Below are 288,358 nucleotides of genomic sequence, written 5' to 3' on the forward strand. Positions count from 1 at the left end.
TCGCAGATATTCATCAATTGATGAACGAGAAATGACAATGTGGTCCATATGCACCACGTGATTTTAGTCATCTGTAAAAAATGATGCTATGATGCTTACTGGGAATTCATAGAACTAGAAAATACTATACTAAGTGAGATAACCCAAGCCCAGAAAGACAAATCCTGGTGTTCCTGCAGGCTCCAGGAAGCTAGAAGGGTCCATTAGAAGAGCGGTGGTGGTGGAAGGGGCCTTGGGGAAGGGAGGACACAGAACACGTGATGTGAAAGCAGAAGGACTATTGGAGTGTGTTGCGGGAGGTCCTCCCACTCCTCCAGCCTATCGCCGCTGAGATACCAGCCCCTTGGGGCGTGGTCTCTCTCCCTTTAAAAAAGCGGCCACTTCCCTCTCCTCTCTCTCTTCACTTCCTGCTCCGCCGGTGACTTGACTTCCTTCCTGGTTACGCAGAGGGCTGACAGTGATCTGTAAGTTTTTTCCCCTTTAAATAAATATCACCCTATTAATCATAATCCCAAGTTGGTGTGGCATTGTTTGTGACTTACGCCTTCATTTGGCGCCCAACGTTTGGTTTTAGAACCTCTCCCGGCTCGCAGCCGCGAGTTCGGCTTGGCGGCCGGAAGTTCGGCTTGGCGGCCGCAAGTTCGGCTTGGCGGGCGCTTGTTCGGCTTGGCGGGAGCCCTTGCTTCCTCAGCTGCTGCCTGTGGATTTAAACTCCACAGGCCCGCGTAGTCTCTGCCCGCGTGATTTGCTCTTTTCTGAGTCGTTTTCAAATCTCCCTTGCAAGCACAGCTCTTAAGTGGCGCGAACCAGAGCACGCGGTTGCTGAAAGCTGCAACCCCTCAGGGTGACTCTGTCACGTGGAGGCATAAGTAGCTTCCAGATTGCTCTTCTCTACCCCTGGATTCTAGGTTTCTGGTTCCATCTCTGGAATTGATTTAATTACATTTACTTTGTTGAGCAACTTACATTTTCCAGTTTTTAACAAATACTAGGCGGACTCTGAAACAGGACCGTGTTTTCGTCGAGACTTGGCAACAGCGCCACCTGCTGGATAATAGGTAATATGGCAGTTCTCGTTTCCAACGCGAATTTTACTGTTCTGGTTACCAATACAATGGGTTATATCATGCAAGGTTTATATGACTATGGGGATAACTTAATTTATTGGTTACTAGGTTTCAGTATTCTTTTGAATATTCTATCATTTAGGAAGATCATGGCACTCCTAAGAACCATACAATCTTTACTAGAAACTCATGCAGGTCAGGAGATTCAGGATTCAAAAGAGACAATAATAAAGACAATAATAAGAAGACTTGAAATGATTGAAGAAATGATTGGAGCTGGTGAACAGAGTAATAAGGCACAAGGACAGGATACAATGCCAACACCAGCTATTAGAACTGGCTTACCAAAGGTTTTAGCAGCATACCCTATACTTAATTCTGACAAAGCGTCAACTTCTAAAGGCTCAAAGGGAGTCAGAGAAGCTAGATGGACGCCAATAGCAATGAATGATCTAAAAGAAATTAAGCAAGCTATTGTTAATTTTGGCTTGCACTCTGCATACGTAAAGGAAATGATAAGGACTTGGGCTTCTAATGCTAGAGCTACCCCCCATGATTTCCATCAGTTAGTGTCTGCAGTTTTAGATAATGGACCTTCCTTGATGTTTGGAATTTATTTCAGAGAAGAATCCAAACATATGGAACAGCAAGGAAGAGCAAAAGGTATTGAGGTTTCCCAAGACCAAATTCTTGGTGCAGGAGAATATGCTGATCCACAGGTCCAAGCTCTTTATGATGATGAAGTACTGTGTCTATGTCACCAAGCAGCTTTAAATGCTTGGAATAGGATACAAGATCCAGCAAAAAGGGTTGAATCATATACCAGAATTAGGCAGGGACAGAGAGAACCCTTTATTGACTTTTTGCAAAGATTAATTAAGGCTCTGGACATAGGGGTAACAGACCCAGAAGCTAGACGAATACTTCTTGAATCTCTAGCTTTTGAGAATGCAAACATAGAATGCAAAAAGATAATTGGGCCTTTAAAGTCTAGATCAGCCCCTATGGATGAATGGATTCAGCATACGATGAATGTTGAGACGTTTAGCTATAACGATGAATCTTGGGTAGGAGAAGCGATTTCCACAGCAATGAGGAGACATCAAACTGCCAGGTGTTTTAATTGTGGTAAATTAGGACATCTGAAAAGGGATTGCAGGCACAGAATTTCTAGGAATATTATCTCCTCTGGGAATGACAAAGATAGGAGACCTAGGCCTTCAGGTATATGTAGGAGATGCGGTAAAGGCCGACATTGGTCCAATGAATGCAGATCAACAACAGACAAACAAGGCAACCCGATACCGTCGGGAAACTCCTTGAGGGGCCTCTCGCAGGCCCCCAAGCCAACAGTGGCCCAGTCATTCCCAGTCACAGTGGAGAACGTGCCTCACCAAGAAAATTAAAAGCTCCAATTTCTGCTGTAAAAAGTAATACTGGTCTAAATGATGAAATCCATGTGGAGGATGAGTCAAAAAACCCAGTTGGACAGAGTAAACGTATATTTTGGCAGACTTCTATTAATGATCAAAGACCAAAGCTAAGAGTCTGTATAAATGGCACTTTTATTGAAGGCTTATTAGACACAGGTGCGGATGTAAGTATCATTACCCCAGAATCTTGGCATCCGAATTGGCCTCTTAAAGAGGTAGATGTTCAATTCCTGGGAATTGGAACCCTATCTCGTGTAAAACAAAGCACAAGATGGGTTGAATGCATAGGGCCCGAAGGGCAAATAGGAAGACTAAGGCCATATATAGCCAATATTGCCATAAATTTATGGGGCCGTGACCTGCTACAGCAATGGAATACCCAGATTAACATTCCTGTAGTTCCAGGAACTCATAATTCTGGGAAGTATATGATGAGGTATTATGGAAAAAGGTCACTAGCCATTCAGGCTGTACAAGAACATACAGCAAATACCAAACCTTTAGAGGTACCAACAGCCCTACCTTTAAAATGGCTAACTGAGAAGCCAATATGGATCAAACAGTGGCCTCTAGCTGAAGATAAACTACAGGCATTGGAACAGCTGGTGCAGGAGCAACTAGATGCTCACCACATTGAAGAATCAACCAGCCCTTGGAATTCTCCTGTGTTTGTTGTAAAAAAGAAATCTGGTAAATGGAGAATGGTGACAGATCTAAGAGCTGTCAACAAAGTAATTCAACCTATGGGCTCACTACAATCTGGAATTCCTTTGCCTTCTCTGTTACCAAAAGGATGGCCTCTTATAGTTATTGATTTGAAAGATTGTTTTTTCACTATACCGTTACAAGAAAAGGATAGAGAAAAATTTGCCTTCACAGTGCCTACTTATAATAATTCTCAGCCCAATAGGAGATATCAATGGACTGTCCTCCCACAGGGTATGCTCAATAGTCCTACACTGTGCCAATATTTTGTAAGTAAGCCATTGGAAATAATTCGTAAACAATTCCCCAAGTCCATTATTTATCATTACATGGATGACATCTTGTTATCTGATCCAAATAAAGATACTTTAGAAAGGATGTTTGAAGAAGTAAAGAAAGTCTTGCCTAGGTGGGGATTACAAATTGCCCCTGAAAAGATTCAAAGAGGAAATTCTATTAATTACCTAGGTTACAGAATAGGGTTAGAGAAAATTAAAACGCAAAAGGCACAAATTAGGAGAGACCGGTTAAAGACTCTTAATGACTTCCAAAGATTGTTAGGAGACATTTCCAGTCTACGACCAGCTGTTGGGATAACACCTGATCTAATAGTTCATTTAAACAAAACCTTAGATGGTGATAAAGATTTGAATAGTCCAAGAGAACTGACAGCTGAAGCAGAAAAGGAACTGACAATGATTGAGGAAAAATTACAGGAGGCACATGTGGATAGGGTGAACCCAAATCTTAGCTGCATCCTAGTCATATTGCCTTCCAGAATTTCTCCTACAGGGATTCTAATGCAGAGGGAAGATATTATTTTAGAGTGGATATTTATACCTAATAAACCAAGTAAAAAATTAAAAACTTATGTGGAAAAAGTCTCTGAATTAATTATAAAAGGTAAGCTGAGACTTCGTCAACTAGCAGGTATAGACCCAGCAGAAATTATAGTGCCTTTTACTACTGAAGAAATAAAAAAGTTATGGGAAGACAATGAACCGTGGCAAAGAGCTTGTGCTAATTTTTTGGGAGAAATTAATAGCAACTATCCCAAAAGTGGTAGACTTAACCTCATAAAAAGAACTTCTTGGATTCTTCCTAGAATTGTACGTGATGCTCCAATAACTGGAGCCCGTACGTTCTATACTGATGCAAATAAATCAGGGAAAGCAGGTTACAAGTCAGATGAATTGAGTAAGGTGGAACAAAGCCCTTATAATTCTGTCCAGAAGGCAGAATTATATGCCATTCTTATGGTGCTAAGGGATTTTAAAGAACCTCTTAATATAGTTACAGATTCACAATATGCAGAAAGAGTTATCTTGCATATTGAAACCGCTGAATTTATACCAGATGACACAGAGTTGACTTCATTGTTTATCCAGGTACAAGACATAATCAGGAACAGGCTTTGTCCGATGTACATAACACACATCCGGTCCCATACAGGTCTGCCTGGTCCTCTAGCCCAAGGCAACGCTGAGATTGATCAATTATTGATTGGAAGTGTGTTGCAGGCCTCAGAATTTCATAAGAAGCATCATGTCAATAGTAAAGGCCTAAAGAAAGAATTTTCCATTACTTGGCAACAAGCTAAGGACATTATAAAGAGATGTCCTACTTGTTCTTTCTATAATCAAACACCGTTGCCTGCAGGGAGTAACCCAAAGGGCACTAAGAGAAATGAAATCTGGCAGATGGATGTGTTCCACTTTATAGAATTTGGTAAATTAAAATATGTACACCACACCATAGACACGTATTCAGGTTTTCAATGGGCTACTGCCCTGAGCTCAGAAAAGGCTGATTCAGTAATCACACATTTATTGGAAGTTATGGCCATCATGGGTATACCTGCGCAAATAAAGACAGATAATGGTCCAGCATATGTATCTAAGAAAATGAAACGCTTTTTTGATTATTATAATATAAAACATATTACAGGTATACCAAATAATCCTACAGGTCAGGCAGTTATAGAAAGATCAAATCGTACTATAAAGGATATGCTGAACAAACAGAAAGGGACCGAAAATACCCCCAGAAATAGATTACATAATGCTTTATTAACCTTGAATTTTCTTAACGCTAATGAGAAAGGAACGACAGCAGCAGAGAGACATTGGATAATGGAAAAGTCTGCTGAACTAAATCAACCGATTTATTTCAAAGATGTGCTGATCTCTCAATGGAAGCCAGGAGATGTGCTACGTTGGGGAAGGGGTTTTGCTCTTGTTTCCACAGGAGAAGAAAAATTGTGGATACCATCAAAATTAATAAAGTTTCGATTTGAAGAGGAAAAACCTCTTGGAAAGGAGAAATGACAACTTATCTACAATGATGATATTCATACAGATGGTAAGAAAAACATATAGAATGGAGGCAGGGTTCTGTTCTTATCTCCACAGGAAAACACTCATCTTTGAAAAATTCAAGGGACCCTGGATGTTTGGATACTGACAGATGGAAAAGTACCTGCCCGATAGGAAATATCAAGAAAACTGAATGGGTTGTGTAAGTAATATTAAACCATATTTCTAAATTTGTAAAGCTGGTTTTGAAGTTGGACTCTGGCTCAGTCCCTCTCCAATTCCAAGCCTGTTAGTAAGAGAAAAACCCAGAGTTTCTGGAGTTTCTGTCTCATGTCAAGAGCCATGATGTGGGACAGAAAGAAATATGAGTTTAGAAAACATCTTTGCTTTTCTTCATATCTATCATACTTTTCATTGAATATATCTATCATGTCTTTCATTGAATATATATATATATATATATATATATATATATATATATATATGTCTATATGATTAATGCTTAAGTTTTTCATAATGAACAATGAGTTTTTCCTGAAGTGACATTTGAAGTTTCCAGGAAGAAGATGGGGCCCCATAACAACAACTCCACCTGGTTGATATGACGTCAGATACTGATAGCGCTACAACAAGACCTGCTTTGGGTACCAGCTGCACAAGACAGTTCCAACTTGGTTAGCTGAAATGGTGCACATCTTGTACAACATTCTGGCCAGACCTCCACAAAATACTCAGAGACTATTTGCAATTTTAAAAGACATTGATCTTGAAATTTAACCATCATTTTACTTTCACAGGATCCCCCAGAAAGAACGTCGCCCCTATGACAGCTGGAAGTAATTTTAGAGGACGACGTCCCCTCTCCCAGTAAAGTTTGCCCTTGGATTTAGGGACATCATTTAGGGGTTGATTATAATTAGTATACGATTGAGGGTTGGGGGAGGAATTTTATAAGCTCAGGGATCATTTTGAAAAAAAAAAAAAGAGGGATGATGGGATAATAGATTTGTAATTGTGAGTTACTGTTGTTAGACAAATATATTGATATAGATTCTTGTATATTGATACAAAGTTAAATTGTATTGACTATTGTATGCATTCATGTTTCTACCTCTGTTTAAAACATTTTTTATGTATTGACATATATATATTGTATATATTTACCATATTGCAGTGTACATTTCTACTTCTGATTAAGATACTTATATAATGTTCGTGTATTGGTATATGTTTACCCACTGCAATGTATATTTGTACATTGTTTATATTTGGAGGTCATTGTCCTCATTTGTTTCACAGTTGTTTATTGTCTTAATCTTTAAGTTAGATAGATATTGAGAATTATATAGACTAATAGTCATCTAAGTTTGTCATTTATAATTAGACTAATCAGGTTCTTTAGATATATAGAGATTATACTCAGTATAGATAGATAGTCTTCAACTTCTTCAAAGAGCTGTAGAAAATGGCCTTTAATCTAACTCAGAGTTTTGTGGTAGTGAGACACAATTGCTCCTGGCAACACCACTCTATTCCCGAGAGAATGTTGAGCACCAAAGACACTCCACCTGGAGCCTTTCCTTTTGGCAGAACTGGCCTTGGGGCAAAGAAATGCCCATACCTCAACCACTGACAAAGATACAGAGCGTGCATCAATGGATAAAACAGGGCTGTCTTATCCTGCCAAGACAGGGTAAGATAGTTTTGAAAAGTTGCTTGCCTTTGAAAATGGTGTGTCAGTTATGTTAGGCCTTAGCCAAAGTTGGTTGCTTCAACGCTGCTAATGTGACTTTGGGTGATTGCCTAGGTAGCTAGTTGTCTCTGTGATTTGTTGCATGTTTTGGAAGTTGTTTTACTGAACTTCCTAATTAACCAGGTAACATTATTTCCCTTCTCAGATCTTCGATGGGGTTGAAGACTATATAGATGTAGTTACTTTTCTCTCATGACTTGGCCAAGTTATTTATTATACAAGACCTAAGCTAGTTAGAATAGCATATTTGTACTTATTGTATATAATTTCATAGTAGGTTTAGAACTCTCTTATTTAAACAGAAGGGGGAGGTGTTGCGGGAGGTCCTCCCACTCCTCCAGCCTATCGCCGCTGAGATACCAGCCCCTTGGGGCGTGGTCTCTCTCCCTTTAAAAAAGCGGCCACTTCCCTCTCCTCTCTCTCTTCACTTCCTGCTCCGCCGGTGACTTGACTTCCTTCCTGGTTACGCAGAGGGCTGACAGTGATCTGTAAGTTTTTTCCCCTTTAAATAAATATCACCCTATTAATCATAATCCCAAGTTGGTGTGGCATTGTTTGTGACTTACGCCTTCAGGAGTGGAAAGGTTTAAGTGTGAATAGGGATAGGGGAGTGAGGAGAGGAAAGGGTAGCGGGAGTGTTACCATAAACTAAAGGCGTATGAGAAAGCCATCTGGAAATTATGGTGGTTAGTTCCTGTCGACTTGACACAATCTTGGCAGAGGAAACCTCAGCTGCATAATTGCCTCCATCAGACTGACATTTGGGCATGTCTGTGAGACATTTTGTTGATTAACTATTGATCAGGGAGAGCCAGCCCACTGCAGGCACTGCACTCCTGAGCAGATGGCCCGAGGTTAAATGAGAAAATAGATTGAGCAGTCCACGGAGAAGTCAATAAGCAGCATTCCTCCGTAGTCTCTGCTTCAGCTCGTGCTTCCAGGTTCCTGTCTGGGGTTCTTGCCTTGATTTCCCTCCGTGATGGACTCCAAGCTGTAAGATAAAATCAACCCTTCCCTCTCCAAGTTGCTTTTTGGTCATGATTTTTAATCACAGAAACAGAAACCAGACTAGAACAGAAACTGTTTTTTGTAAGCCACTTGAAAAATACGACTTGAAGCCTGGCGGTGGTGGTGCATGCCTTTAATCCCAGCACTGGGGAGGAAAAGGCAGGTGGATCTCTGTGAGTTCGAGACCAGCCTGGTCTACAAGAGCTAGTTCCAGGACAGGCTCCAAAGGCACAGAGCAACCTCTAGAAGCCGTAAATCAAACAAACAAAAATCCTAGTGCCAAAATAGGGCACCTCTGATCAAGTGTTGTCCGGTTAGGCCCCAAAACAACCCAGGGCTGGCATTGCTCTTAGTTGTCACCAGAACAAGGTGACAAGACCCTATTGTAGGACATAGAGAAATCAAGCTGGAAATGAGCTGGAAGTTTCTTCACTTCACACCAGCTTTCACGGTGCCAGAAGTTACTAACCCGGCTACTAGAGAAGAAAAGCCATCAGTGGTTTTAGCCAGCTGTGAACCCTGCAAGCTGTAATGCCAACCCACCAAGCAAGATGGGTCTGTTGGTGTAATAGCGGCTTGAATGTTGTGGGGTAGCCAACCATCTTTGGCTTTGATCGAGGCCTACTTCACAGGAGAAAATTCATGCCTAGTACTGGAAACCTAGACAAATGTCTAAGGTTGGGAAGGTCATAGGCCCTTCTGGGAATCCAGTACTGTTGTTTTGCTAAATGGACATGTTCTCAAACTGCCTTCTAATCATTTAATGTTTATACGTATAGATCAGTGCTGGTCTCAGCCTCACTTAGACAAACCTTTGTTTGTAGTAGGTAACAGTTAATGCAGAAACTCATTGAAGGTCAGCGTGCTGTTGAGAGCTCACCTCTAAATGGAGCATCTATGCCACCCTTTCTAAGGCTTGATGAACGTCATGAGAGAGGGGGTAGAAAGAATATATAAAAAGCCAGAGGATGGGGAGGGGTGTTGTGACGCACTGTCTTCTGGACATGGCATGGCTGTGATACCCATGCACTCCAATGGCAGAGGTTCCACGACTGGGCCCTTCAGGATTCCGTCGTGGATGGAGCGGGGGCTGTATTCCATCGTGGATGGAGCGGGGGCTCAGCAGCCCACTCCTCCCAGAAAACTACTATAAGTAGTTACTAGTTGCTAGGGGGTAAGGGGTCAGATTCCTCAGTGTTGTAGCCACTGATAAGTTGCCCTTGCTCAAGCCAATAAGAGGCCATGCATACTCATGAAAGCAACCCCACTTAAATGCAGTGGGCACACACATAAAACTGTTCTGAAGATAGGAGGGAGACTCTCTGGGAAGAGCAGGGTTTGTTGGGAGATGATAATGTGGAGGAGCTGATTAAAGTGTACTATGTACATAAGAAACTGTAAAATAGTACAGGTGTTTTAAAAAAGAGAGTTACATCAGACTTCTTAGGCCATGCAAACAAACAAAGAAGAAAAAGTAGTGTTGGGTTTGGTGGTGCACACCTTTGATCCCAGATTCAAGACAGAGTCAGGTGGATTTCTGTGAATTGGAGAACAGCCTGCTCTACACGATGAGCTCAAAACCAAAGAAGGAAGACAAAAATATTCCACATCCTAGAGTTTTGTACCCAGTGAAATTATTAACCTTTACTGGGAGCGACTCAGTGGTAGAGAACTTCATGCATTGGATCTGATCCCCAAAACAAGAGGAACAAGGAAACAGCAGCCAAACCCCAAACAGTGGGATTCAAAAATGTGTAGAAACTCTACGAAGCTTTCTCCGGAGAAGATACACAAGCAGTCCATAAACATATGAAAACATACTCAACAATGCTTATCGTGAAGGAAATGCAAACTAAAGCCACAAAAATATCCTACCTCACACCCATAAGGAGACACACACACACAAATACACGCACGCGCGCGCACACACACGCTCACAGCAAGTGTTGGGAACAGTGTGAATCAATGAGTCCTTATTCACCGTTGGTGGTGACATTAAATAGTACAGCTACCATGGAAGGCAGTACGGTAGATTAGTTCCTCAAATTTTTAAAATCAGGCGCCTGAGGATGTAGCAGATATGAGGTCCTAAAGCCCAGATTCCGCCTTGGAAATGCTGAAGATAATTAAGCCATGATTGGTACAGATGCGCTACCGGTGCAGACCTTACCTAGCCTGGGGAATGGTACCAAGTCTCTGGTAGATATGCAGCCTCTGATGTTACAGCCTCGGGAGGGGCTTGGCCCAGAGTGCCACAGTGGAGGGTGGTGATTGGCAGGGTGGTCTCCCTATATCCCTGCCTCCTCTCAGTCTGATGAGGTAGAGACAGGAATTGGAGATGCCCTAAGGAAGGACATGGGTGGTTTGCTTTTAAGCATTCTATTAGTGCCAGATATGGCGGCCTATACCTTTAATCCAAGCACTCACAGAGGCAGGGGCCAGCCTGGTGTTATACAGCAGGCCAACCAGGGCTACATGGTGGAACCTTATCTCAAAAAAGCTATTAGTATATATTAATTGAACAAAATAAGAGGTTTCACTGTGAGTATTCATATACTCATGATTTGACTGTGTTTACCTTCCACCTCATTCCCCGAGACACCCTCTCTCTGACCTTAAGGAACTATGTTTTTTGTATTTAAAATTCACTCACAGGTGGGGGAGAAAGCTTGCTTGGGAAAATGCTTTTGATTGTAAGTATGAAGACCTCAGTTCTATCCTCAGAACCCAAGTTAAAGAAAATCTGGGCACAATGGCACCTGATTGTAATTCCAGCCCAGGAGAGGGGGAAGCAGGCGGATCCCTGGGGCTTGCTGGCCAGTCGGCCTGGTTTCATTGGTGAGTTCCAGTTCAGGAAGAGACTTTGTCTCAAGGAAACAAAGCTGGAAAGATCTTGAGGCCAAAGGTTTTTCCCTGGTCCTCCATATGCTCGTATAAATAAATAAAATCCATAATCGAATCCCTTTCTATGAATACACAAACACTGCATCTATGATGGCGGGCCCATAAGACTGCAATGCAGCCGAAAAATTCCCATCACTTAGTGATGTCATAGCCATTGTCATGGTGTTATATTATTCATGTGATGATGTGTGTGTGAAAAACCTCCTGTACCTCCAGATGTATAATGTATCACACGTGAATGTAACAGGATGACAAGCACACATGTTGCTAGTCACGTGTTTACTGCACGGCACTTTTGACCACTAATTTACAGTGTGCGCCTCCTACACATAAAACAAACCCTCTCTTAAATCTCTCCGACGCACAGTCTGCTGTGCCACACCAGAAGCTTGCCTCATCCGCCTTGTGTTTATTGAGTCTCTTGACCGCATCCTTTTCTCTTGTACTTCATCTCGGCTGATGTGGTTTTGTGCCCTGTGGCCTCTAAGCATATTTTACCTCCTATCAGAGTTGGCACAAAGAGACCACGTTGGCTGCAAACAAAATAAAAAGTGTTAAGGACCGTGAAGACAGAGTCGGCCTTGGGTATCGTTTGCCAGGCGAGCGTGGTCCATTCCACCCTGGCTACGACCTTGACTGGGAATGAAATGACAGAACTAGGAAGGTATTGCTTCCGGGTGAATCATGACCACTGTACTCTGATAACACAAAGAATAATCAAAGAAACCGAGGATCTGCTTCACTGAGGCCAATAAGATGAACACAATTCAAGGACCATGTCACGTATGAATGTTCAGTTGTGAGGACTAAAGGCCAGATCCAGACATGCAAGCTTATCAGCACCACGGGGGACACACGCTCATCAACACCATGATGGAGACACGTGCTCATAACCGTGACGGACACACTTCTCAGCACCGTGACGGACACACGTGCTCATAACCGTGACGGACACACCTTTCAGCACCATAATGATTATAAGCTGTGCAACCCCCTGCCCCTCCCCGATTGTGATGTTGAAAGTAAATGCCAGCTCTACTGTTGAATTTCAGGCCAGCTCTGGGTGAGTTGAATGCCTCAAGATTCGTGGCTGGATACACACGTGAGAATAAGTGGCAAGCCTGCTAGAGCTAGCATGCAGACGGCTGAAGGATTTTCACATATTGCGGTCAACTTTTGGAGGACAGTTGCTTTCTAGGGCAAATCTCTAATATGGAAAAATCTGACCCCACAGTGATGAAATAGAGATGTGTTTCCAGAATGACCTACCGTTAAGTGACACAGAACTGTGGTTGATATTGTGACTAAGGACATATTACAACTTGTTGGATCTATAATGTATATAATATATTTTGCCTTTTCTGCATGTGTGCTTACTGATATGTGGATTATATGTGTCTTTGATGACTCTTGCATTATATACTGAGGCAGGGTCTCTGCCTCCTGAGTCATGGTATTACAGGCAGATGCTGGGTGCTGGGGATCCAAACTGAGGTCCTCATGCATGCTCAACAAGTGTTTCACCCCCTTGTCCTTCTCCCCATCTGTACCTAAGTATTTTGCAAACAAATATATTTTTTGGCCAGCTTTATTTGTGTTTGCATGGTGCACTAGCTGGGTGCTTGCGTCTGGATCTGAACATTTAGGAACGTTGTCCTGTCGACTTCCAACTATATCTGGACCTGCTTAACTGCCATCCTCTCTTCTACCTTGTATATCTTAACAAACAGATTTAGGATGTCTTGAAACTATTCTCCTATCACGATTGTTCCTGACTGTCCATCCCTTTGTTACTGAGAGTTGTAGAGATTGCTTTGGATCAGTTCCCTCTTTGTGCCATGATATGCTCTGGTCTTCCACAATTTCTGCCAAAAACTGATCACTCTGAAGGTGTTTCCCAATTAATTAAACAATTAATTTGAGAGATGGAGTCTTGATATGTTGCCCTGTCTGGCTTCAAACTTCCAGGCTCAAGAAATCTTCCTACCTCAGCTACCCAAGTAACTGGGACTTCAGGCTGCCACTCAACTTGGCCAATTGTCATATATTTATCAACTTTTTAAAAATTCTGTTTCCAAGGACTGAGAGGTGGTTAAGAGTGCTTACTGCTCTTTTTTTTTATTTTTATTTTTCGAGACAGGGTTTCTCTGTAGCTTTGGTACCTGTCCTGGAACTAGCTCTTGTAGACCAGGCTGGCCTCGAACTCCCAGAGATCTGCCTGCCTCTGCCTCCCAAGTGCTGGGATTAAAGGCGTGCACCACCACCACCACCGCCCGGCATGCTTACTGCTCTTGAAGAAGAGCTGGGTTTAGTTCCCAGCGCCCAGAGGGCAGCTCACAACCCTTTGACTCCAGCTCTGGGGATTTGATGCCTCTTCTGGCCCCTGTGAGTACTGCCCACACATGTCATACATACATACTATCAGACACACATAGATGCATAAAATAAATAGATATCTTAAAATTCATCTGTTTCCAGGCTTTTTGTTTTGAGCAGCTACACATCCTTAACTGAAAATTAGAAGTATTTGTTACAAAGGTTTTTTTTTTTTTTAAGAGTATGCCAAAGCCAGGCGGTGATGGCGCATGCCTTTAATCCCAGCACTTGGGAGGCAGAGGCAGGCAGATCTTTGTGAGTTCAAGACCAGCCTGGTCTACAAGAGCTAGTTCCAGGACAGGCTCCAAAACCACAGAGAAACCCTGTCTCGAAAAAAAAAAAAGAGTATGCCAGAAGGATACAAAAGGGAATCTTTCTTTATGCTCTGTGTTTTCTTTCTGTTCTCTATTTTGATGACCCACTGGGCTATTTGAGGTAAGGCTGTTCTACTGGACTCAAAGAAATGGTGAAGGACTTGGGGTTTATTTACCTCTGTGCAAAGAGCTGGTCAAGGCTGACCTTGGGAAGGCAGGGCTGCTTTTTGTTAGGATTTGAGCAATGCTGAAAAGATCCTTCCTAACCTAGTGTCTCTCAAAATTCTTGAAGACTCCGAGTTTCTGTTAAAATGCGGATTCTAGGAGGAACATCAGCAGCCACCTAGAATCTCCCAGGGTTTCCTGTGGGCCTACAAAGAGGCTGGAGCAAAGCAACGAGGCTTGTCACTGTTCCACCTGCAGGAAGAGAGGATGGTTCCTCCTGCTGGGGACTGTGACATTATTCAGAGGAGCAGAGATTATTCCCATCCTTTACCTGTGTGGAACCATTTGGCAACAGTTTCCAAGACTTCTTTTCTCTTTCCTGATTGCTTTATTGGTTAAGTCACCCCTGTCCTCCTTACCTGCCCATCACTGCTCTTTATAGGGGCCGCTTCAAGAGAAAAAACTGATTTTCTATCAAAGGCTTGCTAAAGTTCCTTCCTACTGTTATACGGCTGTGTGGACCCTCTTGCTTCTCTCCAACCATCCCTTTCCTCTCTAAGTCCTTTAAAAGATCTTTCCCTGTGGTCTGTATTATATGCAGTGTGTGTATATGCACACCTGTGCACACGTACATGGGTGCATCCAGAGGCTAGGGGAGGACGTTGGGTGTCTTCTGCTACTGTTTCCACAATACTCCCTTTGGTCAGGATCTCTCACTGAGCCTGGAGCTGGCCCCTTCTGCTAGGCTTGTTACTGAGCTCCCAGGATCCTACTGCTCCGATCCTGAATGCTGGGGTTACAGGCATGTGCATTAACACCTGAATTTTTTTTTTATAAAGAGAGTAACTCTTATTTATTCGTTGTTAATTTCATACATGTAAAGAAGTATCTTGATCATACCTGCTCCCACTTTCCCCTCGTCCTCCCCTACTGTCCCCCACATGTGCTCCCCTCACTCCTTTCATGCCCTTGCCTTTCTTCTTCTTTTTATTTTTTTAACCCACTGAGTCCAGCTGGTGCTGCCTGCGGGAATGTTGACCGAGCGTGTCGGTTTTGTGTAGGTGACTCCAGCCGCTGGGAGACGGCAGTGTAACAGCCAAGTCGTGTCCAAGAGTCACTGCTTTTCCCCGTCCTCCAGCTCTGACATTCTTTCCATCCCCTCTTTCCTGATATTTCTTGAGCCTCAGTGGGGACTGATACAGATGTCCCGTTTAGGGCTGGGCACTCCAAGCCACTTACTGTCAGAGCTGTGATCAACTATAAGTCTGTGCTAACTGCTGAAGTCTGCAGAGAGAGCTATCTCTGGCCAAAGCGGAGGCAGCTGAAACCCAGAGATTTAGAAGGTGTGGGGGCCAGCTATGAAAGCTACGTCTGGACAGGTCACCCAAAGGAAGTTCTTTACTTCCAACCATTATCACCTGAAACTCTGGCCATCAGTAAATTTAAATAAGAGGCCTGAGTCTCAGTAGTTTACCCTGAAGCAATGCCTGGTAGCAGGAAAACACCACAAGCTGAGATTACCCGACCCCCACCCAAGAGCAGACCATTCAAAGGAAATGCCCAACATTCCAACCGCTGTAGATAGGATCACAGGCCAGCGCACCTCACCAGGACACTCCAAGACAAATGTCAGCCAACCAGGGGTCCTGAACCTCAGAGACCCCTCACCCCCACCTTTACTACTATAAAAACCCAGTTCTAATTGAGCTCAGGGCTCTTCGGATATTCCAATACGTTGAACATGCAAAGAGACTGAGTTTGCAAGCTTGATTAAAATAAAGGCTCTTTGCTTTTACATATGGGACTCTGTCTCCTTTGCTGACTTTTGTGGGGACCCACGGATCTGGGCATAACAGAAGGCAGTTTGATAACCTACCCGCTTAGTTACAAAACAGCAATACATCCCCAGCCAGGGGCTTTTGATTGTTTACAGTAACTGGCCTGAATTCTCTCCTGTGGAGCAGGCCTCAAATCCAACTCAAAAGTCACCTTGTAACATGTGGTCCACTAATTGCACCAGTTATAACTGGCTTTCTCACGTGAGGGTTGGAAATTTGAACTCAGATCAGAGCTATTTCTCAGCCCCCTTTTTCAGTTCCTGTTCTGCTTCCTTCAAGTGCTCTGAACATGGCGAAGGAGCAGTTCTGCCATTTTGGAAAATGAGTTTTGATTTACCAGCGTGTGAAGAGTGCATATCCCAAACCTAACGATACGTGGAAAAATCTGTCTGTTCATAGCCACAATTCAATACATTGAATTCCTCGGCCTTTTCAGCTTGGCTGACTTCCTGGAATGTGACACCCTTCCAGGAGGTTACCATGTCACCTGGCCCTCTACCAAGATTAGATCATATGTCTCCTTGGTCACCTTTGTGCCTAAGACTGTGCTGAGAGACGAGCCATCTTCCACAGGAAGGCGTTAGCTAGCAGCGCAGGCAAACATCTGCCCCTTGCACTTCCTACGTACCTGGATGTCACATTCTGAGCATTTATAGAAGATGAGTTTTTCTGTTCAAAATTCCTCTTTAGTTTTGGTTGATCATTTTAATTTTAAATGGGCATTTAACGTGGCTTCTCCACAAATCCACAATGCAGCAGTTCCTTTTGAATATCGCATTCCGTTCCAAGCCAGCAGCCCTGGTGGATGCTTTTCAAATGTGTTTCCTCCCCCCCCCCCCCCCCCAGTGGGAACGCAGGGCAACTGCTGGCACACTGCACACCAGAGCTCGGAAAGGACTTCTACTTCCAACTTAAATGGCAGAGCCGAGGCCAGGGCGATGCATTATTAACTTAACTGCCCGATGCTAAGTGAGTCCCACCCCTTCCCTTCCATCCAGTATGGGGGACTGCCTGGCATGCCCTCATCTCTGAACTTGGGTTGGGCTCCTGCCAAGCTACAGGGCTCCCATGCCAGCTGTGTGCAGTCTTCCTACTTCAGGAGTTCAGTGGGTCACTCAGCCACCGCAGAGCAGGAGCCGGGAGCATTTGTGCTAGTCCAGGGCAGGACACAGACCCTCCCGGCAGTGCAGACACAGGGTCCTCAGCAGGTTTCCGTCCTACTACTGTCTGTGAGGAACATGGTGCGTTTGTTTATGGAGGTGCCAATCTGTGCTTTATGAGGAGAATTTTATGATTGTGCAAAATTATGGAGCAGCGTAAGGAATGATTGAAGGCAAATGACCAAACATTCGCAACATGTGTGATGAATAAATTGGTGGAAAAAAATTATTAGTAAGATATCAAGAAAAGGCGGGGTTTTAAGATTTCTTTTTAGTATTTTTAATGTATATGTGTTTGTGTGTCCACATGAGTGTAGGTGCCAATGGATGCCAGAAGTACTGGATCCCCAGAAATATGCGATCCCCAGGGAGCTAGAGCTACAGGTGGTTGTGAGCCAACTGATATGGGTGCTGGGAACTGAACACGGGTCCTCTGTAAGAGCAGTGCGCCCTCCTAACCACTGAACCAGCTCTCCTTCCCCCAAGGCAGTTTTTTAAAGAAATTTAAGAGTATAGAAAAACATGAAACTATTTCAAACATCACTAATAATAACAAAAATTAAAAGCATAGATTCAATCAGGAACAGATCATGAGAAATGGAGAAATCTCACAGTTGCTCACACCAGGAAAGAACTTTTTAGAAAAGTGCCTTCTCATGCATTGTGGGTGGGAACATTCATAGGGGCGGGGCTTCCATAAAGATGTGTGGCAGTACATGGTGACAATCAGTTTGCCTACATTTTCCAATGTGACAGTTCCCGGTTTGCTACCTCATCTGTCACAACATAGCAAAGCCCACAGGACTTTGGTCCAACATTGTCTAATGCAGCTGTATCTATTTTCTTGGACCATCTGAGGACATCTTATTCTGTGCCCATTTCACTTCTCCCTTTCCAATTTGAATCCCCTTGATCTACTTTTGTTGTCTTGTTGCTATTGCTAAAATTTCAGAACTATGTTGAAGAGATATGGAGAGAATGAGAAGCCTTGTCTTGTTCCTGATTTTAGTGGAATCGCTTTGAGTTCCTCTCTATTTAATTTGATGTTGGCTATCAGCTTGCTTTATATTGCTTTTATCATATTTAGATATGTTCCTTGTATCTCTGATCTCTCCAAGACCTCTATCATGAAGGAGTGTTGGATTTTGTCAAATGCTTTTTCAGCATCTAATGAAACTATCTTATGTTTTTTCTTTCAGTTTATTTATATGATGGATTACATTGATAGATTTTCATATGCTGAGCCAGCCCTGCATCTCTGGAATGAAGCCAACTTGATCATGATTGATGATTTTTTTGATGTGTTCTTAGATTCCGTTTACCAGTATTTTTGCATCGATGTTCATGACTGTAATTCTCTTTCTTGGTTGAGTCTTTGTGTGGTTTTGGTATCAAGGTAACTGTAGCCTCATAAAAAGAGTTTGGCAATGTTCCTTCTGTTTCTATTTTGTGGAGCACTTTGAGGAATAAAGGTTTTAACTCTTCTTAAAAGTTCTGGTAGAATTCTGCACTAAAACCATCTGGCCCTGGGCTTTTTTCTGGTTGGGAGGTTTTTGATGACAGCTTCTATTTTCTTGCAGTTTATAAGTCTATTTAAATTGCTCAACTGGTCTTGATTTAATTTTGGTATATGATATCTATCTAAAAAATTGTCCACCTCTTTTACATTTTCCAATTTTGTGGTGTACAGGTTTTTGTAGCATGACCTAAAGATTCTTAGAATTTCCTCAGTGTCTGTTGTTATGTCCCCTTTTTCATTTCTGATTTTGTTAATTTGGATGTTCTCTCTTTGCCTTTTGATTAGTTTGGATAAAGGTTTATCTATCTTGTTGATTGTCTCAAAGAACTATCTCTTTGTTTCATTGATTCTTTGTATTGTTTTCTTTGTTTCTATTTTGTTGATTTCTGCCTTCAGTTTGATTATTTCCAGTCTTCTACTCCTCCTGGGTAAGTCTGCTTCTTTTTGTTCTAGAGCTTTCAGGTGTGCTGTTAAGTCATTAATGTGAGCTTTCTTTATTTTCTTTACGTAGGCACTTGGTTCTATGAACTTTCCTCTTAGCACTGCTTTCATAGCGTCCCATAGGTTTGGATATGTTGTGTCTTCATTTTCATTGAATTCAAGGAAGTCATTCATTTCTTTCTCTATTTCTTCCTCGACCCAGAGGTGTTTCAGTAGTTCACTGTTCAATTTTCGTGATTTTTGTAGGCCTTCAGAGTACTATTGTTGTTAAATTCTAACTTTAATCCATGGTGATCTGATAAGACACAAAAGTTACTCCAATTTTCTCTATCTGTGGAAGTTTGCTTTGTTACCAAATATTTAATCAATTTTAGAGAAGGTTCTTTGAGGTGCTAAGAAGAAGTATATTCTTTTGTGTTTGGGTGGAATGTTCTATAGATATTTGTTCAGTCCATTTGATTCATGACATCTATTAGTTCTCTTATTTCTCTGTTAAGTTTCTGTTTGGTTGACCTGTCCATTGGCGAGAGTAGAGTGTTGGAGTCTCCTACTATTAGTGTGTGGGGTTTGATGTGTGATTTAAGTTTTAGTAATGCTTTTTTTTTTTTACATATGTGGGTGTTCTTGTATTAGGGGCATAGGTGTTCAGGATTGAGACTGCATCTTGATGAATTGTTCCTGATATGAGTTTAAAATGTCCTTCTCCATCTCTTCTGACTGATTTTAGTTTGAAATCAATTTTGTTAGATATTAGGATAGCTACACCTGCTTGTATCTTAGGTCCATTTGACTGGAAAATCTTTTCCCAACCCTTTACTCTGAGGTAGTGTCTGTCTGTCTTTGAGATTGAGAGGTGCTTCTTGTACACAGCAAGAGGCTGGATCCTGTTTTCGTATCCATTCTCTTAGCCTGTGTCTTTTTATAGGTGAATTGAGTTCATTGCTATTAAACGATATTAATGACCAGTCATTATTAATTCCGGTTATTTTTCAGTAGTAGTGTTTTTGTGTTTCCCTTCTTTGGTTATGCTGGTGTGGGGGGGGGATCAGATGTCTGTGTTTTTGTGGGTGTAGTAAGCTTTCTTGGATTGGGGTTTTCCTTTTAGTACTGCTTGTAAGGCTGGGTTTGTGGATGCATATTGTTTAAATCTGTTTTCATCATGGAATATCTTATCTTCTCTATCAATGGTGATTGAAAGCTTTTCTGGGTACAGTAGTCTGGGCTTGCATCTGTGGTCTCTTAGTGTCTGCAGCATAGCTATCCAGGACCTTATGGCTTTCATGGTTTCCATTGAGAAGTCAGGTGTAATTCTGATAGGTTTACCTTTATATGTTACTTGACCGTTTTCCTTTGCAGCTCTTAATATTCTTTCTTTATACTGTATGTTTGTATTTTGATTATTATATGGCAATGGGATTTTTTTTTTATCCAGTCTATTTGGTGTTCTGCAAGCTTCTTGTACCTTCATAAGGATATCCTTCTTTAGGTTGGGAAAGTTTTCTTCTATGATTTTGTTGAATATATGTAAAGGTTTTCCCACTTCCATGGTTAGATTAATTCCAAGCTTTTTGTTTTGTTTTGTTTTCCAAGACAGGGGTTCTCTGTGTAACAGCCCCAGCTATCCTGGAACTTGCTCTGTAGACCTCGAACTCACAGAGATCTGCTTGCCTCTGCTTCCTGACTGCTGGGATTGAAGGTGTGTACCACCACTGCCCAGCTTATAATTTTTAAATCAATTGTGAATGGTATTATTTTCTTGATTTTTTCTCAAGGTACTTGTTAGTAAAGTATAAGGCTACTGAGTTTTGTCAATTTCATATTGCCACTTTGCAAAAAAAAAAAAATTTACCAGTTCTATGAGCTTTCCGATGGAGTCTTTAGATTCTGTAATGTATAGGATCATATCATTTGCAAATACAGATACTTTGACTTCTTCATTTCCTTTTTGTCTCCCTTTATTTCCTTATCTTGTTTTATTGCTGAGGCTAAGACTTCAAGTAGTATATTAAGTGAGGCTGGAGAAAGTAGACACACTTACTTGTCTTGTTCCTGATTTTAGTAAATGCTCTCATGTATTTTCCCATATAGTATGCTGCTGGCCATAGGTTAGTCATATATAACATTTATTATTTTGAGATATATTCCTTCTATTCTTAATTTATTCAGTTCTTTTACAGTGAGGAAATATTGGATTTTGTCAAATTCCTTCTCTGTATCTATTAAGACTGTCACATGATTTCTACCCCAAGTCCATTTATGTGTTGCACGTATTGATTTGTTTACATTGAGCTCTCCCTGGACCTCTGAAATGAAGCCAACTAGATCACAGCAAATGATATCATCAGTGTGTTCTTGAATTCAGTCAGCAAATTTTTTTTATTATTTTATTTATTATTTATTATGTATACAATATTCTGTCTGTGTGTATGCCTGCAGGCCAGAAGAGGGCACCAGACCTCATTACAGATGGTTGTGAGCCACCATGTGGTTGCTGGGAATTGAACTCAGGACCTTTGGAAGAGCAGGCAATGCCCTTAACCTCTGAGCCATCTCTCCAGCCCCTCAGCAAATATTTTGTTGAGAATTTCTGCCCTTATGTTCAGGAAGATCATTTTAAAACTTTATTTTTTGTTGTATCTTTATCTGATTTTGATATGAGGGTAATAATAGCTTCACTGGAGGAGTTTGCAGTATTTCTTTTCTTTTGTGTGTGTGTGTGTTTGAAAAGTACCTTATCCTCCTTTTCACTTCCTGGAAATGAAACAAATTTGCTCTATCATTCATTTCCACGATGATGTCCTGCTTCAACACGAGCTCAGTGTAATATGTCACTCATTGTGGACTAGAAACTCTAAAATTTGTCAGTCAAAATTAACTTCTATCCACAAGTACATTATACCAGGCACGTTTGTTACAGTGACACAAAGCTTACACAAGAGTCTGGAGATTGGATTGAAGTTTAGATGAAAAAAAATGGTAAATAATCGCTAGGTTTTGAAATTGGGTGAGATGCCAATGATATTGTTTTGTTTCTTCATATATGTCTAAATTTTATGTAAAAAAAATATAAAGACAAAATGAATGTATAATATTGGGTCTTGGGATCTTTGGTTTTTATTTTTGTTTTTTAAGGGTCAGTGAAATGACTTAGCAGGTAAAAGTGCTTGCTGCCATAGCCTGGAGACCTGAGTTCAGTCCTTGCAACTCATGGTAGAAGAGGAGAAACAACACCTCAAAGTTGTCCTCTGACCTCTGAACAGACTTTGTGGCACATATGCACCCACACTCGTAGCTACACATCTCTCTCTCTCTCTCTCTCTCTCTCTCTCTCTCTCTCTCTCTCTCTCTCTCTCTCTCTCTCTCACACACACACACACACACACACACACACACCACACACTATATATACATATATATATATATATATATTTATAAAAAATCTTTGCTATCTTTAAGAGAAGGGAGAAAATGGTGCCTAGAGAAGTTGCTTTTCTATTTCTTAGTTCTGTAATTATATGCACTTAATAATAATTCACCAAAATAGGATACTTGTACATGTACTATATGCATCTGTCTTAATTTTCCTGATGCTGTGACTAACTACTGAATGAAAGCAACATCTGGGTGGGTTTATTCTGGTCCACAGTTTGAAGGGCTTCAGTCCACCATGCACAGTGGTAGGAGTCACCCAGCATCCGCAGTCAGGAAGCAGAGAGTGACGTGCACTGATGTTCCACTTCCTTTAACCCTTTTTATTTTCATCCCAGGACCCCAGCTCATGGATGGTGACACCCGCAATCAGTTCTTCTCACCTCAGTTACACCTCTCCAGAAACACCCCCACAGATACATTCACACATGTGTCTCCTAGGTGATCCTAAGAGTTGACACTGAAGATGACCTATCAGAGCATACTATATTCCAATGAAAGGTTTAAATGCTACGTGGGTACTTTCTTTCAAAGTGGCAGATGACTGTTGGTGGTGTCGTGTGACGGTCACAGCACTATCAGTGTCCTGCCCACATAGGCTCTCAAACTCTTGGGCCCAGAAGACAGAAACAAAATCAGCAGCAGCAGAGGACTGTCTCTGCAAAGACAGGAAGTAGACACCGCAGGGAAGCCTGAAAGGCTACAACTTAATAGCAGATGTTTTCTATTCAACTGACAACAAATTTGTAAGTAATTCCCGAAGACAAGTTGGTTTAAAGTGGCGGTCTTCTGTCTTGTGTGTGCACTAAAATCACTGGAGAGCTTTAAAACAGCCTTAGGCCTGAGTCCCACTCCAAGGATCCTGACTTAACTGGTTTTTCCTTCCTTGGACTTTGGCAACTTCCAAGGCTCTTTGTAACGAACAGCCCTCAGAGAGAAACTCGGACTTAGGGTTAAGAATATGTTGGTTGTATGGGTGCTGTGGGGGTTTGCTCCATGGCAGCATCTCAGTTCGGGGGGGTCTTGGGAACCAGTTTTGCCCTGTTAATCCCAAGCCTCAGTCAAGTCTCCCTCAACCACTGGCTAACTGCCGCAGGGGGAGATGTCTTCTCCGCAGTGTGATTTTTGTGACTTGCTTCCAGACTATGAGGTTGTTTCAGGCACCATTTGGTTTAGCTTGTGACAAAAATCATAAATGGCTTACACATACCAGAGAGAGATAAAAAGACTGTGAAAACATGTGGAATGCATTATACGTGTTTGCAGATTTATCCTATGATTAGAAATGAAAGGTATATTGCTTGGTCCTTAATTTCTAAACTTCATCCTCAGCTATTTCCTTAAATTATTCCAAGTCCTTGTGAGCTATTGCGGCATTCTCTTGGCAAGATTATGCCGGTGGTGAGGAGTACATGACTCATGGCTTCTCTTATAGAAGGGGCTCTCTCCAGACCCACAGGGAACCCTGCGTTAGCAGCGTGGTGGAGTGTAGGGCTACATACTTTGAAGCCAGGCACATCTGATAGAACTAAGGCCCAGCCCAGTCATTTCCTAGCTGTGAAGTTTCAGGCTTCATTTGGAATATTATTTAAGCTTCATCCGCCATGGAGGTTTGGTGACATCAAATCCCCAATCAGCATGTCTCCTTCCTCACCTGCTCCTGTGCTATCTGTGAAGTGGTTTTACGGTTGTTCCCATTTCTGGGTAGCATGTGTTTCCCCCACATTGGATCTGAGCTGACCCTCCGCTGGGCAAGAGAATGAAGCAGATATGACTATGAGAAGAGGCCTTGAATGCTCCTTGCTTTTTCTTTCCAGAAATTTTGCCATCTCATCTCCATGGGAAGAAACCCACTGGAGCCTGCTGAAGGGTGAAATACCCTGGGGAGGAGAATCAGGGTTTCCTAGAAGGAGAATTACCTAGACAATCAATAGTTGATCACACAGATACATGCTCACAGACAGACACACACACACACACACACACACACACACACAGAGAGAGAGAGAGAGAGAGAGAGAGAGAGAGAGAGAGAGAGAGAGAGAGAGAATCCCAGTAAAAAGAATGCCCCAGCCAAGCCTCCAGTTAAATGACTCACCAGGCCAACCATGAGCTAAATAAATTTCAGACTAGTTTGTTATACAGCAATAACCAACTAATACATGCAGGATGGGATCCCAGTATTTGATGGCATGTTGATTACAAGTTCCCTGGCAGGCAATGAGTACCCTACAATTATTGACTTCCTTTTCTTTTTTAAAGTCCAGTTTCTTGAATAATAAAGAAACACATGCAGGCATGTGTGTTTGTGACTGGAGTTTCAACTATACAGCACCCTGTGGGAGGAAACAGACAACCTCTCTCTATTCAGCAGGGCTCCAAGGCCAAACTGCAAAGTCAGTTTTTTAATCTGTTCCCATCACGCCAAAATTCCAGTGGTAAAGACTAGATAGAAATAAAGATGGGGTCCCCTCCTTGATAGTGACACTGTTCTTCAGATTCCCGAGGAGAATAGACTAGAGCCAGCAGCAACAGAGAAAGAATGGCCTCCTTTGGAGCCTCCTACTCAGTTCCTCGGGGATGCCGTCTCTTCCCTGTGGGCCCAAGAAAAAATGGGAAGGATGGAGAGATTATCTCCCTGACGTGGGTGCAGGTCAGATCCCCTCAGATCACCTTCTATAACAACCCAGCTAAAAGGGAGATGGAAGAAGAAAGCTTTCATTTTGCCTGCTTGTCCTCACTCCGGTTGGCAAGTTCCCCTATCCTGTTGGGACCACAACTGCGCTGCTTTGCTGATATTAGAATGAGCTTCTTCAGGCCTCCCATGCAGGCTGAGACCAACAAGTCTCCTACAGTACCAGACTGGAATCGCTGAGCTATCCAGCCTCATGCACTGAGAAACTGTGTTACTGGCCTCTCCAGTGTGAGACAGCCATGGTCAGAATACCCAGAGCTCATCATTCAATCGGAATTCTTGTAAATTCTAATGAGCCAAACCAGACAAAACCAAAGGCCAGTCAGTGTGAGTGGATGACTTCAGTAGGTCCCTGAGAACCTGCACGGCCTGTGCCTGGCACCATGATGAAATCAGGACAGAGGGAGCAAACCTCAATGGCTAGAACCACTTTTAAGGATGGAGGACCAAAATGGAAATTATGGTAATTTGTAGAAAATAAAATCATATGTCTTACATTAAAAGATATTGCACAACTAAATCAATAAGTACATATAATATCCTCATGTCCATTATAAATGCCGCCTTATAAACATGTAAGATCCAATGAGAGTCTGGTCCAAAGCAGTTAATTTAGCAAGTGTTTTAAAGCTCGGCTGTGGGTCTCTGTAGTTTTCTTTTCCATAGATTCTCCTCCTTGTGACCAGGAAAAAGGCCAACATTGTGTCCGCAGCACTAAAAACCCACAGGGTTTTTCTTTCTTTGGCATATCAGAATTTTTATTTTCTCACTTCTAAAATACCAATTTCAGAACACAATGGAGAGAAAGAACTTGTTGAGTTGAGGCTGGAGTGAAAGGATATGTTATGCTCACACACACACTCGTAACTAAAAGCAGGCATAATTCCCAAGAATTCAGCAAGGTCCCGGTCCACACTGGGTCTTAGATTATGCCCATGTACCACTGAGGGGATTGTGTGCTGGACTCAGACCAGACCGGCTGAGAGGTAAGAAAGCAAGCAAAACTCTACTGCACGCTGAACGAATCACAGTCTTTCGGGAGAGCAAGAATGATAGCCAAAGTTAGCTTACTCAAGGGAACTTCCTGCTTTGCTTCTCCAATAAAAAAGAAAAAGGAAAACATTTTCAGACAGTGAGTCCCAGTCCAAATATTGGAATGCTTTGATGGCTGCTCCGGATTATGACTGAACTCCAGAGGAATAAAGGACCCAAAGCCCCCAAACAATACACCTGCCGCGAGCATCAGTGTGAGCATCAATATTGGAAAATTAGTTTTTTCATTTTCTATTTGGTTTGTATTGTTAACTTTAAAAAGCCAACATCTCTGATATCGCTTTTAATTTTTTCATTGTAACAAAATGCACATAATACAGAAGTTTACCATCTTAGCCCTTTTAAAGCATAGAATTTAGCAGTTAAGAGATTTCTATAGTTTGAGCTCCCCAAACCTTTTCATGCAGCAAAGCTGAAATTAGCCACTTAGAGGCTGCATTTTTGTAAAGGAAATCTGAATATAAAATGCTTCATTTCTTCAATTATTCACTCTATATAGACTATACTTCCTGGAACTGCGGTGAGATGGAGAAGAAATAACAAAAATTGTTCTCATGAGATGGTAAGCTCTCTGAAACGGGAACAGGGATATTACATCTTGATGCTTTATATAGCGTCTGTCCCGCAGCAAGCTCCTAGGGGAGAGGCTGGTTGGTTAAAACGAAATGAATACTTCTAGTAGACATGAAGGGCAGTGAGATTTACATCCTGGAGCTGAGGGCTTGCAGGCATCTGCAGATACACCTGTCCACTGACTTCCTCCTAAGACATACCCTCTGACTCTTCCCGGCCCCAGCTCCTGTTTCTGTTCTTCCATCCCATCCTCCCCTCAAGCCCGCACCAAGCTATCCTTGCCCCTTTCCAGCTGCCTTCCCCTGCTCAGTCTGCATCAGGAGCTGCCTCCCCTCTATTCCTCCATCTTCTGTAGCTCTTTGGTCATTTTTGTGCCCCTTCCCCAGTAAAATAAGTATGTCCCCACTCCTGCCACACTTAATGTCACTAGAAACCAAAAATCCAACCTACAGCTTAGCATCCCCAGTTTGGGAAGTCACTAAAGTCCCTTCAGGATCTTGGAAGAAAGCTTTGTCTTTCTCACCTCCTTCTATTTTTATTCAAATATTCAGATGAAAATTCACACACACACACATGCACACACACACATTGCGGCAGTCATAACAAGAAGGAAAGTACTGACGCACGCTAATGATAAGCTGATAACCTCAAAGGTTATAATTAATAATTAATATAAGCCTCTGTGGGTTTCTTTGGGACTGAATAACTGTGAGACCGGGAGGGACAGAAACTTCTGTTTAGAATCTTGTCCTCATACTGTCTCCTCAGACTTCACACTCAGACTGCCACTGTCTCCAGCAAACCTCAGACTTCAATGAGCTCCTGTCTCCTCCCACCTTATATTCCTCTCTCTGCCCAGTCATATTACTCCTGTCTCCATCTCCCTAGTGTTGGGATTAAAGGTGTGGGATCTCAAGTGCTGGGATCCCCTTTGTGTGAGCTCTGTTTCTCTTTTAGACAGATTCAATCTTGTGTAGCCCAGGGTGGCCTTGAACTCATAGATGTCCATCTGCCTCTGTCTCCCAAGTCTTGGGATTAAAGGTGTGTGCCACTACTCCTTGGCCTCTAGTGGCTTAGCTCTGCCTCTGATCTGTAGGTAAGCTTTATTTGTTAGCGCACGCCTTTAATCCCAGCACTTGGGAGGCAGAGGCAGGCGGATCTCTGTGAGTTCGAGACCAGCCTGGTCTACAAGAGCTAGTTCCAGGACAGGCTCCAAAACCACAGAGAAACCCTGTCTCGAAAAACCAAAAAAAAAAAAAAAAAAAAAACCATAAACAAAATTTCGCTACAAACCAGCAATGGATAGAAAAAGATACAGAGTCTCACAGCCAAACATTAGGCAAAACTTGGAGAATTTTATAGAAGAGTGAGAGGAAGGGCTGTGAAAACCAGAGGGGTTAAGGACACATACAAAACAAACAAACAAACATCCCGAGAATTAACTAACATGGGCTAATTGGAGCTCACAAAGACTGAACCTACAATCAGGGAGCCTGCATGGGCCTAACCCTAGATCCTCTGTATATATGTTTAAGATTATGTAGCTTGGTCTTCTTCTGGAACTTATAACAGAGGGAGTAGGGACTGTCTCTGACTCTTTTTGCCTGCTTCTGGGACTCTTTTCCTCTTATTGGGTTGTCTTTCCCAGCCTTAATATGAAGGGATGTGCCCAGTCTTATTACAGTCTGACACACCATGTTTGGTTGATATCCCTGGGAGGCCTGCCCATTTCTGAAGAGAAAAGGAGGAATGGATGGGGGTGCTGGGAGGAGAAGAGGAAGGGGTGTGGAATATTCTCATTATACTATGTGAATATATGTTGCAGTGATTGGTTTAATAAAGAAACTGACTGACCAATAGCTGAACAGGATCAAGTTAGGTGGGAGAGCCAACCTGAGATTGATGGGAAAAAGAAGGGAGGAGTCTGGAGTCACCAGCAGATGCAGGGAGAAGCAAGATGGGCATGCCATACTAAGAAAAGGTACCAAGTCACATGGCAAAGTATAGATAAGAAATACAGATTAATTTAAATGTAAGAGTTAGCTAATAACAAGTCTGAGCTACTGGCTGAGCATTTACAATTAATATTAAATTTCTGAGTGGTTATTTGGGAGCAGCTACAGGACAGAAACTTGTGCCTACAGAGGGGAAACTGCAATTGGGATATAATATATGAGAGAAGATAAATTTAAAAATTAATTAAATAAATAAATGGTCTTTGCCAAATCTAGACTTTTACCTCCCCACATAGAAGAACAATTCACTTGAGGCTTTAAAAATTTTTTTTACTCACATAATACTTTTATTAATGAACAAACACTAACTAAAATTGTTAATCATTCATAATATATTGTTTACCATATGTGTTTTTAATATTTTTTCTCTTTTTTCAACTAGTATTTACTGTTTGTGTATGTATGTGCATGGATATGTGCTGTGTGTGTGTGTGTGTGTGTGTGTGTGCTGTGTGTGTGCATGGATATGTGCTGTGTGTGTGTGTGTGTGTGCTGTGTGTGTGCATGGATATGTGCTGTGTGTGTGTGTGTGTGTGTGCTGTGTGTGTGCATGGATATGTGCTGTGTGTGTGTGTGCTGTGTGTGTGCATGGATATGTGCTGTGTGTGTGCATGGATATGTGCTGTGTGTGTGCATGGATATGTGCTGTGTGTGTGCATGGATATGTGCTGTGTGTGTGCATGGATATGTGCTTTGTGTGTGTGTGCATGGATATGTGCTGTGTGTGTGTGTGTGTGTGTGTGCTGTGTGTGTGCATGGATATGTGCTTTGTGTGTGTGTGCATGGATATGTGCTGTGTGTGTGTGTGTGCTGTGTGTGTGCATGGATATGTGCTTTGTGTGTGTGTGTGCATAGATATGTGCTTTGTGTGTGTGTGCATAGATATGTGCTTTGTGTGTGTGCATGGATATGTGCTGTGTGTGTGTGTGCTGTGTGTGTGCATAGATATGTGCTTTGTGTGTGTGTGTGCATAGATATGTGCTTTGTGTGTGTGTGTGCATAGATATGTGCTTTGTGTGTGTGCATGGATATGTGCTGTGTGTGTGTGTGCTGTGTGTGTGCATAGATATGTGCTTTGTGTGTGTGTGTGCATAGATATGTGCTTTGTGTGTGTGTGCATAGATATGTGCTTTGTGTGTGTGCATGGATATGTGCTGTGTGTGTGTGTGCTGTGTGTGTGCATAGATATGTGCTTTGTGTGTGTGTGCATAGATATGTGCTTTGTTTTTTTTATTGTTTATTGGTGTAAAGGTGTCATATCCCCTGCAACTGGATCTTCAGACAGTTGTGAGCTGCCATGTGGGTGCTGGGAATTGAACCCGGGTCCTCTGGAAGAGCAGTCAGTGCTCTTAACCACTGAGCCATCTCTCCAGCCCCTAGATATGTGCTTTGTGTGTGTGCATGGATATGTGCTGTGTGTGTGTGTGTGTGTGTGCTGTGTGTGTGCATGGATATGTGCTGTGTGTGTGTGCTGTGTGTGTGCATGGATATGTGCTGTGTGTGTGTGTGTGTATGCTGTGTGTGTGCATGGATATGTGCTTTGTGTGTGTGTGTGCATGGATATGTACATGCCATGGCATGAATGTGGACATGTGGACATTAGAGGACAACTTTTGGGAGTCAATTTTCTCTTCCCACTGTAGGATCTAGAGATCAAATTCAAGTCGTCAGGTGTGCAGGCAAGCAAGCCATCTTACTGGCCCATGTTCATTTGGGTTATAGCAGAACACTACAGACTGGGGACCTTACAAACAACAGAAATTTATTTCTGATGGTTCTGAAAGCCAAGAAGTGGAAGGTGTTATGTCCAGTGAAGTCTCTTTCTTATCATGGTATATTCTGTGTTCTTGCAGGGTGGAAGGCCACTAATCCCACTTATCACTTCCCAAAGGTCTAATCTCCATACCATCACACAGGGAACATGAAACGCCCAGACCAGTCACAGTAGAGATTGGTTCCCATTGCTGTGGTCAGGCTGGGTCTACTCTGCTGCAGAAGGGCAGTCTGGGTCTCATCCCCAAGGTGGTTTGCAGCAGGACCTGGAGTCTGAAAAGGTGTGCGATGTGGCGTTCATGCTCGGCAGGAGGAAGCCTCTGATTTCACACCGGTGTCTGCAGGAATTACAAATCCCTGCACCGCTGTGTCTACTTGTAGTAAGATGGTGTTAAATGACTCCAGGGCAGTGCTGGCATCTCACTACTATAACCTGGTCACTTTCAGTACTTTTGAGTCAGAGAACCCTTTAAGAAGCACCACACGTCTGTGGAAATATTTGACAGTATGTATATTCAAACATTATGATTTTGTGTTTCTGATTTTAACTTTGCCCCAGGATTAATTTATTTAAAACAATATTTTTAGTACTTTCCGGAAGCTGAGTATCTTTCAATTCTGTTTTGGTTGTTAGCAATTTTATTGCACCATGGCTCGAAATGTGCGAATTGTTTAGTATTCTATATTTACTAGCTATACCCTTTTGTTTCGGGAATATGATCAAAGGTATTTCAATTTCTCTGCAAATCCCTCGACCTGGGTTTACTAGTTTACGGTCACATTCTCTGGGGAATACAAACACAGAACAAGTATACTTTCATGTATTTGTATGCTTTTAAATTTTGGTTTAATTATATATTATTATTATTTATTTGGGGGTGGGGAGATTGAGATAGCATTTTATTCTTTAGCCAAACTGGGCTGGAACTTAGCCAGCCAGGTTGTAACGCAGGTTGGCCCTGCATTCACGGTAATCCCCCTGCCACAGCCTACCAAATGCTGGGATTATAGACATGAGCCACTGCGCCTGATTGTTTTTAATATTTGTTTTCTTAGTTTTAGGACAATAATCTTAAATGTCATTTTAAAAGTTAGCATACAAAGTAATAGGTTTCATCGTGGCATTTTGACAGCATCTGTCGCTGAACTGTTTTTGTTCAATCCCTCCTTGACAGCGCAGCCCCATTTCCCCCTCCCCTTCTAGTCGGTCTCCTCCTAGCCCCCACCCCATGGTCTCCCCCTTCTGCAATCATGTTGCACGTATTCCATTTCCTTTCTTATTCTGCCTTCACCTCAGGATCGGCTCCTTAAGTCTTGTGGTCCTCTTTCTGGTTTCCTGACCTTTATACATTTGAATGCACATATATTCAAATCCAGATACCGTGAATGAGAGAAAACAAAGAATGCTGTTATTTCACTTAAAATAATGATCTCCGGTTCCATCTAGTCTCCTGGAAATGTCATGGCAAAAAAAAAAAAAGAAAGAAAGAAAAGAAAAGAAAGCCTACTGCGTACACAAACCCTTATCTTTCTCTACGCTTTTTTTTTTTTTTGAGCCAGTATTTTGTTTTGTTTTGTCTTTGTTTTGTTTTGTTTTGAGACAGGGTTTCTCTGTAGCTTTGATGCCTGTCCTGGAATTAGCTCACGTAGACCAGGCTGCCTCGAACTCACAGACATCCACCTGCCTCTGCCTCCCTAGTGCTGGGATTAAAGGCGTGCACAGCTGCCACCGCCACCACCACCACCCAGCTCACTCTGCAATCCAGGCAGGCCTGCAGCTGTCTAGCTAAACCAGGAAGGCCTTAAACTCTTAGCAAACCTCCTGCCTCAGCCTCCCAAGTGCCATCAGATCAGCACACTTTCTTTCTGAATTCATATTGACGGGGCGAGCAAGCAGGTTCCAGTATAGTAATGAACATGGGTGTGCAATCATCTCTGTGCCGTACAGAGTTAGAATCTTTCAGCTATGCACATACCTGGGAGTGGAGCTGGTTCACACAATAGCTCTGTTTTAGTTGTTTTGCGGCACTGATTTCCATAGTGGCTGCACTAATTTACATCTCCAAAAGCAGTGCATGAGGGTCCATTTTCCCTGAACCAGAATTGCTGTTTGTTTTCTTGACAACAGTTGTTTTGACAGATATGAGCTGGAATCTCAGTGCCTGGTTTTTTATACTGGGATTTCTTTATCGGTGAAGGTTGGGGAATCCTTTTCCACACATTTACTGGCAAAATGTGTGTTCTCCGTTTGAGAACTGTCTGATTCATTTGCACATTTATACATGGGATTATTTTGATGTTTGGTTTTGGGGGTTCTTTTAGGATCTAGATAGTGATCCCCTGTCTGCTGCAAAGATTTTCTCCCATTCACTGTGCTATGCAGAAGGTTTTACTGTTATGTAGTCTTATTTAGGATCATCCCTTATGCTTTTGGAACCCTTTTCAGCAGTCCTTGCCTCTGTCTATATCTTGAAGTACTCTGCCTGTATTTTTCTGTAGCAGTTTCAGACTCTGCGGTTTTACATTGAGGTCTGTCTTGGTTACTTTTCTGTTGCTGTGATACGTACCTTCCAGCAAGGCTTCTCAAACAGCACCGCCAACTGGGGATCCAGTGCTCAAATACACACCTCTATGGGGGCATTTCTCATTCAAGCCATGCATTCTGCTCCTGGTCCCTGCAGGCTCGTGGCATAAAATGTTCGTGATGTAAAATACATTTAGTCCAACTTCAAAAGTCCTATAGTCTCTAATAGTCTCAACACTGCCTAAAAGTCCAAAGTCTCTCTTGAGACTCAAGGCAATCCCTTAACTGTGACCCCCTGTAAAGCAAAAATGCAAATTACATACTTCCAGCATACAATGGCACAGAATAAATATTCCATTTTCAAAAGGGAGGAATCGAGCATAGTGAGGAAAAATCAAACCAAAGCAGGCTGAAATCCAGCAGGAAAAACACCAAATCCACTGGCCAGTTTCAGGGGATGTTTCAGCGGCCTTAGACAGCTCTGTCCTTCCAGCTTTGTGGCCAGCAACGTTTATGGCTCTGTGTTCCACTCCCTGCACGCAGCTAATGCCTCTAGTTTTGTTGGTTGGTTTTCTGTTGGATTACTGTTGGATCTCTTCTTTCTCGACACAACCGCACAAAGGGATTGTGTGATAGATTCCTCTTGCCTAGGTTGTCTTTACTCACATTTCTCTCACGGTTTATTCTGTCTGCATTCTCACGACGCCGTTAAGCCTCTTCTGTTAAATGCTGGTTTCGTGGAAATAGAAATATTGTAAATGAAGCTGGGCGGTGGTGGCACACGCCTTTAATCCCAACACTCGGGAGGCAGAGGTAGGTGGATCTCTGGGAGTTCGAGCCCAACCTGGTCTACAAGAGTTAGTTCCAGGACAGGCTCCAAAGCTACAGAAACCCTATCTTGGAAAACAAACAAACAAACAAACAAACAAAACAAAAGATAAATCAAACAAAAATCAAAGCAATGGAATCCTAGTGGATATAAAATGCTGAAATACCACATTATCTCCCCACACACACACACACAATTTCCTATACCTTTTGGGAAGGCTCAGTGGGAACCCAGAGGCCTGTAGGTGAGTGTGCATTAGGAACTAGACCATGTCAGGAGTCAGGATCATAGAGTGCGTGCCACAAGGCAGGCGAGTTTCCTTACTGTACTGGACCTTTCCTATGTCTTATCTTCTTCCTATTTATAACGTGACAGAGAGCAGGCCTTCTCTGAGTTACTCCCTGGAGAAATGCTGTGGGATGGAATGAATATGTCAGGACCTCGAGAAGCTTCGGACACATTGGAAACCCTCCTTTCACTCCTATCCAATGCGCCTAGAAATTGACAGCAGAAGGGCAGGAAAGAATTCGGGGCGTGGAGGGGGAGGGACGTGCATCAGAAAGGGACAAATGGTGGAGCGAGGGGCGGTCCGGGAGGCGGGGCGGCCGGGGCGGCGGGGCGGCGGGGCGGCCCGGGAGGCGGGGCGGTCGGAGAGGCGGGGAGCACATCGACTCGTGCTTAACATGGCCACGCTGCGCAGACTGCAAGAGACTCCCCGGCACTTACTGGTCTGTGAGAAATCCAGCTTTGGCCACAACAAGTCTCGCCATAAACATCTCGTGGAGACGCACTATCATAACTACAGGGTGAGTCAGATCCACCCGGCCTCCTTTGGCCGTGGAGGTTTAGGGTAGAGCCTTTCTGGGCTTTCCTCGGCGGGACCTTTTCGTCTTGCGGGGGCGGGCAGAGTCTGTCGCCAAGCATCCTGGGAGCTGTATTCTCTTCAGTTTACCGATCACCTTTCTTTGAGGTGTGTAGGACTACAACTCCCAGCATGCGCCGGACACAGGGCTGTGCTCCGCCCTTCAGGAAGAGTAGAGTTTTGGGGTGTTCGTTTTCTGAGTTTGGTTGTTTAATGCCGGGTTCAAGATTGAGTCTCCAAGGCCCACGGTAGCTAGGTGAAGAGTTAGGTAGGCACGGAAGAGTTAGGAGTGTGACCTGAATAACGTAGCTGCCCTTAGCCCTAAATTTGTTCTGGTCTCGCTGTAGCTCAACGTATTCCTCTTTTCAAAGCACCACCGTGTTTGACAAATAAGGAATTAAAAACAAAACAAAAAGCCTACTTTAATACGATAAGGGCCTAAGCATTTTACACCTTAAATATCTGCTTGGTATGTTTCTCAGAGACATTAACTGATGTCCTTGTCCCTGTGTCTCAGGCACAGGCTGATTGTTGGAGCTTTGCGGAATGGACTTTAGCTGTGGGGATCATTTGAAATCCGCGCGGGTTTTAAGTCTCCGCTTCAGTTGAAATCTCATCCCTCCCTGCGTTCAAGAGTGTATCGCCTATTTTGCCTGGCTTGACCTGTTAACGTTGGTCTAGGAAATGGAAGCACCAGGGGCGCATCTGTTTCTATTACACATCTATTTATAGAATGTTCCTAAACTCCCTATGCTCCCAGGAGCAGTTCCTTTGATTTCAGTGACTTCAGAGTAAACAAATCCAGGCATGTTGAATTATACTCTACTTCCTTGAATATAAAGTTTGTACGACATAGCATGTATTGTTCGTGTGCAAAAAATAAAATTTAAGCAAGACTTCCATTGTATTTCTGCTTGGTCTCTTGCCTCACATGGCAATGCAGAAATGAAAAGCTTAAGTAATCAAATGTTTGCCTGAGATTTGATAGATTAAAAGATTTGTTGCTTGGGCTGGAGGGATGGCTCAGCAGTTGAGAGTATTGACTGCTCTTCCAGAGGGCCTGAGTTCAATTCCCAGCAACCACATGGTGACTCACAACCATCCATAATGAGTTCTGGTGCCCTCTTTTGGTGTGAAGCCATTCATGTAGGCAGAACACTATACATAATAAATAAATCTTTAAAAAAATGTGTTGTCTAGCAGAACAGTGGTAGTACACACCTTTAATCCCAGGCAAAGGTGGCTAGATCTCTGAGTTCAAGGTCCACTTGACAGTTTCTTGTCAAGAAAAAAACCTTGTCTCAGAAAAAAAAAACAACCAAACTTTAAAATGATTTGTTGCCAGTGTTTGTATGTCCCAGTAAAACCTGTGAAGGAATAGCTAGCAATTTTAATATTTCACTTCTGAAGACATGGTGTTGATCTTCATAGAATATAACTTTGTACTTCTACTTTCCAATAGGTTTCATTTCTTATTCCTGAATGTGGGATGCTGTCAAAAGAACTGAAAAGCCTGGTTATGGAAATTGGGCCCTATTACTCTGTGAAGAGCTTACCTCTTCATGAATTAATTACACGTGAATTCATCCAGACCTTTGTAAAGAAAGGTAAGAAAAGGCATCTAGCATCTCATATGAACAAGGCAAAATGAAGAGCTCTAGGAAGACCATAGCAGATACTGGGGTACTTCACTTGTTTTTGGAAGGGCCTGTAGAGGATAGACCATGTGCTTAGCTGCACGCATCACTTCTCTGTCTGTCGGTATTGTTCATTCTCCTCCTTCTTGTGGCCTCTTTAGGTGATGGCTAGATATCCGACCAGATTTAATTAACCCTCGCAGCTACTCGGTGAAGTAGGTCGAATCCCTACTTAGCAGATGAGGAAGATTAAGTAGCTTCCGATTATTAGCTTGGTTAAGTAATTTCTGACTATTAACTTAGAACTTTGTCTCAAAGGTTTGTTCTCTTGCATCTTCTGCTGTGCAGCTTTCTTTCTGCTTGGATCCCCAAGCTTACAGGTTCTTGTCTCAGTCTGTTCTCAGCCTGTTGCTAGTAAACCTGCACAAAAAGACCCTGAATGGGTCCAGAGCAGGAACTTAGCACGTGTATGTTCCAACTTATCCCTGGCGGGCATTGGGCTTATTGAATGGCTTAGAGTAGTGCTAAACACTGACTGTTACCTACCTGGAAGATTTGTTGTCATGTGAAAATAACTCATAAGAAAACATTGTGAAGGGTTAATTCTTTTTCTTGAATTTCTTTTACAGGTTCATTCTCTGCATTAACATACAATGCAAGTATTGATGAAGACAACGCTGTCGCCCTCCTACCAAATGGTGACAACATTCACTTTTTTTTCTGTCTTTTTTCAGTTATAAAAGAAATCTGTATAGTTAAAAGAAAACAAAACAAAAAACTCTAGGGTGTAGAGAGATGGCTTAGCAGTTAAGAGCACTGGCTGGTCTTCCAAAGGACCAGGGTTTGGTTCCCAGCACCCACTTGATAGCTCACAACTCTCTGTCTGTAGCTCCAGTTCCAGGGAATCCAGAGCCCTTGTTTGGCCTCCACAGGCACACATATGATGCACAGATATACGTGTGAGCAAAACACCAGCACACATAGAAATACAAAATAATAATTTTTAAAAGGTCAAATCATACAGCTCGAAACAGAGTGAAATGAAGCTCCTCCTTGAGTTTAGACGTCCTTCTTAGATGGAGCAGTTTGACATTTACCAGAATTTTCTATGAATTTATAAGCATTGAATTTTAACATTGGTTGTATTACATTGTTTCTCAGTAGTTGAGCTGTATGGCATAGACATGTTTGTCAGTGCAAACAGTTGTGAGTTAGAGCTTTTTGTTTTGTTGTGAGATGGGATCTTGCCATTTAGCCCAGGTTGGGCTCGAGTTTTCGTTCCCCCTGCCTTAGCTTCCCAAGCGCTGGGAATATAAATGTGAACCAGCACATCCCTACCTGGCTCTAACATAGTTTTTAAATGTCTTGACGATACTTGAAGTAGGAGCTGGAGAAATGGTTCATCAGCTAAGAGTGCTTACTGCCATTGCAGAGGACCCCGCTTCAGTTCCCAGTATCCACATGGCAGCTCACAGCTCAAGTTCCAGGAGATCTGATCACCTCTTCTGACCTCCACAGGCTCTTTGGTGTATTTGCATACGCCCAGGCACATAAATACACATAAAATTAAATCATATTTAAATTTGGGAAGAAGGTATTTGAAGTGATATACAGACCAGAGTTTGGTGGTTTCTTACTTAGTAGAATTACAGATATCTCGTTTCACTACTATAATATCTACATATGTGTATATGATAGATAATATCACCAAGCATGGTGTCTTACATCTATAATCCCTATATTTGGAAGGCTGAGGCAGGATGATGGCCACCAGTTTGAGGCCAGCCTCAGCAAGTCCCAGGCCAGTAAAGGACATGACTAGATAACATTAATGTGTTTTAAATAAGTTCTTCATATGTACTTACACTGCTGTTTCGCTGCCCAGTTGTCTACCTTCCTTAGAGAATATCAGCCATATTTTAACATCTCTCTTATGGGAACTACTTTTTGATTTATAGGAAAATTAATTTTATCATTGGATAAAGATACTTACGAAGAAACTGGGCTTCAAGGTCATCCATCTCGGTGTTCTGGCAGAAAACCTATGAGGTTTGGTAAGTACTATGTGTGGTCCACTGGAGTCTAGCCAGTCAGCTTTCTTGTAATAAAATGTAAATGTTGGCCACATCTCTGGTCTCTGTTCAGGAAAGATAGGGCTCTTTCTAGCCTCTGAAATCCTGACTCAAGGAGCTGTTGGTTGTGCTTCCCAGGGGCTTAATTGGTGCTATTCGACTGTTTCTGACTGTTTCTCTCCGCTGTACACGGCCTTGAATAAGTTGTAGAACTGGACTAGTCCTTTGTACGCAGTGGAGAGCAGCAACTTTGTGTGCTTGGCACACAATTTTTTTTTCTTTTTTAAGATTTATTTATTAAGCATACAATGTACTGCTGGCAAGGAAGGCACCAGATCTCATTACAGATGGTTGTGAGCCACCACGTGGTTGCTGGGAATTGAACTCGAGACCTCTGGAAGAGCAACCAGTGCTCTTACCCTCTGAGCCATCTCTCCAGCCCCGGCACACAATTTCTTTACTCTCTAGTGAAGAGGTGGTTTTGATGACACTGTGTGGTGTGGACTACAGTAACCAAGGTTGCCACATACACAGGAGATTGGAGTTGGCCTCCTGAAGACCTCTGCCCTTGATCTTTGGCCTCTGAAGATTTAAAGTATTTAAAACAACTGTAGTAGAAATAACCCCCTGAGGGATGTGTTTTTGATAAAGGAAAGGGGGTGAAGAACAAAATAATCTGTGCTGTATGTAAGCTTACTAAAACTTCAGGTGTTTCTCAGGGTTAGCTCTGTGTAATTTAAACGAAACATGGTTATTGCTTTTTCTACTTTTAAGTTATCTCCATTGATTTAATGGATTTATCCCTTAACCTGGATTCTAAGAAGTATGAAAGAATATCTTGGTCCTTCAAAGAAAAGAAGCCTTTGAAGTTTGATTTTCTTTTGGCGTGGCATCCTACAGGTATGGAGTATAAACTTTATAATGATACAGTGGTTTTGAAATCTTGCTGTTGGCGGGGTGTGATGGAGGGTTGTGATGGAGGGTTGAGTTGTATCACTGTGGTCAAGGGATACTGTTTACCTAGGGGTGTGGCAATGTGAAGGGGCTGCTTTGACTTTCCAGATGTCCGCAGCACCTTAGGTCAGAGTAGCCCGGTTCTGAAGCAATCTGCCCCAGTCTTCTTGGGTTTCCTGCAGAAGTAGAGAGCTTCACTGTGGCTTCAGAACGGCAACCTGTATCCACTCCCTTCTCTCTCTCCCATGTACACCAGACAGCCTTGGCTAGAGTACTTTAAAACAGCATCAGTTAGAATTATGTGTGTGTGATCTGTTTATCATTATTGCAGGATAGCACCCCAGATGGACTGTTAAATGTCAGATAGCTTTTGTTGTAACTTTAATTGATTAGAACACTGAATTTAGTACCAGCCTTAATGGTCATCAAGTATATTCATCTGCTTACAACTTCCACATGTATTACTCCCTTTGGAAGTGTTCTTTGCCCTGTTACCAGATTGCAACAAATCAGATTGTTGGGAGTTATGCTGGTGTAGTATCTCCTTTGGAGGACAGGGAGACCTAGTCCATTTTGGAACTCTGTTCATCTGTCTGCTTCTCATGGAAAATTCTTGGATTCTGCCGGCCCCAGATGGCTCCTGTCTGTCCAAATTTTCTAAAGTTTAATGCCTCTCTTCCTTCTGCAAATGGTAAATATACAAGAGGGGGGAGATATTAACTGATGTTTCTGTCAGTTGGCAACTTCTCGGAGGACTGTTCGTGCTATGGATTCTCCAGAGAAACTAAGAACAGCCTGACTTTTACTATCTTCCAGCCAGCAAAGTCAGCCACAAGTGTCCTGGGTCAAAGACAGAGGATTTGGTTGATCACAGTGGGAGCAGTTGACCGGTCTAGAAGCCCTGCTGGCAAACTTAGGTTGAGTCAAGGGCCTGACACCCTGGAGCCTGATACCCAGGAGCAGGAGAAGCTGGGTGTCTCAGCTCCAGGAGATAGAGTGAATTTACCTTGCCTCTGCCCTCGTTCTGTCTGGGCCCTGGCTGTTGGAATAACTCACATGTCTACCACCCTCAGAGTGGGGCTCTCCTAAGCAGTCCGTGAATTCACATGCCACTCTCCTTTTGAAACATCCTCACAGACACACCTAGAAGTGAGCTTTACCACTAATGCAGTTTGACACCTGGAATTAATCAGCACATAAGAGAATCGGCATTTGTAAAGTTCACCAAATTCCACTTGGCTTGGAGTGGCACGGAGTTAGTGTAGTAATGCCAGCATATGCAGTGGGTTACATGACAGAGAAGAAGCATAGAACCCAAGGAACTCAGTCGTTTTAGAGTGTTTTATAGTGGGAGTAAGATTGGGGGTGGGGCCATTATTTTTATCTTACTGGACAGTAAGCCAGCCTGCCCTGTGCTTTGGAGTGAATGTGTCTGTTCTGCTTTCCAAGGCTGTTGGATGCAAAAACTTCTCTGAAAAGATACAGTGGATTTTCTTGGGTCTTCAAAGGGATAGTTAGCAAGAGCTTCTATTATCATTCAGTTCCTCTGCTGTTTCCTATTAGATTGTACAAGCACACTCCTTTCTTTAGAGTTCACTAGCATCCCTATATAGGGAATACTTGGGGTTTATATAGGACGTTGAAATTTTCTTGTTAGAGCAAGCAAAACAAATACGGGCCTGAGCTGACAGCGTCCTGTGTTTTCCAAGGAAAGTGAGGATGGAGGTTGTTCGTGATGCTTTAGCATACACAGCTGAAAGCAACTTTAAGAGGTTGTAATTAGGATGCAGCTTTGCCTGGCTTCCATTTTACCTTATCTTACCTGTTCTGCATAACTCAAAAGGGAATGGGAAACGTCTTGGGCATGGTGGTACTTACCTATAAAGGGAAGGGAGGCTTGCAGGAGGATCATGCATTTGAGGCCAGCGACATACTCTTGAGACCCTGTCTCAGAAACACACAGAAGAAGAAAAGGGATGTTGGAGTTGGGTCAAGACTCATCCAAGTTGTAACAGTGTTGACTCAGCCTTATTTGGTGTGTTCTAAGGTGCAGAAGAATCAACAATGAGGTCATACTTTTCCAAATACCAAATTCAGGAGCATCAGCCAAAAGTGGCCTGGAGCACAGTGAGAGAGCTGCAGTGCCCGGTGCTGCAGAGCAGCTCACTTGCAGGAGAGCCAGAGGAGGCCTGCAGTGCCCTGGAGCTCTTTGACTGGCTCGGCGCTGTCTTCTGCAATGCGGACATGTAGGTATATGAGCTCTTGGTTGCTTGTCTTCAATAAGAGTTCCGTACTTTGCATGTGGTTATGTAGTGGTTGTAAAAAACGTTTTCTTTCCTTTTTATGGCAGGAATAACCAGCCTTATAATTTCATATCAACCTACTGCTGTCCCCAGCCGAATACAGTCGTAGCCCAAGCTTGTCTGTGCACAATCACGGGTTTCATACTACCAGAGAAGATACAGGTCCTTCTGGAACAGCTGCGGTGAGAACCCTTCTTGGCTGTGTCTCTCACTTGTTGGTGCTACAGTGGGGCGTTAAAGACTTTTGTTAGTGTGGTACAAGGCAGGACCTTCCACATGTTACTGGCACCCAAAGTATAGTAACATTTTAAATGTTGTAAGTGTTCATTAACAACAACAACAACAACAAAAACTTTGTCTTTTTAAAGATTTATTTTATTTATATGCACTTGTGTGTGAGTGCCGGTGGGGGCCAGAAGAGGGCTGCAGATTCCCTGGGGCTGGAGTTACAGTTTTGAGTCTACCTATGGGTGCTGGGAAGCAAACTTGAGTCCTCTGGAAGGAAGTGCTTTTAACTGCTGTGCCAGCCCTGGCATCTAATTCTTGCTGACAGAGACAAATGCTATTTGGAAGTACTAATCCTTGTGGAAAGAGAAAGCAGAACCTCGGTAGGCTTCTTGAAACAAGCTGTTCATTTTCCTGGTTATGTTTTGAGCCATTTTGTTTTTAAAATGTTTACTACTACTACTTGAAAACACTTCAGTATTCTGTGAGACAAATTATGACCTATGTTATATGAAAGAATTCTGCAAATCTTTCATTTAGAATTAGGAACTCTGTATGGTGGGGCATGCCTTTAATCCCAGCACTTGGGACCCAGAGGCAGGAGAATCTGAGTCCGAGGCCAGCCTGGTCTACATTGTGAGTTCTAGGACACCTAGGGCTATATAGAGAGACCCTAGATTTTGTTGTTGTTGTTGTTGTTGTTTTTTCCTTCCATGCTGGGAGTCAGACTCAAGGCCTTAAGGATGGAACGCAAGTGTTAAGCACTAAGTCCCCACCCCAGCAAGAATATTTACTGTTCATGGGAGAGAGCCCAGTGAGATAGCTCAGTGGGTAAAGACACATGAGCCAGAACCAACAACCTGAGTTTGAGTCTCAGGATGCACAGAGGACCTCAAAGTTGTCTTCTGACCCCCACACAGGCATACACACATTGAGAAATAAACAAAAACCCACCTTAATAGGAGGGAAGCTATTATGTAATTTGGGTGGGGTGGATGTTATTCTCTTGGTCTTAACTGATTTTTTTCCAGGCTGTAATAGCTGCTGATTTTGTTTCCTGAGTGTTAATGTTAGGTAATCTTTATGGACTTCATAATATAGCACCAAGTATTTAATTCACATAGCCTAGTTTTTATGAATCAAAATCGTCTCAGTTTAATTAGACCGTCAGAAATACCCCTAATCCAGGATAATTTCTCTAATGTGGATGTTCCTGACCTCTTATTTATAAGAATTTTCTTTCTTTTTCAGTCACTACTTTGATGAACCAAAGTTAGCGCCGTGGGTCACCTTGTCAGTTCAAGGCTTTGCAGACAGCCCTGTCTCCTGGAGAGAGAACGAACATGGCTTCCAGAAAGGAGGAGAGCACTTGTACAACTTTGTGGTTTTTAGAAATCAGCACTATTGGCTTCAGATGGCCGTTGGAGCCAATGATGACTGTCCACCATAAGAAAATGCAAAATGTAAAACTGTGTGTGTTTGTCGTCATATTTCCTCATTGTGAAAGGGTTATGTGTCACCCAGCTTTGTCATAAGGATTGACTTCTCAGACCAGCCTCTGCTTGCTGTCTGCTCTGCAGTGGCTCCTGGGCACGGGCTGCTCGTCCACTGAATAGCTCTGAGCTGATTTTTCTGTTGATCACAGGGCATTGCTTACGACAGAGCAGGGTAAGCTGGAAGATGGCGCTTGGTGAGGTTTTTAGGTTAGAAAGGAATCCTTATCCTTATCTTTGAGGCCCAGTCATGGGTGCTATTCACATAGTAACTGTTCTAGTTTGATTTTCTGTTGACCAGAAGCAACTTCTGGAAGGAACGAACAGTTACAGTCCTTCATCAAGGGAAGTTGAGGCAGGAACTTAGAGACAGGAACTGAAGCCCATAGAGGAATGCTTTTTCTGACTTGCTCGCCTAGCTTTCTTATACAGCCCAGGACCACCTGCTTAGGAGTGGCATTCCAGAATAAACACCTGGCTTCTACCTGATGTATATGTATACCTGTGGGGCTGGAGTCACAGAGGGCATGGGCTGCTCTCTGAGGGGAGGACATTTTGGAGAGCAGTTACCCTGCTTCAGTCTCATTAGGTCACACTGATCTGACTGTTACGGCTGAAGGCACAGACGAGTGTAGGGAGGGCTGAAATGTGACTGGACCTTTCCCCTATGGAGAAAGCCACCAGGGAGCTTCTTCAACATAGAACTACTTTATCCACCTCCAGCCCACACCCTGGCCAAAGCTTTTGAGGAGCCGCCTTCCACTACGGGCGAATGGAAAGTGTGTATCAGAACAGTTCGCTGCTTTGTGGATACAGTGTTTTCCTTGATAGGGGTCCTATTTCAGAACTGAGTGTTCTGTGCCCTGTCTTAGTTTAGGGCAGGAGGCTCCAAGATTGAGTCCCCTTGGACTGATTTTCTATATGGTTTGGTAGAGTTTGAAACTCACCCTTTTCCATGTGGATATCCAATTTTTCCCTGAATGGTTTGCTGGGGATCCCGTTCCCTTCCGTGTGTCTCAGCATCACTGTGAAGAGTCAACTGATTAAATTCCATGTCACTGACTGATGCAGGGGTGGGAAGATGGGAGGAGAAAGGAGCTTACAGGAGATCCATACCTGGGTAAAAGCATGCTGAAGGCAAGCTGGGCTGAGACATGCACTTTCTGCAAGGCAGTAGCAGAACCACATGGATGGTGGGCAGAGAGAAGCAAGGGCTTTTCCTGGATGGTACCCTGTTGGAAAAATGTCCCACCAGCTTTGCCAAGGGACATAGGGAGGTGTCAGCTCTGGGGTGTCCTGGAATCCCACAAGAGTAGATTGCTGGATCTCTGCACTTCCTACAAAGGCCAGTCCAAATGTCACCAAATGCTGGCCTTAGCAACCAGCAGCCAGGGGTGTAGGCTCAGCTCTTGGCCAGGGTCCAGGACAGTGTGTGAGAAAAGAGCTTCACGTTTCTGCAGGCTTGCTTTAGAAGTGCAGGGAGGAAGCTGGATGAGATGGTGCACAGACAAGATCTCCATGCTTGGGAGGCAGAAACAGGAGGATCCGGAGTTCAAGGTCATTCTCGGAAATGCAGCAAGTTCCTGGACAATCTAGGTTACGTGAGACCTTGTCTCAAAATAAATGAAATAAAACCAATGAATGGAGGAATAGGAGCCTTGTAAAATATCTATAAATGTCTCAGTTTAATTTATGGAAAAGAAAGGGGGAGAGAGAGAGAGAAAAGCGTTTCACGAAATTCTACTTCTCAAAAGGAAGCAAGATTGCTTGCACCACAATGAATATCTCAGAGAACTTCTTTTTTCCATTTAGCCCAGGAGCTGAAAAGTGAGCGATTTTTACTGTGTCTTCTTACTGAAGGATAGCAGATGCAAGTTGCTGCTTGGTGTGAGCCCCAAACCTAGTGATTAAGTAACAAGACCATGTGCAGCTGACAGACAAAGGAATTGGTTTCCTCACAGCCACACCACAGCCAGAAAGGTGAGCTGGGATGACCTGTTCCCTCTCTAGGACCTGGCAGTAACCTGTGAACTCTCCAGCACAGCCACTTGGTCAACGGTATCATCCCACTTTAAAAGAAGTCCAGCTCTTGTATGAAAATAAAACGGGTGGCTAGGCTGAATGGGGCCCTGCCAGAGAGAGGAAAGTATTCATTTAAATATCTGATTTGTATCCAAATTCATTCCATCAAAGACCTGACTCGAGTTTGCCAACCCGCTGGAGGAACAGCATAGGCATTTCTGGTGTGCCTGTAAAGTGGCCTCAACTTCCCATGCTACCACAGCCAAAAGCCATAATTGGCTCTGAGCGTTGGGTGTCAGGTTACCGGTCCCAGGATAACACGTGGCCCAGTTCTGCTGAAATTGGAGCTGCCCCAAAGCCGCTTTCTGCTGGCTCTCCGCCTGCACTTCCTCAGTCACAGCCAGATGGGGCCAGAGGCTACGAACTGGGCTGGAGCTGGGCACGCTGGGAGAACTGGGATCCAGTCTCCTGGCTCATCCACACTTCCTCCCACCCTGTCATCCTCCCTGTTCCCCTCCTGGCTATCTGCTGCTCTTTTTGTTCCTTCAGTGGCAGATTTGTAGTGTTCCTGCCAAAATCCGAGACAGCCACAGAACAATAAGCGGCTGCGGGTGAATCCATCCCTGCTTGCAACTGTTGTTTTCATTAAGAATTTTCTAGACGCTTAGTTACCTTTCACATCTCCCCAGTCAGTGGTCTTTGCTAGGCTTTCGGACCTCTGAGGCAAGCATGTGGGGATGTCTTTAGGCTTCCCCACATAGACAAGATAGGGGGAACCTGACAGTGGAAGATGGAGTGTTGGTGGCTTCTTCAGGAGATGGGCACACCCAGGATTATAGTGTGTCTGTGGCACAAGACGTCATCTATGAAAAGCTCAAGTAGGAACATATGCAAAAGAGTGGCACAAACAAATCCTACCCGCATGCGTGGCACACTGTGGGTCCCATGTCAGCTGAATAGAATTGCTGGTTGAAATCATCACTCGCTGATGTGCAAACTCCTTCGTTTTGTTCTGCTTTGAAAAGGTTAAGTTCCTTGTACTGCAGAGCTTGCTCTGGGCAGGACTTCCTCTTGATGTCACACACACACACACACACACACGCACGCACGCACACACACACACACACGCACACACACCATACACCATTTTGTTTATCAAGAACATCAGAGGGCTGGAGAGATGGCTCAGTGGTTAAGAGCATTCATTGCCTGCTCTTCCAAAAGGTCCTGAGTTCAATTCCCAGCAACCACATGGTGGCTCACAACCATCTGTAATGGGGTCTGGTGCCCTCTTCTGGCCTGCAGGGATACACCCAGACAGAATATTGTATACATAATAAATAAATAAATAAATATATATAAAAAAAAAGAACATCAGAAGCCGGGCGGTGGTGGCGCACGCCTTTAATCCCAGCACTTGGGAGGCAGAGGCAGGCGGATCTCTGTGAGTTCTAGGCCAGCCTGGTCTACAAGAGCTAGTTCCGGGATCCGGGACAGGCACCAAAGCTACAGAGAAACCCTGTCTCGAAAAACCAAAAAAAAAAAAAAAAAAAGAACATTAGAAACATTTTGCCCTCCAGGATTCAAAAACATCAAGGAAGTAAACAAATTCTGTGGAACCTTTTATTTTTATTATTTATTTATTTATTGAGATACGATCTTTCTATTACATAGCTTTGGTTGTCTTGGAACTCACTGTTTAGATCAGGGTAACCTCAATCTCACAGAGATCCACCCACTTTTGCCTTTGAGTCCTGGGATTAAAGGTACGCAATAATCTTTTAAAAACTATTTGATTATGTTAAATCATGGTAAAACACACAGCATAAAAGTTATAATTTTATCAGCTTTAAGTATGTAGTTCCGCAGGCTTAGATATAGTCACAGGGCTAGAGGTGTAGCTCAGGATGGAGCAATTGCTTGTCATGTGCAGGGCCCTGGGGTCATCCCTAAGACCACAAACCTGCACAGAGAAGTCTGTGAAATACAAAGAAACAAACAAATGTATATATGTATGTATGTGTGTATATATATATGTATGTGCACATTTCCAAGGTTGTACAGACATTGCCACCACCTCTAGAACTTTCCGGTCTTCCCAACCTAACCTCTGTATCTATTAACATTGGCACCAAGTCCCCAACCCCCACCCCAACACCCAAATCCTGGCAATGACCAGCCCGGTCTCTGTAAACGTGACTCTTAAGTGCCTCGCTTAAGTGGAAGGAAAAGTTGCTTTGTTTTGTTTTTCTTTTTTTTTTTTTTTTTTTTGGTTGTGAGCCTAGCCTTTAACGGCTGAGCCATCCCTCCAGGCCTGTTTTTCTTTTTTTTAAGGAAATATTTTATGACTAAAGAGGCAATAATTTTTTTTTTTTTTTGGTTTTTCGAGACAGGGTTTCTCTGTAGCTTTGGAGCCTGTCCTGGAACTCGCTCTGTAGACCAGGCTGGTCTCGAACTCACAGAGATCCGCCTGCCTCTGCCTCCCGAGTGCTGGGATTAAAGGCGTGTGCCACCATCGCCCGGCAAGAGGCAATAATTTTTAACTCACAGAATTGACATTTTGGTTAATGGATTCATAGGCACAAAAGCTCCCACCTCCCTCCCCCATTATCATGATCATCTTACTGTGGGGAGGGTATTCTGAGCTGGTCACCATTCCTGAAGAGCGGTGTGAAGCAAGCATTTGGACGCAGGATAGGTTTTGGTCAACAGTCTCCCCTTTGGCTCTGTTTCTCAAGCTTTGTTTTTCACACCTGTGAGAAACTTTTTGGCTTCTATCAGAGGTAGTTAATCTGGTGAAGAACCATATTTTCTGATTCTTCCCCTTTGCACCAGTTAGCCAATTGCATCAGATTGTGAATCTGAGTTCCCACCAGTGGGATGAGATGTAGTTACCACCTACATCAGGGGTGGAAAAAGAAAGCTGTCTTGGCCAAGTGTGCTTGCTGGCCAGGTTTGGCTTTTGGTACATCCTTATTTATTTTTTAAAAATTTGCCATGCCAAGCTACTTCACTTTGTTCTCCTGTTCTTTTGTGTGAAACCGAGACTTTTCTTTGTTTCTAGCTTTTGACTTGTTCAACTCTCTCTGGTGTCGAGGCGTCTTCTCCACCTAGCTCCTCCCCGTCACCCAGCCTGCCTTCCTCCTCTCTCCCTCCCTTTACCTCTCTGTAATACAATCTACAGGCCAGTTGTTGATTTAAGACCAGCACACTCTTCAATTTAGGATTCATAGAGCTCGTTGAGTTTTTATGGTCATAACACAAGTGCCACTAAGAAGTACACAAGAGTTTATTTATTGCACGGAAGCCTGACTGCTGGGAGCTTTTCATGAAGCAAAAAGGGACACTGAGGATGATAGCAAGGGACACCGAGGACGACAGCAGGGGATTGTTATAAATAAAACACTGGCATTGCTTGAATTAGGCTGGGGTTATAGCCAACTAACCAATGACAAGTTTGAGACACCTTACCTCCCAACGCTCTAGCTTAGCAGCAAACCCTGTGCGTGCTGCTTCCTCGGCTTTCCTAGTCCAAGGGAAAGAACTTATACAAGTAAGGTTTCTGCTGGATGCACATTCCCTTCCCACTGTAGCAAAGTTCAAACCATCACAAATCAGAGCATCAACTGTTTAGCTTCTTCATCAGTAGAAGGATCCAAACTTTCTGGAAAGAAACTGAGGTGATGGGGAGAGACGGTTAGTTAGGAGCACTTAATGCTCTTGCAGCTGACCCTGGTTTGGTTGCCAGCACCTGTGTGCCTCACAACCACCTAGAACTCCAGGAGATTTGACTCCTGTGTGGGCTCCTGCATGCATGTGGTGCATATATACACGAGGGAACACAAGCACATAAAATAAATAAATAAATAAATCCACCTAAAACACTGAAGTAAGCTGGGTCTGGTGGCTCAGGACTTTCATCTCAGCACTTGGAGGCCCTGTGTGAGTTCCAGGACAGCTTGGTTTATATGGCAAGTCCCAGGGCAGTAAGGAATACATAGAGAGACCCCGTCTTGACAACAAAATAATATACATGTCACACAGTGTGCTTGGACGTTTTCTTACCAATGGGCATGCAGAGCTTTTACACAATGCTGCTGCAGGCCTGTGGGGCACAGGAGAGGGAGCTGCCAGTCTCCTTGAAAGTCTCATAGAATATCTCTAGTAATAAAAAGGAAAAAGTTAGTGGTGACTGTCACACGTTGCTGTTAACAAAACTTACAATGAGATATGAGGGCCAGTGGTCTTCTATTTTTTCCTTTCATTAATACCCGAATGATGTCTGGTTAGGGAAGCACTATTCAGGCGGTAGTCTAAGAATGACCAGCCTTGGCAGGGTGTGCCCAGCCTGTCTGGGAGGTAACTGGAGCCTGTTGCACAAGTGACCTCTTTCTAATTCTCTGCTGTATTGTTGGAGTCAGTTGGCTGCTGGGGGTTTTTGGTGCAGGATCAGAGGCCGTAACAGGTCATGCAAGCACCACGCCTCCTTGGCTCAGCACTTCAGCCATTAGAACCACCGGTCTGTCCAGATAAGGAAAGCTCCGCTGAGCTTGAAGCAGAATATTGCCAAGCTTCCTCCTCTTGGAAACCAGGGGCTTCATGGTAAAACCTAAAAAGCTCATGTGGTACATGCTGTGCGGGCACACGCCTATAATTCCAGCACACAGGAGGGGGCAGCAGGAGGTCAGAGAGTTCCAGGGCAGCCTAAAATATTTAGCATGAGCCTGGTGTCCCTTCAATCACAGGCCACCCCAAGAAATGACAACGTGAAGCTGTGAATGTTTCCATGGAATCAGATTGCAGGTGGTGGCATCAGACTCCACTCATTCAAGCTGTTCTTTGAGAATCTGATTTACGCTTCCTGAGGTAAGAAGGGACCAGAGACGCCCTATCAATAGATCCGCCCCATCAATAGATCCATGTGATAACAACTAGCTAATTAATCAGGCTGTGAAGTTTAAACACTACAGCAGCTTATTTGGAGAGTAAAGGATTCTTGTAGTCAATCATACTCACTAGAGATAAGCAGTGAGAATGAAGGCCAGGACTTGGTGTGTATTCGCTGTACATAATGGCCCATCACTACCCAGCCAGCTGTTGGCTTCTGCTTTAGATGCTGGAAGTCAGTTCAGGGGACTCGGGAGAGAGGCATGCACCCCAGGTGACTTCCATTCCTCTGCTCAAGACAGTGAGAGGCAAGAGTTCATGAAAGAAGACAAAAGCAATTTCATTGTACTGGAGCCTGGAACTTGGTTGTAAACATTGGGCTTGTGGACAAGTGAGAGGGCTTAGCAAGGGAGGGAGCTTGCAGCATGAGCCTGGCAACCTAAGTTCAATTCCTGGAACCCACATAAAGGTGGAAGAGATTTGATTCCACAAGATTGTCCTCTGATCGACACACACAAGCACACAAGCCATGGAAAGCATGTTCCCCATCACAATCACACACACACACACACACAAATGGGTTGCCACACTAATAAACAAATAAAGGGGTTGTTTTAAGTTGGGTTAACCATGATACATAGAATAATCTTTATTGAAGATCAGTGAAAACAGAACTGCTCCTGTGTGTGATTTACCTACTTAACAAACCCAAAAATACAAACAAAAATTGATATTGATGCTAAAAAGATGTGTACAAAAAATAAAGGGAACTTTGGACATGTGTCAGTGAGTGACAGATGTTAACCCTCATATTTCTTCCATGCGGATAAGGCCTGTTTGGGGTATAGTTTGTGTCTGAGAGTTCCTGAGTGTGGTGGCCACCTCTGCTCCTGGCCCCAGCAGCCCCACCTCCAAGTCTAGACCTCCCCCCAGGAGCGTCACTCTCCCTTAACCGAGGCTGGAACTGGTGGCTTGTTTCCAAGCTTGAGCTCAACAAAAGCAGTAGGATACCACTTTTGGGTCACAGACCTAGGGGATGCAGCTGCAGTTCTGGGCGGCTCCTAGAGAGGCCCAGGAGCCCGAACGGAGGGTGACCTCCTGCACATAGCCAGTGACCCTCAGTCCAGTGGTCCACAGGAGCCCATTCCTGCCAGAGTTCGCGGAAGGTGAGGCCAGAATTCTTGTCCCAGAGTTGTGAGACAGCTGCAGGCTGCTCCAATCAGGCCAGACTCGGCTACCTTGTCCTCCTGGGAGGAATATGGGCGCCAGTATTTTTGCCACCTACTGACATGTGTCCAGAATTCATGTTTTTGCACATATTCTTTTTAAACAGAACTATAGATTTTGTATATATTTTCAGGTAAAGTACTTAGATCTCGTGCAGGTGAAGACAGTTTCAACGTCCTTCCAAAGAACTCAGGAGGAATTCTTGCATTCTGTTAACAGCCCAAGCACTCTGGGTCTTGTGGGTTAATACTTGCACAAGGTCACCCCTCCACATTCATGCTATTTCTAACTACTCTGTGGCTTCTTTGACAACTGAGTAAGTTAGGGGCGTATTGTTGAATTTGCAGTGTTTTGGTAATTGATCTCCTTTCATCCTATTGTGAAGGACACATGGTCGGGGCACTGCCTTTGGTTGGGGATTGCTCAAATGTGCTAGGTGTGTTTTAGAATGTGGAAGTCTCCGCCCTTGTTATCTCCTGCCCTAACATGTTTAATGTATATATTTTTGCCTAGTTCTAGAATGTAGTATAAACAAAACAGTACAAAAACAGGGATGTTAAAACCTACTAAATCTCTGATTTTATTTCTAGCCCACCCAAAATAACTATGTAGATCTTGCTGGCCTGGACTTGTAGATCAAGAGACCTTGAATCTAGATATGACCATCTTCTGGGAACATACCTCCATCATACCTGGCTTGCTTGAGTTTGTAGAGTGGCTCTTGTAACATTTGGAACTCGTATCTATTCGCTCTGGGCTAAAACTGAAGACAACATAAAGTGCCTAGTAAATGAAGGGTGCAGGGCATGTAAGACTCAGCTGACTGCTGGGGCTTTCTTTGGTGACCTGGGAGTAGCTTCCAAGTGCCCCGGGCAGCCTGGAGGCAGGAACAGGTGTATCTCAGAAACAAGAATCACCACTATTTTTTTTGTTATTTAGGCTTTTCTTCTCTTAGGTTGGAACCCTGAATCACACAGACTGGCCAAGAAGTTTTAAGTCCATATTAAAATCATCCAGCGCTCTGTTCACAAAAGCAGATACACTCTAGATGGATAGCAACAGGCCTCCTGGGGTGGAGTTGGCTAAGTAACTCACTGAGGGTCACTTTTAAATGCATGAATGATCCAGCTCCCAATGATGTTGACAGACCTCCATAATTTTCTTATTCAGCTCAATGCTTTTCCTAGTTTTTAATTTGAATCCAAGTAGGCATCACCCCACTCAACCTGAACCATCTCGTCTACCCAGATTTGTATGCTCAAAGGGTGCCAAGAAGGGTTGTTCTTCCATGTTAAGAGTACAGATAGGTTGACTGTACTGGACCATTCTTCCCACATGTCTAGTTAGCAAGCCTTGTGTGGGTAGGGCATAAAATTTTTTTCTTTTCTATTTTTTTTAAAAATATACTTATTTATTATGTATACAGTGCAGGCCAGAAGAGGGTACCAAGAGTCATTACAGATGGCTGTGTGCCACCATATGGTTGCTGGGAATTGAACTCAGGACCTTTGGAAGAACAGGCAAAGCTCTTAACCACTGAGTCATTTCTCCAGCCCCCCCCCCTTTTTTTTTCTTGAGACAGGGTTTCTCTGTAGTTTTGGAGCCTGTCCTGGAGCTAACTCTTGTAAACCAGACTGGTCTCAAACTCACTGAGAGCCACCTGCCTCTGCCTCCCAAGTGCTGGGATTAAAAGAATGTGCCACCACTGCCAGGCTCCATTTTTGCTTTTTAAAGCCACTCAGACTACTTAAAAATATAATCTGAACAGAAGCCATTTCCATCTTGACAGAAGCTCCTTAGGCAAGAGGAGGTCATCAGGTAGCTGTGAAGTGTACTTTCCCTAGGGTCTGGCCACCAACAGGCTGAGAGATGATGCTGCCCAATGGCCCTGAGTCCCGTGTTCTTACAATGACTTGGATAACAAACCAGTATGTGGCTAATGTCTGCTTTGTTTGTTCTCTCAAGTCCTGGTAGCACTGCCCAGGATGGCAGTGTCCAACTGTCCCAGGCCTCTCCTTCCTCTTCTGTGACAAGTCTCTGCTCAGGCACACTTTCCCACACACTTACACAGGGCACAACCCAGGGCTCTCACAAGCTTCGGGTGATTCACACCTTGGGACAGCAAAGTCACAGGCTAGATCAAGTTGGCTATGAATACAGTAAGAGAAGCCACCAGGAAAGGCAGTGACAGCCACGGGGCTGAGGGACCCTTAAAGTATCACTATTTCATAGGTGCCAATTTGGTGAAACACACCTACCTTCCTTTGGAGTAGTTACCCATCCAACCACGTGAATATGAGAAGGAGCAGTGGACTGCAGTCTCTGAGCCAAACACCAAAGTTTACTCACGTTTGTGAACCTCATGAAAAATCCCAGGGGAAAATGCCCCCATAGGAAACCTGGCAAGGGAAGAATTCATCGAGAAACACTCCCATGTGTTAAGAAATATTAGTTTTATTTAACCAGTTTTCACAGCTGAATATTTATTCTATAAAAACTTTACAGATTGTACAGTTTATATATAGTTCAAACTACGGAACAAAAGAGCAGGTCCCACAGATGCAAAAATACTGTACCAATCCATCCACGGTAAAGGCAGATTTACACACTGCACAGCGCTCCACACGACTGGGGAGGCGTCAGTTCTGAGTATAAACTTCAAAACTGTACAAAAATAAGGTTTTCGATTTTATTTCCATCTTCATACATTCAATATGATTGCAAGCCCAGAAGCCTAAGTCGTAATAGGCGCCTGTAGTCAGGAATCAGTCCCCACTCCATGGGGTACTCGTGAACACGATACTGTGCACAGTATACGGCAGACGTAAATGCAGAGACCGCAAACATTAAATGTCAAATATAAGGTAGTTCTTCTCTGTTTTGAAAGGAGTTTCTGTATTTAATAGTGTGCCGAGAGAATTTTAAATTAAATATAATATAGTCTAAGTGAACCTAAAAATTACACTTTATAAACATAAAAATACTTTTTTTGGTGTAATACATCATTATCTGCAGATAGACAAAACTGCAAAGTAGTATATCTCACCCAGCCACAAGAAGCACTTATGTAGTTATTTTTCAAACGGATCAGAGAAAACTATTTAAACCCACTAACGCTAATTTATAACTTAGCACGCAGCACTCAAGCTAGGGAGTGATTCACTCTGCACCATCACCCGCTTTCCTCCAGACGATGCTTCCTCATGATAGCTGGGTAAGAATGGGGTGCGGTGAGAACGGGAGAACCAGCGGGCATCTCAGCATGAGCCCGTAGTTCAGGAGAGATTTTCCATCCTTGATGCTTTTTTCCCCAAGTTGGTTTTAATTTTGATTAGAATTTTTTTCAGCACTGAGGTACTTGTACCTCCCCCCGGCCCCCTAGATGCGGGAAGATGTTTCAGAGATTTCTGCATCTGTTTAGGTAGAGGGAGGGGGTGAGGCTGGCTAGCACTCTTTAGGGTTTGTGGTCTAGATTTAAAAAAAAAAAACCACCAAAATGAGTAAAATAACATTATTGCAAACTCTTCTGCCACCCTAAATGAAAACATAATTCCTTTAAAAAACACAACTAGCTTACAAGAAAATTAGAGCTTCTAAGAGCAGTCTGGTGCTCAATTACATTTTTATACTGTGTATACTTGAGTATAAAATAAGGACATTTGGACAAAGAAGCTTTGTTGTTATTTTTAAAGTTACAGTACTTAAAAACTCCTCGGTAATAAATAGCTTGGATGTTTCCAGTCCTGCTTCCAAGCGTGAGCTACTGTTGAGGATGACTGGGAGCCACTGATGTCCTGCTCAGTCCGCCAATCAAAACTCATCGATTTTCCTCTGTAAGTACTTCAACATGGAGTCCATGCCCTGGGCGGAGCCCCAGATCTTCTTCAGCACTTCACATTCTCTCTCGTTCGCCTGCTCCAGCTCCATCTTCATGTTACAGCGGACCAGGGCTTTGGACTCTTCCAGGACCTGCGGCAGTGACGAACGAGAAAGGAGGCTGGTTGTTTATAGGTACCAAACCTTTTCTTACACGCATGATAGCAACCAATACATCTTTACATGTTACCAAACTGTGGTGGCGCACGCCTTTAATCCCAGCACCAGGGAGGCAGAGGCAGGCGGATCTCTGCGTTCAAGCTAGTTCCAGGACAGGCTCCAAAGCTACAGAGAAACCCTGCCTTGAAAACCCAAAAATCTTTAGATGTCAATTCACTCGCAACTTAGTACCGGTAGCCCTGCATACTTGTGAATTCCACATCCCTGGGACTCAATCAATCTTGGACTGAAAATATGCAAAAAGATAAAAAAGAAAAGGTTTAATGGAATATGCAGGCTTTCCTACTTCAAAATCCAGCACAGCCCTTCCTCTCAAAGCACTGCACGTCATCTCCAGAGATGACCTGAAGCATACACAGAGGAACACGCTGTGTAAGGGATTTCAACACTTGTGGATTCTGGTACCCATGGTGGAGGGACATATCATGAGAACAGAGGGATGCTGGGATATTTAACAGTGGACACTGAAACTTGACATGGCTCAAGAGAGGTGGGTTTGTTACACGGATCCACACTGACCAAGCGTGGCCACAGCACTATTGCTGTGGGACAATGTGGAGCCCTGAGTGGTTTTCTACTGTATTGAGGTTCAATAAAATTTCCCAGAGAGACTGCGGGTGGAATTTTCTAAACAAAACAGTTTAATTTCATCTATCAGAGTTGCTCGTGTATCTGCATGAGCTTAGACGGGAACTGGATCGATTACTCGGGACATGTCACACACTGCACCGCTAAATCAACGTTGTTAGGAGACCATGACTCAGCACATTTCCTAACCAAAAACCCCAGTAAGAAATGGTTAGCACTGGATGGGGTATGTGAGGACTATGTTTCACACTGGGGTCCATTGCTACATCAAGGCCAGGCACAGATCTGGAACATGGTACAAGTCCAATTTAATCTCTGCGAAGGAAGAGGCTTTCTCCCTCATTTAAAAAAAAAAAATCACAAAAGAAAACAAAAACGGTATATACATATAAAAAACCACTTTGACGTACAACTGGATTACATGAAGCCAGCTCCTTGATGCGAACCATGACTTCCTGGGTGAAGGTCCCTGGCCAAAACACCTGGGAGACCAGGCCCTTGCCGCACGCCTCCTGCGCGGTCAGCTTGCGCCCACTGAGCAGCATTTCGTTGGCCTGAAATGAAAGAGTAGACACGATGTGAAACGTGAGGGGAAGTGGGTGGAGAAGATGTCTTGGAAATTCAAACCACAGAAATCCAAGCTGAGGGTGGACTTTTGAAGACGTTAGAACGTTAGAATCTGCTTTATATCCTCTAGTGGCCACTAAGAACAGACCACAGACAAAGCATGACCAAGTGGGTGGACAGAAACGTAGTAATACCCTGGGCCAGTCAAAAAAAAAAAAAGGAGAAAAAGGTTTGCTTCATGATGTAATTCGGAGTCATATAGACTTGGATGAAATCCAAATTAGAGGCTATTTTGTGGTAAATGAGGTTGCTGGTGGAACTTCCCCTATAATTCGAGTTTCTCCTCTTAACGCTGGCTCTTCCCACACAAGTCAACTCATTAAAAACGCAACGTGGGGACACGAGTGGGTAATTCGTGCTCTAAGGGACTGAACCCAACATAAAACTACATTTTCCCTCTTGACAATGTTCTAATGTCACTGCTGGGGGGGCCATACCTGAGGAGCCACGCTTCTGTCATATGGATACTACCTATCCAGGAGGAACTGAGTGTACCTCAGCAACTGTCGTCCATCTTGAGGTTCTGAGTTACTCTACAAGATGGACTGGAGAAAACTAACGCAACTTTACTTCTGACGAGATTCGAGGCCACTGTTCACATCCTGGCAGAAGGTGTATGGACCTCACATCACTAATGACAGGATCACAGTTGCTGTGACCGGCTAAGGAGGTTTGCCTAGCAGACTGCCCAGCAGCCAATGTGACCATGGCCCACCTGTGGTTTGTCCTGCACAGATAGCCTTGCCGAGACTTCAGAGGTCCCAAAGAGGCCCAGGAAAACACCCTCTAGATGCTCCCTTCTTCAGAGGCAAAAATTACAGAGGTCCTATAGTAACCACATGCAACCCTCGAATCACAGGGAATATTTGAGTCTTGTAATGCAGAGAGCACACGCACCATGGAGGTCAAGTATGCAGCCGATCCACCACACTTCCAACAGGGCAGACAGTGTACACGGCTGTGTGTGCGACGTATGTGCGGCCTCCTCACAAGAGTCTGCAAGGTTTTAAGGGGCATCACCCAAAGTGTGGACAGCCATTTGAGCTCAGTCGTGAACAAGCTCACAAGCCCGGAATGTTCTCTGAATGAACAGACCCTCAATGTAGAGATAATCTATAAATATCTATAAGACCCCGATCTGACCTTATTTCTGTAGTTGATTTCCCTGCAGGAATACTCCTGGGAGGTGAGAAAGGGAGGGGGCCCTGATGTCATCTGCAGTAGCGAGAGCTCTAGAGCACCGGGAATACTCTTTCTTTGGAGATGACACCACCAGTCATGTAAGTACCGTGTGTCCTCAACACAGTGGATACTAACGAACTCGCCAGGCCCAGGAAGCCCGTCTTGAGTATTTCTTCCCATGCTGTCCTTTGGGACCCATCTGTCTAGTTATTTCCTCTTCCCCATCTTTGAGACACAGACCAGACCACCATGAACTCATGGTCTGGTTCCAGCATCCCACTAAACCCTACTTCATTTCATACATGCCATTTGCTGCCTCTGGGAGACAACTCACAGCCCTGGGGGGCGGTGCTCGCTTCCCATGTCCATCTCTGTTAATCACAACTGCCCTTGCTCCGGCCTACACATTGTCTTAGCATCTCACCTCCTTCTCTTGGCTGATCTGGCTCTACATCCATAGGTGACTAGACAATCTTTTATGGTCTGTGGTTTCCCCACCTCACCCCCTATTTCACATGGTTAAGATGTGCAGGACAATGAAAGGAATTTGAAATTTGACCCATGAGGGTAAGACAGGACTGATTCAAAGCTGTGAATGCATTCCATGTAAACAGGTAGTGAGTTTAAAACAGAGGCACGAAGAATCAACAAATCACAATAACCTACAACCCAAATCCAACCATCACCAGCAAACAAAGACCCATGAAGAAAAAACCATTTCCTTGGTCAGACTAAATAGGCTGAGCCCCACCCTGTCACTCAGAGTCAGAGGTGTGGGGAGGGTGCCATTTCTGTTTCAAGATGTAAGAGGATAACCAAGAACGCTCTTGTGTGTGAACTAGGGGTTAGGAAATCAGTCCTTAGATTGGTACATTGACTACACACAAGAGCAAGATTTGGTAGTGAAAGGCTCACAGATGGGGCCTATGCACGAGCCTGGACCATCCTTCCCGTTCTCCTTAGCAAAGACTACCCAAAGTGCTCATACTGTACTTGTCCTGGACGGTTCCTGAGTATACGGGGTGGGGATTCTTAAGATGGGACTGTAAAAGGGGCACGGCGCACAGCAGGCACTCTAGGGGTGTCTTAAGGGTGGTGGTGGCAGAACGCAGAGCAACAGACTCCCAGGCTAAAGCCACACCCACCAGCAGTTGGGCAAGCAAGTGAGCTGAGGAAGGCTCACACAGCTAGTCTCATTGTAGGTCATTTTCTTCTGACAGGGGCATTTCTTCAGTTTAACCTTCCTGTTAACTTATACACACCTGGTAGGGAAAGTTACACTTGTCCCAGGCTCACTTTGGCTTCACCAATGTGTCACAAGAGAGATTATCTTTTTAGAAGTCGTTTTAACAAGAGCTGCCAACAACACAAGTCACCTAAATAGCATTCAGTTACTTGTTGCATAGGTTTTAGTTAAAGACGCCGCTCACAAGGTGGGAATTTAAACTGTGTGGGTCAGGCACTCAGTTGCTCCAGAGTTTCAGCAGGCTCTAAGGGTATTCTGGGCTTGAGGAAGTGGATGGGGTCCTGTTTTGGAGGATGCAGCGTAGTACCACTGACTTCTCATGGCCACTATTGTGGAATCCTGAAATGTCTCTAACCGTGGCTATAAGCTCTGTAATCACAGCGTAGAGCTATACCACCTGATTCTAAGTTGAGACAAAAAACAATTATTGGCCAGGACTCACTCATCTACCAGGGAAACAGCCAGAGAAGGAGGTGTTCATGTGGACTGATTTCAAGCTATTCTCTAAATTATACTTATTTAGTGAGTGTGTTTGTGTGTGCGCGCATGCATATGAGAGAGAGAGAGAGAGAGCGAGCGCACTAGCTGCAATGCACTTGTGGAAAGCAGAAGACAATTTGCAGGAGTTAGCATTCTCTTTCCATCATGTGGATCCCAAGCATGAAATACAGGCACGCCTGCGGAGCCATCTCATTGACCTAAAGCTAGTGAGCTCTTGATATCTTCACACTGACAGCATTTGGTTCATGGGATCCAATTCTAAAAATGTACCTGCTCAGCGGCATACACAGGTTCAAGACTGTTCATCTCCTCCACATGGGCCCTATTTGTGCACTTTACCTACCACACACCTACAAAGGGCCTACAACATAGGAAGAACACACTACCAGATGTTCAAATTTAGCTATAACTATGGTTCTCAACCTCCCTAATACTGTGACCCTTTAATATAGTTCCTCTTGTTGTAATGCCCCCGAAACCATAAAATTATTTTCATTGCTTCTTGATAACTGTAACTGCTGCTGTGATGACCCAGAATATAGGTATTTTGTGTTTTCCTATGGTCATAGGTCTTACCTGTGAAAGAGTCATTTGACCCTCAAGGGGTCAAGCCTCAAAGGCCGAGAACCGCTAGATTAGTAGGTAATGAGGATTCTTTATTGCCAGAATTAAAAATAGCTGTTGTCAAATGATCTACTTTAGCAATAGCTCACAATGAACCTAAAGCTGATTTTACTGGTAGTGAATGAGCTATGATTATTAATCTTGGTTGTCAACTTGATGGGATTTAGAATCACCATGGAAACAAATGTCTATGACCCACCTTAAATGTGGGTAATACTACACCCTGGGGTGGGGTCGTGTGGTGAACCGAGGTGAGGAGCTGAATAGCAGCACTCCCTGACTGCAGACTCAGAGTGACTGGAACCGCAAGGTCCCTGCCACGCTGGACTGTACTCCATTTGTCCCCTGAAACAACCGTTCAAGTTGTTCTCTCAAATTATTTTGTTCCAGTGATACAGAAAATTAACCCTTGGGATCAGGAGTGGTTAACAAAACTAGAATGGTTTGTTACTGAGATAACCCTGATCATGTGGTTGGACTCTGGGGATAGAAAATTCCTAGAATGCTGTAAAAAGGACTTGATTAGTCATTCTGGTAGACCGTGGAGGGAACACAGGGATAGGGAGCCCTGGCTCTTAATGCTCCCTTGAGCAACAAGAACTCTATAGGGAACTGGGTCAAAGGCCATTTATGTAATATTCCTGCCAAAAATCTGGACGCACTCCACTCATGGCTAATGAGTGAGGCTGAATACAGAATGCATTCAGCTGTCTGGTGGAGGAAAAAAAACCAGGACAGGCTAGCACTCTGTTGGGTGGTAATCATCACACTGCTTACTGTTCTCATCCAAATCCACAGTGAGACAGTAGCAAGTGGAGCAGGAACTTCATGAAAAAATACGTAGTTTAACGCGGGAAAGGACACAAATGAGTTTAAAGTTAACAGACAAGGCAAATGTAATTGTTATGAAAACTTGGCACTCTGCCCTGAGGGAAAGACTCCACTTGGAAGGCGCTAACTTCTAAGAAGGCAGAGTCATTTAACAGGAGAAACTTCAGGGAGAATGCTGAAGAATGAATGGCTTCCCTGCTCAAGAACAAGTGCCGTGGAAAGTACTTTTGTGTACACCATACAGCCAAGGTACAGATGTCTCTAGAGCAGTGGTTCTCAAATGGTGGCTCATGGCCCCTTTGGCAAACCTGTGTCCCCCCAAAATATTTACGTTATATTCCTACCATTAGTGAATTGGGATCCAATTCTAAAAATGTACCTGCTCAGAGGTACACACAGGTTCAAGACTGTTCATCCCCTCCACATGGGCCCATTGTGTGCACTTTACCCACCACACACTATTTCAGAGTTATGAAATAGTGACAAACATAATTTTATGGCTGGCAGTCACCACAATATGAGGAACTGGATTAAAGGGTTGCAACATTAGTGCTGTGGGACAATGGTCTTGTATCCTGTCACTTATATTATCTTTTAATCAAATGGTGATTGGCCAGTAGCCAGGCAGGAAGTAGAGGCGGGGTGACAAGAACAGGCGAATTCTGGGAAGAGGAAAGAGTCAGTCTGCAGTTATCACCCAGACATAGAGGACACAGATGAGCACGCCTTGCTGATGAAAGATACCAAGCCACGTGGCTAACACAGACAAGAATTATGGGTTAAGATGTAAGAATTAAATAATAATAAGAACCAGTTTATGATTGATGTAGACCTCTGTGTATTTTTGGGGGGACTGAATGACTGTGGGACATGCTGGGACAGAAACTTCAGTCAACACATCAGGAAGGTTGGGAACCACTGGTACTTAGATGTAAAGATGTAAGATGCAGACGTAAAGATGCAAGATTGACAGGGTCACGGAACCTCTTCCCGGGTTTCAGAGACAATGTCGGCAAGACTCAAGTCCCTGAAAGGTTACTACATTAATGTTGGAGATGGAAGGATCTTGGGACTCTGTGTAATGCAGGTAGCAGAGTTTGGGGTTCAGGAAATCCCCCAGTCCTTTTGGAGTCCAGACAATTCTATAACCAGTCCCAGATGACAGATAAGTAATAGATATAGGATTTGGTGCTTGGTCTACTAAATTTGGTTCAATCATATGCCTCTTTCATTCTCTCTGAATGTGAATATTTATTACATACTACTGTGTATTGCAGTATGTGTTTTTGATACAGTAGTATAAGATTAATTTGAATTTCACATTAGACTTGGACTTTTAAAGTACTGGGACTATTAAAAAGCTACAAAGACCTATATTATGCATTATGAGATGGCCATAAGCCATGGAGCAGAAGGTTATAAGGTTAAAAGGGAAGTTTGCTTGTCAAGTTGGTAAAAAGCGGGCTTATGATGGCTAATGCTGATTGTCAATGGGGCTTAGAATCACCACGAAAAAACTCCTGGTTAAGTCTGTGAGGGATATTCTAGATTAGGTCAATCAAGGCCAAATACCAGCTTAAATGTGGGCTGCAACATCCCATTCCCTAAGGTGGAGGTGTGTGTGCGTGTGTGTGTATGGGGGGGGGGTCTAGAGAAGCAGCGACTGGCAGGCTCAAAACCCTGGTCCCATCACCATCCAACTGTGAGTCAAATAATTCCTTCTGTAACTGGCTTTCGTCAGTTATTTTGCCCCAGCAATCCATAAAGTAACTAGGAGTGTAGAGGCTGCAGGGAGACTTGGGGGGTCACTGATTTAGGGGCTCTCTTAGGACACAAATCTAATCCCTAGCAAGTTCCCCAGGGAAGTTTTCCCTTGCTCTTTTGCTATCTCTAAGGAGAGGAAAGTGGGCCCCAGCTGAATAAAGGTGGCAGACCAAGACTGCTATTGGTGACCATGGAAGAAGGGACAAGATGCCATGTAGGCTTACAGTGAAAGCCAGAAAGGTTATACTTTAGCCCTGGTGTTCTGGACAAGAATGGGCCATTCTTAGCAGCAAAGGGTGCATCTAGAGTCAAATGATTACACTGGAAATGTCCCTGCAGCCCACATATGAAATGCCCACAAAGTGAGGTATGTCTAGTCATGTAAGTGGCATAGGAAAAACAAGTCTAGCTTAGGTCAACGCAGACCTGTGGCAGATATGTGGCCTTGATGAATGGCCAGGAGCCTGGAGATCGGGGACAAGGGCTTGTAGGGGAGAGGTGTGTAAAGGAAAGGAGGGGAGGGATGCATAAGAAAGAATGCCACCTGCCATATCGTGTCCATATTCAACAGGAAACCCAACCTTGGAGAGGACACTGAATTGGGTGCAACTCCTAACACTGGCCAGTCTTGGATACTTGACCAGGGCAGACCTGGCACTATAGTCACACAATCTGAGGGGTGGAGCATCTCACCAGTGACTCCAAAATACCATGTGACTTTGCTATTTTTGCTTGACTGTCCTACCAACAGAAGACATCAAGCTGAGATACTTATGTGGAATCATTCCCAAGGACACCTGTCTGTTAGTTCCTGGTGGTGGCCTGACTGTTCCAGTAAGAACAGATGCTCTCAGCCTGTCCCAGCCCACAGGTACTGTGGTTTTATCGGGTTGGGAGTCTGGAGTACCAGGGTAGGATACTGGTCAGGAGACCCTTCACAGCAGAGGATACACAGAGGTGATAAGACCATGGGGCATCTGTTGGGTGTAGAATGTGTGTCTGTGACCCAGTGAGTGGGTGTTGTTCACTGGTAGCACACACAGTACCCCTAAGACCTTTCAGCTGCATCTTATCTTCAACAGGGACTTGAGAGAAGCAGGAGGTTTTGGTTTTCTCCTCTTTGATGACAGCCATTATGTTCTAAGTAGGGTAGTGATGGGGGCTGAAGCCCTTGGGTACAAGTATCCCAACAGACTGAACATTAAGGCTAGCAGAAGGGGAACTGGGGGAGGGCATGTGTGGCCCTGGAGCCAGCCTGGCTGTGGAGACTGGTTTGTTCTACTAGCTTTCGTTTTCACATTTAGTACTTGAAATGATTTTAGACTTACAGAAAAGTATTGAAAGTTTAGATAAGAGTTCCCAATCCTCTATATCTTCCTAGGTTGCATTCTTGACAGGCTGCATCTTAAAATGATAAACCCCACCAAATTACCACTGATTTCCCATTATTACTAGACTATAAACGTTACTGATCTTGCCAGCTTCCTCACTGATTTCTTTTCTATGACTCAGGAGCCCACTCGGGGCCCTGTCACATCCTTCACCATCTACCACATCCGGCTGCTTCTGAGGAACATTATTCAACAAGTACAGTTTGGTTTTCTTGTTGACTAGACTGAGCAGTGTTCCTTGGCAGAGGTCCTCAGTGTGAAGGCTGCGGTGTCTCTGCATCTTCTGGAGGTGTTCTGAGGTCCATTTACAGGTTGACTGCAATAAGGGAGTATCCTTCACGCTTTCCACCACAACCAACAAGAGGAGGCAAATATCCTTCGCCTTCTTTGTAATTCTTGGGTGATTTTGATAGAAACTTACTGCTGAATGTCCCTCTCTTCCAAGTTTCTCCCAGGAAGAGGCCCTTTGGGATTAGAAGATATGTCCCTCCTTCAAATGTGCAAAAGGTGCGTCTTCGTGGTACGGGAATGGACTACGGTGGGCAGAGATAAGTGGTTCCTTCCAAGAGAAGTCTGTTACCCCATGTGGGAGCTGCGCTGTTGGCAGATGGCTGTCAGCTCCACAGGGAAGGTATAGTTCCATCGCCGTGTTAATGGGCAACATTCTTCTTGTGAGGTCCACACACGGTGATGATGCAAATGAAGCAGCCATGCAAATTCATGGGAGAGATGCTTCAGAGCCGTGCGTGTGTGTGCGCGCGCGCGATATCACAGCCCAATGGCCCTCTGTCTCACCAGCTCTTCAACAGGTGCTCAGTGACTGGGACTCTTCCTGCCGAAGTCTCTTGAGTTCTGCCTCTGGAGAACCCCATGTCATGACTTTTTGTCTCAGTTCAAGGACTAAGGAACAAGGTGTCTATAGCTGCTTGTCAAAACGTAAGCTACAATATAAGCACGAACTATTACAGATGGATTTTTAAAAAAACATTAAAAAAAAAAACAAGAGCACAGAAGTGGGGAGACCCTTTCTTTCCCTATGCACACTGCCCCTTTTCAGTAAAGGATTTTCAAGTGCCAATATGGATAGTGGATATCAGTGTTAACTATGCAAAGCTGTAAGTTCACAACAGTACACAGTTCATAGTATTCCATGAACAAAAACCAACCTGTCTGTATAGCTGGGATGGGAAGTCCCCACAGAATGGCACACTATATACATGGAGTATAACAATAACAAGCCAGATCTCCTCAGGATGTCTTCTAGAATGAGTTTGTTTTAAATGGTACTCACAGACGCTCCTCCCATAATCTTGGGAAACATAACGGTAGAGCAGCCATCTGGACTCTGTCCGAAGGTGGTATAGGGTGTTTGAAACCAAGCCTTTTCGTTAGCCCAAACCACATCACAAAGAGGCAATATGGATGCTCCTAGTCCAATGGCTGGGCCATTAACTGCTACAATAATAGGCTTCTTAAACTGAATGAAAGTATTCACGAAGTTTCTAAAATGAAAAATAAATGGGGAATTACTGAAAACATTGCATATTTGAGCAGATGAAAAAAAATCTATCATGGAATTCAATTTACCAAGATGTAAACGCTATGGAAATTATTAAGAGATGAGATTTGCTTAAGGTGTTGTCTCTGAAGCTGTGGACCATGGGTTTATTTGCTGTATGTAGTGTGTAAGGCTTAAAGACAGCCTGGCCATGACATGGCCAGTATATCTTAGCCCTTAGCCCCTGACAACCCAGGAGCCCACTCACATTATAGGACTCACGACCAACCAAGGAGTGGTCCTGATGAAGTTTGGTCTGGGACAAACCAAGAGTGTTCGAAGGGGAGTGAACAACAGCAGATAAGGTGTCAGAAAGCACAGCTCTAACTCTGCATGTGACTTCTGACGGCTGTCATCTGGAGATAGCCTGAAATTATACTCAACTAGATGGAATGACTTCCAAGAGATAAAGATGGCAAACAAGGCCAGTAAGCACTCCAAGACCCCACTGCACAGGAGCTCAAAGGACATTAAGGCAAGGAGTGGGGCGGCCATCACAGGGATGTGCATTCTTAGCAAACCCAGACAATACTATCTGGTAGCTGGCTCGGGTCAGACTGAAAAAGGTCACTTTTGGGGATGGGGAAGGTTCCCACATACGGAAGGCAGCTATTTATTCAAAGATAGCTCCGTGTTATGAATTTTAACAGGGTGGAACAAAGAGAAAGAACCAAAACGTACAGCCCAGAGTCCCTCACAGGCAGAATGAGCCACAGGTCAGAATGGGGAGCAACTAGAGCTTTTTATGACTGACTCCTAAATCTGGGCCTACTCTCAGCACTGTAAAGAGCTAACAAATTGTTTTCCATAACTCACCAATTTAAAATGCTGCAGTGATAAGCTTGCACCTCTGAAAACCTTAACACAGCAGTTTAGGTTGTGGGCCAGACAACCTTTGGAACAGACTTTGGAGGCAAGCAGTCTTACTGCCTTCTGAGAACTAAGGATCAATAACCTGGGATGGACTACATATCCTATGCTGTTCCTGACACCTTCGGAAAGATGACTGCTAAACTGGTGGTCTCCATGCCAGAGCAGATATTCCCAAAATATGCGCTCTAGGTACCCAGAGTGGCTGCCACAGTGCTAAGATCAAGAAACCACAATGGGATGGTAAATTAACACGACAAGAGTGATCATAATGCTAAAATAATTGTCCAGAGAAATAACAAACGGATTTACCATTTGTGTAACACACTATACCAATTTACATGCTTGCAAAAACCAAAAATTTGTTTCTAAAGTCTTAGGGGAAAATCAAAACCTGGACTTTATTGTTGCTTGTAGTGACTTTAGCTGGCTCTTGGTAAAAGGGTCAGAAATCCAGTCTGGAAGAAGGAGCTCCCCTTTTATGCAGGAACTGATCACTCTGATGTGTGAACCCAGACAACTGATAAAGAGCCACACAGGAAATCCCTAAACCCTCACAGCATCCTGCCCAGTAGGAACACCCCAGGGCCATGAAGGCTTAGTCTTGGGAGCATCCAGCCCAGACACAAGGCGCCCTGCTGTGGAGCTAGTGACTGTCCCTGGCCTTGGGTTGGAGCCCCGACTAGCCAGTCAGCATCAGGGGAGGGAGCTGCCTATTACTTTTGTTGGGAAAGGCTTTGTATTAAGCAAAATTTGTTCTGGAAGAACATTTACTAGCTTAGATATCAAAATGCTAGGGATTGTTGGGGAAAATGAAGCAATGAGGATCCAGAGCTGTTAGCAGCCAGCTGACTGCTCTTTCTCAGCCGAGCTAAACAGGACGGAGTGGAAGAGGAGGTCAGGCTTCAGGGGAAGCTGGAAAGAGCAGCACCTCCCACACAGTCTAGGCAGCTGCCTAGTCCTGGTCCACAGACTCCAGAAGCCAAATGAGTAGATCGCTGGTCCTTCTGTCTTTACCAATGTCCTGGATATTTTATAATGATGAATCTTCAAAGTGGCTATCCCCAGTGTGTCTGACAATGGAACAGCCTAGTGTTTAACTCAATCTTCCTTTCTGACTTTCAGAAACTCAAGACAATGAGTTTGACTCATTGTTTTAAGGGATTTGAGATGAGGGACACCACAGAAACAAACACAAATGAGCAAGAGGAAGGCTAAGTGAGTCTGATGTGACCTACTATTTAAATGACCTGCTAAAGCGTACCAAGAAAAATTCCTACCAATGGGAATGCATTTGCTTACAGACACAGGTAGGTTTCAGTGAGGCGGGGTTTGTTGTTTGCTAGAATACTAAGCCAGCTTTATGATACATGTGGGGAGGTTGGGAAAAGAAATGAAGAAAATATACATTTAAAATTACAAAGTTCAACAAATGAGACTATTTCAGTCTGTCTTGATTTATTTTGGGGGGGGGTGTCTTTTCTGGTTTCCTAATCCCAACACCACCAGTCTCTGCTGCTGTCAGAGTAACTCAGCACTGGAGGGAAGGGGTGAGTCTCAGGAAGATTCAAATGGAGCTCAAGGAAAGCAGACTTGGAAAAAGAAGCCAAACTCTGAGACATTGGCTGGTGAGCCCTATTTTTAAATTCAGTTTTATCTATCTATCTATCTATCTATCTATCTATCTATCTATCTATCTATCTATCTATCTATCATCTCTAGGCCAGGGCTGTCATAACACACACTTTTCTGTGTGGATCCAGTGAACCCATGGAAAAAAATTTAAAGGTGCCACAAGGCTTGTCTGCAGAGTTTGTGACCACCTCAGACCGCGCTTATAGCTCTTGTGCCATACAGAAATACGGGCCTACACAGGATGACTGGGATACAAATAAATCTCAAGTTTCCACCCACTGATCCTGAATGCGGGCAGAGTATGAGGAACGTCTAAGGTTGTCTTGGATTGGAGCCCCAGCGGCACCACTGGTTAACTGTGCAATACGACTCTAAAGTTAAAGTTGTTTCATGGGTACTGACAGTCTGCCAGGGACTTAGGCACATTTAATTTTTCAACTGAGAAAGATTGTGCCATCTACTATTTAGTAAGATTATACAACTTCAAAATTCTGGGGGAAAAAAGATCAAGTTATGATCACACTCAGAAACACACCCATGAGGGCACAGTTCATCTTTTGAACATGATAGTGTCATGTACAAGTTTCATGCCCCAGAACTATGCAAACAAGTTATATAAAAGAATCAAACGATTAAGTTTTAAGTGAAACAATTGTTTAAAAAAATTAAATTTTATGATTTTGTATTGGGTTGCATTTATAGCTAGCTATCTTTGGTTGTGTGTGGCCCATGGTTGGACACTCCTGGAACAGATGGTGGATAACCTCCTAAGTCCAAGTGTCTATTAATTTTGAAAATGATGAAATATGTTGTGTAAAACCAAGGCAATGCCTCACCACTCCAAAGTGTGGAGTTCCATGGCCCCTTGGGGGATCTATCAGAGTCAGGATATGCCATACCTCAGACCCACCAACACAGAAAAACAACATAAACCCATTCGTAACCTGCTGTGTGTCTCCAGGAGGTTTATAGGGGGCCAGGAAGCCCAATGCCCAGTGACAATACTTAGTCCTGGCAACTTGGAGCCCACTAACTCTCAGAGTCTCAATGCTAGCTCTACAGGGACCTGGCAGTTTGGGAAAAGATCTAAACTACTTTATTCATTTGCAAGCCTACAAGTCTTTGAGTTTCTAATCAGCTATAAATTAGAAAGAAAAACACAAAAGGGTCCAAAGGGGTCACTTGAGGATAATGTACTTCTAGAGAGGTGGGCAGGGAAACACAGACCTTCCTGGTAGGTGAGGGGCTTTATTCACTTTAACTAAAAGTAACTTCTGAAAAATTAAGACACTTTATATTTTACCAGTAGGGATTAGCACAGTAAAGGAGATGTGCTTACAGTGGGACCTGGAGGTTCTAACCATTAGGACAAACCAATGGAAAAAACCAACCAGAGGGGAAATGGATGAGTCTCCAGGTTGGTCATGTTACACAGAGATGGCAAGCTGCCAAGTAATAGTATAATTTATGTGCTTAACAGAACCAAAACTACATTTTTATTATATACATACATATATTAAAATGCTTATATTGGGAAGGACATGTTGAGTATAACTAAAAACATACTGTAGACTTGAAACCTGTTAAGAAAGTAGATTTCAAGCTGGGCATGATAGTGGCCTGGATTTCCCAGGACTTGGAAAGCCGACGGAGAAGTCGTCTAAGGTCAGATTGCCTATATAGCAAGACCCTATCTCCAAAAAGAAAAAATATGTTTTCAATATTCTCACCACAGAAGTGTGAGGGCCAACTTAAGTGATTTAGTCGCTTTACAATGTACATGTCTCAAAACATAGCTTTAATCATTTCAAAAATTTAAGAATATATCCAGGAAAGACTGAAAAGACATACAAATAGGTAGTATATTTTTTGGGGTGTATAAGAAAAATGAACTTTTAACAGCATTATTTAATTCTCTGGGTAGTTAGAATGAAGTTGGGGCAAACAAACAAGAATATGCACTTACATTAAAAAAAAAAACCCAACAAACCAAGAACCACACCCATTATGTGACCTTACGGAACTGTTGCAAAGCCTGGACAACTCAGAGGGAAGAGAATACATGGTAGACTACTGCACCACAATGCTCCCAGAATGCCCTGCGCTTAAACCAACCCTGAAATCAGTGATCTGCCCAAGGCAAGTAGTAATTTATGCTGGGGCCATAGAGAAGGCAGAGGATTTAATTAATCTTGTTACCAGTGCCTTTCAGAGGAAGATGTACATGTTATTCCTAAGGCTCATACAGGTTTATTCTCTGAAAGACGGGTACCATGCAAAAGCCCAGAGGTGCGGTTGAAAACCCCCTTTGGTACTTACCTGATAGCATCTGCCATCTTAGTGCTTTCTCTCTTTCTGTCGTCCGTGAGACGCCGTATAAAATAAATAAAGTCCAGACCACAACAGAAGACACTGCCCACCGCGCTGAGCAGCACCAGCTTGCTGTCGTCGGCCGCAGCTGTGCTCAGGGCACTCTGAACTTCTTTCATCACCTGGAAGTCACCATGAGTTCAAGTGGTCAAGAGCACTTTGGATATAGAATCTCCAGTCTATGCGGCTCACTCCACCCACCATTACTATAAATATTTTCTACAGCCAGAGATCAGAGCGCTAGGGCTGGAACAGGAATACAACTGCAAGGGGAGTTAAACACACCGGTGGAAAGGCACACAGATCTGCATGACCTGGCTCTTGTACAGTCTCCGTGGCTCTCAGCAGACCAGGCAAGCCACACAAGAAATCTACGGGAAATTCTAGTTTGGACAGCAGGTGGCACATTCAGCCAGTTTCAAGAATGAGTTAAGTTTCTAGGGTTTTTGGCTAGAGCAACCTAACACAATAGGGAAAGATGTCTAAATCATCTGCTGTCTGAGTGCACTGAGTAGGGATACAGTGTGGGAGAGCACACAACTCTTGGAATGAGCTCCGTGAAGCATATGAAAGCAACTAAGGCACCCTGCAATCTAAAGGTGGACCAAAAACCTGCCCTATTTTGTGACTCTGGCCAGATACCCACTTGCCCAAGATGTGTGCAATGACAGATAAGCAACCACTAGAACTCAAAACTCTGATGAGGCACAAGTTCAAACACACTGGATTCTAGAGCTGTCCTGGAATTGGTCCCCTAACTTTGTACACACATTACCCCGGATCACTGAAAGGTCTCTTCTACTAGGTACTACTGACAAGGACACGTGTCTGCTACAATGCTAATGGCATCTGTACAGCAGGATGACAGATTCTTTGAAGGGACTAAGACCCATCAAGATTCTGATGAATGCTGAAGCAAAGCTAGTATATACATATTTACACGTGATTATAGGAAGGTCACAGGGGTCACTGAGCCCTATGATCTACAGATGACTTAGGGGTAGGGAGAGATGAAGAGGGAAGGATGCAGCTACCATCCCCACTTCAAAGCCACAGTCCCCACAACAGAGAATGGAGCGGCTGCTTAGCGCCCTCCTCCTGTGAAGTGTCACTGTGGCCACAAGTGTGACGAGAAGTTAAGCTCCCCAGAAGTTTAGAAAGATCACCAAGAGTGCCACCCAGCAAAGCAGGCCAGGACACCAAGGGCACGGAGAAGCACGAAGCCATAGCCTGGGGTGTGTCTCTCACCTCTGGGTTTAGTGAGTTATTCTCTGAAGATTTTGTGGATAACAAGATGTGGGTGAAGCCATCCTGCTTCCTGACGACAATGTCTCTGTATCTGTAGGCACTCTCTGTCTGCCTTACACTGAAACGCAACCGCTTGTCAAAAGGCTGGTCTCTTCTGTCGTCAATAAATTTCCTTTTCCCAGCTGTCACTCCTGTAACAGACGTCTGGATGGTAGCTGTTCCGTTGGCTGTTAGCGCATCCATGAACGGAGATGTACCTGCCAAGAGTTTGAAACCACAGTGGTCTGTGATATCCTACCAATCCGTTCCCAGTGTGGCGCCTCTGAATTAGACAAAGATGCCCATCGCAAACCCAGGACTTGGCTATTAAAGGACATCACAAATTAGAAGCTTGCCCAAGTTTCTTTTTACTTTTAAAGAAACCAGCTTCTTGCCTAACTAGTGTCCAAAGAGAAAAATGCTGGCCATGCACCCACTGGAAGAAGTGAAAAGTCTGAGCCTTGTAAAGAATGGGACTGGTTCTCAAGGAGAATGCATTCAAAGTCTGAGGATTTAAAAAGGGAAAAGAGGCTGACTGATGGAGATCTGAAGAGCTATTTCCACCTAAGTTCAAGAGGGACCAAGAGAGACACAGAGTTGAAGCCATGCACGTGTCTTGGCAGGCCTAGGCGAAGCAGCCACTGTTCCCTGTGGATATCACAGACAGCAAGGAGTTCTTCTTCATGTTGTCCCAGAAGATGCCTATGAGGTCTGTCTACTGGACCCACAATTTTACCAGTTCTTTTTTGTTTGTTTGTGAGACAAGATCTCACTAAGTAGCCCTGACTGTCTTGGAACTCACTATGTAGACCAGGCTGGCCTTGAACTCACAGAGATACCCCTGCCTCTGGCTCCCAAGTACTGGAATTAATGGCGTGTGCCATTTTGGTCAGTTTCCATGACATTCTTTAAATTAGCATGGGTTTTGAGCACAGCCTGGGGAGGATCTGTTGAAGACAGCTCTCCTTTTCCCCAGCAGTATCCTATCATGCATCACTGCTCTTCAGAATCAAACTGGATACTGATTTTCAACCAGTCTTGGTACACGATTCCTCAACTTTTCTTACTCAGTGTGAGAGATCAGCCTCATTATGCATGCTGGGTACATGCTCTGCCATTAAGCTACTGTCTGACCTAAAATATTTTTTATTATAATAAAGTGGACAGTCAAGTACCCTGGCAGTCACAACAGGAGGAAACAACACCGTCTGTTTTAATCTTTGCAATAAAAACCCTTCAAATTTAATCTTTTGATGGATCTAAGCAGGATATAAATGCACACGCTTTAAGACTCTAAAAATAGAGGCTGAGGAGATGGCTTAGTGGTTAAGAGCACGTGTTGCTTTCCCAGAGAGCCTGAGCTCAGTTCCTAGTACCCACACAGCAGCTAACAACCATTTGGGACTCCACTTCCAGGTGACCCTATTCTAGACTCTTCAGGAACTGTGTATACACGGTACACAGACATACATGCATAAAACCGCCCATACACATGAAGAATTTTTTAAATCTAAAGATAAGCCCATGTAGTGTTACCACAGATCTGAGGTCAGTCTAGGTTATGGGATGAGAGCCTGTGTCAATTACGTCTCCCCTAAACTAACGGCATAGCATATGTGCTAAAAAGCCTTCCACTACATTACCGAACTTCAGGTCAGGCTTTCTAAGGTGTCCTTCCTGATGTTTTATAGGGAAAGAAGTATGAGCATTTTTCCATTCCCCCTGTTAAAGAACAGGTGCTGGATGACTCCATACGCAGGGTCTTACACACACTGTTACCTTTGCTTTTACTTGTGTAAAATGGTACCCTGGCATTCACTCTCTATCAGGACATTATTGTTCACAGGAGTCACCATGAGCCACATTAGAATTTATTTTCCCAATTCATACTGGAGTAACCACTAATGTTCATGGGTTAATTCTATTAACAGCGGTCTATATCACTCCTCTGCAGGCAAATCCAGACTGCATGATTCTAAAGAATTTGTGACCTCAAGTTTTCCTTCTTGACTAGAACCCAATGGCACCTGTCAGGCAGAATGTTGTTGAATCGCTCTGAAAACTTTTAAGCTTCACTTTCTTTTCTGCCAGATCCTCCCCAACTGGTGCTCAAAATCTGTACTTCTGCCCAAAGCGCTCTCCGCTGTTCTTTTCAGCACCACTTCTTCCTTGCTGCTCCATTCCCTGACTCACTTCAACTCAGAGTCAACACTGCCAGGTAATAATTCATTTAGTACAGAGAAACGAACCATGTATGATTTTGAAGTACTGAACTCAAGTGAGCAAGATAGGGGCATGCACACAGGGAACTGAGAGTTAGAGACACTGGCTTTACCCAGGGCAAGCATAGTCATGGGGATAGGGTGCATAGCTCAGAAGCGTAAAGGTGTAACAGCACTCTACCCAAGGGTAGAGGAAAACACTGGTGTGCAGGACTTGTTCGGGATTCCAATACCAGTCTGGATATATACAGGGAAAGATTGTATTAAGTCTGGTAGAGACCGACTTTTGAGGATAGATCAGCTCCTAGAGACCTAAACTGAGTAATCTTCAGAGTTTACACAGGGCTGGGTGGGAGTCCTCAGAAGCCCTGGTGAGAGGTGTTACATGCAGAGCAAGGCACAGGCACACATGGACAGTAAACCTATTCTGGTCTAAGATGAAAGATGTATGGAATTACACCAAACTTACAGTGAGACAGAACAAGCTAACACTTCTGCCTGGAACTCCAGTTCTAGGTGACCTGATGTCTCTGGCCTCCACGGCTCCTGCATTCCCATGCACATACTCACAGAAATACACATAATTTAAAAACAAACACAGATTTTAAAGTATATAATAAAAACCTAACACCTTAAATTGTAAAAAAAAAAAAAAAATCGATATCCAGCAAGCAACCCGAGGCTGACAGGAGAAAACCAGGACTGAAGTCCAAGATTAAATCACTGAATAGGAAGAGATCCCCAAACTGATGAGATTAACAGAAAAAGACATTTCAAAACTAATTATCATCCATACGTAAAGACCAAGAGTGGAACAATGACCTATGAGGGGAAAATTCAGACATGCCAGGTTGATAGCCCACGGGGTGCTAGTCAGTCCCTAAGCAGCCAAGGCAGATAATACTAATAGACTACAAGGTAATTACCCCCAGAGGGGAAAGACGCAGCAACCTCTTGCTCAGCGCACTACTCCAGGGCTGTGCAACAATGGTCCACATAGAAACAAGTTAAAATGTTTTTGTTTTAAAATCCGAGACGTGTCACAGTTAGCTTCAGCTATCAATTTGATACACCTGGCAAGAGGGAACCTCACTCAAGGCATTGCCTACAGTGGTCGAGCCTGTTAATATATCAGGGGGTGGGGTGGGGAGGTGGATTTTCTTTATTATTGGTTTTTGTACGAGGGCTCAGACTGTATAAGAAAGATAGTTAAGCAAACTAGGAGAAGGAGGAAAAAGAGAGGAGGAGGAGGAGGAGGTCAGCAAGCTGCATTTCTCTGTGGCCTCTGCGTCAGCTCCTGCCTCTGGAGTCTTGCCTGGCATTGGTTTCCCTGATGATAAGGGCTGTAAACCAAATACACCCTTTCTTCTCCAAGTTGCTTTTGGTTATGGTGCTCATCACAATGACAGAAACCAAACTAGAATAATGAAGTTGTCGAAAATGTTTCTTATTATGCCTATTTCTTACAGAGGTATAGATCTAAAAGAAAACGGAAGTTTATTTTCCAAAGAATGAGTTTTAAGACTAGAAAATTTGTTCAAAAAAAAAAAAATCACATGCCTGAGGCTCAGGACAGAGAGGTAAGTTTAAGATACTTTAGAAAGAACAGCTCATGGTTTCCGTATTTCAAGAAAGCCAGGAAGAAGCCTATGGAGCCAGGTCCTTTAACAAAGATTAGCCAGGATGCATGTGCATCCCTCGTGCATTCAGACACAAGCAAATCATAAATCTGAGGGTGGGGAGACACCGCAGACAGAACACTGTACTTGTCTTTAGAAGCCTAGGAGTGAGACAACGGAATGGTGCCTTTAACTGAAGCAGAAAATAGTAACCACCTGGCTCATCCCCAGGGGAAAAAAAGTCTACCTTTCCCCTACTTTTCTATCAACAGCAAAAATGGGTAAAATTGTTTAGAATATAGTGGAAACAGTATCTGAGTGTTTGGAACAGTATGTAGTGTTTGGAACAATACTACTTCTCAAGACGGATTTTATTTGAACACATTAGTAAGTGAAGGCAGCCCTGGAGCAGTAGCATCTATTTTATACAATACAAAGCGTATAAAAGGCCCCTCGCTCCAACTACAGGGATCCGAGTTTCCCAGTGACAGGTGCTCCGCAGTCCTCTGCAAGGCACTTGGTACAACTGTGTGGAGAGCGCTCATGAATGAACAGCGCCCTGCTGAACTTAGCTCCTTGGGAATCCAAAGCTCAGATTTGCTGATCATTACTAAAGAAACCTTATTAGTAAGAGGCAGCGTGTCCAAATTCGGCTGAATAAACTCACTCCCTGTCACTGTCTAATCCAGAGCTGGACTGTAGGTCTAGGCGACGCCCTCTACCCCAGCCAAACATTCTAGTGGCTCGGGGTTCTAGATACAGGCCAACAACACAGGGGCAGCCCAGAGAACAGGAGGACCAGACTGACTGTGGTGAGCTACTATCACCACACAGCTGCCGGGTCAGATACTCCAGACTGGAATACCCTTCCTGTTCCAGCTGGTACAGTTGCAAGTTTTCATCCTGGGATAAGGCTAGGAGTTCTTTTAGCCATCACTGCAGGGTGGTTAAAATCTGACCTTGGCCTTGGAGCTCTTGGGCAACAGGTGAGAGATACTGTATTCTCTACTGGGAGGCCACCCTCTGTCCCACACAACTGTACTTCAAAGCTCCGGGATACAAAGGCAGTTTCATGGTTACCAGTTAGTATTTGTTTCAGACAGGACTCTTAGAAACGAGTGATCACAGTGTATCCATATAGTGCCCAGTCCTTCAAGGTGGGTCAGGCTGGGGAGGTCTGAGCATGCAACTTCCATACCAGCATCTCCATGCTAAGTTTACCTCATGAGAGGCTCTAGCTGTGTCCCTAGACAGCACCACCCAAATTACCTGGGCCCTGAGGGAAGTGCTTCTACCTCAAGGGCTCTCAACCTATAGGCTGCTACCCTTTCAGGTGCCGCATATCAGGTTATTTACATTGGCAATTCATAACAGAAGGAAAATCACAGGTATGGCCGGGGTCACCAAAACATGAGGGATTGTATTACAGGGTGACAGTGTTAGGAAGGCTGAAAACCACTTCTCTGATCCGCGTGACAAATCCACAGACCTGGATTTAAAGCTTACCAATCCAACCTCTGTGCCTGGTTCCTGAATGGTGGTGGTTTGAATGAGGATGGCGTCCAGAGGCTCATATATGTGAATGTTTAGTCCTTAGCTGGTGAACTGTTTGAGAAGGGTTAGAAGGATTAAGGGGTGTGGTCTTGCTGGAGTAGGTGTGAATTTGTTGGAGGAAGCGTGTCACTATGGGCTTGAATGTGCTTTTGCCTGCTACCTGTGGATCTGGATGTCGTTCTCAGCTCCTTATTAGCACCACACCTCCCTACTGCCATGCGCACCCCATCACGATGACAAGGGACTGACCCTCTGAAAGCCCCCAATTAAACGCTATGCATGTTTCCTAACAGCTGCCTTGGTCATGATGTGTTTCCGCAGCAACAGAACAGTGACTAAGACAGCCTCCCCGGCCCTCTCCCCACTGGCACATTGCCAGCCTGAAAGACAGGTGGCTGGCTGGGCAGAATGCCAGGTCTCTGTCCTGACTCTACACTAACCACAGGGGAGAGGTCACAGGCCTTTGGATGTGGGGAGGGATGGGCACAGCACCAGCCTGGTCTGCCCCGCTCTTCACACATGTAACCCCGGTCCCCTCCTTTGCCTGCCCTCACAGTTCTGATCGGCTTGATTTTCAAGCCTTTCACTCTTTGAACCACTTTTATCCGACTGCACAATGACACGCCTCCCTTGGCCACTGAAACTTTTCTCAAATTCTTCTTTCTTAAAATATTATTATTGCTTATTTATGTGCTAGTGTGTGTGTATGCATTTACTTCTGTCTGAAAAATTCAGAAGGGTGTAGATTCCCTGGAGCTGGAGTTACAGGCAGTTGTGAGCTGTCTAAGTGGGTTTCTCGGGGTCAAATTTGGGTCCTCTGCAAGAACAATATGCACTCTTAACTACTGGGCCATTTGTCTAGCCACCTCCTTAAACTTTTCATTCAACAATTTTCTATACAAATTAAGAAGCAATATGTCAACATTAAGCGTAAACTTAGTTGAAGTGTACAGGATTCCCGTATCATGGGTCAGAGGTTTCAGACCTGAGGCTCTTGTGTTAATGACTCAGTTTCCAGCCTTGAGCACACACGTGTATCCAGCTCTCCAAGGAGAACTGGGGTTGTCCAAAGGTCAGGGAGGGGGCATGACATCCTGTACCACACAATTATGGTACAGCGTTAGCAGTTACTGTAAGACCGCACTAGACTCCTTCTTTACAGAACAAAGGGAACCTACAAGTGGCAAAGATATAAGCTCCACCTTGGTCCACAAAGCACATGAATACTTCATTAATACTGCAAAATAACTCAGGAGTATCAGAAACAGACAAAAAGTAGATGAATGGAAAACTGGAGGAAAACATTAAAAACTCAAGAGCACATAGCCTAGGAAGCAAAGCTGTGGGTTCTTCAATTAAAGTGACTTGCTGTAACAGCTAACTTTCCAGAGAGCTAATCTAAAAATATTAAGTGTGCAAAGCAGTAAGGAGAGCTAAGTTGAAAAACACTATGTTTAGACGAAAAAGAACTACCAATTATTGAGAGAGACTATGTAACTTTAAATCAATTCTAAATAGTTAATTATACCTTCCTGAACCTAAATAAGACCAGTCTAATTCAATCAAGGGAGATACAATAATGATGTATTTGACTTGCCGAGTGTGGTGTGCTACCAGCAGCAGGGCTTCTCACCCTGAGTCACCAGATTCCCAGAGAACTCCTGAGAGTGCCTTTGGTCCACACTGCCAGTCACTTGATGCGATCAGCACAACTCAAAAGCTGATGCATTTGATACCTACCAGCGATGGACCATACTCAAGGTCTGAAATAGCCCCAAATGTAAAACAGACGGGGCAGAAGAAATGTTACAGGAGCCATGACATTTCCTTCACACCAAAGAATCCTAAACACCCAACAATTAAACTAAGTAACGGAGGAAACAGGAAGACAGCTGGCCAGGATCTTAGAATCCAGCAGCGATCTGTGCAGTATTGGTCAACACCAGGAGACGAATGACTGGTTCTGTGATGGCTCCCAAGGCAGAAATAGTGGATTGGTTGTGGCAGAGCTTCATGGTCAGGCAAATGAAATGTCCATATTTTGATTAACCATGTTCCCTCATAATAGACTAGTCATTCAGTCATAACTATAACTCTTTCCAACTTATCTGACACCAAATCCAAGGGAAAGTGTGGTTTCTTGGAGTAATGAAGACAGGTGGCTGGTCAGGGCAAAGGCTGGCTCCTAACACTGATTGATGGCCTTGCCAATGCTCACTACGGGGTACCAGGACCTCACTAAATCTCTTTACAAAAGGAAACCCAAGGTCTACTGTCGCCTGAGCTCACCAGTAGGCGTTAAGATCCCATTACACCCAGCAGCCCCACAGCGGCAAACACACAGGCACAAGAAAAGCAAACCAGCAAAAGGTACATGATGGGAAAAGATGTATTCTTAATGGATGGGAAATCTTCAAAGTTAGGAATATCTCCAAAGACTTCTGGGTTGAGACTTGATGGGATTGAGATTTCGGCGGCTCCCAAGTGCTTTGCATACGGTGGGTTCTCAAAGGGTATCTGCTGAATGCAACTGTTAACAGACTCTGGCACGTTAGGATACTATGCCAATTAGCAAAGAAATGGAATGTCCGGATATGCCAGATTCAGGATGGGAAGAACAGACTGGAACCAGCCTTCTGAGGGTTAAACAGCACATTAAATAATTATAGGAATAACAGTGGAGGCAGTGGAGGGATTAAATGATCAACAACTCACCCACCTGCCAGCAACAACTGACAACCGAGTCCAGGGAGAGAGGAATGCTTGAGCTCATCCGGGGAACGGGAAATACATTCTAGCCAGTTAGAAAAACCCCCGAGGGCTGATGTAACTCCCAACACATGTCTCATAGCTTATTAAAATTTAAGGGCTTCATACCAGGGTTGTTTTTATTACCTCTGGCATTGACCTGAGTGAAGAGCCAAAGGGGCTGCTTTTTACAAATGGGGGGAAAACCACTGTTGGGCTGGGGAAAAAAATGGCTGTTTCTTAGGCAGGCTCCAATTTCCCTTCCGTGGATGACAATTAGAGAGGAAACACACTAAGGCCACATGGCAGCATCATCCTCTCCTTGGGCTTAAAACACGCACCTCCCAGTCTCACTTGTTCTAAATAAACGACAATTATTCATCAGCAGGGCTTGCACACAACACCCAGGACCACTGCTATTCAGGCAACAGTTCATGCTAGGAGATTATTAAAAAATATAAACACACACACAGAATTCTAATAGGAGTTAGGGAAATGGCTCAGTGTAGGTAAAGTGATGGCCAGGCAAGCATGAGAACCTCTGTTTGAATCCCTGGTACCCACTTTAATGCCAGACAGCAATGGTGGCCTAACTGTAATCACAGCACTTCAAAGGGAGAGACAGGATCCCCAGGAAAGCAGGCTAGTTGAACTAGCTAGCTGGTAAGCTCAATTAATACCCCGATAATACCGCAAATGTAGGTGACCAAGGAAGACACCTGAGATCAACCTCTGGCCTTCACACCTGCACGAACACCTGCACAAGTGTGTGCCTATACAAGCGCAAACACGCACACACTTAAAAGCCTCATTCACAAGATTAAAATGCTGTTCTGATGGCTCTGATGGCTTCCTCTCAGTTTCTACCTCCGTCCCTCACACTCATTGCACGAGCTTCTCCTATGCTGTGAAAAGCTTCCCTGCAGTGTACACCAGTGTTTGCGGGGACACCTGGATCAAGCAGCGACACTCCTGCTCAAGACTCTATAGACTCTATTCTTGGTGTAATGACAGCCAGACATCTCTCAAGGGCCCCCAACAAAGATTAGCAAACAAATGGGTTATACTGCAGCGTTACAGTTTGTTGGGTGTTTCTAAGTGTACAGTAATTCAGTGCCATCGAGCACATTTTACAGAGGCATGTGACATCCCCAATAAACACTAACTTCTTTGTTCCAGCTCCTTCGTGTTCAAGGATTTGGCTACTTTGGGGACTCCTCCTGTAAGGAGAACCACATGTCTGCCCTGTGTGACTGGCCTGCTTACTCAGAACAATGTCCTTAAGGCACAGTCCTGATGTAGCGCAGAAAGGACTTGTGTTTTTTAAGGCCTGATGATCCTGCTGTCTGGCCAGATCACAGCGCGTATCTGTCCACCAGCCAACAGACCGCTGGCGGTTTTCACCTTTTGGCTTTCATTGGCACTCTCTCTTTTCTCTCTTCCAGACTGCTTTTCATCCTCTGAACCCACTCCTAAAAATGGAATTACTGCATCTCACAGTAATTCTATGTTAAAATTTTTAAAGTTACACTTAATATTTATTTTCTTATATTATCCCACAATGTATTTAATGAGCAGCTATATCAAGTTCTTGGGAAATAGCTAAACTATGGACTGTGTCACTTCCATTTCCTTGCTAAATATCTTCAAGTTGGTATCCTTGGGATAAGCAAGCAGGGGAGACACGTCAAGGAAATGAGGGGTTACTGTAACTAAAATATACAAGAAGCCATGCAATTCGGAGGCTGTCCTGTCCAGAGACAAGGAAGGTCTTTGTTTATCCGCTTATGTCCAGGTGCTGCCATCTTCTGAGCCATCCTGGACTGCTAACACCCACAGGCAGCATCCACACCTCAGCATTCTGCCTCTGGTTCTGAGCCAGTTTCAAGGTTTGCTGAATGGCCTTTAACCATATGATTTCACCATGCAAAGTTCTTAGCACAAGGGCACAGCCAAGAGTCCTCGCCTGTGCTCAGGTTTTGTGGCACATAGGTCAGTGCTGTCTGGATTACCCTGTGCTAAGAACCCTCTGCCAGCTCCCGTCCTCACTGGGAGTTTGCTGAGCTCCTCAGAGAGCACTAATCCCTAAGAGGATTTAGATCCCTGAATCTAGAAAGGGAGCCTTTAGTAGCACAAAGGAGTCTGAAATCACACATTTACTGAGTCCTTCACAACAGACACCCCATGAAGCAAGTACAAAGCTGTGGGCTATAATCAACACTTTAGAGCCAAAGTGTAGAACATTAAGGAAACTAGGACCCTTAAATGTGAATCCTATTTCAAAGTCAAAGGAAACTATTCAAGTCAGAATAGTCTTTAATGACAAATGCAAATCCCACAGAGGAAGTTCAGTTTTGCTCTCAGAAAATGGAAACAAGAAGATGGACAATTATTAGTAACACAGATCTCCCAGTGGCTAGGCTGATTTCTAAGTAAATCCAGTAGGATAGGTGCAACTGCAAGTGTATTTTATTTCACTGACAGTTAAAAAAAAAAACAGTTCCATATTGGAAGTGTGGAAGGTCATCTTAGAGTACTGTAAAATGAGCAGAATATTGGAAGACCCACCATTCCCTTTAGTGTGGAGAACAGAGAGAAATGAAGGAAAATATAGGAATGGGGGCTGAGAGGGAGAGGTGTAACGCAGCGATGTGGTGGCTTGAATAGGAATGGCCCCCACAGGCTCACGCACTTGAATGCTTGGTCATTAGCAAGTGGTGCTACTTGACAGGAATTAGGAGGCGGTTCCTGTTGTAAGAAGTATGTTACTGGGGGGTTGGGTTTACAAATGCTCAATCTAGGCGGGTGTGTCTTTCACCTGTTGCCTGCCAATCCAGACAGAACTCTCAGCTACCTCTCCAGCTCCAAGTCTGCCCCTGCCCACGCTTCCTACCGTGCTACCTGCCAGGCTGATAACAGACTAAACTTCTGAACTTGTAAGCCAGCCCCAGTTAAATGCCTTCCTTTATAAGAGCTGCTATGGTCATGGTGTCTCTTCACAGAAACAGAACACTAAGACGTGTGTCCGGTGCTTGGGTGGTGGGTGCCAACAGGAATGGTACGGTAGTTACGCAGCGGTGGGGTCTTTTGGAGCATATCCTGTACTTGCCCATCAGATCCACTGACACTTTACGCTCATTTTGACTTTTAGAATTAACCAGCTTTTGCAACTACAATTTTAGTAAGATAACCAACGAACAGCAATCCAGTTTCCCTAGTTCATTCATTTCAAACCCTGCCCTATTACAGGAAGGCACCATCTCAGTTACACCCAAGCGTCTTCAAAGACAGTTCATTTTCAATATACATTTACTGCATTCGGTATATTCTAGGCTAACATGGTCAGAACTCTTTATTCAGCCTCACAGAGCGAAAGCTTCTTTGGAAAGCATGTGATTATCCAGTCGCGCTGGCCATGCTGTTTGCTGACATTCACACTGAAGCTTCAGCCTCCCCCTACAATGGCAACGGTAGCTGGCTGACTGAAATCTGTCATCTTTTCTGAGTGAGGCTATTTTGGCAACTTCTTTGGTAGTCCAACAGAGCACACCACAGGACACCATTAACCTTTCCCTCCGACTCATCGCCTCTCTAAATCAGAAATATTTAAACTGGAATGGTGTCTGCATTAATCTCAAATGCTGTCCTTCTTGGCTCTGCAGTACCATGTTGTAGATTCTGAAGGGCGAAAGACGCCATTAAAGTCGCAGAGGTATGTACAACAACTCCATTAAAAAAAAAAAAGATAAAAAGAAACTGATGTCTTAAGATAAACAGGTACTTCTAAAATCCATGAGAAGCTTCTCCCCGAGGTCTCTGAAAGACAAAGCCAACATACTTGGCCATTCACTCAAGTCCAAAGGGAAAAGAAGCATAAACAGGTCTCCATCTTACATGATGGGTCCAACTCAAGACGCTTCCATAGCATTTCCCAAACCCACAGGGATGGTTCGCCCCTAAACACACAGTGCTCTGCGGACAGTTCCCTTCTAGTTCCAGGGCTGGCCTGCTAGAAAGCAATACTAAGCTGTGATAGTGGCTGAGCCAGTCTTGTCTGCTCGGAAAATGGAGAAATGAAACAGGCTATGAAGGCAGGAGAGCGTCCTCATTAGACCCAGTCAATCACCAGAGTCACAGAAGGGGTCAGGAGGCCTGGAGGACAGAAATGCCAGCTCCGTCAGGTCACCTTCAAGATAGCCTATGGCCTTTTTTGGCAGCTTCTGGACCACAGGCCCAGGCCATCCGCTCCACAGGGAACTTTTAAAAGAATTGTTTCACTGTATTTGTGGCATTCAGTACATCTTTAATTTTAGTGTTCCTAGTCAGTATTTCTCCACCTCATGACTATTTAAAAGGAAATTGAAACACAGATTTTATACAAAGAATATGCTCAAATAAAAAAAAAACTGGGTATGAAAACTGGGAACGGTAACAAAGACCTATGAGCTAGCTTCCTGGGAAACAGGCAGGAGACTCGCAAGTCTGAAGCCTGCCTTAGCACTTAGATCCTACCTCACAACAAAACTTAAAAGGCCTGGAGATGTAGCTCAGTGGTAGAGCACTTGCCTAGCCCTGGGCTTGATTCCCAGAAATGGGGGAAAACATTGGTATGAAGTATTATCCCCCCAGAAGAGTAGAGTGTAGACAGTCTGTATCCAAAAAAGATGGTCACTAGAGACATATCTGCAGTTGTATTTGCTTATTAAGATTTATGGTTCATTTCTGCCCACTGAAAATGCAAAGCAAATAAACTAATCACTGCAATATTCAAAGGGACACACAAGTTTAGTAAGCCTTTGATACATTAGGCCAAGCTAACACCAGAACTTTTAAAAGTGTGCACACCCAAAAGCAGAGAGGCCAAATGCTTTGGAGGGTGGCTGGAGACCCTGCGTCAGATATTCAACACCACAAACCTCCTCATCTCAGATTTATCCTGCAGACGTCCACGAAGACATAACAGAAGGATGTGCCCTGCAGGGTCTGAGCAGAGGAGCATCTGCTGTAATTAAAGACTACACGCTTGTGCCTAAGGAAACAGAGCCAGCCGCTTGTGCTGAGGAGCCACAAGTGTGTGATGAGCTTCTTCCTACAGCTGGTGGTCATGTTCTCGCACTCATTCTCACCTGCAGGTCCATTCCTGACCTCACAGTGGTGGGGTCTACCTCCTGCCATGTCTGTCTGTCTATCATCCATTTATCATCCATCTCTGTGTCTGCACATGCATGTAGACTATGGTATATGTGTGGAGCTCAGAGCACAACTGTATGGGACTGGTTCTCTCTACCTTCATATGCACCCTGGAGATCAAGCTCAGGTCATCAGATTTGCCGTGGTTTCTTGCATGCTGTGGTAACTTAGGGTATCTGCCAGGCTTTTTCCTGCAGTACCGAATGAAACCCATGCCATTGGACAGAAGTGTATTACGCAAAGGAGTCTGAAGGACACTGGATGAGGTGGTACCAACCCACCTGGATCCAGAGCCGGCATCAAGTTGATGCCATTCAGGACTCTGCTAAGAGAAACCCCAGGTCCAGACCTGATCTATAGATGCCGTACTTACTGCAAAGGGGGGCCAGCAAGGAAAGAGAGGGACAGCTCAGAACGAGCAGCAGACCCGCCACGACACAAGCACTGGATAAACTACAAAACACAACAGGATTAGGATACTTGCACGAGCGGATGGAGAATCCCAGCAACAATAAATGTGAGGCCAAATACTAAGGGCAGAAATAAAACCATCCAGGGCTAGGCACTTGGGAGGCAAAGGCAGGTGGATCTCTGTGAGATCAAGGCCAGCCTGGTCTACAAAGCTAGTTCTAGAATAGCCAGGGCTGTTACACAGAGAAACCCTTTCTCGGGGTTGAGTGAGACAACAACAGCAACCATATGGGGAGCAAATACATCAGTGGTCTTATTCAGCTGAGAATACTACAAACTGCGTAACCCACCATTGTGTCCATTGGTGTGACAGTGGCATAACTATTATGGGACAACCAGGAGCTCCTGGGTTGGTTCTGAGGTTTATTCTACTAGAAAAGAGTCCACACCTCATACTGCCAATCTGGGTAAAAGCCCATGGCTGAGAACAGGAGTCTGACGCTAGCAGACTTCATTAATGTTGTTTAGCTAATCTGACAGTGCAGCAACTGCTTCTAAAAACTTGTGTTTGTGTTCACAAACGCTGCTCAGTCTCACCCAGAGAAACCTTGCAGTAAATGCAGGGATTCATGGCCGCTCAAAATACTGAGCATTAGTGATGGTTGACCACTCAGTTCTCAATAGGACATTCATGCCCCTTCCCAGCCAAAGTTCAGAGAACAGGGAGGAAGGGTGGAGAGAATGCAGGAGTTGGAAGGCACAAGAGCTGCAAAATGCTGTCTTGTGGGTATCACATCACCAATGCAATCAACTGGACACCCAGTCAAACTGGTTAAACTCAGTAGGTCAGAAAACCAAATAACATGGATGTGGAAAGGGACCTGGGTATGTGCATGTGAGTAGGTTAACAGAGCCAGGAGAGGGGTAAGGGAGGGGAAGGGTGCCACTATCAGAAGGCATTGTGTATGCGCACTGAAACAACAACAGCAACAAATCCTGGTGTCCAGGAAAAGAAGGCTTCCACAGGCTCATCAATAAACAATTCCACAAGCTGAGTAAAAACTAAAGCTTCCCTGCTCTCAAAACCTGTAAAAAAAACCAAAACCAAACACAAAAAAACCAGAATAGAGGATATAAAGAACTTGGGGAACTCTAAGAATTTAAAAAAAAGACAATCCATTTCAAATTTATAAAAATTCAGGCTAGACTAAAACAGAAGACATACTTTACACAAAGGCTGCATACCAATTTTCTTCTCAGAAGATGGAGAGGCATCTTAAAATAATGAGAACTGTCATTTGAATAATCTGCAGCTAGCAAATATGGCTTTCAAACACGAAGACACAACTAAGACTCTTCAGAGGGGAAGGGCTGCAAGAATTCACTCATCTTAACTGAATATAGAAAGAATAGTCCTAACAAATCTGCTAAATGTTCAGAGATGCAATATACCTATGGAAAAATTATAATCGAAACCAAAGCACAGAGTAATAATACAAGTGCAGATAAAAACATGGAGGACGCAACAAAGCCTTGCTGCAGGGGAATTCCACAGCATTAAATGCTTACTTTAACAGGGCTATCACATGGAGCCGCAGAACTCGGGAGATGGATGCAGTGATTTAAGGCCAGCCTGGACTAGATGACATCCTACCTCAAAACAAAAACTAAAAACTGCTAAAACTCAGAAATATAAACAGTCATCATAAGTTAGTACGGTGGTTTGAATAAGAGCAGGACCTCACTTCTATATCTGAAAGCTTAGTCACCAAGGAGTGGGCACTATCTGGGAAGGGTTTGGAGGTGTGGCTTTGCTGGAATAGGTGTGGCCCTGCTGGAGAAGTGTGTCTTTGGAAATGGGTTTTGAGGTTTCAAAACTCTCTTCTGAGGCCGTGGGTCGGGATGCAGCCTCAGCTACCGCTCCACGGCCACGTGTGCAGTCATGCTCCCTGCCATGAAGATAAATGTCTAAACCCTGAAATTGCAGGCAAGTCCCCAATTAAACGTTTTCCTTTGTAGGAGTTGCCGTGGTTGTGGTATCTCTTTACAGCCACAGAACACTAAGACAATCAGAGACAGAGTTAAGACTAAATCATATATAGAAAAAGCATGTAGGTAACAATGGTACTAAGGAACCTGTAAAATCCATTACAGACAGTTATCTTAGAAAATCTGACAAGAAGAAGGTAACTCTCTGAAAAAGACAGATAAAGAGGGGAATGTGAAAAACAGAGCGGGCAAAGGCCAACAAATCAGAAATGGAAAACAGTCCCTAGGAACCCCACCACCACTGGCGCGAACAGGTGATATCACTGAAAGCAGCAACGACCTTTGAAAATCCTTTCACGTAGTCGACGAGAACACTACTAAAACCAAAAGGGAATGAAGAAACATGATGAGATCCAGAAAGGGCTGGAAAAAAACCACCAAACTCACCAATACATGCATCACGGAAACCCCAGAATAGGGAGAAAGACAGAAGTAACATCTAGAGAGAAAATGGCCCCAAATTCTAAAATCAGATGGGAAAATATTAATCTATGTATCTAAGAAACATAAAACTCCCAGCAAAATACACCCAAGGGGAGTCTCTGGAGACACGTCGATTTGTTAAAAGCCCAAGACAGAACCTTCAAAGCAGCGAGAAAGAGGTAACAGTGACTCCTGGGTTCGAGGCTCCTCCACAGATTAGCAGCTCACTTCCCAACAGAAACCAGGACAGACTGTATGATGGGTGTCCCACAGGGAAATCAAAGCCAAAGGGCAAGATGGGTGAAGTGCCGGAGGAGGACGGTGACCAAAAATCTCAACAACATAGGGGAAGATACAAACCAGATAATTCACCATGAACTAAAATGCTCTGCAACTGAAAAGCAAAGAGACAGTTTGGGGGTTGAAATGAGGACAGTAGATAGCACCTCAAGTCTGCACAAAGAAATGAGGAACACTGATAAAGCAGACCCACTCAGGAAACTGTAAAATACAGGAAAAATGTATTCTGGCTTGTAATTCTTTTCAGATCTGATTTAGAAGACATCTCATACAAAGCAATAATTATAGATCTGGACCAGGCATATAATTTGTATGGCAGCAGCTGTAAAAGGAGGGAGGACAGAATAGAGTTATATAGGAACAAGGCTATTTTTAAAAGTATTATTGAACGTAAATTGGTATTAATTCAAACTATATTTTCATCAATTAGCATTTAACTAAAACCTCCAGGGAAATTAATGAAAACTGGGGAAACTATACAGTACATGAAGTACATAAAAAAAAAATGAAGAGAATAAAAGTGGCAATACCTGAACATATTTAACACAAAAGAAAGGGAAGAATCGGGGGAGGGGCACTAAAATAAAGAATCAGCTTTCCATAAATGCAGGTAATCTATATTCAGGCCACAAGTCTCAACAGTGTGTTACTGTGAGTACAAGTGCTTCGGAATGCATCTTTGGGCTTGGAGTATGGCTCAGTAACTGAACTCTTGACTGGCACATGTGAAGCTCTGGGTTGCTCCTTAACATTACAAATAAACATGCCCCAAACCACAAAACCACTGAAAAGGCACATAGACACACACAAAAATAGTATTAAAAATTAAACGAGTCTACTTCTTTAGGTCATTTAAACAGGAATGGAGCTGGCAAGACGAGAAGTTGGTCCAGGTGAGTTGGTGAGTGACACCAAGGCGTGAATAGCCAAGTCCTTGCACTCGCAGACTTTACATACCGGATAAAATATTTTTTAATCTACAAGTATCTTTAGCTTATTATCAACATCTCTTAAATAAAAACTATTTTTAATAACCCTGTCTAGTTTGCCAACTAGTTAACTGTCAACTTGAGTCTCAATTAAGGGATGGCCTAGGGGTATCTGCTGGGGGGGATTATCTCAATTGTTAACTGATATGTGGGAGACCAGTCCACTGTGGGCAGCACCATTCCCCATGCAAGGAGTTCTGGGCTGGAGAAGAAAGCTAAGTGTGCATGGGTCTGCAACTAAGTAGTGGTCCAGGCTGTACTTTTTGGCTGTGGAGATAGAAATGTTGTGCAGAACAGCAAGCGGGCCTGCTTGAGTTCCTGGCCTGACTTCCTTCAGTGATGGACTGTAACTTGTTGGTCATGGTGTTTCTTACAGCAACAAAATGAAACTTATAAAAGACCTCCATCTTAAAATGTAAATTGATAATAAGCAATGGGAATTCTTTTGTCTATTATAATTGATGTGGGTTCATCAGTGACTGAACACTCATGTGTCAATGCATAATGAACCTACATTTAGTGCAATGCAATAGTAGACACTCTATTTAAATGTCAAGAAACGGATAAGAGAAATTTGCTGTGGGACAATGGTCTGTACCCTATTACTTGTATTTTAAATAAACGCTGATTGGCCAGTAGCCAGGCAGGAAGTGTAAGGCGGGGCAACGAGAATTCTGGGAAGAGGGAAGTTTCAGTCTGCAGTCTTCACCCAGAGAGGAAGCCAGACACAAAGCAAGCAAGATGTGACTGAGGCGTCGAAAAAGGTACCAAGCCATGTGGCTAACACAGACAAGAATTATGGGCTAATATAAGTTATAAGGGTTAATAAGAAGTCTGAGATACTGGGCCAATCAGCTTATAATTAATGTGGACCTCTGTGTAATTTCTTTGAGACTTAACGACTGTGGGAACAGAGCAGGACAAAAACCTCGGACAACAGGCATTGAAAGGCATGATACCAGTATAAGCTGTAAACAGAACAATGAAAAAAGACCAGGTAATAACCAGACTGGAGTTGGAGTTTCTAAACCAGTGTCAGACAGAATAAAACAAAAGGCTGGGAAGGAGGCTCAACAGGGAAAATGCTTGCTGTACCAGGACACAGTAGTGCAGATCTCTGTATCCCCTTAAAACCCAGGAGTGTATGGCAGTCTGCTTGTAATTCCAAGGCACGGATGGTATCTTGGGAGAAAGCTGGCTAGCAGACAGCTGAAACAGTAAGCCCCATGTTCAGAGACTCTGTCTCAATATATAAGGCAAAGGGTGACCGAGATCGACATGACATCAATCTCATGGGTCCGTATACCCTGTGTTCGTGAAAATAGAAGTGAAAGAAAAATTGTTACTAGAGGGAGAAAAGAGGTACACAGGGTATAGCTCAGTTAGAATACTTGCCTAGTAACTGACATGCATGCTTCGGGTTTAATTCCCAGAACTTAAAAATAAATATAGGTGGGAAGGGGAGGAGAGGAGGACAGTTTGTAACCAAAGGTTAATATACAATGAAACAGCAACAAAAAAAATCACATGCTTAAACTATAGAGTCCTAAAATGGAGCCTAGGCAAAGGAAAGGAGGAAACAGATCACCCAATTCTAGTAACAAAGTAACATCATATGGAAAGAACAAGGTCAGAAGATAAGTCTAACGAGCAAACGTTGCAGAGCACAGAACGTACAGAACAATCGAGGCCAAATAACAAGACACTCCCATCTCAGGACATGAGAAAGACTGCGGGGCAGAGAACGGATAAGGTCATAAAGTTTGACAAAACTTCAAAAGGACTGAAAACACACAAAGCTGAATTCTCAACAGTGAATGAAATCAGAAATCAGGTTAACAAATGGAAATCTGGAAGCCATTTTTTCAAAAATTGTTTTTTGGAGACAGGGTCTTGCTGTGCAGCCCTGGCTGGCCTGGAACTTACCTGCCTCCTCAGTGCTGGGATCATGTGTGTCACCACACCAGTCCAACTGAAAAGTTTTTTATGACTATCAGCCTAAGCATCCAAGAAGTAAGACTAAGTCACACAAAGTTGGTTCTTTAGAAAGCTCAACAGTGTTGACAAACTCTTTTCTGGGCTTGGCCAAGAGAAGAAGAAAATTCCTAAGTATTCCAGTTGGGAGGAAGGGAGGGAGGAATGCCATTAGCCACCTCACAGAAATAAAAGAACCACTCTGAGAATACTGTTCTGAGTGCAGCAACCTGACACAAAGAGAGACTCCTAGGAAGAGACAAACCACCAACACTGAGTATAGAACAAACAAATGTGAACAACCCATGACAAAATATTATATTAGTAATAAAAAGAGTTCCCACCAAGAAGAGCCAGGATTACATGAATTCCCAAACATTAAACACAACACTAGCACTTAAACACTCTTAGGAGAAACAGAAAAGGAAGCACTTCTACATTCATCTCATAGGGCCAATATTGATTTGATACCAAAATCTGAGATGTTTCATAAACCACAGTCCATTACAAACATCACTCATTATGAACACAGACCCAAAATCCTCCACAAACCATAAGCAAATTGAATGCAGCAGCAAGTAAAAATAATTATATGCCTTCAACAACTTAATCTGTCTTAGGAATGCAAGACTGGTTTAACATACACTAATAAATGCAGCCATGTTTGTGACCAGCAATTAAAACTATACAATTACACTAATATTAATTAGTATAAAAGTAATTGTGGTTTTCACATGGCTGAAATTTGCCGTTTGTGATTGGATTACATTGCTAATACATATGCGTATGTTATACTTCATTTGACGCGCACTTGCTGCTTTCTGTTTTCTGCTAATGACTTATTACTTCTTTAGTTTACACAATGGAGATGTTAGACAAAAGCAAATTAGAGAAATTTTCTTATCTGAGTTCAAAATGGGTCCTAAAGCAACAGAGATGCCGTGCGACATGAACAATGGATTTGGCCCAGGGACTGCTGATGAGCCAGTGAAAGGTTATATTAAGGGGAGAGTCTTCAAGATGAGGAGCAATCATCAGGGCCAATCCTCTGACGACTACACTGGAAGCTGCCAAAGAACTCAGCGTGGAGGACAACAGTCACTCTGCACTTGTGAGCAAATTAAAAAGTGAGAAACTTGATAACTGAGTGTCTCATAAGAGGACTGAAGAAAAATCAAGAAAATAATTCTGAATTGTCTTCATTGGATGAGAAACAATGAACCATTTCTTGGTCAGACTGTGACAATGTGACAAAAGGATTGTATCTGACAGCAAGTAATGGCCTACTTAGTAGATGGATTGAGGAGTGCCAAAGCATTTCCCAAAGACAAACTTGTATAAGAAAACAAACCAAAAACAACAAAAAGAGTTCTAGCACCAGTCTCGTTTACTTTATTTTCTGAATCCTGGAACAACCAGTAACACCTGAGAAATATGCTCAACAAAGTGATAGAATGTACCAAAGCCTGCACTACCTCAGCAGACACTGGTCAGGAGGGAGCAAGGGATGCCCTCCACCTGGAGTTATGGATAGAGGCGAGCCACCACATGGATGCTGGGAAACAAATCTGAGTCGGTGCAAGAGCAACAAATGCTTTCACTTCGAAGTCATCTATCCCACTCTGGAGGATGTGTAAGACCAAAACCATACCACGGGCTCTAAAGACGGGGTCTTGGTACGTAGTTCACTTTTCCTTCCACAGCTTCCCAAGTGTGGAGACTCCAGGTACGCACCACTGTGCAACGCTTAACACATTCTTAATAGTTTTTGTAGTGTTATGTAGGCCATAATATCATCCTCCTCGCTTTTACTGAATCTCCTGATGCCATCAAGAGGAACTTAGATGAATATAGAACTTACAGCATCAAAGTTCATGAGAACAAACCCTGGAGTGTTCACATAATAGTAAGTTACCAATGTATTTCTCAGGACATACCTGTTAGTGATGCTTGACTCCATTACTATTGTTCAGGGATGAACCACCTCCAGTTCAGCAGGTAAACTCACTCACACATAAGCTGACACGATACTGTTATGTGTACTTTGTACACATCTCTGTGGCTGGGTATAGAGTCCTTGCTACAAACATTCTTCAGTATCTTTAGGTTTTCAATCAACAGTGGAAACCTTTTTGAACTGTTCCATTTTTCATCACTATACACAACCACCACCACCTGGGCCCAGGCTCCCTGCTGCTATACACTCGAATGCATCTGATACTTTAAAATGAGTATGATTGAAAACAAGGGAAAACAATGGTAATTTTAGGTTGAAAAAAATGCATTGTGAAAACTATGTAATTTAGACTCTGATTTCATTAACATGAATGTTGAATATGGTTGTTTACTACAAACTTAAAACAACAACAATGATTCACGGGGGGGGGGGGCGCCTGCATGGGCAATTTTCCTAGCTGAATGTATTCTTCTGTGGCTTCCCACCCGCCCCGCTGTCTGCTGGGAACTGAACATTACTGTACTTGAGAACAAGGAAGACGAAACCTCCACTCCCCAGCGTGTCCATAAAACTGTCCTTTTCCCACAATGCATCTATCCTCAGAGTTCCCGCTCCAGATAGGTGCCCCATCCAACAATCTTCTCATGTACAGTACTGCTTCAAGTACTTTTTGTGCACACAGAGACGTAAGACAAACCAAACCAGCCCTTGCCATCTCTCCGCAGTAACAGGACCCTCACTGTTGAAACTGTAGATCCAGCGCCCAAGAAAACCCCACATGTTCGGTGGCCAGGGATCTAATGGAGGCATGTCAACAAAGACACGTCAAAATAACTCAGATTAAGTTTTTTGTTTTTCAATCAACAATTCTGAGGAGTTTCTATCTTGACTGTGAGATATAAAAAGCCAGCATAAGATATAACTTTTCATAGAAGGTATTTTCACTGAAAGCACTCAATCTGAACATTTGAGAACTCTGGTCAACTTAACATTCAAGTTACTTTAAGCCTATAAAAGCAGATCTAGCAACCAGCAAACATATATTTTTGTTCCAACAGCTCACTCAGTGTCTCCTCCCAAAGGATAATCCCTCATTTATGTTACACTACACCTCTAGAGAGAGTTGTTTACTTCTATAATGTAGTTCTCCTAAAACTAATGTGGGGCACAGGACTTAAATAGAATCATGAAACTAACTTTGCACTTGTAAAACAAGTTTTAGACACGCACGTGCATGCGCGCGCGCGCACACACACACGTACACACTAGAATGCATGGGCACACACACACCAGAACAGTCTGAAAATGAGGAAATAAAGATCAGGCTTGGCTGTGCCCACCCTACTTCCTATTCATACAGGATTGCAGCCCGGCTGTAAGGAAACATGTAATTTCAGACCTTTGCTGGGGCATCTACTTAGTTGTAAGTATGATGTGGTTCTTTTCCTTGGGTCCCCGCCTGCACAGAGGCTTCCACACTTCAAGGACTACTCCAGCAGCGTGACCTTGGAAAGCCCGAGGCTCTCCACCTCCCTATCTTACTTGTCCCGTGATAACCTGGATGGTGTCAGCTGCGCCAGTTCCGCCCTTTCCCCAAGGTCGTTCCTCCCACTTGTCTGCCTTTCTCCCTCTTTACCTGGAAGCAGGCAGACACACGGCTACCACCCCATGTATCTAGGGGGTGTAGGAGTTACAGGCAGTGTCCTGCTCCAGGGAGTAGCTGCCAATAATAGCCTTATAATCAGAAGAGCTCCATGTAGGCCCTTCCCACTCCCTACAAACACAATGAAATGGCTTTGGAAATGTTCTCTAAACACTACCCAACGACCTAATCAAATTACCATTCCATAAAGGCCCCAATGCACTGCCTAAGTCTAAAGTGCTCACTGCACACAGCCCGTCCATCCATCCTTCACTCTCTTATTCATTACCTTCTGGCCAGGAACACAGAAATAAAACCATGACGTCTGCTCAGAGAATGTAAGTGGTAGAAAAAAAATTAGCATTATAGCTTATTGTTCCTATGCAGACAATCACGGCTGTCACTGTCCAAATGCTGACCCTACTCAGGGCTGAATTTTTAACATAAGATTTCTGGTATCCTGTAACTTAGACGAATAAACAGAGATGCTGTCCCGCTGCACAGTTAAGACGGCAGAAGACAAGAGGCTGGTGGAGACCAGAGGAGGTTTCCAGACGTGACAGACAGGCTGAGACCAGGATCATATGGAGTTCACTAGATTAGAAAGGTAGGAAGAAAAAAAGGGAACACAAATTTAGTAAGAGAGAAGCCAGCCAATTTCAACTGGAGGAAGTATGTCATTGAAGCAAGACTGGCCAGCCCAGGGTTCCGCAGACCACATCGCAGATCTCCAGTGCTTCACAAAGTCGGGAGCCTAAAGCAAGACAGTGACTCGTGGTTCACATCGACAGCAGCGCCTCCCAGTGGCCAGATGAAACACCATTTGAAAAGGCAATACCAAAGATGCCAAAAACTTGGCCTAGGTGGTGATAATGCTGAGAGGGAGGCCATGTCTGCACAGGTCAGGAGATAGACTGAATACTAGGAATGTGGGGAGAAGGGAAGGATGGCTCTCGGCCTGAGCTAAACAGATGGAAGTAGCACTCACTGAAACAGAAAGGCTGGATATACCTTCTACCTAACAGAACGGGTCAGTAATTAGCTTTTTCAATTATTTTGTTTACAATGCCAATGGTGAAATATATTAATTAGATGTTAGTACACTTTTTTCCCAATTTACTCACTTCCCCAGCCCTACCACTGTCACTGAATAGTCACACATGTATTGAAGAGGACATGTCTTAAGAGCATGACCACCTGCTTGTGCAGACTTTATCTAACTCTGTGTGAAGGTGCATGGATTCTCAAGCCCTGTCTACGTATACACATACAAAAATCTGGGAAAAACCACAAGCAGGCTACAAGTTGGTCCAATGAAAATGTGCTATTAACACTGACTACAAGAGAAACCTTTGCAGTTATACAATGGCTTCCAGAAAAGGACAAGTGCCGAGAGCCGCCAGACAGGGGTCCTCACGATGCTACCCTCACCAAGAGCCTGCTTGCTCTGCAAAGCGAGAGCCTAAAACAAAATACTTATTGTGCACATTTTAAAATCACACACTTAGCTTAGTCTATTTGATGTTTCTCATTTAGGGTCCCTAATCATGCCAGGAGTCCAAAAGTTACACTGTTTACTGTACCGTGGTCAGCACTGCAAGGCCGCCCAGCTTCTGGCTGCTGAGGCTCTTTTCTCAGCATCAAACAGAGAGCTGCCAAGAACCTGCAGCTGTGACCCTTCTCCCGCGCCACTGGCAACTGCTGAGGGGGGGATCAACAGAGCGCCTCATAACGGAGGACAAAAGAAACTCAGAAACCAAGACGGAAAACAGACTCCCGCATCAGACACGGAACATAAAAGCTGAAAGCCGCGTTCGCCAGATCCCACACCCACGGGACAACTTAGAAATCCAGTTTTGAGATTAATTTTAAGCACTTAAAAACTGTGCCAGCGCCAAGTGCCGACAGTCAGCTTGCCTTTCGTCTTTCTGACAGTTCCTTCATTTATGTTAAAATGCCAGCCCTTGCTCGTCTTGGTTTCCTTTTCAGTCACATCACAAGATGTCCACAGCAAAGCCAGAGAGAGGAGAAAAGTTTATCTGGCTCACAATTCCAGATAACAGTCTATCACAACAGAGAAGGCGATGCACCCGTACCACCCTGAATGCTAAGCTGCAGCAGCATGGCCGTCTGCTCGCCCGTCTCCCTGGCTCTTTGCAGAAGACACCATGGTGACATGGGTGTCACTGGGTGCCTGCACTAACCCAGCCCTCCAGCTCTCCCAATGCACTCACCTGGCTTCAAAGAGTAGTTCTAACATGGTTGTTTCGGACAGTGACGCCGAAGCTCTCAAGACTGTGGAAAAGGGTCACCCCAGGCTGTCACGGCAGCCCAGAGACTACATAAGCAGGAAAACCCAAAGTGGAACTGCTCATGAAGTGCATCCGAGAACCCCTTTGTGAGAAGGTGGGAATGCAAGAACTAGGTCACATGCCATGCACGGTCCTCCCAAATGGCCAGAACTGCCTTCTGAAAAACTATATTATGAAATTCGTTTAGACCACCTGGCGGAAGCATTACCAAAATTTGGCATGGAAAATCCCTTCCCCTAGATAAAACCAAAATGGAACTCAAAGACTATTTTAAATTCCTCCTCTTCGCTTGTTAAAGGGCTGAGGCAATGTAAGCAACTCTGAGAATAGCTTCCTCTAACTATAAAGCCTTTGTTCCAATTAAACTTTAAAAAGTCAACTTTAAGACAGGGAAAAGGAAAATAACTGTTTTCTACTTCACCTTTAGGTGGACAAGACACAGGCGCACACCCTGAAACTATAGCCAGACACCCAGTGCTGCGCTCTGTGGCAGGAACGACTGTATTGTTGTCAACACCGCATCGCCACAAGACAAACACAAAGAGGCAGCCTGTGGGGGCACAGGTGCCTAGCAGCAGCTTGATCTTCATTATCAAGAGGAGAATGTTCACATTATATTTTTATAGCATTGCTACAAAACCAAAATGGCATTTAACGTCTAGAGGTGATACCACGTACGGAAGAATCTACCACACTTTGCTCAAGTACCATCCAAAGACGCAAACACTCCGGTTACAGTGCTACCGAGGGATACATCATTCAAGCTCCAGCAAGACACAAAAATAATCTCTATCTAGTTCATTATGAGTTTCAGGCAATAAGGTGCGTTACATCCAATAAAAGTCACAGCACCCATCCTTGGGATAGGCACGTCCTTACCAGACAAAACACACTCCTCCCATTACTAATACAACACTTAATCAAAACCGTAGGAACCTGCCTCATAAACCACACCGCCTTACTATATAATTCTAAGACTTTACTAGGACTAAGTCATTTTCTTTCAAGGCTCCAATTGCTATAGCAACCCAGGAGTTTCCACTGGACTGGAGCTAACAATGGAATTGGACTATAAAAATGGACTCGAGGGGCTGCAGAGATGGCTCAGTGGTGAGGAGCATTACTGCCCTTCTAGAGATGTGAGACTGGTCCCCTGCACCCGCATTAGGGGACTTAAAACCACCAGCTTCCAGGGAATCCAACCCCTTCTTTTGGCTTCCTCAGGCAACCTCACACAAACACATGAATTTACACACACACACACACACGACTCTACCAGCCCAATTTCTGTTACTATAACAAATGCTTGAGGGCAGAGAACTTTGTGATGAGAGTCACTTAGTTGGAAGTTCTGCAGGCTCAAGTGTCTGACGACCTGGTAAGACCCCATGGCAGGAGCATGAAGGAGAGTGGGATACATGTATTCCCTCTCTCCATGGTCTTTATTTTTTTTTAAAGATTAATTTATTTGTTTTCTGCCAGAATATATGCCTGCAGACCAGAAGCAGGCACCAGATCTCATTACAGATGTCTGTGAGCCACCATGTGGTTGCTGGGAATTGAACTCAGCACCTCTGGAAGAAGAGCCAGTGCTCTTAACCTCTGAGACATCCCTCTAGCCCTCCCGCCATGGCCTTGCCACAAATAGTATGCTCATCTTTCGGGGTGGCCCCTATATCTAATCACCTTCCACTCCATCACTCTGAAAGCTAAGTTTCTAACAGACCAAGCCTCTAGGGCACAGACATGTTGTACCTAAACCACAACACAAAGACATAAGAAGGTATCTGATGCACAGGCAGCAGTTCTGGGGAGTGTCTAGGGGATCCTGATTCTAACTCAGATGGAAGAGACCAACTACCCAGTGCAGAGCTCAGCTGACACAGAACAGACGTTCTGCCTGGTGTAGATTCTAACTCACACCGAATAGGCTGCTTGGCTGGTAGAATACTCAAAAGCAAACTTTACAGAGGGGTCCCCCTTTATTATTAAAAAGTAACAGTTTCTCCTCACAGATTTCTTCTAAACATGCCAGTCAAGGCTCTAAAGATTAACCATAACCACTTCAGAAAAAGTGTGGCCTCTCTGGTGACAGAATGTTTCCTAAAACTGGAAGGAGTCTGCACTACAGTGCAGGTGTGTCTCAGAGGCCAGCTCCGTAAGAATGGCATCTATCTGAAAGTTCAAGCTTGTTCACGCCTGACCTGACAGGTGGGCTGCGTTGTCCCTCTAGTTCAGCATGGTCTGCTTGGGGGGGGGGGTGTCTAATATTCTTATTAGTTTGGGGGTAGTTAAGAGCTTCTTATTTGGCAGCAGTCTGTCATTTGCCAGGTTCAGTGAGTCCACAATATATAATCATTTCAATCCCATGCCATTGGGCCTCCTACCTACTCTATCAGTCAGGATCTTTTAGTTCAGAACATACTGGTTAAGGGGGAACAACCAGGCTGGCCTTTTTATAGTGGCCATAGGAGGGGCTCAAACCACCTTATATCCACCTCCAGGGGATCTAATAACTCCTTCTGGTCACACAAATACATGGAGTGCATGTTCTTGTGCACATATGCATCCACCTTTTAAAAATTACATATAATAACTTAGATAACACAGTGGAGGATGGATCAGATAATAAATAAACCTGACTATACAGCATTGCCTTCCCAGAGGGAGCAGAGGCGGAGACATGATGAATGAAGATGGGAAGTAATCCCATGTGTAAGCTCGGTAAACAACAAAAAACTAAAAGGTAACAAATACTTTGGAGGTTTCTTACCATTTCTATTCTGAATGCAACATGGTGCCTTATAGTGGTATATTATTTGTATTTTAATAAATAAATCTTGCCTGAAGACCTGAGGCAAAGAAAACTAAAGCTACTAGAGGTCAGGTAATGGTGTCACACACCTTTTTAATTCCAGGATTTGGGCAACAGACTCAGATGGGTCTCTGTGAGTTCAAGGACACCCTGGACTACACAAGATCAATGCAGAAACAAATCCAGGTGGCTGTGGCCTACACTTTAATCCCAGTGCTAGGGAGTCATGCCCTTAATCCCAGCACTAGAAGGAATATAAAATGAGAGCAGAGAAAGGCTGTCAGTTTAGTTTATGGTTGCCCAGCCTTGGTGGAGGTGGCTTCTCTAGTGGCTTGGCTGTTTTGCTTTTCTAGTTTTGGGGCTGAACCCTAATTTCTGTCTCTGGGTTTTTATGACTTGTGCTACAGAACCTACTTATGGCCTGAAAAGGGGGAAGTCAGATCTGTGTCACTGGGGAGGATGGGCACTTACTTAGAGTTGTTATTTTATACAGCTAGTTTATCTCTATTATGTCACCACGTGCGAATCTGTGTAGGGTTCATTTATGACATCACCTTAACAGTGGTCCAACATGCTGCTCTGCCTTAAGGAATGCTGCCCACAACTGCAGAATTTTCCTTTCAGTACTGTTGACAGAGTGGCTTCTGGTCACATGATAAGCACAGTGTGGATGTGTCAACTATACAGCCACTGAATGGGGACCTGTGCTCAAAAGATACTGCCTGTGTGCTGAACACCAGGAACTCCTGGAAGCAGGGGCACGGCTTCTGAGCTATGAATTCAGCAGACCACAGAGTGGGCACATGGTGGCTGGTGTGTGCACTGGAGGGACTCGGGGCTTCTGGAAACTCTTCTGTCAGTGTCTGACGCACAACACGACTAATTTGAAATTTAAAAGCCACAAAAGATGGCTAACAGGAGCCTAAAGGTGAGTTAAACCCATGTCAACGAATACAGGCCAAGCACAAGGCCATGAACAGAAGCAAGAAGAAAGTGTGTGTTCTGCTAGGACCACAGCCTCCTGGGGAGCAAACAGAAGACTCTCCTCAAGGGCATCACTGCAGGAGATGGGCAGGATGCAAAGGCTCATGGTCAGATGGGTGGCTCTAGAAATTTCATTTGTTTAAATTCAACGAATCTTTTGCCTAGATTTTGCCCATGTAAAACAATACGGTATCCATGTTCAAAACAGGGCAAATAAAAACACACTGAAGGTGAGTCATAAAAGACACTCCATCACGTTCATATAGGTGAGAACACTCCTCTCACCTTCATACACGGGAGGCTCCTGCTATGTGCAGGGAGTGGAACAAGCAAGCCTGGTTTCTCCTGTTAGGAAGTCCCTGGCACACTGGGGCCGGCTGGACAAGGAGTATATTAACTTCATTTAAAAGACATATGCACATGTGGAAGGGAGCCTCGGCTGCAATCCCAGCACATTGCGGCAAAGGCAGAAGGGCAACGAGTTCAATCAAGGAAAGACAGACAGCTATTTAGTAGTAACTCTGTGCTTTCCCTATCCCAATGATAAGATACTCCCCAAAATTTAAGGCAAGTTGTGGGTGACCTGTGGCAAACAGAACCCCCACATGAATGGCCTGGCCCCCAAGGTTATCTATGGATAGCGACATCTTAGGGTTGAGGGCTTGGATGAGAGCGGGTTTCCAAGAGGAGTCTGGAAAAAATAAAATCGATGGGAAACGATCTTGAAAAGTCTGTTGTCATAGAACTGGCTACTGCAGCAAAAGGCATATGAATCCCAAGAAGAAGACCAGTAGATCAAGGTCAAGCCAAGGGCTGAGGTGTAAGAACTCCCGGTATGTAGCAGTGGTATCAAGAACAGAGGGTTCCTGCAAACTGAGTCAGAGGAGGGGGCTTTTATGCTGGTCAGGACAAAAGTGGTTTTACTCATGCCAGTGTGAGCCTGGTTTATATCGATACCAAAGACATCAAGCACCTTCCGCATGTGCTTGGCACCAAAGTCCTTACACATAAGACATTACACACCACTCTTGAGGGTTTGCTTCTGCTGTGCAAAGTTAGTTAACTCTGGTTGGTTACTGTCAGGATAAGCTGTATTGCTACAGAAAAGACCTAGAAGATGCATAAATCCATCAACACTTAAGGCTATGGGAATGGGAAAACAACACAGTAAACAGTTAACAGTTTGAGATTCTCCTACATTGGTTAGTCCAGTTGTTTACACATAATAATGGTGCCCAGCAGATATTTCTGTGTGCCTGAATAAGCTGTTGGAGGAATTTCATCACTACTGCTTCTGTCGTTACTGCTGGTCTCCTGAGAAGGTGGGTGGGAAATGATTTATCAGGTGGCTGGAGAAATCACAAGGTAGTGAGAGGCAGGGTGAGGTTCGTGCTCCGAGGCACCTGCCCGTCAGTGCCAGTGAGTCACATTGCCTTCTGCAGCACACCTAGGTGGCAGCTTGGCTTGCTGGGTCATATGCAGACCCCACTAGAGTTGTTCACCAGCAGAACTTCGCTTCCACAATGAGTTTCAGCCCTTGGGCTCTTGCTGTTAGGAAAGGCTGTAATCCGTGGGTGCACTCTGGCTTTTCCTTCTCGGTATCCCTCGATGCTTTCTTTCACTTTTCTCTTGTGCTGGCTTCTGTCCTTTTCTCATCTTCTTCCCAACTGAAGACACACCTGTTGTGACGTGTGAACTTGCATCTAGTGTCCTAATGCTAATCCTCATGAACATTCTCTCACACTTTGCTGTCCGCCCCCAAATTTCCTAATCTCCTACCTGCTCCTCTCCTGGCCCTCTGGGGGCAGCGTACACCTCCCACAGTGCTCCAAGGGTGCCACTTCCTGACCAAAGCGTGAGTTGTGGTTCCTGTGCCCTCCTCGTGACTGTTGGCTTGAGCCAGTTTTGGTCTTCTATTTCAACATTGCTCAGAGTTTCAGGTTCTCATGTCACGGTCTTCTGCCTGTCACCTACGACGTGGCCTTTCTCCCACTGGTACCTCTGTGCATGGCGCACTCGCAGCATGCTAGACTCCTGACAACAAGACCTGTCATCACTGCACCATTGGTGTTTGCCTGCCCTCTCACTGAGGAGAAGCCCCAGGTTGTAAGACACCAATGCTACAGCTGGAAGTCACACTGTTTGTGTCTGAATTCCCTTCCAAGGCTCTGACATCCACCCTAAAGGTGACACTGTCTGTTTGTTTGTTTTAAGAAATAAAACCCAGGTTTTAAGATGGATGTCCTTTAACTATTCCCTGCTCCTGTCCCCATTAACAAGCTTTTTGTTTGCTCAGCCTCCTTGCTTCAAGTGTCAACCTGGAACTCTTCTCTGCATCCCTGGAAATACACCCACCATTGCTGGGTCTTCTGTGTCATTCTTCCGTCTGGGTGTTGCCTTGGCTGCTCTGCAGAGGGTCAGCAGCAAGATGCCGACTCTTCAGCATAAGTCCCATCATTGCCTGCATCCCCAGCTACAGCTGACATGCTTTACCACACTGTTGTTATGCTGTGCAGTTTTCAGCTGCATTACCAAACACAGCGTTAGCTCTGTGTTACACGTTACCAAAGGCACAGTCCAGTAGTGTTATATGAAGTCACATGGTTCTACATAGTGCCTTGGACTCTTCCTGTCACAAAAGAGAAGCTCTGTCCCCAGTGCATAGTAAGGTCCTGTTTGTCCCACACCCACACAGCCTTGGAGGCCCCCTTTGACTCTCTGCGCCTGAGTTTACCCTTCAATTTCTCTAGGAAACACCCTTTAGAAACTGGCTTATTTCACTCAGCATAGTGTCCTCAAGGCTCATACACATCACAGCGTGTATCCATTTCCTTTCTTGTAAAGCCGAGTGCCTCACTGTTAAGAGCCCTGCCTTGCTTCTCCTTCGATCTTCCATAGTTCCTTGAGTTGTTTCTGCCTTTCAGCTGTTGCAAATGTCACTGCTGAATACAGGTTTCTAGAAATCTTTCTGTAAGTACATGCCTTTGCTTCTTTTGGATAAATAACTCTCTGCTAGTTTCCTTATCAGCCATACCATCCTCGGGGCTCCCAATTCTCTACATCCTTACCAACTCTTTATCTTTTACCTCTCTAGCTGTTTCTCCTGCCCTGGCTTGTGAGCTGTCCCGCCACCCATTGGTAAAGCCCTTAAGACAGCGCATGTTCTGGCATCCATACGCAGAAAGTGAATGTTGAGTGCCCTGGACCTTTGCTGCAGTAGCCAGTTCTATTACAACAGACTTTCCAAGATCGTTTCCCATCGATTTTATTTTTTCCAGACTCCTCTTGGAAACCCGCTCTCATCCAAGCCCTCAACCCTAAGATGTCGCTATCCATAGATAACCTTGGGGGTTTACTTCCTAACCTCTGCCCTCCAGGGAACCCTGGCACATATTTAAATGCCCTTTATGATTAAGACCAGCATACACAAGGTCATATATGGAAGGAAGCAAAGGCAGAGTATATCCTCCACAGATGGGACAAGAACGGCCAATATGGACTCAAATATAGTGAATGAATGGACAGAGCCTGGTCTACCAGAAACAGGCTCCAGAGCACAGCTATACTGGGAAGACCGAGCTGCGTGAGTCAGCTGGCTAAACACCAAAATATGACATAACTTGAAAGTATGTCAAATGATTAATTTTTAACCTCATGATGATCTCACCCCTTGAAAATACCATATTTAAATGTACTTGTTGACTGTAACTATGTCAAGACTTCACTGCTAAAGTTCAGGTCTGTCCTGCTTCTAGCTCCAGACTCCCTTGGAAATCGCCCTAGTCCCCTGCTAGGTCAGACAATTTAGGTGAAGTTAGTTGTCCCCTTGGAGCTCTGGAAGAAGAAAAGCTTTTCTTGGCTTGTCTACTGTGAGGTCAGGGCACCAACCACTGTGGCTCCTTCCTCTTGAGAGGGCAGGGCTTGTCTGAATGAAGCAAACAGAGACCAGAGGCCAGCAGAGGCCTAGTAGCTCCTCTGACCTGTGTCCAGCTGTGGCAATCTGATTACATGGCTAACACATGCCAACTTTATTGGCTTGTTTTGAGAAGTTTCACTTATTTGAGACAGGCAAGGGGGGGGGGGTGGAGACCAAAGTCTTGACTAATATAATATCTACTTGTAGCATAAATTAGGCTTATTAGAATCTTGCCTGTCACTCTCTTGACAGAACAGAGAGTGGAAGCCAGAGTAGGGTCTACGTTAGACCCTACTTTCTTACCAACTCTGGGGAGTCTCTTAATCAGGTCACCTTCTTGTTCACACCCAGTCTCGCCTATAACAGGAAGATAATCTGAGCTAGGAAGCACAGTGCTGGGGGCCGTAAGCAGAGTGATAGCAACATAACAGCATGTTGGACAGCTGGGGGTACAGGCACCCCAAACCTGAGACAGGATGCCATCGGAGGACTGCTGCGACAAGACTCAAGCCTCAGAAGGCAGGCAAAAACGAGAAGACACAAGGTTCAAATGGGATCGAGGACAGGTGTTGAGTTCTCATGTTCCAGGAGCAAACAATAAAACATCAAGAAAGTACCACAGACAGGAGTTAACTTGAAAACACACCCTGTCCTCTTTCCCGTGCCATCCAAAATTCAAAAGGGAAAGTATATAGTTACGTTTTTATATCCGATTCAAAGAAATCCAAACTTCCTTTAAATTACATTTTGTGAACCTTTAAACTAAGGCCCTTTGGTATATTCAAAACTGGGAAGGAACTATCTCATTGGTGCAAATGAATCTGAGGGTTTTCTGCCCTGTAGGGAAGGGGCCATATCCTGCCATGGAAGGGCCCGTCCACAAGAGGGTAGCAAGAACCATGAACAAGCATGATCTCTGCACAGCAGGACAGCTCAGGTGCACAGAAGAGACAGTGTGGCTCCTGAGGAAGGGCAGATGCCCGTGCCCGAAGCCACCAACTTCCTGTTTTCTAACAGTGATGGATATAAGGCGAAGAACAAATAAAAACACCCAGATAGTCAGTTCTCCCATTTTAAACTTCAAACCGCTAGATGCTGTTTTCTGCCTCCCCTGGCAAACACTGTGAAGTGGCTTAAAGTATTCCTTAAGAACAGGTAAACGACCCGGGCCTGTAGGGCATGCCAAACCCACATGTCTGGCCAGAGAGTGGGGGCGCACGCCTTTAATTCCAGCACTCGGGAGGCAGAGGCAGGTGGATCTCTGTGAGCTCGAGGTCAGCCTGATCTACAAAGGCTCCACAGCTACAGTGAAACTGTCTCGAAAAACAAACAAAAAAATCAAAACAAACAAACAACCCAGGTAAACAAGTAGTCACAACCTTGACAGCTTTTTCACGGCATTTTTGCAGCATCAAATTCCTCAATCAATTACGGCCCCAAGTTTATAAGAGCAAGTCGCCAAGCCACAGACAGCTGAAGAAATGTGCCCGCACACACGTGGACATAACTGGCAGGAGAACAAGACAAGGCAAGAGGTGAACTGGGCAACCTGGGTAAACAGCGTGTGTGCAGGCATTTCCTAGACTGGTCTAGCACCTTCCACCACCACGACCTCCAATCTATATAAAGTTGAACACTTCGGAAGGGACACTTGGAGTAGTAACACAGGCAGTTGTTTGAGACACACTAATAATGCTTACGGTGAACAGTTCCGTGACTCAGCAGTGAAGAGCACTGAGAGAACCCAGGTTTGACTCACAGTACCCACGTGGTAGCTCGCAACTCTGTAAATTTCCAGTTTCAGGGGAAAAAAAAGTTCCTCCTTTGGCCTTGGAGGGCACCAGGCACAGACGTGGTACACAGACATCAGTGCAGGCAAATACCCATACACACAACTATAATAAACTAAAAATGGAAAAAGTTCACATCTGGTCAGTTTCTAGACTGGCAAGAGGAGTTGTGTCACTGGGAAAGCACGCCCCATCTAAGTACCCCTGAAGATACCAGAAGACACTCAAGATCCAGGAGGGAGGAACACTTGCACAGAGCCTGCTTCCCGAGCAGGAGGAAGTGGTGGGCAGCCAGGCCTTGCATGCCACCTGGGCTGGGCAGGATCTTTCCCAAGTGCCTGAAAGGCATTAGAATAAGGCCATGCGTCTGTGAATCCGTGCACGGTATTCCTACCATGCTCTGCGCACAAACCAGCCTAACCACAGCAGCGTCACTCTGCACACACATCTATCTCCTCACACCTTCGCCACCACCCCTAGAAGCTCATCTTTCCTGTGTCACCTTTTCTACAATTTACTGTCCTTCGTTAAAACAGCATATATCTTACCTAATTCTTTCTCGGGCTTCTTCCTTGTTTCTGTGGTATGTGCATAAGATTGGTTAAATGGTCTATATGCCTTTCCTTCAGTTCTCTTGTCTCAGGCTCAACTAAAGAGTCTAAGAGCATAGGGAAACATAACTACTTCAGGGAAAAAGAATGCGATTTCAAAGGGAGCTTAAATACTCCAATAAAACTATACAACATGTTTTGGGAAGACCTGGCTAAATAAACCTGTCCAAATAAATATGAAGAAATGAGAACACACACACACATATACATACACACGTATGCATGCATGCATACATACATACATACACAATGCCTAGGAATGTTAGCGTGTGTTCTTGGCTTACTGTAAAGAAATCCAAACTAGATGAAATAGTGATACAATATATGCTTTTCACAAAACAGCCCTCCATTCATGTTCAAGGGTTTTCCCTCCTCCAAGTAGGAAATGAAATTACCCTCTCTGTCTGTATATGTACACCTGCATGGCAAGGACCAAGCCCAGTCAGTGGCTTGCTCAAGTAAGGCAAATGCTCTGCCTGTGAGATATATCCAAGCACCCTCTTTCTAAAGAGTCTTAGCTACACATAACTGATTGGCAAATACCTGCATGTTTATAAGTTTTAAAGCAAAGTGATTGTATTTGTATACTTTGAAGACTTCTCAGACATAACTAACTTTTTATCTAGAATTGGTTTTAGAATTTGAAAGCACACTAAACTCCTCACAAGGAACAAAGGACCCCATCTGCTACTGAGCATCACATGTCCTGCTGAAGGGAGTCAGTTATGAGGTTTGGAAGCTCATACTGGGAGGTTTAAGTACTTGCTGCAAATGTTTGCTCACTGGGTTCTAAGTTCTGCAACCTGTCTCCGTGTTAAGTAGCTGTTTTTGTGAGGAGGAAGTGAGAGGAAGCATCAGGACATACACGGTACACAGAAGGCTCTAACAGATGCCGACTTGGTGTACACACGCACTCACACGCACGTGCTTGTGTGATGTGTGTTGGGGGACACATGGCCATGTGTGTGGAGGTCAGAGGACAATCTTGTATGTTGGTCCTGGCCTTCCATGTTGTCTGAGACAGGGTCTCTTGTTGTCTGCTTGCTGCCCACTGCCCATGTAGGGTTGGCTGGCCCACAGACACTGTAGGTCCTTGGGCATCATGCACTTACACTATAGTGCCTGGCTTTTATGTGGGTTCTGGAGATTCAAAAGCAGGTTCTCACACTTGTGTGACAGGCATTTTAACCTACAAAACTCTTTTTAACCAATAAACTACCTCCCCAGTTCTCAACCTCATTTTACGAGGAAGGCTTTCACTGATTCTTGTTTTTCCCTCCCCAGCATTGAGATTTAAGGCAGGTGGGTGCTGGAATATAGTATCAGGTCTTCACGCATGTCAGTAAGCAGATACTGAGTCATTGGGAAATCCATCTTTCTGTTCAAAACATTAACCATGTGTTCAAGGGATGTATTTACCACTGAAAACAGCGTACAGTATAGGAATCAGAAGGGAGGCTTTGGGCCATTTTAATACACAAATACTTGTATAGATAACCATATGCACATTTGGTTTTTAACTATTTTAAATAGAAAACAAGGACTTAGAAGGTAGATTTATGGCTTCTCATTAATGTAGGTAAGGTGTTTACCTACTCCTCCACTAAGAGGTCAGAGATCATTCCTTGCTCTAATTACCTAGTGAATTAATTTTATGAAAGAAATAATTGCTTTTAAAAACTGTTGTAACTTTTTCTCTGCTCATAAATTCAAATGTGTGATTGTTCCATCATTCCACAAGTAGGAAATATGAGACAATTTGTCAGGAGACTAATCCCTCCCCCTCAACCAAAAAAAAAAAACCAAACCAGAAATAGACCCTATCATTGTTAGCATATGGAGCTGGCTATTATTCAAGAAGGCCTTCGCTTGCCTGCATTCATCTCCCCGAGGGTATGGATTTGTGGCATGGTTAGCTTTCCTCTTACTTTTAGGCAAGTGTTATGTTTCCATATTAACAGCTCCTCTTTAGTCCCTTACGGCTAAAGACACAGGGGTGATGCAGTCAGAATACCAGCACCCAGCAGTAATGCTTGGGACCACAAGGAAACGTGTACCTGAAAAGAGGGGGCATTGAGCAGGGTATAGTGGAACACGTCCATAATCCTGAGAGGCTGAGGCAGGAGGATTGCTGTGAACTTGAGGCTAGCCTAGGCTACATAATAAGTTCAGGGGCATGGAGTGCTACAGAGTAAAACCAGAAAGACTAAAATGAAAGGAGGTGCCCAAGTGAAAGTGTGTGTAAACAGTTGATTGACTGGAGAGCTGGAGGGTGACTCCGTGGGTAAAAGCACTTGCTGTTCTTCTAGAGGACATGCGATTCCCAGCACCCACTTTGGGTGGCTTACAACTGTGTGATTATAGATCCATGGGTTCAGACACCCTTTCTAGCCTGTGTGGGCCCCTGTATGCATGATAGCCATATAGACAAGCAGACAAACACATATAAAATAGCAATAAATTGGATTTTTAAGAAAAAAATTTTTGTAGGGACCAGCAAACGTTACGGCACATGGCCCTATGGGGAATCAGCTCTGTTCCTATAGCAGACACAACCATGGATAGTCCATACATAGATGAACACAACTGTGTTCCGGACAGACTTTACGTACAGACATACATCACTCTTACATTTTCACGTGTTTTGGTTTCTATGTCATAGGAAAAGTGAAGCCCACTCTTAGCTTGCATGCCATATAAAACCACGAGGTGAGTGGGGTCGGCCTCAAAGGCTGTCACTTTGCCAGCCATTGTCCTAGTCCTTGTCCAGAACGGAGCACAGTGCCTGGCCTGAAGTCATCAGTACACAACAGAGGCCCCCTGACTAGTAGAGACACTCTGGGGATAACACAGGAGATGACCTGAGACATTTGTTTTGATTACTTCTGTGTCTACGGCTCTTTCTATGAACCTTCACTTTCTCTGGATCTGAATTCCCTACTTGGGAAACAGAGCTCAGAAGCAGGTAATCAATAATCTCCTCCACCACTAAATGTCTATGATTTTCCTGGCTACGGAACGTCATCATAATCATAAATGAGCACTCATCCCATGTGAGTTTGATTTGCAGCCAGGAGAGCAGGACCTTGGGTCTAATATGTATCTGGAAAATGTTGGCAAGACAACAAATTTTAGTTAATAGCCTGCTGAGGTACCATACAAGGGCTAAAACCAAGAGGAAAACTTGCTGCATATACCATGACAGGATTGACAGCAATGCTCATGAGATTCTTACCTGAGGAGCTAAGCAGCTCCTCCCCGCCCCGCCCCCAGCAATCCCACACCAGTGTGGTATATTAGTCTACGAGACTGAGTTGGGTGCACACACAGCGACCACTGTAAGAAGGCTAAAAGGGGCCCAGGAGTACAGCCTGCAATTCAAGTGGAGTTCAGGAGGCAGATGAATAAGACAGGCCAGGGTATGCCGTCATGGTGCCTGCACAGGTGGAACAGTGGTCCAGGGGCATTCAGAAGTGTTCTTGCTACTCGGTGAGAAGACTCACTAGCTTGGTCTGAGGGTACCACTCTATCCAGTTATGTGAGATGGATAGGTGTCAAGAGGCAAGAGGCAGGAGAGCTATGAACAGCTTCAGCAGAGTGTGACTGGGACTCGATACTTCAGCGCCTGCAAGGCACGCCTGAGGCTCTAGACTTCATTAGCAGTCCCTCATACACGATCGACTCTGAGAAAGTTGGGGCAAGAAGACAGGATTAAGACTTTAAAGACCAGAATGGCCAGTGGGGTCAAAAACAGGCAGCCATTAAGGTGTGGATTAGTGAGGGGCAGGAGCCCCTGGAAGGCTGACTTAGGAAATGGGAAGGTCATGGCTGCGTGGAAGCAAGGAGATAGAGGCTAACAGACTGGTACTGTGCAGAGAGAGCTCCTCTTCCAAACAAAATGTGATAGGATCTGACCAGATGAACATCAAGAAACAGGCCAAACTCCTGAAGACACCCTCACTGGAAGCATTTCTGGTGATTCACGTGGGCAAACAGAGAGCATGCTGGTCCCATGAGAGACCACAGGCAGATCCTTAACAGAGCTGTGTGTAAGAGATGTAGGAAGGCGGGTGGCTTCATAAAGTTTGCTACAAAAGCAAAAGAAAACAAAAAAGCAAAACCAAGCATAGGCAGTTTAGGGGGAGACCCTGCACACATCTGTGGTGACAAAGGGAGAGCTAGTGCTGATTTGAGATGAAGGCCAAAGGCTTTGAGGAAAGAAAGAAGTCATCATGATCTCCTAAAGGCCTGGGAAACAGCTGTGTGAATGTGCCTCCCCTCCCCAGAGAATGAGAGATGAACTCTTCTAGAGAAGGACACATGCTCTCTAGGTCACTGCCCAGCATGTGAGCACAGCCTATCACAGCCCACCTAGACACTCACCTTTTCCATTAACAGCTAAGCCCGTGGCCATGGCAGCAGTCACGGGGCCAGAAACCTGAGGCACTAGTGGATGTATTCGGGGTCGGCTCCCCATCCTGGCTCGTTCTGCACCAGGACCCAGCAAAGCTCCAATGGGCTTCTCTGCAGTCACCTCTGGTGCTATGGTGTCCTCGGGACCCTGCTCCACAGGGTCCAGCTTCTCAGGGCTCTCCCCCTGAAAGCCGTCCACCGAGGTCCTGCCCTTCACAGGGCTCTTAGGCACGAGAATCTTGATCCCTGACTTGGCAAGGTCCATGTTCTTGCGATTTGCAAGAGATGGGGCTGTGTTTTTCCTGAACTTCTGGCTGGTAGCCAACAGCTGGCTGTTTTTGGACTCATGATCTTTGCCTACCACAAGTGCTTTGGGGGTGGTCTTGGAGAGGTTGCTGTGGGTGGACCTGGAGATCTGTTTCCGGGCGTTGCTGGGGGAGGCTCTGTTGGCACGGGCCAAGCTCCCCTCCTTCTGTCTCTCGCTGTGGCGCCGGTTGAAGTCAAGGATGTATTCCTCACAGTTCACCAGGTGCTGCTCCGGCTCCCACGTGTCGTCCTCACTGTCGTAGCCTTTCCAACGCACCAGATACTCTGTCTTTCCTTTCTTGTTTTTCCTTTTGTCAACAATCCTTTCCACCTATACATGAGAGAAAGGTTAAAAGACAATCCTCATTACTCGAGAAAGCTACAAGTTTAACAAGACAATATTCACCATCACCACCACGAGCATGAGCACTGCAAACACCACTATCACAGGCCATAACGTCCTCCCTTTCCTGCCCCAGTCAGTACAAAACACAAAGGCAACAACAGAATGTCAATGTCCCTGCCACGAGCTCAAACTACACTCACATTTTATACTCAAAATGTAGGAATACTATACACAAATCGTTATGTGGCACCCCATTAACACGTGAATTTTCTATGTTAATACCAGTTAAATAAACCACACATACAACACTAAAACAGAACTGATATAGCTTTCCAAAATTCGGGGCTAAGGCAGGATTGTTGTTGGCATTTCAAAGCCAGTCAGGGCTACACAGAAGAACCCTGTCTTAAAACACCAGTTATGTTTTAACCACAAGAACTACTGGTAATTTCAGAAATGTATCTTTATTTTAAGTATAAACTGGAAATAAACTAGTAACTATAAAACCAAAAATATATCCGCAGATGTGCACGAGGTAGCTAGTTTCTTTATGAGTCAAAGAGGCCTTTGCGCTGGATCTAACGGGGGCCGCAGGAGCCACCTGCAGTCACTGCTGGCCACCCTTAGGTGGGCAGCAGCAAGCAATGAGCTATGAACAGCAAGGGCTTTCTGTGGCATGCAGCTGACTCAACCAAAGGAACAGGACTCTGGGACATGCGACTTTATGGTGCTCAACGACAACCAACAAGGCCCTTTCTCTCAATGAAATGCTCTAGAATAGTAAGGCGATTTTCTCTCAATCTTGGTTTTAATTTTTATGCAAGCATCTTTAAAAGAAGGTGATGTTGATCATTTAGTGATGACTGATCCGTTGTGCACCAAATTTACATACAGCCCTTGTTTTGTATGCATCTAGTATTGTAATGTACTCTGTGACCGTAACATTCTGAGTGTAAAAGGCAGACTCACAATTCAGATGAAGGAAAATATTTAATATTAATGCCCACATGTTATTGCAGAAATACCCATAATCTGTTGTGACATCCATACATAATGTAAAAGCCACTAGACTGCTCCAAGGTGGTCAGGTGTTATTTCATGCCATGCCTGGCAGGCAAAAGCTCTTATCAGCTAACAGTTCTTTAATTAAGGCCACAAAGGTCTAAGCTCATCAAGTCTCCAAACATGAGTGTGTTTCTTTCAAAGTTACAGGTTAGAAGAGCCAGTGTACACCAAGTTCTCTAACACTCCAAATTAGACCGCAACCAAGTGTAAATAGCCCTAAAAGATATTCATTTTAAAAAAGATACGTCCTCCAACGTATCAATAAGACAGAGAATTAAAGCCCCTTAGCTGTAGAAAAGCCACAATTTAAACATTCACTATTGCTTCTATGTGAGGAGGATTAAGAACAGAAAGAGCTGTCCGCATGGGAGGAAGATTTCACACCAACAGATCTCGTGAGTAAAGAATTGCTGTCAGGAAGGCATGAGCTGGTCCACATAGACAGTAACACAGAAAGGAGAGCTCACATATGCAAGCCTTGCAGTGGAAGTAAAAGGTACATTTCTGGAAAATGCCAAAAAATCAATTTCATGGCAGCTGTGGTTTAAAAGTTTTAAAGGTGCATGGGAAAGAGATTGTGCCTTAAAGGGAAACTATGTTTTATGTTGTTTTGTCCCCCTAAATTCATTTCCGCCTCAGAAGTATGCACTCAACCAGAACACCCGCTTTTTCTCACTTCCATGTCCTTAAAGCTGAGGTGAGGACATGGGGCCACAGAATGCTGGCTTCTCTCCTCTGGGCCTGAGGACCTTGCCCCCCCCCCTTTTTGCCAAAGGAGAGGCAGTATGGGAACCAGTCTCAGCAGTTACCTGGATACATAGGTGGGCTTCTCAAATACTCAGGACCGAATTGTTCAGAGATGCCAAAAGAAGGTAATACTAAGCTAGTGGGCACTTTATGGGCACTGCTAAAGAACAGAAGTTTTAAGTTTCAGGGTTATATGCTCTCCCAACCACTCAACTCTTCTCAGGGGCAAGGAAGCAGAATCAAAATCAGTGATGTCTAAAAGAGCTAAAAACAGAGAGCCTTGTCATTTCCTGTGCTGTAATTCTTTAGTTTATTAGGTTATTTAAAATATAAAACCCATTGTTTGAGCCCACCATAATCTGTAGTTGCTAGCCCCTCAGACTGTGGGGGAGCAATTCCACACTCAGGCCACGTGCAACTAAATCTTGTGGTGGACTCAGCATGCAAACTGATACAACATAGTGACGAGGAGACAACCTGGGGTTGGAGAGGTGGAGTTACAAGGACACTTTATAGACTGCGCACAAATACAAACTTCACACAATTGGAGACCTGAGTGTGTTCCTGCACCCACTAGGGGACACTGTCTCCTTTGACAGAGGAAACTGTTAGGCCTTGACTCTGTATCTATGCAGCTGACACGAAATATCTGCAAAGAGCATCACTTGCATCAACAACGTGTTGAACAGTAAACCTACAACTATTTCATGAGTCCTTTCACAGTGGCGAGGGAGAAAACGCACAGATGAGCACAGACCCTTCTTTCTTCTACATCCTAGGTAACTCTTAGGATGTGCCCTCCTTGTGGTATGGATAAAGGACGGCCCTAGTGACATGAGGTCAATGCCAAGAATTTCATACAAGGTATTCTCTGTGGAAGGCGCTGACGTGCAGGTACACCCACAGAAAAGCTTTAAGATGATGAAAGCCACGACTCAGGGAAGGAAAAAGGCAGGAAAATCCCACCCAAATCACTTTCCTTAATAATGTCACCCAGAGTCACACATGAAATTCAAACCCTATGCTCTTATTTGTCTGTACAGTAAATCAACTCAAGTTCTTTGAGCTATGATTTTCTTCTAAAAGTAAAAAGCCAAAATGTGAGACAAGTAAAATCCAACCTTGTGGAATATCCCAGCCCCCTGCTGATGACTTGTAAAGTAGTGGAATTAATTGCCAAGCCACCTCTTTTGGACCACAATCTGGAGTGCCCAAGTCCAGCAATGTAAACTGAGGTTCTCAGGGCCGCAGAAGACAGAATGGAACACTTAGCAGAAAGGCTCAGCAGGGATGCGAGCAAAGAAGCCAACTCCATTCCTGCTGCAGTTTAACAAAAAAACAGCCTAAGGCATGCAAAATGCCACTGCCAGTTGCAAAGTCAAGCCAGCAGAAATCTGACACATCAGATCACTGTCCACACCATCCCCAGAGCAGCACGTTTACCAGGAATATGAGAGGTCCCTTGGACCAGTATGAAGCCACAAACAGTGCCAAGTGGAGAGAATAGCATACTAAAACCCTGCTTATAGAAAAAGAACTTTGGTAACCTAAAAGATGCAAAGGACTTAGACGACATAGCAGCCAATGAAAAAAGCTACCATGACTGTGAAGAAAAGATGCCTCACGTTTTTAGGATAGTTTCTGTGTAACGGTCTGACACTTTCCAGCTTCATCCCGGCATGAAAGCAACATAGATCCCATAGAAACTGTACTTCAAACTTGGAATCCTGACTTTGTAGGCTAGTGGGAACACAGTGGACCCTGCTGTGGTACACAGCTGCAGCGTCTGTCACCAAGGGAAACAGCTGGCTCTCTAAGGGGTGAGGAGCTGCTGAGTGCTTCTAGGGTTCTATGTGAAACACATTTTTTGGTAATTCCAACAGGTTTACTGAGAGATAATCCCATCAGAAGCGGAGCATCTACATTACAAAAACAGAGCGTTCCACAACTGAAACGAGGAAGAATTTAAGCACAACTATCTGAAGAGACTACAAAGAAACCCCCAAAGAAAGCAGGGGTCAGAGTCTTGGAACAGAGAAGCACGCCACATCATGCTGTAGCTGACAGGACTTGGACAAATCTGGGTCGAAAGGAAAGCAAAAATCTAGGTAGGTGGCAGACAGGACCCATCACAGAAGGAGGAAGACCAACCAACTTATTAACCCCTTCAAACCCGAGGCACATTTTTGAGTATTACTGTGTCCCAGGGCCCCTAAAACCAGCCAGCAACTCACCGACAGCCCTGGCTCATTACAGAGGAAGAAACTGTGACGATAATCCAAACAAAGATACATGGGTGCCGTGTGTATGGTGCTGGGCAGGCCTAAGTTTGAAAAATGCCCTCCCTGTGGAGCCACACAGGACATACGCTTGCATAACCCTGAAGCAAGGAGCCGCCATCTCAGGACCTGGACCTGTTGTACAGCTTATGTTTAGGATAAATGATTCAGTTCAAATTAGGGAAGCTTGTCCCTTTTTTTTGAAGGGCCTGTCTGGAAGCAGTCCACTTTTCCGGCTGTCCACCTGACTAGCCAGGTAGTCCTCTGGGGTGACTAAATGCTATCTGCAAATTTCCAGGTCTCCAAGGTCAGTTCTGTGTAGTGGGGCAGAAGCGAAGCCACTTGGCTGTTCTGCCAGTCTCTTCAACACTGAGGCCCAGAGCACCTTGGTCCTGACCTGGGCATTCATGAGTGGCCCGACAATTCTACAAGCTGAAAGAAGGGTGGCTTTCATTTGCCACCTGTGGTTTTCTAAGCAGCAGAACTGTAGAGGCCAAATGCAAATGCAATGTGTTCCCAGAAGAGAACTGTGAGCATTCTCGCCTTTTGCCCAAGAGCAGAACAGCCATGTTCCATTTGTACTCAATGGATGGGGTGGCTATTCCTTCTTGTCAACTTGACAGTATCTGGAATGAACTACAATCCAGAAATAGAGGCCACACCTTTGATCCAAATCTCGACGCAAGAGGACACACCTTTAATCTGGGCTATACCTTTTGCTGGAAGACTATACAAGAACATGGAAGGAAAGTTTTACTCTGCCTGCTTGCCAGAAAATCCATTCCTTCACTGGCACTGGACTCCAGTATATACAGAAGAGTGGATGAGATATCCAGCCTCATAGGACTGAGCAACTATTAGATTCTTGGACTATCCATTCACAGCTACTGCTAGCCATTGTTGGATTAGTTGGACTGCAGTCTTTAAGTCATTCCAACAAATTCACATGCTTGTGGTTTCAGGGTGTTCAAAGTCGCCCCTATACTCAAAAGTCACACTTGGTTTAACAACTGTGCCCCTTAACATGTTTGCAGGCTTGGTCTCCTGCTAGAGGGAGGTGGCAGCAACTGTACAAGGTGAACACTAGCTGGTAGGATTAAATCACTGAGAGTGTGTCCTTGAAGGGGACATTGGGAACCCCAGCCTGCTCTTATCTCTGCTTCCAGGATGCCTTGAGGTAAGCAGCTCCCTCCATGACCTGCTGCCTACCATGATATGCTTGCCTGCCTTACTGTAGGCGTGTGTTAGAGCAAAAAACTACTACTAATTTGTGTGGCAAACATGAAACTGAGACTTGTACGTTCAGCAGTGAAATGTTACATGACAGGATTGGGATGAACAAAGAATATGGACAAAGCTTGTGTGTGGCAGAGGCAATAAAAGGGGCACGAGTGAATTTTATGGGTGAAAACAGTCTCTGTGCCTAGCATATGGTAGCTATACAAGTGCCTACATCTATTACACTCTATTCATCTAAGATCTACGCATTTTCAGCTGTATCTGACATAATTTCTACACAACAGAAGAACACCACATGCTCCTTGGTATGAGAAGAGTTTCTGGCCAACACATTTAAAATGGCTGTTGGGTGCACAACAGCCCATAGCTATGCAACAGGGCTTCCCACGAGGAAGCCAACACAATAGCTGTGAAGGCCCATGTGGTGGAGATGGAGACTCTGCTGATCCCAAAGCCAGAAGTGAACATGTGGAGATGCCGAGCACAAGGTAATTCATACTGCATGATTGTACGTTCCAAATCAGTAAGGCCAATGCTACAAACTGCGTGTGGGACAAATTCTAGGCAATTTATAAAAGAAAGCAAACCACCAGTGAGCACGAACAACACCACTTGATCTCACCCAGCGTAAGGCTCACCAGGGTGTGTGGGAACATCTCTGTGAAGGCTGCCTGAGCTGCATGTTTCATAGAGCGCTGCAATCTTACAGTGAGCATGGGAGGCAGTAAGGCAGCCTTCTTGGTGTGTGTGTGTGTAATTGTGTGCATGCGAGAGTGCGCACGGGTCGGGGGGAACTCAGCTAAGGAAGTAACCGGAGGGGTGCACACAGACTCAGACAGGTGGGGGAACAGTAGAGTGAGTGAGCAGGTGAGAGGACGAATTGGCGGTGCTACTGCATCCCGTGTCTGCACTCGGACTGGCTCTTACAAGCACAGCATGACGCCCCGCATCTGTTACTTCCTTTGATAACAAATTCTGTACTATCATACACGCTCAGTTTATTCTTAAAGCGAGTCAGCAGGATTAAAACAGGAGTTTAATAGCCATATTTCCAATGGGTTAAATATTAAGTTAGCTTTCAAAACATAGAAAAAAGGGAGAAAAATGAGCATATTTCCATCCACCCGAAAACTACACACACATCACAGTGCTGTAGTAATCACACTTCTCCCCCTGCCATGCAGACGCTCGATGCACAGCAGTAAAAAGACACTCGGAACATAGATAAGAGGGGATGAGCACACGCTTCAATAAGATCAGGAATTCTCTATGAATAAAAAGATGAAATGGATCTTTCTTGCTAAAGTTCTCACAGTTGCTAGATTACATTTTAAAAAACAAACTCAAACTTGGGGCGCAAGAGTTGGCAGCAAGAGCAGCTCAGCCTTTTCTGGTTCATCCTTCCTGGTCTTCCTGCAGGGGCTATACTGCCTGATACCTCCTCTCTCTTCCTATCCCACCCAGCTTGCATCCAGAACCCTCCCCCTTTTCTGCCTCCCTCCCCTCTTTGGCCACATAACATCTCCCAGCTCAGCCTGTTCTGGGACCAAATCCGAATCAGGAGGGCAACCGGGAGGGCGGTACTTCCTTTGTCTCAATAGTGTGGTATTGGCATAATAACAGAGAAATCGACCAATGGAATCGTATAGAAGACCCGAATTTTAACCCACAAACCTATGAACACCTCATTTTCGATAAAGGAGCTAAAAGTATACAATGGAAGAAAGAAAGCATCTTCAACAAATGGTGCTGGAACAACTGGATGTCAACCTGTAGAAGAATGAAAATAGACCCATATCTTTCACCAAGCACAAAACTCAAGTCCAAATGGATCAAAGACCTCAATATCAGTCTGAACACACTTAACCTAATAGAAGAGAAAGTAGGAAGTACCCTACAACATATGGGCACAAGAGATCGCTTCCTATGTATAACCCCAGCAGCACAGACAGTAAGGGCAACATTGAATAAATGGGACCTACTAAAACTGAGAAGCTTCTGTAAAGCAAAGGACACTGTCACTAAGACAAAAAGGCAACCCACTGACTGGGAGAAGATCTTCACCAATCCCGCAAAAGACAAAGGTCTGATCTCCAAAATATATAAAGAACTCAAGAAACTAGACTTTAAAATGCTAATTAACCCAATTAAAAAATGGGGCACTGAACTGAACAGAGAATTCTCAACAGAAGAACTTCAAATGGCCAAAAGACACTTAAGGTCATGCTCAATTTCCTTAGCGATCAGGGAAATGCAAATCAAGACAACTTTAAGATACCATCTTATACCTGTCAGAATGGCTAAAGTCAAAAACACCAATAATAGCCTTTGCTGGAGAGGTTGTGGAGTTAGGGGCACACTCATCCATTGCTGGTGGGAATGCAAACTTGTCCACTATGGATATCAGTGTGGCGGTTTCTCAGGAAATTCGGGATCAACCTGCCCCAGGACCCAGCAATACCACTCTTGGGAATATACCCAAGAGATGCCCTATCATATGACAAAAACATTTGTTCAACTATGTTCATAGCAGCATTATTTGTAATAGCCAGATCCTGGAAACAACCTAGATGTCCTTCAATGGAAGAATGGTTGAAGAAAGTGTGGAATATATACACATTAGAGTACTACTCAGCGGTAAAAAACAATGACTTCTCGAATTTTGCATGCAAATGGATGGAAATAGAAAACACTATCCTGAGTGAGGTGTCCCAGACCCAAAAAGATGAACATGGGATGTACTCACTCATAATTGGTTTCTAGCCATAAATAAATGACATTGAGTCTATAATTTGTGATCCTAAAGAAACTAAATAAGAAGAAAAACATAGAGTTATCCTCCTGGATATGGGAAGTAGACAAGATTGCTGAGCAAAAATTGGGATCTTGGGGGTGGGGTGGATGGGGTAAGGGGAGATGGGGAGAGATACGTGAGAAGGGGAGGATGGGGGGAACTTGGGGAATTGGGATGGTTGGGATAAAGGAAGGATGGATATGGGAGCGGGGAAGCATATATCTTAATTAAGGGATCCAGCTTAGGGTGGGCAAGAGACCTGAACCTAGAGGGGCTCCCAGGTGCCCAGGGGGATGTCCCCAGTTAGTGAAATGGCCCTATCCTATAACCACACTGATGAATATCTTGCATATCACCATAGAACCTTCATCGGGCGATGGATGGAGATAGAGACAGAGACCCATATTGGAGCACCGGAATAAGCTCTCAAGGTCCCAATGAGGAGCAGACGGAGGAAGAACATGAGCAAGGAAGTCAGGACCACAAGGGGTGCACCCACCCACTGAGACAGAGGGACTGATCTATTGGGAGCTCACCAAGGCCAGCTGGACTGGAACTGAAAAAGCATGGGATAAAACCGGACTCTCTGAACAATGAGGACTGATGAGAAGCCAAAGACAATGGCACTGGGGTTTGATCCTACTTCATGTTCTGGCTTTGTGGGAGCCTAGCAAGTTTGGATGCTCACCTTCCTAGACCTAGATGGAGGGGGGAGGACCTTGGACTTTCCACCTGACTGCTCTTTGGTATGGAGAGGGAGGGGGGAGTGGAGTGGGAGGAAGGGGAGGGAAATGGGAGGAGGCGGAAATTTTTTTTCCAAGAAAAAATAAATTAAAAAAAAAAGTTGGCAGCAAGAGAGTTTACCCACTAAGCTATCTTGCCACCCCCATTCATTTTTTTTCTTAAGAGATCTACCTAAATTAAAATGAATTTTAAAAACAATTAATGGCAATGCTGCTGAAAAGAAGTTGCCAATAAGCTACTTTTCCATGGGGTTTCTGTTCTGGATACATGTAGAATGGTGCAAATACACGTACTTGCTGCTGTATGCTTGACAGAATACAACTAAATCAAATCTGTGTGTGTGCACTGTACACACAGGGTGACAGAGAACTTCTCCACATGGTGTCATGACTGTGCGACAACGATGCAAACTCATTTCACAACTGTATTCCTCTGTATTCCTCGTCAGATACCTCCGAGCAGAATAAAGCATTTGCTATTTCTCACGGGCCACACAGACCCAACACGCTAAATGGGGAGCTTGGAGAAGTCATATAAAGAAATTCCTGTTGTGAAACCGAATGGCTGGTACTATGCTGTACAGCCTGGCTTTATCAATGCCGGAGACAAAGATGGAACTGTGGCGGCTAAAAATAGACAAGCAGGAATTCTGAGGCTGGGAATTTTCTGTTTAGTTCTATTTTCATAAGACCACAGAAAAGCTAGGAACTACAGTTTATCTGAATTTTCTTAAATTTGTTAAACTCTTACCAAAATATTCACCTTTAAACCTCACGTTTTACAAGAGAAACATCCATCCCCATAATGACTTGGACATCTGGGCAGAGACTCAGGTGTCTGAACCAACTGCTAGCTGAGTCAGCTTTGATGCTGATACCTGGGCCCCCACTTCCTGAACTGCAGAGTGTAAGCAGGCTCCCTGGGCCACAATAGGCTCCCAACTCCACCTCCTTGCCACGACTGACTGTGTTCTATTAAACTGTGAGCCCAATAAATCTCTAAATTGCTTCAGCCATGTATTTTACAGCAATTAAAAAAACAAAACAACAAATAAACAAAAACCAGTCAAGACGATACTACAAATCTCCAAGCACACCCAAACTAAACCAAGTACAGAGTACATCAGACAGAAGGCAGGCGCCTCACAAAAGAAATCTTGTAGATCTCACCTGTTGGGTTTAATTAAAAATATTCTCATCAATTATAAGCTGCTACTTTGTTGTTAAAATCCCAATCTTCTGCTGACAGAAACAAGCACATCCATCAGAGGAATAAAACTCACTCCTGTGTGAAATGTAGCGAGGTTGTTCTACATACAGTCCTCAAAACACAAGTGGACACTGCACAATCATAGAAGACCCAAAACCAACAAGGCCATTGAGACGAGAACAACTACTCCGGCAGAAATCAAATCTCTGCAACTTCTGCACAAATGTTTCAGACAATGGCAGGGAAGCAAAAACACTCGCCAGCATCAGCATCACAAGGCCGACTTCTGTGATGTTGCCTCTATTGGGCCCAAAGATCTGCTCTATGTACTCACTCAGTGGAAGACTCCATTTTCCCCCAAACTCAGTAGAAAGCATTTGCCAACGTACTCCTCTGTATACGTGAAGTCCTGCCCTTCCAGTTCTAATGTGGTCTGGTATTTTTATTGTCCCCACTTGAAGCCCCTTGGTTTGGTGGGTGCCACTCACTGTCACTCATTCCATCTTGCTCTCTTTAAATGTGTCAATTTGGCACAACCATTCTTCCGCTGTTCTCACCAGGTTTTGTTTTGTCGTGGTGGAGAGCAATGGCTTCCAGCTCACCAGGTGGCAGGGGAAGCAAGCAGGAAGGCTAATGGCTGACTCTCCACTGCACCTTTACAGAGCTTGGTGGTACCCAGGGGTGGAAGCTGCAGGTTAGTCAAACACAGTTCTACTGTAAGATAAAAACCATCTGAAGAACAGATTCTGCTTTAAAACGCACACCAAACAACAAATTAAACTACCGAGAAAAGCTAAGAGATCACAGATGAAATAAAAATGACAAAATATGCAATTGTGAGTATGAGATGACTGAGTGTGGGTGTGTGGAAGAGTCCATTTACTGTTCTAGTTGTGATACAAATTTTGTACCCATCTGAAAATGGAAGAGAAATCAAAGCAAGGTGAAATCTGGGTGATCCACTCTTTTGAATGAGGAGAATGTATCAGTGAACTCTGTGGGTCTGGAGTACTGGTGTGCAGGTGTGAGGGGGCCTGCCCATCAGCTGGCTCCAGGACGCTCTCCTTCCTCTTAAAGGCAAGCACTGACATGTTCACTTTGATAGAGACAGGCATGAACTCCTTTTCATTCCCAATGTTTAGCCCAACCTAGCAAGTTTTAGTTTGTATCTTCTCAACTGAATCCATGCTTTTACTTTCTATTATTATTTTCTGTTCTTATTTTTAGCATCCTTTTTTTCTTTGGCTTTCCCGATGTTCTTCTGTAATCTGCAATTCAAACACAAGGCTAACAATGATTTGGTTTTAGGTGTTCTCTTAATTTCCCTGTGAGTTCCTCAACAGCTCACAAAATATAATGAGTTTAAATTTCCAAAATGCTTAATTAAACATTCAGCTTCTAATTAGAAACTACCAACCACAGAACAGATTTTAGTCTTTCTTGGTGTTTGCTGCTTTGTGACTTATTACAACGACAAATTAAGAATGCATTTGTCAGGTATGGTGCCATATACCTTTAATTCCAGCACTAAGGAGGAAGAGGTGCGTGTTTCTCCGTGAGTTCAAGGCCAGCCAGGGCTACAAAGTGAGATCCCATCGCAGGAAAGAGAAAATGAGGGATGGAGTGGAGGAGGAGGGAAGGAAAAGAAAAAAAGAGAGGGGAGGACTTCTTGAAAACCTACTCGTTCAAGCTATAGAATTTGCTTGGCTAAACAATGAGCACCTTTTGTCTTTTCACCTTTAAATTTCTATTTTATGTTTCTGATACTCTGGCAATAATTATCATGATTTTAAGTTATCTGCATTTATTTTGATGATTTCATTCTATTTACTGTTTTTGTATTTTTTCTCCCTCTTCATAATTTGCATGCTTTTAAATGGTTGTCCTTAAATCTTCTAATACGCTTTTGACAGTTAATCTCAATTGTCAAGTTGATGAGATGGACAATGATCTAGGAAGTGGGCCTCTGGGTATGTTTGTGGCTGAGTATCTTTATTAGGTTTGCTGATGTGGGAAGATCTGCCTACTGTGGGTGGCAACATTCCCTGGGCTGATCCTCAACTGTATGAAAAAAAGGAAGTGAACTGAGCACAAACATTCACTGTTCTTTGCTTCTATTATGGATACAAAGTGAACAGTTGCTTCCAGCACCCACTACCTTGATGTCCCTGCATCCTGAGACTGAGCCACAATAAGCCCTTTTATCACTAAGTTGCTTTTGTGGGGTACTTTGTAACAAACAGAAAAGGACGCCTCCTGGTGAGCTGGGAACTCATTTTTGCTCCAAAGAACAAAAAGTTGTGTACTACCTTTCTATTTAACCATAAAGTGGGGCGGGAGATGTTCCACCTGCAAAGGCATGTCTTGCTTGACTCAGCCAGAGAAGCCAGGAAGGAACTGCCAGGTCTTCAGAACCAAAGTAAACTAATGAGACCTTGTCCTACACAAGCCTGAGAGTAAATGCCACCTCTTTAGGCTGTTTATAAGGAAAATGGCTTTGGAGTTACAACCAAAGATGAACAAATTAAGGAGCGATCATGATGTTTTATCACAGACATAGCTCACACTGTTATCCACAGCAGGCATTACATTAGTTAAACAATCTTCCTCAAAGTTACAAGTGTGAGTTCAGTTTGTTTCCTTGTTAGATCATGTGTAGAGCTATTTCATAAGGCAGCTGTAAAATGCTGTTTCACCTAACACTAAGGGTTCTAAGTGCAGGCAAGGATGACTTTCTTTAGAAAATAAAATCTGGAGGAGTCAGTTGTTACCAGCTGGTATCTTGTTCACAGACTTAAAGCCCATTTCATAGCCTCAAACCAGACAGACAGCCCACTGACCTCCTTGACCAAAACAAAACAGCAGAACTTACACCGGTCTTTCAGAGATAAATTATTCAGGCTGGATGCCAGGCGGAGGACCTCTGAGTTTGCATCCTGGAGAGTCCTGTTTGTCCACACAAACTAAGTAAAGCCAGTGCCCACAAAGGAATCCACAGTAACTCAAGAAAAAAGAACCAATACTCTTGACAGCTATCTTGTTTCTAGATCCTAGAGAGTGGGGTTGGGAAACTCTTTAAATTCATGATCAGGGCTATCCATGTACATGAATGGGCAACCATGACTTAATAGAGAATGCATATTTTGTGCTGGAAGTTGGTTTTTTTTTTTTAGGATGTTGCCCATGGATCTTTACAACCTAGCCAAAATCAGATCCTTGCAACCAAGGAATTCAAGGTATACCGAGTAAAACTGCACAGAGACAAATCATTTTTATCCAACTGTATTAAAGGCATCGGCTGGAACAGAACTAGGGTGAGGGGAGTTTCCAAGGGGTACCCTCTAATTCACTCCACTAAAGAGCAACCTCATAAAGATAACACACCTTCACACGGTTGACATAGTGACAGCTTTACTATGGAAACAGATCCTCAGACATCATAATGCTGTATCGGGAGATGCAGCAACTTTCTAAGATGCCCAATCTGTCTTGGACCTCTTGATCCCCTGACCTCAGCGTCCCAAGAGTTTGGGCCACCATGCCTGATATGTTCTAAGCTTCTAAAGGTGGATCGTTACTGTGTTGTTTCCTTTTCTTCCACAGAAAGGCGGGTATCACTTACACCTCACAAGATCTGACGGGAGCAGAGTGCAAACCTGGCCAAGGCTGTATCTCCTCCATCCTAGCTATTTACACAACTACACCTTTATCTATGCTATGGACCACCACAGGCTGTACTTTGTTGTCTTTCAGGCCCATGTGGCTATCCTAGGTGTCGCCAAACAAATCATAAATATACATGGCTAGAAAAAGCACTTTGTGTCTCCAATAACTTGTTCTCAGTACTATACTGCTCACTGACATTGACTGTGTTACATCTCTAACCCTTCTTGCATGAGAGAAATAAGGGATCTCTAATTAATATCACCTTCTATATTGTTCTTACCGGTACTAAACTCCTAGTCAGAGAATTACCACCCAAATGCTAACACGGTGGTTGTTACACCATCATGGTCACTAACGGATAAACTCCAAGACAGGGCCTGGTGGACGGATGGCGTGAGGAGGGTGTGGTTGGCAAGCAGTAATGATAACCTTAAGCATATACATGTGGAATGCAACACCCAAGTCACAATTCAAAAAAGCCAAAAACATACGCTGGATCTTATGAGAGTTGTGTCCATAAAAGTCAAACCATAAGCCCAGCCACGCAAGCACACTGTACGGGTGACACAAAGGGGCACCTACCAGATGCTCCTTGACCCACTAGCACCCGAGATTGACAAAAATGTCCCTGTTAAATATAACTTGTAATGTATACATAATTATCTAATGCCGAAGCTCACGGTAAAGATATTCTTTTATGGAAATGGCTGCAGAGAATAGCCACCTTCAACCAAGACTTGAAAATGTGTAGTATAAAGTTCCTGGGACCAACTAGGGGTCTGCTAATGAAAAACAGACATTTCCCCATCTGAAAAGCTAAAGAGGTTGAACAAAAAAGCCTACATCAAACAACAAACCGGGCACGGGATTCTGCTTGCTAAAGCTAGGAGCAAGTAGAAGTGATGTGTATGTAGTGACTAGTGCTGAGGAAAAGAGACCAAGGAGACACACACAGCTCACAAACAGGAGCTCCCCTTGAATTAAAATCCCCGCTGTTGTAATCAAAGGATAGATTTGTCCACAGAACACAGAAGTCACGTGTTTCACTGCAAACCTGACAGAATAAGAACTATTCCAGAAAACTTACTAGGGATGCCGGCTTCAACCCAACAGAAAAACCAAAGGATGGAAAATGTGCACAAGTCTGATTCCAGCACTAAGTGAATCAGACATGAACAAAGGACACAGCAGGTACCTGACATTTAACACAGCTGATTAATATTTTTGAGAGCTTATTTGGCAGTCACTGTTTTGAGTTCTTTATGCCTTAACTCATTTAATTCCTGCAAAACCCTCGGTGACGAATCTTATCTGTCTTTCCCTTTCTACAGAGGAAGTCAGGTACAGGGAGTCAAGTCTAACGTAAAAGTCCACTCTCTTCTGTATCTACAGCCTTCAATCCTATTATCCACATGGAGAACTATGGCATATGCTGGAGTTGGAAAACAAAAGACAAAGGCAGGTAATAAAACTGTGTGTGATGAGGTTGGGGAGCAGGAGGGCTAGCCATCACCTGAGTTCACGCCTGCCTGACTCTGACAGGGCTCCACAGAGTCTGGGTTGTTCATCTGTGTAACCAGGCAACACTGGTACAATGTGAACACCCTTTACTAAAATGTTTGGGGACCAGATGTGCTTCAGGCAAATAGCCGGGGCCCTGGCACTCAGTATGGCTGCATCTATGGTCCCCACTACTGCATAGGAAAGAGATCACATGGAAGAATGACTAAGAAAATGGGCTTAGGTCCACTTAGACCTCATAGGAGTGTTTCCACAGCCTCGAGCAATTCACATTATAGCAGTTTGATTTCTTGTTTCTAAGTACAATTGTATTGCTTAAATACAGAGCTATTTTCACTTACAGGAGGAAGGAGGGATAAAATACTTACTTGGACAAGAAGCATACTTAGAGATAATAGATAAGAGAAAGCGTATCAATGAGGCTTCTATGTGGAACCTTTGTCTTCAGAAATAAACTCAATTTGAAGGGCGAGGGAATTGTGAGGAAGAAAAGGGCCCGGAGCTAGTGCAAAAAACACGGGAGAACAAGCGGCAGGAGATGATTTGTGAGGTAGAAAAACTGGAGACTGAACGGCAGAACCTTGTCTCTGAATCGGGCTCCTTAGGCAGAGGGCGCTCTCTCCTAGGTGGGGATGATGGGAAACAAGAACTTTGGAGAGTTCAAGAGAAACATCAATGTGGGGCAATTCCCTGTAAAGCTGATGCGGCCTCAGGACAAGCTTTACCTGGTCAGGTAGCCCAAGCAAACTTCAAACTAAGCAGCCAAGGCTGGCCTCGAATTCCTGTACCTCCTACCTCTCCCTCCCAAGTGCACCACTAGGCCCAGCTCTGTAGGACACTTCGAGAACAGAAAACAAAGAGAAAAACTCCATGGTCCAACAAGAGAGTCTACTGGCATAGAGAAAAGGGACCAGCAAACAGGTGACACTGAGAGAAAGGTCACCCCAGGAGCCACTGCTTAGGAGACTCAGGCAACCTACCCTGTTCTGAAGGCCTTTGGTTTGCAGTAGGAGTTAGACATCACCCAAGGCATTATTCTGGCCCTTCAGGTCCCTTCCATCTTTTCTCCTGAGCACTGAGGGACACCTCACACACATGCCATCCTGTTTACTGCCTTCTCCGCCTGTGTGATGAGCTCACTGTTAGATGCTAAAGTGCTTTACACACCTGTACTGGGACCACAAAGGTGGCGTGTTTGCTGAGCTGGTAAGAGCCCTCTATAATAAGCTCAGAGGGAGTGGCCTATGGAGGTGGTGTTGGAGGAAGTATATCACTGTGAGGGTGGGCTTTGAGGTCTAGTATATGCTCAAGCCACACCTATTGTCTCAGTTCACTTCCTGTTGCCTGTGAATCAAAGATGTAGAATTTTCAACTCCTTCTCCAGCATGTCTGCTTGCATGCCACCATGTCCTGTCATGATGCTGAGGGACTGAACCTCTGAACTGTAATTAGGAAGTTTTCCTTTGTTAAAGTTGCCGTGGCCATGTTGTCTCTTGACCACAACAGAAACCCTAAGACAGGCCCCCTATAGCACTCAAACAATGTCGGGAAAACCTCAGTAGTTTAATTAATATACCAGAAATTAAATCAAGCCTCCTTGACGGCTAGAGGTTGAGCATACAGCTACAGCCAGTTCTCATCTGTCTTTCTTAGCAACAAACAGAAAACAAACCTAAGCACCATGTATGGACATCAAACACGGCATGCCCATGATAAAGGCAAGGTTCAAAACTTGGCTCCTACTTGTACACCAAGAATTACCTGTCCAACTGCAGGTACAGACCCCTAAGTGCTATTAAGTCATTTAATGACACCTTTCACAGAAGAACCAGAGCAGAGCACTCTGCACAGGAAGGCTGGTGCCTGCGGAACCTTTAGGACACGGATGCGTACTTATAGTGGTGCTGGGAACATTTACAATTCAGCTTCTATGTTGAAAGTATGCCCCCTCCTCACTTTCTTCTTTTATAAAGCAAATCCCACAAAGGGCTCATGGCTTAAACAGGTTAAAACTGCTAATACAAACAGGGGTGCTATAGAGGACCAATCAGCACTGAGCTTTCATTCAAAATTCTACGACATATGTGTCAATTCCCATAAGCCACCATTTGACCTAGACAATCATTATGAAATCCTATGGTCACTCTCTGTGGAACGGCTCCTTCCGTGGACAGGCACAGCTGTGGACAGACACAGACAGGTCTAGAACTGCTGCAGCAACTGATGACTAAACTCACATGTGCCTTACACACACACCTTATCAAAGGGCTGCTGGATCTGATGGAGCCTAACCTTAACCCTGATTCTCATTACAGTCTTAGCTGACAGCCACCAGGGAGACCGTATCTCAGCTAATATAACAGCTTGTACACTTCTAAGGCACGTACGTGGTCACGTGTGCTGGCCAACCCAAAGATGGTGTGGGGTGATTTAGGGCCCCTGGCCACATCCCTGGGATAGGCAGAACTAAGCCTCTCATAAACCAATACAGCCAGCTGAAACTTACCTGTGAGGCACAATGCTCCCTGACTTCACAATCAAAGAAATGGGTCATTTCAGTATTTCGTCCACAGTACAGTACACTTCTAAAGGGATAGATGCAGATGCAGGCAGGCAGGCAGACAAACAGACACACACACACACAGAAGGGAGGGGAGGAGGAGAGGGAGTATTATCAGATGACCAAAGATCATGCCACTTGACATACCAAAATGACTCACTAGAGCTTTTGGTATTGGAAGAATTCCAGATTCTAACTCTGACCCGCTGGGAACAAATCCATGACTAAATGTCAATTTTTTTTTGTCAATGTATTTTGTCTCCTATAAAGAGTTAATTGTGATCCCCAAATGCGGGAAACTCGACTGCATAATTTGTGGTAGTGGGGGACTGCGTTCGCGCTCTCCCCTGGTTAAAAAATAAAGAAAAAAAAGAGTTAATTGTGAGAGCTGGCTCTTCAGAAACATGAGCTGAAGAACGTCCTGAAGATGAACTGAGCTTCCTTGTAAGATGTTCACTTGACATTAAACCCTGAACGGAAGCAACAGGCACTGGCCTGCCCAGTACACCCTGATGGCAAGTAATCCGCACCTGTGTAACAGAAAGGCCTGCAGCAAAGCTAGGTCAAGGCCCACATACGCAAGGTACTGTACTCCAAGAGACGTGTGCATATGGAATGTGCACTTCAGCAGGCTCTCCAGGAATGGGAACACTTTTGCCTGGGGAGCCAGACAAGACAATCCCCAGAGATGCTGGAAGCCTGAGTGATGTTAACAGTGGAGAAACAGGAAGAAGAAAGAAAGCACATGAGGGCTTGAGGGACAAGCAGGCTATCCCGGACTGCTGGACAGGTGGGAGGAGAAGCCTGGGGTGGGATTGAAGACAATGTGTCACACAGGGGGCTGGCTCCATCCTGGGCACAGAAGTGGTCTTTGTAAAAAGGAAAAGATTCCTCTGGCTAGAATGCTCCTAGATAGGAGGAGGAGGACAGGAGGCAGAGCCCTTATCTACAAGAGGGGCCAGCAGGTTAGGCAAGGAGGTGGTGCTAGGGTAGGAGGATTTTTGCGCTATCCTTGGTACTACACAAGAGACAGAGGGTGGGGCAGGGAGACAGCTGCTGTGCACTATACTCTGCACCTCAGGAAGCTTGGGAGCTTTTGACTCAAGTACTTCTCAGTCTGAGTCTCTTCCCACCTAACAGCCCGGCCTCTTCCATTTCTCTGAGCTTTCTGCCAGCCTTGTTTTACACTGGAAAACAGAAGTTCCCATTCTCAGTATTAGGGCGAGGATTGTCTAGTTCGTTTTTGTTGCTGAGATCAACACCACAACCAAAAGCAACTTGGGGAAGAAGGGCTTCTCTTGCCGCAGTTTACAGTCCACCCTGAAGCCAGTCGGGATGGGAACTCAAGCAGACTCCATGAAGGACGCTGCTCACCAGCTTGCTCCTTGTGGCTTACTCAGCCTGCTTCTTTACGAAAGCCAGGACCACCTGCCCAGGGCTGCCGCTGCTTACAGGAGGATGGGCTGGGCCCTTACACATTAATTCCCAATCAAGAAAATGCCCCATAGATTTCTCTACCAGCCAGTCCGACAGTGTCATCTCCTCGACTGAAGTCTCCTTGTCCAGAGGACTCTAGCTTGTGTCTAGTTGAAAAAAACCTAACGAGCGTAAGGATCAAATGTGGTCAACATTGTATGTGGACCTTCAGCCTTCACTAAGTAAACGGGTATGGGCATGCCTAGGTGCTCAGGGGTGACCAGGCAGATCCTACCTTCAGCAGCTGCACAGGGAAGCTCCATCACGAATGGCAGGTGGTGTCAGAAGAAAAAGAACCCACAGGAAGGTTCCCACAGCTAAATGCTCAACAACAACAAAGAGCGGGCTCGTACCCATAACAGTGTAAACCCACGGTGCGGCATACGAAGATATTTCAATCCTTATTCGTCAATTAACTTCTCGTGAGCTTTGAAAACTGGTTTAAAGTAGCCCTACACGCTTAGGGAGAACCGCAGAGGACCTCAGTTGTTGAGAGAGCTTCATTACAAAATAATTTTCCTACTAAATACAGAAAGAACAAACACAGAAGACGTCCGCATCCCAACAACCACTGGAGACACACATGCGGGGGGGTGGGGGATTTCTGCCCAGTGCCTAAGAGTTGCTCAAGGGGAACCCAACCCGTCACCACAGACTGCACCTGCCAGCAAAATAATCTGCCTCTGGGTCTGGCAGCAGTGTCACCTCCTGCCGAAAGGTCAACAGAAGTTCTGTCTCATCAAGCCTTGACACTCAACTCCCAATTCTTAGAAATATAAACGTCATAACACTGTTCATCAGGAAACAATCAGATGAGCCCAGGGGATGAGACAGAGACCTAGAAATTGACCTGGCCAGGACAAGAATCAAGGAGAATGAATGAAGCAGCTAGTGCAGAGAAGGAAGCGAGATGCTGCGCTGTGCCCAGCACACTGATAGCACAGCTTGATGGAATCTGATCTCTCAGTGGTCCCCACGCCACAGTTCGCCATTCATCAAGGACTGAAGACACATGCTGGAAACCATGTACATCAATGGCTGGTACAGTCTGAACGCACGCATGGCTGCCATGATTCCAGCTGTCCAGAAGCAGGTCGGTGCAGCGTACCAGCAGGCCTACAGGGAAGGTAGCACTGAGCTCTGTTTCTAGCTCCTCTGCCTGGATGCATTTGTCAGCTCCCCCACGAAAGGGAAAGAGATGGAGGCAGGTTCATTTCCTTTCTGAAAGCACCATTAACTGTAGACAACACCCAGGCTCCACTTCCTGCTCATCTCCAGGGATAGCTAGCCAAACATTCCCTACATGAAGATCTCCACTACGGCAAGGTGTTCACACCTCTGTGAGAACGGCCCTTGATGATCTCTGTCAGGTCTAACACACACCACAGCTTGATTCTCACCATCTTGGTTATCATCCACGTCACAGAGAGAAAACTCAAAGTAACTAGCCTAAGGTTGCAGGATGAGCAAGACAACTCAAATGTGGCTCAGACGTTTTCTAACCAAATGAGTCTCTGGCTTTGAAGCAGCAGCAAGGCCCAAAGGTAAGAACCAGTCCATGTCGCCAAGTAGGTGTGACGTTGCAGGCAGCTGTTACCACAAAACTAAATGGTGAGTCAACTGGTGGACAGGACAAACCGCAGTCTTGATGCTCAATGCTCAGTCATTGCGGTCCCCTGGACACCCACCCTTCCAAATCAGAAGCTTCTTAAAAAAAATGAATTGTTTCCCACTTGTCAGTTAATAACGTAGAGCACACAGCCCAACACTTTGATTCTTTAACATTTTAGAAAACGCTTTATTAATTGTGCGGCGTGGAGATGTGTACACTCTGGCCTGTGAGGGCCAGAGGAAGAGTCTGAGGGGTTGGTTCTCTTCCAACTTTCACACGGGTCCCAGGGACTGAACTCAAGTTTGCAAAGCAAGCACTGGGCCATCTTGACAGCCCTTAGAACTCTTACTCTAAGCACAGAATGATATCTCATCATTCATTCAGCATCGCTGTTAATTTAGCTAAATTCTAGTGTGTGGTTTTTACGACTGTACTCGATGGCTGCACTGGCATATTTCTTCCTGTTTCCTAGTGGACACTAACATTACAGAGTTGATTACACTTGGTGTTCTTAGTGAGCACCACTATAAATGTAAGAGCTATTGTACAATTCTTAGAAGGAAAGGAATGCCACTGCTTTAAATTTAAGATGCTTATGGAATGAAAAAGATTGCTCTTTTAAATAGTTCTGAGAGTAAAGACTGGGAAAACCAGTCTCCTATTAGAAGCTTTAATAAAATATAAACCTTTCCAGCTAACCGCCAAAAGCCACAAAAATCAAACCATTTAATAAAATACATAAAAATGTGAATGATATAAATCACAGCTCCATCAGAGTGAAGACAGAGGCCCCTGTCTATCTAAAACCCCAGAGACTATCATCTCCGTGCTCAATAAATATTTGCTGTTTGTCAAGGAATGAACTGCACACCTGGCCCTTGACTTGGAGCTTCAGCAAATTAACTCAGAGTAAAGATGAGCTATGAGCATTATCTGCATGTCTAACAACCTTTTACCAATGCTCTGCCTCTCACCTACACAGCCCCTTTTTATTTTTACGCATGTATTCACAAGACAATGGCTCCTAATGTTAAATGACTGACCTGAAGTCACTCGGCCAACACACCCAGTGTAGCGGCAGCACGGGGCTTGCTGCATCTATCCCTTGCCTGCATTACTTCGTTTAGACTCTAGTCTTTCAGGGTGTGACAGTTAAGCTTCATGGTCAACTTGACTGGAGACATCTAGGAGTGTGTCTCCAGAGGTTTTTTCTGAGGACAAATGACCCACCCTGAATGTGGCTGGCATCAGGAGTCCAGGGAGAACAGAAAAAGAGAAAGTGAAGGAGAAGCAGCATTTCTCTGTTTCCTGACTGCTGACCTCCTGTAACCAGCCACCCTCATGCTTCTCCGCCATGCCTTCTGCTATACGACTGTGTCCCCTTCAACTTGGTTAGACTCCATCCTCTCAAACTGTCAAGTACTTGCCACAACAAAAAAGTAACTAATGCAGTAGTTTCCAGTCTGGGGGTGGTGGCGCATACCTTTAATCCCAGCACTCGGGAGGCAGAGGCAGAAGCAGGCGGACCTCTATGAGTTCGAGGCCGGCTTGGACTACAGAACAAGCTCCAGGACAGTCAAAGCTACCCAGAGAAACCCTGTTTCAGAAAAAGAGAAACCACCACCACCAACAACAACAAGCCAATAGTTTCCATACATCATGAGGCCCATGATTGCAGGCTCTGCTTTCTTCCCGCCCACTGAACCTGGGCCCAGCGGGTAAGAGAGGCAGAGTGGCAAGACTTACTTAAATTACTTAACCTGGACTGTGGAGAGGAATACTGGCTAAATCAGTTTTACAGTCTGAGCGATTGTTGTTAAAAATAAAAACTGAAAGAACAACAATGTTCTTCAAACAGCAATGCTTAGTCACAAAACCAGCAAAGAAAGACAATTAAGAATGGCTTTTAAATAACAATCCTCAATTAATTCCTTACAAAGCACACAGAACAGAATACTTAAGATGATTAGGAATCATGGAAGAAAGCACACCATATAAACACATTGTTACTATTGACAGTCATGTCTGCAGCTTCCTGCTTATAATTCTTTTAACCTCAAAAGCACTTGTACTTGGCAGGTAGTTGCTGATGTATGCTGCCACAAAGACACACTGTGCCAAATCAGTATTACGTTTTTGTAATTGGCTCTTCACTCCATGCTTTCAACAGGCTTCAACATTATGAAATCCCTGTTCCAAAGAATGGTGCTTCACAATCTTTTTAATGCCATTGTTTTATAATCCTTGCCTTCGAGAGCGTAAGAGGCAAGACAGAGTAAACAAGGGGGTCACTGATGATGCCCCCAGAAGAACAGAATGCTCTGCGACAGGCCACCGTCAAGGCAAACAGGATTACTCCTACATTTGATCAATAATAACAGTTTTAGCGTTGACGAGTGGTACCAGACGCTTTACAGCTCTCTTAAAGTTTGCTCTGTTCCTCAGTGGTGAATGTTTAAGGAAATCGGTCAAGTACTTTCAAATATCCAGGACATACGATGAATGACCTTTAACCCCGACTCTTCACAAGAGCCCAAGGTGGCCACTGCCAAGAGTCTCAGTCGGCCACAGAAAGACCACGGACAGCTAAGTGGAGGTTCCCACATGACTCAGGCAAGCATAGGCAGAATACAGTCGGGTGCTAATAGTCCCTAGATAAAGTCCCTTTCCTGGTCAACCAGGTGGCTTTCACGGCACCAGACACTCAGGGCAGCTGGTCACGATGCAATGTGATTCCTGCCTGTGAAGAACTTCGCTGCTGACACTCCAAATAAACATTGGCTGCTCTCATATGACTGTTGTTTGTGCATTTGACAAAAAAGGGCATTCCCGCTCTGTGAAAAGAGGCACGGCTGACTCGGTACCAGCAGCTATCTTCAAACTGACTTGGTGGGGGGATCAGGAACTCATCACAGCAGAACCCTCCACTCCTGTGAAACTGTTATGTAAAGCAATTTAAAATCAATAAAAACCAGAATTGCTTTACCATATTTTATCAGTTGTTCTTCTGACGAACACTGTCAGATCCTATTAATCAGGCACCGTTGCAGAGTTCAGCATAGGAAACAACAGACACCCCCCACACACTCCCCTCTCTCCCGCCACCACCAAAGACTCACTGCCTCACAGAGACAACCTTAAAAACAATTCCCGACTGTCAAACCATAAGAGCTAGAGGATTGATATGAAGCGCTCTTCCCTCTCTTTAGAGAGCTTTGCTTGTCTTTAAAATATAACTGAACCTCAGTATGTAGAGGACATTTTAGGACACACCCCCTTCCTCCGCCCCACACGAATGCAAACTTGAAATCAAGAGTCTCCACACCGGCTGACTCTGGAGAAAGCGTGTTTCCAAGGCAGACCTAGAGCTGTACGGCGAGCCACACAGACTCGGATGCACCTGGCACAAGTTCCAGCAGGTGAGCAGAGGAGCAACGGAAAGACTGCTGCCCTGAGCTGTAGTCTAATGCTAAGCCCCCATCAACACTCGAAAGTTTCCGGGAGGGTGTAGAGAACACAGATGTGATCTGAGAACGACTCTGCTCGATCTCATGAAGCCCCAAGAGAAACAGAGTCAAAATGGCAAACACCATTCCATAGGAAGGCGCAATGTAACATTTATTAAGCTGAAGTACAGATGTGGTGGGAAAATCTGATAAATCCACTTGATAGCGGGGGGGGGGGGGGCGGCAGCATCTGCATGGAGAACAACACTTGAGAATGGTGGGCAGTCCATAGGAACACTCAACTGTACCCGAGTCTTAGTGGCTGAACCTGCAAGGTGGCACAGACGCAGTGAGAACACACTAATGGGATCTGACTGCTGCAGGAACCAGATTATTCTGCGGACCAAACTGATGCCTGGGAACATACACCTGTTGTCTCATTATCCAAACTGGTTGGTCTTTATATTTTCCACTTTTTAATTACGTGTTATGATTCATTGTTGCATTAAAATAAACTAGCTTGGATTTAGCCCATGCCAGGTTTGTCTTGCTTCTGTCGCAATCTCATCTGTAGCGTGTTTCACACGTGCAGTGAGCAGAGCTTCAACATGCTGCTGCAGTCTACCAGCAATAGCCACCATTTCAGGGCCTTTTCCAGACCCCATGTGCTCGGGCACATGGGACACTCACTTTCCAATACAAAGGAAGCATGTGACAGCAGACTCTTGTTCAGGGACCACAGTCAAAGACTGGACTCTCTTGTTTATGGTCTGTATCCATTCTCTGTTTTGATTGCGTTTCTTCTGTAATGGGCTACTATAGTAGCAATGAACTAAAAAATTAAATACAGGCTTAGTAAAAGAATTACTTTCATTGCTCATGCAAATTAACGATGCCCATGTAATCTGCACATCTGTCCACACGTGCCATGGTAGACCCAAGAGAACCGACTCCAAATTACTATCAACATCCACCACTTAAAAAGAAAGGGAATACTCAAAAATAGTATCAAGTACAGTCAGGAAGTTTACATCTTTACAACCAAAGCATGTTGCTATCTTGTGAAGTCCAACTTTCTATTTACTCCAATGAGTGTTCTAATCAATTGTGTCTGCTTTCTTCAGAAATGGTCTGCTATTAAATGATGGCCCCTGCAGCCAGGGAAGACATGAGTTAGATTGTTGCAGTTTCTTAAGAGAAGCACAACTGCATTGAGTTGAGTTTGTAGGACAAGGGTCAATGACAGTAACCTGTGAGTCAAGTTCATCTTGCCTCCCGCTCTGGCACAGCCCACTGGGTGAGATTGCTTTGTACCAGCTTACAGTGGCTGGAAAAAGACCAAAAACAGAAATTATACCTTGTTATGCATGAAGATGACTTAACAATTCCCAGCTCGATGTCAGTGAAGGAATGTTTAACATTCCTCAGAGCACAGTCACATGCTGACATGCACACTGTCAACAGCTGCCTTTGGACTACCACAGAAGGCCAGGACATGTGACACAGAGCACGACCTATCACTATCCCTTGACAGGAGGTTTGTTGGATCCTGCCCTGCAAGGTATTAAATAGTCAATGTTGCCAGGTAGTGGTGATACAAGCCTTCGCCTTTAATCTCAGCACTCATGGAGGCACAGGTGGCTGATCTCTGTGAGTTTGAGGTCTACAGAGAGTTCCAGAATGGCCAAGGCTACACAGAGAAATCCCATCCTGAAAACCCAAAAAGTTCAATGTTTCAACGTAGAACATTATTGTTTGTTGTGATTTTCACACAAACACAAATTTTCTCATATGCTCGTATGTAGATAGAAAGGTAGATATGAGTGTGTGTGTGTGTGTGTGTGTGTGTGTGTGTGTGCGCGCGCGAGTGAGAATAACAAATTTCTCTAAGATGAGAAAACAGGGTCTTAACGTTATGTAGTCTCTTCATGCTGCAAACCCACGTAGACCGTCAAAAGACCACTGTGAAAAATCAATCCAAGTATAACAAAATGACTTGGACCCTTTCAGATTAGATGTTTAAAACCTGGGCAGTTTTTTTGTTCAAAACACTGGGGATTCCACCAAAATTTTCAACAAAGGTTTTAAAAGGCAACTATTCCTAGAATGCACACATGCATGTATGTGCGCGCATGCACACACACACGCACGCACGCACACTCCATTAATACTAATACATTAATACATTTGCTCTGGCAAATGGACAATTGCCGAAATCAAAGTTTATAAGTAAACGGTAAGATTAAGAGAAAACCAAGCGACAAACTGAAGAAACGCATTTTAAAGCCTGAGAGCCAGCGTGTGCTTTCAAATGGTGCAAGCTGTGGAAAGAACCATCTTTGAGCTCCTATTTTTAATTGGAGAAGGGCTAAATTTTACAGCATCTAAATATAGTTAAACATTCCAAAGGATGAAAGAGGCAATTTATTTGACGTTTTGTCTTACTAAATTATCTGTTGAACAAAGGTGTTCTAAATGGAGGGTTTTTTAAAAAAAAGTTCTTGTGGAAATATTTGTGCTGAAACAGACCATATTACCAATTCAAACAAAAAAACCACTGAAAATATTTTCCCCTTGTTAGAAATTACCATGAACGTACTACCTATCAAGAAAGTATTTTTTCAACAGGAAAGTATGAAGTGTGGATAAGAAACTCAAAATGTCAACAACCTCCCATGTATTTATTGATTGGAAGAACTTTAAAGAAGCATGCAGACAACTAACTTAAGGAGACTTTCAGGCACAAAGCCGCATTCTATAGAGCAACATGGTGTTGGAAGACACACAGGAAAGCAGTGAACGGAGTGAGAACCAGAATCATAGATGTTTACATGGTTATTATACAGTACATTTCCAAATAGACTCAGTTTATGACTAGTAACGTGACAAAAGCAAACAAGACTGGTCAGATGCATTCTGGGAGTCCATGTAACCACCCTTAGTACCCCTGCTCTCAAATGCTTCCATTTAATAAATTAAGCACCCAGTTTCTAGCAGTTTGGCCTATAATTTACCCCACTGTATTATGATACATTTCTCAGTTATTAAATGATTTTTAACTTGCAGTGGGCTTATGGGGATACAGTACTATTGTGAAGGCCAAAAAGAAAGGCACAGGGACACTAAAAGCTGTGCATTTGCCCAAGAGGTTGTACCCTAACAGACAAACCCACTGCAAGCTGTAGCCAACACCTCTAATCTATTCACAGTTAGCTTCCTCTGCTTGAAATGAGGTAAGAACCTGTCCTTGAGCAGAACCGCCCAGGGCAAAGCCTGCTCAGTAAAGCTCTGACCATCTCACTACTGTACTGAATACAGAAGAGTGCACGGTACTGCTCGTTACCCCTATGACCACAGCTTCCTTTCGCTAATGTAGGGCGAGAAGAGAGAAACAACAAAAGTCAATATTCTAAGTATAGTTTATACCAGCAATTCATCATTTCCATACCATCATGAAGCCATGAGTTAGACTATTTGTAGTTTCAACACCCAATGAAGAATGTGTGTTGATTCAAACTGGAAAATTAAAACCAACTCGTAACTAAAGGTTTCTCTCCCACCTGCCAGTTTCTGAATAACCATTCTGAGCTTAATACGAATTACAAACTGTTTGGCCTATTAGCTCAGGCTTATTATTAACTAGCTATTACAACATAAATTAACCCATTTTTATTCATCTCAGGACTAGGGAGGCAGAAGCAGGTAGCTATCATCTAAAGAGTTTGAGGCAAACACAGTCAGCCAAACCCTGAAACAAAAAGAATTCCAATCGCAAAGGAAGTAAAGTTATCACTATTTATTCACACAATGACAAGATCTGATATATACACGATTCTAAATAAGTCACAGGAAAGGAATAATTTAATTCATTAAATTAGGGCTAAAGATTTCAGTGAGGTTATAGGACACACAATTAACACACAAAACTGAGTGTTCCTCTCTAACCTGGTCATGAATACTACTGAAAGTGATATATATGCAAATTTGATGCAATAAGTATTAAAATTGAAACAGTCTTTTTGCATAAATAAAAGTGCCTGTCCTCAAATGCAAATCAATGCCACAATGAGTTACCATTTTACACTGATTAGAAGAACTATAATAATAGTAATAAAAACCCTGAAAATAAGTGTTGATGATTGTTACTACGGCAAATGCAGAATGGTATCCATTAAGTAAACTAGTTAAGTAGTTCTGTGCAAAGTCCTGTCATATGACCCAATAATGACCAATCCATTGAAAGCATATTTGTATGTTAATGGCCACAGTAGTACTGCAATAGACAAAACACAAAAATAACCAACAAGTCCATCAACGTAAATAGATTAAGATGTATGTGTACAATGGAATGTTCAGACATAAGATTCCAATACATACAACATAGATGAACCTTGAAAATATGATAGAGTGAAGAAAGCTGAACAATGAACAAACACCCACATATAATCCCACTGTATCAACCATCCATAAGCAAACTCACATACGCTAGAGATTTGCAGGGATAGGGAAGACGATACTGGGGAAGTATTACTATTACACGGTAGTTTCAGAGCTTCTGTTTGGAATTTTTTAAAGTTTACGAGATTGTGAATTAACACTGTAGTCAATGCCATGGAATTGTAGGGTTAAAAATTTTTTTCTATTATACAAAGTGTACCAACAGATAAAAGTACAACAGATAAAAACCTATGGCTAACATGCCTGATGATCAATCAAGACTCCAAAATTGCTAACTAGCCTGAACACCCAGTGATAGACCAGAAGCCACTCCCCCCGGTGGTGGGAAAACTCTATCACCTCTGCTGACCCTACCATGGATAAAGGATTAAATGACAAGGATGACATAAAGACAAAGTACTCCAGCAAATATGAGCACGAGTGTGTAGTGACAGAATCTAATTTGCCTGGACACTCTTCAGTAACCACTGCCTTCTCCAAAGGTGTTTGTTCAAGGCACCTGCCAAGGAGGGATTCCAGGTGCCTGATGACCCCTTGTAAGCACACGCAGAACTCTGGAGTCTGCAGCTTGCTAACTGTGTGGGGCTCTATCTGTTGGCTGCATCACTAGGAAACATTTTGGTAAATGAGAAGAAATCTTAATAGACGGATTATAATGGCTCATTTTCCACACTGAATGGTAGCAGTTAAGTGACTAGCCCAGAAGTTCTCAACCTGTGGGTCAGGACCCCTTGGGGATGAAGTGACCCTTTCACAGGGGTTAAATATCATATCTTTACATTACGGTTCATTACAGTAGCAAAATTAGCTATGAAAGAAGCAATGAAATAATGTTATTGTCGAGATCACCACAACAAAAGGAACTATACTGAAGGATCAGAGCATTAGGAAAGCTAAGAACCACTGGTCTAGAGGATCAATCTCTCATCACACTGTCCGAGATTAACCCGTGACTCTGGGTGGCAGCTTCTAAGGACTCCTCGAAACCAAAGTGATCTTTATTGAATATTAAATTTCTTGGTAACCAAACTTTAAGAAAAATGGCTGGTTACCTTATGTATTTTGTGGGGTGGGGGCATATGTTCATTAACTAACATAGTTAGCCATCAATCAATAATCACTACTGATATTTCAATGAAATGAGCCTCATCTTTTCAAGTTTTTTATACATCTTTTTCAGTTGAGTGATATTCCATCATTCCACTCTAATTCTAGAGTTAGCTTTTAAAGGGAGAGGTTATAAAAGAAATCAATTTACTTTTTAAGTAAGGAGACAATACAGGTGGTAGTGGGGTTTGAATGAAAATGTCCAGCATAGGCTTTAAAAATCCTTGATCTCCATCCAGTTGGTAGCATTGTTTGGGCAAGAGTGGAAACTTGCTGGAAGAGGTATGTCACCGGGAACAGGCTTTGAGGTGTTGTTATTATTATTGCCATCATCATTATTATTATATACACATAATACACAACTTCCTGATTGTTGTTTCCTGTGTACAGTTGAGGTGTGACCAGCTAGCTTCTTTCCCCCAGGTGCTCTCTGCCATGCCTTGCTTGCCACTGTGCACTTTGTGGTCTCCAACACTCGTGTTAGAATACTCTGTCCCCAGTTGGTGGAACTGCTGGGGAAGGATTAGGAGTTGTGGCCTCACTGAAGAAGGTGTGTCACTGGGGACGAACTTTGCACACCATTCCCAGTGTGCTCTTGACTTCCTGCTTGTAGGTGTCAGCTCTCTGCTGTTTCTGTCACTGCGCCAGCATGGACTCTAATACTCTAAAACCATAAGCCCAATCACATGCTTTCTTTTATAAACTGCCTCAGTCATGGTGCTTTATTGCAGCAACAGAACAGTAACTAATACAGATTCTCCATCTGGAACCATAAGCCAAAATAAACTTCCGTCGTAAATTGCTTTAGGTCACAGTATTTCATCACAGCAACAGAAAAGTAACGAATACAGGTGGTAAACAAGATGCTGCAGCAACTGAAATCTGGGTTTTGACTCAATCAAAACTAAGTCAAACCCTAGTATGACTATGATTATGCAATGGACAATGTAAATTCACTTTAATCACAAAGGAATATGTGTTAAACTTTCTAAGACCACATGGAAAGATAGAGCACTCTAAAGAATTCCCACCTGGTACCGGTAATTACCACCCTTTGGTTTCCATTCCATGTCTCTGACCTGTTGCTTGGACCATGAAGTTTGATAGCCATTAAAGTGAAGTGGTGAGGTGAGATCAGAGTCCACCTTAGATCATTAAGATAATAGAATGTAGTGCAAAACTAAGAGATCCAAAAAACTGTCCCCACATTAACATCCAATACTTGGTCTATGCCAAGAATAGTGTAAGATTTACGTGAGCTCTGACTCTGCATTTCATTCTGGTCATGAGGAGAGCCTTGGGTTTGTCACAGATTCCAGAAGCCTTCTTATAACAGCGTTGAGTCCATTGTGGGCGCGCCACTGGATCTCACTGCCCACGGTGTGTATAGGGTTGAAGGACCGTTTCTACCCACACAAGCAGGATACCTGAGACATCTGTGCACATCCTTTTCAATCACTTCCCAATGCACTCACCCAACGCACTGCCCCGTCTCCTTTCACACAGCTCCATAAAGTGTCCGTGTCATGTCTGTTATGTTTCTACTTAGAAACCTAACTTCTATTGGTTTAAAATAGACAGGGACCCATTTTCCCTCAGAAAAGTGGCTGGTGTTGCATTCTGTTAAAAATCAGTATTAATAATAATAACAAATTCTTAGTGTAAGCACTCCTTGTGATGCTTACTTCCAACTGGACTCTAGTTGACAGCTATGAGCCACTTGCATGATGTTCTGGCTTCCCTGAGCACAGGACTGCCAGTCAGACAGCATCTTCTATTTTGACTATCCCAAAGACACCTTGGGGAAACTGCAAGGCAAATGCATCCACTTTCTCTAATTCCTTAAGGTGCAGCTCCAGCCACAACTGTTTCCAACAGTTTGTACCAGCCTTTATGCTCTGACCCTTCGACTATTTCCACCTAAGTCGGAGGGGGGGCATTCTCCTGCTGGCAGACTGCTGTGACTGGTGCAAAAAGGACAATGACGTGACTGGTGTAAAAGCAAGCATTCATTTACATGAGGGGTTCATGAGGGGTTTCCTGCAACTGGTGCGAGCGTGTCTTCTCTGGCTCTGCAAGCAGGCTGCTCTCACCATGAAGTAGCTGGAGGGGAGACACCCTCCTGTGCTTTTGCTGTTTCAACATCAGGACTAATATAAAGGATTCTCTCCAATGGCCTCTTATTCTAACGAAGCAGCTGAGCAGAGCTGAGTAACAGCCAGCTATTGAAAGTTGAACAAGACAGAGCTGGGGACAGTGGTGTTCCCAAGAATGAGTTAGGAGTCCTGCCAGCAGCTTTGATGGGCGGCAGATGCGGAGCTATGGAAACCCTGCAGCCTTGACAGTGGTAAGAGGTGGAACTGCTCCGACAGACCGTGGTGACAGCAGGGGCAATGAGGACAGTGGTAGAGAGGACCTTAAGGGCTGATATTTAAATCTGTACCACTAGAGGGTGCCACCTGCCGCTCCTGCCTGCCTGCTGTCAAAAGTTCAGGCATACAAAGCTGCTGAAGACAGCACTGAAGATTCTACTTGACCGCCCACAACTTCAATCTGGGCAGAGAGAAGAACAGAACGCTCCCAGTGTGGTGAGTATGGGGTTACTTTATTTACTGAACTGGGATCCTGAAGAACTGGGCGATGCACCAACAATAGAATCCTGCCACCAGGAGAACTCATGGCACACCCTGGTTTAGTTGGTCACTAATACCTAAGCCTGATGAACAGCACCAAAGTGCGGAAGTTAAAACCAAACAAGACACCCACTTTTGGTGAAACTTTACTTTTATATAGTAGGCTTTATTTTGAACATCTTTTGTTTGGCCCCACAAGAATATCTAGGGTATACAGGTATATTCAGTAAGCACTTTCAAGTCGCAGAAGCGCACTCAGAGCCCTGAAACAGAGAACCGCTACAAAGATATGATACAGCCGCCGAGACCACAAACCTCTATCTGCCTACTGGAGCTCTTAATGTTTGCTCTCTCAGGAAGATCCAGATCTGTCCACGGTTAGCTGCAGTTCAAGATCATCTGTTGATCTGTGTGGCCTAAGGACTGTAGGCAGCCCAGAAAGGAGAGGTGTGGGATCAGCCTATGACCTACATCACCATTCTAGGATGACATAATATACGTACTCACACACTGACTTTGGAGCTGAGGAGAAAGAAAATGCCAAGTCACAGGCAGGAAACTGAGAACAATGCTGTGATCCATGGCCCAACAGATGCTACCAAAGAACAGTCACTACCACCTCACTCTACCTGGATTAGGGGGAAAAAACATTACCAAGATCCCACTTCTTAAGCATTAGCTCCTTGACAAGCTCACAGGAATGACACCGGGTGTATCTGCCAGAACAATCCCCAGTCCTAGATTTGCCTAAGGGAATCACTGCAGTGAAGTCCCTCCCACAATCTGACTCTAGAGAGAGGTAAGTGCGACAGTAAACCCTACTCAACTTCAGCTTCTAGGAGGTGTAGGTCAGTGAGTTACAAAGTCTTTCCAGGCCGGAGAAACGGCTCAGTGGTGAAAGCACTTGGTGTTCTGGCAGATGACTGGGATTTGGTTCCTAGTACCCACACTGTTAGTCACAAACATTTGTAACTATAGTTCCAGTGGATCCAACAGCCTTTTCTGCCTGACCTTCAAGGGTACCAGGTACACATCCACACATACAGGCAAAACACACACACACACACACACACACACACACACACACACACACAGACTTTTTTTTAAAAAAAATCAACTAAATATATAGAGTTGTTTATAAAATGTTCCATAAAAGCCATTCCAATATTTTTCGGGAACATTTTTTTCTCTATAGTCTGTGAGAATGTAGAAGTTAAAAATAACTGGAATGTACAGTTTTATTTGAAACACAAAATATGTCAACAAATCTGTTTACTATGAGTCTGAGAAAGAAACTCTGGGAAAATTCTACCAAAAACAAGAAACAAGCAATAAGACTCTAATAACCACCAACAAAAGAAAACCAGAAGGGAGCAGAAATACACGCACACAAACACATGGGTCAATCTCATTACAGCAGAAAGCTGAACTTCCTAAACAGTGTAGGAAGCTGAATCCTTTGGTGCCCCAGCAATCGAAAGCATCCCAGGCATACCTGGGAGAGGGAGTTCTAGGAAATCCATCACCGTCTTAATGTCAGACAGTAAATGAGCTAAGACAGCAGGGAGCTGCAAACGCACACGATCAGAGGCAAACCCACTCATCCCTCTCCAGACAGCAACGACCTCTTCACCAGCAAATATGGTCAGAGGAGTATCTGCCAGGCGTTTGGAGGACACTCACACTGAATTGGGAAACATTGGAACACTCCCAGTGTCTCCGTGAAGTCTGCAATGTTATCTGAACAGCCCTTCCTGGAAATCCCCAGCCTCTCAGACAACAAAATGCAAGGAATATAAAATTCCAAAAGAGGTGACAACAGAAAGTGGACTGAAGTACAACATAGCATAGACGACCCATGTAAACATCATGGACATATGGACCTAGCTACAAAATGTCACCAAAGGGCTTAAAAACAAGTTCAGAGACACACCATCTGTGTTTGGGAATGAGTACGAAGGGGCTCAGTAGTCAAACAAGACTGTTCACTCAAAGTGATGCAGAAATTAGACACAATCTCCTGCTAGGAAAACCCCCAGAAGGTTCCACAGACCCCAGCAGGGTAAACTTACAGCATTCCTACACGAGAACACATTCCCTAAAATGCCAAAAGAACTTTTTATAGCAGGGAGAGAATTCGACAAGTTGAGATTGAAAACGTATAAAGCTGCACTAATTAAACCAAGGTTATACACAATAAAAAACATATAATCAGAGTCCAGAAACAAATTCACACTGATCTCCACACTTGGGCAAGCCCTTTAATGCACACCCTTCCATCTGACTACTTCCCGGTACTCGTTCATCAGATACACCCTGGAGTTTAATGCCACACAGGACTTCTAAGAGGGGAAGGGGGTGGGGCACTGAAGGGAAGCTAAGAAACAAGAAGGATGAGGCATATCTACTCACAGCAACATGAAGAGTCCTGGCTGATGGGAAAAGTTGCAGTTTTAGACCCTTCGTGTGAATTTTAAACACATCACACTGTGTGTGTGAGTGCGTGTGCAAATACACAGGCATATTCAAGCACTGTTGTAGCCAGAGAACAACCTAGGCTATTGGTTGTGAAACACCCCCTACCCCACTTCCTCCTCATACCTCCTGGACATTCCCCTTCCCCAACTAAGCAACCGCATCACATTGTAAAGCTCCCACCAATGGGATGAGACAAAGTCATCACCTACATCAGCAATGAAAGAAGGAAGCCATGTTACTGAGAACTCAAGAACAATGGTTTTTGATCCTACCGCACGTACTGGCTTTGGGGGAGCCTAGGCAGTTTGGATGCTCACCTTACTAAACCTGGATGGAGGTGGGCAGTCCTTGGACTTCCCACAGGCCAGGGAACCCTGATTGCTCTTCGAGCTGATGAGGGAGAGGGACTTGATAGGGGGAGGGGGAGGGAAATGGGAGGCGGTGGTGGGGAGGAGGCAGAAATCCTTAATAAATAAATAAATTTTAAAAAAAAAGGAAAAAAATAAAAACAAATTTTCCCTGTCAAAAAAAAAATCAAAGAAAAAAAAGTAGGAAAACATACTATATATTTAGAGTCATAAGGAAGAAAACAACTAATTGCAATGTATGTACCTTTTTCACTTGGGTCTGATTTATTTTCAATCCTGGCTCCAATAAACTAGTAAAATAAAAAAAAAATTACCTTGCCAAGATACTTTTTGCCTTGCTTGGGTTTCTTTAGTTCAACACCAAAAAGGTTCACTGCTTATTTATAACAGTTTAAGGGTCTATATATTCTCCCTTTTTTGAAGACAGGGTGTCCCAACGACCTTGAACTCAGCAGGCTAGGCTGGCTCACACTGAACCCCAGGGACCCCAGAAACAGAATTACAGGCATGCACCATGTCATACTTTGTCTATTTTTTAAAAGAAGGGTTCTTGGGGTGTAGCACACACAAGTCCTTCTTGTGATGAAACACACAGCACACACAGGTCTTCGTCCTTGACCGGCTGAGCACTTTCGATGTATAAAGAATGTGTCTACTAAGTATGCTAACACGAACCTTTCTAACACGCACATCCTAAATCAATAGATCTGGGTAATGCCTGAGACTCTAACACAGCACCCTGTCACCTCCCATGGGTCACCCTACACATGCTATACCTGCTCTTCAAAACTCCATAGGAGACCAATAGCAAAGGGTTTAAGTGGGAACAGTCTGGTAGGAAAGTGAAGTCCCAGGCAGAAGCAAAAACTGGTGTCAGGTGCTTTTTTTTTCATCTTCCCAAGAATAATGTAATTGAGGATTTTTTAGTGGAAAGATAGTCTTTAAACTCAGAAACCTTAAGAATACTTACTAAAATCTAAGAGTCTCATAGTACTAAGAAGTAAAAAGAGAGGGTCAATGAATGCTGTCCGCTCTGTTCCTCAATCAAAAATCAGCCACCGGACCAGAAAAGAACAGTGCTGGAGGGAAAGCAATGTATCTGGAAACAACCATGGCCATTGCAGAGATGCTTAAAAATAAGAACAAACAAAACCACCAAGTTAAGTCAAACGCCCTATTTTTATTCAAACTCACTGAATCCACCAAATTTTTAGATTTGTTTTACCTATTATTTCTACCATAGTAGACTATGTAACAGTCAATCTTTATTGTCAGTTTGACGGGATTTAGAAAAGACCAAGGAAACACACCCACACCCCAGAGGGGGCCTGAGGGTGGTTCCAGAAACCACCAAAGAGGAAAGACTCACGCTGAATGTGGGTGGCACCATCCATGGGGCTGGGATTCAGAGCTAAATAAAAAGGCGGAAGTAGGGGCTGCAGAGACAGCTCAGTCATTGAGAGCACTTGCTCTATCAAAGAACCCGGAGTTTGGTTCTTAGCAACCAGTCAGGTTGGCTCACAACTACCTGTAAATCCAACTCCAGATCCAACACCCTATTCTAGCCTCCATGGGTATCTGCATGATTGTGCACATACAAACATGCAAACACACACAAGCAACAAACCAGAATACATCTGAGAGAACGAGAGCATGTACGCACGTAAGCTGAGCACCAGCACACATCTCTCTCCACTTCCTGACCGAGGGCTCCTGCCACCATGCCTTCCTCACCATGGACTCTATACCCGTGGAACTGCGTGTAAAAATACACCCTTCCTCCCTTTCGTTGCTTGTCGTGTACTTGATCATAGCAAGGAGAAAAGTAATACCTTTTGTACCAGACTGGTCTTTGTTTTTTGTTTTATTACATATCCTCTGTTTTACCCCCTTCATACTCTTTAATGACTCTTCCTAGAAGTAGTCCAGGCCTCATGAGCTTTCAGGAATGTCTCTTGGATAATGGCAACTCCAAAAAGTCTCCGGGGTTGGCCCTAGAGTGGGGCACCTGAACCTGAAGCGTTATCAGCCTCCTTGGTGCAGGTCTCACTAAGGGTGACCAGCCATAACAGAATGCACTTGCTCCCCTTCTATTTCACTAAGTACAAAGAGGCTATGGCAGTAATAGAATGGGCATGAATGGCCACCTACTGTGGTGGGAATGTTGCCTACCAAATTTCACACAATGAAACTTAATCGGGAATCAGACAGCAGTAGAAGGTGAGGCCTTTTAAAAGTAATTAGGTCAGGATGTCCCACCCCTGTGAAAGAGACTCCTGCCACCATTATGGAGGCCCCTGAGAGTTGGCTGTCCCTGTCTGAGAACACAGTAAAAAGGCACCATCTATGAACCAGGGGAGGCGCTCAGACACCAAGCCCGCTGGTGCCAAGAACTTAAAACTCTAGCCCCTAGTTCCATGAGGCAATAAACCTCCCTATTTACACACCACACAGCTGATGCCATTTTATTATCACAGCCCACATGGACCAGGATATCACTCAGGTTAGCGCCGGAATTTACAGGCTTCATCGGTATGCTGGGTGAAATGGATTCGTGAAATCCAAGTCTCAGACCCAAGGATGCCTCTGTGCGTAAGGACACGGGAACTGACGAAATCTGAAACTCATTATTAAACGGTACAAGCCATATTATCAGAGGCAGTCATTACAGGGCACATGCATATCAAACAACTTTTAAGAGGAGCACCTTCTAAGAAGTTAATTAGAGGCATTGACTTCTTTCTAGTTGGGAAATCATTTGGGAACTGCCCTCAGAGACGAGCCTTACTCGGGAGCTAGAAGGCACGATGCACATAGGAAGAGAGTGTGTAAGCAGGCTAGTGAAGGAAATACAGCTCAGGCTGTGCTCGTGGAGGAGGCAAGGGGAGCTGGCAGCACAACAAAACTAACAGACATCATAATCAAACTCAACGTCAACACAGAGAACGGGAGTGGTAACCTGCAATCAGAGCACTCAAGAGGCAGAGGCAGAAGAACCAGGATCAGGTAGCTACTACGACCTAGCAAGGTGAAAGCTAGGCTGGGCTACATGAGACCCTATCAGAAAACAAAACAGCCAAAACAAAACAAAATTAAAAAAAAAATCATCATGGAAAAAATATGTGCAAGAAATATCACCAAGAGGCTGAAGAATGTAAAGATTGATAGTGAATGGGAAAGAGATAATACCTGAAGCAAACAATTCAAATCCAAAAGAAATAAGAAAAATTATAAAATACCAACTACATAAAAACCTGTTGAATCTCACTTCTAAAAATATTACAAGTTAAGGTGGGATGTGTTCCTAAGACTAAGGAAACGGACTCCCAACCACCTGGTGATAAGCCAAATTCCAGTGGCCCACCGTTCTGGGGACAGATACAACAACACACAATTACATTTGCATTAACGTTTCTCCCTGGCGATTCCACTAAAGACAAATCCTGGAGACCCGCCCCCAACAGTCCGCACACAAGGTTTTTCACTGCAGCACTGTTTAGAGCGACAGACCTTCTAAAGGCCGGATCTAGGAGGGAAGATGAATGGCCGTGGAGAGTGTGGCAGGGATAATCACTAAGAGCTGAGTGACTTCCGAGACAGACTGCTACAGGACAGAAGCAAAGCTCCTTACAGTGACACTCACCAGCTATGTACACACCCATGTGCCTGATCTGTACAAGATACACTGGGGAAAGATGGACGGGTGGGAGGAGTGGAATGGGAAGAGGAAGAACAGGAGCAGGGGATGCTGAATCCGGCATGCCTTTTTACATGGTTCCACAGACCCCAAAATACTTAATTCCAATCAACTAGGAAGCCCTACAATGGAATTCAAGGAATAGGGAGTGTGCCCAATTGTATAATGGGCACATACAAACGAATAAAATTACCACTGATGGAAGGAGAAGAAAAGGTAAACTGGAAAACATTATCTGAGTCAGGAAAGCTCCAGACAGAATTTCACATAAAATCTTTCCTCAGCAGAGTTGTCAGCAAGCTTGCTCTGTGACAAGGAGCAGTGTTTCCGGTTTTACAGGCCATCCACTCTGCAAGAACTTGACTTGATCACTGTACTAAACCACCACAGACAAAACAAACAGAAGGGCGGGCTCGATTCCAAAACACTGTCTACAAAACCAGAAAGCAGGCTGGATTTGCTTCATGGGCTATCATTCATTAAAAGTTGATCTACTTGATAAGGTTGCCCCTCATAAGAAAATGGGTTGACAAACTTGAAACAAGGATTGGGCAGATGAGAAAATGGAGTATAAACTTTATATTTAAAAAAAAAAACTTGCAAATAGCAGGGCGGTGGTGGCACATGCCTTTAATCCCAGCACTTCGGAGGCAGAGAAAAACAGATCTTTGAGTTAGTGGTCAGCCTGGTCTACAGAGTGAGTTCCAGGACAGCCAGGGCCACATAGAGAAACCCTGTCTTAACAAACAACAACAACAACAACAACAACAAAAAACAACTTGCAACTAAATAAAGTCATTTTTTTTCTCCCCTCAACCAACTTCCTGAAGCCTAACATCACCCATGGTCATGGCAGTCACCCAAACCTGGATCTTCACTGGTTCAGTCTGTAGACTTTACTTCAATTTCAGCATGTTCCCCTCAATGCCCCTCTTCTGTTCTGGGATCTGTATTGTGTGCTTCTCTGTGAGTGTCCTGTCTTTTTATCATAACCTCCATAGTTTGGAGAAATGTTTGCCGTTTATCTTACAAACTGTCCCCTTAGTTTGGGTCTACTACATTTTAGTAAGAATTGGCATCGTACATGTGTTTGCTAGGGATGCCATAACAGAACACACAGGCCTAAGTAACAAGCATGTGCTTTCTCCTAGCTCCAAGACAGATGTCCAATGCAGAAGTGACTTTGTGGGAGGACTTTCTTCCCCCAGGTTCTCCTTCACATGGGTCCTTCCTGATGGTACATGGCCCTCCGTCTCTGTATCCTTCTGCCATGTAGCTTAAAACTACATTTAAATATGATCTTCCAATCTCAGTACGCACATGCACACAAGATAAATTATAATGTAATAACATCCAGATATCTAAAATGATTAACATTAGTGTAATTTGTTTTTTAAAGTTTCTAAAAATAAAGCAAATTTATATTTACATTTATATTGGCTAGCACATCTTAAGTGTGCTTAAGATCATAGCAGTTCAAATATAGCATTATTATTCAGACCTAATGTCTAGTTCTTTGGGGGAGTGATTTGAATTTTGACTCAAACCTCTATGTAACAAAAATCATTGTTAACTCTAAATTTTCCTGTATTTGAAACAAAAGTAACCTTGAACACACAGACCAACAGATACAAAAATGGGACAGATACCGGTGCTAAATGGAGCCAACGGTTCCACACAATTAACCAATTTTGTGTCTTCATTTTAAGAGATGAGTTTACACAAGTTTAACAACTCCTCTGGCAGTGTACCAGTGAAAGATTTTCTCAAAGACCTTCAGGTGTCTGTCACCAGTCCTGAAATAGAGTATATGGAGCGGGGCGCACATTAGATTCAGCAGTTTGCATACCAGTCAGATATGAGAAGCTGTGCAATTCTAGAAAACCAGGGAAGGCTACAGTTTATTGTTTAGAGCAGTTCAGACAAGGGAGGACAGGACAGACCCTGGTGTCACAAGCATGTGGAAAAGTGGGGACAAGAGGGCTCTGGGGTGCTTTTAGACAGAGCTGAAGGCTCCTCTTCAGCTCTGAAAGAGGAACTAACACCTGCCTCACTCACCAGGGATGAGGGGCTAGTTCCTGTGTTTGGTCCTGTGCGGTAATTCCACTCTCTTGCTCTCTGCTGGTCCTAGCATCCTTAGCTGTATGGAGCTGGAGGGTGGGGATTCAGCACAGGTGCTGCTGAGGGCCTTTCTTCTGTGCCCTCCCTCCAGTCTGTGCAGTGTGGACAGGCCCTGGACTCTTGACGTCTAGTTACACAGGTATCGCACCTTTTCTCTCCTTACCGTCTACACTGGCCAAACCCATAAGCGACTTAAGAGCCCAATTCTAGCACAATGAGTGGCCTCGTCCGGGAGCCCTAAGGGGCAGGTAGCTTAAGGATGTACGCAGAGCAAATAGAAGGCCGCAGGAAGCAGAGCGAGTGCAGTGCATCTTGAGAAAGGTTAAGTCATGGCGTGCAGTGAGGGGAGCAACTTTAAAGAATGAAAAATGACATTTTCATCTCCTCCAATGTGGTAAACAAGACATCCTTTTTAGAACAATAAGTACACCTATAGTTGAATAAAATAACTCTTAAAGCCGGGTGTGGTGGCGCACACATTTAATTCCAGCACTGAGAAGCAGAGCAGGTGCATCTCTGTGAGTCTGAGGCCAGTGTGGCTTATATAGCAAGTTCCAAGACCACTAGGGTTACATAGTGAGACCCTTCTCAGACAGACAAGCAAGAAAACCTTTTGAATACTGCAAAATAACCATCATTCAAGCTGGCAAGAAGGGGTATTTTCAGAAAGATAAAGATGAAACACTTTAAAAAAAAATCAAGGCAATTAGTCCCCCCAAAACTGCTGGTGCCTGTGATGTAGACTACAACAGAGGACCATGAGCCTGGCAAGGTGGGAGGCCAGATCAAAGTCTCCTCAGGCAGGCAGGGTCCCAGGTCAAAGGGCAAATGCACAGGCCTCCCAGTCCTGGTGATATGGCAGATCTTGCCCTCATTCCAGCTTCAAAGTAGGGTCCAACCTGCTGACCTCCAGGAGGCAGAAATGTGAGGGACAGGTGAGAGCAAAGGCACCTTTCATCTCCCTGCCCTCCCTAATAAAAGTCAAAATCTTCAGACAACAACCCGTGAACCCACAAGCTATAGCGCTCCAGGGGCAGGAAAAATGAGCGAAGCAAAGGCACAAACTCAGCGGGTCTGGACAGGCAGAGAGGGTCACAGCTATCTGACAGACGGGACAGAAGTACCCAGGCATGATGATGGGTAACTGCATAGACCTCGGGGTTTCTGGGCACTAACCACCTGCAGGTAAGCTTATACCTGCTTGTACAACGCAGGCAGACAAGCTACAGCAGTCTGTGGCTTACGGGCTCTTGGAGAACTGGCCATTGTGGAACACTGCTGGGGACAGCAAGCAGCCAGAGCAGAGGCAAGGAAATGACAGAAACCATCCAAAGGAAGTCGGGAAGGAGGAGAACGAAAGACAGAAGCTGGATTCAACAATACCAGGGCACCTTTTCAAGTAGCTGCTGAGGACAGAAGAGGGCGCTCTAGAGCTGTGGCTTCAGAAACCCTCACTGACCCCTCCCCTGGAGAAATGCAAGAAGAAATGCAAATTGTTCAGAAAGGAACCAGCAGTTGAGTCTCATACAAAATCATCGTGATCTAAACATGAAGAGAATAATGACCAAAGAAGCAATGACAGCTCTACAGGAAGCCATGCTCATGAAACAAACTACCCTGTTATTTCCAGAAAAAAGAAAAACAACAACTTAACAATCCACTTTTTCAAACAGCAGAATACTAAAGAGGCTAATCCAACATCCACAGGCATCATGTGTGAAAACCAAACTAAAAAAAATACTCTTACAAAAGCCCAAGAAAGAGTTAAAACTACAGACAACCAAGAATAAGTAAGAACGGTGGGTGAGTTTACAGCTGCGGCTGTAACCCGGGGCAGTAAGAGCCAGTCTTTCCTGCCAATGCAGTGCTTCTCCGCCTTCCTCAGTGACCCTTCAATACAGCTCCTCATGTTGTGATGGACCTCAACCATAAAATCATTTTGCTGATACTTCATAACTGTAATTTTGCTACTCTTATGAATCATAATGCAGATATCTGTGCTTTCTAACGGCCTTAGGCGAACCCTGTAAAAGGGTCATACACCCAAAAGGGGTCGTGACCCGCAGGTTGAGAACTGCTGTGGTAATGGTTTCACATACCACAGCACACGAGCTGGAGGTAAGCTATAAATGCAGGGCATTCTGACGTCACCGGGTTGTAGGCACAAGGACTGAACATGACATGCCACAGCTTAGCCTCATGTGCACCGGGTAGACCACAAGCAGCAGTGCAAGAAGGAAATCAGGACAGGAAGGAAATCCAAGGGCAGCACAGAGCCAAATCTAAGAACCCACTTTCCCAAGTATGCCCAGCTAGGGCAGCAGAAAGCACAAATGCCAGGTGCAGGGCCCACAGCTGGCAAGGCAGAAAAGTCCCAAGAAGGAAACCAGAGGATTAAGAGGATCTCAGATCCCCAGCACATGTCCAGCACTCCAGGAGCACAAGCCCCGGGGAGTGGACCCCAGACCACAACAGCAGAGGATAATCAGCTTCAAAGCATTGGGAGAACAGTCCTTGGAGTCCAGGTAACTCTACTGTCTACTGCAATAGGAACCCAGCAATCCTCCTAAGAGCATAAAGAAACAGGGTCCCTATGGCACATGTCCCCATTTCAGCAGAAGAAAGAAAGACATCAAGGTGTACACAACACTAGCAAAACTGCAAAATCTGATGCCAAGGGATTTCTAAGTAATAAGGATTTCAAATACTTTTAAAAACATGTTCAAGAAATGAATGGAAAACATGCTACCAATGAGCAAGCAGATAAGGCTGGCCTGGAGCAGACAGGGGCCCGCGTCTCCTCCCAGGGGCTGCTGCGAAAGGCGCACGTGGCCACAGCTCACTCCCAGGCTCTTGCACCTGACTTTATATGAGTTCAGGGTCTACAAACAGGTGGTTCTCACACCTACTTACTGAGCCATCTCAGCCCCGAACAAAACATTTATCAAAACTACACCTTCTTAGCAAGCGAGGGGTGCTTCCTTTCTCCCATCAGTTGAAATATAGTAAAACAAACCAACAAGCAAGTAAACAAAATAAGTAATAAAAAAAAGCAAAAAGATAGGTTCGAAAATCTGAAAACCTCTAGCACCACAGCTCATGGAACCTCAAACATCCCCTGATAGAGATTAACTGAGCCACTCAAAGTCAGGGAAGCACACCTTGGATAAAGCCAGAGAAAACGGACGGTGTGGGCAGAAAACCAATGGCAACGTAAGAACATGGGATAGCCTCGCCCGAGAAACAACTGGCATATTCATACGTGAGCACCACAGTCAACTGATTAAAGGCAAGACAAAACAGCCAGCCTCTCAGCAAAGAATTCTAGCACCTAGCAAAACCATCACTTCAAAAAGAAGATCTCTGCTCTAAAAAATACTAGGTCCTACAGACTAAACAGAAACCACAGAAGATGGCAACTTGGATACGAAGGAAGAGTCGGAAACAGTATTCGTGTGGACCTACTAATAAGCAGTTTCTATCTTGGTTTCTATAAGAGATGAGTTCAAAGAAAGTTCTATAATGCGCTGATAAAGTACAGAAAGCATAGAGGTTCTAACTCATGACCATGAGAGCTGAGAAGAGCATGAGAACACACCACAGCAAAATGGTTCCCTCCAGGTGGAATCTCCATACTAAGCAGATTAAGATAGAGCTATAATACATATGTAATCCTTAAATCAACTACCCTCTTCCTCAATAAACCAATGTACAGCTAGAAAACAAAAGAAATGGTGGGATAATTAAAAATTAACACAAAAAGCAAACAAAACCTCTTCCTAATAAAGCAAAATATGAGAGATCTAGATATAATCAGATTAATAATGATTTTAAATGTAAATGATAGGATGGGAAATGTGGCTTGGTGAACAGAAAACTTACCAGGCATGCAAGAGACCTTGGTTTAATCAAAAGCAAAACGGGGTGGGGAAAGAGTAAAACAATGTTTTAAATGTAAATGAGGTCGTCAAGACTGTTCAGCCTAAAAACATACACTGGAGAGCTTACCTAAGCAACTCCAGCTCCTAGGGGATGTGACACCGTCGGCCTCTGCCAGTGCTTGCGCTCACGTGCACCTTACCCCTCCCCATACATACACATAACTCTAAAAACAAAAATAAATGTCAATGGTACAAAGTCTATTCAAAAGGAAAAACTAGATTAAAACTCTTTTAAAGGTCAAAACACACAAAAAATTCACAAATAATTTATTTAAAAAAGGTACTTTAAATGCAAATATGAAACAAACTAAAAATACTACAATGGCCAAAGAAACACCAAGGCTAGAACAGGCTTCACAAAATGAGGTCAGCTTCTAAGGGTTTATTAGAAAAAGGATCCACGGTGACTTTAAAAGTCAGTCTAGGACAATATATCAATGTTAAAAATGCATATTCACCTAATAACAACTTCAAATAATTACATGAAACAAAAACAAAGGCAGAAACTAATGTTGAAGATTCTAACACTGTACAATACTAAAAATGGACAAGAAATAGAGCAGACAAGGGAGATCTAAACGACAGCATCAACCTCAAGTCACCAGATCTAGGAGACACTCAACCAAGAATGAAAGAATCTACACAGAAAATTGACGAAGGAAGACCATATATGAGTGGAAGAAACTCGAGTATCTAAAACTAACCCAAGTCTGAGGAAAGACAGCACAAGCAAACTGTGAGGTTTGCTACAGCCTTGGCTACTTGGAAAGCTGAAGTAAACAGAACGGCGTAAGTTCAGTAGTCCAAGACTAGCCAGGAAATATATCAACTGTCTAAATAGATTAAACAAAATTTAGCTTTAGATGAAGTAAATTCCTTAAAAACACAACTCTGATTAAAGTAGAAAGTCTACATAGCCTTATGTATTTTAAATCAATCTACAATCCAAAAACTAATCACAAAGAAATTCTCAGGTTTCACTAATGAGTTCCAATAAACATATGTAGGAGAACCAAAAATAAATTTTAACACACGACTTTCAGATAAGACACAGGGAGAGAAGGCCACCTTTCATGAGGTCACTGTTCACTCTGCTATGAATCAAGGGAAAGACATCAGGACCTAAATAACTCCTCCAAGGCATCAACGTGTACCAAAAGGACCAAACATAGGGTCACCTAGATTCGGATCAAAGGGTCATATCTACTCAAGACACCGCAATAAAAGGACACAACTATTGAGTGCAGAAAGAAAACTTGACAGAAACTCAAATGAGAAACTAAAGTAGGGAGAGGCAGTAGCTGTCTCTAGCTTTAAGACTAACAAAAACAGTCACCAGTATTGCTCATAGTAAAGTTATCAGTTGACAAGCAATAGCAACGATTCACTACCCATAATCCTCTTGTCCTCTATAAGATCCTAAGTATAAACTCACATGGTCATACAAATCTTATAGCTTGAATATTCAAAATAGCACTAATTACAATAAACAACTCAAATATACAAAACTGAAGAACTGATAAACAGCTATCTACCAAAAAAAGTAATAAAGAATGCAGCACTGATGCATTTCACAGCATGACCAGACCTTGACAACATCATACTAAGTAAAAGAAGCTGGAGATCAAGTGCTAGGTATTGTACGGCTCTATTATATGAAATACCCAGGACAGACAAACCCATGGAGATAAAAACATGGACTAACGGTTGCCACTGTTGGGGGAAGGATGAGATAGGGGGTTCACTCAGAGTGGTGACAATGTCCTGGAATTAGACAGGAGTGATGGCTTTAGTACTTTGAAGTTTAACAAATTAGTCAACTGTACACTTTATGCTATTTAAATTCTATCTCAGGAAAGAAAGATGTAGCTAAAGAAGAAAAAATACATTAGCATACAAGGAAGAAAAGTGGTAAGAACACAATAAACACTCAAAGGTAATGCTGGAAAAATTAATCCAGCAAAAATGTACCAAATCAAATGTATCTTTGAAAATGGCACAGATGTAGCACGGAGCTTGGTGATACACACTCAGGAACTGGGAGGCAAGGGCATCAGACCAAGGAAACCCTCAGCTACAAACAGAGTTTGTCTAGCCAGGCTAGACCCTGTCTCTAAACACCAAAGCTACACAGAAGTTTAACAGGGATCTTCATCTGGCCGGGGAGAAGCTAGAGATGGAGAGCAACGAACAAGCAATGCCATCCTTTCTACAAAGACACAAAACTTACTAAAAGCAGACTTAATTGTTGGTATGTTGAAATACATAACTCCAGATGAATATAAAAGAGAAATGATGCATGCCAATGGTGAATAATTCTGACATGAGTCAGATTCCAAAAGACACCAATGAATGACCTAATCATCACTGAGTAAGGATGCAGAATGTAAAGAAACTAAAGACAACCACAGGGCCAGATATATAGTTTTATCTTCCAAAGTCCGTATTAAAATATCTTAGACTAAAGAAAGCTGAAGGGGTAGTAACATTCAGCACTAATAAATACCAGTGTAGGTATACCATGTACAGGGTCCAGGATTGGGTTCCCAATGCCCTTAGAAAAAAAATTCCCCAAAGAAAAACCAGCAAAGAAAAGTAGTAACAGGAAACACTAAGAACCGTATCAAGAACTATATTAAATATTAAATCCAGAAATGATGTTGTACTCATAAGAAATAAATTACAGTTCATTTTCACTAGGAAGTACACAGAGCACAGCAAAAAAATCACAGAAAAATAAGCAGGAGGTGCTGGGCCGTTCTCTTCCCTGACAGTGGCTTGACCAGGAAAGGGAGCTGGAAAGGTGCCTGCAGTCTGTGCAACAGTCTCAAGTCCCAGCAATTCCTAAGACACAGCTATGCAACAAATACGATCGGGGACTTGGGGAGGGGACCATGCTACATGAGGGCAAAGTTTGCAACTCTTAGAGTACCAGCCAATGGGAAGAGAAGGTGGGAATTTCTCCTAATTGGGAACTTTAAAACCTACAGTCTGGGCCTAGAAAGGTTGCTCTTGGAGAAGACCTGGGTTCTAGTCTCTGCACCCACATGGCGGCTCACATCTATCAGTAACCTCCAGTTTCGGGGTATCTGATGCCCTCTCTTCAGGGGCCTGAAGGGCATACACATAAAAAAATAAATCTTGGGGGGAAAATACTATCTAGCACCAAATCGATACACCACCATTTTTAAACTCTAGACTAGCATCCTTTCCTCAGCATCAAACTCTGAAATTGTTTAGCCTTGATTTGTTGTCACAGAGTGAGGATTTTGTTTGTTTGAACTATGGCTGTATGTTGCTTGCAGTTTCAAACAAAAGCCGGGTAATCAGGCTTTCTTTCCCATCCCACCCATGTCTTTCACTTTGAGACGTGATCTCACTACACTGTTCTGGCCTTTGAATTTCAGGACTCTACAGACCCTCTTGGCCTGAACCTCCAAGGTGACCAGGACTGTAGAGGTATCTCATCCTTGCCACGCATATTCTTGTTGCTATGACAAAGACCTGACCAAAGGTGCATAAGCCGCTCTCTACTAGTCCAGTTTGAAGGGACACAGTCCATCAGAGAGGGGAGGCCTTGGAGGCAGAAGTGTCCAGGCAATTGGTGATTGACTTCAGCCACTCACAGTCAAGAAACACACAGAGAGATGAATAAATGCCAGTGTTACCCTGGCGTTTGCCCTTTTACTCAGCTGGGGACCCGGAACAGGGCAGTCCAGTTAAGGCACTCTTCCTTCCTCAATTAGCCTAATCTAGAAACTCCCTCAGACACATTCAGACCATTACTTAGTGTGAATGTGGTGGGGGTGTGGGGGAGGTCCAGATACTGTCCAACTCACAATCCACATCAACTACTATATAATAGCTTAACCCTGATCAAAACAAATGCAAACTCTATTTCCCAAATAAAATGCTTTACAAGATCACAAGAAACCTCCACAAGCAACTTTTAGGAAAAGACGGCAGCAATGCAAGGATTGTTTCCCATCAGAAAACACACAACATACTACACTAGAAAACTAAAACAGCCGGGGCTAAGAGAATCATCTCTGATAAATGCAGAAAATATCCAATATAATTCAATAACCATGATTAAACAATTCCAGATTAAAAGAGTATCTAGATTCCTATAGATTCCCCTACTATGGCAGAACCAGTCCCTTCCAGGATCAGAAACAAAGCAGAAATACTTGTTACAATGCATATTCAATGCTGCCAATACAAAAGACGAAAACATTCATAAACAAGTGTGTCAACTTTAAGACAGTTTACATATAAAAAAAAGGAACCTGCAGATTTTCCAAGTGACATGGTAATTTGAAAAGCTAAACAGACATGAGAAGATGCAAATACCCTTTCAACATACCAGTAATCAACCATCAAGTTACCAAGAGTCACAAAAACCTAGAGAGAGCTCAGAAAGGGAGATGCAGCCTAAGTACTGGCTTTCCTACTTCTTAGCCTCTTTCACCTTTATGGTCATCTCCCCTGAACTCTATACAGCGAGTGTGGCCAGAACACCCCAAGTACCCCAGTCCCCTCTCCATTTGATCTTCCTGTTGTGTGGCTGACCTTGTTCAAAGCTTTGACCAAGTCCATACTTGAGAACTCCAAGTCACCACCTGTCTTAATCTGTAACCCATGTGGCTCACTATTGCTCAATACAACCCTCTGGACACAGGTTCCTCAAACTTGACACCTAAAACCCAGTTCCTCATATTCCCTGCTCTCACAGCCTTCCCTAGGAGTAAGACCAGATTGGTCCCTAAGCAGTGGCCCTACCTCAGTAAGTGACAAATACACCCTACTCACAAAAACATGACTTCTTTCCATTCCTCCGACCCCCTCACAAGGCTAAACCAAGCTCAGTTCCACGTCCCGCATGACAGGCAGTTAGTGCTCACAACCCACTAGCGTTTGCTACATCCTCCCCAGGTACCTTATCTGTGCTGCTGTGCCTACTTCCTCATCTACCTCTGTGGCTCTTCTTGGGCTCCTCGTAGTTGGTTCCATACAGCATCCGAAGGAACCTCATAAAATGTAGTGTCAGTGCATCATTCTCCCATGGCTTCCCATGCTGCACCACTAAAACTCAAGGTCCTCAGCACAGCTATCTATAGGGTCCTAAGTGTGACACCTTTGAGACTCGAACCCCATCTGTAGTCCTCACTGGCCCATGCTGGCCTTGAACTCACAGATCACCGTGTCTGCCTCCCACATGTTGGGATTAAAGGTATTAAAGGATTTCTTAAACAAAATTAAGGAAAGAAACTGGTGGGACCCAAAAGGAAGAGGCAGACCGATAACCAGGGCTGCTTTTTTGATGTAACCTACTCCACAGATCAGTTATACAGGGAATGTGGAATAATAGCCACATAATAATGCAGAATGGTGTGCAGTGCCTAGTGCTCGTTACTAAATAGAGTTCTCATCCATCCTTTCTTCAACAGGCATACATAGAGCCTTCACTGCAAACCACAACTAAGGGGATGAGATTCGACTCTGCATGTCGGCTGAGTGTCAGCTGGCTTACACAGTGACTGAAGACAGACAAATCATATTTCAGAGAGGTGCTGGCTAACAAAACACCTTTTCCTCTCCCACATCTACCTTCAGACACCTACCTTTTTTCCTAGATCCATATTATTTATTTATTTTTATTACCAATTTTACATATCAATCCCAGTTCCCACTTCCTCCCCATTTCCTGTTTCCCCCACCTTCACCCAACTCCACCAATCCACTCCTCTGAGAGGGTAAGGCTTCCATGGGGAGTCAACAAAGTCTGGCATACCACTTTGAGACAGAGCCAAGGAAGGATCTCCCCCCTATATCTAGGCTGAGGAAGGTATCCCTCCAGAAAGAATGGGCTCCAAGTCAGTTCAAGCACTAGTGATAAATCCTGGTCCCACTGCCAGTGGCCCACGCCACACTGTCACCTGCATTCAGAGAGCCTAGTTTGGTCCCATGCGGGTTCCCCAGCTGTCAGTTCGGGGTCAGTGAGTTACCACTAGATCAAGTCAGCTGTTTCTGTGGGTTTTCTCACGGTCTTGACCCCGTTGCTTGTAATATTGCTCCTCCCTCTCGCCAACCGAACTCCAGAAGCTCTGCCCGGTACTTGGCTGTAGATCTCTGCTTCGGCTTCCATCGGTTGTTGGATGAAGGTTCTGAGGCAGAGCTCTGACTGCTGGAGGAGAAGGAGTCTGAAGAGTCTGGACTACTCTTGCTGCTGTCAGAATCTGAGTCAGAGGAATCAGACTCTGTCTGAGGAGGATGCCAACGACGACGAAGTCGGGAGGGGGGTTCTTTTGCTCAGCTTCTGGTTTCTGGGGCGTACTTTCAGGTGTTCTTGCAGTTCGTTCATCCATGAACCTCTGAGACCAATGGAAGTGAAAACGTTGATGGCAAACCAGGTATTCCATGGGTTATCTCGAGGTAATAGTCCTTAAAGAATGACTGTATGGTTTCACCCTTTAACCTCGCGTTCAGCTGAGGAAGACCCATGCATTCACCCAGTTCCTGGAAAAATATTGTGACAAAAATTCTACTGGATGATGTAGTGGTTTCTTCACTAACCTTGATACATTCAGAACACTACATGGAAGTGAATCCGTGTAGAAAATGTGAGCAAACACCTCAGCAACATTCCTCAGCAGTGTGTTTCTAAGCGATGGATGTTATCATAGCGTTCTTTGAATAGACTCTCAATGATTGCATGTATTCTTTTTTCAGCATGCAAAAGGGCCAAGCTAACAAGGCAAAAATTTTTCAGAAACCCTTTGTTGGGCACAGCAACCAAGTACCATGGTATAGAGCTTCTTCTGTTTAGCTCTCAGCAAACTCCATCTTCAGCAACTTGTGTGCACATTCTTCAAAATCTAAACTCGACTGGATAGAAAGATATCTTGTATGGTGAAATGAGACCAGGTTGATTTCTGTTTTGTCATGGATACTTTGGGTGTACTCCGTTCTCTTCTTCCTCCTCCTCATCTTCACTCCTTCCAGCTTCGTGGTCTGTGATTGAATCACTGTCTCCTTCATCAACAGTTTCTTCCTCCTCTTCTCCTTCATCCTCCTCATCTTCACTACTTCCAGCTTCTTGATCTGTGATTGAATCATTGTCTCCTTCAATTTTTTCCTTTTTAATAGCCTTAAACTTCTCTTCATTCTCCATAAAATTAGGATCCATCTTGAAAACATTAAGAACATCTCTTCTAGAGCGTAGTCATTCTCCAAGGGGAGCATACGGGTAGCCTGATCGTCCTCTTCCACTAAATCAAGTCCTTCCCAAATAACAGGGTGATTTTTGAATCTGTCCTTCCCTATAGCAAATACCACTATAATAGTGTCCTAAGCTCTTTGGTTGATCTCAGACCTATGTAGAATGTTCCGCAGGCATTCAAAGATAGCACTGATTCCTTCTGGTGACGGCTGGGTTAATCTGAGGCCACATACTTCGATGATGCCAATAGCTACCTCAACATTGTCATCTGTTGGTCTCTCTAGCAGCAAAGAGAGCATCTCAGTCACAGAACCTCATGTGCCACATTTTGGATAGTAAGAAGTACCACAAATTTTGGAGCAGTCAAGTAAAGTTTATCATTCCTTTGATATCCTTTTCAGAAATTAAGAAATAGTCTCTAGAGGATTAATTCTCCAATATGTGGGAATTCTGAGTTGATTACCGCCACCAAAGTTGTGTGAACGTGAGTGAAGACTGGAGAAGCACTCTGCACCTGCAGGACAGACCTGGACAGCAGTACTCTCCCTCTGACTAGGTTTTCTTGAAGGAGATCTTGGATAATAATATTTATATTGGAGATGTTGACCTTTTTAATGAGACCACTGATTGATTTCTTCAGGAGCTTCCAGCTCATTCTCTGGTAAACTAGGCTGTTTTTATCTGTAATCTGTTACTGCATAATCCTGCGTTTTAGGGGAGGAACATATGTCCCATCCCATCTCCCCTGTCTCCCCCCAGTCCCGCCAACTTCGAGTGAGCAGTGGATCCGAGTGAGTAGTGGATCCTGCTCGTCCTTCTTTGTCTTCTTAGCAGTTACGTAGAACTCTGGGCTACGGCTCGTTCTGCGCGCCTTTTTCCAGGAGATGGTCATTTCTGGGACTTTCTAATCCACATCTCTTTCTCTGTATTTTTCCCAGTCCCTACTTTGTGATTCCATGCTGACGTGGTAAGAATACCCTCTTCTGTCAGACTGGCTGTAATCAGAGTACTCTCTGTCTTCTGGGGAGGAATTCCAGTGATGTGAACTGTGGCTCTCCCTTCTGTCACGATCAGGAGTGTCTCATGTATGCCACTTTCCATTTTCTGGTGTCAGGTGACCCAATAAACTAGATTCCTCAAGTTGCTTCAAAAAACAGGCACTCAATGGTCCGAGTTCCTTAACAGCTTTCTTTTTCTGTGTCCACGCTCCACCTCCACTAAATCCTCAGACCAAATAAACGATCCCGTCCCTACAAATCCTCAGACGGAATGCCCTCCATTGTGCCCAATCTTCCCTCCATAAATGAGAAATGGGCTTTGGAATAAACAAAAGCAATAAATTAAATGTGTCATGAGTGAGGTTGATGACTGTACAAATCCAAAGTAGTTTTCCTACAACACTGACGAGGGACGTCATCACCAGACCTCAGATGTGTTCCTCTGCATCTCCGTGACTGCCTAAGCTCCCTGATTGCCACACACTAAAGATATGACTTACAGAACCATTTTACAATGAACAATACCCCTAGTCTTCTTTTATTTTTTTCTTGAAAAAAAAAAAGAAAAGACTAATTTTTAAGGGCTATAAAGATAGTTCAATGGTTAAAAGCATTTACTGCTCTTGCAGAGAACCATTTAAAAGTCTTACAAACACCTGCCTGTATCCCTGATCTGGCTTCCTATACTCATATGCACACAAAGGCAAAAGGGCACACACACCAAAAAGTACAACAAAAAAAACTTTTAAATAAATTAAAATATTTATGTATATATGTGTGTGCATACTTTCATGTGTTCATGTGCCCATGAAGGCCAGAAGAGGGCACTGGACCCCTGGAAGCTGGAGCTGAAGACAGTTGTAAGGCACCCACATGGGAGCTGGGAACTGAACTTGATTCTCTAAAGAATAGCAAGTGCTCTAACCGGCTCAGGCACTGCTCTAGCCTCATAAATGAATCTGTAATGCTGGTACTGAACAAGCCTTTTGTAAGTTTCCAAACAACACTTGTTGCTCCAGTTCTTTAAAAAACATCTCATAAAGGGCTGAACTAAAGTCTAACGAAACAAAAGCAAACAACACCCCAACACACACACCCCACCACATGGCCTGGAGAAATGGCTCAGTGGTTGAAGCATCAGCAAGCACGAGGACCAGAGCTGAGATATCCAGAACCCATGAAGGTCATAAAGGTGGATGCTGTGATTCACCAGGAATCCCAACCCTCAGAAGCCAGAGACAGACAGGGAATCTGCAGAGTGAGTTGGCCAGCTAGTTTAGGGCGTTACCAAGCTCGGGCTCAACAAGAGACCATGCCTCAGTGAGTAATGTGGAGCACGGGGAAGACTCTGTCCTCTGCCGCAAGACTCACCCACCCAAGCACTGTGCAAAGCCCACATTTACATAGAAAAAGATTAAATGTCATCACACATGTCAAACCATGGCTTACTTACATTCATTATCTTTGTAGACACTTAAATTTTATTTAAAAGAAACATGGTGATTCCTCTCAGACAAAATTTTCAATCAACTTGCCTGAACAAATCCAATCTCTGATTTTTTTTTGTATTCAATGATGCTTTAGGCATCTTTCTAGACATCTTAAATTTAAGTCAGTCAAAAACTGTTCTCCGGGATGATTCATTGAGTTCATTTTCCTTGCAGATTGCCTTCATCTTATATAAAGTTTATTAATTTTCTACCCCATCATTAGTCACTCCTTTGTGTCCACACAAAGATTTCCATGACTCTGAAATAACTGGGAATTAGTCAAGCCTTATTTAGTTCCACAGCAGTGTTAAAAAATGTCTTACTTTAGTCAGGCCTGCTGTGCATTTTACTTAGAAACGCCCAGAGACGGTCACCATGAAAGAAAAGGAAGATAGAGATAGTGACTCGGATTCTCAGGCCCAACAGGAAAAGAAGTTGCTGCCAAGCCTGACAACCTGAGTTCAATTCCCAGGACCTACCTGGTAGGAAAGAACCAACGCTTACGTTCTGATCTCCGTTAAGTACAACATGGCATGAGTGTTTGTGTACACAATCTCCTCTCCCCTCTCCCCCCCTCTGATGAAGTAATGGTTCAAAAGCGAAGATTACTTGCTATTCTTCTACCTTCTACCTTCATACTTGGTAGCTTACAACCACTTATAACTCTAGCTTCAGGGAATCCAATGGCCTCTTCTGGCCTCCACAAGGCACCTCTGTAGACAGACAGACAGACATGCACGCACAAAAAGTAGAATAAATCTTTTTTTCTAAATGACTTTACCTTTTATAAAGGAACTACCACCTATCAACTGACACTATGAACAGTTTGGGAAATCCATGAGTCTCTAATGCTTATTCCATGGAAACAACTTGTTTTATGCCATTGAAGTATAAGTCCGTATCTTAGAGGACAATGGCATCTCAGACACAACAAAATAACCTCAACCACAGAGGGAACACGCCCCTCCTGGACTCTACATAGCTACCGTAGCCCTCAGCAGACACCGATGTAAATATGAAGCTATGGTTTTAAGTTACAAGATCTCTAAGTTACTAGTTGTCACATTAAAAATTTCATTATGATAGCAAAAGATGGTGACATGTGCCTTTAATCTCACACTTAGAGGGAGGTTGTGAGTTTGAGGTCAGCCTGGTCTACTGAATGAGTCCAGGCCTACACAAAGAAATGTTGTCTCATAACCCCCCCTCCCACACACACACACACACAAAAAAACCTTTCATTATGGCCGAGGCAGCCAGGTTTCTGAGTTCCAGTCCAGCCAGGGCTACATAATGAGACTCAAGGAATTCATTAGAGGCTGTGACCCTGTAGTGTGAAGAGCTAAGAGAGCAAATAATTGAAAGCAGTAGACAGGGCCAGCCTGAACAACAAGGTAAGACACGGTCTCTTTAAAGAAGATATTTCATTATTCATTTCAAAACCTCAGCTGGGCAAACCATTCAAGCATCATTTTTAATAAACGTAGGATGCTTAAAGAGTAAACAGTTTCTTGTCATTAATATCCAAATCAGATAGCTAGGGAGAAAACTCAATCTTCCCATGTATTTGCTACTCTTTGCAAACACTATGGATGTCCACAGACAATAAGGGACTGAATGAGACTGGGGATGTAATTTGGGGGGAAGTAACACACCCTGGGGATGAACTCCCAATACCTCACAGGCCTGATATGATAGCACAAACCTCTCCACAGTAATTGGGAAACAGAAGCGTGAGAAACAAAAGTTCAAGGTCATCACAGAAAACTTTCAAACCAGACAAATCCCTAGCTGAAGAAGGCAAAGTAGGTACAAAGTCCTACCCCTAACCAAGAAACTATCTACACCTGATCGACGGGAAGGGGGTGGGGATATGTCAGCTTTCTTCAAAGAGTGACACTGGCGCCAGGGTCTGGAGATGCCAATCACAAGCTACCTTCTCTCTAAGAATGATGTCAGTGTGCTAGGGGCACTTTACAGAACTTTGGAAACGACTCTAGGTTCCACAGTTGATCCTTCAAGGACAGCAGAGTCTTCATACTGGTCCACTGGCCCTCTAAAGCTCATGAAGCATCCACACCTCTTTTCTTTTGAAACAGATCTCCCTGTGTAGCCCAGGATAGCCAGATCCTGACTCCAGCTCCAAGATGCTATGATTACAAGTGGGAACACATGGGTAATGTCTGTCTCCTGGATCTTCCCACCTTTCCAGGGGGTGTTTAAAGGGCCCTACCCCAACGAAAAAGCTTCTAGATCTAGACCAGTGGTTCTCAGCCTTCCTAATCCTTGTGACCCTTTAATACAGTTTTTCAAGTTGCGGTAACCCCCAGCCATAAAATTATTTCCATTGCTACTTCATAACTGTAATTTTGCTACTATTATGAAACATAATGTAAATATCTGATACGTGGAACCTCCCCAAGGGGTCATGACCCACAGGTTGAGAACCACTGACCTAGATGAAGTAGTATCTCTGGAACAAAGTACAATGCAGAAGAAGCATCCCGAGACTGTGCTGGAATGGATGCTCCAGCTACAAGGCTGGAGAGACTTCAGCTCATCACACATCACTAAGAAGACACCAGACTAGATTCAGCAGCCCTGAAAAGCAGAGCTGATAACTGGCAGTGCAGGGAAGGAAGCTGGCGTGCACAAGCAAATGACATAACCTCCCCACGTCTGAGTGGAAAACGGCAGTCACAAAGCCCGGAAAGGATGAGTATTTCCATCCTGCCTTCACTTGCAGCCCATTACCCAGAGCGACAGCTGAGGAACATAGAGGGGCAGTCCAATCTTTCCTACAGTTTCATTAGGATTACCTGACCCACCTTCAGAACAATATCCTTTTCTGTCCTAATGTTTCCTTAAAAGCAGGTACTTCTCTCAAAGGGAGAGCCCTGCCCCACTACTGAAGCAGCTCCCCAGTTCACCCACATCCCTTTACTGCTGTAGAACTAGCCACAGGAACCCCAAGATGAAGCCCCCAAGGTTTCAGTTTCCTCTTTAGTAGAACTGAGACTGAAAAATTAGAATTTTAGCAACCCCTTCCTATCTCCACCTTGGCACTGCATTCTTTTCCTCCGTAGGGCCATCTTTCTCACAATGGGAAGAGTACTACCTATTAGGTCCCTACGGCTACCCAGCTCTGCTCTGAAGGTTTCTGGTCTTAATACTTGATTTCCTCCTACCAACATGAGCACACACATCTAGACAAGATGCTCCAGTAGGTAAAGGCGCTTGTGACACAAGCCTGGTGGGCCTGGGTTTGGAGTCTGGAACCCATGTCAAACTGGAAGTGATGGAGAAGAAACTCCCATCAACTCTATTGCTGAAGGAGAGAACAGAATACTCCACGCTGACCTCTGACCTCTGTACCAACTCCATGCACATGCAACCAAGCACACACAATTCAAAAGAAAAAATACATTCCATGGTATTTTAAAATTTATTCTGCATAACCACTACAAACTGAAGCTATTGAGGAAGGAACGTCTCCTGAGGAATTGACAGACATGTGTCCATCTATTTAATCAAGACACACTCAGAAGATATTTATGAGTAGCACTTAGTGACAGGATAGTCATTCTGAAGGAAAGCTTATTCAGTCTGATAGGTGAGTGGACACACTGTAGACTCTATGACCTCAGTTACCCACAGCCAACTATGTTCTGAAATTATCACACAGAAAATTCAAAAAACAATTCATAGATTTTTTTTAACTGGCATCACAACTGGGTATGGTGGTGTATGTATGCCCACGATGCCAGCACCTGGGAGGTGCAGACAGGCTTTGGCAGTTCAACTGCGCAGCAAGTGTGAGGTCAGTATGGGCTACATGTGACCCTGTCTCAAGACAACAAATAAAAACTAAACCGGGCATGCTGTTAGCTGCATGATGAAACCCATAGAGGCCTGTGTGTGTGCATCAGGCCCTGTGGAGCATATCCGGACTGTATACACTACCTACTATAGCCACCTGATAGCCATCTGGGCTATAAAAGTACCAGCTATCTTGGCGCTCACAGTTAATCTCTTATTTTACCTAATGGCCCCAGAGGTTAAGAATTAGAATATGCTGAACAGGAGATACAAAGTACTTCAAGTGAGACAGGGAAACTACAAATAGAAGCTCTGAGAAAGTGTATAAAAGCAAGCGAGTACAGTCAGGAAACTTGTTAGAGAATAATCTCCGACAATGCCTAATTTCTGAACAACGGTACTACAGGGGTGTGTGTGTGTGTGTGTGTGTGTGTGTGTGTGTGTGAGAGCTTTCCATTCCTGCAACAAATGCCTGAGATAATTGCACACAGAAGAGGTTATTTCAGCTCACAGCTCACTTGCTTCAGGCTGTGTCAGGGAGCGTGTGCTGGAAGCCAACTGCTCGCCTCATAGTTAGGGAAGCGAGAGAACACAGGTTCTCACTATTCCTGTGAAGGACATGCCCCCAGTGACCTGAAGACTTCCCATTAGGCCCCACTTCTTAGAGGTTTTAACACCTCCCAACAGCACCAAGGACATTTAACACAGGAGTCACTGAAGAGCCAAAGAGCATGGATAGGAAAAACCATAGCAGAGAGAGGGATCAAAATTATCCACCATTTTAGGTATCAAACTCAGGTGCTACTGGTATATATTTCCTACTATTGGGCTGGAGAGATGGCTCAGCGGTTAAGAGCATTGCCTTCTCTTCCAAAGGTCCTGAGTTCAATACCCAGCAACGACAGGGTGGCTCACAACCATCTGTAATGAGATCTGGTGCCAGCCATCCTCAGACTATGAAACCCAATATGGACAAATTCAACAGAACCATCATATACAGACTGCCCATGTAAGCTTCAGCATTGCCAGGGCATAAACTTCAATTCAAATTTCATTCTATTACAATCTGAGGAAGAGCACAACAAACCATATGCTAATGAGCATCTTCTGGGCATTCGCACAAGCACAGCAAAAGCTCATGTGCGTGTGTAGTGAGCACACACACCCACCTCTTCTCGAAGCTCAAAAGATCATCTGTATATCTGCGTATCAGAGATGAGTATATACCAGACAGTTGGAAGACTAAGGCGGTTTGAACTAGAGTTGCTTACACTCTACTCTAGGTGCCTGAAGTATAAGATAAGAAAACAGTCTCCTAGAATGTACAGATGAAAACTTATTAGCTAAATTAAATAGGCAGTCAGGCTCCTGTGCCCTGGTCCAGAGCTCTGCAAGGCAACAAGCACATGGCCAAAGCGAAGAGTTAGAGCAGAAAGCCTAGTGGGGAATAAAGACAAGTTCAAGACTGGACATGGGATCAAGAAAACCAGGGAGAACATGCCTGTCAATACCCAAGGCAGACAACTAAGGTGAACATGGCAATGTTTGGGGCTGCATCTGGGGCCTGTGGCGAGAAAGCATGTCATGGCAATGAGACTTACTCAAGTTCAACTAGCTGCTCATTTCATGGTGGCTAGAAAGCAGAGAGAAGAGGGTGGCCAGACCCCAGTAGTTTCTTCAAAGATAGCCCCTAGCGATAAGAGTTTCCTCCAACCATGCCTGCCCCTCCCCGATCACGCACCCTAAAGGGTCTGACACTTTCAAATAACCCACAGGTTCATGATCTATCAAGCCTTTAAGAGCAGGTCTCTGAAGGACACTCCTCTCTCAAGCTACAGCACTCTGGACGACAGCGCAACACCACCACTCTTTAAACAGGAGGCTTAGTTGAGACAAATCCTGCAGATTCTGAGTGGCCGGCAGGAAGATGACCCAACTGAAAGCAGGACCTTTAAACTTCACTGAAAAACAAGCACTGAGAAAAGATGACGCCTTAACCATCACAAATCTCAATAACCCATCACCAAATCAACCTATACTTCACTTAATGATTTTTCTAGAAGATAACATACAAAATTCCTGCTTCTTAAAACAAGCTTGGAGACACATACACACACCAGGAGCCCATAGACTCCAGGAAGTCACTATCATGGCTCATATTCCTGAAACTTTTTAAAGCATCTCACAATACTCACTCCCTTGGTCTGTGGAGTAATTATCTCTTCTGAGTTCTAGGGTAACATCAGACATAAACAGGTCACACCTTCTAAAGCCACTCAACCCTCCACTCCATCTCAATTTCCTAGGAGAACGTTTGCTCATTTTGCCGTGGTTAGAATGAACAGAATAGGTAAAAACTGTAAAACACATACCATAAAAATGACCTTGACTTTACCACTTATGTGCCATAGTTTTTTTTAAAGGGGCTTCTAGATAGTTCTTTCTAACACACACCTTTGCATAAACACACCTCATACCTTATGTTCTCTCCAGGGCTCACGATCTCCAAAAACTATCACCCCAAGACAAGAACTCCCCCATGTTCAACTCATTTCATGAGCTAACCGGCACGTCATTGACCTGCCTTAAGCAGATCCGCGTTCCTTTCTGGCTGCACTTGTGTGTCATGCTGTAAACACCATGTCTAATATCAACGTAAGCAGTACCATGGAGCCCCAGAGCTGACCGATACACATATGTCGCTACTTTCATAAACAAAGAATGGAAAGGGCTGTACCCAAGTTCTCTCGGGTGCTAACTAGCTGAACTGGAGATTAGTTACATGGTAAATCAGGAAATGCCCATGTGCATCTACGTGATGTCCTGAAATTCTAACCGCAAATGAATGACAAAAAGAAAGGTAAACTTTAACTAAAGAATATCCGTAACCTGCAATCAACAGTGCTGGGTTCTACCAAACAGCGGGACAGCAGCACCACCTTCTAGAAAACCACAAGCAGCAGGAACTCTTACGGACAGAAAGTATACACCAACTAAGACACTGCAGACACTGGAGCTCACCAGCTATGTGACACCAGTGGTCGATAAAAGCCACACATGCCACTGTCACAAATAAAAACAGAAAATCCATTTTAAAGGGTTTTTTTTTTCAATTGTATGTGCCTGAGTGTATGTATGTGCACTACATGTGTGCAGGTACCTATGAAAGCCACAAGAGGGCATGAGATTACCTGGAAATACAATTTCAGGCAGTTGTGAGCCACCTGCTGTGGGTACTGGCAACCAAACCCGGACCCTCTGCAAAAGCAGTAACCACCTTACTGTTGAGCCATCTTTCCCATCCCATATTCATTTTAATAACAACAATGCAATCTATCTTTCTAGGAGAAAATCTTCCTCCCCTCAAATAATTTGTGCAAACTTCAGGTTCTTTCTAGTTTACCTCCATAATGCCTGGCAAGATTTGTCCCAAACCAGACACCTCATGTCCCATTATCACATAAGTTACGATTTCAAACGCCAATCACTAGTAGTATCAGCAACCGTTGATTGTCTGCCAGATTCATGTCCCCAGACATCACACCATGGAATTCCCAACAACATATGTATTCAACCATTCCAGAAGAAACTGCACAACACACTATGACAAAACAATGGACAAGGAGGTGAAAAGGAGTAACTACAGTGAGGAGCAAAATGGCCCCACACTTTCAAGAGAGGGGTGCTAATGATGTGTGGCTTCTTTGTTCTTTGTTTCAAGGTCCTGTGGAGTAAGAACCTTACCTACTAGGCAGGCTGAATGAAGACAGACACTGGGGCTGGCACGCTAAGAACAAGTCAGTCTTAGCTAAAGAAAAAAGTTTGAGAAGATATGCTCATAAGACAAACTAGGCAGAGCAACAACTATCCCCAATTCCATAAACAGTCATATGAAATCCAGTTCACCCTTATCTGCACTTCAATATCATCAGACAAATACAACCTTGGCTCAAACCCTCCAAACACATCACTTCGTCATGGTAACTACAAGTTCCAAATATGGGGAGGGGGGCTTCTTCAGATGCAGGAGTCACAGCAAACTAGAGTTCTGAGGACTTCCCGCCCCCAACCACAAATAACCAGACCTTTAATAAGATGTAACTCTTCAGGCCTTACTGGGCTTGCAGGAAGCAAGAAAAACCTCAGGCACACCTCCAATTCCAATTCCGGAGAATGAGTAAATCGTAAAAATAGATCAACACCGTGGCAGCTAATAGTGATCCAAACTGACAGAAATGCACAAGAAGACACCTCTCCCTGAGCGAGGGAGTTTATAAACTAGGTTAGCTCTAGAAGAGGACCCTGGCTGTTGGTGGCACTATTCCTTGGGCTGAAAGTCTGGATGAACGAAAGGAGAAAGCCAACTGGGCACCAGTGCTCCCTCCTCTCTAGCCCTGTTTACAGACACAATGTGACAGTTGTCTCACTCCTGAGTGACTCCTGCCGCCACGTCTACCATGCCACCACACTATGATAAACCAAATCCCTTAATAGACAGACTGCGAGCCAAAGTGATGCCTCCTATAAATCACCTCTGCCAGGCATCTGTGACAGCAAGGAGTAAATAACCACTGCGACACCAAAGACAAAAGGCAAGGAGGGATGAAGGGAGGGGCACAGGGGCAACAATAACATGGTCATCCAGAATATTCAGAAGCAGAAACAGTCAAAATACGAAATGGGCGAATTCAAACTTTTCCATTCAAAAGCTTTCCGTGAAAAAAAATTTCTTAACTCCGAGCACACAAGTATAGAAAATGAGTATAAAACTCTGACATTTGTTGATATTAATCTTAATTTAAAACAATTATTTGGTATACATATAATTTAACCATTTATTAAAGATGAGAGCAAATTTAGCACTCCTTTTAGCATAAAGAATAACCCAGATTCCTCGATGTTTGTCAGAGTTAAGCGATCATTTTGATGGTTTAACTATCAATGCTGAGCATGCCACTTCACCTAAATGCATACAGTATATGAAGAAAGAAGAGTGTTTACAGCTATTTAGCAAAGTATTGGAAGTTCTGTCCTAAACTCAAGCAAAATTTAGCATTTTTATGAAACTCGAGTCAACTTAAAACAATTTCAAAATCAAATATTCGAACACATACAATCCAAAGACAGACTAATTTGGTATTCACATGATAAAGAATGGGGATAGACAACTATTAAGTCTTCTTTTTCCATAATTAAACCACTGTGCTTCTAAGAGAGCAGGAAACTTGTATGTAGACTTCAAAGACTGCAAGGCTAATGTCACTGCACTCCACGACAGAAAGGTCTCAGATGGGAACCAGTGTTTCAGGCAGCAATAGGCAGTGGCGGGTGGTGGCAAAGTGAACTGCTGTGATTAGCTGGCTGCCGCTACAGTGAAGTCACCAGAGCAACACGGGGTGCGCTGCGAGCAACACCTTGGGGGCGTTACGTATTTGCTTTTCATTTCTGCACTCAGAAAAGTCTTTTACTGTTACCCAATGTTTCATGACGTGCTGCCTTCAGTTAGGTGACCCGCTGAACTGGAATTATCAAATTAAACTCAGTTCAAATCAAGGAGATACAAGGTTATCTCACATAAAGAGAAAACAAACAATAACTTTCATATGTAAATAGAAAAAGTTAAAAAGAAACAAAATCAAGGAGATGGAAATGAGAGACTAATCAATAAAGAGACACTAAGATGACAAAATAGGTTAACTATGTGGAATCCCAGGAGAGTGGAAGAGGGTGCTGGGGCACCCCAGCACTGGACGCTGAGGGCAAAGGGATGCCAGTCCAAAGAGAAGGAAGAGGAAGAGTGGATGTGGTTCTAGAGAAGAAACAATATTTGCAGACAGAATAGCCTGATAAGGCACAAACTCACAAAAGCAGTATAACATATAAAAGGTCATACAGCTTACACAGGAGTAGAACTCCAAAACAGCAGAGTCAAAGGAATGATCTCCAAGGCAACCATAAAGAGACCGGTTTCTTATAATGGAGGCCAGTCACAAACCAGCTCCTCAAGAACGCTGAGAAAACAGATGATGGCATCACAGCTTGGAAATGCTGCAAGAAACAACCAATTTTAAAATAAGGAGAAAAAAGGAGCCAATGAGCTGGTTTTCTTTTAAATCACCACCTCTCATCTCACCCAGGGTTCAGGGACCATAACATGGCCAAAGAGATGCTGAAAACTATCAGGAGAACCAGACTCAAACAGCATCCTCTGGCCATGACAAGACGGATGTGCTCAACCCACAGAGCTATGCCTACACAGGACTGGCGCAAGAACATGCCCACCAACCTTCTAGCAGGGAGTGTCCAGAGGGTCAAGAGCCCCCTCCCCCCCCAGCTTAAGAGTTAAGGACAACTGATCACTTCTGCAGACGGGATGGCTGTGGTTTTTTTTTAAGGGTATGGTCCCTGACAGGTCAACTATGCTCCCACAAGTGGCCCTACACTCATGAGTGTGTGTCTGTGTTTGTGTATACCCACATATATAGATGTGTATATATATATATATATATATATGTATATATATATATATATACATATCAGCAAAACTGGACTTAGTGGGATATTTAAAATAAAACAGAGGAATGGGTAAGAAAGTAGGGAGTGAATCTAGAAGGAGTTAGGGGGAGGAAGGGGGTAAATGTATTCAAAAGACATTGCATGAAATTCTTAAAGAATTAATAATACTATGCTAAAATGTGTATGTTATATTAGCTAAGAATAACCTGCCATACCTATGGTATATTTTCTGTAAACCCAATGGTAACCACAAGGCAAAGCACGCAAAAGGAGCATTAGGAAGAAGACATTAAGTCCTAGTTTGCTCTGATAAACACCAGTACCAGCAACTTGGAGGGCCCAGAGGCCCTCTGCAGGACCTGACCTGACAGCCTCCTCCTTGAGGACTAGCTTTCACAATACCAGGAGAGCCCTGCAGGCTTCCAAAGGAGGGGAACGACTAATAGCCCCACCCTACGCCCCCCACCCTATGCCATCTATGAACCACAACAACAATCAGCATGGCACAATAGCCCTATCTGGGCAGCAGAGGCGCGCACTCCTTGGTGGTAACCAACAGTTCTCTATTTGGACTTAAAACCCACATCACCCACTCGACAAAAGGAAACTCATGCCTGGTACTGGAAACGTAGCCAACTACCCAGGACTAGTTAAGTCACAGATCGTAGAGGAGAACCTATAACCACCACTTTAGTAAACCAGCATAATCCCTAACCACCTTCTAAGTATTTCACTCCTCATCAAGGAAACTTCTCTTTGCAACAGTCAGAGACATTTCAGAAACCACAACCAATCAAAATGTAGAATTGTGGAGCCCAGTCCCAAGAGACACATCTCCAAAATGACTCCGGAACCAAGGCTCAGGAATCACTGCAGAAGCAAGGAGTGGGGTTGTTGTAAGAGCCTGAGGTTCAAGGAGTGTGCTCTGAGAGGTGTCTTCTAGAAACGTCAGAAGCTACACCCATAAAGTCTCACCCACAGGATTGTCTAAACACGACCCGAACAGGACAACAGTGGACAAGGGAGCCAGGGAAAGCTCGCCAGACATCAACCGTACATAGAAAACTACAAGCAAGTAGGGCAAGCTGAGGAGAGAAATAGCCTTCCCCAGGGAAGGGCACAACTGCTTATCTGGTTAGCAACGGTCAGCCCTGAAAACATACATAAAAGTGACAGTGTGAAGACTAAACAGGTTATATTTTTGTATTTAGGAATATATATGTATATAGTATCAATTATAAAAAAGAAGTCATGGATTTGAAAAAGAGCAAGGAAGAATATATGGAAAGGTTTAGAGGGAGGAAAGGGAAAGGGGAAATGAAAAGATTATATTATAATCTCAAAAATTAAAAGAAATTTTAAAATATTTTACATAATTAAAAAACCACCTTAGGCTAGGCAGCAGTGGTACACGCCTTTAAATCCCAGCACTTGGGAGGCAGAGGCAGAAACAGGCAGATCTCTGTGAGTTTGAGGCCAGCCTGGTGGTGTACAGAGCAGGTTCCAGGACAGGCTCCAAAACTACAGAGAAACCCTGTCTCGAAAAACGAAAAACGAAACCTTAGAAAGGGGAGGATTTATTTCACCTTCCAGCCTACAGCCCATCATAAAGGGAAGTCAGGGCAGCAACCTGGAGGCTGGAAATGAAGCAGAGACCTTGGAGTAAGGTTGCTTACTGGCTTGCTCAATCTACTTTACTACCCAGGACCAGATGCAGAGCTGCTCCCAGTGGGCTGGTGGGCCCTCCCACATTAATCATTGCTAAGAAAATGCTCTGCAGACTTCCTACGGACAACATGATGTAAGCATTTACTCAACTGAGATTCTGTCTCCCAGAAAAATCTAGCTACTAGCTTGTATCAAGCTGACCAAAAATTATACAGGTCAATACAAAAGCTAGAGCATAGTTGAGCACATACTTTTGTTGTATGATAGGGCATCTCTTGGGTATATTCCCAAGAGTGGTATTGCTGGGTCCAGGGGTAGGTTGATCCCGAATTTCCTGAGAAACCGCCACACTGCTTTCCAAAGTGGTTGCACAAGTTTGCATTCCCACCAGCAATGGATGAGTGTACCCCTTTCTCTACAACCTCTCCAGCAAAGGCTATCATTGGTGTTTTTTATTTTAGCCATTCTGACAGGTGTAAGATGTAAGTTGTCTTGATTTGCATTTCCCTGATCGCTAAGGACGTTGAGCATGATCCTAAGCGGCTTTTGGCCATTTGAACTTCTGTTGAGAATTCTCTGTTCATGGCAATGGGTTTTTGATCCTACTGCACGTATTGGCTTTGTGGGAGCCTAGGCAGTTTGGATGCTCACCTTACTAGACCTGGATGGAGGTGGGTGATCCTTGAACTTCCCACAGGGCAGGGAACCCTGATTGCTCTTCGGGCTGACGAGGGAGGGGACTTGATGGGGGAGGGGGAGGGAAATGGGAGGCGGTGGCGGGGAGGAGGCAGAAATCTTAAATAGATAAATGAATAAATAAATAAAAAGAAAGAAACAGAAGAAAACAACAACAAAAAACAAAAGCTAGAGCAGAGACAAGTGAAATTTAGAAAGTGGGAGGGGTCACATGGAGAGGTTTTTTTTTAAAAAAAAAAAAAAAGAAAGAAACTAAATAAAAATCAACAAATCTTTAGCTGAACCAGAAAAAAAAATTAAGAAAAACAGCAGAAATACAAGGCTCATGAGACTTATGAACAAGTGTTTGCTAATCAAGTTGATAACACAAAAGAAATCAAATTTGAAGGCTCCTACACAATCAAGACTGAATGATATAAAGAAACAGAAAATCTGAACAAACCAGTAATGAGCAAGGAGCGTAATAAAATGTGTTCCATGAAAGCAAAAACAACAGCTTCACTACTGAAAAGCATGCTGGGCAGTGGCGGTGTACACCTTTAATCCCAGCATTCAGGAGGCAGAGGCGGGAGGATCTCTGTGAGTTCAAGGCCAGCCTGGTGTAGAGAACAAATTCCAGGACAGGCTCCAAGTTGGCCCTGTCTCCAGAAACAAAAAGAAAACAAGAAAAAGCACAACTAAAGAATGCTATCAACTCATACCCCAATGAAAGAATACAAGTGTAACAGTACTCAACAAAATTCAATAGCACGTAAAAAAGAAAAACTAGTGGGGGATGGTGGCACAAGCCTTTAGTCCCAACACTTGGGACCCAAGGCAGAGGCAGGTAGATCTCTGTGAATTCAAGGCCAGCATGGTCTACAAGAGCTAATTCCTAGCTAGGACTGTTAAACAAAGAAACCCTGTCTCGAAAAATCAAAAAAAAAAGAAGAAGAAGAAGAAGAAGAAGAAGAAGAAGAAGAAGAAGAAGAAGAAGAAGAAGAAGAAGAAGAAGAAGAAGAAGAAGAAGAAGAAGAAGAAAGAAGAAGAAGAAGAAAGAAGAAGAAGAAGAAGAAGAAGAAGAAGAAGAAGAAGAAGAAGAAGAAGAAGAAGAAGAAGAAGAAGAAGAAAGAAGAAGAAGAAGAAAGAAGAAGAAGAAGAAGAAGAAGAAGAAGAAGAAGAAGAAGAAGAAGAAGAAGAAAGAAGAAGAAGAAAGAAGAAAGAAGAAGAAGAAAGAAGAAGAAGAAGAAGAAGAAGAAGAAGAAGAACAACAACAACAACAACAACAACAACAACAACAACAACAACAACAACAAGAAAAACTAACCCACCAGAATAAACTGTGACTTACGCTAGGATGCAAGGGCTGTTGAACAACACAAATACCTCACATTAACAGAATAGACAGAATAGAGAAGAGAAACCATATGATCATTTCAACAGATGCTAAAAAGCATTTGATAAAACTCAACATTCCTCCAGGATAAAGGCCCTCACGAATGAGGCAGTGATCCCAATAAAAGGGTATTGATGACAACGCTATGGATAGGATAGCGCTGTATTGGACAGGTAAAAGTCGCACAGTTTTCCTCTAAGACCTGGAGTAAGACAGGATACTCTCATCCCTCCTATTCAACATACTGAATCTCCTAGGCAGAGCAGAGAGACAGTTGAAAGGAAATTTAGCTATCCCTGTTTGCATACAATAACATTTCATACACAGAAAACCCCAATGATTCCACCAAAAACCTTTCGTGAAATACAAAACCAACATATAAAAATCAGCATTGTTTCTACACTGACAGCGAAGTCAAAGTATCTGGAAAAAGAATCAAGGACGTCATCACATTCAGAACTCACAGCTGTAGCAAAAGAAAGTAAAAGATTAGGAATGAACTTTGCAATATCAGGGCAGGAGGTATAGCTCACTGTTACACCTGTCTTATCACGCACAAGATCCTCCGCTGGCTCCTAGAGCCACATACACAAATACACAAACACACACACGCAAACACACACACACACACACACAAATAATTGACTTCAAACAAATATAAAGCTATACTATGTTCATGGATTAGAATCAACAATACACTTAAAATATCCATAATACAAAGAGTGATCTGAAGATCAATGTGATTGCCATCAAAATATCAATGATATTCATCCTTACAAAATCAGAACAAAGTCTGAAATCCACACACAAAAATAAAAGGTTCCTGAATAGATAGATAAAGCAATTCTGAGAAACAGCAAGAAACCTAGAGGCATCATACTGACTTCAAAGTATGATGACACCAAGTTATCATAAATAGAAGTGCACAGTCTAGCATAAGAGAAGACGGGTAGTGATGACACACACCTTTAATCCCAGAACTTGGAGTGAGAAGCAGGCAGACTTGAGTTCCAAGTCAGTCTAGTCTGCAGAGGGAGTTTCAAGACAGCCAGGATTACACAGAGATACATTATCTTTAATAAAACCCAAAAAGACAAACAAATGGCCAATGGGTACATTAAAAATATTCCACATCAATAATAAAAAAATGCGAAGTGAAATCAATCAGGACCAGAAAAATGACTCAGTGGGCAAATACGCTACCACAAAAACATGGTGATATGAATTCAATCCCTGGAAGGAAGAGGATCAATGTTGCAAAGTTGTCCTCTGACCTCTACACGCACATATATATCATACACAAAATAATAAAGTCTTCTGCACCCAAGTACCTTCTGTTAGAACAACTATAAAAAACACAAACGATAACCACTAGTAAGGGCAGAGAAGAAGCAAATTCTTCACACTGATGGTGGGAATGTAAATTAGTACAAGCACTGTAATATACCTATACAGGGTCCTCAAAATGAGAATGAGATCTTCCAGAGTCTTCTGTACACTACAAGAGAAGGAACACACTCAAGTCTTCTGTATAGCAATGGTGACTATGTTACTGAAAATGTTCAAGATGTACTGTTTCCATCACAAAGATAGTGATGTCAGACACTGTGTCAACTAGCCACACTTAAGGGATTGTACAACACACATACTTTAACACAATAGGCTGTGCGTCATAAATATATGCAACTGTGTAACAATTTGTAAAATGAATTTTTAAAGTCTTTAAAACAAAAGTTGTTTGGCCTTTGTGAAACCTCTGCTCTTTTTTATGCTTCCTCAAAAACATGCTTTGGGCCAGCAAGATGGCTTAGTGGGAAAAGATGCGTCTGAGTTTGATGTCAGGAACCTGGACGGAGACTCCAAAGTTGTTTTCTAACTTCTGCACATGCACCGTAAGGGGTGCATGCATGCTGTGCACACACAAACATGCTTTCACTCAGCCCTAGCGGCACGAGATTCAGAGAGAAAGTCTATTCTATCCTTCAACTAACAGAAGCTCTTTGGATTCTGGCAGACTACTGTGCTACCCTTTTGCAGATTATTCTCGTTTTTCATTCACAAAACATAAATCCAAGAATCACTTAGTCATATTAAGGACCTACTGCTGCATACAAGGTTGCATGTTAAGTGTTAGAGACATAAATGAAAAAAAACTCAAGCTCTGTAAGCAGTTAGACAACTCACTACGGCCATGAAGCCTATGAGCCTCCCTCCCTCCTATCAAGGTAGGTACTTAAGGGCAAGACTTTTCAGCGCTCTGGATCTGTAGAGCCTCAGGCCAAAAGCAGAACATTTCAAATTAGGGACAACCAGAAAAAACAGGACAAAACTATTATCCCTTGACCTGGCCTCTGAAGCACATGGTGTTCTGCCCAGCCAGTCAGACTGTAGTGCTCCTCTACAGCTGGACATCACTGCGGCCACCACACAATAATGCCTCCCTCCGTGAGCAAACTCTGCATCTTTTTAAGCAAAAACGGGACTTGGGCATTTTAGATTAGTTACAGGACAGTTCTGAGTACCCCTCTGTACATGCCTGCTGTAGGGGTGTGCTCAGTTTTCTCACATAAACCCTCACAGCTGTACAAGGGAAGCATTGATCCCAACGTCACAGATGAAGAAACAGTTTTCAAGGTTAATTTACTCAACATGACAGCCGGAACTCAGTAACAAGCTATTTGACTCCACATCCAGACTCTCGGCCACTATGCAAAACTTTCAAGTATCAATTTTCTTTCCCCTTTTTTCTTTAAAAGTACTTATTTTATGTGCGAGCACCAAGTGACAATCTCCCGCAGATAACACTGACCACACTCTGGTAGTGAGGTTTGGTAGCATGAGCCTTCACCTGCTGACCCCCCTCACTGACTATGCAAGCCCAGACTGTCCTGATCCTCCCGCCTCAGTCTCCTGAGATTAGAGGTGCACTGCTTCAACATCAACTTCTCATTGTAATACAGCCACAATGTTTCCACCAACTAAAGAAGTTAGAAGGAAAGCTAAATGATACTAAACGGGACACACCTACATTGACTTTCACCACTCCAAATCATATCTCGAAGTTACCTTTTCCCTAACAACAAATTAACAAAAAAAACCCAGACTCAAAACTTTGGTTGCACAGTGAACCCATCCGTTCCCCAAGCCCAAGAGGTGCTCTCTGAGAGCACCGCCCACCACATACCTCCAGCTCTACCGGACATCAAAAACGCCCTGAATGACCACAAGCCTTAGTATAAAATGCTATTTATAAATGATGTGTGACAGAAAAATGGTGAGTACTAAACAGGAAGCTATAGGGGAAACACAGAAAGTAACTTTACTAACTCATAAGGCAACAGTGACCAGCTTGTCATCTCCTTTGCTTGAGAAGGATACAACTTATGTATAATGTGAACCTCTTGCCCAAATACCAACGCGGCTGATATTTAGAACCCCCCCAAACACTCAACAGTGAACACACAGACTAAGACACCAAAGCAATGATCTAATGTGGAAAGGAAACCCCCCACCTCGCGCACACTCAGTACTTTCCACGACTCGGCCGGTAAGACATCTTCCCTACCCCTTCCCACCTCTACTGTATGGGTTGCCACTAAGACATGTCCATTCCTGGAAACAAAGCTTCTTGGGAACGGGGAGTTCTCTCTTTATATCCCCCAGTGACCTGAGAGCATCTTGAATACACTAGGGCACTGCTAATGTGTAAAATGGTTGAAAGGGGGAGGCGATCTTCAATGATAGGTACAAACTGAAGAAGCACAAACCAAGGGCAGGCAACAATCTTCTCCTTAGGTCTACAGAAGGTAGCCTCCTTCTAAGGACTTTTGTAAACATTTGTTTTTTAAAAGCAACAAAACAAACAAAAAAACTTGCTACAAGGTTCTCATTGTTGTCAACAAAGCTTCAGTCCATGCCAAAAGTAGTAATACACACAGGAGGAGGCACACCTTGAAAGGCTCACATAAGGCTGCAGTTACAGATGCTTATTTCAATCTCTAAACACCCAAGTCCCAAAGGCATCATAAGGTTGAGTCTGGATAGAATCCGGAAAGTTTTAAGTCTCTTAAAAAGATGTATTTATAAATATGTGAAATCAGAGAACCACTTAGTCCAAAGGCACTGCCAGCCTTTACCCTTCTGTACTCCCAGGAAGTCTACTTTGAAATACGTCAAGAAGTTACGTGGAGACATTCAGAATTCGTCCAAGATCCAGACTGATAACTCTCAAACTTGAAGTTAAAGCTGGCAGACCAATCACCCATAACTCATCGTCTCGACTCTTAAGTACCCTCTCCTACTCCCAAGGCTGCGACGACAGCGCATCGGCGTTTAAGTTCAATTTCCTGGCTCCGGCCACAATGTTAACCTAATTAAAGCATGTGGTCAACGTTCAGCATTTTCGGTGCGATATTTTGCATCCTTCTGGCTAGTCCCCGAGTGGAGACAGCCGCACGGGCCCCCCGCGGGGCGACACCCTGTCCACCAGGCTCTAGCAAACGGGCAGGAAAAGCACCCCCGCGCCGCCCACGGACCCTACCGCGCGCAGGCACGGGCTCCCCTCGCCAGCAGCACTTTGGGCTGAGTCTGAGCAAGTCGCTCGTGTCAGCGCCACTTCCCCCCGGCCCGGCAACTCCGGCGCCCCCGCCCGCCGCTCGCTCGGGGGGCTGGCGCACGCTTCCCGTCCAGCAAGCGGGGCACCGAGGCCCGTGGGTCGGGGGCGCCGCCGGGGGGAGGGGAGTACCTCGTACAGCTCCTCGGAGGCCATGGTGGGCGGCGCAGGGGCGCGGCGGGGTCGGGGCGCGGCACCCGGCGGCAGACACTTTGTTCCAGTTGGGTCCCTGCGTGGCCTGCGCTTCCTGCTCCGCGGCCGGCGCCGGGCGCAGTGCACGGACCAGCTTCGCTCTCCGGGCGGCCGGTGCGGGCCGGCAGCAGCGGGGTTGTGCGCAGGAGCAGCTGCGCAACGCGCCCTGGGCGCCCGCGCTCAGTGCCCGGCGGGCTGGCTGAGGCTCAGGCGCGGGCTCATCGCGCCCGCAAGGGGCCGGACGGGATGGGGAGGGCGCGGCGGCGGTGCGGGAGGTGCGGCGGGATCCGCGGCTCCCGGTCTCCGGTGTAGTGCAAAAAGCTTCCTACTTGCGACCGAAAAACCTGCCCCGGCTACTGAGCATGCCCAGTGCTGCCGCCCGGCCCGGCGGAGCAGTACTCCCGCGCTCCGGGTTTTCGGGCCGCCCTCGCGGGAGGGGCGGGAGGCGGCGGGGCGGGGCGGCCGAGGGGAGCACGGACTCCGTTCCGGGCCTGGGCGCGGGCGGCGGGCTGCAGGGAGCAAGCCGGCAGGAAGGGGAGGAGTCGGGTGGGGTGGGCGGGGCCGTGGAGGGTAGTGGGCGGGGTCAGTGCTTGTGGGCGGGGCTCCGAGTTGCCCAAGTCCCGCTCCCCGGGGTCGGCTTGGCCACGGCACCGCCCACCGGCCCTGCCTGGACGTGGGCGCTAGTTGCCCGGCAGAGGGCGGGACCGGGCGGCGCTTGAGGGTCGTGGAGGAGGGTTACTGTGCCGACTGGGGCAGGTAACCAAACCCAAAGTTAAGCCAGAAAAGACCTGGCGGGCCTGTGGGCTCGCGTCTAAAGTCGCGACCCGACGGCGGTGGCCGTGCTCTTAGCGCCTGTGACCGGGAGAGCGCAGTGGCTGCCTCCGTGCGCCCACAGCGGGCGCCGGCCGGGACAGCGCCAGCAAGCCAGGGGCCAGCGGTGTGGCCAGGTGGAATCTCCCGCCCTGCCACGTGCCCGCCGCCCCCGCGGCCGCAGCCAAGACCCGGAGCCGGGACTGCGCGCCCCGCCGCGTGTCGCCAGCTGGGCCTCCTGCCGGGGTGGGATCTGGGCGCGGGGGAGGGCGGCGCGAGGGCGCGGCCGTCTAGCTCTGCCCGCAGCTTCCCCACGCCAGGCCTCGGGTTCCTCCTGAAGTGTCCACCGCCCCTTAAGGGGAGCGAAGAGGGGTGTTCCGATAGTAGACTCCGGGAGGTCTGCATTTTAAAGGACCGAAGCTGTCAATGGTGACGCGTCTTGTGGAGACCGGCTAGACAACACTCCCTCTGAATCTGCTGCATTGGGCTGGCCTTTCCTCACGTTATAGGTGAGATGGGTAGAGTGAGCCCAGCGTGCATGGCTCATCTCCCGGGAAACTGGACGTTTCTCTCGTTGGGAAAAGAAGCTACGGGACCAGCTTCCCAAAACAGCTAACCACACAATGGAACGTCCCCTCGGGGCACTACCAATACTTTCTCCCTTAGAGTCTACTGGACGTTAGCGTCACTTCTCTCTGCTTCCAATACTTCCTCTCCCGTGCTACCCCAGCTCTCAAAGCTCCATCCTAACAGATCTCCCAGACATTGGGCTCATCATACCAGTTTCCTTCCTAAAACCCAACTGGTTGATGTACTACAACAGCCTTCTAACAGCCACAGACGTCGAGAAGTTCCCTGCCTTCCCCATACCCAGGTTTAAAAAAAAAATACGCCAGCTCCTTGAATACCTAGCATTACAATCCCCGGGTCTTCGAGAGGGTACCCGTGCCTGTGACCACCATGCCTGCCAAGCCCTCTTAGACTCCTAGCGCCATCACATCGAAAGCCTGGTCTTCCGGACTTCTCTCCGGGGACTCCAAAAGCACTCAGTGCCTGCTCCATGGCAGCGCTAGCTCAGTATGGTTTAGTGTTTATCCACTCATCTTCAAATTTGAATTTCCTGCCCCAGACACTACCCTGTACATATGAAATACGCTGATACTCAATGAGCAGGAATTCCGGTGACCAAAGAAAGCATGAACAAATTCCTAAACAGAACTACACGTTAAGGAATCCTACTCGTCAACTCTTTAAGTCGCCCCAAGCCCCGCCTTTCCCAGGTGGCTCAGCCAATGCTGTCCCACCTCCAAACAGGCCTCCTCACTTCGCGGTTTCTTTGTTTGCTACCCTGGAGTCACTTCAAGTCCTCCTAATTCGCCAGCTCCTCGAAGCTAAGAATTAGGACTTTCTACAAGGGCGTCTCAAAGCCGTTGGCTCCCTAACACCATGTCAAGTGCTCTAGCGATGGCCAAACGCCATACAAGCAAATTGAGAAAAACAAAAAACAACCAAAAAAGGGATCCTAGGTAGACAATGATCAGATTAACATCTCACATTCAAACCCATGCACAAGAGTGGACACCAAAATCGGTATAAGCAACCCTACTCCCGCTACGCTCACACTAATCACTGCTACTTTCGGGACAGAATGTATTGATTTTAAGGTATATTATCTCTAAAGAGCCCTCAGTCCTACCCCTGTTGCCCCAAAAGGAGAGAAGACGATGGAGATAGACACAGCAACCATAATCAGACGCTGTGCTAGTATATAGAAAATAGTCCTGCCACGTGGTGGAAAAGGCTGGAGATTGAGAGGGGTGGGGTGGGGTGAGGGATAAGAGCCTTAGTAGAAAAGTTCACGTTTTACAACATCGAAGATCTAAATTACGACTTGCCACAATTAACCCCCGATGTTGAAGGTGTAAGTCCTGGTAGACTCTGCCAAAGCAGGAGCAAGCCATCCCCTGAAACTCAGCGCCAATTACTTCTCCTCCAATGAGCTGGCTTCCACAGCAGGAGACCTGTACTCAGGTTCTCAACTAGTGACCGAAAATCGGACCACATTTTCAGCTGCCCCTTTACCCCCTCTTCCCTGACCTCCTTGCTTCCCTTCATTTAAAACAACCACTGGATTATTGTTATTTGGCATATATATTTTTTACATCATCAAATGAACATTTACCTTTCAAATGCTGCTTTCCACCTTCACTTTTTAATATAAACATTTATCAGTGCTTATAACAAAGGTAAATATGCTCAAGATCACTTTGTGGCTTTGAATTTATATCATCTTTATGAAATAATGCAGTTTCTAACCAGAGTTATCAAGACCACGTGTGTGGGTGGGGAAGGACTTTTTCCAATTAAGAAATCAATTTCTGAAACGCCTCAGGAAGACTGTACCAAAAATACATACCACACAGTGGTTTCTTCCAAGGTGCACAGTACACGTGTGCACACAGCACAAATCTTAAAAGGCTGTGGAAGCGGTCAACACGAGACAATGGACACACATGATTACAACACACATCTGAAACAATAAGCTTCAGCTCTTACCTGACTTGGAGCAGTGGAGGAGATTCCCACAGTCCATTTTACTCCTTCTCCAAAAACATACAAGCCAATACTACTCAAGAACAACTCTTCGGATCAGGCACCGTGGCAACTTTCCACCTCTGGAGAACAATGGCTGAAGACAAAATTCGACGTCTACTCTTTCTCCCTTCCTGCGCCCTCAACAGCCAACGCAGCCTACTGCTGGTCCTATTCTCCCAATAATCTGCATTCCATCTACATTTGAATCCCAAGGCATTCTGGAGGAGATGGGGGATGGGACTTTAAAGACAAAAGAAGCCAAAATCAAGCACCAAAAGTTTTCAGAGCCAAAGGCGTTTTCGGGACGGGTAGCTGGGAAAGACTGCAGATCAAGATTGCCTACAGCAATTCTGTACCCCCAAAGCATACTCCATCTTGGCTACTGCCTCTAAAGCTCAGAATTTAATTATGGATTTTATGAAGAAGGGACCTAGAGTTGGTTTGTTTAAACATAATGAGGCTAAAAGGAAATGAAATACCACTCTTGCTATAAGTTATCCATTCCACAAAACTAGGTGGAATTCCCATCTCTATCACCTGCAGGCAAAGAGGGAAAGCTCAAAACTAAGAAGAAAGCCAGGGCAAGAGAAAAGGGAAGTCGGGTGCTGGATTCTCTGCACTTGGAGCCAACCATTCCTTCCTGAAAGTTTACATTGTATATACTAATGCCTCCTCTTTCAAGCCAACCAGTCTCTGGTTTCACCCCCATTTCCTTCCCTGGCTGAGCAGTCAATCTCCCTTTTCCACTTCAGCCTCCCTTGCCTCTCTAGCCAGGGCATCATCTCTAGTTGACTTCTCTCCCAAGCCACCATGCTACTGCTTCCTGTCCAAGCACCATCGTTTATTTTGTTAAGCTCTAGAGAGGTCAGCTCTGAGTTTTCTTTGTATTTGATTTCACCAATTTCCCTCTCAAGCCAGGAACCCCACTGCTCAGCTGGGGAATTTGCAATTAAGGGTTTCCTTCCTTCCTTCCTTCCTTCCTTCCTTCCTTCCTTCCTTCCTTCCTTCCTTTTTTCCTTCCTTCCTCCCTCCCTCCCTCCCTCTCTCCCTCCCTTACTTCTTCCCTTTCTTTCCTTTTTTGTTGTGGCACTAGGAATTGAAACACTCTAGGCAAGTGTTGGACAACTAAGTTATATCCCCATCAAAGGTCATTTTCTTTTTCAACTAATATGGTGCTTTTGACACTGCTTTTCCCTGTTTTTTTTTTTTGGGGGGGTGGGGGCTATTTCAAGACAGGATTTCTCTTTGTAGCCTTGTCCTGGAACTCACTCTGTAAACCAAGCTGAACTCAAATTTACAGAGATCCTCCTGCCTCTGCTTCCCAAGTGCTGGGATTAAAGGTATTCACCACTAGTTTACTGCTTTCTCCCTTTTTATTTAGCTTATGGTGATTCACCGAAATAACCTTTATATTTTATTAAATTATTCTAATCAAACAGAAGCAAGGGAAGTTTGGGGTTTGTTGTTGTTTAGTTAATAGCAGTATATAGTATCCCACCTTCTGAAAAGAGAAAAGACCAAAAATTAGAGTGGGGTGGGAGGGTGTATGGAGGAAATGGGAGGGGAGTGGGAGAAGGGGAGGGAGTGGGAATTTGGATTGGTATTTTTTAAAGTAATAAAATAAAATAAAAAAGACCAAAAATTAGAGCAAGCGGACAGCCACAGGTAGCTCTGTGCATCTTTGGTTGACTTTAGGCCAGAGCTGACTCATTTTAGATCCTTGAAAAAGCAGCAAGTAACTTTCCCTTGAGTAACTGGGATAATTAATTACATTTATCACTCAACTGATACCACCCAGCAATCTTTAACCCTCAGAGCAGAGATGCCAGAGGACATTTTGGCTAATAAGGAGATTAAGAACACTAAGGTGGCAAAAAGCAACGGGAACCCAGACTTAGCCCAGGACCTGGGCAAGAATCAAGTGAGAACGAATCTAATGAAAAGAGCGAGTGAGTTGGGAGTAAAGCTGGGGCCAGACAGGAGTATGAAGACACAAGGTGGTGCTTTGTTTCCTATCACTTTTATTCTCAGTGTCCCCAGACCACCAGCACCAGCAGCAACAACAGAAGCACCATTGAAATTGTTAGAAGTATACATTCTCTAGACTGGAGCTTTAATTCAATAATAAAACACTTGCCTAGTAAGTGCAGAGCCATGGGTTCAATTCCTTGATCCTCTTACTGAGAGAAAAGTATAAATGCATTTACCCAGCAATCTGTTCAGCTCAGAAAGCCCATTGAATGATTCTAATGCATGCTAATGTATCAGAAGCAATGGTTTCGGCCAATGTAAAAATATATGTGTATATTTAAAACCAAGCTACAGTCTTCAAGTCATTAGTGGATCATTAAATCATTTCAGATCTTGAGTAGCATCTTTAAATGGCAGAATGGAATGCATAGACTGGAATACACCTGGAAAACGAACCAAGTGCATCTTTCACTTTCCCAAGAACCACTACTGTGTAATAAAATTCTGTTTCTATAATACACACATATATTTAATCATGCTATATGTGTGTGTGTGTGTATATATATGTATATACACACACATCCATGTATATGTGAATTCACGTGTACTAAATCATTGTGTGTGTGTTTTCTTTGGTTTCATTTTTGGTTTTGAGACAGGAACTCACTATGTAGACCTGTCTGACTTCATATTAATAGAGATCTGCCTGCCTCTGCTTTCTGAGTGCTGGGATGAACAGTGAGAGCCACAACGCCTAGCTACAAAAATATATTTTTACATTTTGAGCTATGTCAAAAGTTTTGAAAAATGATATTCGAAAAGATCAGTAACACTTGCAAAATTAGGTGATCAATTATGTATAAACTGTATGGTTAAAGTGCTTTTAAAATCATTTTCTCCACCCTCCTACCTTAGGAGTTTATTAGAGGGGGCATGTACAGGCCTGGGGAATCGATGTGCAAAGAGAGCAAAAATCATTTTCGTAAATGATGGAATGAGTAAGGTGTTTTGTCTGCATGGTGGTACGTGCGTTTAGCTCTAGCACTCAGACACCAAAGGCAGGTAGATCTCTGTGAGTTCAAGGCCAGCCTGGCCTACACAGAGAGCTCCAGGCCAGCCAGGAATATATAGTGAAATCCTGTCTCAATACATTGATTTATTTATTTGTTATGCAAGTGAGCATGGGTATATGTGTGGGCACACATGCCAGAGCACACACGTGGAGATCAGAGGACAACTTTGTCAAGTCAGTTCCTCCTTCTACCTTTATATAGGTTCCAAAAGCGGAATTCAGGCCATTAGACTCGAGTGGCAAGAGCCTTTACCCATTGTACCATCTCACGATCACCTTCCCGCCCTGCGTTTATTAAGTTAAATTCTTTCTTCTTTTTGCTCGTAACATGTATTTACTTATTGTGTGTATGCGTCCACTCATACCACAGGGCATGCATGGAGGTCAGAGGGCAATACATGGGAATTGGTTCTCTCCTTCTACCACACGGGATCCGGGAACCAAACCCAGGCCATCAGATTCAGTAGTCTTAAGGGATCTTTTTTTTAAAACTTTTTTTTTTTAATGGTCAGATTAGTTTCTCTTCTGAATTATCCCATACCCCATCATACCTGGTTGAACTAATGAGCATGTATTACATGTAGAACATAACAAGTACATCCATATGGGTGAGCATGAACATGTGTGCACATATGCTAGAAGCTGACATCAGTATCTTCAGTCAGATTCCACCTTATTTGTTTGTTTGCTTGTTTGTTTATTCAAGACATGCTCTCTCCCCAAACCTGGAGTTCATTTATTTAGCTAGGCTGGCTATCCAGTGAGCTTTCAGGGTATCTTCCTCCTATCTCCCCTCACCGCCCTCCCAAGCACTGGGGTTACAGATGTGCACTGTCACACCTGGCTTTTTAAATTGGTCCTGGGGATCTAAACTCAGATCCTCATGTTTGCTTGCAAGTGTTTTACTAACTGAGCCATTTCCCCAGCCCAAAATTTCTAGAATCTAGAAAATTAAAGCAAATGGATGAAATATGATTTGGTCAATAGAAATATGGGGGGGGGGAGAAGAGGAGGAGGAGGAGGAGGAGGAGGAGGAGGAGGAGGAGGAGGAGGAGGAGGAGGAGAAGAAGAAGAAGAAGGAGAAGAAGAAGAAGAAGAAGAAGAAGAAGAAGAAGAAGAAGAAGAAGAAGAAGAAGAAGAAGAAGAAGAAGAAGAAGAGGGAAAGAAAGAAAGAAACAAACAAACAAGAAAAAAGAAATGAACACAAACAAAAGCCTTTGCCCTGTATCGGGAACTGTTCTAAAATCCTTACAAATATTAAGCTCTTTAATTCAACAAACACCTAATAAAATTATAGCTAACATTTACAGAGATCTCTAAGCAAGCACATTCATCCACCAAACACCTTTAGGGATGCATACTTCTATTGCCTATATGTCAGTTAGTGAACAAAGTTCAATCCATGCTCAGGTCCCGACAACCTGAAGGCCTGAAAGCTGAATCACTAAGTCATTCACTCATTCAATGAAAGTTTATTGACCCTCCTGAGCAGGCCTCTTGCTAATCAAAATTAATTCGACATACATGTGCATGGGCAACACACACACACACACACACTTCTTCCTGCTCCCTGGCAGCTAATAATTTATTGTGATAAACAGACACTAAGCTGTTAGGTCGGGTACCAATCAGGAAAACTAGCCGGAAGCTGGAAGCCTGAGCCACCTAAGATGACTGAGTTGTGTCACTTTCCTAGAGAAAAGAGCTCATCATCGCCCCGGAGCATGCAGCTCTATGTGGGAGCCAGCGGAGAAGGACAACTGCATCCGTAAGTCATTTGTCACCTCAACCCGACATCCCTGGAGAAAGAAACACATTTACTTCTGTACACTTGTTTGACGGTGTTCTTCAAGCTTTAAATACTGGGGCTGGTAAAATATGGCTGAGTGGATGTGAGTTCAGTCCCTAAAACCCATGGTGGAAGAGGATGGAGTACAAGCTGGTTTTTGCCCTTCACGTGTGCGCTGTAATGTGTGCACACTCGCATTCATAGGACATACATACGCATGGGCACACATACACACACACACACAATACATAAAATGAAAAGGAAATACTGGACAGTCAAAAAGATATAAAGAGCACAAGGTCTGTGACCAGCTAGCTCCCTAGCTTAAGAGGAATAATATTCTACACTCAAGCCAGAACGCGGAAGACTTTTAAATAACTCGTGGAAAGTAGCAAACAGCCCTTGTTGTGTTCAGTATTTAGGGGATGGTTTATGTTTTTCCTAAACCTTGGGGTTTTGTTTGTTTTGTTTTTTGAGATAGAATCTCTCCATAGCTCTGAATGACCTGGAACTCACTATGAAGACCAGGCTGGCCTCAGACTCACAGATCCGCCTGCCTCTGCCTCCCTAGTGCTGGGATTAAAGGCATGTGTGTGCCACCACTGCCCTGCAAACCTCTTCTTATTTAACAGATTGACAAAACTTGTGCATTTAACACAGAGTCCCCACAGAGTCCCCACATGCTCTGTACCCAAGCTCCTCCATGGTTGCTGTCTTCTGCTGGTCTGTGTATTTATCACAACTAATGAAGAAAGACTGATACTTTTTTGTGTATGTGGTGAAAGGGATAGCAGCTACACGCCTGCTAGATGCACACTAGGGCCCATCACATTAATAAAATATCTGTGTTTTATTCAGAAACCCTTAGCGTTTGCTTTGTTTTTTGATTTTTGTTTGGACTTCTTTTGGGGATGGTGGTTATGGTTTCTTTGTTTCTTTTTGGGTTTTGGGTGGTTTTTTGGTTTTTTTGTTTGTTTGTTTTGGTTTGGTTTCTTGGGGGACATTCCTTGGGAGACAGGATTTCCTCTGTGTAACAGTCCTGGCTGTTGTAGAACTTGCTGTGTAGACCAGGCTAGCCTTGAACTCACAGAGATCTGCCTGCCCCTACCTCCCAAGTGCTGGGATTAAAAGTGTGCGCCACCACCACCCGGCTGAAACCCTTAAGTTTTTACCTACTTCCTTTTCCTATGCCAGCATGCAAGGTGGGTACCGCCTGCCTTCTTCGGCTGATCTTGCCTGTGGCAATTTCTTCTACTTCCCTTCTATTTAATGACCTTGACAGTTTTGAAGCACATCACTCAGTTGCTTCAGGAGACCATTTGCAGAATGCCCTAAGCTAGAATGTGTCTGATGGTGACTTCATTAGACTAGGGTTTGTGTTTGGGGAGTGTGACCATGGGGGTCAAGTGCCATTCTTATCACATCTCCTCCTACTTGGGGCACATACAGCCAAGATTGCTCATTGATGTTGATCCTCACTTGACCACAGTTCTTGTCAGGTTACCTACCCCATCTTGCCCTCCTTTCTCTGTTCTATGCTATTCTCTTTGGAAGGGAACCAATAAATGCGGTCCTTTATGGGGAACACGGTATTTAAGAAACTGTTTGGAATTCATGTGAATAAGAATCTCCCTCTCCTCCTCCACTTATTAATACATTAATCATTAATTTCCATCAGTCCAGCCTCCGGGATGTTGGTTGTTTACTTTGGACAGTCGTCCACACTGCTTTATCTTTGGAGGGCGGAGGGGTTTTCTGGTGGCGCTTTTGACTCACTCATCAGCACAGGGCGTGTGAGTTCCGAACATTTCCATTCTTTCTGGAACTGTAAGATGTTCCAAGATCGTCTTGAATATTTTCCTAGGGTCAAGCATTTCCACAAGGCGCTCTGACCCTTTCCACTAGAGAAGCATTCTAGGAGGCACGATCTGAGTGCTGAGTGCGCACAACTGCTAGAGGGGCTTTTGAGGGCTTCCATTAGGTCATACCTAAACTGGCAAGCTTAAAAACTAGAAGAATAACAAATTCAGAGGGCAATAGAGATGGTTCAAGGTTCAGAGACGGCCCAGTGTAAAGACCTAGATGTGAAATGTGACTCCTCTGAGGATCTAAAGAAGCTGGAATACAGAGATCAGGAATAGAGACCTGAGATGGGATGAAATGCAGATGAACTTAATGGTCATAGTGATGTCCCGGTCTCTTAAACAATAATCTGCTAAGTATTACTTTTTAAAAAAGATTTGTTTGTGTGTATGTGTGCATATATATATAATTGTGTGTATATGCCATTCATGTGTGAGTTCCCATGGAGAAGAGAAGAGGGTGTTGGATCCCTTAGAGCTGGAGTTATAGACAGTTGTCAGCTGCCCTATGTGGGTGCAGAGAACTGAACTATGGTCCTCTTAAAGAGCAGCAAATGCTTTTAACTGTAGAGCCATTGTTCTAACCCACTGGTCCACATTCTTAAAAAGTTTGGCTTTTACAGGGTATGGTGACTCATGTTTGTTATGCCAGCAAATGGGAGGGGGGAGATGAGAAAAAAAATGCAATTTAGTTATCCTCTGCAAGGTATTGAGTTTGAGGTTAGCCTACCTGACACCCTGCGTCAACAAACAGGCTGGGATAAGACGAGTAGACTGTTATCTATGAGTTCAAGGCCAGCTTGGTCTACACACAGCGTTCCAGACCAACCAGTGAGACCCAGTCTCAAACAAGTAAACCACCACCCAAACAAATGAAAGCTTGACTCTAAGATATAGAATCAGCCTATAGATCAATAAATAACTTAAGGGATAAAAAATTGTGACATATATACATCATGGAATTATATTGATAAAGAACAAAATTGTCTGGACAGGGTGGCACGAGCCTTTAATCCCAGCAAGTAGGAGGGTAAGGCAGGAAGACTGCTGTGAGCTCAAGGCCATCCTGGCCCACTGAGTGCACACTGCTCTTGCAGAGGATCCAAGTCCTAGCACCACCTCTGGCAGCTCCTAACTCTGTAGGTCCAGTTCCAGGCATCTGACACCTTTTTCTGGACCTGTGCTCACATGGATACATCTCTCCACACACTCATATATACCTAATTAAAAATAGAATGATCCTTTTAAAAACCAAAAGAGTTACGTCATTTGCAAAAAAAAATGGATGGAACTGAAGAGCATCATGTTAGATGAACTAAGACTAAGAAAGACAAGGACCACACAAGGTGTCTCCGATACAGACTCTAGCTAATATGTGTCATGGAAGAGAAAGAGGGACTGCTGGAAGGGACTGGTGGGGAAGTGGACAATAAGAGAGGGTAACTGGATGAATATGCATATGTGAAGATGATATAATAAAACCTGTTCTGTATGCTAATGTTAAAAATTCAAGTAAGTAAAAAATGAAAAAAAATCAAAAATGGCCCTATGAAGAGTAGGCAATTGGGACAAAATAGTTTATGTTGATTATTCCACTAAATTTGATTTTATACTTGTTTTAGTGTGGGGGAACGGGTGGGTGGTTGTAAGAGATTGTGATTGTCTATTTAAAATATCTAATTATTTCAACATGTATTTTTGATGCCTCTCATTTGCTGATGCTGACAGTAACCAAGCATCACACTGAGGTCATCCCATGAGACACTAAATAAAATTGGCAACACTGAACATCCAGCTTCAATTTTTTATTACAAAGGGAAAACTTTCACCACTAGGAATGGCAGCTGCTGAGGAGATTTTTGTAGGCGTCTTCAGTCCTTGTAACATAGTGGCTTGCTTGCTTCTTCTTTTTCCTTCTTTCTTTTTCAGATTTATTTGTTTTATGTGTATGAGTGCTCCACCTGCATGTATGCTTGCATGGCAGAAGAGGGCATCAGATCCCACTATAGATGGTTGTGAGCCACCATGTGGGTACTGGGAATTGAACTCAGGTCCTCTGGAAGAGCAACCAGTGAGCTCAGCAATCACTGAGCCATCGCTCCAGCCCCACAGTTGCTTTCTAAACCTAGTTTGAAGAAAGTTTTACAGGGAATAGCAATCCACAAATTTAGTACCAGCAGGGAGGCTGAAGCCAGCAGACCTCTGAAGTCAAGGCTAGTCTGTAGTGATTTAAAGGTCAGCCAGGGCTACAGAGTGAGACCCAGTTTCAAAAACAAACAAAACAAATACAGAAAGTTTAGAAACTAAATCATGAATGCATATCAGATTTTGGCATCTCCTATTAGGATCATGATATTTTATTTTTTATTTATTTGTTTGTTTTTGGTTTTGTTTTGTTTTGTTTGAGACAGGCTTTCTCTGTGTAACAGCTCTGACTGTCCTAGAACTCACTCTATAGACCAGGATGGCCTTGAGCTCACAAAAATCTACCAGCCTCTGCCTCCTGAGTGCTGGGATTTAAGGCATGCACAACCACTGATCATCTTATTTTCATTTTTTAAATTGTATCAACATATAAAAATGCCAATATTTGGTGTGAGATAATGAGGACAGAACCAGGGCATTGTTTCTTTTCTTTTACCTTTTTTTTTTATTTAAACAAATTTTACTTTTCTGGGATTTGTTAAATAAGGATTTGGCATATTTACCATTTTTATTAGTTACTTTATTTTGTGTGTTAATAATGTGTCTAGGATTTTGAATCTATGTTTCTGAGGAAAGTTACCCTGAAACTTTTCTTTCTTATACCCTTGTCAGGCTTTACACCCACAGTTGCATTGGTCCTCAGAGGCCGGTGTCTTGTCCATTAGGCTGCTGGTCACCGTGACTGTTCAGATCTCATAGAAGGTGAAGGATGCTTCCTTTTCCAATTTTTTGTCTGTGTATGAATGCCACTATTTCTTTCTTCAGTGGTTGTATGCATTTGCTTTTTCAAATTCTCAGGTATTAGAGCATTTTTGTTGTAAATTTCCAAGATTAAAAAAAAAAATTCAGCCAGGTGATGGTGATGCACACCCTTAATCCCAGCACAGACAGGCAGATCTCTTTGAGTTCAAAGCCAACCTGGTCTAGCGAGTTCCAGGACAGGCTAGGCTCCAAAGCTACAGAGAAACACTGTCTTGAAAAACAAACAAACAAAACAAAACAAATTCAAACTCCTTTTTTAAATCACAGCAGTTGGAAAATCAGGTGACAGGCCACTCAGAGGACTGCCTGAAAGTTCAGACTCTGACCCCAGGGCACAGCCTGTACCCCTCCCCCTCTCATCCCAGCACCAGCAAAGCATCGGAATCCTGCACCCATACCTGGTCGAATTCCACTGCTCTGTGTAGTACCCACCACCAACCTGAAGGCCAGCAAGAGAGCTGCTTCCAGGCTGCACCTCCCTCCCCTTCCCCCCACTGAACCCAGTCCCACCAAGACCCATGCTGCCTCGCAACTCCACACACCTGAACATCCTCCCCCATGGTTAGTCCTCGTCACAACCCCAGCAGACTACATAGACACAGGTGCGAACCACAACAGTTGGGAGAACAAGTACAGGAACAAGCCACACCATTTGGAAGAAAAGATGAGTAAATGCCAGTGTAAGAATACATTCAACAACAGAAAGAGGCATATAGCACCACCAGAACCCAGTGATCCTATAACAGCAAAACCTGAACATTCCAAATCAGCTGAAACACTAGAAAATGAACTTTAAAATTACCTCATGAAGATGATAGAGACTCTTACAGAGAAAATAAAAATTTCCCATGAAGTCGAGGAAAGACAAAAAATTGGAAGAAATCAAAATCCTTTCAAAAAGCCAAGAAAAAAATAAACAGGTGAAGGAAAACAGAAATAAAAACAACAAAGAAAACATAAACTGAGAAAATTCTGGAAATGGAAAATCTGAGGAACCAAACAGATGCAAGCATAACCAACAGAATGCAAGAGATGGAAGAAAGAATCTCAAGAATTGAAGATACAGTAGAGAAACCCCCTGTATCTTATCAGATCATCATGACTTAAAGTTAGAATTCAACAACAACACTAATTGCAGAAAACCTACAAACCCATGGAAATTTAACAGTGCTCAACTGAATCATCATTGGGTCAAGGAAAAAAGAAAGAAAGAAATTAAAGACTTCCAAGAATATAATGAAAATAAAAGCACAACATACCCAGACTTATGAGACACTTTGAAAGCAGTGCTAAGAGGAAAGTTCATAACACTAAGCGCCTACATAAAGAGTGTGGAGAAAACCCACACTAGTGACTTATTAGCACATCTGAAAGCTCTAGAATAAAAAGAAGTAACCTCACCCAGGAAGAGTAATGCCAGGAAAATATCAAATTGAGGGCTGAAATCAATAAAATAGAAACAAAGAGAACAACACGAAGAATCAATGAAACAAAGAGTTGGTTCTTCAAGAAAATCAACAAGATATACAAACCCTTGTCCAAGCGAACCAAAAAGCAGAGATAGAATATGCAAACTAATAAAATCAGAAATGAAAAGGGGGATATAAGACAAACACTGAGGAAATTCAGAGAATCATTAGGTCATATTTCAAAAACCAGTACTCAGCCGGGCGGTGGTGGCACACGCCTTTAATCCCAGCACTCGGGAGGCAGAGGCAGGCGGATCTCTGTGAGTTCGAGACCAGCCTGGTCTACAAGAGCTAGTTCCAGGACAGGCTCCAAAACCACAGAGAAACCCTGTCTCGAAAAAAGCAAAAAAAAAAAAAACAAAAAAAAAAAAAACAAACAAAAACAGTACTCACAAAATTAGGAAATGTAAAAGAAATGGACAATTTTCTGGATAGGTACCACATACCTAAAAATTAAATCAAAACCAGATAAAGAATTTAAATATACCTACAATCCCTAAGGAAATAGAAGCAGTCATCAAAAGTCTCCCAACCAGAAAATAGCCTAGATGCTTTCATCACACAATTCTACCAGAATTTCAAGGAAGATCTAATACCAATACTCCTCAAATTGTTCCACACAATAGAAACAGAAAGAACATTACTGAATTCTTTTTATAAGGCTACAGTTACCCTGATACCCAAACTCAAAAAGACACAACCAAGAAAGAGAATTACATACCATTCTCCCCCATGAATATCTCAAAGATACTCCATAAAATATTGGCAAACTGAATTAAAAAACACTTAAGAAAAATCATTCACCATGATCAAGAAGGCTTTATCCTACAGATGCAGGGTTGATTTAACATATGAAAATCAGTCAATGTAATCCACCATATAAATAAACTGAAAGAAAAAAAAACAAATGATCATCTCATTACATGCTGAAAAAGCCTTCAACAAAATCCAAAATCCCTTCATGATAAAGGTCTTAAAGGGGTCAGGGGTACAAGGAACATACCTAAACATAATAAAGACAATAAACAGCAAGCCAATAGCCAACAGCCAACATCAAACTACATGGAGAAAAAGTGATTTCAATAAAATCAAGAACAAAACAAGGCTGTCCACTTTTTCCAAATCTATTCAATATAATACTGAAATTCCTAAATACAGCAATATGACAACAAAAGGAAAGTAAGGGGACACAAATTGGAAAGGAAGAAGTCAAACTTTCACTATTTGCAGATGATATGATAGTATACATAAGTGACCCCAAAAATTTTTACCAGAGAACTCCTACAGCTGATAAACACCTTCAGTAATGTGGCAGGATGCAAGATTAACTCAAAAAAAAATGAGTAGCTCTCCTATATACAAATTATATATGGGCTGTGAGAGAAATCAGAAACCATCACCCTTTACAATAGCCACAAATAACATAAAATATCTTGGAGTAAGTCTAACCAAACAAGCGAAAGACTTATATGACAAGAAATTTAAGTCTTTAAAGAACAAAACTGAAGAAGATATCAGAAAAAGCAAAGTTCTCTCACACTCATTTATAGGTAGAATTAACATAGTAAAAATGTCAGTTTTACCAAAAGAAATCTACAGATTCAATGCAATCCCCATCAAAATCCCAGCACAATTCTTCAGAGTCGTCAAAAGAACAATACTCGGCTTCACATGGAAAAACAAACAAACAAAAAAATCCAGGATAGCCAAAACAATCCTGTACAATAAAGGAACTTCTGGAGTCATCACCATCCCTGACTTCAAGTTCTACTATAGAGCTATAGTAATTAAAAGCAACTTACATGTTTTATAGTAATAAAACAGATATTGGCATGAAAACAGACATGTGTACCATTGGAATTGAATTGAAGCCCTGATAATTATCCACACACCTATGAACAACTGATTTTTCACAAAGAAGCCAGAATTGTACTATGGGAAAAAGAAAGCCTCTTCAACAAATGGTGCTAGCATAACTGGATGTCAACATGAAGAATGGAAATAGATTCATATCTTTTCCTATGCACAAAACTCAAGTCCAAATGAACCAAAGACATCAACATAAATCCAGTTACTGTGAACCTGATAGAAGAGAAAATGGGAAGTAGCCTTAAATACATGGAAACAGTAGATTACATTCTAATAAAAACACTAGTAGCACAGACATGGAGAGTAACAATTAATAAATGGGATCTCCTAAAACTGAGAAGCTTCTTTAAGGCAAAGGACATGGTCAACAAGACAAAATGGCAGCCTATAGGATGGGAAAAGATCTTCACCAACTCACATCTGATAGAGGGCTGATCTCCAATATTTACAAAGAACTCAAGAAACTAGACATCAAAATACCAAATAATTCAATTTTAAAATGGGGTACAGATATAAACAGAGACTTCTCAACAAAAGAATCTCAAATAGCCAAGAGACATGCAAGGAATTCCTAAATATCCTTAGTCATCAGGGAAATGTAAGTCAAAATGACTCTGAGATACTATCTTACACCTGTTAGAATGGCTAAATCAAAATACTGATGACAGATTTATGCTGGAGAGGATATGGAGTAAGGGGAATACTGCTCCACTGCTGGTGGGATTGTAAACTTGTACAGCCACTTTGGAAATCAGTATGGTGATTTCTCAGAAAACTGGGTATCAATCTACCTCAAGACCCAGCCATATCATTCCTGGGTATATACCCATAGGATGCATAATGATACCACAAAGACATTTGCTCATCTTTGTTCATAACAACATTATTTGTAATATTTAGAACCTGGAAACAACCTAGATGTCTATCAACTGATGAATAGATAAAGAGAATGTGGTACATTTACACAATGGAGTATTATTCAATGGTAAAAAAAAAAAACACAAAAAAACAAAAAAAAATGACATCGTGAAATTTGTAGGCAAATAAATGGAACTAGAAAAATTCATCCTGAGTGAAGTAACTCAGACCCAGAAAGACAAACACAAGCTATAATCTAAACCCAGAGAAGCTAGGTAAAAAGGAGGACTCTAAGAGAGACACATAGGGAGGATTCCAGTAAAGGGAAATAGTTAAGATTTCCTGGGTAAACTGGGAAGGGTAATTGAAGGCAGGGGATGGCTGAGTTGAGCAATGAATGAGATATCTCGATAGAGGGAGCCATTATGGAGTTAGGGAGAAACCAGGTGCTAGGAAAATTCCCAGGAATCCACAATGACCCCAGCTAAGACTCCTAGCAATAGTGGAGAGAGTACCTAAACTAGTCTTCCCCTATAATCAGATTAATTGTCATCACAGAACCTCCACCCAGTAGCTGATAAAAGCAGATGCAGTGATCCACAGCCAAACACTGAACTGAGCTCCTGTAGCTTAGTTTGAGAAAGGAAGGAGGAATCATGTGAGCAAGGTGGGTCAAAATCATGATTTGGAAAACCACAGAGACAGCTGATCTGAGATAGTGGGAGCTGATAGACTCTGGACTGACAGCTGGGGCTCCTGCATGGTACTGATCTAATCCCTCTGAAAGAGGGTTACAGTTATGTGGTTTGAGCTTTTGGGAGAGGACCTGGCAATAAGACCAGGACTCATTATTATTTATGTAATTTTAATTTATATTCATATATTCCATTTTGGCTGAAAGTATGTTTGTATATCATCTGCATGCAGTGCCTGAAGAGACCAGAGAAGGACATCAGATCCACTGAAACTGGAATTACAGACAATTGTGAGCCATTATGTGTATGCTTGGAATTGAATTTTGGTTCTCTAAAAGAATAGACAGTGCTCTTAACTCCTCCTCTCCAGACCCCTAATCCTCAAATTGTTTAAGACTCAAATTTCCTGTTTATTCCTGTGTGGAATCCATTTTCTGTAAAATTTCAAGTTCAGTAACAAGAATTCTCACCAAAATCTAGTACTGTAGGATCTGTCGTAATGTCTTATTCTAATTCAGTATTTTCTTTTAATGTGCATTAGTGTCAAACCTGAATGTCTGTGTGTGCACCACATGTATTCTTGATGCCCAAGCTGGCCAGAAGTGGAGATTAGATCCTTTAGAACTGACATTATAGATGATTGTTCCCTATCTGTCTGTCTAGGTAGATATGTATACAGCTTCACTACTTATGTTGTTCAAGTCTTTCAATACTGGGACAATTATATTAAAACTTGCCATTATGTTTGTGAATTTGTCTGTCTTTGGTTCAGTTTTTGCTTTATATATTTATTTAAGCTATGTTGTTTGGCACACTCATTTATAATTGTCATATTTGATTGGTAAAGGAAGATTTTTTTTTTTAGTGTAACAACACCAATAAAGCTTTTGACTTTAAGTCTAAATTTTGAAATCAAGACACCTACAACCAGAGCCAGCAAGATGACTTAGTGAGTAAAAGCACATGCCTCCAAGTCTAACAATCTGAATTTAATTCCCAGGATCAGTGTGCTGTAAGAAGAAAACCAGCTCCTTCAAACTGTTCTCTGACCACCACGTATGTCCCATGTCACATGCATACACATACATACACACAAATAAAGTACCTTGAAAATATGAAGGTGTTAGATATGGTGGTAGCAATGGTGGATCTCTGTGAATTCAAGGCCAACCCAATCTAGCAAGTTCCAGACTCATCAGGGATACATAATCAGACCTTCTCTCAAAAAACAAAACAAAAACAAAAACCCCAAACCAAACTAAACTAAAAATCAATAAATAATAGAATAAAATTAAAATTGTGAAAAATATCAACAACTAAATTTCTTTTGATTTGTGTTAATATGGTGAAAATGTCTCCATCTTTGCATTCTTAGTTTTCTGGATTCTGATATTTTATATATGTTCTTTACCACTGAGTATTTCATATTTTAATTCACCTTGACAAACTTTGCTCGTTCATTGGTTTATTTACACTAAGGGAATTACTGATCTATGCAGTTTTGTTTCCATCTGTCTTAGTTCGGGTCACTATAGTTATAATGAAACATCATGACCAAAGATACCTGGGAAGGAAAGGGTTTATGTTTTAAGCTTGTGTTTCTACATGGCAGTTCATCATCAAACGAAGGCAAAACAATAACTCAAGCAGCACAGGGACCTGGTGCCAGGAGTGATAACAGAAGCCATGCATGAGTGCTGTTTACTGGTTTGTTCCTCATGGCCTGCTCAGCCTGTTATCTTGTAGAGCCCAGGACTACCAGCCCAGGGATAGCACCACCCATCATGGGTTGGGCCCGCCCTCCCCCATCAATCATGAAGAAAATGCCTTACAGTTGGATCTTATGGAGGCATTTCCTCAATTGAGGTTCCCTCTAGCTTGTGTCAAGCTGACATAAAACAAGCCAGGACCCCGGGCGGTGGTGGCCCACGCCTTTAATCCCAGCACTCGGGAGGCAGAGGCAGGCAGATCTCTGTGAGTTCGAGGCCAGCCTGGTCTACAAGAGCTAGTTCCAGGACAGGGACCAAAAGCTACGGAGAAACCCTGTCTCGAAAAATAAAAAAAAAAAAAGGCCAGGACACCATCTTTTTTCCCCCTTTATTTTTTCATTGAGCAAGCACGTGTAGGTCAGAAGACGACTTGTGAAAGTCCTTTGACCATGTCCTTGACCACGTGGGTTCTGGAATTACGCTCGGCATCAGGATTACAAGGCAAGGACCTTTATTCATTAACTCATCTCACTAGCCCTGATTCCACTATGCTATGCTATTTTGTGGTTTTATATTTATCTACCCCTTCCGTATTTTTCTTTCTTTCCATCAATGATTAGTTTCAGGTTGATTAAGAAGGATAAAAATTGTTTTTCTACCTTATTACATTAAAAGCCATGTTTCTATTCAATATATGGTGATAATCTTTTGTTTTTCATAAGTACATTAATACTTTTATCTTTTTCCTGAGCAACATGAGACACACTACTTGATGTCATTTATTTTATAACTCATCCTTATTTCTATTTATTTTTTAATTAATTAAATTGTTGTGTGTGTGCGTGCATGCGTGTGTGTGTGTGTACGCCATATACCATGGCATGTGTTTGGAGGCCAGAGGCCAACTCTGTAGAGTTGATTCTCTTCTTCTATCTTTGTATAGGTTCCAGGGATCAAACTCAAGGCCTTAGGCTTGCTAGTTATACCAGTTAGTGTTGCCAGTTTGACAGAAGTTAAAATCATGGGCATGCTCATGGGAGAGATTATCTTCTTTAAGTGAACTGGGGTGGGAAAACCTGTCCACTGTGGATGGGGTTCCTGGACTGCGTTAAGAGTGGACGAATCCTGCCCAGCCCTAGCACGGATGCAGTCATTATGTAGTCTCTCTTCTTCTGACTGTGCATGTGTGATTTGTGACTTCCTTCCCATGATGAACTGTGACCTGGAACTGTGCGCTTTTCCCCATAAACTGTTTTCGTCAGGATATTTTATCCCAGCCACAGAAACTAAGGTATGAGCCAAGCTGAGCCATCTTGTTAGCCCCGCTGTTTTATTAATGCCTAAAGTCATTTATTGGCTTACATTGACTTGCAATTTTTTGACATACCTCTCTCTGAAATCATTTTCCATCTGCTTGTTGGACAACTAGCATTTCCTTTAGCGTAGATTGATGATAATGTTTGTGTGCAAAGGTCTTTGTTTTACCTTTTTATATATTCGGTTATGCCACTCGGTATAGAATTCCAGGTTAGCAATTTTCTTTGGATACATTCAGCAAAGTTTATTGCATTCTAAATTCTTTTCATTGTTTCTTCTGAGTAATACTAAACTTTTGCTCCTTTGAAGGTAATTTGACTTCTCTTTATCCCTGTCTCTCATGGTGGTGGTGGTGACGGTGTGTGTGTGTGTGTGTGCGCGCGCGCGCGCGCACAGACCAGAGAACAACTTGTGGGAGTCTCTTCTCTCTACCACGTGGGGCCCAACAACTGAACTAAAGTCATTAATCTTAGGGGAAGGCTCCTTTATCCACTGAGCAATCTCACCAGCCCAGTTTGCCTTCTCTTGTTCTAAGATTTTTCTCTTTATCACTTGTTTTCTGCTTACACTTCTTGGTAATTTTGAAGTTGATCTTTCAAGCTCCAGCATCTGGAGTTTTGTGGATTTGTTTCTAATGTCTGCTATTTGCTTTAATTTCATTCAAATTATTTAAATTTGTGTATTATATCCTATTCCTATGTATCTGATTATTTTATATTATGTACCTGGCACTGTATTTGTAACATTATAGAAATATTTGGGTTCTGAGATGATATCTTTCTCTACAGAGGATTACATTTCCTTCTGTTAGCTTGCGAGGTGCTCATATATTCAAAGGTCATCTAAACTAAGGTCATGGGTTGAACTATTCAGAGCTCAGTGAAGGCTCTAGAAATACTTCCTTCTGATTTTAAGCTGTGTGAGAGAAGTTTATTTGCCAGGATTGTCACCCTGGGATGGGTCTTGGACACTAATCTCTGACACCTTAGTCCTTTATGGTCTTCAGAACCACACTTGGCTTTTTGATCTCTGGCTCTTTGGGTTTCTTATGAAGAAAAACATATCAAAATCCAAGGCTCACCTCCTAGGGCCCCCACACCTTTCCCCTTCTAGTTCAGCTTTTTTTCATTATTTGGTTGGTTTTCCTGTGAACCAGATTCTTACAAATGTTTCCCCACAAGCTTTTCTATTCATCCTCAGGAGGAAAGCTAGCCTGACTTGTTTTATCTGCCATTCCCAGAAGCCATATCTAACCGTGACCACCCCTCTGTAGAACAGGGATTATTATTCCCATATTACAGAGAGGAAACAGGTAACAGATGACTGGAGAATGAGGCTAGCCATAGATACCATGAAAATACTGCTTACTGTGTATACAGAGTAGGTGGCCTGGAGAGTCTCAGATGCTACTCTATAAGCTGTCCCCTTTAAAACCACAAGGGAAGTGCATTTGCTTCAGAGCCAGGGCTGCAGCAGGGCCACTCAGGGAACTTTCAAGCTCATGCATCGGATTATTTCTTGAGTTACAACTTTGAAGAAAAAAAAAAACAAACAAACCTAACTAGCAAGTGTAACTGAGCAGTGCTCAGCCTGGGTTGTCATCTGCCCTTAAGAGCACATCTCAAATTAGCTGCGAAGTCACAGAAACAGTTTAAAGGACATGCATGAAATAGCTGGGAGCAAACACTAATTTTCTCATAGTTACTTTGAACATTTCTCTGAAAGAGTCTTCGCTTAAGAAGATAATGTAACTGGAAAGACAGTGAGAGGCTGCACTGGGTTATGTAACAGTAACAAATGCTCTCAAACTGAGAACATGCTGAATTTCCATAGCCAGGAATGAAGCAAAGCCAGCAGAGGTCCTAAGGGGCAGGATGGGGCTTGGAGTTGGGTTCAGCTATGTCTCACTCATCTGCTTTCTGAAAGTTAAGGCTCTCCTGTCTCCTCACAGTTCCATCTATAGTATGCTAATGTTTCTCACTCTTTTCCCCACAGATCTTTCAATCAAGTAGCATCCTTTCGCATTGGGATTCTTCTTTGTCCCTTTATGCTGACTTCCTCATAGCTTCGGCCCAGAGTTCTCCCTTGGAATAGCTCAGTTTCACATCTACCTTCTTCTGAGTCAGAAATAGGCTCTCTCCTACTTTGTTGAAGTTTTTGCTACTCTCTGTTTCCTGCCAACCCCGTGAATATTCTTGTCAGCGAGGCAAACTTTCCCCCAGCAATCTGCAGAGAACTGAAGCCTTCAGCACTCCACACTCAGCCAGCACTGCACAGCCCTCAGCAACATATACATTTATTTATTCTGGGGCAAGCTTTTCACTTTGATTATCATTCCTTTTTGGTCCTTGTATGTGTTTGAAAGCTACAGAGAGTGGCTTCCTGTTGAGTCTTATACCATAATACTTTGAAGCCACCAGCTCTCAGGACACTGGAGAGTCCTCAACGATTAGGAGGCCAAAAGCCAGCTTCCCTGCCCCACATTCCCACAATAAGTGCTTATGGAACATGGAGCAGGGATGTTCTTTCTTGTGGATAAGAGGATGTGACTGTATCCAATTGAGGTCAGTTCATGGGAGGAAAGATTGTTTCAACCCTAGGTTGGCTGCCTAGCATCAGCAGAACAATGGACTTGCTTTGGGAGTGGGTATAAAATGAAGCAATGCAATCTGTTCAAAGACAGTTATTGAAAATGTCCCCAAATAAAAAAAAAAATGAAGGTGCTCTTTTAGTCAGAGCACAGAATATGTGATGTTACCAAAGATAAAAGAAAACATACATAAATAGTTTAAAAATCTGATTGACATATGTGACCTAACAATGGTGTGCCTATATGATATATATGACTGAACAATGGTGTGCTTTTATGATATATGACTGAACAATGGTATGCCTATATAATATATATGACTGAACAATGGTGTGCCTATATGATATACATGACTGAACAATGGTGTGCCTATATGATATACATGACTGAACAATGGCGTGCCTATATTATATATATATGACTGAACAATGGTGTGCCTATATGATTACACAACTGAACAATGGTGTGCCTATATGATAAAATACAAGGGAACCCTTAGATAGGTGGTTTTAAGAGTTTTTTAAAAGATAGAGAAATGCATGTGTTTTGCATAATAAGCCACAAAGCCTGACACAATATGTAAAGTATCTATAGAAGCATATAATATGACAAACACTTTAAATTGGAAACAATTGTTTTCATTATGGATGAATGGTGATGCCTGGAGGCAAAAGGTCAGAAGTGGCTGTCCTGCTGCACCTGTTAATCCTGTCTGAGCTTCCACATACTTAAATTTAACTTCTTATTTAGTATTCAGGTACATAAGGAAAAATAAGGAAATACAAAGGCATATCCATATAATTTCAACTATGCAAACATACACCCAGCAAGAATGAACTTAAAGTATCAGTAGCTATTTTCTCTGGAGATATTGGGTCTTTATTCCTTTTGGAATTACTGTATTTTCCAGAGGTTTTATATATTCAAAGCTTCTCCCCATTTCCTCATTGCTAAAAACTGGGTCCAAGGTCTTTAGCTCAGACAGGTTTCCAACTTCCTGTGTGGTTGAGTGTGACCTTGAGCTCACGAGTCTCTTGCACTAACACACTCAGTTTGTACGGTGCTGAGGGTCAGTCTTGAACCTTGTGGGTGCTAGACACACACTCTACCAACTGAGCCACATCCCTGGGCCCCAACATTATTTTTAATAAAATAACTTCCATTGAAAAACGAGTGGAAAATGAAAGTGGTGAAGAATTTAGAAGGCATATTTTTAGAAACCTTTACAGATACATAGTTTGTCTCTTACTTTCTGTTCCCATTGCTGTGGCAAACTACCTTGACAAAGCAGCTCAAGGGAGGGCCTGTTCCAGCTTCCACTTCAGGAACAGTCCACCATGGTGGGCAAGTCAAAGCCGGAACTTGAAGCAGCTGGTTACATGACCTCAGACCGTCGGAAGAGAGCAGCTTGTCAGTCTGCTGCTCAGTATATCTTCTCTGTCTGTGCAGTCCAGGATCCCAGCGGGAAATGGAGCCACTCCCAGTGACCTGGCTTCCCCACCTCAATAAACGCAATCAAGATAATCCCCCTGAGGAATGCCCAGAGCCCTTCCAGGCCATGCTAGATTCTGTTAAATTCAGAACACTGACCATCAAAGCTTGTGTTACAATTTCTCTCATTTAATGATAAAGCCATCCTTCGGGAGGATTTTAATGTTATTAATAAATAAAATTTATAAAATCTTTCTTCAAAGGGCAGATGGAGAATAGACTCTTCCTCCTTGTCACAGTAAAGATAGTTTCTCTTTAAAATGTGAGGTATGGAGAACTAAGAGAGCCAGCTGGGAGTGAGTGATGTGGCCTTGGAAAAGTCATTTAACTTCTGAATATCAAGTCATTCTCAACTCCAAAGCAGAGAGCTTGAGCTGGGTTTCCAAGCATCTCTAGTAACATGGACTTAGGACATTTTCAAAGCTATCATGGAAATCAACACCCTTAAAAAATTTCTGCTTTATTAAAGAAACTCTTCAGTTACAACAAAAATCACAGCTGCCTATTGCCCTCACTCTGTTTCACAAGCAAGGAGGTTCCAACCCATGGAAAAGGGTAGGAGAATCAGAATCCCAAAATACAGGCCAATCCTTTAAATTTTATTATTTAGTTTTATATTTTTTTAAAAATTATTACCACGTGGTTGTGGCACACACCTTTAATCCCAGTACTCGGGAGGCAGAGGCAGATCTCTGTGAGTTCGAGACCAGCCTGGTCTACAGAGCGAGTTCCAGGACTCTGAGTGCCGGGATAAAAGGTGTGTGTCTCTCCACCCATCTAGAGATTTCATTTTTGTGTAGATATGTGTTCGGGAATCATTAGGTTAGGTGATATCGCTTCAATATTAAATATATATACATGTATATATGTAAAAGAATCAACTCAAAGACTTTAGTTGGACATTTTCAGGGTAGAGGAAAAAGGTAAGACGGTATGAACAGAAATTTAGAAGACAGGAAATAAAAGTGAGCGAGACCCATGGGCCACAGTAGCTGATCACACGTAGACAGGAGGCTGGAAGCCAATACAGGAGAAGGCCCTGAGACTGGTGAGGAGAGGCATCCGATGCCTTCACTCTGAGGGCAAGTGCTACCCTCTGGTCCTCTGGGAATGAGGCTGTGCACAGGAGATGAGGCAGAAAGACAACAGAGGTTCATCAGGTGCCTTGTGTGCAAATGAGAGGAAGAACAATTAAGAAGGAGCAACATTACAGGATTTAGTGATGGATCTGATATGAAGGGAAATAGAGAGGAGGGAAAAGCCAAAGAACTGTGTCAGTTTTTAACTAGCATATAATAACTATTCATATGGGTTTTGTCTGACATTTTCATACATGCATATATGTCCTTGGTCCTATCTGCCCATCACTCTCTCCTTCTGTCCCTCCCACTCCTGCTAATCCTCTTCCCAGCTAGTTCTACCTTTTTGTCTTTTTAGAAGAGAAATATTCACTGTTTCAAGCTCCTATACTTAGTTGAAGTACCATAGGCAAAAAGTAGGGAAGAAAGATAAAAACATTTGTTATAGAGAAAATAAAACGAGTTTAATTTTACCTGTGTCTTGAAGGCAGATAATATATACATTCATATTTTGCTTTTGTGATCTATTCACTGGGGGATTAGGACGTTTTCCTTACTTCCTTATTCTCACTGTCCTAATAAGTAAACTCAAAGTGGTGGAGCCCATCTATTAGAGGATTAAATGAGATTTTTGTTTTCTTAAGACAGTGTTTCACTCTAATTAACAAGACCAAGTGCTTAGACTTGGTAGCAAGTTCTTTTGCCTACTGAGTCAACTCAATGGCTTGCAACATTTGTTTATTTTGTGTGTTTGGGGTAGGCAAAAAAATATGAAAGAAAGAATGCAACAGTACAGAATTCAAGAGAGATGATTTCAGGTAAGAAGTAAGTAGACAGTATTTTAGAATGTTGCAGAAAAGACACATCAGGAATTGCTTAAATTTCAGAGAAGTTTAAAGAATTTGAAATGATTTTCAAGACATGTGAGTAAATGATTTAATTAATAGGATATATTCCAGGTGTACATATTTTTCACCATCAAAGACTGACTTCCTTAGAAACAAATCAGAGTAATCAAATGTGAAAAAAATGTAGCTTGCAGTCAACACATCAAGGTATCTATCTGATACCCCCCCACTCCAATGTGATAGTGATGAAATCTATCCCTCTGAATCTCTAAACCCAAAATATGTGCTTTCTTTTATAAGTGGTCTTGATCGTGGTGTTTTATCACAGCAATAGAAAAGTAACTAATAACACCTATCTAAATAAAGTCAGAAAGACATAAACAAGCAGATCCATGACAAGGACCAAAAGAATGTGCCTCAACATGACAAAGGCTACACACTTCAGATTTTATACTAAATAAGGGAAAATTGAAAGCATTTCCTCAAAAATCAAGAATGAGGCAAAGGTGCCTATTGCTTAATGTCTTAACTAGAGCAGTAAGACAAAAGAATAAAAGAAAATGGACAAACAGGACAGCAGGAAGTCATAATGTTCTTAATTACAGGTGATACAATCCTGTGCTTACAAGACCTTAAAGGGGCCGGGCGATGGTGGCGCACGCCTTTAATCCCAGCACTCGGGAGGCAGAGGCAGGTGGATCTCTGTGAGTTCGAGACCAGCCTGGTCTACAAGAGCTAGTTCCAGGACAGGCTCCAAAGCCACAGAGAAACCCTGTCTCAAAAAACCAAAAAAAAAAAAAAAAAAAAAACAAGACCTTAAAGGGGCTGGAGAGATGGCTCTGTGGTTAAGGGCGCTGGCTGCTCTTGCAGAGGACCTGGGTTGCATTCCCAGCACCCAGATGGCAGCTCACAACTGTGTGTAACTCCACTTCCAGGAAATCTGATACCTTTGACTTCCTAGGACTCTGTGGATGCATGTGGTACACATTCACACATGCAAGGAAAACATTCATATACATAAAAATAAGTCTTTTTTAAAAAAAGATCTTAACGACTTAACCAGAAAACTTGGATCTGATAAAGACTGTTGGAAAAATATCAGGACACAAAAATCAGCATACAGAAATCAGCAATTTTTCTATATACCAATAACAAACTTTCTGAGAAAGAAATCAGGAAAAAGAATTTCACTCACAGAATCTCAAAAAATAAGTAGACCTAATGAAAAAGGTGAAATACCTCTACAATGAAAACTATGCTACTGAATAAATAAGTAGAAGAAGACACCAGAAGACTGAAAGACCACCCAGGTTTAAATACTGGAAGAATCAGTGTTGAGCTATCTCACCAAAAGTGATCAACAGATACAACACTATCCCCATCAAAGTCATAATTGAATTCTTCAAAGAAATAGACAATTCTAAAATTCATATGAAAGCACATAAAAGGTCCTGAAGAGTCAAAGCAAGGTAAGTAAGTAAAAAAGGTAAGCAAGCATCCAGTATGTAATCTTAGAGTACGTTACACAACCATAGTAACCGATGCAGCACAAAAACAGACATGAGGACCAATGGAAGAGGATCGAGCAGTAGGTCCCCATAGCTACAGCCACTTAATTCTAGACCAAAGCTTCTGTTTAAGAAAAGGCAATCTCTTTAACAAAAGTTCCTGAAAAAAAAACTGGATAGATAACCTTAACTCTAGAAGAATGAGACATAATCCACATATCTCAGTTTACCAGAAATGTTAATTCAAACTGGACCAATGACACGACACTTTGAAATGCTCAAGGAAAGCGTAGACACAACACTTCAAAATGTAAGCACTGCCAAGGGTATTTTGAAAAAGACTTCAGTAGTGCAGAAAAGATTCCAAGAATTGACAAATGAAATTATATAAAACTAAAAATCTTCTGTACAGCAAACCAAAGTATCAGTGGATTGAAATGATGGTTTACAGGATGGGAAAAAAATTATCAACTACCTATCAGATATGGTATTAATTCTTCTAAACTACAAACAAATCAACAAACAGACCAATGAACTGAAGAGACGGTTCTGAAAAAAGAAATACAAATGGCCAATAATGTGCTGCTCTTGCAGAGGACCTGCAGTTCAGTTCCCAGCACCCACATCCAGCCTCTCATCAACCATCTGTGACTCCAGCACCAGGGGATCCAGCGCTCTTTCCTGGCTTCTGTGGGTTCCTGTGCTCAGATACATAGTCTCCCACACAGATGCACACAGACACATAATTAAAAATAAAATAAGGTAATTAAACTGCTCAACCACTTTAGCCATCAGGGAAATGCAAATTAAAACTGCTTCAAGATGACATCTCAAGAACCAGGATGTCTGCCATGAAGTCAATAAAGCACATGTTTTTAAGAACTGGGGGAACAGTGGCAGGCAGAGCTCTGTGCGTTTTAGTCTACATAGCTAGTTCCAGGCCAATCAAAGTTACAGACCCTGTCCCAAAATAAAAGGAAGCAAAAGTTATCTAGTTCTGGATTCTAAATCCACATACCATAGACACGACCCTTCATGCTTTTGGGTGCATTGCTCACAGTAGCTAAGAAATGTACCCAGCCTACATATGCATCAGTAAAGGAGTGGATAAGGGCGGCATGCTACATACACACAATGACATTTTATTCAGCCTTCAGGAACAATTACACTGGACTGGTAAAACGCTTTCTGTATAGGCCTGATGACCTGAACTTGATTCCTAAAACACATGTAAAAAACTGGATGTGATAGTTTTTGTTTGTAATCTTAGCAATCCTATGGTGAGATGGGAGACAGAGACAGAAGAATTGGCTGGAAGCTTGTATAAGAAGTACACTCGCAGAAACAAGAGACACTCTTGATGTGGGAGTCCCTTCTGTGTGCTGTGATAACCATTAATGAATAAAGAAACTGCTTTGGCCTGTTGATAGGGCAGAACTTAGGTAGGCAGGGAGGACTGCACTGAATGCAGGGAGAAAAAAAAGGCAGAGTCAGGGGACACCATGGATACGCTGTTGGAGATAGATGTGCTGAAACTTTGCTGGTAGGCCACGACCTCGTGGTGACATACAGATGAATAGAAATGGGTTAAATTAATATGTTAGAGTCAGCCAGTAAGAAGCTAGAGATAATGGGCTAAGCAGTGAATTAATTAGTACAGTTCCTGTGTGATTATTTCAGGGTCTGGGCGGGCGGGAAATGAACAAGCGGCCGAGCAGCTCCATGCAACAGACTCTGCCTCAAAAACAAGGTGGAAGAAGATAATGGACTTCAGATAAATCAGTACTGGCCTCCCCATGCATGCTGTGACACACATGTGTCTCTACTCTGCACATGTGTGCATGTACTCACACACAAAACAAATAAAAAAGTAAATCTTTAAGAACAAAAATAAAATCATGACTAGGAAAATGGATGGAACTGGAGATCATTATGTTAAGTGAAGCAAGTTAGACTCAGAAAGACCAGACCCAAACTAGGTCTTGAAGATACAACACTTGGGGCTGCTTTGATTTCTGTCAACTTGATACAAGCTAGAGTTATCTGGGAAGACAGACCTGAGTTGGGGATTGCCTCTGTCGTATTGGCCAGTGGGAAAGTCTGTGGGGGTATTTTGTCAATTAACAACTGATGTGGGAGGACTCAGTGCTTTGGGGTAACCCTTCTGTATGCTGTGACTATATATTGCTCTCATTTGTTGACAATGAAAGCTGCTTTGACCTATAGCGAGGTAGAATATAGCCAGGTGGGAAAGCCAAACTGAATACAGGGAGAAAGAAGGGTAGAATCTCCTTTTTAAAAAGGGGGACCTAAGAGGGACACACATCGAAGGCCCCAGGAAGGAAAATAATTAAGATATCTTGAGTAAACTGGGAGGAGGGGTAGAAGGGAGGAAATAAGGGATGGGAACATGAGGGATCAAGAAGACCAAGTTGGGGAAGAGACAGAGTGGGAGAGCATCTTGATAGAGGGAGTCATTATAGGGTTAGGGAGAAACCTGATGTTGGAGAGATTCTCAGGAATCCACAAGGATGACCCTAGCTAAGACTCCTAGTCATGGTGGAGTGGGTACTTGAACTGGCTTTCCTCCTATAATCAGATTAGTGACTACCTTAATTATCATCATAGAACCTACATCCAGTAACTGATGGAAGCAGAAGCAGTGATCCACACCCAAACACTGGGCTGAGCTCCTGGAGTTTAGTTGAAGAGAGAGAGAGAGCAGGGATCATATGAACAAGGGAGGGGGTCAAAAGCATGATGGGAGAAAAACCACAGAGACAGCTGGACTGAGCTAGTGGGCTGATAGCTGGGGAACCTGCATGAGATTGAACTAAGCCCTCTGAATGTGAGTGACAGTTCTGTGACTTGATATGTTGGGTAGTCCCTGGCTGTGCTACCAGAGCCTATCCCAGGTATGTGAACTGGCTTTTATGGAGTCCCTTCCCTAAGTTGGGATACTTTGCTCAGCCTTGATACAGGGGGAGGGGCTTGGTCCTGCCTCAAGTTGGTAAGCCTGACCTGTTGACTCCCTAAGGATTAGGGGGAGGTGGGGGAGTGGAAGAAGATAAGAGGGGGGAACTGGGGTTGATATGTAAAATAAGGGTTTTTTTTTTGTTTTTTTTTTTTTTGGTTTTTCAGGACAGGGTTTCTCTATAGCTTTTGGAGCCTGTACTGGAACTAGCTCTTGTAGACCAGGCTGGCCTCGAACTCACAGAAATCCGCCAACCTCTGCTTCCCAAGTGCTGGGATTAAAGGCATGTGCCACCACTGCCCGGCAAAAAGTAAATTTTTAAAATAAAAAATAAATAAATAAAAGAAGGACAAAGTCCAGAAAGACTTAAACCAGCCACCTAAGAAACAAGATGGCAGCAGACTGGTAAAAGCCAATACTTAGATTAATAGAAATGGGTTAATTTAAATGTAAGAACTAGTTAGTAATACACCTGAACTATAGGCCAAACATTTTGTAATTAATAGTAAGCCTCTGAATGGTTATTTAGAAGTAGCTGCCGGCCAGGGTGGGACAGAGAACTCTCCACTTATAACTCAGTCTGCTGCAGGTAGTGCCTTCCCTGGGTAGGAGGTCCTAGGTAGTATAAGAAAACTGTTTGAGCAAGCCAGAAAGCAGTACTCCTCGTTGGTTTCTGTTTCAATTCCTGCCTCAAGGTTCCTTGCCTAGAATTCTGCCGAGTTCCCTTCATGAGGGACTGCAAGCTGTACACTGAATCCTTTTCTTCCCAGGTTGATTTTGGTCATGGTCTTTCTCATAGCAAAAGAAAAGTAAGACATTGTGCAACAGTGAAGAGGTTTGGGGAAGTTGGGTTTTAGTAACCAACTTTTTTTTTTCTTACAATCTAAGCTGTTTATTATGCTCAGAGTGAAAGAGTAAGTTTCAACATTTTTTTTTTGTCCAAAATGTCACAAAACTCTAAATGATGTAAGTCTCCTGCCTGAATGTTACTGTTTTGCATTGTGATGGCACCAAAAAATAAAACCCAAAAGGTCAAATGCTAATGTCTGACTGTGAGTTTAAGAAAATTAGGAAATTCTTTTGTTTCTTTTTGGGTTTTCAAGGCAGAGTTTTGCTATATATCCTGGCTGTCCTGGAACTCACTCTGTAGACCAGACTGGCCTTAAACTCATAGAGATCTGCCTGACAGTGCCTCCCAATTGCTGGGATTAAAGGCATGAGCCACCACTGCCTGGCTCCCTGTTTCTTTTTAAATTGTATTTTTGTATCTATTCCTGTGTGATATTTGAGTAGTATAAACCAGAAACAGCAAGTCAGAAAATATTTGTTAGAAAAGAAAATATAAATTAAATCTATCCATGTATTTGCTTCAAGACCAAAAGTAATAATTTGCACTGTTTATAATTGCTCATGTATACATGACATCTAATCAGTTTTCAGTGGCTCTTTATTTGATAACACTAACGATAAAGTATCATTTCAACCCTGGTCTATGAAAACAGTAGGGGAAATGCTTCAAGTCAGTGGAATAAGTAAGACATACTCCTCAATAAAAAAAGAAAAAAGGAAGGAAAAAAGAAAGAAAAAGAAGGGAGGAAGGAAGAAAGGAAGGAAGGAAGGAAGAAAGGAAGAAAGGAAGAAAGGAAAGCAAACCTAGGGAACTAGGCAGATTTTCTGAAATGAAAAATTTCCTTTATGGACCAGCTATATGATTATTTAAAATCATGACCTAAGAGGCATACCTGAGCATCATTAGGCCTAGCACCAGAAGCACTCAGCTTGAAGGTTTCTCTTTTTCTGGTGCTGGGGATCAAAACTAGAGCCTTGCACTTTTTGGCCCAGCACTCCATCACTGAGCTACAACATCAGTCCTTTAATTTTGAATCTTCTAAGTTATGCAGGCTAACCTTGAACTTACTTTGTAGTGCCCGAGGACTTGAACTTGCCATCTTCCCGGTGTCAGTTTCCTGAGTAGCTGGGATCATTGTATCCCTGTGCTATCAGGTCTGATTGGCTTAAGGTTGCGTAAAGGTTGAAATTCATGAATGTATAGCTCCATTTCTATCTCTATATCTATACCTATATATTCTTTAAACAGAATTTTATTGTGTAGCTCAGGCTGGTCTTGAACTCGTGATTCTGTAATCTCCAAAGCTTTGGGATTACTACTATGTGTCGTTGCGGTTATCAATATTGTCCACTTGACAGGATCTGGTGTCACCTCGGAGCCAAGCCCCTGAATCGTCTGGATCACGTTAACTGAGGTGGGAAGAGCCACCTTAATGTCCTCAGCTGGGATACTGGCAGCAAGAAGGAGAACACTATTTAAACAGTAACATTTCTCTTCCTGCTTCCTGACTGTGGATACAATGTGACCTGCTGTTTCTTATTCCTGCTGCCGAACTACTTACCCCACCACCCTCAAACTGTGAAACAAAAGAATCTCTTTTGTTTTCTGAGACAGGGCTTCTCTGTGTAGCCCTGACTGTCCTGGCACTCAGTCTGTAGAGCAGGCTGGCCTTAAACTCAGAGAGAATCCTTCCTTCTTTAAGTTGCTTTTGCCACGTATTTTGTCACAGCAAGGAGAAGAGTGATTAAGACATAAATTAAAGTTAAGGACAAGATTCTCACAGGCTGGTAGAATTCAGATAAAATTGCTTCTGTGTTTCCTACTGGCTGCAGCAAACGAGAAAGTACTCTCCGTGTCTCCAAAGGCTGACGTGCTACACACTTACGGCTCTCCAGCTTACTGTTAGAGCAAAGTGGTGGAAACTTTAAGAGGTGGGACCCAGAGCTGGGTCCGCAGTTCCTCATTCTCTTTCATTTTCTGGCTATGATAGGGGGAGCGGCTTTCCAGGCAGATGCTCTTTGCCACGATGGATAGCCTCATCCCAGACTCAAAAACAAAGGGGCCAGCAGTCCAAGAACTGAAACAGAAGTCCAAATAAACCTTAACTCTTTAAATTGATTACCTTGTGTATTCTGTGGAAGTAACAGAGATTAACGCTGTTTGTTGTGATCCAGCTGCCCTCACTCCCCCTGACCGGCAGGGGAACTTCCTTGTGGTCTGTAATTGACAAGGATGTTTGTGTTCTTTCTGGCCCGTGGGTCTCCACAGAAAGAGTAGAGGTATAAAAGGTTGCTGGGCAAGCTAAAGGTTGCTGTTCTTCCACCTGAAAAGACGACTCGGTGTCTCAATCCCGGCACCCCCCCCCCCCCCCCCCCCCCCCCCCCCCCCCCCCCCCCCCCCCCCCCGCCAGTCTAGGCTCTCCAGGCTGTGCTGGCCGCAGCAGTTTGTAAGAGAAAAAGTTATGTAAAGAAGCCCATGTTCTCCTGAAGCTGCAATCCCGAGGGTATAGCTCTAGGGTGTCCTCACGGGCAAGAAGCAGATACCCTTGCAGTGTTTAGAAAAGGAAGGCATCCCTTTGAGTGGAGTATGATTAAAGCCCCTTCTCCTAAGCACAATTTAGCCAAATCAGGTCAACGTGAAGCAAACACCTGCAGTCTAAATACACACGACTCTGCTGATCCAGTTTGATCCAAGGGTAAATTTTAGGATAACCAGCAGAAGGGAGAATTTGTAATTCCTTCCATCAACACTATTTCTCAAAAAAAAAAAAAGCGTTTTGCTAAAGAATTAGAGAGCAAGGAGTTCAAGATTGGATTGTCTGGTAAGAGCTGGAGTGCGGGTGTTGTGTCTTGACCCCTGATGGCTTGTGGGAAAATGGACAAAGTGTTCTCAAAATGACTTTTGTGGTTTGGGTAAGCATCCCCCAAAGATCCATGTGCTAAAGACTTAGTTGCTAGGCTGTGACGCTACTGGGAGTTGGCAGAGCCTGTAAGAAGTGGGACCTAGTGATGTGATCATTGGGTACCCTCGAAGGTGACATAGGGACTCTTGACCCTTTCCTTCCTTTATTTGTTTTCTGGCAACTAAGACGCGAACAACTTCATGCATAAAGTAATCCCACCATGATGTATCATCTTATCACAGGTCCAAAGGCAAGGAGGACAATCAAACACAGACTGGAACCTCCAAAATTCTGAGCTCAAACAAGCCTTGAGTCTTTTCAAGTTGGCAATGTGACACATTTTGTCACAGTGAAGAAAGCCAGAGACAGTCGTCCAGTTTCTCACCTAGGTAGGTGAATGCCTCTTTGGCAAACCTGTCTCATCACTCCTGGGCTTGTCTGAATTATTTTTCTCAGCTTAAGATGATAATAAAAATAATCCATAACACATGCATTATTTTGGTTTGCAGATGTGAAAAGGCATTTTGGTGTGTTTATAGAACTCAAGGCAGCAGGCATGCTGGGTAAGTGCCCACTGATCTCCACTCCCTTCCCAATTCCAAACAGTTACTTAATAGGCTCCTGTTTTGTCTGTTTCGTTGTGATCAGGCAGGGCAGGTAAAGTCCTCATTTAATACACAGAGGCCAAGACAAGAGGAGTGGGCTCTAACCCATATCTGGGGCTAACATTGTACAACTTTTGCCCCAACATAACTGCTTTGCCTCTGGCTCTTCAGGATGACAGCTGAGATTGTTTTAGCATGCCCTTACCAATCCTTTGTGGAATATGAACTTCTAGGAGGCAGGGAACCCGTCTACGTTAGAGCATCCCAGAGAGAGTGCTAGATTTTGGCCCAGATTACTTGGTAAAATCTTCCCTGAAGTGATAAAAGTGCTAGGGTCAGATATGTAAATTTCAAAGGCTGCCTTGCCACTGGATGACTTGCAGCTTTAAGTAATCACATACAACCTTTATTTGGAGGTGCTAACCGCTCCTTTTTGCCATCCACAATGCTCATCTTGTTGAGTGTTGCTGAAAACTGTAACTCCTCCTTTCTTTCCCCAGCTCTAGTGATGGTTAACAGTGGAATCCTCAGGAGCCCCCGCCCAGGATACACTGTGAATATTAACACAGGCAAAAGCCTGCTGGGAAACTCCACTGTTTCTCTGCTATTTGCCCAAAGTCATTATCGTTGCCGCTTTCTTCAGGGGATTGATCCATAGGGTCACATGTGCGGCAATACATGTTGGAGACTTGAAGAAGCTATTTAATGGCTGAAAAAAAAAATCAAGAGGCTACTCAGGCTGACATGCAGCTATGTCGTTGCCTGTTTTTTTTTTTTTTTTTTTTTTACCAAGTTCCTGGAAGCCTCAGAGCCAGCTGAACGGGCATAGGAAAGATGAGCAGGGCTCTCCAGAGCTTGTCAGTATCCTGTCAACTCAATTCTTGCTCAGTAAAGAGCAAAAATGAAGATTTCTTGCAATGTTTTACATTTTTAAGTGGTTTTGTAACTAACCCCTGCCCCCTAAAAGTTTTCAAAATAGAATGAAGTCAGATAAAGTGAAAAGCTGGCCAGGTCCAGAATGGAGTCATTGTCACCTGGGTTTGAGTTTATTTTCCATGACTTTATTTATTTATTTATTTCCATGAGTTTATTCCTGACTATAGAGTCCATTTGGAAAATCCAGGATACTCCTGCCTTCTTGACTCTTCTGTGTAGACGAAAGCTGTCATCATTATCATCACTAAAGCTCTGGACACTTTGAAGCACAAAGGATTGTACTTGGAATCCATTAAAAAGGAGATCAGGACAAAAGTCAGGAGGACATATTTAAATGTTAAAGGAAATTGTACTTTGGGGGAAGAATTAATATGGTATATAATGTTGCTTTTCAAATGTCAATGTGTCTACAATTCACTCTCATTTAAAGGATGTTAGGGTAAAGGGGGCTGAGAATTTGCATATTTGACAGAATCCAGACAATGCTGGCACTGCTCATTCATATACTAGATGCATAGAGACATATATTTCCTAGCAACATTTCTATCACCAAAAGAATTCTGAAATAATCGTGACTAATCATGAAAAAGAATACCCTTTTAAAACTATTTTATTTTCCTTTAATCCCAGCACTTGGGAGGCAGAGGCAGGCGGATCTCTGTGAGTTCGAGACCAGCCTGGTCTACAAGAGCTAGTTCCAGGACAGGCTCCAAAACCACAGAGAAACCCTGTCTCGAAAAACCGAAAAAAAAAAAAAAAGATTTAAAATTATTTTATTTTATGTATATGAGTATTTTGCCTGCATGTATGTGTGCGTACCATCTGAGTGCCTGGTGCCTTCAAAAGCCAGAGGACAATATCTAATCACCTGGAACTGGAGTTACTGATGGAGATGCCATGTGATTGCTGGGAGCTGAACCCAGTCCTCTATTAGAAAAATAAGTGATCTTAACTATGAAGCCATCTCTCTCCAGCCCTCACAAGGGCATTTTCTTAAAACTGAACATCTGGAATTAAGAATTCTGGAAAGATATGTTTGACTTTTTTTTTTTGCATGAGATAAACTCATGTGTACAAACTACATCTACAGAACCTCTTTTTATTATTTTATTGGCCTTTATTATTCATATATACTTCCATCCTAATTTTAACATATCATATTAATTAATTTTTTTTTCAAGACAGGCTGTCTCTGTGTAGCTTTGGAGTGTGTCCTGGCATTTGCTCTGTAGACTGGGTTGGCCTTGAACTTGCAGAAATCCACCTGCCTCTGTCTCCTGAGTGCTGGGATTAAAGACAAGTATCACCACCATTCAGCATCTTAATTAATTTTAAGAAGACTAGATAGTAATTAAGAATAGTGTTCAGGTTATGGGAACAGCATGCGCAAGGACCCCGCGGCTACCAGAGCATATAGACATTTTCTCTTTCATTTGGGTTCATTTTTTACTGTGACCATGTGACCCCGCTGACTCTCATGCTTTTGGTGTGACTGCTAGTAGGGTACTTCTTACCATCAAAGGGGACTCAGTCTAGAAAATAAACTATAACACACTAATCATAGCAATGCAGAGTTTAAGTTCTATATCATTCAGCACATAGTTTTCCTGTATCATTAATCTCTCCTAACTCAAGCCTATGTCTCACCTTTCTGATGAGATTACAACTTATTTGAGAACATCACCAGCCTCATCTCTTCACTAGATCAATATTTACTGAGTGTTCTTTATAAAAACCTGGGATCGTTGCCCACATTCAGATGCAAGTTGGATGGAGATAACTCAATGTCAGAAAGCATTATAAAACTTGGTAATGCTCGCAGTCCTAATATAGTTCATCTGTCCTTTTATCTACCCATCCATTCATCCAGCCATCAAATAAAACTCTACTGAAGACCACTTTGTGCCAGGCCTGAGCTGGATCCTAGGACAAACTGTCAAACCACAGCCCCTGCCCCTAGGCCTAATCTTATAAAAAAGTTTATCTATCTACCTACCTATCATGTATTTATCTACCTACTTATTATCTGTCAGTCAGTCTATCTATACCTATCTATCTTCCTACCCTCTATCTACCTATCATTAATATATCATCTACTTATCATTCTATCTATCTACCTACCTACATACCTACCTACCTACTTATCTACCTATCATCTATCCGCCTGTAATCTATTTACCTATCATCTTCTGTCTGCTTGTCTGTCTGTCTACCATCTATCACTGATCTTTTATTTCAGTGTTGGTAGTAATCTACTGAAGAGATGGGGACAGGAAAGGAGACTGATTTTGGCTCTGGAAAGTGACTCTGTCTTCTGGCCTTCAGATTCTCTGTGTGTGAAACACAAGCGATTTGCAATTGCTATGGTTCTTTGTAGTGCTTTAGGTCTACTGTAGAAATTAAGGTGTTTTCTTCTGGCTTGGGGAGGCGGCTCAGTAATACAGCACTTGCAGCAATACAGTACTTGTCTAACATGTAGAGAACCTGGACTCCATTCTCAGGGCTAAAAATCAGAAGAGGGAGTAGGGAGGAGTAGCACCTCCCTCTCTGTGGCTAAAAGCTTCTAGAAGAGAAGAATTTTAGAAAATCTTTGACTTGCAAAGGGCTTAAGATTACAGAAGCATTTGGCATACTTAGTTGTAAAATAGCCTTCTTTACCTTTGGTACATTTGCTTCTATTTCTTTTGTGTTTTTGATTGTTTTTTCACAGACAGAAGTTTTCTGTGTAGCCTTGGCTATCTTGGAACTTGCTTCGGGAGACTAGGTTGACCCTGGACTCACAGAGATCTACCTACCTCTGCCTCCTGAGTGCTGGAATTAAAGGCATATACCGCCATGCCCAGCTTCTTCTTTTAAATGTAGAGACTCATCATGTAACTCTGGTTGGCTTTGAACTGGCCATGAACTCATGAATATCTGCCTATTTCTGAGCGCCAAAGTGCTGGGCTTAAAGGAATGTGCCACCATGCCTGGCATATTTTGCTTTCAGATCTCTTTTATTTTCAGTTTTTAGTCATAGTATTCCATCTTTACTTTTTCTTTAAAATTAAAAACAAGTGTGTGCAGAAAGACAATTATCACATGTACTCACCCATAAGTGGTTTTTTAAACATAAAGCATAAAAAACCAACCCACAAATCACAATCCCAAAGAACCTAGACAACAAGGGGGACATATATAGAGACATATATAGATCTAATCTACATGGGAAGTAGAAAAAGACAAGATCTACTGAGTAAATTGGGAGCATGGGGATCTTGGGAGAGGGTTGAAGGGGAGGGGAGCAGAGAAAAATGTAGAGCCCAATAAAAATCAATATTAAAAAAAGAAAGTGATGCTCTAATAGGAAAAAAAGGTGTGTGTTTGTGTGTATTTGTGCATGGAGGTCAGAGGCATAGGATTATCCTGGGGCTAGAGTTACAGGTGGTTGTGAGCCATTCTATGTGGGCTGGGAGCTAAACTGAGCAAGAACAGTAACTACTTTTAGCTACTGAGACATCTGTCTAGCTGCCCTTTTACTTTTATTAAAGTGTACATCTTTCTCACTAAGCACACATGCCTTCCTTTCTGATCCTCATCCCCATTCACCCTCACGGCTGCTGGGACCTCACTGAAACCCCTCAAATTCACTGGACTCATATATGCCCCAGTTCTCAGTATCACTTTCCATGTTTATTTCTGCCGTGTCTCTCTCCAGAAGCCAATTGCACAATTGCCACATACGACTTATGTCTTTCTCAGGTGATCAGCAGGAAGGTTGCGTGTCTTTATAACCCTGGGCTGGGGCTGTAGAGAGATCTCGGTGGTTAAGAGCATCGTCTGTTCTTCCAGAGGATCCAAGTTTAATTCCTAGGACCCACATGGTGGCTAAAAACCATTTCTAGTTCCAGGGGATCCAACACCATCCTCTGGCCTCTGTGGGAACTGAGCAGAGGTGGTACACAGACATACACACAGGCAAAATACCTAAAATCTGACTTACTCCGTGAATGGCATTATCTAGAGTCATACATTCATTCATTCAATCATTCATTCATACAACTGATACTTGTTGAAGGGCTACTATGCACATGAACTGTGGATGACATCTATCCCTGCACATCCATTCATTCACCTGCTCATCACCGGTTTTTTAATCTCCTGCTGTACACAGTATTGTGTTAAACACAGGGATAAAGCCTAGAAGAATGGGTAAAATATGGTATTATTTCTCTTCTTAGAACTTAGGGTTTTGAAGTAAAGACAGATCTGTAAACAAAAGAACTACAACACACTAAGACAAACACCACACTGCCATGGAAACAAGGTGAAGGAACCGCTGGCGATTCCTATGGGGAAGCTTCCCTGAGGTACTGGCATTGAACTTCCACAGCACACTTGTTCCTTCCTGCCACCCACTGCCAGGCAGCTCGAAGTCAGAGATCTTTCTTTGGTGAGAAGCAGGCACATGGTCTAGTTCTGTTTTGTCGTTGGCTGGCACCAAAGTGGCCCCAATCTGAACTTCTCATTTCTACAGAGGAATGAAGGCACACAGTGATTACCAGGGTTTCTAGAGCAACAGGGTCAGGATTTGGAAAGACCATTGTGTATCCGGGCTTTTAAGGCAAAGCCATAGCTGCCTGGTTTTAGGAGAAAGCATGCAGTTGCAGCGATAGGGTTTATAATGGTAACGGTGGGGTTTTGGGGACAACTCGCAGAAAAAACACTTATTCAAAAATAAACAGGTAGAAGAAAGTAAAACGTTTGCCAGGTGTGGTGATTCATGCCCGTAATCCAGCACTTGGGGCATGGAGGCAGGTGGATTTCTATGAGGTAGGGGCCAGTCAGGACCACAGAGTGAGGTCGTATGTCAAAAAACCTAACAGATTAACAAAACAAAAAAGAAAAAAGGGAACTCCTTTTTTAATGGATTAAAATCCTATTGGTTATCATCTATTAATATTCTGATACGGGGCTGGGATGTAATTCGGTCCATAGACTGCTTACTTAGCATGTACAAAGCTCTTGGTTCATTCCCCAGTACCTCATAAAAACGAGCTGTGGTACACAACTGTAATCCTAGCACTCAGGAGGTAGAGTCAGGAGAATTGCAGCTCAAGACCAGTCTCAATTGCGTAGCAAGTATTTTTTCTTTTTCGTCTTCAAGACAAGATCTCATATATCCTAGACTGACTTCAAACTTCCTATGTGTGCCTTGAACTTTCTTGAACTTCTGATTGTCCTGCCATCTCTTCCCAAATACAGGGCTTGTCATCATGCGCAGTTTATACAGTGCTGGACATTAAACCCAATGGGTCTCATGTACACTATGACACATTCTACCAACTGAGCCACATTCCCAATCGACATAGTAAGCCTAAGGCTAGCCTGCGCTACATGAGATCCTATCTCAAAATAATCAGACCTGATTGAGATAATAGACTATTTATAACCACAAACTTTTAGTGCTAGATCATGTATCAGGATGGTTAGAAGAGACAGCCAGAGAGAAAGCGATAACAGTTTTGGATGGGGATCAGTGCAACTTCTGAAGCTTGAGGCAACGCTTAAAGAGAAGGCTGGGTGAAGGGACAGCAGAGCAGGAAGCTGCCCAGGTGTGGGTGAAGGTGGGAAGGAGAGCAGCCTAGCTCTTTCGGGTCCAAGCTCTTCCATCCCTTGCTGTAGTTACTTTGTGTGAAAACCTCCAGGCAGCAGCATTTCATCTGTGAACCCTGAATTCTCACACCACTGTTTGACATGAACCAGTTCCCAGTTCTGCTCTTTTCCTGGTTTACGATTCCACTCACCCATGTAAACTTAGAAGTGAGAAGTCTGAGTGTTGGACTTGACTTGTCTCTCCTTCAAAAAAAAAAAAGCTCTATTTTTAATTTTTAAATTGTGTGTCTGTGTATGTGTGTGTGTGTGTGAGAGAGAGAGAGAGAGAGAGGGAGGGAGGGAGGGAGCCTGGGTGTACACACACACACACACACACAAATGCAAGTGCCCTCAAAGTCCAAGAGAGCACTAGGTCCCCCAGAGCTACACTTAACAAGCTTACTTATAGGCTAGACTTATAAGTAGGGGTGAGCCACACATATGGGTGCTGAGACCTGAACTCAGGTACTTTATAGAGCAGTACATATTCTTAACCACTGAACTGTGTCTCCAGGCCATCCGTGTTCCTCCCTACCCGTGCAGCAGTCTCTGCTCACCTCACTATAGCGTCGCCGTCTCTTCTCTCTGTCTGCCCTACTTCTGTCCTTGACAGATTTCTCAGTGGTACTGTTCCTTAAATCGTCTTTCAATCAACCATCCCATCTTGCTGCTGGATGAACACCAAGTGCCCCCCTCCCCCGCATTTAGCATTCCAGTCTCCTTAAGACCAAATCTAATTTGACTCACGTGGCATATGAAGACCTTTGTGATTGGCCCTTCACGCTGACCCTTGTTGTGGTGTCTAAGGTCTAGTTATACCTTGCAGTTCTCGAACATACGCTCTTTCTCACTTCAGACATTTGCACACGGCACCCCGCCTGCTGGGTCTGCTATCCTCTGCCCCCACAACCTCCAATGCACTTGGCTAGCTTCTGTTTATCCTTGTAGGTCTGAGCTTCGGCATCATCTATCTCTATTTCTTCACAGACTGGAGCACAGCATGGTGCACACGCATGGTACTCAAGCTCACTGGTGCCAGTACCTGCCACCCTGTTCTGTGAATACAGAGTTGGGTAGGGCTGGGTTTCATGGTGTTTAAGATTAGACAGGCTAAGCATGAGGGGGCACTATGTTTGGCTAAACAAGAAAAGAAGATGGCAAGGAAGGGGTTATTCAAGAGAAGGATGAAAATGCTACCCATCAAACTTGATCTATTTTTTCCCATTTCTCTAAACAATAGCTTTTCCTTTCCCTTCCTTTCTCTGCGAGGAGACCATAATACATGCTTGAAAACACCAATTATGAATGTGCAGCTAGAGTGACTTCCCTCCTGAAGAAATGAGGTTGATTATGCAGATGATTAGTGATTATGTGGCCCTGAATGATTAGCACAAGAGACATTTCTTGGAAGAAGAAACAAAAACTCCAAGCGACCGATGTTAGCTTGAGTTTCTGGGAGACCCGAGTTCCTGTCTTGATGCTACCTACCACTTGCTTTGACCTCTGGTAAACTGTTTAACCTTTTAAACCTTAGATTCCTTAAAAAAATAGTATCTATCTCCCTCTCTTCCCCTCTTCTCTCCACTCCTCTCCCCCCCCCCTCCATGCATTAGTTTGCACACACATCTGTGTGTGTGTGCATGTGGAAGCCAGAGGACAACCTCTGGTGGCATCCTCAGGAACATTGGCCACCTCCTTTGACACAGGGTCTTTCTCTGGCCTGGGAAGCTCATCACTTGGCTAGACTGGCTGACCAATAAGTCCCAGGAATCCTCCTGTCTCCATTGCCCCAACACTGGGATTATAAACACTTGCCATAACACCCAGGATTTTTCATTTTAAATTATTTACTTTTTATGTGTATGAGTGTTTTGCCTGCATGTATGTCTGCATGCTACACTTATGCATTGCCTGTGAAGGCCAGAGAAGGTAGAGGATTTCCTGGAACTGGAGTTACAGGTGGTCATTAACCACCATGTGGATGCTGGGAATTGAACCTGGGTCCTCTGAAAGGGCAACCAGTGCTTTTAACTACTAAGCTGTCTTTCCAGAACCTGAATTTTTAATATAGTGTTTAATAAAGTTTTAATATAGTATTTAATATAGTATGTATTTTTTTTAACACAGTGTCTTACTGTGTAACCTTGACTAGACTGGAATTTGATATGTAAATCATGCTGATCTTTTTGGGGGGATTTTTTTATTGATTTTATTGAGCTATACATTTTTCTCTGCTCCCCTACTTGCCTCTTTCCTCCTTTTTAACCCTCTCCCATGGTTCCCATGCTCCCAATTTACTCAGGAGATCTTGTCTTTTTCTACTTTCTACGTAGATCAGATCCATGTATGTCTCTCTCACGGTCTTCATTGTTATCTAGGTTCTCTGGGATTGTAATTTGTTTTATGTCTAAAAGTCATTTATGAGTGAGTAATATGATATTTGTCTTGCTGGAACTGGGTTACCTCACTCAATATGATGTTTTCTAGATCCATCCATTTACCTGCAAATTTTAAGATGTGGGGTTGGTGAAGATCTTTTTCCATTTTGTAGGCAGCCATTTTGTCTTGTTGACTGTGTCCTTTGCTTTACAGAAGCTTCTCAGTTTCCGGAGGTCCCATGTATTAATTGTTTCTCTCAGTGTCTGTGCTACTGGGGTTATATTTAGAAAGTGGTCTCTTGTGCCAATGCATTCAAGTATACTTCCCACTTTCTCTTCTATGAGGTTCAGTGTGGTTGGCTTCATGTTGAGGTTTTTGATCCATTTGGACTTGAGTTTTGTGCATGGTGATAAATATGGATCTATTTTTATTCTTCTACGTGTTGATATCCAGTTATGCCAGCACCATTTGTTAAATGTGCTTTCTTTTTTCCATTTTATATTTATTTTGCTTCTTTGTCAAAAATCAGGTATTCAAAGGTGTGTGGATAATTATCAGGGCCTTTGATTTGATTCCATTCGTCCTCCTGTCTGTTTTTATTCTTTGCATTCTTCTACATGTCAACATCCAGTTATACCAGCACCATTTGTTCCATTGGTCCACTTGTTTTTATGCCAATATCATGCTGTTTTCATCACTGTAGTTCTAGAGCTTAAAGTCAGGGATAGTGATGCCTCCAGATGTTCCTTTATTGTACAGTGTTGTTTTGGTCATTCTGGACTTTTTGTTTCTCCATATGAAAGTTAGTATTGTTCTTTTGAGGTCTGAAGAATTGTGCTGGGATTTTGATGGGTATTGCATTGAATCTGTAGATTGCTTTTGGTAAGACTGACATTTTTACTATGTTAATTCTATCTCTCCATGAGCATGGGAGATCTTTCCATCTTCTGATATATCCTCTTCAGTTTTGTTCTTTAAAAACTTCAATTTCTTGTCATACAGGTCTTTCACTTGTTTGGTTAGAGCTATTTCAAGAATTTTATGTTGTTTGTAGCTTTTGTAAAGGGTGATATTTTTCTGATTTCTTTCTCAGTCCGTTTATCATCTGTATACACACACACATACGCATACATACTGACTTTTTTGAGTTAATCTTGCATCCTGCCACATTACTGAAGGTGCTTATCAGCTGTATGAGTTCCTGCCAGACTGGTCTTGAGCCCATAGTGATCTGCTTGCTTTTGCCTCCCATCCCAAGTGCCGGATGGGACTAAAGGTATGTGCTACCATGCTCAGCCCACACATGGAATTTTTAAGGACCCAGGTCCTTACTGTTTGCAAGGCAAACACTTAACCAATGAATCAACATCCCAGGATCTAAGGCTTAGTTTCTTTATTTGCAAAACAGTGATGAGAGTAGTTCATGTCTCATAAGGACTTTGGAAGGTTGTTAGTGTATACAAAGAACCTAGGCCACTGCTTGGCACACAGTGCTAACAGTGTTGGCTATGGTAGTGAGTACAGAACACTCTGGGTTTCTCGTTGATTTCTAGAGACAGCTCTCTCACTGTTTCTCTTAACTCAGCAATTTTATAGTCACATTCTGGGTTGACAGGCCTTCCCATCCTTCTTCCTGGTTTCCTTGGGCCTTTGTTTGGCTCACTGGTGATTAAGTCCCCAATCTGTCACCAGCCCTGTTCTGCTAAACTTCTTGGTGAAGAATTAATGGACACTGTCATGATATCTATGGACCACTCCCTAAGCGATAGGAAGAGAAGCTTGTTATTACATCGGGCATTCAGTCCAAGTTACAAAGTCTCAAATTAAGAAACTGTTAAAATTAATGCACAAGCTATGTTTAGCATAGTTGATCATCTCAGGTATTTGTTATAGTAATGGTAAGCTGGCCAACAAAATGTATTTCTGCTACACTAAGATTGCACATCTGACAGGTCACGTCTCTGTGTTAGAGCCTTGTTCTAAGTTTAAACCACTGTTATTTGGCCATCTATATTTGCAGATTCAACCAATGTAGACAAATGATGCTAAAGAACCTACATCTGAACCAAACATGTCCATGTCATTATTCTCTTAAAAATCTAGCATAAAAACTATATAGCATTTCCAATATCTTAGGCCTGATAAGCAATCTAGAGATTGGATGTATATGGGAAAATGTGTGTATATTCTATGCTAATATGATGCTCTTTGTGTATATGTGCAGCCTGTGCATATGTTCATGTATATATATATATATATATGTGCATTTTTGTATATGTGTATGGCTTTGTCAAATTGACACAGCCTAGAGTCACTTGGGAAGAGAGCCTGTATGAGGGACTTTCTACTTGGGACTGGCCTGAGTTAATTGAAGCAGGAAAACCCAACCTGAATGTGGGTGACACCATTTTATGGGCTGGGCCCTGAATTGTATAAGAGCAGAAAAAAATAGCTGAGTGTAAGGAGGCAAGCAAACTAGCGAGTATGTGTGTTCTTTTCTCTCTGCTCTTGGCTACAGAAATGAGGTGTCCAGCTGCTGGAAGTTCCTGCCACCCTGGCTCCCCTGAAATTGTACAATTATGTACTAGCTAAACCCTTTCTCCCTTAAGTTACTCTTTGTCAGAGTGCTTTTATCAGAGCAAGAGAGATGAAATTAGGACATTATGTTACAAATAGCCCCACTCTGCCTTACTTCTTTCTATGTCTTTCCTTGTGTGGAAATGTTTAGCTTTGGTACAGTACAATTTATGTGTATGCATATTTAATCCTTTTGGGGCATCCTTTAAGAAAGCATCTCCTACACTAAGGATGTAAACACAGTACCCTGCATGTTTATAATCTTTGATATTTTACTGGAATATTGTTTTTAATCCTACAGAAGTCCCCTTTCTTGTTTTTCTCAGTGGGCTCTTACTCTTTCTTTCAGGCTTGCCTGGAAATCACAATTTCCCCACGTTTCTAGTCCCAGAATTGCAGGAGTGAGTCACCATGCTTGGATCTATCTCGAGGTTTTTTCCCCTGTGTGTCATGTAATGACCACCTACTCCTCTCAACCTCACTACAACCTGATGGGACAGATGTTATTCTTTGTAGACTGAATAGCCAGAGCTCAGATGAAAGAGTTCCAGACCAGCCTGGGCCACAAAGCCTCTCTCTCCTCTCTTTCTCTCCCCACCCCTTCTCTCTTGTTTTCTCATGAGGAAATGGAGAATGTGCGGTTAACTCACTTTCATTCTAGTGTAGATGTTCAGGTTCACTTTGCTCAGGTGTGCAGAGCTGAACATGAAAAGGTGTTCCTTTTGGCTCCCCACAACCCGTTTATCCTCCCCAGAGGTAATCACTGCTGATCGTTTCCTGGAGATCAATTTTGGAATAGTGTTGTGGACATGAGCATAAAACAGAATTCACAGCAATTGGTCATTTTGTAGATGTCTGCAGTCTTCGGAGTTACATGTTCCAAAGATGAGGACTATTGTTCTTGACTTCTTTCCTAAAGGAGTTCCTAGGTGACCCTGCAAACCTCACCAGCAGGTCACCAAACCAGCCTGGCAGCCACCTCCCCTCCACCCACACTGACCTATATATAAGCAGACACCAGAAACGATGTGGGAGGATCCCCTGGAGGAGGCAGCCTTCTAGGATAATGTTTCTTCCATCCCAGTGGCTTGTGGGTAGAATTCAGAGGGTCTATGGACAGGGATAGGAACCGGTCCATTCTTATTTTCAGTGTCCTCTGGGTGGAATCTAACATTCGCTTTCAATTATGAATTCAATTAACCAGTTGTAGCTGCATTAGCAACAGCTGCTCAACTTTGTTACCAATTGAAAGTACAGGTGTTTTCCCATCACACACAGTTGTGGCTATCTGAAAACATCACTTAAATTCATTCTTAGGATTACTGCTAGAACTCGCTACATTGTGTGGTAACAAAGCAGCGAGTGAAACACGCTAGACAGGGAAGGACTAGCAGGACTGAACTGAAATAATCAAACACAGGAAGCTGAGAGTGGGTGGATGAGAGCTCCTGGGGTGGGGGAGGAGGTTGGAGGAGGACGGGATATGGGGTCGGAGGTAGAACCTGGCAGTACTGATCAACCAGTACAAAGGTTCAGTTACGTAAGGTGAAGCTGCTGCACAATGCACTAACAAACCTTAACAACACTCATTGCACACTTAAGATGTTGGTAAGAGGTTAGCCCCTGTGCTAAGTGTCCTCTTTATAAAGAAGAGAAAGAATGAAGGAATGAAGAGATGAATAAGGTTGAAGGATACTTTTGAAGGCGATGAGTATATCTATGAAGTAGATTCTTCATGTGGGGATTCCCCTCTGTATGCTGTGATTACCATAAATGAATAAAGAAAACTGGCTTGGCCTGATAAGATAGAACAGATCTAGTTGGAGAAAACTCAACTGAATGCTGGGAGAAAGAAGGGCGGAGGGAGGAGAAGCCATGGAGCACCACAGGAGACAGTTGCACTGAAACTTTGCTGGTAGGCCACGACTTCATGGTGAAGCACAGATTAATGGAGATGGGTTAAACTAAGATGTAATAGTTAGCCAATAAGAAGGTAGAACTAATGGGTCAAGCAGTGATTTAAATAATATAGTTTTCTGTGTGGTTATTTTGGGGTTGAGCGCCCAGGAAATGAACAAGCGTCCTCCTCCAACAGATTTTAAGGGTATTTTGTGGGTGAACACTCTTAAGACATTTATATAACATATAATACATATTAAAGATATGTAGATTTTTATAAGCCAACTTCACCTCACTAAAATACACTATTATAAAAGTACACATTTTTGTTTGTTTGTTTGTTTTTCGAGAAAGGGTTTCTCTGTGTTGCTTTGGAGTCTGTCCTGGAACTAGCTCTTGTAGACCAGGCTGGCATTGAACTCACAGAGATCCACCTGCCTCTGCCTCCCGAGTGCTAGGATTAAAGGCGTGTGCCACCACCGCCCGGCAAAAGTACACATTTTAAAATGATTTTGATAACTATTCTTAGGAACAATTGTGTCCTTGGTAGTCTTGTACATTTTGTTGTGAACCTTAGAAAGTTCTTCTGAGAAGGCATCTAAATACAAAAGACTGCAGAGGGAGTGCCCGTGGAATGGCTGCTTCCCTTATAGGTGACCCTCAATCTCTAACGGCTCCACTTGTGTGGGTTTGTGTTTTTGTTCCCCCTTAAGGGTGGTGTGAGAGTCTTGAAAGAATGATGCTGGGTCTTCTCCCTGGCTAGTAATTCACACGCTCTCTGGTAGTGCTGAGTCATGGCTTCCTGTCAGCATTGCAGTCACAAGGAGAGAGGAACCGAAGTTCCACCATGTGCGTGGGTAGGTTAGGGGACTTACCTGCATTGACTACTCCAGTTATGATGTGTGGCTGGCGGTAGAGCAATACCTGTGGCTCAAACCAATCCCACCACCAACAGGGAGACCGTGGTCTTTTTGTCTGGATGGCTGTTTAGAATGCTGGGACTTGGAAGTGTATTCTATCACAGCCACTGTTGGAGTGGTGACATGTTCCTAGAGAGGCAGATCTATGCCCTCCATATCCATAGTTAAGGGGTCAGTGTGAACCCATAAGATGGTCTCTACTCTTCATCTGGAGAGCACAGAAGGCCAAAGCTTTGCTAGAATAGCTCATCCCATCAGGTGAGGAGGAAGCGGCTCCCAGAGTCCTCATCTACAGTGTCCAGATGAAGAACGTGCTTCCGCTATGACTTCTACAAAGGTGACAGTGTTGGCATGGACACCCTCAGGCTGGGACTCACAGGGGCGAGCAGGAGCCTGGGAGTGGGATGTCCCAGGGAAGATCCAGACAGCAGTATTTCCCAAAGGACCTTCACAGGAAGACCTAGAAACCAGACCCAGCTGTCTTCTATTCCTTCCACCCTCCTTCCTCTGAACTCAGTCCAAGAGGGACTAAAAGGCTACACAGAGAAAGGGAAGCAATAAAAAAAAAAGCAAAGAATCCTTCTCTTAAAAAAAATAAAACTTTAAAGTAGTGCTTTCTTAAATCAAATATGTATAAGTAAATAGGTATAAGTAAAAGTTGAAATATATTATAAAAAAGGGTAAGACAGGGTTTTTTAATTCAACTATATTCAATAAACCATTGGTGTGAGAAGTCCTTCTAAAAAAAATAAAACATAGAAACAATCTCTTGGTCACATGTAGTTTTTGAGATTGTTGGGAGGAGGATATTCAGAAGAAATAAAAAAATTATTTTTAGCCTATTGAATATTTAAACACCTGAAATGGAATCTCAATGTCCTGAATGCAGGTGATTTTAAAACAGAGTCCCTAAGAGCTATCTGTTCAGCACAAGGAGAGAAGACTGGCCAGAAATGTGGAGATTTGGATTCAGGGACTGAAAAACAAAAACAAAAAAAAAAACAAAACCCAAAGCCATTTGAGATGTTCACACAAAAGTTTGGACTGTTTGTTTGTTCATTGCTCTGGTTGTCTGCTTTTCTTTATGACTTAGGTTTTAAATACGATTATTTTCCCCCCAACCCACATATATTTTTATGGTTCCTTTTCTCAGAAACAGTTTGCTGTGCCGTATCCGGCAGACATCTCCTCCAAGGTCAGACTTGCCCATGTGGACAGGAAAGCACTCTTACCTGTCTGGTGTCATCAGAATGATGTTCCTGTGTCTCTTGAAGCGTGCAGGGCTCAGCTTCCTTTGAACTAGGCTGGCTATTGATCAGGCCCTGTGGGAGGAGAAGGAAGAGAGCGCAGTTGAGGCCTTGGGATGTGTCATGTGCTGGGAATCAGTCTATGTAGCCAGGAGGGAAGGGCAAGCTGAACAGAGCAGCAGAAGCTCAGAGTCCACACTCCTTAGTTCCGGTCTACAGTCTGGACATCAGTGAAAGACGGACGTCTTTCTTCAGGTGGCTGCAGCCTACCACTCAGAGGGAGGTAGGGCAAATTTGCTGAGGGTTCTTAGAGGATCTGAGGTAGCATTACATCGCTCTTACCTACCTTTCTCTCCATCACTCGGCAGTGCTTGGGAACTCACTGTGGCACTATGTCTTAATCCATCACCACCATCACTATTCCTGTCTGGCCAAGTCCTTCAACACTATTCTTCCTGACTATCTTCCAGGCCCACTTCTTTTTTGTTTTTCTATCTCCATTTTAGAAGCTTTTTTTCCTTCTTATATTCTCCCAAAGCTTCCTCTGTCCTCAGTTTTTCTCTGTAACTTTTCACTTTATTCAAAATTAAAGAGATACTGAGAATTTTCTCACTTAAAATCACCCCTAGATATTACTATAGAATTTTGATATTTAAAGTTACTGTCATTTAGTAGCTCACACATCCAAGAGACTATGAAGGGACTCTTTATAGTTGACTGACATCCCCGAAGTTAAAACACTTACTTCCTCACTGCCTATATAGGTTAGCACTCCCTTGAATGTTTTTCTGTATTAATTTTTGCTGGAGGTGGTATTCTAAGGACTATTTCATTGGTCCACAGTAAAAAATAGAAGACAGACAGTGCCTCTGGCCCAGCTCCTGGAGTTCTCACCATGAAAATTTGATCCTCATGGTCCTTCTCAAAGGCATGCTAGTCACTTCGGCTGTTTTATGCACTAGCATCCTTTAATATTGTGAGAAGGATTTATGTCTTGACTACTTATAAAGATGAAAATAGGGCAGAAGCCCAATGATTTATGTGAACACTTCACGTGCGAAAGACCTGGAGGCTTTAGTTAACTACAAGATTTATATAAGCTGAAAGCGTTAAGTGGCTTTGCAAAGACAAATATAGACATTGAATGAATTACCAGAAGTGGGACTTTCCGAACGCAGGCAGCATCGACAGGCTGGGATTCCCACGACAGCCAAAGAGCACACTGAATGCTGACCGCCATGGAGCAGAGAAATCTGAGTTCCATGCCCACATGTGGACACAGAGTGGAAGAAAATATAAATCTCATGAATAATCTCATGACTCCAAAGTGCCATGCTTGCTGGGCACTCGGGAGGCAGAGGCAGGCAGATCTCTGAGTTTGAAGATAGCCTGATCTGTAGAGCAAGTTCCAGGACAGCCGAGGGCTATTGTACAGAGAAGCCCTGTCTAAAAAACAGAACACAGAACAAACAAAACAACAAATAAAGCAACCCCCCCCAAAAAAGTGCTACACTTGGCATTTTTTTGGGGGAAAGGAGATGGCTTCCTAGTATGTTTGGCCAAAAAGGAGTGAAAAATTAGGGGCTGGAGAGATGGCTCAGTGGTTAAGAGCACTGGCAGTTCTTCCAGAGGACCTGGGTTCAATTCTCAGCACCCATGTGGCAGCTTACAACTGCCGATAACTCTACCTCCAGGGGAAATGACACCCTCAAAGAATACCAATGCACATAAAGTAAAAATAAATAAATCATTTTTATTTTAAAAAAATTAATAGGCACACTGTTCGAATAAAGAAAGGAATCACCTCAGATTGGGTGGCGACAGGGGTGTGACTCCACTGTGGCAAAGGCCGATGGGACTCAGAGGAGCCCATATGCTCGGTGCACTCCAATAACGCCATTAGCTGCAGCAGAAAAGGGAGCTGCAGAAGGCATGCTGGACGGGGGTGTTCTTAAATTCATCAGATGCTTCTTGGAGCCGTCTCCGTCCGTGTTCTCCCTTGCGGCTCATCTCCATCTCAGCCCCCGAGACAGTGGAGATTTCCTCTTAAACTATGTCATTGTCCTCAAGAGATGACAGCACCACTGTCTCCAGGATGCCTCCAAAAGTCAGTACGGCATAGCATTCTCTCCCGCATGGTCTGCTACTATTTGCTTCATTTGATTTTTTTTTTGGAGGGGGGGATTGGATATCTCAGGCTGGCCTTGAATTTGGTGTGTAGCCAAATGACCAGATGACCTTGAACTTCTGATTCTCTAGTTCCCATCTCAGGAATGCTGGGATAATAGGCACGCACGAGCATACCCTGTTAAATGTAGCGATGAGATTGGGACTTGGCTTTGTGCATGCCCAGCAAGCACGCTTCTACCTGAACCAGATCCCTAGGAACTCATCTCTCATGTCTAGTCCCATCTCCGGTCACATTGCCAATGAAACGGCGTGCTTACAGAGGGCCTCATCAGAGAGCCCATTCTTCTTCCTCTCTGCGGAGTGTGCACCTCAGAGCTCCTTCCCTTTACGGTGCCCAAGACCAGACAAACTGTCCTTGCCATCTGTAGCTATTGATTTTAATTCTTCACTTCTTCCCAGGGTGGCTCAGCAAGGTCGCTCTTGGCACTGTCACCGCGGTCTGTGTTGGGTGGTAGCTCTGCCTGGACTTTAAACTCCTTAAATCAACAGCTTTGTCATTTTTCTCATTTGTTTTGGTTTTGGAGACACTGTCCTCCATCCCAGCACAGGCAAACTATTACAGACTGTGCTAGCAATCTGATTACCTATTACAGGGAAGTACAAGTAGGAAATGTACAATTTGTGTGTCTCCTTGACTCTTTGCTTTGGACCAGCAGTAGGAGGCAGCTTAGCTTATGAGCAATGCTTTAAGATAGACTGAGCGAGGAGATATTGGCGTAAGTAGCAAAATCATTAAACTTCGCCCTTCCAAAGATTTTTTTTCCTTCCTTGCTTTGGAGGTTTATAAATCATATTGTCTAGTTACAGAATCTTAGGGAAACATGGAGTCCACCACCTCGGTCAGTTCTCTGGTTTACCTACAGTAATGTATTTAATCTCAAGCTAGCTTCCCGTGCCACCCCGATTCTGCTTTCATGTTGTTATAGAGTAATACACCTCGCTCAAGTAACATTGCTCAGTAGTTAAGTGTTGGGAGTGGTGAGACCCCAGATCCTGAATTTCTTGTAATCCTCTGATCTGAGTGCCTATAGCTGCTCTGAGCACGAGACCTTCAGGAGTTCCTGTTGGCAGGAGAGTGGTTTCTGGTGGGTTTGGCTGGGGCATGGCTATCTCTATATAATCTGCCCCTGAACACAATAAAGGGGACATTCTTGAAGAATTCAAGGATGACCCATGTCGCTGTCTCTCTTTCTGTGTGTGTCTGTGTATTTTAACCTCCAGCCCCCTTGCCCGAAGCTCGCGAACTGGGTGCCAGCGCACAGAGCTCAGACACGGGAGTGCGGTGCACTGCAGTTAAGAGCACTGGCTGTTGTTCTAGAGGACCCGGTTTCAAATCCCAGCACCTACATAGTGGTTTAGAACTGTCTCTGGTTCCAGCTACAGGGCACCTGACCCCCTCTTCTGACCACCGGGGACAGCACGTGCACACGGTGCACAGAGAAACATACAAGCAAAATAGCTACACTCGCAAAAGAAAATGAAGTAAAACAAAACTTTAAATTGTGTTTGCTAGGATAAAATAACCAGATGCTTTCAAAATAGAGAAGTCTTGAGACTTGTGCCCAGGTCAGGTTACCTGCATTGCTGTGTTCACTCCTGAACCCAATAGTCCAAAGGTGACTAGGGCTGGGAATGTAGCTTCATGGTACAGCATTTCCTTATCACGTGCTAGAAGCCTGAGTGGGCCCCTTAATAACAAAGCAAAAGGTGATTGAATTACTCTTTTTCATGATAGATTTCTGGTTTCTTGAGGGATAGATCCTCAGTATTTGAATATATGGGAAGACTTGCTAGGGACCATGACTAAGCAGACAAATATTCATTTCCTTCTATGAAACAGTGAAGAATCTAGGCGGTGATTCCAGTTTGTCTGAAGAGATGGCAGGCTCTGGAAACACAGATGTGAGTTCTGTACTCCTATTAGGTAAATAGTTTACCCATTAACAGGCTTGAAAGTCATGGAGGGTAGATAGATCCCTTTCCCCTCGGTCATCAGCTTGTAAAACCAGGAAGTGCAAGTGTTAGACTCTCATCACTGGTCAAAGAAATGAGATCTGAATTGTGGCTCTGGCCCTAGGAGGGCATCCTGAACTGCCTGGAAGATCATGAGGTTAGCTGTCTAGGTAAGGAACAAAGGGAGGCATTGTCCACTCCCTGAAGAGTGAATCCCAGTGGTTCTGTCAACCACCTGGTCAGGAAGGCACCTCTCAGGGAGAGCTCTGCTCTAGAGACTTAATAGCATAGAGCCTACCTAAAAATATGGGTCACCGTGATGGTGTCTCTGGCCATTGGTCGTTCTGACGCTGTGAGTGTGTGTTCTTTTCACTCTTTGCAGAGCTCTATCTTGGATACTCTGTTCTTTCAAGAGACCATAATGGCCCAGGAACAGAGCAGAGGCCAGCCTGATTGAGGCCCAGGTGACACTCCCAGTGCCACCTGTTGTTGCTGTCGTCTGTGACGTGATTGTGAGCCTCGAAGGAACACGGAGTGAGAACAGGCTGTAAGGTCATTCTCTAGGACCTTTAACCCAGACTGTGCCTCAGCACCAAGGAGAGCCTGTTCTGGGAAATTACAGGTTCAGCAACCAAGATGCCATAGAAGTGGCATTTGTGTTCAGGGGATTTTAAGTCACCCCTGTTGTTTTGCTCATTCTGCAGTGTCATTTATGAGCCTGCATGTCTGACTAGTCTGTGAGAGTGAGGAGGCATACAAAGTCACTCAAAAATTGTTTCTTGAACTGAATTGCTCCTAAGAGGAGACAGTGAGGAAGGAGAGAAGCAGAAGCTTGGGAGAGGGTGTTAGGACATAACCTGAACCTGGCTAGGTATGTGTGTGTTTTCAATAGATCACCTCAAGATTGCTTTGTAGCAAACTCTTCATATTTCAAATGGCTGTTTCCCCCTGCACCCTGACATGCACAGAAGGACCCTCATCTCCAAAGAAAGAATGCTCCCTGGCCTCTTTACAATCAGAAGCAGGGAGCTTCCCTGGCTGCCTCAGGCTTTCTGGAATTCCTTGACAAGCCTTCAGGGACAGCGACTTTCTCTTTAACCAATGGCAGTCTGAGAGTTCTGGATAGGAATGAGAGAGAAACTCCTGTTTGGGGATCTTGAATTGTTTTGTTACATGCTTTCCAGAGCCTGGCTCTTACCCTAACTCTCCAGGTTTCACTTTAGCCAATAGTCTGAATTCCAAATCTCGAAGCACTAAATGTTGTATAGCCGTTTTCTCCCAATTCAAACATTCCTTTCTGGAGGGAGGAGGGAAGTTCAGGTAATGTACCAGACCCAGAGAACTCAGAGTCCTATGGTCATATGCCATATAGGCAGTAACAGTTGCTGGGGGAGAGGAGACTGCAGTGGGCTGAGCTGCAGGAAGCTCAAGGCATGCAGCTTCGATGATTCATCCCCTGAACTGGGCTGGGCTTTCCAGTCCTGCAGCTGCTTCTGAGTCACCCATGCCCTTGCAAGTAACCTCACCAAATTCACTGCTTCACCATGTGGTCGACTTGGGAGCCATCATTTCTTTGGTCTGTGCTTTATCTAGGGTGAACAGACGCTGGTTCACGTTTTCCTGGGGAGTCAGGAACAGACACACAAGAAATAACTGGAAATGTTTTAGAACTGGAAAGGATGGAGGAGAAAGGCTGGTCATGAGGAAGGAGGCAACAGACTTCATGAGTCACGCTTAAGAGCCGAGCTTCTGAGAGAGTCTAGGGCCAAGGACAAAGTGGTGGACCAAAGGACTGAGCCTGAAACAAAATTCAACTATGCAGAGAAGCTGTGGGGGGTAGTGGGGGGGAGTGTTTGGCTGGGCAGCGGATCAGACTATGTCTAATCATATACAAACAAGCCTCATTTTACTGGGTGTGTCCAGAGATGAGGGAGGTCACTCCACTCTTGGTTACTTCATGTGTATGAAGTGATAACACTATGAGGTAAAACTGTTTAATTCAAGAAGAAAGAATTCTCTCTCTTTCATATATATATATATATATATATCCTTAAGCATGGAGTAACTGTAAAATCCATATTTATTAGCCTCAAGTTTGACCCATCTAAGCAAAAAAAAAAAAAAATGGCTTCTGTCCCACAAAGCTGGCAGCCAGAAGCCTGGAAGAGAAGGAGGAGCAGGCCGTAAATGTGGAAAAGGCTGGTAACACAGAAGAGAGAACCCGCAAGCCTGAAAGCAACCCATCCTAAAACCACAGGCGCAGAAAAAAGTCAACACGCCATTTGTCTCTGGTTCACCACCGGCTCTGCTAAATAGCATTCATTGAGTAGATTGAACCCCCAGGTGGCAGCTGAAACCCTCGGCAAACACTGTATTTTATTGTGGTGGTGACCCGCCCCGGAGGGCAGCTGGAAGCAGTTTGTCAGTGAAAATTCAAAAAAGATTCCGTGCCGGCTCAGAGCTGATGCTAAAGCACCATTTCAAATGGAGTCGCTTGAAATTTTTCATTTCGTTTGGGCCGAGGGGATGGGGATGGAATGGGAATGGGTGGTGGTGGAGGCAACACGTGGCTCAGGGAAAAGCAGTCACATTCGGTTAGAGGGGCGTCAAGCGGGATGATTCGGTCGCTGTCCTCAGGGTGTGGGTTCATTCGTGTGCCCAGCAACAGGTGGCTTAAGCCTGGGAAGGGATTTTATTGCAAATCTGGTCGGTGCAGACAAGGTGTTTGATTCATGGACAAGGAACTGGTGACCGTGTTTTCCCAGCAAGATCCCCCAGTTGCCCTCAGCTCTGAGAATGTCATTTACTGATTTGGATTCCATGACCAATACCTGGGAACAAAGACAAACCAGGCTTCATAGGAACTCCACTATAGAATATTCTAGTTGTGCCAGCTCATCCTACAGCCTGGCAGACGGCTCCAGTGTGTCAAGGAGGCAGAGGTGAATGGATATATGTGAGGGTTCTATGGTTTTATATGGAAAACCTATTTTTCTCCCAGACAGTGTCTTACTAGTAGCCCACTCACTTAGTAACCTGGTTGGCCTTGAACTCACAGAGGTCCCATCTGCTTCTTTCTTCTAAATGCTAAGATTAAAGGTGTGCGCCATCACACCTTTTGAAAACACATTTCTTTTTTCTTTCTTTCCTTTTTTCTTCCTTTCTATCTTCTTTCTTTTTTTATTTATCTCCTTCTTTCTCTCTCTTCTCTTTCTTTTCTTTCTCTTTTTCCCTTCCTTCCTCCCTCCCTCCCTCCCTCCCTCCCTCCCTCCCTCCCTCCCTCCCTCCCTCCCTCCCTCCCTCCCTCCCTTCCTTCCTTCCTTCCTTCCTTCCTTCCTTCCTTCCTTTGTTTTTGGTAAGACAGAATTTCTCTGAGTAGCCCTGGCTGTCCTGGAACTCATTTTGTAGACCAGGCTGGCCTCAAACTCAGAGATCCGCCTTCCTCTTCCTCCCTGAGTTCTAGGATTAAAGGTGTGCACCACCACTGCCTGTCTGAAACACATTTCTTAAATTACTAACATTAAAATTACTATAGTTCTGAAACAAGATGCAGATACACTAGGGTGGTGGTCCTTAATCTGTTGGTCACAGCCCCATGGTGGGAGAACACACAACCTTTTCACAAGCGTCGCATATCAGATATTTATGTTACAATTCATAACTGTAGCAAACTTACAGTTATAAGTTAGCAATGAAAATAACTTTATGTTTGGGGGTCACCAGGACATGAGGAACTGTATTAAAGGGTCACAGCATTAGGAAGGTTGAGAACAACTGCTCCAGGGTAAGGTGCAGTGATGGTGGGAGGAGATGGGACTTAAAGGGTATTTAGTGTGGGGTAGTATTTGTAATTATATTAATCTGGTAACACTCTCCAAGTTACGATTAGTATCTTCATTTTACAAGGACAGAAATGGAGTTTCAATTTGTTCAAAATCGTGCTGCACATGAAAATACAGCCTTTCTACGAGCTGTTAGTTGCTGCAATGCTGGGATACTAGTGGAGATGCAGTGCTGGGATGCTTGTGGAGATGCAATGCTGGGATACTAGTGGAGATGCAATGCTGGGATGCTAGTGGAGATGCAGTGCTGGGATGCTTGTGGAGATGCAGTGCTGGGATACTAGTGGAGATGCAATGCTGGGACACTAGTGGAGATGCAATGCTGGGACACTAGTGGAGATGCAATGCAGGGATGCTTGTGGAGATGCAATGCTGGGACACTAGTGGAGATGCTCATTTTTAACAAGGGCTTTGGAGCAACCACTAAGCAGATTCCCACAGATCAATCTAACAATGCCAACTCCTCAGTGCAGAAAGAACTCGAGGTTGGAACTATCCAGGACAGGAACAAATGACTCGCCTAAGACTCAACCATGCAACTAGAGAGGCAAAAAAGATGATTGAATAATCTCTTCATTATATATAATGGAGTGGATTAAATATGGTTTGTGCCATACAAAATACATTGAAGTTCATCACCACTATGAGATCCTGGAAAGGTGGGCCCTAGGACAGGTGATTAGGGCTCTTCCCTTTTACTAATCAGCTTTCTCTTGCTATAACAAGGTACCCGAGGTAATCAGCATATGTAAAGGGTCCTTCTGGCTCACAGTTTCAGTGATTTTGGGACCATCTGAAATCCTAGACCCGGAATGCAAAGTTCCAAGCACAGGCAGCAATGCAAAATTCCCATTACTGCCAAAGAGCATGTGCGTGGTTCAAAGTCCTGATGAGTGACCAAAGCAAGGCTTGTTCTAGCCAAATGTTGAAAATGCACAATGAATAATAAAACGACAATGCTACCTGTGACCTCACCACTCCAGAGGCACACATCCAGCATTAGCTTTTAAATTCCCCTCATCTTTGAGCACCCCGCCTGTGCTTTGGGATGCTGACAGATGTGGAGCGTGAACCAGCTTCCCTCCCTCTGCCTTTAGGGAGGATTTGGCCAATGGGAGGCACTGGTGCACATCTGGGGTTTCCCTTCCTGTTGGCCTATGGTGGAATCAGGCTGGACAACCTTCCCTGATCTTTAGGTGCATGTCGCTCTCCACTTAGGCCAGCCTACCAAGCTTCTCTCCATCTCTGCTTTCCCTACCGCAGCCCATGTCTCTTTGTGAAACTTTCCTGTAGTTACCCAGTTTCACCAAGCTGATTGTCTCCTTTCTGGACCAGCACTGATTCCTGTTCAGCACAGTTCACAGTACGACATTCAATAAAGGCTCACGGAGGGCAGTCAAATGTGACGCTTTGCTGTCATATTTCATGTAGATTGTTAATGGGTGACCGATGGCCCCAGTCTTCGTATGCAAGGGGATTCCCCAGACTCAGGGCTTTCTACTGCAGTATAAACTCACTTCAAATTTTCATTGGATTTTAGGACCATTAACTATTTTAAAAATAGATTTCTATGTTTCTATTTAAGCTAACTATGCAATAACACAATTTTCTGATCTATAATGAAATCTGTGTCTGAATGTCTTAAAGTAAATTGCTGTGAAGCCAACAGAGCACGTATTGTTGTGTTGGCTAAGCCTTGAGTCTGTTGTCTCTCTGGGGACGTCACCCAAGGAACACACACTGCGGCAAAATGAGATGGATAAATGCTTCTTAGGAGGTTTTGAATGGAGAGTGGCAAGTGCTTCCCCATGACAAACAATTGCTGAAATGAAATATGGTTTCTAGTGTAAAAAAAACAAAACAAACAACCCCGCAGTAGCCTTTAGACAGTTTCTTGTTTTTCCCTTCCTGCAGAGTATTATCCTAAGGATGGAAGAAGATATTTACATGCTAGGAAGAGCAGAATACATTGCTTTGTGTTACTAATTCCATTTGTTGATGTATTTTAATCCCTGGGAGGCAGATCAATTAGAAAGAAAAGGGAACAGTCCTCAGTAAAGCTAATATTTTGAGAAGCAATCCTTATTTACACTGTGGTAACAGTTGGAATGCAGCATGTTTTGTTTTTTATCATTATAAATATGTTCATTAAATGACAATATTAAAGCTTATCATATTGCCTTAGTAAATAGGCTGCCTGGGAGGAAGATACCTCATTAGGGTGGAAATCCACCATAATCTGAATGCTTTCCAATTCAGTAGGAGTGTTCTCCAGGAGGAGAGCTTTTGAGTATACACCCTAGGAAGACAGGATTTAAAATGTCTCCTTTTCCACTGAGATTTAATATCAGTTCCCCTGATCAACTTCTGCTCTTCAAATCCTTTGCAACCTCCTAAAATTTAGAAAAAGTCTTGGAAGCAGGTTAGTAGTGTTTACTTTGCTGAAAGACAACATAGTTCTGGCTGTCCTTGAACTCACAGAGATCCATCTGTCTCTTTGCCTCAGAAATGCTGAGATCAGTACTTAGCACCAGCGTCGTGTAAGTGTGGTAGCTTGAGTGTAACTGGTTGCCGTAACTTACAGGGAGTGGTACTATTTGAGAGGTGTGGCTTTGTTAAAGTAGGTATGAAGTGTCACTGTGGGGATGAGCTTTGAGGTTTCATGTATGCTCAAGCTACGTTCCAGTTACTCAGTTCACTTCCTGTTGACTTCACATCAAGTTGTAAAGAATCTCAACTCCTGCTCCAGCACCATGTCTGCCTGCATGCTGCCTTGCTTCCCACCATGATAACTAAACCTCTGAAACTGTAAGCCTCCCCAATTAAATGTTTTCTTTTATAAGAGTTGCCATGATTATGATGTCTCTTCACAGCAATAGACCCATATCTATCCCCATGCACAAAACTCAAGTCCAAATGGATCAAAGACCTCAACATAAAGCCAGCCACACTGAACGTTATAGAAGAGAAAGTGGGAAGTACACTTGAATGAATTGGCACAGGAGACCACTTCCTAAATATAACCCCAGCAGCACAGACACTGAGAGAAACAATTAATATATGAAACCTCCTGAAACTGAAAAGCTTCTGTAAAGTAAAGGACATGGTCAACTAGACAAAACAACGCCTATAGAATGGGAAAAGATCTTCACTAACTCCACATCAGACAGAGGTCTGACCTCCAAAATATGCAAAGAACTCAAGAAATTGGTTATCAAAAGAGCAAATAATCCAATAAAAAATAGAGTACATACTTAAACAGAGAACTCTCAACAGAGGAATCTAAAATAACTGAAAGACACTTAAGGAAATGTTCAACATCCTTAGTCATCAGAGAAATGCAAATCAAAACAACTCAGAGATTCCATTTTATACCTGTAAGAATGGCCAAGATCAAAAACACTAATGACAACTTGTGCTGGAAAGGTTGTGGGGTAAAGGGAACACTTCTGCATTGCTGGTGGGAATGCAAGTTGGTACAGCCCCTTTGGATGTCAGTGTGGTGATTTCTCAGAAAATTAGGAAACAACTTTCCTCAAGACCCAGTAATACCACTTTTGGATATATAGCCAAAGGATGTGCAATTGTACCACCAGGACATGTGCTCAACTATGTTCATAGCAGCATTGTTTGTCATAACCAGAACCTGGAAACAACCTAAATGTCCCTCGACCAAAGAATGGATAAGGAAAATGGGGGTACATTTATACAATGAAGTACTACACAGCAGAAAAAAAGAACAAATCTTGAATTTTGCAGGAAAATGGATGGAGCTAGAAAACTATTTTGAGTGAGGTAACCCAAACACAGAAAAACAATTATCGCATGTACTCACTCATAGGTGGTTTTTAAACATAAAGCAAAGAAAACCAGCCTACAAACCACAATCCCAGAGAATTTAGAAAACAATGAGGACACTAAGAAAGACATATATAAATCTAATCTACATGGGAAGTAGTAAAAGAGAAGATCTCCTGAGGACCTTGGGGGAGGGTTGAAGGGGGGAGGAAAGAAGCAGGAAGGGGACAAGAGAAAAATGTAGAGCTCAATAAAAATCAATAAAAAAAGAAACTTTAAGCTGGGTGGTGGTGGCGCATGCCTTTAATCCCAGCACTTGGGAGGCAGAGGCAGGTGGATCTCTGTGAGTTCGAGACCAGCCTGGTCTACAAGAGCTAGTTCCAGGACAGGCTCCAAAACCACAGAGAAACCCTGTCTCGAAAAACCAAATATATATATATATAAAAGAAACTTTAGCTAATAAACTTTTTTTTTTTAATTGAGGATTTGATAACTTCAAGCTTCTCAGGGAAGTTCTTCTTGGCATTATCTTTCCATTCTTTAGGCAATAAAATGCTATTTATAAAAGTAGTTATTGTTAGCATTACTTTCCAACTGTAAAATACTTTAAAGATGTGTAATTTAGGTGCGATGGCATATGCCTATAATCTAATACCCCGGGCAGGTAGAGGCAGCAGGATCAGAAATTGAAAGCCATCCTAGATGTGTGATGGTTAGAATAACCTGGGAGGTAAGTTTCTGCATAATGCCTGAAGGAATTTACTTAGATGATGCTAATGGAGACAGGAAAACCCACCCACTGTAGTACCATTTCCTGGCTGAGATCCTGGATTCTACAAATGGAGAAAGAGAATGGAGTAGCAGCATGCATTCATTGCTGTCTTTTGATGCAAACTTGATGTATCTAGCTACTTCAAGCTCCCGCTGCCTTTATTTCTTACCAGGATAGACTGTACCTTGGACTGGGCACTAAACAAGCTCTTTCTCCCATAAATTGTTCACTCAGAGTATTGTATAGCAGCAACAGGAGACTAAGACACCAGGCTACCTTAGACCTTGTCTCCAAAACCACCAAGCAAATGAAGGACATGGAGGGAAACTGATTTAGTTCATTCTGACAAGCAGCTAATGAATGTCTACTGTGTGCAATGGGGAATGCACGATGAGAAGGTATGTATTTGTACATCAAACTGTTGAAAAAAAGAACAGCATGTACTAAGATAGGAGGTTTGCTATGGATTTGAGATCAGTCTGGGCTATATATAGTGAGTACTGGGCCAGCTTAGTCTAGTAGCAAGGCTCCATTTTAAAACAGAGAGTGTTGGATGTTGGTGATGCATGCTCTTAATCCCAGCACTCAGGAGGCAGAGGCAGTGGGTCTCTGTGAGTTCAAGTTGGAGGTTCTCTTGACTAATACCTGATGTGGACAGTACCGTTCCCTGGGCAGATGGTCTTGGGCTGTGTAAGAAAGCTAAGTTTAAGTCTGTAAGTGAGCCAGCAAGCAGTGTTCCTCCATGGTTTTTGTTCCAGCTCCTGCTTGAGTTCTTTAGCTTCCTTCAGTGGCTTGGACATGTAAGCCAAATAAATTCCTCCCCTAATGTCTTTGGTCATTTTTTAAGAATCACATTAACAGAGCAGAAACTAGAGCATCCAGAGGTGTGAGAACATGGAATACGATGCTGGGGTCTCTCAGGAAGCTCTCTCTGGCTTCTGTGGCTTACCCTCATGAGTGCTTTGCCAGCTTAGTTGTCATGGCAATGATAAAGATGACCGTGCCATTGGGTCTAGCATAAGTGGACTAAGGTCACCATGGGGACAGGCTCCTCAGTGTCCTTAACAATTGAAATGGAACATAGAAAGAAATGTCAGTCACCATGGGTGAGAATTTGGTTCAAATCTGAGTTTGCTTTAGCAGCACAGACAATCTATGTTGGAAATGAAAGCCCTGGTGACCATTTGAATGAAAGATGGCTTATACATGATCCGTAGCTTCCATGAAGATGGACAGATTTTTCTTAATGCATAACATTTCCTTCTTGACAACAACGATTTGATTTAAAGGGTGTTAGTTAGAGACCACCCCCGCATTCTGTCTTGTCTTATTTATTGTGACATTATTACTGTGGCTCTGTAAATAATTTTCATCTTCCTTATGGATCATGACTTGAAAATCTATAAAGGAAAATATACTGATGATGAAAAGTGGGCAGACGATAGGCACCTCAGGCATTTGAGAGTCTGGAGGGGTCAAGATAGAGAACTGTGTGAGAAGTATTCATTGGAGATGTAGTCAGACTTTAAACCATTTGACTTTTATCTGAGGAGAATACATGTGAATTTGGTTAAATACATCTTTGGAGTCTTCTATTCCTGCTTTTATGGATTTGGATAAGGAGAGATGCCAGATGCAAGTACAGGGACACACACAGCTGCTTATTATAGCATTGTCTAAAATCACAAAGATGAGAACCTCTTGAGTGTTGAGTGGGCTGACCTTCAGGCATTCAAATGACGACACAGATGTCAGCATGGCTATGAGCTATAATTTAGTATAAAAGTAATACCAAAAGTTACATCTGATATTTGTTTTTGATATGTAGCTATTAATTTGCATTAATTCCATAGAAAAGTTAGGTAACATAAACTTTATTATAGTCTGGGTAGTAGGAATATGGATTTATTTTATTTTACTTATTTTTTGGTGGGGATATAGACTTTCAAAAAATGTTAAATGAGGAGGAGGCAGGAGGACCAGGTGTTCAAAATCATCCTTGTCTAAATCCTTGAACTACTTAAGATGCTGCCTCAAAACAAATAAGCAAGCAAACAAACAAACAAACACCACCGCCACCAAACAACAACAAAAACCCCAACAAAGCTGGGCACGGTGGTACTTCAGCCTTTAGTCTCAGCACTAGGGAGTCAGAGCTAGGTGGATCTCTGTGAGTTCAAGGCTAGCCTGCTTTACATAAAGATTTCCAGGCCAGCGAGGGAAACATGATGAGACCCAGTTTCAGCAAACAAGTAAAAATACAAACAAAACCAGTAAAACTTCTCAAATACCAACAGAAAAGTTTAAGAATTTCAAGAGGACAGAAGCTGCAAGTATTGCCTTTAAAATGAGAAGAATGACAACATTAAAAGCTCTTTCCTTTTAAACACCGAAATAAATGCAACTTGGCCTAAGCAGGGATCTCTGCTTTAATGTGCCTGGAGAGGTTCTGCTGCAGCAACAAGTGTCTCTGCTGAGGAATGAAAAGACTCAGGAGGCAGCAGTAGTTGAAACAGGAGTGAGGAAGGAGGGATCTGAGGACAGCCCCTCCTCAGTGTGGTGTCAACTCCCTTCTACTCACGCTTTTTCCCTGGCTTCTGTCTGAGGCTCCTACAGCCTGCCTCTGCCTGTACTTGAGAACACGCTTGACTTCACATACATCATGCTCATCTCTGGCCTGATGGGATTTAATTGCCCTTCATTAGATCTCACCAGGTTTTGTCCCTCTCAAGGAGTAGCTATTTTGTGTCATCCATATAGGATTGATTGGATCCTGTAATTCTGTCGGCGGGGGGGGGGGGGGGGAACAAACTCAGCCTGGAGTCTGTGCCTTTTCCATTGCTTATGCACCTCAACCCCAAGTTCCAAGTTTCTGGTGTGCGACACATGCATACGAATTAAGAAGCATTTCTGGGCTGCTGGCTCCTGTGCCCCCGACTTGATAGGTATTTCTTAGCAATGAAGAAACCCTCTTTCTCATTCTGTCTTGCTCTGCCAGGAATCCAGATGTCCCCTTAGTGAAGCTTAACGAAAAGAATTAGTGTAGCCTTTTCTGGAGCTTATAAACACAGGGTGTAGGACGCCCTGTCTTTCACCTGGAGGAAGTGGAGACTGGAACCCAGCCAAGTATTTCTCAGGTCATCAAAAGTTGCTTTTAAAAAGCCATAGAAGAGACTAAAGGAACCACTGTGCTGAAACGGAAGTTCTGGCTTTTTTTTAAAAAATCAATTTAGAGAAGCCGGGGGGGGGGGGGGGTGGGGGAGTGGGAGAAAATGGAAGAAGAGGCCTGCTTTCAGGGGAGCAGGCTCTGGGAATTGAATACGCTGCTGTGGTGAGGCTGTGGAGCCTCCACGCTTGTGTCGCCAGGGTCTGAATATGAACCAATACAATCACTGTATGGGGAAGAGCTGATAATTCTTCCCCTACTCACCAAGAACCAATTAAAAGCTCCTGGTTGGTCTTACCATTGTTTCTCTTCAGGGATAAGTTTCCGGCAGGGCACTGTATTTCCAGGTTGTATTCTCGCTTTCTCCGCAGGCTGGCCTGTGATCTACCTGGAATGCCATAAAATCCTTTTGGGGTCTCTGTTCTCTGAGGTCTCTGGTCACCTCCTGCAATGACAGTCCCAACAGGAGGAATTTACTGCAGTAGACCAGAAACCAAGGCTCACAAAAAGCTCACAAAATACCTGTAGGCGCTTCCCCAGGTCCTTATTGAGTCTGAGAGCTAGCCAGCATCCTGTGCTTTGCTTAGGAAGCAGTAAATAGCATTTAGCACCAAGTCAAAGGAACAGCACGTTAAAAATGATAGAGTAAAACACAATGGTTAAAGTTGTCAAACTTGCCCTTTTCTGCTACAATAGAAGCCGATTTCTCGGTTCCTTGCAGTTTATCAACATCTATTACGACGTATGAAAGAGTGAGTCACGATGGTTGGAAGGCTATCATTTTTGGTTGCCTGTGTCACACAAAAATGATCCCAGCTCCTCCTGCCCCCTCCCAGAAAGCACTCTACAGTTGAACTATTCTTGGTCCTCTGTTCCTCTCTTTACCTCTGTGACAGATTGGAGGATACAGATGGACAAGGAGATGCTCCTGTCCTCAAGTGGCTTATAGCCTAGCAGAGAGACAGAGAGGTAACCAATATCTCATTCTAAAGGATGAAAAGTGCAGAAGGAAGGAGATACTCCGACAGAGACAGGAAGTGATGCATCGCTATAGGGAACAGGGAGGAAGAAGCAGGAGCTGTTGGCAGAACAGTGGGTGGTTTGGCATCAGAGATGGTGTTGCTGTCTGTGTCCTTTGGGATTTATTTTGGAAAAATAAAACGGAGGCCATTTCCCTTGCTTTAAGACACAGAAATGAAAAGTGAGCTCAGGGCAGGAATAGCCTTCTACATCAGCTTGATTTAATATCAATTACATTTTTTCCCCTGGAATCCGAGAGACCGCATAAGGGATCTAAAAAGCTGAGGAAATTGGCAGCTGGGGGGAGAGAGACAATCCTACTCCCTGGGGACTTCAAGGTGTCAATGGGATCTTTGATGTCCTAAACCACATTTTCTTTTCACATTTATTGATGGCTTATTTGTGTGTGCACACGGACGTATGGAGTCAGTTCTTTTCACGGATAACTTTAAGGGTCATGGACAAACGGTTGATACGACGTCTTCAGAGTCACTCCATACTCCTCCGCAAATCGTAGGCAAGGTCTGCAAAAGACTTCCACTCCCTGACTGGGGTGGCTATTCTTAGTTATCAACTTGACTACATCTAGAATGAACTACAATCCAGAAATGGAGGGCACACTTGGGAGAGATTTTTTTCCCCCTTGATTAGAAGTAGGTGAATCCACTTCTGGTCTGGACCTTTGATCTGAATCTTGAGGTGGGAAGACACACACTTTTAGTACAGATCTTGAGGCAGTAGGACATATACTTTTAATCCCAGATCTAAAGGTAGGGAAGGCGTATGTGTTTTTTTAAATCTGGGCTATAGCTTCTGCTGGAAGTCTATATAAGGGCACAGGAGGAAGCTTTTGCTTTTTGCCTGCCTTTCCTTTGCTAACACATCTATTTCTTCACTGGCATTAAAGTCTACATCTTTGGGATTCCAGCATGCACAGAAGACCAGCTGAGACACCCAGTCTTGTGGATGGAGCAGCTATTGGATTCTTGGACTTTCTGTTCACAGCCAGCTATTGTTAGACCATCTGGACTGAGGCTTTTAAGTCATTTCAATAAATCCCCTTTACATATATTTAGAGTGGGGGGAGGGAAAGAGAATCATTTTATAAGTTCTGTTACTGTAGAGAACATAGGCTAATTTAGGAAGACCTCAGTTTCCCCGGCTGCCTGTGTGGATAACAGCAATCTTGCCCTACTGTCTCAGTTGAGGCTCTGCCTCACTGTGTCTAACACAACTTAAGCGCACTTCAGAAATGAGAGATGTTTTTCCTTTGTGTCTTAAAAGCAAGGGAAATGGCCTGTTTTATTTTTCCATAATAAATCCCCAAAGGCATAGACTGCAACACCATTTCTGATGCCAAACCCCCCACTGCTCTGCCAGCAGCTCCTGCTGGGTCCCTATTCCCCATAAACGCTCTGCATTTCCAGGTCAGATTCTTGCTTCCCTCCCCAGGCCGGTCCGCGCTTTGCCCCCCCCCCCCCCCCCTCACTGACAATCCCGATGGGGAGGATTTGCTGCAGCAGATGGGGATTCGCTATAGTACCAGTCCTTCAGGATTCGATTCTCTGCTTCTATAATGAGTACTCCCGGGATCAAGCTCAGGCTGCCAGGCTTGGCAGCAAGCACCCTTACCCACTGAGCCATTGTGCTAGCCCTAAACCCCAATTTTGATACCTTAGGTCTGTGAGAGTGCAGTTCATAACGGAGTACACTGAGCACCGCATAGAGATTCTCGAATGTTCACCAACACCTTGTGTATAATATCCTTTTTTTTTCTTTTTGGACAACATCAAATTTTATTTGAAATCTCAGTGTTTTCATATTATTGCTCAATTTTAAGGTCAGATTTTCCCTTCATTAATTTATATATTTACTTGCATCCAGCCTCTAGATTGGATTTATCTAATGTGAAAATTGTCAACAAATACAGTTATATATGCTTCTCTGACTTTTAGTGAACGTTACCTCTTCTTTTCTAACATTTTGAAATTTAGTTTATGTCTTTCATATCATGCAGCTTGAGTTCATTCATTTCCCTGTCCCCTTGCATCTTCCCTCTGCCCATGCAACCATCCCTCACCCCCAATAAAACAAAATTTAAGAGAGAAAATAGAAAAAATATGTTGTCATGGAAGCTGAAGTGTGCCAGAGTGAGTCACGCAGTAAACCCCTTTGTCCATATATTTTTACTTGCAAGTGTTCATTGCAAAGAGACATTGATCTGGTTCAAGGCCTCTGGTTTCTACTACACTATCGATGCTGGGCCCTCTCTGGGACTCTTCTTGGATAGCCTGTTGCTGCTCTGTGTTGTGGAGATCCTGCAGCTTTGGGTCTGCAGGTCAGACCCCCTCAAGAGCTCTAGCAGATCATAGATGGGGTGGATGTTGGGGTGGGTCAAACCACAGTCCTGGTTCTGGACCTGGGCAGCTGCAGGGTTGGTCTGCCCACCAGGTGAACAATCTTCTTTAATGATTCGTTATAGATGGATGCTTAGCTCAAAGAGGTTTACTTTTCCCATGGAGTAGTGGCAGAGCTGTAACTTGGATCTAGACACTCTGCTTTTGTTATTCTCTGTCCCCTGTTGAGAACTGATTGGAGAAATGGCATTAGAATTGCATTAATGCCTGGTTTAAATATTCTGAAGCAGGCATGGGGTGTCAAGGATGTGGACTCTGAAGTTGTTTCAACATGAGCCTGAGTATTAGCTTCACATTTTCCCCCTGTGTACAGATAACTGACCTCACTCTCCAACTTGCGACCGTACATCAAGATTGCTGCTGTCAACACAGGCAACTGGGAAAACTGAGGCCTTTCTAGATCAGGATAGTGTGTGAAATTCTCTTGCCGGTCTTGCCCGAGGTTTGCTGGTGGAGTGTGGTATGACCCTGAAGAATTAACATCGTCTCCCTGTCTGTCCATGAGCCCATAGTGAGCTCCACGGGAATGGCAGTTGGTTGTCTCCATGAGTTTATTTAGTGTCAGTGTTACATCTGTAATGTGCTAGTCACAACCACACACGTCATAAACATGTGCGAAAGGACACACAACACATTTGCAGCTAGCAAATACAAGCCACTATTATTAGCCAGAGAGTTAACATGGGAGCATTTCACTGGTGGGAGATTTGTGTTTTGTCAGGCATAACTTAAGCAAAAACAAAACAACAAAACAAAGAAACCAAACAAGTTGTAGAATTTTTCTTCTGATTTTTTCCCACTTCTTTTTTAAATTAAGTAATAGTGGGATATGTACTCGATTGCTTGAAGTTCAAATGACACATCAAAAGCCAAGTGGCCTTTAATCGCTCCATGGTAGGAGCTGACTCACTGTCAGATACTGGGTAGAGTTGACAAAGGGACAAATTGTCCCTTGGTGCTTGGAAATTACCTCTGCATCTTTTTGTCTTAGAGTGGCAATCTTTCCTCTGGCCTTGAAGGTCAAGAACCCTCCTCTGGGTGCTCCTTGTCAAAGCATGGCTGGGAATCATGAGTGCAAGGATTTAGGTGCTTGGGGGAGAAACACCAGATTTCTGGAGGGAGTTTCCGGTTCTCTTCTCCCTGGGGGCTCGCTGACCTTATTCCCACTTCCTGACGGTAAATGAGACTTGTCGTGTTCAAGAGGCCATTTTGCTTGGACCTCCCCTGACCTCCCTTGATAGATGTGAAATGAATCAGTCACAGAGCTCAGGGTCACACAGTCAGTGCATGGCAGAATGTGGAAGAAATATGCCCTCAGCACTCAGTCCTCTCTGCTTGGCTCCCTGAGCCCAGGAGCTGCAATGACTTTCTTTGCTCTCTCGCCTTATTTCTTACAAACTGAAGATTGGAGCCATTTTCTTTTTTTAACTCTAAATCCTTTGGCTATAACTCTACCACTTTTTTTCTTGGGGACACGAAGAGTGAGTGGCTCCAGGTGGCAGGATGTGTAAACTAGGAGGATCCCAGTGTGACAGGATGGAGGGTGTGAGCTCTGCAATCAGCTACTGTCCTGGACACAAGTGTCCTCTGGCTATGCCTGGGGAGAAAGCTGGACCGCTGCTCGCAGCTGCCCTGGGCTACCACCTGCCTTAGATAGGGACAGTAGTTGCTGTGTGACTCATCTCTTTCTGTCTTCCTCACTTCCTTCCTCTTACCTTCTCTGAGGACTCTGTAGGCAGTCTGGTCCAGGAAGAAATGGAGGGGAATTCCTGACACCTCTGTACTGTGTGAGTACGGACAGAACACTAATGCCAAGGGAAGTGAGGCGTTCGAGTCATAATTGCAGGGCTTTAGGATTCTAATCCCCATATTCCATGCCAGATCCCCAGGGCCATGGCTCAGAGCTGACCCACTAGGAGCAGAGACCAATTCTCTCCAGGAGCATTTTCCTGCCTTCAGGAGGACTCTAGAGTTTGTTCTCCACAAATTGGTGCCCCAGGGTCTGCTTCTACTCATCTGCTGGTTTGGGTTTTCTTTTAAAACCTTTTAAAACCCTGCCTCTCTGGGCTTCCACTGCCTTCCCTGACCAGTTTAAGATGGGTGTGTCCAAACTAGAGGCAACTTTATACGTCAGTCTTAGATGGGTAAGTCAGTTTCAAGTCCAAAAATGTTTCCCACTCATACACACAAAGGATGCTCTTTGTGGAAAGATTTTCAGGAAAGAGAGTCTGCATCTGAATTTTTCTGTATGCTGTGGTTCTACTCCATTCATCAGGCTCCCTCACCACACACTTCCAGGGAGTGATCCATTACTGCACACAGTTTACAGAGCATACAGTGAGAGACGGGATCTTCTGTCTCCCTTGAAGGAGAGTCTGAACTCTGAGTAATTTTATTTTATTTTTTTTTAAAGACATAGTCTCATGTATTCCACATGGGTCTTCAAAGTAATTTGTAGCCCAGGCTTGCTCTGCACTTTTGATCCTCTTGCTTCTACCGTTCAAGACCTGAGATTATGGGCGTGCATCACTACACCTGGTTTACAGGGTGCTGACGACTGAACCCTAGCAAGCTGTGCACGCTAGCAAGCTCTCTGCCAACTGAGCTACACCCCCTAGCTAGAAGTTTTGAGTCACAGGATGTAATGGTTATGTTTAGCATTCAATTTGACTGGGTTGAGAGATACTGAGGAGATTAACAAAACAACTGTTTCAAGAGATGCTTAGGTCGTGAAGACTTTGGTCTACTTTCTCCATTGATGCAGGACAAACCTAATATGCCATTAGGAGGCAGCGGACGTGTGTAAGGTGGGGTGTTGCTGGAGGAAGTAAATCCTGGGTGTTGGTTTCAGGAGGAAGTCCCTTCTACTTCCTCTATTCCTTTCTTCTTTCTTTTCACTCTTCTGTCTCCTTTTGTAGCCTCCTTGTTTGTGATAAGGGAATGAAATAAAATAGTATATTCCATAGCTTAAAATGTTCAAAGAACAGCTGGTGTGGTGGCCCATACTTTTAACACCAGCTCTTTGGAGACAGAGGCAGGCAGAGCTCTGTGAATTCGAGGGTAGAGAGTTCCACCACAGTCAGGACTACAAAGAGAGACTCTGTCTTAAAAACCCAAATAAGAAATGTATAAAGAATGGTAGACAGAAAACAATATAATCTTGAACTATGTCAAATAAATAAAAAACATATAAGTAAAAATATATAAATAGAAGTAGTTTAATAAACATCTCAAAGAATTATAGATCAACAAGAAATAGAGATAGCATGGGTATTTGCTGAAAATACAAAAATACATGAATATCTGAAATGAAAATGGAATTCTTGCCCAATATTTGCAATAGCCATGTATTAAGCCATAAGAGAAGCTCCAGTGAAGTCCAAAGATGCAATTTCATTTGACACTATTTTTCAATTACAATGTTATGGAATTAACATTTTGAAAAGACGCCTAAAAAAATCCTACTTATTTAGAAGCTAGATAGCATATTACTAAATAATATCAGGTCTAAAAGATACTCTGAACTGAAATACTACATATTAGAATTTGTGTAACATACATGAAGCAGTACTTAAAGACAAACTGTAACTTTAATTCACTAGTGAATGAAAACAGTTAAGAACTGGGGCTGAAGAGATAGCTTAGTGGTTAAGAACACTGGCTGCTCCTGTAGAGGATTCAGGTTAGGTTCCGGAATCCACGTGGTGGCTCACAACCATCTGTAACTCCAGTTCCAGAGCACTTGACACCCTCTTCAGGCCTCCAAAGATACTGCATGCACATAACACATACATACATGCAGGCAGAAACACCCATATATATAAAATAAAAATCTTTATGAAAAGAAAAGTTAAAAATGAATGAGCTCCCATAGTTAGATCTTAGCCATTAGGATCATCACTATTAGAAAATCTAAATGTGGGTATCTCAAGGCTTAGTTTATCTTTTAAATTCGGGTCTTATTTTCATATAATAAAATGCACCCATGTTAGAAGTCTGATATCTATCTACTATCTATCTATCTATCTATCTATCTATCTATCTATCTATCTATCTATCTATGCTTATTTGAGACTATATTTCACTCTGTTGCCCTGACTGGTCTGAAGATTAGGTTGGCTTCAAACTCATAGAGGTCCACCTGTCTCTGTATCCTAAATTCTGGCATTAGGGGTGTGTGCTACGTCTCCTGTCTTTTTATTTTATCCCTACCCCCTATCTTTCTGTTGGGATAGAATGTGTGTGCACTCGTGTGCATGTGTTCACATGAGTGAATGTAGGTGCTGTGAGGCCAAAGGACAGCCTCGGATGTCAGTCCTTTGCGTCTGAGGACCTTGTGTGAGATGTGTCTCTTGTTTTGCTGCTGTGTATGCCATGCTGGCTGTCACACAAGCTTCTGGGGATTCTCTAGCTCTGTCACACATGTGGCCATAGGAGCACTGGGATAACAGACGTTACTGTGCCTGGCTTTACCTGGGATCTGGGGACCCAAACCTAAATCCTTACATTTGTGTGGCAAGCTCTTTATTCTCTGATCCATCTCTCCAGCCCAAATTTGGTTGAAACTGTGTTTCATTTGTTTAGCATATGTGCATTTATGCTATGGTGTGCGTATGTATGTGTGTGAGAACAACTTGCAGAACTCAGTTGTCTTCTTCAGTCCTGGATCCCAGGATCAACCTTAGGCCGTCATGCTTAGTAGCAAACACTTTTACCTGCTGAGTCATGCAGCTTGCCTAAGTTCTATTTGTTAAAGGTCTTCAAAGCCCAGGTGATGGATTTGGATGGTCAGAGGTTACATGATACAATAAAACATTTAATAGTCTTGGTACTGAATTAATGGTCCTATCACCTCCTTACTATACCTAATCTTAGGCAAATTATTTGAATCTCAGCGTCTCATTTCCTCATCTCTAATGGAGGTGGGAGAATTATGGAAAGGATAAAATAAAGCATTTTATAAAAATAGATATGATTAGTGACAACTATGATGGAGAGTCTTAAGCTTGGGAAGGAAGTGAGGCTCCTGGAAGAGATTATTGATGCCATAGTGGGAGGGGAAGTCGAAGTTAAGTAGGCACGGCAGTCTCAGAGATCGCAAGTACCAGGGTTCATGGAGAATATTCTGGCAGATGAACAAAGACCAGAGTTTGGAACATTTCAAAGCATAACACTGTCAGGTACAGTCAGAGCTACATAAGGAAAAGACTAAAGCCAAGTAACCAGTGTGATTCCATCTTTATCTTAATAGCAACATGATGGTTTTTAAAACTTTTTATTTCAGAGGAGTAGATAAGGTTTTTCTTATGCAAAGATCATGTGGTCTTTCGCTTTGTAAGAACGAGATTAGAGAGTACTGAGAGCAGTTTGGGGACAGTTTAGGTGACATGATGCTAGCTTGATGATTGTGATGGAAATGAACCAAAGGTAGAGAGATTTGGAAAGCAGACTTGTTTTTGGTGATAGGTAATCACAATTGCTGAGAGAGGGAGACTCAGTCCTCCCAAGGATGAGCTCCCTATTTTGTTCTTCAGTACCAAGTGGTTAATCTAAAAAGATAAGCAGAGTAGCAACATTAAACGGACTCAGCAGGCTGTATTTATATATTTGCATGTAAAAATGAAGAAAGAAAAAAAGAGAGGGTGAGGAGATGCTGGTGGCTCTGGGAGGAGCTTATGGGAGGAACGAGGTAGGAGGTGTATATGATCAAAACACACTGAAATTTTCCAAGAATTAATAGAAATATTACTTTCAAAAAAGAGACGACAGTGAGAACCAACGGAAGGCATTAAAGTTGTCAGAGGGTTTTAAATGAGAGTGCTATCTATTGCATTAGGGAAGCTAGAAGGAAACCAGCCTAGCAGGGAAGGCGATGAGCTATATTTTGGGTGTCTGGCATTTGAGTTGCCTTTGAGACATTTTCCTGGAGATACAAAGTAGCTGACTGGATACATTTGCCGATGATTGATTGATCAGGCTGTACCTGCAGTTTCCTGTCACCGTCTACCTATGTGTGGTGACAATGTGTCCTGCTGCTACTTCAACTGAGATGGCTCATCTTTCCTCCACACACTATCTCGCTCACAGTTTCTAACGGCACAGGCACCCCGCTTGTCATTCATCCTACAACCTGGGTATCACGTTTGGGAATTTTCCCTTGTTTTGGTCCCCAAATTTAATTAGTCACAAAATTCATTTTCCCTCCTTTAAAATACCCTTTGTATCTTTTTTCCCAATCTTTTGTTTTCTTTCAAAACTTTCTGTGTGTGAGTGTTTTGCCCACGTGTATGTGTATGTCTGAAGAGGGTGTCAGATCCCCTGGAACTGGAGTTTCTGATGGTGAACCACCATGTGGATACTGGGAAACAATCCTGTGTCCTTTGTCAGAACAGCATGTGCTCTTAACTGATGAACCATCTCCCTCCAACCCTCCCACCCACTTTGTGAGACTGAATCTCACTGTATATTTCTGGCTGCTCTGGAACTCACTATAGAAATCAGACTGGACTTTAACTTAAAAAGCTCTGGCTGCCTCTCCCTCTCAATCTCTGGAATTAAAGGCATATGCTGGCAGACCCGACTTTTTTAAATATTAAAAAATGTGTAAGTTAACATGCAATGTGGTAGGTGTCATTATAACATGTTCATTTTTTTTGTCATTATACTCTGTTCCTAGCCACGCTGCTCCTCCACTGCCCTAACCCATTCCAAGAATCAGTCTCCCCCATTTAATCTAATTCAAGCCTTTATTATATAAAATACCTGGCTACTAGTGTCCAAGTTCTGTCTCCTGCTTTGGGTCACTCTCCAGAACATGATAAAGTTAGTCTCCTACAGGTGATTTCCTCCAGCCTGTTCCTCCCACACACCTTTGGGTGGCTCCCCATTGGCCCGAGGTGAAAATCAAATGACTTGGCTTAGAGTTCAAGGCCTTCTGCAGTCTGTTTTCAACTCACTTTACCGCTATGTTCTTCTCCCCAGTGCTGACTGTTCCCCCTAGCTTGTATCTGCTGGATGCAAATCAAGCATTGTACCACAGAGTTATACTCAGCTCTCATACTCTAAAACGCTCTTTCGGGGGTGGGAAGATATCTCAGTGGGTAAAGTACCTGCTGTTGAAGCATGAGTACCCAACTCTGTACTCCTAGCACCCATGCAAAGGCCTGATGCCACCTGTAAGCCCCTGCACCTAGGACCTGGGACAAACTGGCTGTTACTCTGTTTGAAGCTTCAAGCTTCAGGCTCAATAGAGGTGCCATCTCAAAAAGAGAAGAAAAGAAAAAAAGAAAAGAAAATGGAAGAGCTAAGTGACATATGTAGACATCCCCACACCAACATCTAACTTCCATATACACCCATGTGGGTGAGTGCTCCTTCATTGCCTAGATCCATCCCCTGAGTAATTATAAAAGCCCTTGTTCATGATGAATGTCTGCTCGAAATTGTGGTCACGGAGCATGTGAGAGTGAGCCTTTGGATTGGAGCATGGACGGGGGTTCTGGATGGGTCTCCTCCCCTTTGTTTCCTTTTTCTGCTTTGTCTCCGGAGAAGAGTCCCCTCTGGACCTTAGAGCATCTCCTTCAGGCGCGTGCTCTTACGTAGGAACAAATGCCCCCAAGGAACAAGTGGGTCACTAAACCAACCCAAAGCATGTCCCTCCACTGTGTCTCTGCCCTGAGAGACTGCCTCATAAACGATCCCCATTGTGATGTAAGACTAACAGACCCACATTTCTGTAGCCAGTAAAACAGCAGCTCTGAGCCATGCAGCTTCTTGTAAGAGCCTTCAAGAAGCCAAAGGCATCACACCCAATCATAACTGAGTTTTATGGGGGACAAATATGGCCCTGGGCTGATTTTGTCTGGAAAATGTCATATAGAAAGCAGTGATCTGACCATTGAGGTTGCACAAGGGTGAAGTTGGGTCCCTGGAACTTGCAAAGGTGGAAGGAGAGGACAGAATTGTCCTTGGACCTCCACATACACAATGCTTGCTCACACATCAAACACGAGAGAGAGGGAGAGAGAGAGGGAGAGGGAGAGGGGGAGGGGGAGAGGGAGAGGGAGAGAGAGAGAGAGAGAGAGAGAGAGAGAGAGAATGAATCAGTAAAAGGATGCTGAGAGGCTGGTCATTCTCTGGAAAGATGTACAGTGGTCTATCAGGAGGCCACATAGGAAGAGCTAGAGGAGTTGAAGGTATAGACGTTTCTAGGGAGTTGTCTTGCTTTCTATTCTGAGCAGATGGGATTTAAAACACCTGTGGGCCAATGAGGCGCCTGTTTGCAGGAGGTAGTTGACATTTAGGTGTGGGTTTCAAGAAAGATGCCGAAGGGAAGCTGATGTACGCTGGAGTTGTATGTAGAAAGGAGAGAGCCGGAGCTGTGGAAGGGCTTGAGCTATTTTAGGAAAAGAGGAGAGTGAGGTTTGTGAAATTCCCATGTGTAGTGTGCAGAGGAAGAAAGTAGAGGAAGCAGGAGATGTGCCCGCAGAGAGGAAGCCCAAGAGTCCAGGGCGGGAAGAACTTCAGGAAGGGTGGAGTGGTTAGTGGGCAAATGTGCTGAACTGTAATTCCTGGATAGGAAGGGAAGGCAGGGACTCTGAAATTCTGGATTACCTTTCACGGTGTGTGTGTGTGTGTGTTTGTGTTAGCGCGTGCTTGAGATGGGTGAGAACTGATTCCCAGAAGAAGCCCGTGTGCTGAGGATGATCTGAACTCTTTCCAGAACTCCACAAAACATTTGACCAGTTTTCTTATTCTTGCTTTAAAAAGAAAAAACATCATTTTTAAGGAATCCAATTATCCAACAAAGACTAAGTCCCCAAACATGGATTATCTTAATTCTGAACGTTGTCCCCTCAAAGGACAGCTTTAGTTATTATTACATTTTTGGTGGTTATTTGACATGAATAAGATAGTCTCTAGGCTTTTGAACACTTGCATGTTTGGAGCAGCCATTGTGAAATTCCTGGGGTGGATTTACTTCTGAATCTGTAAACAGGGGTCTTCAGAGCTGCCTTTGCTTGCTGGTGAGAGAAGGCCCATTTCTGGAGAGACCTGATTCTGCTCATCTGATGCAAACAACCTCGTAAGGTCCTAGACGATGGAAATCCAAGGGAGATGGTTTCCGAAACAGTACGGTGAAATGGGTCTGTTAGTAGGCAATGGCATTCTTTAATGCTGGGAACTCTTTTTCTATTGTTTTAATTTTCTTCTTTTTCTTTGTGCCTGTGCTTGGTTCGTGTGTGAATATGGGCAGGGTGGAGGTCAGAGGATGACCTCTAGTGTTAGTCCTCGCCCTCCATCTTGATCTTCCACTGAGTACACCAGGCTAGCCCACTTAAAAATTTCCAGGGATTAGAAGGGCTGGGATTACAGATGTGTGCTACCACATCTGACATTATGTGGGTTCTGAGGATCTGGACCTGTGTCCTCAGTTTGCGGAGCAAGCAGTTTATCCATTGAACTTCTTCCTGGCTCATTATACACATTGTGTATATTTGTATATGAATAAACATTTGTGGAATTAAATAACCTGGTTGCATTATCTAGTATGTTCAGTTTTGTATTCTTTTTTTAGTGTGTGTGTGTATGTATGTATGCGCAGTGTGTTTGTGCATGCATATTTCTGTGTGTGTGCACTTGGGCCGTCCACCAGAAGATAACAGGTGTTCAGTTTTATCATTCTCTACCTTAGCCCTTTGAGACAGAGTCTCTCACTGAACTTGGAGCTAGTCTGGCAGCATATATTCCCAGTAATCCTCCTGTCTCCACACTCCACAGTTCTGGGATTACAGGCAAACATGGCCATGCCCAAGTGTTTGCATAGGTGCTAAGGATTGCAACTCTGTTTGCACAGCAAATGCTCTTACCTCCTGAGCAATCTTTCCAGCCTCTCCTTTTGTATTTTATACTCTACTTTAAATTTGCTTTTGTATTATGAAATACTTAATACAGAGAAACAGAAAGGAGAATACAAAGAACCTATGTAAATTTAACACTCAATATATTGCCAAATTTTCTTCTCATGTAAATATATGTATTCAATTGTTTTTTGGAATCTGAGAGTTTGGCTGCAGGGCCCTCTTAGATGACAATAATGTATTGCTGCTCAAATTCCTTGTGTAATATGGTGTAGTACTCACATACAATCTAGACACAGCCTCCTGTGTACTTTAAATATTCTCTGGAGTATTGATAATATCAAGCACACTACGAATGCCGTGTGAATCACCACTAGACTACATATTTCAGAGAAGAATAGCAAGAGACAGTGTGTGAATGTTCAGTGTAGGTGCTTTCAAAAACTGTTTTATGATTCATGGCCACTTGAATCTACAGATGTAAATCTGAGAATACTGAAGGTCAAAATATATATACATAAAAAAAGAAGCAGGGAGCTACTGACGGTCCTTAAGGAGAGGATGTACAAGGGTATTGTCAGGCCTGAAATTCAGATTTAGTAGGGATCTGCTGATCTTTCCTTCATCTCTAAAATGAACTGATGAATAAATACATTTGTAAATAGATGTAGAGAGTTCCCTTTCCTCCCTGTGGTGGTCAACTGTAATTGTCAACTTGACACAACCTAGAGTCACTTGGGAAGGGTCTCAATGAGACAGGGTTCTCTCTGTATAGAACATAAAATAATCTCTTGATGCGTTTGAAGTATACACCACATTATTAGTGACCAGTGACTGCTTTGCGACAGAGCTTCTCATCTCTGTGTGCTTGAGATCAAGTACCCTTCCTTTTCCTGCTTTATGCCCTATCATCTATCTTATTTAATGCTTTCAGCATCTATTGATTATTCTTGCTTGGATCAATATTTCATGAGAAAACAAAAAGTGGCAGGTTTGCAATTTGCCATTTTTCTATATTGCTAGCCAGTATTTTCTTGTAAATACAGGCTAAACATTTACTCCTTCCACGGCCATTCCATCTCTTGGTTCCTGAGATTTAACCCAGGGTCTTCTGCAAGCTATGTAAGTGCTTGCCTTAGTTTGCCTTCTGTTGCTTGATGCAGTGATGGCCAGAACTAACTTGGGGAGCCAAGGGTTTATTTTATCTTGCAACCCTTAGATCATGCTCCATCACAAAAGGGAGTTAGGGCAGGGATGCAAAGCAGGGGCTTGAAGCAGAAACCACAGAGATTGCTGCTTATTAAGGCTTGCTTTCACTATGGCTTCTGTCCAATTGGCTTTCTTATACAACCCAAGACTACTAGGCTGGGCCTCCTGCATCAATTAGCAATCAAAAGCAGCCCCAGAGACATGCCTAACCAAGATTAACCACCACAGCACTCTATCACTCAGACATGCCCCTGGCCCTATCCTTCCTCTCCGTTGTAGTTTTCAAATTCAGAAGTGGAGAAAGTCAAGTTTCTTTTAATGAGTCATTATGGCTCCTGGGTAAAAAATATGCTAAATTATAGTCATTACATTAAACATGTCTAATTAACTACTTTTGTGAGTATAAGTGTGTAAGTGTGCATGTGCCATGATGCAAGAGGACAGTTTGTGGGAGTCTACCCTGTGGGACCCTACGCATTGGCATCAGGTCTTCAGTTCCTTGACCCAAACCTGGGTTTGTGGGTGCTCATGGTCGCTGAGGGTAAACTTAACCTCTTTCAGAGACAGAGCGAGGAAATTTATTTTTCATTCATACATTCATTTATTCATTCATTCATCTATCTGTTCATTTATGTGTATGTTGTGTGCATGCATGCGTGTGTGCATGCGTGTGTGTGTGTGTGTGTGTGTGTTTGCTTGTGGAGGCCAGGGGACAGCCTCATATATTATTCCTCAAATGCTATCCACGGTTTTTTTTCTTTCTTTCTTTCTTTCTTTCTTTCTTTCTTTCTTTCTTTCTTTCTTTCTTTCCTTTTTTTTTTTAAATTGAGGCGATTTCCTTTATTTGTCTGGAGCCTGGAATTCATCTAATGGGTCTAATGGGCTAGGCTGGTTGGCTAGAGAGGAATGGGATCCACCTGTGTCTGCCTCCCCAACTCTGGGATTACAAAAGTACATCATCACACTAGGCTTTTTTTTTTTTTTAAACATGGTGTCTTCATTAAGGTTTTTATTGCTGTGAAGAGACTCCATAACCACAGCAACTCTTGATGAAGGAAAACATTTAATTGGGTGGCTCACAGTTCGGAGGTGCCGTTCTTTACTATCATGGAGGGACATGGTGGCATGCAGGCAGACATGCTGCTGGAGAAGTAGCCGGCACTCCTACACCTTGATCCAGAGGAAGTGAACTGTCTCACTGCGTGTGGCTTGAGGATTTATGAGATCTCAAAGCCTGACTCCATAGAGACACACTTCCTCCAACAAGACCACACCTACTCCAATAAGGCCTCACTTCATAATAGTACTACTCCCTTTGAGGACCATATTCTTTCAGACCACCAATCATGGGCTCTGGGGATCCAACTCAGGTCAGTGGCATGATGCTGTTGTCTCAGCTCCTTGGGAGGCTGAGGCCAGAGGACTTCAGGATGAGTTTCAGCACAAGATCAGTGCTTTTTCTCTTCACCCCCCCAAAATTATATATACATATACTACACACACATACACATAGTATTTACATTCATATGCATATACCAACATTGCCAGTTTACTAATAGAACACTGCATTGGTTGTCCCAATTTTTAAATTTAATATATATTTTTAAAATTAAACCTCTTTGTGATTGTGTTCCTGCACATCTTTTTTTCCTGTATGGTTTTTTAGTTTATAATAGATGTTCTGTACTAAATTATATCATCCTATGATAGTCATAGTTTCAAAACAGCATTCTAGTATTTTCCCTAGCAATAGAATGGTTGAATGAAATCTAAGACTTCTCTGTGGGAGGTGCCCCCAAACATCGGTTGCCAAAGTGTTGGCCACAAAATCTGGCTAAGACCTCTTTTTTCTTTGGGTCTGTTTCCAAAATTACTAGTTTACTTTAGCTTGTTTTCAATTTTAGAGCTTTATTCTAAGGTTTTTACTCTAGGATTAGGCTATGATTTGGATATGTAAAAATAATGGTCCAGTTCAGAAGTTAAAACTATATAATTAGAGAAACTTGTGTTCAGTCCCTTTCTTTCAATTTTGTCCCTGTTCTAGAAGTAATAATTTTTACTTCTTTTTTTAATTAAAGATTTATTCTTTTTTTGTGTGTATGTGTGTATGTCTGTGTGCCTGTGTGAGTGTATGCTATGCCTATGTAAGTGCCTCAGATCAGGAGCTGGAGTTACACACTACTTGATGTAGGTGCTGGGAACCGAACTTGGGTCTTCTGGAAGAATAGCAAGTGCACTTACCCGTGAGCCATCTCTCCAGCCCCTTTTACGTGTGTGTGTGTGTGTGTGTGTGTGTCTGTGTATGGAAGGTCAGAAGCTGTGTTTGGAGTCTTTTTTCATCCTTTTCTACCATATTCACTGAGACAGGGGTCTCTAAACTAAACCAAGAGCTTGACAATATCTTGCTCTAGGAATCCTCTTTCTCTGCCTTTGGAGTGCTGGAATTGCAGGCAGGATGCCGTGCCCACCTGGTATATATGTGGGTACTGACATTTGAATTCTGATCTTCACATTTGTAAGCAAGCTCTTCATTTGCTGAGCCATCTCTTCGTCCTTATTTTTTTTTTTCGAGACAGGGTTTCTCCATAGTTTTTGGTTCCTGTCCTGGAACTAGCTCTTGTAGACCAGGCTGGCCTCGAACTCCCAGAGATCCGCCTGTCTCTGCCTCCTGAGTGCTGAGATTAAAGGCGTGCGCCACCACCGCCCGGCTTCTTCGTCCTTATTTATTCCTTTAAATGTTTTCATTTTGTGAATAAATGCCTTTCATAATGCTTATAAGAACTATATATGCTATGTCAGTAACGTTCTATATTTTCCCGCTTTTAGGCTTTTCTCATTGTTCTTCACCATGAGTTTATATGCCTACCCCCTTCTTTATGCTAGGGATCAAACCCAGGTTTTTATGCACTGAGGTGTACCCCAGGCATGCATATATATATGCACATCCTAAAATTTGTGTTGCCTACGTCCTGTGATTTCTTTTTCTTTCTCTACATTCTTTGTTTTATTCTTTTTATTCTTGAGACAGAATCACTTTGCAGTTTTGGATATCCTGAAATTCACTGCTTGTAGACTGGGCTGGCTTTGAACTGAGAGATCCACCTGCCTCTGCCTTCTGAGTGCTGGGATTAAAGGCATGTGATATCATGCCTGGTTCTTTACATGTGAAAATCACATTGTTTATTGACATATGTTTTCATTTATGTGCATGTGTCATGGCAAGTGTTTGGCAGTCAAAAGACAGTTAGCTGAAGTTGGCTCTTTTTCTACATGGGTCCTGGGGATTGAATTCAGGTGGTTGGTCTTGGAGATCAGTGCCTACCTTCTGAGCCATTTTATCAGTTCCTGTTTCCGTGTTTCATATAGGATCTCACTCTTGCCCAGGCTACCCCGGTACGTCCACGTATCCCTGGCTTGCCTTGAACCCATGATAATTTTCTTGCCTCAAGCTCATGAGACTTAAGAATGTTGGTGTGAGCCGGGCGGTGGTGGCGCACGCCTTTAATCCCAGCACTCGGGAGGCAGAGGCAGGCGGATCTCTGTGAGTTCGAGACCAGCCTGGTCTACAAGAGCTAGTTCCAGGACAGGCTCCAAAACCACAGAGAAACCCTGTCTCGAAAACCCCCCCAAAAAAAAAAAGAATGTTGGTGTGAGCCACCATTTCTTATTTCTTTATAGTCTTATTACATATCTATGTATCTTCAAATAATATACTGTTTTAGTATGCAGATAAAATTGTTTAAGGAGATAATTTCGGTGCATTTCCTTGTTAAATGACACAGGACTGTGAGTAAAATTGTTATACCCACACACTTTTAAAAACGTTGCTTTTTAAACTTTTATTTATTATCTTTGAAAATTTTACACTTAAGAACTGTATTACAACATTTATGTCTCTGCTCACACGCACACATGCACACACATGACCTACTGAGTCTGTTTAGTGATTCTCCTATGCACATGTATTTGGGCTGACCATTGGGATTGGGTAACCTTGCAGGAGGCTCACTCTAAAGAAAATTGATTATCCCTTTCTCGGTAGCCATTGATTGTCGACTGTTTCTGCATCCAGGGACGAGGCCCTATGAAATTTTCATAACCACATTGGCATGTTTACTGGTCTTGTGTAGGCAACCATATTGTTGAATTTTCAGGGGCACACTGTCCTTATCATGTCTAGAAGACACCGTCCTAGTGATGTCCTGGTTTTCTGACTCTTATTATCTTTCTGCCCTCTCTTCTATGATGCCAGAGATCAAGTTAGGGTCTTGATTATGCTAGGCAAACGTTATATATTTTCTGCTGTGAGCTTTCCAATGTGCATTAATTTTTTAATCTAGTCATGTTGAGAGACAAAGATACAGGTCGTTCATTTTCATCTTTGTGTAGTGTTCTCTTGATTATAACATTCTACTCTCAGTAGACACTGGGCTATTGCTAGTTTAAAACACTCCTTGAAATTAGATGTATTTACTTGATGAGAATGTGTGTGTGCACACGTGACACCGAGTATGTGTGGTCAGAGCACATGTAAGAGTCAGTTTCCTTATTTTACCATATGAGACCTTGAGAATGAACTGTGGTTGTCAGGTTCGGCAGCAGGTGCCCTTAATGTCTGAGCCATCTCACTAGCCCAAGTGTTTTTAAAATTCCTTCCTTCCTTCCTTCCTTCCTTCCTTCCTTCCTTCCTTCCTTCCTTCTCCCTCTTCCTTTCTCCCTTCCTTCCCCTCCCTCCCTTTCTCCTTCCCTCTCTCTTTCTCTTTCTCTCTTTCATTTTGTCCTTCCTTCCTTCCTGAAATTAAGAACAATGCTTCAATAATTATCCTTGTCTGTAGTGCTGGCTTATATATGAAGGTTCTTTAAACTATATATCTGGTATTGTAGTTGCTGGGTTGTAGAGGATGGGCAAGTTCTACTCTGCTAGGTGTATTGATTAAGACACAGCTACAGAGGATAGTAAACGTTCATTAAAGCAGAAAGGGATTTTTTAAATAGGCTGTCGATCATTTACATTGTTGTTGGTAGGGCTGAAGAAATAGACTCCAGACAGAACTTGTAGGAATGATTCCCAAAGCCTCACCAAAGGACAGGGCCACCAGGGAAGCCACCACTCTCTCTCTCAAAAGAAGCTATGCTTTTTGAACCAAAATGTGGCCAATTCAATTCTGGCTCCAAAGCCACAGGGCTTTAGGTACAATTAGGGAACCACTCTAGCTAAATCAAGAAGCCCTGGTTAGACCTGCTGGCTCCAGGACCAAGCTTGTACTCTGAAACCACCTTCTCAAATTGGGAAGTCACCCTTATAATCCTTGCCCACGAAATGAATACCCTCAGCTGTGCCTGGCTTCCCACTTAACTCAGTTCAATCTCAGTGGGGACGCTGGGAGAGTGAAACGTTAATTACAACGGAGGGAGTGCTACTGGTGTCTTGGAAATCCTTTTTGAGTTTTCCGTCTTTGAAATCTAGGGAGGCCTGCTAGAGGAGATTGGAATGAAAGTTGAGCGAACCAGTTTCCAATATCTGCCACGTGAAGCAATGCCAATTTCTTTCTCTGGTGCTTGGGCCGATCTGCACTGCTGGCAGCAATGTGTGAGAATGTCTGTGGCTCGGTGTCCCCGCCAGAACATGGTTTTGTTGGGTTATTGCTTTTGAAAGGCTATTTTAGCATGATATTAATTTGTGTTCTATGATTAATAATGAGTTGGTATGCGTCTTATATATTTTGTCTATTGGTGCTTCCTCTTTATAGTATAGTATTTTCCTTCTTCTTCTTCTTCTTCTTCTTTATTTTTCCTTTTTCCTGGAATTCTCTAGCCTTCTAGGTAAAAAATCTTAGTTGGGTATGTCACACACATCTTCACAGGTTCAAACCCCACTTTCTTCTAGCTGTGAAAAAGCCAGCATATTACTCAATTTTTGTAATAGTTTCTTTGTAGTTGGTGCTTTTATTGCTTGGTTTTAAAATAAATCTTGTCCTACCTACCAATCATTAGAGGTTTTTTGATTTGTATTTTTTTTTTTTTGGTTTTGTTTTGTTTTGTTTTTGGAGACAGATTTCACTGTGTCGCCCTGGCTGTCCTGGACCTCATCCTGTAGACGAGGCTGACCTTGAACTCCGGACGATCTGCCTGCTTCTGCCTCCCGAGTACTGGGATTAAAGATGTGAGCCACCACCACAGGGCTCATTAGGATGTTTTAAAAGTCCTGATTTTATTATGAGTTCTTGACTCATCAGAGTAGAATTTATTTATATAGTAGATAGAATTTTGTTGCATTGCTCAGACTGGTCTTGAATTCCTGTGCTCAGTGATTGTTCTGCTTCTGTCCCAACAACAGCTGGAACTATACCAGCTAGAACTGGTATGCATGGAACAGAAATCCATGTTCATTTTTTTTTGCACAAATATCCATACCCCTGTTCTGCGGTGCCAGGTACATTTGAGTGTGTCTTATTTTCACAGTCCCTTTTTGTTCCACGTGTCTGCTTTTCATCATTGTGTAGTTTTAAACACACAATCCTAATTGCTCCTAATGCACTTGGCAGAATGCTTTTATTTGCCTAAGCCCTTTTGCATTGACTTTATATACGGTCTAGAATTATTTTAAGTCTCGGAAAATGCCTTGTTAAGATTTTTATTAGAATTATATTGAGTTTGGAGAGCAATTTGTGTAGAATTTGATATCTTTAACACAGTCTACCTTCTATGGACAGTGAAATGATGCCATTTTTTTTTTTTGCATTTAGATCCTTTATTGTGACACCGGAGATTGAACCCAAGACTTTGTGCATCCTAGACAAACACTACACAACTGCAATGACCTCAGCTTCATTTAGATTTTGTTTACTATTTTTCATGTACATTGCATGTCCTTTAATTTTCTCCCCAAAAATCTTGCATATCTTTCGTTCAGTTTATTCTGTGGCCATTGAAAATGACATTCTATTTGGAGAGAGATACTCACTGTGTTGCCTCTGATGGCCTCAAATTCCTGGGCTCCAGGAATCCTCTTTGCTTGGCCTTCTGATTTGCCAGGATTACAGGTGTGTACAGCTGCGCTACGCTATTGTACTTGGTTGTAAAGAGCTGTGTTTGTATTTCACAATTGAATCCATTTCTGTTTTGCTCTTGTGAGTTGGGAGGTGCTTTCTCTCACCGGTCTGCATTTTTTTTTTTTTTGCTTTCTGAATGCTGCTTTGAATGTTATTAACTGCTCTACCCTATCAGTTCAGATAACAATGATTTTCTCCCACTAATGAGATAGAACATGTTGCTATGTATTCTACTACTGACCTAAGCTTTTGTTCTTGAAAGAGATTCAGCTTGGTCACGGTGTTGTTCTACTTTGCTACCTTGCCAGATTCAGTTTGCCAAGACTTTGTTCAGGATTTTTGCGTCTATGTCCATGAATGAGATTGACCTTCAATTTTCCTTTCAAAAGCCGCGTTTGCTTAAATTTTTATACTAGCTTAGAAATTGCTTATAAAATGAGTTTGGACAGAGTTCTCTTTCAAATTTTTGTTTATTTTCTTTTGAGGACACTTAAGATCTATTCATTTAGCACACTGCAAGCACCTGAAGCAGTGCTATTGCTGTGCCGCGCACTAGACCGCAAGAGTGTAAGCATCCTGCATCCTGGAAACCCTATACCCTTTACCCGCATCCCACCCCAGGCCCCAGCAAGCAGCAGTTTACTTTTTGTCCCGATGGCTTTACCTAGTTTAGTTTCCCCATGTGAGGAAGTTGAAGTAGCAGGTGTCTATCTGTGGCTGTCTTACTCCCCTTAGCATAATGCCCTCGAGTTTCATCCACATCATCACGAATGGAAAGGCTTCCTTCTCTTTAAAAGCCTGGTGATATTTCATTGTATTTATGCACCACATTTTCTTTCTCCGTTTGTTGTGTTGATGGACACTTGGGCTGATTCTGTCCCTTGGCTACCGTGATGTGCACAGTGCTACAGTGCAGACAGGAATGCAAATATTTCTTCGAGATCTTGCTTTCATTTCCTTTGGAAATATATTCAGAAGTCAGACTGCTGGATCATATGGTAATTCTATTTTTAATATTTTGGGGCTCTTTCCAAACTTTTCCATAATGACTCTACCAATTTACATTCTTGCTAACAGTGTGCAAAGGTTCCCTTCTCCCTACTTTCCTGCCCACCAGCGCTTGCTATCTTTTGTTGCTTTCCTTCGTTCTTTTTTTCTTTCATTCTTTTTGATAATAGTTAGCAGACCTGGAGGGATGTTAGTATGGCTTTGATTTTAATTTTCCTGATAATTAATTTTTAAGATACCTGCTTTTGGATTTCTTAATGCTACTGGAAGCCATCTGTTTGGCAAGAGGCCAGTCCCTCTGATCTTTATCATTTTGTTGCTGGGAGCTCTTGGGAGGGTAACTTACAGATCTGAGACCCGATGTCCTCCTAAGTCAGCTGGGTGTAGCGGAGCGCATTGTCCTTGCCTTGGAGACTGGTTGCAGTATTTTGAGCATTTAGCAGTCTACTTTATTTAGGCTTTCAGTATAAATCTTCCAAGAAAACTAATCTCAAAAGCTGGCTTAAGGGAAGATGCTGTCCTGGTGTTGTTTCCAAGTAGACTTTCCCCTTAGTGTGAAGTAGGTAAAGAGGACGGGCAAGCACATGGAGATGATCTCTGTTTATAGAGTTGTTAGCAGAAGTATTGACAGTGTACTTCTAAAGTCCAATTCCATTACACCGCATCATAGACTTTTAGCTCTGGAAGGATTTCACGGGATTATCCTGTCAACAATAACATCAGCTAAGAGGGTACTTTGTTTAGACCTTAATCATCTCCATTTTAAATTGCATTTTAAATGTCAATTTTTTGTATGTAAATTTTAATTTTTCAACATGAGTACTTTTTGAGTAACCCATACAAAAGACATCTTGAATGACATGAGAAATAGAGATGAAAAGTCAGATTTTCTTCTCCAGCCACCCCAGCTCAGTTTTTTCCATAGAGGTGCAATTTTCAAAACTTGTATTCTGAGTCCTTTGGTAGTTCCTGTCAGAATTTTAAATAATGTAACTTTACTTTTACTCCTTGACTTGTTTCTAAGCAATAACTATTTTCTCTCTGTCACAACAATGGTAAATCTATCTTTTCTTTTTGCTTGTACTGTTTTATTTTTAGTGTCTCTCTTGCCTACTACTACAGGTTTAAACAATTTTTTTTTGAGGCAGTCTCACTATGTAGCCCAGGATGGCCTAGAACTCACGGAGATCTCTTCATTCTACCCACTCCCAATGCGGAGATCAATGATGCGCACTACCACACACAGCCAAGCATATTCTTCAACTTTTATATTTTGACCTAGAGCTGGTGTTTTCCATGACTTCTCACTGTGTACGGTAGGAACACGAGTTCCTCTAGATTTGCCTGCCTTGTTCTGGTTAGATCATCTCTTACCCTCTGGCATCCATATTGGAACACTTCAATGTTCATTATCCAGGACCCCCTGAATCGGAGGCAATGAAGCTACGCACCAAGCCCTCAATGCCTGCTTTCCTAACACACATTCTCCTTTGTAACATTCTTTTTTTTCACAGCAGAATTCTTTTTTAATTGTTTTTATTGAGCTATATATTTTTTCTCTGCTTCCCTCTCTTCTTCTTCCCCTCCGTAGACATAAAGCAAAGAAACAGTTCACAACCCCAGTGAACCTAGACAAAAAAAGAGGACCCTAACAGAGACATACATGGATCCAATCTACATGGGAAGTAGAAAAAGACAAGATCTCCTGAGTAACCTGGGAGCGTGGGGAGCGTGTAACATTCTCTTATGCTTCCTGTGGGTGGATTCCAAATATTGAAAGTCAATATATAGAATAGAATATTAGGATTGCATAAACATATGCTCAGTGGACAACTATGTGATATGACTACATAAGCAGAGAAAGAACGGATCCTAAGATAATAGACCTGGGAACTTGATGGAGAAAATATTTCTCAAAAATCAGCAGGGAGAGGTATTTCTATGAGAGGGGGAAATGGTGATGTTTCTGTAACTAAATCACCCTTGGGGATCTATGGAGATTGGTTGCAGAAACTCCAAGCCAAAAGTCCATGGGTGCTTAAATCCGTTGCAACACCACGTATAGCCTAAGTCCATTCTCCTATCCTCTTTAAGTTATGTAGGTTTAATGTCTAACACAAGGTGAGTGTTATAGACTAGTTGTACACTGCATTGTTTAAGGCAGTGCTTCTCAACCTTCTTAATGCTCTGACCCTTTAATACAGTTCCTCATGTTGTAATGACCCCAGCCGTAAAACTATATCTTTGCTACTTCATAACTAATTTTGTTAGTGTTGTGCATTGTATTGTAAATATCTGATATACAACCCCTGTAAAAGGGTTGTTCATCCCTTAAAGAGTAGTGAAAAACAGGTTGAGAACCTCTGGTTTAGGGAATAATGATAAGAAAAAGAATTATCCACACACGTTATATACAGATACAGCTTTGTTTTCCTGTTTTATCCATGGGAAGACCCAAAGCGGGTCTTCCATCCCTACTTATATCTCTTTGTAAACACTCTCACAGACATGCCCAGAGTGTGTTTCCTAGATACTTCCAAATATAGTCAAGTTGCCATTGAAGTTCCACAACTACCCACTCCTTTCTTGTTTGGCTGAGATATGTTCTTGAACAATGCTTGCAGACTTTGCAGATATGAGATCAGATCAGCCCCAATTTAGATATTACTGTCTAGATTTTATTCTTATTCTTGATAACTTTGCAAACCATCAAATTTTATGCTTAAGATAAAATTTCCTTGAAACTTAAAGCCCAAATCCCATTGTTTTATGAGCTTGACTCGTTGCTAAGAGCTTCATTGCTAGACTGGGGATAAAATTCAGTGGCAGAAAACGCTTAGAATTTGCCAGGTCCTGAGTTCGAATCCTCAGTACAAATTAGGAAAATTCAGTGTTGGGGCTGGATGTGTAATTCAGTGGTAGAAATGTCCTGAGTTCATTCCCAAGTAATTAAAAAAAAATCCCTTACCAATATGATTCTTGATTCTCTGTAGGTGTAGTAGTTTGGATGAGAATCACACTCAGGATTACATGTTTGAATACCTGGTTTCCAGTTGGTAGAATCGTTTGGGAAGGATTGGGAGGTGTGGCTTTGTTGGGGGAGGTGTGTCAGTCTCTTTGCCATCTACTTGAGGCTCGAGATGTGAGCTCTCAGCTGTTCCTGCTGCCATGCTTTCGTTCCACCATCATGGAGTCTAATCCTCAGAAACTGTAAACCCAATTAAACTTTTATAAGTTCCCTTCGTCATGGTGGTTTGTCATAGCAATAGGAAAGTTGGTACCAGGGAGTGAGCTATTGCTGTTACAGTCCTGACAGGCTGCTTTATGGAGGAATGTGGAAGAATTTGGGGCTTTGGACTAAGAAAGTGGTTAAACACTGTAAGAGAGTCTTAATGGGCCATCTTAGTGGGAGCTTAGAAGATAGTAGTGCTGAGAGCAATGTGGCCTGTAGAGGCCCAGCTCTAGTGGTTTTAGAGGAGAACAATATTAGCAGCTGGGTTAGAGACCATTCTTGTGATGTTTTGGTAAAGAATGTGGCTGCGTTGCCCTTGTCCTAAGAATTTTCCTGAGGCTAAATTCAAAAGCACTGAATCATTACTTTTTATAACTAATAATTAAAATTTTATAAATTTTATACATTTAATAATAATAATTTATACATTTTATAAATTTTAAAAATTATTTATTTTTTATTTTATTCTTTAGTGGAGAAGGTTTCCAGACAGTCCAATATTGACTCTGTCCTGCTGTTGTTAGTAGTCAGTCTTCTGCAAGTCTGTAATGAAAAAGAGGAAGTAGGGCAAAAAGATGGACAAAATATACAGTTTGAAGAGGAAGAGAGCACTGGGAAATTTAACATTGGAGCCAAGGCTTGTACTGAAAGAGACAAAGAGATCAAGGTGAGGGTTGATCTGCATTGGGATAAAAGGAGTGGTGACCTCAGGACAAGGCTTCCAACTTGTAGAAACAGAACAAAAGGCAACAAAAAAGGAAATCTGTGCGAATGTGATTCTAGAGTGCCAGGCTCCACCCCAAGCTGGCAGTCAAACTTACCAGTGTAGTACATGAGGTTTTCTGACTCTAGGGTCATGAAGGATGCATGAGTTAAGGGATTAGAGAATCTTCCTCTGTCGTTGTGGATTGCTGCTGAAGCCAGTGTGTGCAGGGGAATCCCTGCCTGGAAGCCTGAGAGGTCATTTTGTGAAGTTGTGAAGGTAAGTCTGGATTGGATTGAAGACTACAAGATATTAGAGGTGCCAGAGCTGTGGGACACACACACACACACACACACACACACACACACACACACTCTTCAGACAGCAACGTTGGAAAACCAGTCATAGTAACCCTTGTCATTAGATGGGGCTTCAGGATTTGGAGTTTGCCCTGCTAGGTTTTGATCTTTCCTTAGTCCGGTATTTACCCTCTATGCCCTAATTCCTCTCTTTCTGAATGGTGTTATGTGTTCTGTGCCATTGTATTTTGGAAGGATGTAACTTGATTGTTTGGCTTTATAGGGGTTGTAATTAAGAGAACTTTTTGAGTCTCAGAAAAAACTTTGAGCTTATAAACAGTGTTGAGATCAAAAGACTATGGGATTTTTTGAAGTTTGATTAAACACATTTTGCCTTATGATATGACCACAAGTCTATGGGGGCAGGGAATGGAATGTAGTGGTTTGAATGAAAATAGCCCCTATTTGAATACTTGGCCATAGTTAGTGGAACTGTTTGGAAGGATGAAGAGGTGTGGCCTTGTTGGAGGAGATGTACCATGGAATGGGAGGGGGTGGTGATGATGGGAAGAAAGAGCTTTGAGGTTTCTAAAGAATCACACCATTCCCAGTGTGTTCTCTTTGTTTCCTACGTGTGGATCAAGATGTGAGTTCTCAGCCATTCCCACCACCATGCCTTTGCTCTACCATCATGTGCTACAATTTCCCAAAACCATAAACCCAATTAAACACTTTCTTTTATAAATTTCCTTGATCATAGTGTTTGGTCATAACAGTAGAAAGGTAATGGAGATGGTAGGCAATTTATTCTTTCTGTAATCTTTAAGTTTGACAGTCTAAGCTTTCATAATGATGTGTACATAGGGATTTTAACCCTTTTTTTGTGGTTTGATAATGTTTAGAGATGTGACTTTCTTTTATTCTGGACCCCTTTTAATAATTTTCTATCTTGTGCTTTTTCTTTTTTAGACAGATATGAATTGGGCAATGTACTTTACGACTGATCTTACTGATTCTCCTATCTCCTTAAATATCTGCTGTTAAGTTTGTGAATGATAAATAAATATTTTTTCTTTTAGCTCTTTGTCAATCAGATTTTCAAAAATATTTTCAAGACTTTTTCTTATTATTTTTTGTGGTAGGATTCTTGTGACTTTTGAAAAACATTTTAAGTAGACACACATAATATAAGGAAAAAGAACCCTACTTAGCTCAGTTTTGGAGACTAGACAGCTCCATTGATAGGGCCTCTGGTAAGGGCTCAAATGGAGGTGTCATTATGGTAGGTATATGTCTAAGAGGGGGAGATGACATGGAAGGACAGGAGGCTGCCGAGAGACCAGTCCCTTGTTTATGCTTTGTAAGAAAGAGTTTCATTGCATAGCTCAGACTGACCTGGAACTTGTAAACCTCTGGCCTCAGCTTCCAAGTGCAGGGATCTGGGGTTACAGACACATAACAGCACATCCAGCTATCTTCTGTCTGTCTGTCTCTGCCCCCCCCCCACTCTACTTCAAGGAAGACTCATTCAGTGAGACCAGCATTAATCCCTTTCAAAAGTTATGCCCTCGATAACCTAATTACTCCCCATTAGGTAATACCTCTCCTGCTAAACTCTGCAGACTAAACATCCAACACACAGGCTTCTGGGGACAAGCTACATCCAAACCACAGAAATGAGCTCTAGCATTTGTCTGAGAAACTAAGCAGGAAACACTGACAGTTTTTGCTATTGCCTGTATCGTGTTTTCTCTAGGGTCTTTTGTTTATTCCTCTCTCCAGGGTTATTACATGCCTTCCCAATTAAGTATCACCTAATTGATTAAGATGAATATTCTTAGATTTTACTCTGAGCTGTCACTGAGCCAGACAGATGAGGTTTCTAACCTCGTGGACCTGTGTAGGGAAGAAGTTGCAATCATGTAAATCGACACGTGAGCAAAAACTTCAGTGAGCAGTGTCACGAAGGAACTGAGCAGGGTGATGTAGGGGTGAGTGACAAGGACGTGTTCGTTAGAGCCAGTAGCCAGGAAGGCAGCAGTCAGAATGGTACATGGGACCTGACACTTGGAAGACAGAGTGGCCAGGGAGGCGACAACAGCTGGGCAGCTATTACAGAGTGTTAGATCATGTGCCCCCAGGTAGGCCCTGGGTGAGGAGTTTGCCTTTAGCGTAAATGCAGCCATGGGAGCATTTTAAGAGGGCAGTGATTGCCTGGTTTATATTCTTAAGCATTAGCTCTCTGCTGAGTGGAGACTGCTCAGAGAATGGCAAGAGCAGCAAGAGGAGGCTGTGAGGAGACACATTGGCAAAGTCTGCTGCTCTACCCTAATTATCTGTACTTCCAGCAACAGCTGATTCTCTCCTAGAACACATTCTCTACCACTTTGTTAAGAGCACGTTGTCCTGATGATCATTTCTTCTCATGCACCCCCTATAGCCAATCATTGTTCTCTTCGCTTAAGACAACGGCAGTGTCTCCTCACAGCCTCACCATCTCAGAGAGGGGTAACAGAAGAACTGGGGAGTGGGGCATGCAACAGACCCTTATGTTACAACTTCACAGGAAGTTTCTAGGAGTGGATTAAACACGATCTATTGGCAGTTTAGAGTGGGAAGTCTCTTGAATATTTGCAGCCATCTCTACTCTGTATTGATGTCCATATTCTCTCTGGACATTTCTTTCTGTTCTTATGATTGTATCAGAAATCATCCCAACGAGAAGCTTATGGTTTTCAGAATCGCTGTTTCTTTTTACATTAGGTCTGATTATCTTCAACCACAAGGGCTTTGAATTCTATTTTGTTGGTAGGATCATATGTGGGGTCTGAGGTTGTGTTCAGCTTGCTGCTGGGTTATTTGGACAGTTAGAACAGGAGTTGTGGAATTATACAGAAGTGAATATAAATTTTGAAGCTATGATTATTTTTCAGCACATTCATTTCTGAAAGCAAGAAATTAAACCATGCAACATTTTCTTGATAGTCTAAAGAAGCTTATTTCTAGGTCACATAACAGCGACATCAATCCCACACTCTGTGGAGTTAAGGATCAGATTCAGCTGGGAAGGAGGGTGAAGAAACTTGAAGGTGATTAAGATGTTCCCAGTCACTCCAAAAGTGGTCCCTCTTGAGGATTCCTCATAACCTTGTTTGGTGGTTATGGAAGCCACAGCCCCCTGCTGGCGAGGGAACACACCGGTCAGTCAACCCACATCTGCTCTCCAGGCTCTCACTAACTCTTTCCCCTTTCTCTAAAATTTGACTTGAAGTTTTATTAAAGTTACATGTGTGTAAAGTAGAATACTAACATGGTTCCACGTGGCTGGTTATGAGATACTTAGGCAGCGGCCATCTCACTGTGGTCACTGACTGTGGGCCCTGTGCTCTGTCACCAGCCATACTGCGGTCCCCCTGCTCTCCAGAAGTGTGCGTGCGTGTGTGCGTGCGTGCGTGCGTGCGTGCGTGTGTGTGTGTGTGTGTGTGTGTGTGCTGATTTTACCAGATTCCGTAGAATGTCACTACTGTGTTTTAAACATACGTGCATGGATGCAATGTGGTATGTTTGACAGACATCTTGATTGAAAAAAGAAACTGAACATATTTCCTGCGATTCAGGATTTGCTCGCTTTTACTCACCTGACCTTCTGAACACAGTCATCTTTGGCATTCCCCCAATATAGATCAATTCTAATTTCCCTTCGCCTTCTCATTCAGTGTTTATCATGGCTCTGCTTTCTGAGATGTGTGGTCTACATGATTAATTTTCTTTTCTTATGCCTGTTTCTCCCCAGAGAATTAATCACTGGCTTCTCACTTCATTGCTTAGTTTGCTGTGTAATTATCACTAATTCAGTACCAACTCGTCCAGTTTTGCATAACTGTCAGTATGTTCTTCCAGTCCCGGGGATTGAATCTAGGGCCTTGCAAATGCTCAGCAAACATTCTACCTCTGAACTTCTGCAACCCAGATATGTTTTATTTTGCTTTATTTTTTAAGGCACTCTCTTTTGGCTCTGCGATAAACATCTGTGGTTACCTTTTTTGGATTAACGAATACCAACCTTGCTTCTTTCTTCACCCAACAGCCTTCTCCCTTTGTGGGTCTGTTCTCTTACTTAATTGGTAATTTGGTTGAGTATATTGAGGTCTTTGATCTATTTGGAATTAAGTTTTCTTCAGGGTGTTAAGTATGGACCTATTTGGATTCTTCTACATGTAAGCATTCAGTTTGACCAGCCCCTTTTGTTGAGGATGCTTGCTGTCCTTTCACAGTGCTTATTTCTGGCTTCTTTATAAAAAAAAAAATGAGGTGTTCATAAGTGTCTGGATTTATTTCTAGGTCTTGAATTTGATCCCACGGATCAACTTCTCTATTTTTGCGCCAATTCCATGCTGTTTTTATTACGATAGCTCTGCAGCACAACCTGAAATTTGTCAGGGTGCTACCTCTAGCAATTCTTTTATTATTCATGATTTTAGCTCTCCTGGTTTTGTGCTGGTTTGCTTGTTTCCATATGAAATTGAAAATTGTTCTTTAAAGATCTGTGAAGAATTGTTTTGGAATTTTGATGGAGATTGCAGGGAATCCATAGATTGATTTTGGTAGGATGGCCATCTTTATTATATCAATCCTACTTATCCTTGAGCTTGGGAGATAGTTCTATTTTCTGATGTTTTCTTCAGTGTCTAAAAGTTATCATATAGGTCTTTCACTTGCTTGTTTAGAGTTACTCCAACTTATTTTATATTATTTGATACTGTTGTGAAAGGTATTGCTTTTCTCATTTCTTTCTTCGTCCATTTGTCAATTGTATATAGGAGGGCTACTGATTTTTGTGAGTTAATTTTGTATCCAGCTGCTTTGATGAAAGTATCAGCTGTAGGAGTCAGCTGGGGGAATTTTTAGGGCAACTTATGTATACTATCATATCATCTGTATATAAAGAACTTCCTTTCCAATTTGTATCCCCTCAATCTCCTTAAGTTGTCTTATTGCTCTAACTAAGACATCAAGTACTATATTAAATAGGCATAGAGAGAATGGACAACCTTGTCTTGCTCTTGATTTTAGTGGAATTGCTTTGTGTTTTTCTCCATTTAAGTTGATGTTTTCTATAGACTTGCTTCAAACTACCTTTTTCATTTCTAGATATGTCCTTTGTATCCCTAATTTCTCCAGGACTTTTATTATGAAGTGCTGTTAGATTTTGTCAAAGGCTTTTACTACATCTCATAAAATGGGTGGCTTTTGTCTTTCAGTTTGTTTATTTGGTGGATTTACTGACTTTTGTATATTGAACCAAACCTACATCTCTGGAATGAAGTCTACTTGATCACAGTAGATGATCTTTCTAATGTGTTCTTGGATTTGACTTACAAATATTTTATTGATAAGTTTTGCATCTATAATCATAAGGGAAATTGGTCTGTAATACTCTTTCTTTGTTGGGCCTTGATGTGGTTTGGGTATCAGGATAACTGTGGCCTGGTAAAGAAACTGGGCAATGTTTCTTCTGTTTCTATTTTATGAAATAATTTGTAGAATATTGACATTAACTCTTCTTTGAAAGTGTGATAGAATTCTGAACTAAAGCCATCTTGCCCTGGGTTCTTTTTGGTTGTGAGTCTTTTATGACTGCTTTTATTACAGTCACTTGAGATTATAGGTCTGTTTAAATTGTTTACTTGATCTTGACTTAACTTTGGTAAGTAGTATATATCAATCAAATTTTCCATTCTTTTTAGATTTTTTTTTCAATTTGGTAGAGTACGCATTTTAAGAGTATATCCTTAGAATTCTCTGGATTATTTTTTTGTGTGTCTGTTATGTTCCCCCTTTTTATCTCTAATTTTATTAATTTGGGCATTCTTTCTCTATCTTTTAGTAAATTTGAATAAATTTTGTCAATATTACTGATTTTCTCAAAGAATCAACTCTTTGTTTCATTGATCCTCTGTTTTGTATTTGTTTGTTTCTATTTTTGTGATGTAAGCCCTGAGTTTGATTATTTTTTGTCATCTCCTCCTTAAGCATAATTTATTTCTTTTGTTATAGAGCTTTCATGTGTGCTGTTAACTTATTAGTATGAGTTTATTCTATTTTTTTTAAACGTAGGCACTTAGTGCTATAAACTTGCCTCTTAGAACAGCCTTTATCGTTTCTCATAAGTTTGGGTGTCTTGTGTATTCATTTTCATTTAATTCTAGAAAGTCTCTAATTTCTTTCTGTCTGTCTGTCTTGATCTACTTTCATTCAGTAGTGAGTTGTTCTGTTTCTATGAGTTTGTAAACTTTCTGTTGTTGTTGACATCCGTTTTTAACCTGTGGTGGCCAGGTAGGATACAGGGTGTTATTTCAATTTCCTAGTATATGTTGAGACTTGCTCTGCGTCTGAATATGTGATCAGTTTCAGGGAAAGGTCTATGAGGTGCTGAGAAGAAGGTATATTCTTTTTCGTTTGTGTGAAAACTTCTGTAAATATCTACTAGGTCCATTTGGTTTATAACATCAATTAGTTCCAGCATTTCTCTGTTTAGATTTTGTCTGGATGACCTATTTGTAAGACTGGGGTGTTGAAGTCTTCCACTATCAGTGTATGAGGGTCAATATATTATTTAAACTATATTCATGTTTCCTTTAAGATTTTGGGTGCCCTTGTGTTTGGGGCAGTGTCCCCTTGGTTGATTTTTACTTTAATAAGTATGTAGTTTCCTTCCCTATCTCTTCTGATGAGTTTTCGTTTGAAGTCTATTTTGTCAAGTCTTAAAACAGCTATACTGTCTTGCTTCTTGGGTCAATTTGCTTGGAATATCTTTTCCATCCTCTTACCCTGAAGTGATGTCTATCCTTGAAAGTAAGATATATTTCTTGGATTTAGCAGAAGGGTGGATCCTGTTTACACATCTGTGCTGTTAGTCTGTGTCTTTTATTGGGGAATTAAGAACACTGATGTTGCGAGGTATCAACTAACAATGTTTGTGGAGTCATGCTATTTTGTTGGTGTGTGTGTGTTTCTCTGTTTTTGATTTTTAATCTGGTCTTAGATTATTTATTCCATGTGTTTAGGTTGGAGTTTTCCTGCCAGCAACTTCTGTAGAGCTGGATTTGCAGATAAATATTACTTAAATTTAGTTTTTTATCATGGAATGTCTTATTTTCTCCATCTAGTGACAGAAATTTTTGCTGGCTGAAATAGTCTGGGCTGGCACCTGTGGTCTCTTAGAGTCTATAGCACATCTGTCCAGGCCTTTCTGGTTTTGAGGATCTTTATTGAAATGTTAGGTGACATATTAATAGGGCTTCCTTTATATGCTAGTTGGGTCTTTTCCTATTCCAGCTTTTAAATTTTTACTGATGTATTTTTTTAGGTATGAGTGCTATGTCGCCATGTATGCCTGCATGCCAAAACTGAGCATTATCTCTCATTATAGATGGTCGTGAACTATCATGTGGTTGCCAGGAATTGAACTCAGACATCTGAAAGAGCAGCCAGTGCTCTTAACCACTGAACCATAACTACACTCCTTGCGCCATCTCTTCCCCTCTCCCCCCAGAGCTGCTGCTTCTCCCCCTTTTTCTTCTTTTCTTTCTTTTTTTGAGACAAGGTTTCTCTGTGTAGTTCTAGCTGTCCTGGAACTTACTCTGCAAACCAGGCTGGCCTCACAAAGTGATCTGACTGCCTCAACCTCCTAAGTACTGGGATTAATGATGTGCACCACCACTACCTTGCTCCTTGAAGGTTTTCATATATATATATATATATATATATATATATATTTTGTTTTGTACATTTTGTGTTTTGGTTATTATGTGCCGAAGGAACATTCTTTTCTGGTCCAGTCTTTTTGGTATTTCTGTTTTCTTCTTCTATCTTTATGGGTATTTTCTTCTTTTAGGTTAGGGAAATTTTCTGTGATTTTGCTGAAAATATTTTCTGTGTCTTTGACCTGGGTTTCTTCTTCTATTCCTATTATTCTTAGATTTGGCCTCTCG

The 288,358-nt window shown here is 43.3% G+C and overlaps 2 protein-coding genes and 1 pseudogene across 5 annotated transcripts; 1 reads left to right on the plus strand and 2 right to left on the minus strand.

Moving 5' to 3' along the window:
* The first annotated feature begins 34,530 nt into the window (after positions 1-34,530).
* Positions 34,531-43,416, plus strand: Rpp40 (ribonuclease P/MRP subunit p40). Of its 2 annotated transcripts, none has more exons than XM_075969900.1 (8): positions 34,531-34,695; positions 36,214-36,358; positions 37,018-37,086; positions 38,347-38,442; positions 39,235-39,360; positions 41,462-41,660; positions 41,765-41,899; positions 43,194-43,416. In XM_075969900.1, exons 1-8 carry the CDS (start codon positions 34,573-34,575, stop codon positions 43,390-43,392), a joined length of 1,092 nt encoding a protein of 363 aa, XP_075826015.1. In that variant the 5' UTR covers positions 34,531-34,572; the 3' UTR covers positions 43,393-43,416. The 2 variants fall into 2 exon arrangements, with proteins under 2 accessions (XP_075826015.1, XP_075826016.1); XM_075969901.1 differs by having other exon boundaries at positions 34,536-34,695; positions 41,468-41,660.
* A 10,590-nt stretch (positions 43,417-54,006) lies between these two features.
* Positions 54,007-186,722, minus strand: Cdyl (chromodomain Y like). 3 transcript variants are annotated; one of them, XM_075969902.1, is made up of 7 exons: positions 186,362-186,597; positions 111,991-112,657; positions 72,063-72,319; positions 70,764-70,936; positions 65,673-65,883; positions 56,626-56,769; positions 54,007-55,540 (listed from the first exon to the last, which is right to left on the minus strand). In XM_075969902.1, the coding sequence occupies exons 1-7, from the start codon at positions 186,383-186,385 to the stop codon at positions 55,382-55,384; spliced, it is 1,635 nt and encodes a 544-aa protein (XP_075826017.1). In that variant the 5' UTR covers positions 186,386-186,597; the 3' UTR covers positions 54,007-55,381. The 3 variants fall into 3 exon arrangements, with proteins under 3 accessions (XP_075826017.1, XP_075826018.1, XP_075826019.1); XM_075969903.1 differs by lacking the exons at positions 111,991-112,657; positions 186,362-186,597 and adding an exon at positions 97,414-97,744 and having other exon boundaries at positions 54,012-55,540; XM_075969904.1 differs by lacking the exon at positions 111,991-112,657 and having other exon boundaries at positions 55,239-55,540; positions 186,362-186,722.
* Positions 163,876-185,943, minus strand: LOC142848554 (pre-mRNA-splicing factor CWC22 homolog; annotated as a pseudogene).
* Positions 186,723-288,358: the final 101,636 nt, after the last annotated feature.

Source organism: Microtus pennsylvanicus, chromosome 4 (genome assembly GCF_037038515.1).
Source record: "Microtus pennsylvanicus isolate mMicPen1 chromosome 4, mMicPen1.hap1, whole genome shotgun sequence".
NCBI lineage: Eukaryota > Metazoa > Chordata > Mammalia > Rodentia > Cricetidae > Microtus > Microtus pennsylvanicus.

Excerpts from the sequence above, each read along its gene's own strand:
- Rpp40 (XM_075969900.1), top strand. The coding sequence starts at position 34,573 with ATGGCCACGCTGCGCAGACTGCAAGAGACTCCCCGGCACTTACTGGTC. Across the intron at positions 36,359-37,017 it reads CCAGACCTTTGTAAAGAAAG|GTTCATTCTCTGCATTAACA; the intron begins GTAAGAAAAGGC and ends TTTCTTTTACAG. Across the intron at positions 38,443-39,234 it reads CAGAAAACCTATGAGGTTTG|TTATCTCCATTGATTTAATG; the intron begins GTAAGTACTATG and ends TCTACTTTTAAG.
- Cdyl (XM_075969902.1), bottom strand. The coding sequence starts at position 186,385 with ATGGCCTCCGAGGAGCTGTACGAG. Across the intron at positions 72,320-111,990 it reads CTTAGCTGTTAATGGAAAAG|GTACATCTCCGTTCATGGAT; the intron begins GTGAGTGTCTAG and ends AACTCTTGGCAG. Across the intron at positions 65,884-70,763 it reads AAGATGGCAGATGCTATCAG|AAACTTCGTGAATACTTTCA; the intron begins GTAAGTACCAAA and ends TTTTCATTTTAG.